Raw genomic sequence first — 245,318 nt, forward strand, 5'->3', positions numbered from 1 at the left:
TTGTAGTCATAAAAAGCTGACCAGGGCCCGCGGGATCCTAGTCCAATGCTTTGTCGTTGCGTCATAATATATCTTATGTGAGAGGCCAAATAAGGGATTTGTAAATAAATGGACATAAACTGATGTTAAATACGAGATAATTACATATATAGAGCACTGATAATAAACATCAAAAATGTTTTACACATTTCTGAATTCTAACTGATGTTTTGGGGGATAACGGACACCGTGAGCTGAAGACATCCTTGGGGAGCCCTTTGTTTTAACTATTATAGATACATTATGGCTAAAGGATATGATGTCCTTATCTGTAAATAACTATGCACAATCTGACCGCTGTTTGTCCTGACGCTTAATGTCAAACATTGCAGAATTGGACACTGATGGCCGGAGAGCGTACGGTCAAGCTGAGCGATCAGTTCACGGTTTGGACGGGAAGTGTTGTGATCGTGAAATTCGATCTGGTAATGGATATGGGTTATTGCGTACAAACTGACGGTAGACATCTGTCGTCAGATATTTACTTTCTAGTCGAAATAAAGAACCGAAGTCCGGATGTTGTGGCGAGATTGACTTATCTATTTAGGCTTAATTTGTTATTATATGTATACCAGAACGATATTTGATCAGCATACACATTTCTGGTAAAATTAGACTTTTATACATCTCTATACTTTTGAATGATTACAAGTTTCACCGAGACAAAGTAAAATGTGAAAACAAAAGGTCAGCTACAATATTGTATAGCCTATTACTTCACGACTGGGTCAACAGTCTTTCCAAACAATCTACATGTAATTCTGCTATATAATTTTACAATTTAAACGCTTTTTTTTCAAAGAATTTTTCTTAATTTGTTGATAGACCGATTTTAAAAAAAAAGTTTGTACGCTGAAAGATACTGGTTTCATGTTCATTTTCATAATAATTCCATCAATTTCCGATTTACATGAAAATTCAAAAGTTAACACTACATGCATTTTCGCAACATCATTTTGACGATATACGTGTATATTTGGTAAATGTATGATGATGACAATGCCAGGGGTAATTTAATTTTCTTTCTAGTTTTAATATATATCTTAGGGTATTGCGCGTCGGTATTTTACACGAGGAATTTCTATATAGGTCTTTATCAACACACCAAACATCAATAAAATACAACCATCAGTAAGTCAGGGCGAGTGGTTGAAAAATGTGGAAAATACAAAGAAATTATTATATCTTTAACACCCCTACAGTATGTTGATTATTTTTCCAATAAGGAAGATGCCATTAAGAAGTTGAAGATTACATGGGTAAACATGACCTTTACTTTGTATATTATTGTAGTATTCTGGATTTATGACGTAATTGGCATACAATTAAATTCTTACAATTAAACAGACAATGGAACTCCATTTTTTTATGTATTTAAAATCCTATCCTCTCGTTCAATTCTTGTCTATCTTTCTGTTTCTACAGGTAGGTGAATATTAGATGTGCGAAATTTACACATGTAGTTTCTGGTTTTTTTTTTAGTTAAGTTTCAAAAGATATTTTTCAATTTCAAAATAACTTTGAAAATTGAATACACTTGACCACGGCTACTATCTTCAATATCGTTGTACCATTTTTACTATAAAATGGTTTTGATTAAAATGAACTAATGTGTATCTGATACACGCTACACACAACCAATTGGTATGGCTGATTTCTGGACCCCCATTCGCGATCGAGGTGTCGCACCACAATCCCATTACGTCACAGGTCAAGTGGCCCCTTAATCTCGGAGATATTACATCCACAAACATTTTCATTGGAGGATTATGTCACCAATGACTTGGTAATGAATCAAGTGTTTTGGACATTGTTTAGCTAATGTACCTCTAATCTACCCTGGTATAAATCCGGACAGAGAACGTCGCCAAATGTCCTGTCGCGGATCAAAGACACCGGAAACAGACACGCTCACCTGGAAAGGTAGCGGATTACATGTCAGGTGACAAGCTGACAAACTGTCGCGGGAATTTTGTTCGTATAGGTGTGGCAAATCACGGCCACACATAAACAATTCGAATGGACATTGGGGTACTAGTCGAGGTGGAGAGCCCTGTGCCGATAATCCAAATCTAGAGTCAAGCATAGAACTTCTTAAAATGGCTTGGCCGTAACATAATTAGTCCAGAGACTTTTATATCTGATATACAAGTCTCTGATTAGTCCCACTTCACAACCATTCCATGCTGGTGACTGCTCACAATATCGGATATCTACAATTTCGATATCTAAATATCCGCGAGGGTTACATTTATTTTTGTGTATTTTTTATTTGTCTTGGGTACAGGATGCATACTTCCACGAAAGTCTACTGTTGTCCATATAAAGCAATAGGTGAAAGCATTGTGGACACGCTACCCCGGAGGTATTGGCCGTAATGGCGTGAAGAGTCATTCTAACCACGGACTTGGACAAGCACATTATGTACAGTAACTTATCACACAAAGACAAGCTAATAGCTAATATCGGCGACATTTACGTATTAAGTACACACAATCTACGTCTAGTTTTCTTTATTGTTTGAATAGAAGCTAATCTTCATAACTCAAATGTAGAATATGAAAATAAATTTATTTTATGATTCATCCCTTCACCTTTCACTGACATTCCTACCCGGGGCGTCTAAGACGGGATTACGTTATCCACCCCGGGTGTCACGCTATCGGTCCGTCCATCAGTACTACAACACGACTCGCTAGTCTGATGACCATTCATTAATTCGGCCACAATATCATGTCAGAGTTACGGTTAATCCGGACAGGTCATCAGATAACAGTCAATGATATCTACATACTCTACTGGACGTCTTCACATACTTAGCCTGCACTATCTCACCGTGTATACCAGTTCTAGATGATGTGGCGTTCACGGTGTTATGACACAAGTTGTCAGATATTTTAATGTACTGTGGCATATTGACAGAACCCAAATCAAATATCGGTTTGTTCCCGAAATGGCCCCATGGCTGATTACTCAGTTTCTTGTTGTTGTTTTTATTTTTTCTATCAAACTGCAATCACTATTGCAGAGACCTCATTCTGTTGTTTAGGTATCTGACCCTATAGCGATGTCCTAAAATAAGCCAATAACTGATTGATAGAACCATTTCATTGTCATTATCTATAATCAGGAAAATACCAATTGAGAAAATAGGTAAGTAGGAAAAAAAAGTCGGGAGACGAGATCAGATGTACACATAATTCGGATTAAAAGTAAAATATAAATATGGGAATGTCCATCAGAGATAAACATGGGAATGTCCATTAGATATATTTGTGATAGAAATAGCTAGTTCAATCGAGGAAGATGTCCATCTTTGAGAAACCATGGACGTGTAATGAGATTCAAAGTCCCCTTGAAACATTGACACCTTTCAACCACTAATTAATTTCGTAATTCAAAAGAGTAGAAGTAATTATTCTACATGTTCGTAATTTTCGGTGTTTTCCCTCGACAAACATGACGTTACAGCTGTTTTGCTGTTCTTCCTTCCTTGGGTACCAAATGCTGTAAAAACTGAACATCGCTGTGAAAACATTCGGTAGTAGTGTTTTTATCTATAAATTACTGTACAATCACCGGCCCTACCAGTATGTCCACATCCTATTCATCTGGCATTAGTCCACTTATCGCCTAACCTACACGTGTAGGTTTTACCATTCAGCCTATTGTGCCAGTAAATTGAGTTGACGCGTTCACTGGTCGCTCAGTGAGACGATTGTGTAGAGCCCCTTCTGAACCGATGACGTAAGCATAATTAGAGCGATAACACGATTCAGTAATAATTAGACTCGTTCCAATGGTAAAACTAATAGTTTAGGACGTCACGTGGTTTAGGCACGCGTTACTTTTCTGTTTGCCTTGGTTGAATGGAAAAGCGCGGGAACCAAATGAGGTCGTTTAAAATAAGTAAATACATTGTAAACACGTCCGGGATTAGCTACTTAAGCTAAATTTTATGAAAAATAATCGTAATTTTTGTAATATCTCTTCATTCGAAATCTGAATATTTAACTGAATTTAATTGTATTGTAAGCCCCGGGCCCACCCCTTTAGTGAATCGTTGACATGTGGTGTTTGTAAACCGGACACAAGTGCCACGCCCTGGGGCACACACGCGTGGCCCTTTGTAGATATGGAGGCTATCTTTCACTGTCTCATCAAAGGTCCGAACAGAACCGACTCTATTTAGCACGATTTCGGGTATCGCCATAAATGTTTTAGGGCAGTACTAACAAAGAAGTCGGTTACGTATACAAACCCGTACATAAAGCGCCCATTATCTGGTAGATGGAGAGATTTATCCCACGGCAATATTTCTAAATAGCAAATGCACTGCATTTATACTAGTTGATGATTAAATCTTTTTTTTAAACAAATACTGTTATCCTTTACTCTGTTGATTTGGGTTAAAATATTACTACCCTCTTAGTACCCTGTGTAATTCAAACAATTTTCCGACCTTGGTCCGGATTTCAAGAATACTTTCCTCTCATTCATTCTCCATGATATGTAATAAACAGTTGTACAACAACAAAGTAAATTTAATTTAAAACATGTTTATTTTTGGTGAAGATACAACATACCCTAAAATTTCACTCGTTTAAAAGCATTGGTCCCTTTTAAGGAGTGTGACAGCACCTCCCTCATTGGTCCCTTTGTGATATATTTTGAGTAGTAACAATTACCATAGCCTGCTGATCTGATATATAACAAGCTCTGGACAAACGAGGAAAACAGTGAAAATCTCGTGACAAATTCAGGATTCAGTATTTGAAGTTACAAATCTGAAATGATTTCGCACACAATACTAACTTTGAAATTTTTGAAATTTGTATCTCAAGTTTTAACTCCTTACAGGAACATCATGTCTTAATATCGAATCAACTTCCTCAAACATAAAGACCTTTTAAGGCAAATACAACATACATTCTCAGGGAATCCCTGATTGGGTTGATATTATGTCTGGATACAAGGCAGGTTTTAGTAGAACAGGGTCCACTATTGGTACCGAAACCTTCAATAAATCTGCACGTTTCACTAGCTGGACTGGAACAGACTTTCTTGTGATGTAAACAAATTCATTTCCACATTTTGGAGCAAAAGGATTGGGCAAAAGTTTTACAAATAAAATGCCTTTTTCTATTGTACATTGCAGAATGAACACAAATACAAAAGTGTGAAAATAACGCGTGAACTGTGACGTCATTTTGATTTGTAATAATTACCTTGAGATTTCTATTCAAATATATATTTTTTTTAAATACAACTAAACAAGAGATGAAAAAATAAGATGAAGCTCTAGCCGACATTTTAACTGAACCTGCTTGGCTTCCCTACATACACACCCTGTAGTAGCAGTAGGTTACTCAGACAGTACAATATTTCCATATATTGATTCAAATTAAATAAATTATATATTAACATTTTACTTAAGATTATTATCAAGTAATAATCAGAGCTACAAATGAAATTAAAGAAATATGTCTTGAGCGTATAAATAGCATAAATTACTTAATTTAATTTAATTATATAAATCATTTCTCTTTAAATATCTGTACAATAGGTCCAAATGTGGAGTATTTAATGAGCGCCAGAATTTACCGGTGCTAATCAAACTCCCATTTTATACTGGACAGTTCATACATATTCAACATATAATAGGATCCTTACACATGTTGAATTATTGACAATCCGTCTGTATTACTTTTTAAGTCAGGAAATGAGAACAAAATATATTTCAGACAAATGAAATTATGAAACGAATAGCTGTACAATATTCTGACACTGTCCCTGATGCAGTACGACAAAAATCAAAACTGACTACCCGATATACAATACCTACGATTACCTAGGTGGCGTTGATCATACCTCTCTGATCTATAGTATACATGTAAAACTGCCTCCTTCAATCTTTCTGACTAGTGTTAATACAGGCAGTAACACATTCTCACACACCCACTGAAGTTTGCAGTTACTTCAGCACAAGTTTCACAACTTAAATAAAACATCCTTATAGACACTCATATAAAAATATAGATATGTTTACTTAAACTAAGCAATGAATGAAAACAACACAGACAATTTCATTATGGATTTACATCCCCCCCCCCCCCCCAATACCCATCTACTGTGATTTGATACTCGTCAATTTGCTTGTCCCAATATTACAATGTATTGCACATTAACTAAACAAGATTTTATCTCAACAGAATAGTTATTTCTACCAAGTAATTATATATAAAGCCCTATGAATATTTCTGATCCTCAGCAGTTGTTTCAAGTATCCACACTTTAATTTCTAACATAGCCCTCAAAATTGACAAAAGAGGATTCACAAAAAATTAAATGTTAGCAATGCAACAATCTACTGATTGGCAATGTCATCAAACGTCAAAGGAAGATAAAAAACATTTGCCCTCCCCCCTTCCTCCTCTGGAGTGATGTCTTGTCCCTTGAGGAGGGACATTTATTGGACAAATATATATATTAGGGATTAGGAACTAAGTATATGTATAAAGTTAATGAACACACAGGGCTATTTCAATACAATCTTCTGTACTGTACGGAATGTCCCCAAGACATAACATCAGTATACCTGCACCAGAGATCAACTATATATAAACAGAACACATCGGTGGGCAGACGAAATGCTAGCATTACTAGTTAATGGAGACATGTTCATCTCATAGATGACAGAATAATTATCAAGTGGCATGGTTATGCAGAGGAGTATCAAATCATCAAATTTAACAAATCTCAAAACCTTTGTACAAGTAACAAGCACTATAACATCCTGATCTGTTGGCCATTTATAATAAAAAGTTCTTCACAAGAACATTTCTGAACACATTGGTGACTTGTAAATAAGATCCCTTGGGGATAGTGGTCAAATTATAGTAAAATGTATACGTTGCAGTTGCACATCTCTCGCAAAACAACATTCATCCATTTCAGTCACCCTGAATAAAACGTTACAGAGTAACAACTTCTGAGGCATCCATAAGTTACATGTACCAGTCAGTCACACACAAATTCTCTCAGTCATGTGTCCAATATCTTGTACCTTGACGGACTATAAATGTTTATCCATCACTGTGTCCAATATCTTGTACCTCGAACGGACTTAAAATGTCTATCCATCACTGCACAGGATTCAGTGTTTATTGCACACGATTAGAATCAATATTAATGTTTATTCACTTTTCATCTGTTCTTTACGGAGATGTAAAGTCTGTATGTGAACACAGTGCCTACACTTTCCTGTGTTTTGCACTAGCTCATGTAAGAGTCCCTTTTAGAGTCGTGATACATCGTACACGTTAGTAGTGTCTTTGAACCATTTTAGTCGCGATACATCGTACACAGTAGTAGTGTCTTTGAACCATTTTAGTCGCGATACATCGTACTCAGTATTAGTGTCTTTAAACCCTTTCAGTCGCGATACATCGTATGTCAAGTCCTCTATATAAATAGCACAATTATTTGTAAGTTATCCATTAATGAGCAGTTATCATTTGCAATCCTCTGTATTTTCCAGTAGTTGGTCCTGATGTGGTGAACACAAGGGGTCTAGCGTGATGCCGGTCTTTTTGTTACTGTGAGGTGGAGTCAGTTGTGTGATCACTTGGGCCTGTAAGTCAGGACTTCCTGCTCGCAGAGAGTTGAGCACTTGCTCCTGCCTTTCTTGAGCTTTTTCCTGAAAAAAAAATAAAATCAAAAGACCTGTTTAAATAGTTCAAATGTATTATCTTATATACTATACAAATAAATATATACAAGGTAAAAATTCCAGCCCCACCCTCCCATGCTACTGAGTGGCACTAATATAATATTATAAACAGGAAATGAATCATACAGTATACACGACATTCGATGACGGCCATATTACTGTAATCTCGTACATACCAGGAGATTGAGGTCAATAGCATGTGTCTGGATGTGATGACTGTCCTCGGGTGCCACGTTAGGAAAGAACTTGACCTCTGCTGGACCAGACTCTCGCACGGTTATTGCAAATGGAGCCATCCAGCTGACACACTGAAGGATGTCTGCCCAACTGAAGCCTGCAACAATGAAACAAATATTAAACATTGTGTATAATCTAATATACAACTGTAATACAGGACTCAAAATATATTCCAAAGTTCATGTTATATTCTATCAAGGGGAAATTTGTGCTAGTTCAGAGGATATATACAATGTGTACAAAGAGAATTTTGTTGATTGACTCTACTCATAGTGATGAGAACTGTTACTTGTCTCTGTTGACTCTACTCATAGTGATGAGTGGGGCCGCGGTGGCCGAGTGGTTAAGGTGTCCCGACACTTTAACACTAGCCCTCCACCTCTGGGTTGCGAGTTCGAAACCTACGTGGGGCAGTTGCCAGGTACTGACCGTAGGCCGGTGGTTTTTCTCCGGGTACTCCGGCTTTCCTCCACCTCCAAAACCTGGCACGTCTTTAAATGACCCTGGCTGTTAATAGGACGTTAAACAAAAACAAACCAAACATAGTGATGAGAACTGTTACTTACCAGAGACAGACAGTGCAATTTCTTTGGTTGTGAGATGGTAGAGTGCTGAGGCTGCTAGGACACTGTAGGGAAACTGTAGACACCCAGTATCCAGGATACACAAGTCGACTAGCTGTAAACAATCAACATAACAGAAAATAAACATCATTCTCATGAATTGATGGAAATGGAACAATAAACTTTACATAATGGCGTTTCTGTGATTGTTGTCTGATGGACAGAAACAAACTGTTCTATATTCTCCCCTTATAGTCCCCAATCACTATATCATATAATGTAGAAATGTTTTTTCTTCAATCCCATGAAATACACATGAATGTAGTTCTTACCCGGGCTATCTGTATAAATGCATGTGAGGAATACTGAGGGAAGACAAATCCGTGTTCCGTTTCAACGATGTGCTCTATATTGGCAACTTGTAGGTAGAGGTTCAGCCAGCCATTGGTTGTTAGTGGTGACAAGTCCCACTTCAATGCCTACAAAATAAGTACAAAATATACAACTAAGGCACCATTAATGTAAACAGTTTATCATCTCTAAGAATGATCATAATGTAACCGGTTTATCATCCCTAACTTATGTGTTTTTATCTGTGAAGAATCCTTAGGAAAAATGTTAACCAAGTTATATCTGTTGACAAAATAATGTGGTTACCTTCAACATGATCAGTTCTTGGTCCAGTATTTCATCCTCTGTACAGGCGCCGTCTGTTACATACGCAAACTCTGCAATCTTTGGCGGGTAAATTTCCTGATAAATACAAAAATATGCCAACATTTTATTCTGGTCAGATAATATGATAATATATGGAGGAATTTTTCTTCAATTATTCAACAACATACAGATGTTAATAAATTTTATGCCATAAATGTATCATATTCTTTGTTATTTTTTTTATTGGAAACATTTCGACTCCAGATATGCAGCATTGTACATTACAACCTTATTGCTGTGTTCAGTTCAATAAAAAGATAGGTACAACTATTGGAGCACAGAGCAACCATTTGGAATAATCGTACTTCAAGTTTGTATTAATGGTTTCTTCACCTCTTATTGAACAGGTATTTGATTATGTCTCCATGTGGACACAATTTTGGAAAACAAACTTTGTATCTTGTCATTTTCAAGAAACATTTGACTAGTGTACGAGCCCAAATGTTACCTCTAATTTTGCTGCAATGAACAGTGATGTGATGCCGATGAGCTGAAGCTGGTGTTTCTGTAACCCACTACTCAAACTTATATAGCGGTCCACAAAGTCCACACCAAGGTAGAAGGTCTCCCTGTGTAACCGATACACCTCACACACCTGTTAGAACAGAATATACAGGTGTAATAACACTTATGTCAGCTTAACATACAATTAACAAGTCTAGGAAACATCCCTGTCAGCATCCAAAATACAATACGTAAATCTATACAATAAATGGTTAGAAATAAAAGACCTCTTAAGAAAGACAATTTGAATATATTGAATGGTGACACTCAATAACTTACCTCAATCAACCAGTCCAGTAGGATTGTCCTCATTCTAGACTGTAAAGCTGGGTGTTTCTTAAACATGTTTGAATCTCGGTTGTAATGCGATTCCTTCTTCAGCATGAACTGCCATACTTCACGAGAATCGGCCCAACTTAATTTAGGCAATGGAGATGACCTATTAGTTGATATAAAGTAATTTCTGAAGCGAAATTTGGATCCTAAAATGATTTCCGATGGTTTCTTTTCCTCGCTTTCAGGTGTTGGGGGGTGACTAGTTGGTACCAGAGTGCACGTTGAAATAGACGAGTTTTCAGAAATCGGAATCCACTGGGTCTGCAAAGCAACAACAAAGCCTTTACAGAATTGCTCAGGGCATGAAGGTGTTTTATCTCCTCACATTTTGGAAATTTAATATTGAAGGTCCTCATAATAGAGAATCCATACATAAAATAATGTCACTTTTAAGTTTAGACAACCAGAGAAAGAATGATATCACAAGTGTTGTATAATAATATATTTATTCATATCATTTTACAACGTATCTTCACAGAAGAAGTAAAAGATCAGTTACGGTATGAACTAAATACATGTAATACAAATGAAATTATGTTATGTATATTTACAATATCGTTCAGATTTTCAGTTATCTCACATACTAATTGGTGGTTAAACTATAAATGAGCGCAGGGATTTTCCTTCAATAGAAACAGGGTCTGTTAAAAGGAACCATTCTCCTAAAAAAAACCTTGTGAAAATTCCCAATTTGCCGCTGAAAAATTCCCAATTGAAAGTTTATCTACAAAGACCTATACTAAGGTACTTTTGAGAAAAAAACCCAGCTATAGATAACAGAATGAAATTAGAAATAATATACAGGCAATATTAATCAATGAAAAACGTATAATTATGAATTTCACTATTTTTTGTTTTTTTCCCCCAATGTCACATCTTGTCGTTTCTTCCTTATCCAAGGGACCCTGGAAAGATTGTAGGAAAATCCCTGGAGCTGGATATGTTGAGAGTAAGCAGACTTCCGAATGATATCGGTTACAAATTTCCAAATATATAATTTTTTTGTATTATCCTTATGATTGATATTGTTGTATCCAAATTTTATCATATTGTATACTGTGCATGTACTTATTCATTTTAATCCTGTCTACTATTGTCACTTATTATATTTATAAAATCTTCTTTTAGGAGAAAATAATGCTAAAAATAAGGACAAGTTACTGATTTATAAAAAAAATCATCACTATTTATAGATTAACAAAAATGTGCAATATCAAAAAAAGGATTTGTGAACATTGAATGGGTTAGGAACTCCCTCAAGTCTGGAGTCAGGACTTCGGTGAAACAAATTCAATCAGTTTTTGTTTTTGATGTCTCGACTTTCTAAGGGAGATTAAGTTAAACTAAAAATACAATTATGTATTCCCATGTACAATAAATTATGTTTCTCTCTTGATTAACTTCAGAGACTGGATGTTATGATTAAATATATGAGTTGAGTATGTGTGCTAAGATCGTTGTATTCATTCTTATTCTTTGCATATTTGAAATGACCATATAATCGACATCCAACCTATAATTTGTGTGGTTAAAACAGAAGCCCCCCCCCCCCCTATTTCCTATCACATTAAGTCTAGCTGTAAATAACTTAAATTGACACAAGTGTTCTGTTACAACTCAGTGCCATCAGCTTGGGGTTTGTTTTTCTAAAGGCCTGGAATTTGGCTTGGGTCACTATACACCTGGCATATAACCAGCTTACAGATCTGTAGTACAATGATAGCTTGGGCAAGGTTTATACAACAATTGGTTAGTCATGTTTGTTTAATATATCCTTCACATATGCACATTACTTCAATAGTTCGTATTTTTAATCATTTATATTAACTCTAATTAAATATATATTGGGATTACAGTACACTAAGTCAGTTGTTAAAGTTTTTTTTCATTATATGATAGCAAAAAAAACACTTCAATATTAAGTTCTTATGAAACATAATATATGAATACTATCAAATAGTTATTAATAATACACTTTAAACAGATACAAACAGGTAAAAATACGAAATAAATTAGAAAAGACATCTATTGAAGAAAACTTAGGCACATATCAACCAAGATTTGCTCTAATGCATATTCATGAGTTCACACACAAGAAAAACATGGAGGCAGCAATATGAGGTCAAACACCGACGTACGAAAAAAAATGAAGAAAAATACTTCCGACATATTTTAAGAAGCAATATCTATTGCATTCGGTGTAAATTCGATTTTTCCACATTTTTCTTCAAAGCAAAGTGATAAATTAACCCACAATCGTTGAAAATACGATATGAACCGAAAGTTCCTGCTAATCGGGGTCAATGGCGCCATTTCACATTTTACTGGAAGTTTATAAAGAAATCTTATGCTGTATCAAATTATATACTCACTTCAATACTATAAGTCTTTGTTCTCTTAATCATCGCTGTTTCTTCATGTAAATCCTGAATAAAGACAAAGAGCACAATATTAGAAAAACGATAAATGAACTGATCGTCGAATGAATGAACAAAGAAAGATCAGCCATATTACTGCAACGTATGCCGCGGGGTTGAGATGTTGTGTAAATGAAATTTACCTCCTCGGCTTTCCTTTTTCTGTTCACTTTAGCGCATGGTACAGTATCTTCATCGCTCTTGGTTCGAGATAGCAATCGTGCACTGAAATAGAAGGACACGTTTATTTTTTTGTTCACGAACTTCAATGGAAATGTCGACATGTCAAAATGGCGCGGGTTGACAGCAAGGCGAGTGGGTCAGTTTACATACCTTTTTCTAGACATTGTCGACATCGGGGCACCAGGATCGACCAAGCTGTGAAAGAAAGACCATCTCATTTTAGTTTGATTTCAATAAATAAGCAATCATAGCAGATGTTCTCCACGAATTTTGGCGGTGAAATAGGCCTATGTAATCCGACAAAAGGAAGCCATTCAGGTCGGACTCAACAAAGTTTCAAAATATTTACCTGCATTACTAATCTATATCACTGATGAGTAAGAAATCCATATTTTGAAGAATCTGGTTGATAAAAACTGGTTTCTAGAAATATATTTTGCAAATTTACTCGCGCCAGTTTAGGTAAGCCGATTCGTCTCAGCGGCGTCTCCGATCCATCAGAATGTTCGTCAAAATTCCTATGCAAATGTAATTTCCGATCTAAATCCTGTAGTCAAACGATTAAGAATCAATACACTTTCTTACAGTTAAACGATGATTTTGTAGGAGTTAAATTCTGCATCTAAACTTCATTTTGTCCGACGTCGACGTTCACTGCTCAGGACCGAATGATCAACTGAGGAACTCTCGCAGCTGGACTGTGAAGGTGGTAATCCCGAGATGCCCCCTACCCGCGCGCCAACCCGCCAAAGGGCAGTGAACAATGATTTTGTGATTTTTTTTCTCGTAATTATTAAGAACGACTTTTGACATTACTAGTTAAGCAAGTTTTAGTTGATTTATATCAAGAACGATAAAATAAATTTACATCGAAAATTGATGACATAGATTTTAACTTCCGATATGACACTGGGGAAAAAATACACAAGGCGCGAAAAACGACTTTTAAATGATAATCTAATATAAAAATAGGTTTTAATGGTAATAGTGAATAACTGATCTAAACTCAAATGCATATTATTGCATGAAATCAGAAGAAAATCTTTTTTTATTATTTGTTTACAATTTGAAACACACACGTGGGAATCGAAAAAAGTAACGCGAAGAAGGGTACGTATGGAAAATAGAATGACACAATAAAACTGCTAGTTTTTGTACGTATTGCCGCATACCAAATTAAAGGTCATAAAATTATCTTCTCGATAAGCGTATAGAAAAATGTTTTCGGTATAATAATTAAAAAGAAAAATACAATTTTATTGTTGTAAACACAGCAAAATGCTATACTTGGGGCATGCGCAAAGCAGTTGCCCTCTTGCCCTCGCTATTTTATATACTCAATTTCGATTGGCTATTTCTAGGGACCGCCTCTTTCACAGGAACTAGTTGTTGTTTCCGGCCGCTAACATGCAGAATTTTACGTTGCTGTTCAGACGGAAAGTCAATGTTGTTTTGGGAATGATACATTTGAAAGCGTTGCCAGGTCTTGTTAAATATACTTATATGATAATAATGAAGTTATTAGCATACTGGTTTAGATAATATGATAATGAAAAATAGTTATTTAGCACCCCCATGGTAATGTCCATGTGCCAGCAAAGCAATGTGAAAGTAGACACGCCCCCTCCCAGTTCTTTCCTCCTCAGCCACTGAATTCTACGTGATACGACATGATACATCATTTCATGTGCTCACACAAATCAATACATTGGTAACTGGCGCTTGATCTATTTATAAATACAGGGGAATATATTGAATATGTCTTCCCCATTAAACTCGTACCTTTTTAGGCATTGGTTTTCTAGCTGATTGTTAGGACATGAGGATATATACACAATTAAGATAAGAACATTTACTGTTAGCATAATTAGATATACACGAATGTAGTCATTTAAGGATTAAGCAGAAGATGGGAACGTGTGTCTGATTTGATCGATGTTACTGCATCCGCAAATAATTCTCTTATAACTACACAATTAAAGTATAATCACAGATAACTTACCTCAGTACCTGCTGAAATGTGAACATGAAATCAGATTTCCTCCCTTTTTGGGTAATGTGATCCTTGATATTTTCATAAACATGTAAAACATACTCCTGATAACTTCAGTTACACAGGTTTGCGGCATGCAATTTAGTAAGCCTTGTCTTTGAAAGTTCTGATTGGTTGATGAAGTATTCTAAAAGTCAATTGTTTATACCTAAATATAACATGCAAATGAAACCTACGGTTATTTGCATATGTGTATGACAAACATGCATAAATTTGATTATCTACATAAATGATAAGCCAGGTAATATACATTATGTTGTATGCATCTGTCAAGTTGTGATTTCATTGGTTACTGTTTGCAGGAAAGGTAAAAAAAATCAATAAATCTTGAATATTTATTAATAGGATGTGCAGGTAATATGTAGCAGGTCTAGACAGGTAATGTGTATTGGCGCGTGAGGGATCAATAGTGTTACCAGTTGATACACAGGATCCCGTTATGCTTAACATCCTTTACATGGTAGCATTGATTAACTGTATTTTAACTCTCAATATATTTCTAAGAAAGTTTCAGATCAGATAATTTTTTTCTTTGTAATTGAAAATTAATTTTTTTGTCATTCCTGACTTATTATTTCTTACTGAATGTGAATGGTCCAATTAACAGCCAAGAGGGATGCTATATGTGCCATGTAATTAAAGGGAGACAACCCTTATAACAGTTTTAACTTTTTCCCTTGTAGGGTGTCCCAGAAACAGTCTTGGCGTTGGAGAGATAGAGAAAGCAGCCTGCTATGAAGCCCAGCTGTATAAAGATCTTGGGCTTGTATGTAACTTACAGATATGTTTTAATCATGTAGCAATTTGATTTGATTTAGTTCTTGTTGTTGTAATGAGTAAAGAGTTTCCAACTTTGCACATGCACTAAATTATTTACAAGAGCTTTGAATTCTGAAGATTTTAAAAAGAGTCCTTGAGTAAATTGTGAAGTGTTTTGATATTTTATTGAAGAATTTAAAATACACAGAACAAACAAATGTAAAATAGATATTGTGATTAGTGTTCAGAATTCAATTCATCTTTTAAACTGAACTTCCAGCTGGCATGGTTGTCACTGTTCAAAGACAATACACTGTATACACACAGCAGTATAAATCATCACTTACTAGCTCTAACTCTATTTATAAATCAGAACTGTCATTTACTTCCTTTCTGCATTCCTGTTGTTCTTTTAAAAAAGAAATTATTTTATTGTTTAGATTATCTGTAATGTTGGCAGTATTCTCTCTCACCTGTGACATTAATTACAGGTATGATAACCTGTTTGTGTACCTGTCCACACCTAAGGTTCTATATCTGATGACAAAGCTGTTGAAAGCACCATTAAATTATGACAGGCAGACATTTTATTTATTCTTAAACTTTTATCTGTTAATCCACAATCTATGGCTGGAGGCATCGGCTTTAAACACAACTGCCTTAGGACTTTTATGATGTTTTCTGATTATAAATTGTTGTATCTTTTTTTTTTACCAATAAAGAAAGTAATTGATGATATCAATCCATTGTCAAAATATTAAAGCTTCTGGGTATAGGTTTACTGCACAGCTATTGGGATGTATCAGGACACATAACTAGTGGGACGTATCAGGACACATAACTAGTGGGACGTATCAGGACACATAACTAGTGGGACGTATCAGGACACATAACTAGTGGGATGTATCAGGACAAATAGATAGTGGGACGTATCAGGACTCTTTAACTAGTGGGACGTATCAGGACACATAACTAGTGGGACATATCAGGACACATAACTAGAGGGACATATCAGGACACATAACTAGTGGGACGTATCAGGACACATAACTAGTGGGACGTATCAGGACACATAACTAGTGGGACGTATCAGGACACATAACTAGAGGGACGTATCAGGACACATAGATAGTGGGACGTATCAGGACACATAACTAGAGGGACATATCAGGACACATAACTAGTGGGACGTATCAGGACACATAGATAGTGGGACGTATCAGGACACATAACTAGAGGGACATATCAGGACACATAACTAGTGGGACGTATCAGGACACATAGATAGTGGGACGTATCAGGACACATAACTAGTGGGACGTATCAGGACACATAACTAGTGGGACATATCAGGACACATAACTAGAGGGACATATCAGGACACATAACTAGTGGGACGTATCAGGACACATAGATAGTGGGACGTATCAGGACACATAACTAGTGGGACGTATCAGGACACATAACTAGTGGGACGTATCAGGACTCTTTAACTAGAGGGACGTATCAGGACACATAACTAGAGGGACGTATCAGGACACATAGATAGTGGGACGTATCAGGACACATAACTAGTGGGACATATCAGTACACATAACTAGTGGGACATATCAGGATACATAGATAGTGGGACGTATCAGGACACATATCTAGTGGGACGTATCAGGACATATAACTAGTGGGACATATCAGTACACATAACTAGTGGGACGTATCAGGACACATAACTAATGGGACGTATCAGGACACATAACTAGTGGGACGTATCAGGACACATAACTAGTGGGACGTATCAGGACACATAACTAGAGGGACGTATCAGGACACATAGATAGTGGGAGGTATCAGGACTCTTTAACTAGGGGGACATATTGTGACACAATATATAACCAGCGTGACTATGTATTGCCAATATTAATGGGCTGATGACAGAAAATAACCAAAAATGAAATTAAGCCAATATAGTCCAGTACAGATTTGTGTGATACATGTATATATATATAAGGTAAAAGGCTGAGTCTAGTCAATTTACTTAATAAGTAGCCTTAACGTCTAACTATTTATGTCTCCTGAAATCTAACTTTGGGAAATATTTTTTTTCGGCCTTCTGCAGGATCAAGATAATAATGAAAATCACAAATCTGACCTCTTTATTACAATACAGTACATTACCTGTATAACACAGTACAGATTTACTAAAATTAAACATAATTATACTGACGTTTTTTAAGCTTTTTGAAATTGATAATACATATAATATGCACATATGTTTTGGCTATTTAATTCAATCCCTAAATTGTTAAAAAAAACCCAAAAAAACAGGGACTGGCACATCAGGAGTTTTTGTGGTATATGAGAAATCTCAGAAGCGTATTGATTCTTCATATAAACTTGTTAATGTAATACAATAATTTTCAGTGTATATACTACAGAAAGTCTGTTATCATTTGATACCGTTATATTTTCTCATATTCATTATTCCAAAAATAGAAATACAGACCAATTATAAATGATGATTGATGAGTTAATGTGTGACCCAGTTAATGTGTGACCCAGTTAATGTGTGACCGAGTTAATGTGTGACCGAGTTAATGTGTGACCTAGTTAATGTGTGACCCAGTTAATGTGTGACCCAGTTATCAGTTCATCAACTGTAGCAGGATTTACAAACTTGGTCTACATGTACACCAGGCCCAAGTGCCATCCTTAACTTTAAATTTCCCATAGGAATGCATTAAAGAATTCAAGTGAAAGTTCTTTAACTATCTGTAACATATTCCCCTTAATCATGGAATGCTTTCTAAAATGTTTAATGAATTTCCTCCAGTTAATGACCATTGAGGAAACTGGGGCCAGAGTTGTTTCTGAGGATGCAATGGTATAGGGGAGGTAACTCAAGTTAAATTTTCATCTGCAATTTTGAAAAAAAAGGCATCATTGGTAGGTTTTGTCAGGATTGAAAGCTTACTTGAATATCATTATAATTTAACTTTCTTTGGGTTTACTTTTTCGTAAAAATTGATTTGTCATAATTATGGTTGCATAATATAGAAAATTTACAACGAAACGCTGTGGAAGACTTACATTTTCTCTTTGTTATTGTTGAGTGAGAGACAGTGATAGGTATGAGGGCTGTTCGAAAGTTTGTCCGTCACATCAGGAAGTAAGCTTTCTACACTTTCCTGGATGAATTGACACTGATGCTGACCACAGGGTCGGGGGTCATATACTTGAGGTTCAGACTGACAGTCAAAATCACCTACTCCCTCCTCCGGTCCTGGTGTATCCCTGTGGGGTGGTCCATTTTGATCAGTTGTTGTGGCGATCTCCACAGTCTCGCTGACCTCTCCCCAGTAACCTCCCACACCGCTGTAGTAATTGTTACAGGCGGGGTAATACGTAGAATCACTATGATACAGCATGATGTTGTCTGTCATTAAGGTCACTGGTAATAAATGATGACAACAGCTTCAATGTTTTACAGTGTAGTACACATGTACGATTCCAACAGCTTCAATGTTTTACAGTGTAGTACACATGTACGATTCCAACAACTTCAATGTTTTACAGTGTAGTACACATGTACAATTCCAACAGCTTCAATGTTTTACAGTGTAGTACACATGTACAATTCCAACAGCTTCAATGTTTTACAGTGTAGTACACATGTACAATTCCAACAGCTTCAATGTTTTACAGTGTAGTACACATGTACAATTCCAACAACTTCAATGTTTTACAGTGTAGTACACATGTACAATTCCAACAGCTTCAATGTTTTACAGTGTAGTTACACATGTACGATTCCAACAACTTCAATGTTTTACAGTGTAGTACACATGTACGATTCCAACAACTTCAATGTTTTACAGTGTAGTACACATGTACGATTCCAACAACTTCAATGTTTTACAGTGTAGTTACACATGTACGATTCCAACAACTTCAATGTTTTACAGTGTAGTACACATGTACGATTCCAACAACTTCAATGTTTTACAGTGTAGTATACATGTACAATTCCAACAGCTTCAATGTTTTACAGTGTAGTACACATGTACAATTCCAACAGCTTCAATGTTTTACAGTGTAGTTACACATGTACGATTCCAACAACTTCAATGTTTTACAGTGTAGTACACATGTACGATTCCAACAACTTCAATGTTTTACAGTGTAGTTACACATGTACACTATCTATATTTATACTGTAACATACTGATGTACAGTAGATACTATTATACTCTTTGAGAGGTCATCAACCTTGACAGATAGACACCTGAGCTGATCAGGTACATCCTTGACCAATTAAAGACACACCCCTTTGTCCCTGAGTGATTGACAGATAATGCCAATAGGTCACATTGCAGAGCTTGGGTACTAAACGTAACTGACACCTCTCTAACACCCAGGGCTGATCCTACCCTGCCATTGTTTATATACCCAGTCATTTTCACCTCTGTAATTAGAAATCACCTCCCATTTCCCTATTTAGATATATATAATTGTTTTGATTACTTTTAATTGTCAAAGTTAACTACTGCCCGACCAATTATTATAATTGTGACAGGTTTGGATTGAAGCATTGATTCATTACTAGATATATGTGTTGTATTGTTTTAATAGGTTGTTAGTAGATTTATTATCTTGTGTTTAAGTTTACCTGGTATCAGATATTAAAACGTACTACATTATAAATTTATAATCATTAATATTGAGTGATACCAAATATCTACATTATAAACAGGTCTAATTAAAAACTCTTCATTTTTATGGTACTTCATCAAAATATTCTCTTATTTAGAAAAAAAAAAATATTAATTAAGGAAAAATTATTCAAAGTTGTGTGACAATGTTATGTAGGTATAAAGTTGTGTGACAATGTTATGTAGGTATTAGGTATATGTGTTCATTCTTGGTATTTTATTAACCATTTGTATTTAATTTATCTGATAATGTTTAATTTATTGTATTAAATGATCCTTACTGTTGGAGTAGATTAACCACCTACCTTAATATAACAGTGTATATTTGTTATACCCCTATAAAATAGTTTCTATATAAACTCTATTGACAAAAATGCCAATAAATGAACTGTTCCGTCGAGCGGTCCAAAGAACTGTTAAAATCGACTGTTAAAATGTGCTGTTGGACCGGAGTGATGTCACACCTACAATTCGTGACGTCAATGCGACGTCAATCCTCTTATTGTTTGGTAAACAAACATAATGGCAGAAGGCAGCACTCGATTTGCGGAAGCAACAGAGGATGAAATTCAGAAGATTTTGAACGACCGTGACAGCAAAAACACGAAAAACGTTATCAGAACTGCTGAAAATCTTCTACATGAATACTGTGAAGCAGTTGGATGTACAGTTGGATCGCCCCTTACCAATGTTACAGTTGACGAATTGTGTGAAATCCTACGGAAGTTCTACTGCGCTGCAAGGAAAAAAGACGGCAGTATGTATGCTAAAAAATCCATGATATCTTTAAGGTATGGGCTGCAAAAATCCTATGAGAAGTCCCATGGCATCGACATAATCAACGACGTCAGATTTAAGACCGCCAATGACGTATTTTATGCCAGTATGGTAAAAATCAAGTAAGAGGGGATTGGCGAAGTGAAACACAAAGAAATCATAAGTGAAGCAGATATGAAAATTCTGTATGACAGCGGAGTGTTCAGCACAGAAACACCCAAAACACAAAAATAACACAAAATTCCTTGTTTCATGATGTGCTATTATTAGCCCACCATCATCAGATGGTGGGCTATTCAAATCGCCCTGCGTCCGTGGTCCGTGGTCCGTCCGTCCCTCCGTCCATAAACAATTCTTGTTATCGCTAATCCTCAGAAAGTACTGAAGAGATCTTTCTCAAATTTCATATGTAGGTTCCCCTTGGTGCCTAGTTATGCATATTGCATTTTGAGACCAATGGAAAAACAACATGGCCGACAGGCAGCCATCTTGGATTTTGACAATTGAAGTTTGTTATCGCTATTTCTCAGAAAGTAATGAAGGGATCTTTCTGAAATTTCATATGTAGGTTCTCCTTGGTGCCTTGTTATGCATATTGCATTTTGAGACCAATCGGAAAACAACATGGCCGACAGGCAGCCATCTTGGATTTTGACAATTGAAGTTTGTTGTTGCTATTTCTCAGAAAGTGCTGAAAGAATCTTTCTCAAATTTCATATGTAGGTTTCCCTTGGTGCCTAGTTATGCATATTGCATTTTAAGACCAATCAGAAAACAACACGGCCGACAGGCAGCCATCTTGGATTTTGACAATTGAAGATTGTTATACCTATTTCTTAGAAAGTACTGAAGGTATCTTTCTCAAATTGCATATGTAGGTTCCCCTTGTTGCCTAGTTATGCATATTGCATTTTGAGACCAGTCGGAAAACAACATGGCCGACAGGCAGTCATCTTGGATTTTGACAATTGAAGTTTGTTATCGCTATTTCTCAGAATGCAGTTAAGGGATCTTTCTCAATTTTCATATGTAGGTTCCCCATGGTGCCTAGTTATGCATATTGCATTTATGGACATTGCAACATGGCCGACAGGCAGCCATCTTGTATTGTGACAATTAAAGTTTGTTATCGCTATTTCTCCTTCGGCCTCGGGCAACAGTTTGTCTTCGGGTCCAACAAATCATCTGTTGCCCTCAACCCCAGTCAACAACTGTATAATATATGATAATACTACAATGTACTTCTAAAACACCTACCTATATAACAGTGTATATATATGATAATACTACAATGTACTACCTACCTATATAACAGTGTATATATATGATAATACTACAATGTACTACCTACCTATATAACAGTGTATGATAATACTACAATGTACTTCTAAAACACCTACCTATATAACAGTGTATATATATGATAATACTACAATGTACTACCTACCTATATAACAGTGTGTATATATGATAATACTACAATGTACTACCTACCTATATAACAGTATATATATGATAATACTACAATGTACTACCTACCTATATAACAGTGTATATATATGATAATACAACAATGTACTTCTAAAACACCTACCTATATAACAGTGTATATGTATGATAATACTAAAACCAGTAACCAGTATTGCGATTTCACTATAAACATTCACAACTTTAACATTGATATTAGAAGAAGAAAAAATTGAATAAATAATAAAACATGGTAGGAAAACAATCGATACTAAACGTTATGAAAAGTTAAGGAAAACTATAAAAATTATTTTGGCATTCCATGTTTCTAATGATTTTTTTTTTTAAACTTGACATTTTTTTAGCAAATAAATTCAATTAAAGATTTTTTTTCCAGGTCAGTGATAACATAATTTCAATCATACTTCAAATCATCTCCCATAGCCAAGAATTTTCTGATATAGACATTATCAATATCACTAAGGACAGCAGATGTGTTGATTTTGATTATGTTTCACCAATAATGATAAAGTCTTAAAGCCAGTGTTATATATCTGTATATCTTTATAGCCAGCGTTATATATCTGTATATCTTTATAGCCAGTGTTATATATCTGTATATCTTTATAGCCAGTGTTATATATCTGTATATCTTTATAGCCAGTGTTATATATCTGTATATCTTTATAGCCAGTGTTATATATCTGTATATCTTTATAGCCAGTGTTATATATCTGTATATCTTTATAGCCAGTGTTATATATCTGTATATCTTTATAGCCAGTGTTATATATCTGTATATCTTTATAGCCAGTGTTATATATCTGTATATCTTTATAGACAGTGTTATATATCTGTATATCTTTATAGCCAGTGTTATATATCTGTATATCTTTATAGCCAGTGTTATATATCTGTATATCTTTATAGCCAGTGTTATATATCTGTATATCTTTATAGCCAGTACTATATATCTGTATATCTTTATAGCCAGTGTTATATATCTGTATAATGCTGACACAGTGATGTTTGGTTTGTTGTTTAACCTGACAGGGTGATGTGTTGTTTGTTGTTTAACCTGACAGGGTGGTGTGTTGTTTGTTGTTTAACCTGACAGGGTGTTGTTTATGTTTAACCTGACAGGGTGGTGTGTTGTTTATGTTTAACCTGACAGGGTGGTGTGTTGTTTGTTGTTTAACCTGACAGGGTGATGTGTTGTTTGTTGTGTAACCTGACAGGGTGATGTGTGGTTTGTGTTTAACCTGACAGGGTGATGTGTTGTTTGTGTTTAACCTGACAGGGTGTTGTTTGTGTTTAACCTGACAAGGTGATGTTTGGTTTGTGTTTAACATGAAAGGGTGATGTGTGGTTTGTGTTTAACCTGACAGGGTGATGTGTGGTTTGTGTTTAACCTGACAGGGTGATGTGTTGTTTGTGTTTAACCTGACAGGGTGTTGTTTGTGTTTAACCTGACAAGGTGATGTTTGGTTTGTGTTTAACATGAAAGGGTGATGTGTGGTTTATGTTTAACATGACAGGGTGATGTGTTGTTTGTGTTTAACCTGACAGGGTGATATGTGGTTTGTGTTTAACCTGACAGGGTGATGTGTGGTTTGTGTTTAACCTGACAGGGTGATGTGTTGTTTGTTGTTTAACCTGACAGGGTGATGTGTTGTTTGTGTTTAACCTGACAGGGTGATGTGTGGTTTGTGTTTAACCTGACAGGGTGATGTGTGGTTTGTGTTTAACTTGACAGGGTGATGTGGTGTTTGTGTTTAACCTGACAGGGTGATGTGTGGTTTGTGTTTAACCTGACAGGGTGATGTGTTGTTTGTGTTTAACCTGACAGGGTGATGTGTTGTTTGTGTTTAACCTGACAGGGTGATGTGTGGTTTGTGTTTAACCTGACAGGGTGTTGTTTGTGTTTAACCTGACAGGGTGATGTGTTGTTTGTGTTTAACCTGACAGGGTGATGTATGGTTTGTTGTTTAACCTGACAGGGTGATGTGTTGTTTGTGTTTAACCTGACAGGGTGTTGTTTGTGTTTAACCTGACAGGGTGATGTGTGGTTTGTTGTTTAACCTGGTAGGGTGATGTGTTGTTTGTGTTTAACCTGACAGGGTGATATGTGGTTTGTGTTTAACCTGACAGGGTGATGTGTGGTTTGTTGTTTAACCTGGTAGGGTGATGTGTTGTTTGTGTTTAACCTGGTAGGGTGATGTGTTGTTTGTGTTTAACCTGACAGGGTGTTGTTTATGTTTAATCTGACATGATGATGTGATGTTTGTGTTTAGCCTGACAGGGTGATGTGTGGTTTGGTGTTTAACCTGACAGGGGGATGTGTTGTTTGTGTTTAACCTGACAGGGTGATGTGTTGTTTGTGTTTAACCTGACAGGGTGATGTGTTGTTTATTTTTAACCTGACAGGATGATGTGGTGTTTGTGTTTAACCTGACAGGGTGATGTGTTGTTTGTGTTTAACCTGACAGGGTGATGTGTGGTTTGTGTTTAACCTGACAGGATGATGTGGTGTTTGTGTTTAACCTGACAGGATGATGTGGTGTTTATGTTTAACATGACAGGGTGATGTGTGGTTTGTGTTTAACCTGACAAGGTGATGTGTTGTTTGTGTTTAACCTGACAGAGTGATGTGTGGGTTGTGTTTAACCTGACAGGGTGATGTGTGGTTTGTGTTTAACCTGACAGGGTGATGTGTGGGTTGTGTTTAACCTGACAGGGTGATGTGTGGGTTGTGTTTAACCTGACAGGGTGATGTGTTGTTTGTGTTTAACCTGACAGGGTGATGTTTGGTTTGTGTTTAACCTGGTAGGGTGATGTGTGGTTTGTTGTTTAACCTGACAGGGTGATATGTGGTTTGTGTTTAACCTGACAGGGTGATGTGTGGTTTGTGTTTAACCTGACAGGGTGATGTGTTGTTTGTGTTTAACCTGACAGGGTGATGTGTGGTTTGTGTTTAACCTGACAGGATGATGTGGTGTTTGTGTTTAACCTGACAGGGTGATGTGTTGTTTGTGTTTAACCTGACAGGGTGATGTGTTGTTTGTGTTTAACCTGACAGGGTGATGTTTGGTTTGTGTTTAACCTGACAGGGTGATGTGTTGTTTGTGTTTAACCTGACAGGGTGATGTGTGGTTTGTTGTTTAACCTGACAGGGTGATGTGTTGTTTGTGTTTAACCTGACAGGGTGATGTGTTGTTTGTGTTCAACCTGACAGGGTGATGTGTGGTTTGTGTTTAACCTGACAGGGTGATGTGTTGTTTGTGTTTAACCTGGTAGGGTGATGTGTTGTTTGTGTTTAACCTGACAGGGTGATGTGTTGTTTGTGTTTAACCTGACAGGGTGATATGTGGTTTGTGTTTAACCTGACAGGGTGATGTGTGGTTTGTGTTTAACCTGACAGGGTGATGTGTGGTTTGTGTTTAACCTGGTAGGGTGATGTGTGGTTTGTGTTTAACCTGACAGGGTGATGTGTTGTTTATGTTTAACCTGGTAGGGTGATGTGTTGTTTGTGTTTAACCTGACAGGCTGATGTGTGGTTTGTGTTTAACCTGACAGGGTGATGTGTGGTTTGTGTTTAACCTGACAGGGTGATGTGTGGTTTGTGTTTAACCTGACAGGGTGATGTGGTGTTTGTGTTTAACCTGACAGGGTGATATGTGGTTTGTGTTTAACCTGACAGGATGATGTGTTGTTTGTGTTTAACCTGACAGGGTGATGTGTGGTTTGTGTTTAACCTGATAGGCTAATGTGTTGTTTGTGTTTAACCTGACAGGGTAATGTGTTGTTTGTATTTAACCAGATAGAGTGATGTGATGTTTGTGTTCAACCTGACAGGGTGATGTGTTGTTTGTGTTTAACCTGACAGGGTGATGTGTGGTTTGTGTTTAACCTGACAGGGTGATGTGGTGTTTGTGTTTAACCTGGTAGGGTGATGTGTTGTTTGTGTTTAACCTGACAGGGTGATGTGTTGTTTGTGTTTAACCTGACAGGATGATATTTGTTTTAACAGGATGGTGTGATTGTCGAGAACATGCATGATGTGCCGTATCAACATAGCACGGAGGTCGGTCCTGAGGTCAGTGCTTCTATGGCGGTCATCTGTGCAGCGGTCAAGTCAGTCATGGGTGTGAAACCAGTTGGTGTCCAGGTCCTTGCAGGTGCAAACAAACAAGCTCTTGGTGTAGCCAAGGCTGCAGGTGAGTGTAAGGTGTTGCCTTGCGTAGTCAAGGTTACAGGTGAGTGTAGGGGTGTGACCTTGTGTAGTCAAGGTTACAGGTGAGTGTAGGGGTGTGACCTTGTGTAGTCAAGGTTACAGGTGAGTGTAGGGGTGTGGCCTTGTGTAGTCAAGGTTACAGGTGAGTGTAGGGGTGTGACCTTGTGTAGTCAAGGTTACAGGTGAGTGTAGGGGTGTGGCCTTGTGTAGTCAAGGTTACAGGTGAGTGTAGGGGTGTGACCTTGTGTAGTCAAGGTTACAGGTGAGGGTAGGTGTATGACCTTGTGTGTAGTCAAGGTTACATGTGAGGGTAAGGGGCGTGACCTTGTGTAGTCAAGGTTACAGGTGAGGGTAAGGTGTGACCTTGTTTAGTCAAGGTTACAGGTGAGGGTGGGGTGTGACCTTGTGTAGTCAAGGTTACAGGTGAGGGTAGGGGTGTGACTATGGTGTAACTCAAATTGTAGCTGAGTTTTCTATGTTATATTCACAAGTTTTATAAATACATGTAATAGGATTTAAAAAACAAAATTATTGATTAAAAAAAATAAACACTATACCCCTATGATGGTTAACTACACATGACAGTAGGTATGTTGTTGTCACAGTTACTGTACTTTACAGGTCTGGACTTTATCAGGGCTGAAGGCTTCGTGTTTTCTCATGTATCTGATGAGGGACTGATGAATGCCTGCGCTGGAGATCTGCTCCGATACAGGAAGTACATCGGGGCTGACCACATACAGGTGTTTACAGACATCAAAAAGAAGCACAGGTAAGGTATCTTAACTTCCATAGATCTGAATTAATTATGTAAAACAGTTTATAAAAAATAATCACCAGTGGTATTGGACAGTTTATTATGGTGATAAACTTGTTACACCTCATGAACAAATGTTTGGCTTTAATAAGAAATCAAAGATGGCCCCCATATCTTAAAATGCAGATACATTTTCAAACAGGTGGATGGTACTGACAATATGGACATGTTGTTAGAGTTTCATGGTTTATATTGTAGAACCAAACTGTGAAACAGATTTAAAGGGATAATGTTCATTGGTTTTATCACCATGATGTGGCAAAACGTCAGGATAATAGTACTGTTAGAGTTGCTTCCCTTCGTCAGGATAATAGTACTGTTAGAGTTGCTTCCCTTCCACTATTAAACCCTTTGATACCAAGATACAGTCCAGATGTAGGTTTGTTTTGTAGATGTTTACGACTGATTAGTGATGTATTAGCTGACAAGAACTTTTGGACTGATTTTGGAATATTGTGTTGTTAATCAGCCAATTAATCCTCAACATGTGACATCACCACAATGTGAATATCTGATTGGCCTAACTCTATAAACTATTTATATAATGATATCTGTACTATACACCATTTATATAATGATATCTGTACTATACAACATTTATATAATGAGGTATGTACTATACACCATTTATATAATGATATCTGTACTATATACACCATTTATATAATGATATCTGTACTATACAACATTTATATAATGATATCTGTACTATACATCATTTATACAATGATATCTGTACTATACACCATTTATATAATGATATCTGTACTATATACACCATTTATATAATGAGGTATGTAGTATACACCATTTATATAATGATATCTGTACTATACACCATTTATATAATGATATCTGTACTATACAACATTTATATAATGAGGTATGTACTATACACCATTTATATAATGATATCTGTACTATACAACATTTATATAATGAGGTATGTACTATACACCATTTATATAATGATATCTGTACTATACAACATTTATATAATGATATCTGTACTATACAACATTTATATAATGAGGTCTGTACTATACAACATTTATATAATGATATCTGTACTATACATCATTTATATAATGATCTCTGTACTACACAACATTTATATAATGAGGTATGTACTATACACCATTTATATAATGATATCTGTACTATACAACATTTATATAATGAGGTCTGTACTATACAACATTTATATAATGAGGTCTGTACTATATACACCATTTATATAATGATATCTGTACTATATACACCATTTACATAATGATATCTGTACTATATACAACATTTATATAATGATATCTGTACTATACAACATTTATATAATGAGGTCTGTACTATATACACCATTTATATAATGAGGTCTGTACTATATACACCATTTATATAATGATATCTGTACTATACAGCATTTATATAATGGTCTCTGTACTATACAACATTTATATAATGGTCTCTGTACTATACAACATTTATATAATGAGGTCTGTACTATACACCATTTATATAATGAGGTCTGTACTATATACACCATTTATATAATGATATCTGTACTATACACCATTAATATAATGATATCTGTACTATACACCATTTATATAATGATATCTGTACTATACACCATTTATATAATGAGGTCTGTACTATACACCATTTATATAATGATATCTGTACTATACACCATTTATATAATGAGGTCTGTACTATATACACCATTTATATAATGATATCTGTACTATACACCATTTATATAATGATCTCTGTACTATACACCATTTATATAATGGTCTCTGTACTATACAACATTTATATAATGAGGTCTGTACTATACACCATTTATATAATGATATCTGTACTATATACACCATTTATATAATGATATTTGTACTATACACCATTTATATAATGATATCTGTACTATACACCATTTATATAATGATATCTGTACTATATACACCATTTATATAATGATATCTGTACTATACACCATTTATATAATGATATCTGTACTATACACCATTTATGTAATGAGGTCTGTACTATATACACCATATATATAATGAGGTCCGTACTATACAACATTTATATAATGATATCTGTACTATATACAACATTTATATAATGATATCTGTACTATACAACATTTATATAATGATATCTGTACTATACACCATTTATATAATGATATATGTACTATACACCATTTATATAATGATATCTGTACTATACACCATTTATATAATGATATCTGTACTATATACACCATTTATATAATGATATTTGTACTATACACCATTTATATAATGATATCTGTACTATACACCATTTATATAATGAGGTCTGTACTATATACACCATTTATATAATGATATCTGTACTATACACCATTTATATAATGATATCTGTACTATACACCATTTATGTAATGAGGTCTGTACTATATACACCATATATATAATGAGGTCTGTACTATACAACATTTATATAATGAGGTCTGTACTATACAACATTTATATAATGATATCTGTACTATATACACCATTTATATAATGATATCTGTACTATACACCATTTATGTAATGAGGTCTGTACTATATACACCATATATATAATGAGGTCCGTACTATACAACATTTATATAATGAGGTCTGTACTATACAACATTTATATAATGATATCTGTACTATATACACCATTTATATAATGATATCTGTACTATACAACATTTGTATAATGATATCTGTACTATACACCATTTATGTAATGAGGTCTGTACTATATACACCATATATATAATGAGGTCCGTACTATACAACATTTATATAATGAGGTCTGTACTATACAACATTTATATAATGATATCTGTACTATATACACCATTTATATAATGATATCTGTACTATACACCATTTATGTAATGAGGTCTGTACTATATACACCATATATATAATGAGGTCCGTACTATACAACATTTATATAATGAGGTCTGTACTATACAACATTTATATAATGATATCTGTACTATATACACCATTTATATAATGATATCTGTACTATACAACATTTGTATAATGATATCTGTACTATACAACATTTATATAATGATATCTGTACTATACACCATTTATATCATGATATCTGTACTATACAACATTTATATAATGATATCTGTACTATACAACATTTATATAATGATATCTGTACTATACAACATTTGTATAATGATATCTGTACTATACAACATTTATATTATGATATCTGTACTATATACACCATTTATATAATGATATCTGTACTATACACCATTTATATAATGATATCTGTACTATACACCATTTATATAATGATATCTGTACTATACAACATTTATATAATGATATCTGTACTATACAACATTTATATAATGGTCTCTGTACTATACACCATTTATATAATGATATCTGTACTATACACCATTTATATAATGATATCTGTACTATATACACCATTTATATAATGATATCTGTACTATACACCATTTATATAATGATATCTGTACTATACACCATTTATGTAATGAGGTCTGTACTATATACACCATTTATATAATGAGGTCCGTACTATACAACATTTATATAATGAGGTCTGTACTATACAACATTTATATAATGATATCTGTACTATATACACCATTTATATAATGATATCTGTACTATACAACATTTATATAATGAGGTCTGTACTATACACCATTTATATAATGATATCTGTACTATACAACATTTATATAATGATCTCTGTACTATACACCATTTATATAATGATATCTGTACTATATACACCATTTATATAATGATATCTGTACTATACAACATTTATATAATGAGGTATGTACTATACACCATTTATATAATGATATCTGTACTATACACCATTTATATAATGATATCTGTACTATACACCATTTATATAATGATATCTGTACTATACACCATTTATATAATGAGGTCTGTACTATACACCATTTATATAATGATATCTGTACTATACAACATTTATATAATGAGGTCCGTACTATACACCATTTATATAATGAGGTCTGTACTATATACACCATTTATATAACGAGGTCTGTACTATACACCATTTATATAATGAGGTATGTACTATACAACATTTATATAATGGTCTCTGTACTATACAACATTTATATAATGGTCTCTGTACTATACAACATTTATATAATGAGGTCTGTACTATACACCATTTATATAATGAGGTATGTACTATATACACCATTTATATAATGATATCTGTACTATACACCATTTATATAATGATATCTGTACTATACACCATTTATATAATGATATCTGTACTATACACCATTTATATAATGAGGTCTGTACTATACACCATTTATATAATGATATCTGTACTATACACCATTTATATAATGATATCTGTACTATACACCATTTATATAATGAGGTCTGTACTATATACACCATTTATATAATGATATCTGTACTATACACCATTTATATAATGATCTCTGTACTATACACCATTTATGTAATGGTCTCTGTACTATACAACATTTATATAATGAGGTCTGTACTATACACCATTTATATAATGATATCTGTACTATATACACCATTTATATAATGATATCTGTACTATACACCATTTATATAATGATATCTGTACTATACACCATTTATATAATGATATCTGTACTATATACACCATTTATATAATGAGGTATGTACTATACACCATTTATATAATGATATCTGTACTATATACACCATTTATATAATGATATCTGTACTATATACACCATTTATATAATGATATCTGTACTATATACAACATTTATATAATGATATCTGTACTATACACCATTTATATAATGAGGTCTGTACTATACAACATTTATATAATGAGGTCTGTACTATACACCATTTATATAATGATATCTGTACTATATACACCATTTATATAATGATATCTGTACTATATACACCATTTATATAATGAGGTATGTACTATACACCATTTATATAATGATATCTGTACTATATACACCATTTATATAATGATATCTGTACTATATACACCATTTATATAATGATATCTGTACTATATACAACATTTATATAATGATATCTGTACTATACACCATTTATATAATGAGGTCTGTACTATACAACATTTATATAATGAGGTCTGTACTATATACACCATTTATATAATGATATCTGTACTATATACACCATTTATATAATGATATATGTACTATACAACATTTATATAATGATATCTGTACTATACACCATTTATATAATGAGGTCCGTACTATATACACCATTTATATAATGATATCTGTACTATACAACATTTATATAATGAGGTCTGTACTATACAACATTTATATAATGATATCTGTACTATATACACCATTTATATAATGATATCTGTACTATACAACATTTATGTAATGAGGTCTGTACTATACACCATTTATATAATGATATCTGTACTATACAACATTTATATAATTATATCTGTACTATACAACATTTATATAATGATATCTGTACTATACAACATTTATATAATGATATCTGTACTATATACACCATTTATATAATGATATCTGTACTATACACCATTTATATAATGATATCTGTACTATACAACATTTATATAATGATATATGTACTATACAACATTTATATAATGATATCTGTACTATATACACCATTTATATAATGATATCTGTACTATACAACATTTATATAATGATATCTGTACTATACACCATTTATATAATGAGGTCCGTACTATATACACCATTTATATAATGATATCTGTACTATACAACATTTATATAATGATATATGTACTATACAACATTTATATAATGATATCTGTACTATACACCATTTATATAATGAGGTCTGTACTATACAACATTTATATAATGATATCTGTACTATACACCATTTATATAATGATATCTGTACTATATACACCATTTATATAATGATATCTGTACTATACACCATTTATATAATGATATCTGTACTATACACCATTTATGTAATGAGGTCTGTACTATATACACCATTTATATAATGAGGTCCGTACTATACAACATTTATATAATGAGGTCTGTACTATACAACATTTATATAATGATATCTGTACTATATACACCATTTATATAATGATATCTGTACTATACAACATTTGTATAATGATATCTGTACTATACAACATTTATATAATGATATCTGTACTATACACCATTTATATCATGATATCTGTACTATACAACATTTATATAATGATATCTGTACTATACAACATTTATATAATGATATCTGTACTATACAACATTTGTATAATGATATCTGTACTATACAACATTTATATTATGATATCTGTACTATATACACCATTTATATAATGAGGTCCGTACTATACAACATTTATATAATGAGGTCTGTACTATACAACATTTATATAATGATATCTGTACTATATACACCATTTATATAATGATATCTGTACTATACACCATTTATATAATGATATCTGTACTATACAACATTTATATAATGATCTCTGTACTATATACACCATTTATATAATGATATCTGTACTATACAACATTTATATAATGATATCTGTACTATACACCATTTATATAATGAGGTATGTACTATACACCATTTATATAATGATATCTGTACTATACACCATTTATATAATGATATCTGTACTATACAACATTTATATAATGATATCTGTACTATACAACATTTATATAATGATATCTGTACTATACACCATTTATATAATGATATCTGTACTATACAACATTTATATAATGGTCTCTGTACTATACACCATTTATATAATGATATCTGTACTATACACCATTTATATAATGATATCTGTACTATATACACCATTTATATAATGATATCTGTACTATACACCATTTATATAATGATATCTGTACTATACACCATTTATGTAATGAGGTCTGTACTATATACACCATTTATATAATGAGGTCCGTACTATACAACATTTATATAATGAGGTCTGTACTATACAACATTTATATAATGATATCTGTACTATATACACCATTTATATAATGATATCTGTACTATACAACATTTATATAATGAGGTCTGTACTATACACCATTTATATAATGATATATGTACTATACAACATTTATATAATGATCTCTGTACTATACACCATTTATATAATGATATCTGTACTATATACACCATTTATATAATGATATCTGTACTATACAACATTTATATAATGAGGTATGTACTATACACCATTTATATAATGATATCTGTACTATACACCATTTATATAATGATATCTGTACTATACACCATTTATATAATGATATCTGTACTATACACCATTTATATAATGAGGTCTGTACTATACACCATTTATATAATGATATCTGTACTATACAACATTTATATAATGAGGTCCGTACTATACACCATTTATATAATGAGGTCTGTACTATATACACCATTTATATAATGATATCTGTACTATACACCATTTATATAATGAGGTCTGTACTATACACCATTTATATAATGATATCTGTACTATACAACATTTATATAATGAGGTCCGTACTATACACCATTTATATAATGAGGTCTGTACTATATACACCATTTATATAACGAGGTCTGTACTATACACCATTTATATAATGAGGTCCGTACTATACAACATTTATATAATGATATCTGTACTATATACACCATTTATATAATGAGGTCCGTCCTATACACTATTTATATAATGATATCTGTACTATATACACCATTTATATAATGAGGTCTGTACTATATACACCATTTATATAATATCTGTACTATACACCATTTATATAATGAGGTCTGTACTATACAACATTTATATAATGATATCTGTACATTTCAACACTGAAATATTTTCTGACTTAAGTAACAGTATCATGATAAGCTGTCTGTAGTTGAAAATTGAAACATTGTAAGTTCTGTAAGGCAATGGGATGGAATTTAATTTTTTTGCATCCGTACCTTCAATAAAAAAACAAATCTGTTACTCCTATGAATATTTTGACAAGTTGACAGAGGTTTTTTTATTCTTAGTTTGAAATAATCAATACCTGCCCTCTGTAGCATTTGTTGATTCAGTCACAGTAAATAGACAGGATATATAATTATGTATAGAGTGACAACATTACATCAGTTTGGAGGAATGGTTGATCAAGTCTATGGTCAGATCTCACTTTCAATTTCAGCCCCAACTTGACTGGGCTTGATTATTAATAATTAATGCTGATTGATGTTCTGTATATAGGATGATGATGAAGAGATCAAATTTATTCTCACGTTCAATTGACTGTTATTGACTGCATGAAGATATCACTTATTCGTCAAAAAAGTCATAGAGTCCTTGGTCCGAGTCCTTGGTCCGAGTGATTGGCTCGAATCCTTGGTCCGAGTCCTTGGTCGAGTCCTTGGTCCGACTTCTTGTTTTGAGTCCTTGGTTCGTGTCCTTGTGAGTCCTTTGTCAAAGTCCTTGGTCCGAGTCTTTGGTCAGAGTCTTTGGTCCGAGTCCTTGGTCCGAGTCCTTGGTCCGAGTTCTTGGTTTGAGTCCTTGGTCCGAGTCCTTGGTCCGAGTTCTTGGTTCGAGTCTTTGGTCCGAGTTCTTGGTTCAAATCCTTGGTCCGAGTCCTTGGTCCGAGTTCTTGGTTCGAATTCTTGGTCCGAGTCCTTGGTCCGAGTTCTTGGTTTGAGTCCTTGGTCCGACTCCTTGGACCGACTCCTTGGTCCGAGTCCTTGGTCCGCGTCCTTGGTCCGAGTCCTTGGTTTGAGTACTTGGTTTGAGTACTTGGTTTGAGTACTTGGTCCGAGTCCTGGTCTGGTCCTTTCATTTCATTTTCCTGTTGTGTTAAATGATAAAGATGCTTAAGTTATTATTTCTCTGGTTAACCGACCCAAAAACCAATTTATTTTATATAAAAGTCCTTTTCTATATTCTGTTGAGTGTCAGCAGGGCCTATAGTCTTATTCTGATTCAACTGATGTTAAGCCATTTTTCTTCTCAGTATGAATAATCAGTCATGATTTCCTGTGATCGATCATGCATGTAGCTTGACTGTAACATGGAAATTTTAATGAATTATTGAGATTATCAACAAACTTGAAAAACAAAAAAATGAACAAAGTCTCTGGTAAATATCAAAACGCATTAAAACAACATTTTAGAACATAGCTTGATGCCTTTAATTAAACATTTCCACAACATTTTAAAACATAGCTTGATGCCTTTAATTAAACATTTCCACAACATTTTAAAACATAGCTTGATGCCTTTAATTAAACATTTCCACAACATTTTAAAACATAGCTAGATGCCTTAAATTAAACATTTTCACAACATTTTCCCAAATTTTGGCGAATGTTTCTGTAGTATAGATACCTGCCTATCTGTTCATGATCAATCAATAATTGATCATTGATTGTTTAAGAAATAGTGATGATTTATCAAGAATTTGAAGTGATTCCCAACACAATCCTGCATGCTGTGAATTACAGCGAGATAAAATATATATCAGAATGGAAGTATAGACCTATTACATCATCGGGCCGCGGTGGCGAGTGGTTAAGGTGTCCCGACACTTAACACTAGCCCTCCACCTCTGGGTTGCGAGTTCGAAACCTACGTGGGGCAGTTGCCAGGTACTGACTGTAGGCCGGTGGTTTTTCTCCGGGTACTCCGGCTTTCCTCCACCTGCAAAACCTGGCACGTCCTTAAATGACCCTGGCTGTTAATAGGACGTTAAATAAAAACAAACAAACAAACCTATTACATCACTCAGGTCCAATCTACTCACCGTAGTTAATGCATGAATTTACCTTTAGGTAATCAGTGTGGTTCCGATGTAATGTCGTATATATTTAATACATCGGAAACATATATCCAATACCTGTATATGTAACTTGTTTTAGCTTTATTAGAATTTAAGGGTCCACAACGAAATCTCTTAAACTGTAGCAGGTTTAACGTCTCTAAAGATATGACTTGAAGTCTTGATTAAACAGTTTTATTTTTGGTTAATGTTCATTGATAAATTGAAAGTAATTTTCACTCTGTTTATCTTTTTTACTAATTAAGTTATTTTCCCTACCTGTCAACAACTCACGATGGTCAGTCAATGCCAAACTCAGACTCCAACACTGGACTTAATGACATACAGATGTCAGGTTTGTCCACAAAAATGTCTTGTATTCGGTGGCGGGGTCAGAGGAAACTCTTGATATATTTTTAAGTTGCATTAGGAGCAGATAGTCGATACAATCCTATTGGGCCTTTTGTTTTGGAATAAGTGATTATCTATACCAAAGTCAAGTATAGTGGAATTGGACTGGGTTGACACTGGTAACCAAGTACAGCAGCTCAATAGGCTAACGACAGGTTGAGGTCAGAGCGTTCGTCTGGAGTTTAGAGGTCACCTGTCCTCGTCTGGTCGTTAAATTTTCCCTCTCTATCACAAACTCCAAAAAATCTGTACAAAATCAATAGAATATAATTATAAATTATGTATTGGTTAACTTGTGATAATAAAAAAGACTGAGTCTTTCATTAAATGATACTATTTATTCTCTGGTTATAACAGTGAAAAAATAATTCCAGTTTCCTAGTCAGCTTTCCATATCACCACACAGTGGGGTCACTTACAGCCTTATACTGTGTATAATGGACAGTTTCATTAAAGGGCCAGCAGGGGACTGGAATGATTGGTGTAACACTTGTTCAAGTTTCCTGTAGAAATAATAACTCTATCCCGGACAACTAATTACTAGTTAGTGAGCTTAGTCCCTGTCTGTAGGTCCGTAAACATTTCAACGCCATGTCCGCTTCCTTTGAAATGATATTGTATTGATTTATAAATTAGGTTTTATTGTTCCATTAATTCATCTTTAAAGCAGTTCTTCTCAGTTCTATAGATTGTGAAATCTCTTGGACATTTTTTTTTCTGTAGTTGCAGTCCTTTGATCCAGTAAGAGGATTGCGCTGTCATCAGCGTTGGATGTTCTGTTGATACGGCACTGAAGTCATGCCAAAGAACTTTGAGGGATTTTCTTGAATAATCACTCTAGTGATTACATCATTTCCATGGCTTCCTGTCCTAGCAATGGTTGCTATGGTGATAAAGACTAGGGATGTTGTCGGGGGATACACAGGGAGGCTAATGCTCCGATCTGATCACTGATCATTGGTATTATCAATGATGTGTGTGGTGGAGTAATCCTTGATGTGCACTTCTGATCAGCGATTGGCCAATCATGCGAACTCATCTGATCTCTCATTGGTTATGTTTGTGCTATTATTTGATGCATCAATTCCGTTTACCATATTTGATCTGAAGTTAGATCCTCATGTCCACTATGCTCTTCTCTCCAGATTTCCCATTAATTCAGACTAATTCTATGAAGATAGGGTTTTCTTCCTTTAACATTTTCCAAAATCATTTCTCTTAAAAACACCGACTTAAACAACTGAACTAGGATTGTAAAATCTATCTCGCATGTATAACACATTGGTTTGTGTAGCGATTTGATCATGTATAGTACAATGGTTTGTGTAGTGATTTGATCATGTATAACACAATGGTTTGTGTAGCGATTTGATCATGTATAACGCAATGGTCTGTGTAGTGATTTGATCATGTATAGCGCAATGGTTTGTGTAGCGATTTGATCATGTATAGTACAATGGTTTGTGTAGTGATTTGATCATGTATAGTACAATGGTTTGTGTAGCGATTTGATCATGTATAACACATTGGTTTGTGTAGCGATTTGATCATGTATAGCACAATGGTTTGTGTAGTGATTTGATCATGTATAGTACAATGGTTTGTGTAGTGATTTGATCATTTGGCCCTAACACAGGTATTTTTTTAATGAGAGGTCATTTTGGCGATCACATAAGATTGTTTCAAGTAGGGTGCTCATTAGAACCATTACAGTATTGATTTTCATCGGATGTTTTTACTGTGCTCATTACTTTTATCACAACTTCCTACAAACTACCTGACACCACGCTGCCAGTTTTTCAGTGTTGATGATGTTGTGATGAGAACAATCCACTTTTGTTGATTATATTTCTTAGGCATTGTTCACTAATTATCTGATGTTTGTTGGTTTGAGATAACAATTAAAGTGTATAACTGAAGGTGTTATCGTGTACTTGGCTATAACCACTTGACATTTACATTACTATCTATTGATTCCAGTATAAAATGTCAGAATTTCAAACTGTCGTCGGAGAATTTCAAACATGTCATCAGACATTCCATGTTATGCGTTGTTGTGGAGTGTTTTCACAAACAATATCACATGCAATGTTCCCCGTCAAATCAGAATATTAAATTTAGTTTAGAAAGTATACATTTAAATGGATATTTTTTACAATAGTTAGTAATAGTTGTCCCAGGGGCTGATGGGCGGGGCCAAATTGACTGAAATTTCAGAAATCTTCTTCTTAGGACCCAAATAAGGTAGAATCAAATACTTTTCATAGATGGAAGGGTCTTAAGGTGCTTTACGAAAATTGTGAATTTCATGACCCTGGGGTCTCACTTTTGCCCCTGGAGAGAGGGTATACTTTACTATAGTTTATATAGGGATATATACATATTGGCCCTGACTGACCCCCAAGGGCTGATGGGCAGATTCCTGTGTTAGTGTTTGACCTCTGTCTTAGTGTTTGACCTAACTCATTTACATTTTAAGCTTTATAATAATACAGTTGTACTTTCTTATGCTGCATTTGGAGGGGACAGTTTTTGAAGAGTTGTTGCCCTTTGTTTATTTTAACCTTGTGGTTTATAGTTTAGACTTGTGCACAGATCTACAAGCTCTCTCCTTTCTGATATCATTCGAGGTACCTGGTCGGCTGTAATATCATTCGAGGTACCTGGTCGGCTGTAATATCATTCGAGGTACCTTGTCAGCTCTAATATCATTCGAGGTACCTTGTCAGCTCTAATATCATTCGAGGTACCTTGTCAGCTCTAATATCATTCGAGGTACCTTGTCAGCTCTAATATCATTCGATGTACCTGGCCGGCTGTAATATCATTCGAGGTACCTGGCCGGCTGTAATATCATTCGAGGTACCTTGTCAGCTCTTATATCATTCGAGGTACCTGGTCGGCTGTAATATCATTCGAGGTACCTGGTCGGCTGTAATATCATTCGAGGTACCTGGTCGGCTGTAATATCATTCGAGGTACCTTGTCGGCTGTAATATCATTCGAGGTACCTTGTCGGCTGTAATATCATTCGAGGTACCTGGTCGGCTGTAATATCATTCGAGGTACCTGGTCGGCTGTAATATCATTCGAGGTACCTGGTCGGCTGTAATATCATTCGAGATACCTGGTCGGCTGTAATATCATTCGAGGTACCTGGTCGGCTGTAATATCATTCGAGGTACCTAGTCGGCTGTAATATCATTCGAGGTACCTGGCCGGCTGTAATATCATTTGAGGTACCTGGTCGGCTGTAATATCATTCGAGGTACCTGGTCGGCTGTAATATCATTCGAGGTACCTGGTCGGCTGTAATATCATTCGAGGTACCTGGTCGGCTCTGATATCATTCGAGGTACCTGTTTGGCTGTAATATCATTCGAGGTACCTGGTCGGCTGTAATATCATTCGAGGTACCTTGTCGGCTGTAATATCATTCGAGGTACCTTGTCAGCTCTAATATCATTTGAGGTACCTGGTCGGCTGTAATATCATTTGAGGTACCTTGTCAGCTCTAATATCATTCGAGGTACCTGGTCGGCTGTAATATCATTCGAGGTACCTGGTCGGCTGTAATATCATTCGAGGTACCTGTTTGTCTCTAATATCATTTGAGGTACCTTGTCAGCTCTAATATCATTCGAGGTACCTGGTCGGCTGTAATATCATTCGAGGTACCTTGTCAGCTCTAATATCATTTGAGGTACCTGGTCGGCTGTAATATCATTCGAGGTACCTTGTCAGCTCTAATATCATTGAGGTACCTTGTCAGCTCTAATATCATTCAAGGTACCTGGTCGGCTGTAATATCATTCGAGGTACCTGGTCGGCTCTAATATCATTCGAGGTACCTTGTCAGCTCTAATATCATTCGAGGTACCTGGTCGGCTGTAATATCATTCGAGGTACCTGGTCAGCTGTAATATCATTCGAGGTACCTGGTCGGCTGTAATATCATTCGAGGTACCTTGTCAGCTCTAATATCATTCGAGGTACCTTGTCAGCTCTAATATCATTCGAGGTACCTGGTCGGCTGTAATATCATTCGAGGTACCTGGTCGGCTCTGATATCATTCGAGGTACCTTGTCGGCTCTGATATCATTCGAGGTACCTTGTCAGCTCTAATATCATTTGAGGTACCTGGTAGGCTGTAATATCATTCGAGGTACCTGGTCAGCTGTTATATCATTCGAGGTACCTGGTCGGCTCTGATATCATTCGAGGTACCTTGTCAGCTCTAATATCATTCGAGGTACCTGGTCGGCTCTGATATCATTCGAGGTACCTTGTCAGCTCTGATATCATTCGAGGTACCTTGTCAGCTCTAATATCATTCGATGTACCTGGTCGCCTGTAATATCATTCGAGGTACCTGGTCGGCTGTAATATCATTCGAGGTACCTTGTCAGCTCTTATATCATTCGAGGTACCTGGTCGGCTGTAATATCATTTGAGGTACCTGGTCAGCTGTTATATCATTTGAGGTACCTGGTCGGCTGTAATATCATTCGAGGTACCTGGTCGGCTGTAATATCATTCGAGGTACCTGGTCGGCTGTAATATCATTCGAGGTACCTGGTCGGCTGTAATATCATTCGAGGTACCTGGTCAGCTGTTATATCATTTGAGGTACCTGGTCGGCTGTAATATCATTCGAGGTACCTGGTCGGCTGTAATATCATTCGAGGTACCTTGTCAGCTCTAATATCATTCGATGTACCTGGTCGGCTGTAATATCATTTGAGGTACCTGGTCGGCTGTAATATCATTCGAGGTACCTGGTCGGCTGTAATATCATTTGAGGTACCTGGTCGGCTGTAATATCATTTGAGGTACCTGGTCGGCTGTAATATCATTCGAGGTACCTGGCCGGCTGTAATATCATTTGAGGTACCTGGTCAGCTGTTATATCATTTGAGGTACCTTGTCGGCTCTGATATCATTCGAGGTACCTTGTCAGCTCTAATATCATTTGAGGTACCTGGTAGGCTGTAATATCATTCGAGGTACCTGGTCAGCTGTTATATCATTCGAGGTACCTGGTCGGCTCTGATATCATTCGAGGTACCTTGTCAGCTCTAATATCATTCGAGGTACCTGGTCGGCTCTGATATCATTCGAGGTACCTTGTCAGCTCTGATATCATTCGAGGTACCTTGTCAGCTCTAATATCATTCGATGTACCTGGTCGCCTGTAATATCATTCGAGGTACCTGGTCGGCTGTAATATCATTCGAGGTACCTTGTCAGCTCTTATATCATTCGAGGTACCTGGTCGGCTGTAATATCATTTGAGGTACCTGGTCAGCTGTTATATCATTTGAGGTACCTGGTCGGCTGTAATATCATTCGAGGTACCTGGTCGGCTGTAATATCATTCGAGGTACCTTGTCAGCTCTAATATCATTCGATGTACCTGGTCGGCTGTAATATCATTCGAGGTACCTGGTCGGCTGTAATATCATTCGAGGTACCTGGTCAGCTGTTATATCATTTGAGGTACCTGGTCGGCTGTAATATCATTCGAGGTACCTGGTCGGCTGTAATATCATTCGAGGTACCTTGTCAGCTCTAATATCATTCGATGTACCTGGTCGGCTGTAATATCATTTGAGGTACCTGGTCGGCTGTAATATCATTCGAGGTACCTGGTCGGCTGTAATATCATTTGAGGTACCTGGTCGGCTGTAATATCATTTGAGGTACCTGGTCGGCTGTAATATCATTCGAGGTACCTGGCCGGCTGTAATATCATTTGAGGTACCTGGTCAGCTGTTATATCATTTGAGGTACCCGTACCTGGTCGGCTGTAATATCATTCGAGGTACCTGGTCGGCTGTAATATCATTCGAGGTACCTGGTCGGCTCTAGTATCATTGGAGGTACCTGGTCGGCTGTTATATCATTCGAGGTACCCGTACCTGGTCGGCTCTAGTATCATTCGAGGTACCTGGTACTGGGCGTGGTCTTCATGAGCAATGATTTGACCTGACTATTTCGGTAGAGTCATTGCTAATTGTTACTGTAGGTCATCTGAACCGAAGGGTCAGGATGACCTATAGTCATCATGTTTCGTCTGTTGTCGTGCACCGTGCGTAAACTTTTCACATCTCAAACTTCTTCTCAAATTCCAATAGTGGGATTGAGCTGAAAATTGCCTGAAATGATTTTGAGATAGTCCTGTTCTCCAGTTCCACTGGTACCATTGAGCTGGAAATTGGTGAGGATGTTAAGGAAGGAGAGCCAACAAAGTGTTGTTATTTTTCGGCCTCGTAAAAAAACGTTGACATGGCAGTCACGGCGGCCATTTTGTAACATGATTGCACAATCATGGTTTTCCTGAACAACACCAATTTCAAGCTTCTTTTCAAATTCCACCAGTGGGATTTAGCTCCTACTTACCAGAACTGATCCTGAGATGGTCCTGACCAAGTGTTGTTATTTTCCAGGTCGGTCAGAAATCCAAGATGGCCGCCATGACAGCCATCTTGTTTTTTTTTTACATTTTGTTTTTGTCTGGGGTCTCCTGTTTCGGTGTTCAGCTGATATCAATAAAACTTTTAGGATTTGTTAACATGACATGTAGGCAAGGTTTTTCAAGAGAATTTTTTTTTGAACTTTTTACCGCGTTTTATTTTCATATTTCAATGCAAGAATTCAGGTAACCTTTGGAATGAGACGACATATGTTGATAGCTGTCAAGTAGAGTTGCAGACTTGATTATCACAATAAAAATCTGTTATAGGAACAAAAATAGCTTGAAGATGATATTGTGAATTGTGTTGTTGTGGCTATAATATAGTTTTATCTTGGAGCCCAAATCATAGATTCATTAACACTGCTATGTTGGTCGCTTTGGACTTTATTTCAATATTTTATTTAAACATGATTTATAAAAGCAATTTGAAGTTATATATCTATTAAATTTATTTTGATCTTAGGCTTAGTGTAGGTAAAACCAGTTTACTTTTACTTCAGATCATCTCTGCCTACATTTTCTTGGTCAGTTGGTTCTATTTCCAAAACTGGTTTTCAAACATTCTCAGATAATTGGAAAATCCAAAGCCATGTAAATGGAGTTTACTGTTGATACAGTGTACATGCCCTGTTATGTGAGAGACATACCAAGATTAAAAACAGCCTGGACATTTTTGTTGCTGCAAATTAAGCTCAAGATTAAGTCAAGGCTTGGGTACAAAGGGATTGTTAGGTAATGACAGAGTTCCTGTGATGGTGGATTGTATGACAAAGATTAGCCATTCCTTTACTATCTCATTGTGTCTAGCTTTCTTTTGTTATAAAAATTGGTAATTATTTGAAGGAATAAATCAAAGCATCATTGCTCAATCACGTCCCTATCAGATATGAATTCATCTTAAGGCTCCTTTTGAGATAAACGTTTGGTGTTTTTATTCCAGTGCTCATGCAATTACTTCAGATGTGAGTATCAAGGAGACATCTAAGGCTGCAGAGTTCTTCCTTAGCAACGGCGTGATCATTACAGGGGGAGCCACTGGACAGGAAGCTGATGTCACAGAGATGAAAGGTGAGACATTATTCCATCCATTATCAGCAGACTGCGGACTTCGTTAGGATTTCTCATTTGTTCCATTGGACAACACAACATTTTAGTTATAAAAATCAATTGAAATATCAGTATTCAATATTCAAATATTAGTATCATTTGGATCAATAGTTGATTTTCCTTTAACAGTCAGTAGAAACACCTACACTACTATCTTGACAGTTAGAAACACCTACACCACTATCTTGACAGTTAGAAACACCTACACCACTATCTTGACAGTTAGAAACACCTACACCACTATCTTGACAGTTAGAAACACCTACACCACTATCTTGACAGAAACACCTACACCACTATCTTGACAGTTAGAAACACCTACACCACTATCTTGACAGTTAGAAACACCTACACCACTATCTTGACAGAAACACCTACACTACTATCTTACAGTTAGAAACACCTACACCACTATCTTGACAGTTAGAAACACCTACACCACTATCTTGACAGTTAGAAACACCTACACCACTATCTTGACAGTTAGAAACACCTACACCACTATCTTGACAGTTAGAAACACCTACACCACTATCTTACAGTTAGAAACACCTACACCACTATCTTGACAGTTAGAAACACCTACACCACTATCTTACAGTTAGAAACACCTACACTACTATCTTACAGTTAGAAACACCTACACCACTATCTTGACAGTTAGAAACACCTACACCACTATCTTACAGTTAGAAACACCTACACTACTATCTTGACAGTTAGAAACACCTACACTACTATCTTGACAGTTAGAAACACCTACACCACTATCTTGACAGTTAGAAACACCTACACCACTATCTTGACAGTTAGAAACACCTACACCACTATCTTACAGTTAGAAACACCTACACCACTATCTTGACAGAAACACCTACACCACTATCTTGACAGAAACACCTACACAACTATCTTACAGTTAGAAACACCTACACCACTATCTTACAGTTAGAAACACCTACACCACTATCTTGACAGTTAGAAACACCTACACCACTATCTTGACAGAAACACCTACACAACTATCTTACAGTTAGAAACACCTACACCACTATCTTACAGTTAGAAACACCTACACCACTATCTTGACAGTTAGAAACACCTACACCACTATCTTACAGTTAGAAACACCTACACCACTATCTTACAGTTAGAAACACCTACACCACTATCTTGACAGAAACACCTACACAACTATCTTACAGTTAGAAACACCTACACCACTATCTTACAGTTAGAAACACCTACACCACTATCTTGACAGTTAGAAACACCTACACCACTATCTTGACAGTTAGAAACACCTACACCACTATCTTACAGTTAGAAACACCTACACCACTATCTTGACAGTTAGAAACACCTACACCACTATCTTACAGTTAGAAACACCTACACCACTATCTTGACAGTTAGAAACACCTACACCACTATCTTGACAGTTAGAAACACCTACACCACTATCTTGACAGTTAGAAACACCTACACCACTATCTTACAGTTAGAAACACCTACACCACTATCTTGACAGAAACACCTACACCACTATCTTGACAGTTAGAAACACCTACACCACTATCTTGACAGTTAGAAACACCTACACCACTATCTTGACAGTTAGAAACACCTACACCACTATCTTACAGTTAGAAACACCTACACCACTATCTTGACAGTTAGAAACACCTACACCACTATCTTGACAGTTAGAAACACCTACACCACTATCTTACAGTTAGAAACACCTACACCACTATCTTGACAGAAACACCTACACCACTATCTTGACAGTTAGAAACACCTACACCACTATCTTGACAGTTAGAAACACCTACACCACTATCTTGACAGTTAGAAACACCTACACCACTATCTTACAGTTAGAAACACCTACACCACTATCTTGACAGTTAGAAACACCTACACCACTATCTTGACAGTTAGAAACACCTACACCACTATCTTACAGTTAGAAACACCTACACCACTATCTTGACAGAAACACCTACACCACTATCTTGACAGTTAGAAACACCTACACCACTATCTTGACAGTTAGAAACACCTACACCACTATCTTGACAGTTAGAAACACCTACACGACTATCTTGACAGTTAGAAACACCTACACCACTATCTTACAGTTAGAAACACCTACACCACTATCTTGACAGAAACACCTACACCACTATCTTGACAGTTAGAAACACCTACACCACTATCTTACAGTTAGAAACACCTACACCACTATCTTGACAGTTAGAAACACCTACACCACTATCTTACAGTTAGAAACACCTACACCACTATCTTGACAGTTAGAAACACCTACACCACTATCTTACAGTTAGAAACACCTACACCACTATCTTGACAGTTAGAAACACCTACACCACTATCTTGACAGTTAGAAACACCTACACCACTATCTTGACAGTTAGAAACACCTACACCACTATCTTACAGTTAGAAACACCTACACCACTATCTTGACAGAAACACCTACACCACTATCTTGACAGTTAGAAACACCTACACCACTATCTTGACAGTTAGAAACACCTACACCACTATCTTGACAGTTAGAAACACCTACACCACTATCTTACAGTTAGAAACACCTACACCACTATCTTACAGTTAGAAACACCTACACCACTATCTTACAGTTAGAAACACCTACACCACTATCTTACAGTTAGAAACACCTACACCACTATCTTGACAGTTAGAAACACCTACATCACTATCTTACAGTTAGAAACACCTACACCACTCTCTTGACAGTTAGAAACACCTACACCACTATCTTACAGTTAGAAACACCTACACCACTATCTTACAGTTAGAAACACCTACACCACTATCTTGACAGAAACACCTACACCACTATCTTGACAGTTAGAAACACCTACACCACTATCTTGACAGTTAGAAACACCTACACGACTATCTTGACAGTTAGAAACACCTACACCACTATCTTACAGTTAGAAACACCTACACCACTATGTTGACAGTTAGAAACACCTACACCACTATCTTACAGTTAGAAACACCTACACTACTATCTTACAGTTAGAAACACCTACACCACTATCTTGACAGTTAGAAACACCTACACCACTATCTTACAGTTAGAAACACCTACACCACTATCTTACAGTTAGAAACACCTACACCACTATCTTGACAGTTTGATTTTAACTGTTCCAATAAATGTACAGAGCGACTATCTGGCACTATAATTATCTCTCACTTTGAATTTATAGAAAGTTTTTTATAAAAAAAATTATTTGTAATACTTAGTAAACATTTGGACTTTAGATATATTTGGAAAAAAGGGTGTTGGTATGGTGGGGTCAGGCTTTGACAGAGAAGAGAGGGTGGATGCCATTTTTAGGACCAGAATGGTGATATAGGGATCTTGTTACACAAAGAATCGGTTTTGGGTATAGAGACGTGGTGTTGGGTGAAGGCTGGATAGAAGAGAAAAGAGGTATTTTACTTGTACATCTCTATATATATATATATATATATATATATTGGGCCGACCATCACTGCCCCATTGAAACGTTCTTTTTTAAGAACACCGATGTGGTGCAGCGGTATAACTGCTCGTATTTATGGCTAGGCAATTGGGTGCCGTAGATTGTGAGTTCGAGGCCCGGTCAGGGCACGAGTCTAAAAGTTGTCTTCCTTCGTCATTTGTGTTTCTCTGTTATATATCTATTTATTAGCACAATGTATCATATACACTATGTGTTGGTGATCCAAAGATATAGATTTGAATTTTCTGTCGTAGTTGTACTGAGAGAAATATTTCTAATATATGTACAATTCGTATCCATGTAAGTAAATACATTGCGATCCAGGTATTCTATATCACCTTATAGACGACTTCCACAATGATCATGTCAGGGTATCGGGCCGACCATCACTGCGCCATTGAAACATTTTTAAGAACGCTGATGTGGCGCAGCGGTATAAGCTGCTGGTATTTATGGCTAGGCGTTGGGTGCCGTAGATCGTGAGTTCGAGGCCCGGTCAGGGCACAAGTCAAAAAGTAGTCTTCCTTCATCATTTGTGTTTCTATGTTATATATAACTGTGACGTCTGTAATACTCCCTCATATTTGGAATATCATACAGAGCTATAACTATATAATATTTCGGATGTCATACAGAGTTATAACTATGTAATATTTTGGATGTCATACAGAGCTATAACTAGATAATATTTCGGAGATCATACAGAGTTATAACTATATAATATTTCGGATGTCATACAGAGCTATAACTATGTAATATTTCGGATGTCATACAGAGATATAACTATATAATATTTCGGAGATCATACAGAGTTATAACTATATAATATTTCGGATGTCATACAGAGTTATAACTATATAGTATTTCGGATGCCGTACAGAGTTATAACTATGTAATATTTCGAATGTCGTACAGAGTTATAACTATGTAATATTTCGGATGTCGTACAGAGTTATAACTATATAATATTTAAGATGTCGTACAGCGGTATAACTATATTATATTTTGTATGTCATACAGAGTTATAACTATATAGTATTTCAGATGTCATACAGAGTTATAACTATATAATATTTCGGATGTCATACAGAGCTATAACTATGTAATATTTCGGATGTCGTACAAAGTTATAACTATATAATATTTCGGATGTCGTACAGAGTTATAACTATATAGTATTTCGGATGTCATACAGAGCTATAACTATATAATATTTCGGAGATCATACAGAGTTATAACTATACAATATTTGAATTTAATTCAGTAAATTGTGGGTTCACTTTCCTATGATGGTGCTGCTACCATGTTAGTTTTGTTTGATGTGGGAGCTTGTAGAGAGCCTTGTAGAGAGCCTTGTAGAGAGCATTGTGTTCATTTTATTGTATATATGTCCAGCTGTTCTAGAGAATTGGTTATACTGTTGACAGATGTAGCTGAGGCAGTAAGTATTCCAGTTCTGATTGGCTCAGGAGTGACCAAGGACAATTTGCAAATGTATTCCTCCGCCAATGGCCTTATTGTTGGATCGCATTTCAAAAAAGATGGACATTGGGAAAATGATATTGACCCTTGGAGGGTACACACATTTATGGAGGAGGTGATGAGGCTGCGTGAATCTGACACTAACAGTTAACGACCACTGGACCGTGTCACTGGTGTCCAACACGACCACTGGACTGTGTCACTGGTGTCCAACACAAACACTGCACTGTGTCACTGGTGTCCAACACAAACACTGCACTGTGTCACTGGTGTCCAACACAAACACTGCACCGTGTCACCGGTGTCCAACACAAACACTGCACCGTGTCACCGGTGTCCAACACAAACACTGCACCGTGTCACCGGTGTCCAACACAAACACTGCACCGTGTCACCGGTGTCCAACACAAACACTGCACCGTGTCACCGGTGTCCAACACGACCACTGCACCGTGTCACCGGTGTCCAACACAAACACTGCACCGTGTCACCGGTGTCCAACACAAACACTGCACCGTGTCACCGGTGTCCAACACAAACACTGCACCGTGTCACCGGTGTCCAACACAAACACTGCACCGTGTCACCGGTGTCCAACACAAACACTGCACCGTGTCACCGGTGTCCAACACAAACACTGCACCGTGTCACCGGTGTCCAACACAAACACTGCATCGTGTCACTGGTGTCCAACACAAACACTGCACCGTGTCACCGGTGTCCAACACGAACACTGCACCGTGTCATTGTGTCCAACCTATATACCCAGAGGAGCTAGGAGCTACAGAGCAGCTTGTAAATTGTCCAGTGTCAAGGGTGTTGATGGACAGAGGAATGTAGCAAAGCTAGACATACATTGGTTGTACTGGTCATTGTATCATGACGTCAGTTAGTGCTTGAAAAGCATCTTAATGATGTTAGTTAAACTACAGGTAGTTCTTTCAAAGCATCTACTATGGTACATGGTCGTAACTAAAGCCTTAGAGGGTGTCTTTAAATAGCTTATGTCTTGGAAGTCTTTAAAAAAACCTTTTAAAGCCAAATGACTTGTCTTAAAAGTTTATAAATAACTTAAGTTTTGGATTCTATAAATAATTTGTCTTGAAAGTCTATTTACAGCTAAAGTATTGGAAGGCACGATCATAAAGCTATATATAAGTGTAATGAAACAAATTTCCTAATCAAGTTTTGTGATTGCAAAAAGTGACATTTTGATATTTTGTATAATTTGATAAATATTGATGTTTGTTTACCTGGTGCTATATATATAATTATATCCATTTTACTCTAGTCCTTAATGACCTGATTACATGATCTGTAACAGTCCGTTGATAAAAGGGGAAAAAGTGAAAAGTTTCAGATAGTGTGCAGATATGAATATCTATGTTTGTGTTTTTATGTTTTCAAAACATTTCTTATAAATTGTACTGAGGCACAAAGCATGAAAATTCTGTATTTTTTTTTTTTTATTATTATTGGTATTTTAAATTGTCATGTTACAGCTGAATTACCAGTAACTAAAAGAAAAGTTACAATGTACAGATACTAATTGAGTTAAATCGTTAGAAATGTCCGCCGTCATCAAAGACAATTACAGTAATGATGTCAGATAAATTGTACTTAGATATAAGTAAATAAAATGGTTTTGAGAATCTGTGTGAAGCCAGTATTGATCTGTCCTGGGTACGATATCTGGAGTGTTACAACTCCTGATTCGCCTCCCGTGTGTGAAGTGTTCCACAATCGGAGATGATCCGGACAGCTCCGCTGATCCCTGTAAACAACCAGGCCTATAGGGAAGACTTTTAATATCTTTAAAAGTTTCTCCTGTCAGGTCTAAATATTTTGATTAATGACGAAGGAGTTTGTATTGTTAGCTGTGAAGTAATGGATGTCAATCCGAATCAACTCTGGGGGACAAACAGTTTAGACAAGATGACATTTAATTCATCACGGTTCATTTCTGGTCGATCTTCTTGTTAGGCAGGGAAATTGGGTTCCTTGATCCAACATTGGTTAGGATTCTCGGATGATCAATTTGTTTTATAAGGAATATTTTGTGATTCCGTAAAGTTAGCTGTCTAATGGGATACATTGATTCCTTACTTCTGGGTGTGATCTATATTTGTTGTGAATGTCGAGGGATTCGTATTTTGTATATGAAGTTACACTCTGACAAATGAGATGAGACATAAGATATTTCATACTATAAATAATATTATACAGCTTCTCAAACGAGAGAATAACATCATACTGAATCAAAGTAAAATCGGTAGTTTTTAGAATAATTTGTTGGACATTCCCCAAAACCTTACTGCCATCCATGGAAAACAACTAAATTTGATAAAGTATCGGAACCCATTATTACGTATTGGGAATGAGATGTTATACTGTAATACCCGTGTATGATTCCATCAATGTTAATTGAGACATTCATGACCATGGTTTTAATATGTTATATACATGTATATTAATCTGCATCATGAAGTATTTACCTCACAAGAGTGTGAATACCGTACATTCTCAAAATAAGTCACCTTGTTGTCGGACCAGGTGTTTCTGAATGACAAGCAGCCTCTGTGTTATTGATCTGCTATCTGGTAAGCTACTTCAGAATGTTAATTTCCTGATCCGAGTTAGAGACAAAGAAGTCACCAGATACTGCTGTGTCTATTACGTCTGTATTGTGATGTATGAATTAGGCCAAAATGAAAATATATAGAGGATATCTAACAGTGTTTACAGTAATACCAAATATATTTCACGAGTGGGGCTAATATTTTGATATTTTTCACGAGTGTGCAGCACGAGTGAAAAATATCTAAATATTAGCCACACGAGTGAAATATATTTGGTATTACTGAAGACACTGTTAGATATTCTGTTTATTACATTTTTTATCAACGAAAAACCTACCCCGTATGCTAACTAGGCCTACAGCAATAATTTGTAAACAAAAAATGTAGTTCCCACTGTCCAGGTGCTGAGATATATGTCGGGCTTTCTGATTGGTCAATTATTTTGGTATTTTCTAATCATTAATTTGATTGGTCAAATCAGCAAAAGTGATATTTTTCACTAGTGAAAAATATCACTTTTATAGAATGAATAATTTTTGATATTTCACTGGTAAAAATGTAATACAGTTGGTTTCGCGTAACCTGTCCGATCCAGAAAAAATGTGCCGACTCAAAAAATTTTATTGTGAAAAATAAAACATTGTTTTTCAATGATTTTACCGTTCGGGATATTTATGTCTGGAAGTTGCTGTGCAGGTTTGAAATTACGTCTCCTAAACCCAAATAAGGTTGGTGTGTATTTCTTTTGTTTAAGAACACAAAATGAATAATGATTTCCATATTCTGGTTTGTTTTCGTATTAACGGTTGAAAATCTGTTTTCAGAATAGAATAAAAAAAAAATCAGCCTACCTACCAATATGTAAGACCCCCTGGTCGGGTTACAGCAAACCCAAGATATTTTTAAGGTTGGCCTTATCTATAAGGAAACAAAATATTTCCTATAAAATTGACGATCAAACGGAACAGTCTTCGTCAATCTACGTCTCTTTTACAAACAGAAACAAGTGTGTTGAGAGAGAGATATAGGCTGATCCTATTATGCCAATTATCTGTTTGAGAAAAAGCTTGTCGACAAGGAAATCAATCGATTAATCTTTAACTTGGCCAACAAAATCAATCAATTAATCTTTAACTTAGCCAACAAAATCAATCAATTAATCTTTAACTTAGCCAACAAAATCAATCAATTAATCTTTAACTTAGCCAACAAAATCAATCAATTAATCTTTAACTTAGCCAACAAAATCAATCAATTAATCTTTAACTTGGCCAACAAAATCAATCAATTAATCTTTAACTTAGCCAACAAAATCAATCAATTAATCTTTAACTTAGCCAACAAAATCAATCAATTAATCTTTAACTTGGCCAACAAAATCAATCAATTAATCTTTAACTTAGCCAACGAAATCAATCAATTAATCTTCAACATACCCACAATTTTCAACAGAAAAGATTCCAGTGTATTTATGCCACTATACAAAGATGTCACTATTAAATTTTCTGAAACAAAAAGATAAAAAAGAAAGTCTTCTTAGCAAAGGAAGACTTTCCTTTAGTTTGAAATGAGTGGCTTTGGTAAAAAGTTAAAACATTCCAACAGAACTACATTTTTGAAGAACACATTTTTAAGATTGATCATAAGATTTAGAATTTTTCAAAAGTAATGTTGTTCTTCAGGAGGATAATGAGGTGCTCTACGAATGTGACCCTGATTCAAAAGTGCTCAGAATGAAGAAAGAAATTTGGATAACGACTATATCCATGAAGTAGCCAGCGATAAAGTGTCATCAGGATTTTTGTGGAAAGCTCTGTATTCTTTTCATTTACTGGTGTTTTGAACAATCAGAAAACGTTGGCTCTTATTTTATTTTCCAGGAAAAAAGCGGGTAAAAACATTCATTGTAATCAAGCAAACATGGTGGCAAGTGGAATTTAAAAAAATGACAGTGTTACAGACAAGGATAAAATTCTTGTCTGACCTGTCCGACCTGTCTGTACTCACAGAGAAATAGGCAAGATTTTGTTTTGTTTTCATTTTGAAATTCAAGCTTTTAGAATTAATTAATTATACATTTAATTCACTCAAAAATGAATCCAATACTGTGGTTTTGCCAACTGTGCCGTAGTACCCCCAATAAATCCAATACTTCAGTTTTGACCACTCTGACTTAGTCAACTCACAAAATCCATTAGTTTCATTCCATCAAATTGACTGTCATACCACTCATCCATTTAACTGACTGTCATACCACTCGTCCATTTAATTGACCGTCATACCACTCGTCCATTTAATTGACCGTCATACCACTCGTCCATTTAATTGACCGTCATACCACTCGTCCATTTAATTGACCGTCATACCACTCGTCCATTTAATTGACCGTCATACCACTCGTCCATTTAACTGACCGTCATACCTCTCGTCCATTTAATTGACCGTCATACCACTCGTCCATTTAATTGACTGTCATACCACTCGTCCATCTAGCTGAAAGTCATACCACTCGTCCATCTAGCTGAAAGTCATACCACTCGTCCATTTAATTGACCGTCATACCTCTCGTCCATTTAATTGACTATCATACCACTCGTCCATTTAACTGACTGTCATACCACTCGTCCATCTAGCTGAAAGTCATACCACTCGTCCATTTAATTGACTGTCATTCCACTCGCCCATTTAATTGACTGTCATACCACTCGTCCATTTAACTGACTGTCATACCACTCGTCCATCTAGCTGAAAGTCATACCTCTCGTCCATTTAACTGACTGTCATACATCTCGTCCATTTAACTGACTGTCATACCACTCGTCCATTTAACTGACTGTCATACCACTCGCCCATTTAATTGACTGTCATACCACTCGTCCATTTAATTGACTGTCATACCACTCGTCCATCTAGCTGAAAGTCATACCACTCGTCCATCTAGCTGAAAGTCATACCACTCGTCCATTCAATTGACCGTCATACCTCTCGTCCATTTAATTGACTGTCATACCACTCGTCCATCTAGCTGAAAGTCATACCACTCGTCCATCTAGCTGAAAGTCATACCACTCGTCCATTTAATTGACTGTCATTCCACTCGTCCATTTAATTGACTGTCATTCCACTCGTCCATTTAACTGACTGTCATAAAACTCGTCCATTTAACTGACTGTCATACCACTCGCTCATTTAATTGACTGTCATACCACTCGTCCATTTAATTGACTGTCATACTACTCGTACATTTAATTGACTGTCATACCACTCGTCCATTTAACTGACTGCCATACCACTCGTCCATTTAATTGACTGTCATACCACTCGTCCATTTAATTGACTGTCACACCACTCGTCCATTTAACTGACTGCCATACCACTCGTCCATTTAATTGACTGTCATACCACTCGTCCATTTAATTGACTGTCATACCTCTCGTCCATTTAACTGACTGTCATACCACTCGTCCATTTAATTGACTGTCATACCACTCGTCTATTTAATTGACTGTCATATCACTCGTCCATTTAATTGACTGTCATACCACTCGTCCATTTAACTGACTGTCATACCACTCGTCCATTTAATTGACTGTCATACCACTCGTCCATTTAATTGACTGTCATACCACTCGTCCATTTAATTGACTGTCATACCACTCGTCCATCTAGCTGACTGTCATACCACTCGTCCATTTAATTGACTGTCATACCACTCGTCCATTTAATTGACTGTCATACCACTCGTCCATTTAGCTGACTGTCATACCACTCGTCCATTTAATTGACTGTCATACCTCTCGTCCATTTAATTGACTGTCATACCTCTCGTCCATTTAATTGACTGTTATATCACTCGTCCATTTAATTGACTGTTATACCACTCGTCCATTTAACTGACTGTCATACCACTCGTCCATTTAATTGACTGTCATACCACTCGTCCATTTAACTGACTGTCATACATCTCGTCCATTTAGCTGAAAGTCATACCACTCGTCCATTTAATTGACTGTCATTCCACTCGCCCATTTAATTGACTGTCATACCACTCGTCCATTTAACTGACTGTCATACCACTCGTCCATCTAGCTGAAAGTCATACCTCTCGTCCATTTAACTGACTGTCATACATCTCGTCCATTTAACTGACTGTCATACCACTCGTCCATTTAACTGACTGTCATACCACTCGCCCATTTAATTGACTGTCATACCACTCGTCCATTTAATTGACTGTCATACCACTCGTCCATCTAGCTGAAAGTCATACCACTCGTCCATCTAGCTGAAAGTCATACCACTCGTCCATTCAATTGACCGTCATACCTCTCGTCCATTTAATTGACTGTCATACCACTCGTCCATCTAGCTGAAAGTCATACCACTCGTCCATCTAGCTGAAAGTCATACCACTCGTCCATTTAATTGACTGTCATACCACTCGTCCATTTAATTGACTGTCATACTACTCGTACATTTAATTGACCGTCATACCACTCGTCCATTTAACTGACTGCCATACCACTCGTCCATTTAATTGACTGTCATACCACTCGTCCATTTAATTGACTGTCACACCACTCGTCCATTTAACTGACTTCCATACCACTCGTCCATTTAATTGACTGTCATACCACTCGTCCATTTAATTGACTGTCATACCTCTCGTCCATTTAACTGACTGTCATACCACTCGTCCATTTAATTGACTGTCATACCACTCGTCTATTTAATTGACTGTCATACCACTCGTCCATTTAATTGACTGTCATACCACTCGTCCATTTAACTGACTGTCATACCACTCGTCCATTTAATTGACTGTCATTCCACTCGTCTATTTAACTGACTGTCATAAAACTCGTCCATATAACTGACTGTCATACCACTCGCTCATTTAATTGACTGTCATACCACTCGTCCATTTAATTGACTGTCATACTACTCGTCCATTTAATTGACCGTCATACCACTCGTCCAGTTAACTGACTGTCATACCACTCGTCCATTTGACTGACTGTCATACCACTCGTCCATTTAATTGACTGTCATACCACTCGTCCATTTGACTGACCGTCATACCACTCGTCCATTTAACTGACTGTCATACCACTCGTCCATTTAACTGACTGTCATACCACTCGTCCATTTAATTGACCGTCATACCACTCGTCCATTTAACTGACTGTCATACCACTTGTCCATTTAATTGACCGTCATACCACTCGTCCATTGAACTGACTGTCATACCACTCGTCCATTTAATTGACTGTCATACCACTCGTCCATTTAACTGACTGTCATACCACTCGTCCATTTAACTGACTGCCATACCTCTCGTCCATTTAATTGACTGTCATATCACTCGTCCATTTAACTGACTGTCATACCACTCGTCCATTTAATTGACTGTTATACCACTCGTCCATTTATTGACCGTCATACCACTCGTCCATTAACTGACTGTCATACCACTCGTCCATTTATTGACCGTCATACCACTCGTCCATTAACTGACTGTCATACCACTCGTCCATTTAACTGACTGTCATACCACTCGTCCATTTAACTGACTGTCACACCACTTGTCCATTGAATTGACTGTCATACCACTCGTCCATTTAATTGACCGTCATACCACTCGTCCATTTAATTGACTGTCATACCACTCGTCCATTTAATTGACCGTCATACCACTCGTCCATTTAATTGACTGTCATACCACTCGTCCATTTAATTGACCGTCATACCACTCGTCCATTTAACTGACTGTCATACCACTCGTCCATTTAACTGACTGTTATACCACTCGTCCATTTAACTGACTGTCATAAAACTCGTCCATTTATTGACCGTCATACCACTCGTCCATTTAACTGACTGTCATACCACTCGTCCATTTAACTGACTGTCATACCACTCGTCCATTTAACTGACTGTCATACCACTCGTCCATTTAATTGACTGTCATACCACTCGTCCATTTAATTGACTGTCATACCACTCGTCCATTTAATTGACTGTCATACCACTCGTCCATTTAATTGACTGTCATACCACTCGTCCATTTATTGACCGTCATACCACTCGTCCATTTAATTGACCGTCATACCACTCGTCCATTTAACTGACTGTCATACCACTCGTCCATTTAACTGACTGTTATACCACTCGTCCATTTAACTGACTGTCATAAAACTCGTCCATTTATTGACCGTCATACCACTCGTCCATTTAACTGACTGTCATACCACTCGTCCATTTAACTGACTGTCATACCACTCGTCCATTTAACTGACTGTCATACCACTCGTCCATTTAATTGACTGTCATACCACTCGTCCATTTAATTGACTGTCATACCACTCGTCCATTTAATTGACTGTCATACCACTCGTCCATTTATTGACCGTCATACCACTCGTCCATTTAACTGACTGTCATACCACTCGTCCATTTAACTGACTGTTATACCACTCGTCCATTTAACTGACTGTCATAAAACTCGTCCATTTATTGACTGTCATAAAACTCGTCCATTTATTGACCGTCATACCACTCGTCCATTTAACTGACTGTCAAACCACTCATCCAGTTAACTGACTGTCATACCACTCGTCCATTTAATTGACTGTCATACCACGTGCACTCGTCCATTTAACTGACTGTCATACCACTCGTCCATTTAACTGACTGTCATACCACTCGTCCATTTAACTGACTGTCATACATCAATTTATAATAACGATGACAGTGTGGTGTAAGGTATCGCCGATAGTTTTGACATATGACCCTTTGTTGCCTAACTCGACTTCCTGTTGTGCTGCCGGATCACTGTTATTCGTACGAGGATGTTTATGGAGTTTTTTGCCACAACATCAACACTTTTAAGGTCTCCAAGCAAGTTTCAAAAGTCACCAGGTCCAGTTTTAGCAGAATCATCTTGTAATGTTCGTAACACAGACACATGGATCGAATTTAGTTCGAACATGATGGACACATAATGGTTTTTGAAGAGTCGTCATAAGAACTTCACAATTAGCACCTATTTGTAGTTCCAGTGTCTATGGCTACAGTAACGCCGTCCTAGATGAGCAATGACATTAGTTATTGGATCCTGTTGTGGACAAACCAACATACATAGAATCATCATACCGACAGTCACACGTAGATTTTCCTCTCAATACCTACGGAACGGGGGTGTAATGGTAAATTTTCTCTAGAATACGGCCACTCGTAGAACCGCTTTGAGAGGACTTCATTGGTGTGACAGAGAGTATATAAAAAACGTTAAAAAAACAAACAAAAAAAACCCACTAATGATCCAGGGTTGAAATCCTAATGCTAGCTTTAGTTCTCTCTCCGAGTATCGCTGTATAAAACAAAACATCCGTTGTCGTATTGTCCTTTTGTTTACCAGCATACCGATAATGTCAAACCTTATAGAACAGGAACCCAACGTACACTGATCGTGCGGTTTTAAGCTGTTTTGAAAAAATAATGTTAATATATATTTCATATGTGATGCTTAAAACAGATCAGAAAGATGTATTATTTAAAGTTTCATCAAGGAGAAGAAGAAAAAGGAAGAGAAAAAAAGACAGAATCAGAAAACAACAGAATCAGAAGTTTTATAGAAATATCCACTTCCATGGCTTTGAAGTAAGCTAGTAATGCCCCGTAGAACACGGGATTGTCTACCTTACAGTAATGGACCCGATATCAGAATGGTCTACCAAGGGAGTGATTTATTTGTTGTGCTGTAATGCACTTACTATCGAGTTTTGTTTTATCATAGAAATGCTAATGGATGAATATTGCTGTGGGCAGAAACGCTCGTCAAGTCGTCCAAAACAAGAGCATGTTGAAGTGTGAAAAAAAAAACGGTCGTAATATACGGATAAAAGAAAAATCCAGATTTGTACCCTTGGGAAAGGCAACAGGAATGAAAACAGGTGTTACTCTACCACAGAATATACTGGAACAAACTATTAAACTCGAATCATGTGAATACCGTAGGGGCGGGGGAAAGCGCGGACGTCACTAGCGAGAAAAGGAAATTTCACAATAGGAAATTGAAATCAGCAAGCCTGGATCTTAAAGGTAAGATTTCCGTGTCCATGTGTCGGCCACTTAATTAGTTAAGGTTTACGTACACGATGGAGAGTCTGTAGTAGTTTTGATATCGAATACATCTATATGGTACACTGTACACTGTATATACATTTCGGGTTTAAATGCACCAGGTTATGGTTATATCTGAACGTAGAGTTGGAGGATGAAACGCTAACGTCAAGTGAGTATTTTGTCAAAGGCTAGTCTGAATATTTCTGAAATACAGCAAAATAACCAATCTATCTTCGCTTCGATTTCAACGAGGGGAATGCGAAGGTCCGCTCTGATTGGTCAAAAACGAACAACTTATATTTTCACTAATCATCGCTGCATTGAAAATATTAAAGTTTTATTAGTTTGATAAATTTCTATATTTCACTGGCAAAAGTACAATAAAACATTGATATATGTCACTGGTAAGACAGAATATATCTTTCACGAGTGCGAAAAAGTATCGATATTCTGTCATACACGGGAAATATGTTATATTCAACGGGAAACCATTCGATATCCTTTATATATTCCTATGAACGTTCGCGTTTCCCGAAAAAAGGAAAGCAATTGATAAAGGTAAAATAACAAGAATTGTATTCTCCTTAAATTGTCACATCTGCATGCTAATACTTATAGTCCTGCAACCATATTTTCAATCATATGCTCGATATCAATCTAAATATAGTTGTGGATATTGTCAAATTAGGCCTTGAATGTAAGGCATTGGATGGTCTTTCGGTCTTGAAAATGAGCCGTGCATCGTGAACTGTCTAAATGCTCCGAGAAATAATTCCTCGCAAAAAGGAAATTATTCTGGTCGTTCGCCTTCCGTAGAAAAGTATTGGTATTCTTTGCCTCCATGTTTCGCGTGATCGTTAGATATAACTGCTAATTGGTGCTGTGTTATTATTGAGTTGAATTTCAGGCCTACAGAAGTTTGTCATAAATAGGAAAGACGATTATGATCGATGACCAAATTATCCTTAAAGTTCCAGTGCCTGATAAAGGTCGGGGCCTATTTACAGTTACAACAGCGCACTCATTGATGCACCTACTTTTATCTTACTGGGCTCTACAGGGTTCTCAGAGCCTTGATCTTGTATTATAGGAAACGTCGCATGCCTTGGTCTCGTCAGGGCTGTTTGTGATAGTGGAATTATTTGCATGGCCAAATCGTGCCTCAGCCTCTAATGGACGCGCGTCATCCTCCAGGCAACATAAGTTTTGCAATAATTTCTATGAAAATCCTGATTAGTTTACTACTCGTGTACTCGTGTACTCGTGGGTGTATCTGGTTCATCAGTGACATCATAACTAACAAATCATCTATTGACATGATCTGATAGGATTTTTACATTCCGTTACGTGTATCATCATCTACCTGTGATCACGTGTATCATCATCTACCTGTGATCACGTGTATCATCATCTACCTGTGATCACGTGTATCTTCATCTACCTGTGATCAAGTATATCATCATCTACCTGTGATCACGTGTATCATCATCTACCTGTGATCACGTGTATCATCATCTACCTGTGATCACGTGTATCATCATCTACCTGTGGTCAAAAATATCATCATCTACCTGTGATCACGTGTATCGTCATCTACCTGTGATCACGTGTATCGTCATCTACCTGTGATCACGTGTATCGTCATTTACCTGTGATCAAGTGTATCATCATTTTTCTGTGGCTCTTAGCAAAATTTGCAGTTGCAAATGTCCAATGTCGTATTTTGAACGTCAGATTAACCATAACCTGTTTGTCACGTTTTCTTACGAAATCCAGCGTTTAACATGCTTTGTATTGAATAAGGGATTTTTTTTAACTTTCTTGTCCAGATTTTTAGGTCATCTGAAACGAAGTTTCAGTTGACCTTTTACGATCGCCTTTTGTCCGGCGTCGTCCGTCGTAAACAATTTACATTTTCAACTTCTTCTCAATTGCCAACAGTCCCAGAGACCTGATATTGGGCCTGTAGCATGCTGGGATGAAGGGCTACCAAGTTTGTTCAAGTGGATGACCTTGACCTTCATTCAAGGTCACATTGGTCAAATATGCTAAAATCTCTAAACAAGTTCTTCTTAATAACCAAAAGGCCCAGAGACCCAACATTAGGTCTGTAGCATGCTGGAATGAAGGGCTACCAAGTTTGTTCAAAAGGATGACCTTGACCTTCATTCAAGGTCACAGGGATCAAATCTATTAAAATGTTTAAATGACTTCTTCTTGATAACCAAAAGGCCCAGATACCAAATATTAGATCTTTAGCATACGTAATAGGTCTCCAATGTACAAATAGTCAACAGGCAATACTAACAGGCGGTACAACAAACTGTTAATTAGTCAACAAGTCAGTTTTGATATGGTGCATAATTGGACATGGATATCTTCTTTTTTTTAAGACTATTTTTTATTCATTTTCAAAATAATTTACACAAGATATACCATACATCAAAAATACAAAAGACATGGATATCTTGATATATCTTCGAATAACTGTGACAGGGTATTTATTAAATTAGTGTGTTTTATAATATGTATTAGGACATGCTTTATGTCATTATATATTTTTATATACTGACGTGGATCAGAATGTGCTTATCTATTTATTGATGCATTTTAATTTTCTTTGGTATGTGTCCGAATAGATATGAATACGGAGCAGAGGTATCAATCGATTAGATAGCAATATTTTGACGTAGACCAATAATTTAAGGCATTTAGAAATAGACAATGAACGGAAAAAAAAAATAGAGAAATGCTTATAAAGAAATAAAATTTAGAAATGGTCTAATCTTTCCTTTCTCTTATATTGCTTAAGATTTCCCTTTGTTCCTGTACGAATCACGTGCCTGTCGACAGTATGATAAGGTATAATATTGAGGATTGGCCTGTCGACAGTAAGATAAGGTATAATATAGAGGATTGGCCTGTCGACAGTAAGATAAGGTATAATATTGAGGATTGGCCTGTCGACAGTAAGATAAGGTATAATATAGAGGATTGGTCTGTCGACAGTAAGATAAGGTATAATATGGAGGATTGGTCTGTCGACAGTAATATAAGGTATAATATGGAGGATTGGTCTGTCGACAGTAAGATAAGGTATAATATGGAGGATTGGCCTGTCGACAGTAAGATAAGGTATAATATAGAGGATTGGCCTGTCGACAGTAATATAAGATATAATATGGAGGATTGGTCTGTCGACAGTAAGATAAGGTATAATATGGAGGATTGGCCTGTCGACAGTAAGATAAGGTTTAATATGGAGGATTGGTCTGTCGACAGTAAGATAAGGTATACTGTGGAGGATTGTTCTGTCGACAGTAATATAAGGTATAATATGGAGGATTGGCCTGTCGACAGTAAGATAAGGTATAATATGGAGGATTGGTCTGTCGACAGTAAGATAAGGTATAATATGGAGGATTGGCCTGTCGACAGTAAGATAAGGTTTAATACAGATGATTGGCCTGTCGACAGTAAGATAAGGTATACTATGGAGGATTGGCCTGTCGACAGTAAGATAAGGTATAATATGGAGGATTGGTCTGTCGACAGTAAGATAAAGTATAATATTGAGGATTGGCCTGTCGACAGTAAGATAAGGTATACTATGGAGGATTGGCCTGTCGACAGTAAGATAAGGTATACTATGGAGGATTGGCCTGTCGACAGTAAGATAAGGTATAATATAGAGGATTGGCCTGTCGACAGTAATATAAGATATAATATGGAGGATTGGTCTGTCGACAGTAAGATATAAGGTATAATATGGAGGATTGGTCTGTCGACAGTAGATAATGTATACTATGGAGGATTGGCCTGTCGACAGTAAGATAAGGTATAATATGGAGGATTGGTCTGTCGATAGTAAGATAAGGTATAATATGGAGGATTGGCCTGTCGACAGTAAGATAAGGTATAATATGGAGGATTGGTCTGTCGATAGTAAGATAAGGTATAATATGGAGGATTGGCCTGTCGACAGTAAGATAAGGTATAATATGGAGGATTGGTCTGTCGACAGTAATATAAGGTATAATATGGAGGATTGGCCTGTCGACAGTAATATAAGGTATAATATGGAGGATCTGCCTGTCGACAGTAAGATAAGGTATACTATGGAGGATTGGTCTGTCGATAGTAAGATAAGGTAAAGTATGGAGGATTGGCCTGTCGACAGTAAGAAAATGTATACTATGGAGGATTGGCCTGTCGACAGTAAGATAAAGTATACTATGGAGGATTGGCCTGCCGACAGTAAGATAAGGTATACTATGGAGGATTGGCCTGTCGACAGTAATATCAGGTATAATATGGAGGATTGGCCTGTCGACAGTAAGATAAGGTATAATATAGAGGATTGGCCTGTCGACAGTAAGATAAGTTATACTATGGTGGATTGGCCTGTCGACAGTAAGATAAGGTATAATATGGAGGATTGGCCTGTCGACAGTAATATAAGGTATAATATGGAGGATTGGTCTGTCGACAGTAAGATCAGTTATACTATGGAGGATTGGCCTGTCGACAGTAAGATAAGGTATAATATGGAGGATTGGCCTGTCGACAGTAAGATAAGGTATAATATGGAGGATTGGCCTGTCGACAGTAAGATAAGGTATAATATGGAGGATTAACATGTCGACAGTAAGATAAGGTATAATATATAGGATTGGTCTGTCAACAGTAAGATAAGGTATAATATGGAGGATTGGCCTGTCGACAGTAAGATAAGGTATAATATGGGGGATTAACATGTCGACAGTAAGATAAGGTATAATATGGAGGATTGGCCTATCGACAGTAAGATAAGGTATAATATGGAGGATTGGCCTGTCGACAGTAAGATAATATATACTATTAAGGATTGACCTGTCGACAGTAAGATAAGGTATGAAATGGAGGATTGGCCTGTCGACAGTAAGATAAGGTATAATATGGAGGATTGGCCTGTCGAGAGTAAGATAACGTATAATATGGAGGATTGGTCTGTCGACAGTAAGATAAAGTATAATATAGAGGATTGGCCTGTCGACAGTAAGATAAGGTATACTATGGAGGATTGGCCTGTCGACAGTAAGATAAGGTATAATATGGAGGATTGGCCTGTCGACAGTAAGATTAGGTATAATATGGAGGATTGGCCTGTCGACAGTAAGATAAGGTATAATATGGAGGATTGGCCTGTCGACAGTAAGATAAAGTATAATATGGAGGATTGGCTTTTCGACAGTAAGATAAGGTATAATATGGAGGATTGGTCTGTCGACAGTAAGATAAGGTATACTATGGAGGATTGGCTTTTCGACAGTAAGATAAGGTATAATATGGAGGATCTGCCTGTCGACATTAAGATAAGGTATACTATGGAGGATTGGTCTGTCGATAGTAAGATAAGGTATAATATGGAGGATTGGCCTGTCGACAGTAAGATAAGGTATAATATGGAGGATTAACATGTCGACAGTAAGATAAGGTATAATATGGAGGATTGGCCTGTCGACAGTAAGATAAGGTATAATATGGAGGATCTGCCTGTCGACAGTAAGATAAGGTATACTATGGAGGATTGGTCTGTCGATAGTAAGATAAGGTATAGTATGGAGGATTGGCCTGTCGACAGTAAGATAATGTATACTATGGAGGATTGGCCTGTCGACAGTAAGATAAAGTATACTATGGAGGATTGGCCTGCCGACAGTAAGATAAGGTATACTATGGAGGATTGGCCTGTCGACAGTAATATCAGGTATAATATGGAGGATTGGCCTGTCGACAGTAAGATAAGGTATAATATAGAGGATTGGCCTGTCGACAGTAAGATAAGTTATACTATGGAGGATTGGCCTGTCGACAGTAAGATAAGGTATAATATGGAGGATTGGCCTGTCGACAGTAATATAAGGTATAATATGGAGGATTGGTCTGTCGACAGTAAGATAAGTTATACTATGGAGGATTGGCCTGTCGACAGTAAGATAAGGTATAATATGGAGGATTGGCCTGTCGACAGTAAGATAAGGTATAATATGGAGGTTAACATGTCGACAGTAAGATAAGGTATAATATATAGGATTGGTCTGTCAACAGTAAGATAAGGTATAATATGGAGGATTGGCCTGTCGACAGTAAGATAAGGTATAATATGGGGGATTAACATGTCGACAGTAAGATAAGGTATAATATAGAGAATTGGTCTGTCGACAGTAATATAAGGTATAATATGGAGGATTGGCCTGTCGACAGTAAAATAAGGTATAATATGGAGGATTAACATGTCGACAGTAAGATAAGGTATAATATGGAGGATTGGTCTGTCGACAGTAAGATCAGGTATAATATGGAGGATTGGCCTGTCGACAGTAAGATCAGGTATAATATGGAGGATTGGCCTGTCGACAGTAAGATGATGTATACTATGGAGGATTGGCCTGTCGACAGTAAGATAAAGTATACTATGGAGGATTGGCCTGCCGACAGTAAGATAAGGTATACTATGGAGGATTGGCCAGTCGACAGTAAGATTAGGTATAATATGGAGGATTGGCCTGTCGACAGTAAGATAAGGTATACTATGGAGGATTGACCTATCGACAGTAAGATAAGGTATAATATGGAGGATTGGTCTGTCGGCAGTAAGATAAGGTATAATATGGAGGATTGGCCTGTCGACAGTAAGATAAGGTATAATATGGAGGATTGGCCTGTCGACAGTAATATAAGGTATAATATGGAGGATTGGTCTGTCGACAGTAAGATAAGGTATAATATGGAGGATTGACATGTCGACAGTAAGATAATGTATACTATGGAGGATTGACATGTCGACAGTAAGATAATGTATACTATGGAGGATTGGTCTGTCATATGTTAGCATTTTGTGATAATTGTTGATTGATATAAATGGCTACATACAAATAAAAACTAACGTAGCGTAAAAGTTGAACAATTTATTTGCAAGTGCTCCTCTTCAAACATGACAAGAATTTAAAATGAATGAGAATGTAGATAATATGACCAGGTCAAACTTCCGTGTACACTTACACTGTAATGATACGTGACCCAGTGAAGTTTTCATTAAAATAAAAATCGCTGTTTTAAAAATTCACAGAAACTGAAATTATACGTTTTTCTCCTATTGGTAAACATTCTTGGTGTGTTTATGGAGCAAAAACAGAAGAGTAAAACACGACCTTATTAGTTTATGTATGGCGCGTGATAAACACGTGGACATACACAAATCTTCTAACCATCTCGTGTCTCTATTCCAACTCAACATCGTCCGAGTGATGTAACAGTATCAGAGAGTGTTTCTTATAAATGAAGACGACTTGATCGGGATATTCTGATAAATATGTAAGTGTAAAACACGTGCGCTGTTATACATAATGACGTAATCATATCACACTCGAACACCACGACCAAACACCGAGAGACTATATTGAGCAATGTATAGAACAAGTTAGGTAAGAGTCGGTAACAATTATTGAAAGAGAATTGTAAAGCTACATACAGTGCTTCATTAATCCACAGCCATTCATTCAACCAATCAAAATTCTGTATCATCCACAACCATTCATTCAACCAATCAAAATTCTGTATATCATCAAGAACCATTCATTCAACCAATCAAAATTCTGTATATCATCCACAACCATTCATTCAACCAATCAGAATTCAATGCAGTACATTCGTTCAAATATTACGATCAGGTCCCCTTCCATTGCCTCACGTATATATACACAGCTCGATGGAATCACATTTAACACTAGATCAATGTTAAATACACTAATGTCCACTACTCACAGATAATCAACGGGTATATTTTACAGAATCATTTAAGATAAACACCATTTTGGCAACGAAATTTGTGTTAAGCTTTAGAATAAAAAATAAATAAATTTAAAAATACAAGAAAAGATGAAAAATATATAGTAAATATGTGTTAATGTTTAGAAAATATGAACAACAAAACACAATAAAACAGAACATTATAAACAGCACAAATAGAGCTTCTAAATGTTCTTATGATAAGGACTTGAACTCAAAGAAGAGAAGAATAAACGAGTCATGAAAGCAATTTTATACATAACACACATCTGATATCCGTCAGTCACCAAGTGTCTCGTGTTAACTACATCATACCCGTCAGTCACCAAGTGTCTCGTGTTAACTACATCGTACCCGTCAGTCACCAAGTGTCTCGTGTTAAATACATCGTACCCGTCAGTCACCAAGTGTCTCGTGTTAACTACATCGTACCCGTCAGTCACCAAGTGTCTCGTGTTAAATACATCATACCCGTCAGTCACCAAGTGTCTCATGTTAACTACATCATACCCGTCAGTCACCAAGTGTCTCGTGTTAAATACATCGTACCCGTCAGTCACCAAGTGTCTCGTGTTAACTACATCATACCCGTCAGTCACCAAGTGTCTCGTGTTAACTACATCGTACCCGTCAGTCACCAAGTGTCTCGTGTTAACTACATCATACCCGTCAGTCACCAAGTGTCTCATGTTAACTACATCGTACCCGTCAGTCACCAAGTGTCTCGTGTTAAATACATCGTACCCGTCAGTCACCAAGTGTCTCATGTTAACTACATCATAACCGTCAGTCACCAAGTGTCTCGTGTTAAATACATCGTACCCGTCAGTCACCAAGTGTCTCGTGTTAAATACATCATAACCGTCAGTCACCAAGTGTCTCGTGTTAAATACATCGTACCCGTCAGTCACCAAGTGTCTCGTGTTAAATACATCGTACCCGTCAGTCACCAAGTGTCTCGTGTTAAATACATCGTACCCGTCAGTCACCAAGTGTCTCGTGTTAACTACATCGTACCCGTCAGTCACCAAGTGTCTCGTGTTAAATACATCATACCCGTCAGTCACCAAGTGTCTCGTGTTAAATACATCGTACCCGTCAGTCACCAAGTGTCTCATGTTAACTACATCGTACCCGTCAGTCACCAAGTGTCTCGTGTTAACTACATCATACCCGTCAGTCACCAAGTGTCTCGTGTTAACTACATCGTACCCGTCAGTCACCAAGTGTCTCGTGTTAAATACATCGTACCCGTCAGTCACCAAGTGTCTCGTGTTAACTACATCGTATCCGTCAGTTACCAAGTGTCTCGTGTTAAATACATCGTACCTGTCAGTCACCAAGTGTCTCGTGTTAACTACATCATACCCGTCAGTCACTAAGTGTCTCGTGTTAACTACATCATACCCGTCAGTCACCAAGTGTCTCGTGTTAAATACATCGTACCCGTCAGTCACCAAGTGTCTCGTGTTAACTACATCGTACCCGTCAGTCACCAAGTGTCTCGTGTTAACTACATCGTACCCGTCAGTCACCAAGTGTCTCGTGTTAAATACATCGTACCCGTCAGTCACCAAGTGTCTCGTGTTAAATACATCGTACCCGTCAGTCACCAAGTGTCTCGTGTTAACTACATCGGTTTAATAACTTGTCTTAGTTACCATTATATGGCATCATATGTCCGAGAAAATTACGGCATTTGTTTAACAAATTCATAAATGGATCAATTTTAGTCTCCATTGAGAAATCATACATTTAACAATCATCATCAGAAGTATAGAAGTAGGTATGTTTGTGATATTAATATCACTGTTGAAAATATCAAAAGACTTTTAAAGTAAATATGATATATCGTAAATAAAGTTTACTATGACAGTTACCATGAAGTAACAATAGTCATAGCAACGATAATTATAGTAATATAATCCACAGTAACCATCGCCATAGTAGCGATAATCATAACATAATAATAGTAACCATAGTAATCATGGTCATAGCAACGGTAACCATGATACTAGTTACCATAGTAACGATCGCTACGAAAGCACTAAGCATAGTTATAGTTACCATAGTAACTGTTGTCACAGTAACGGCCATCAAAGTAATATTTACCATGATAACCATGGTTATATTAGAGATGCTTGTATGACTAACTGTGACCAGAGTTACAGTGGTTACCATAGTTACCATAGTTACCATAGTTACCATGACCATTATTACATAACACAAATAATGTTACAAGTAACGTCCCGTAACAAACCACGGTTGAAGTATTGTACGTAAATATGTGTTGTGGTTACTGCCATACCTTGAGTTACACTGGCAAGCATTACAAAACATTTGGTTTATTTTGATGTTGATATTTTCTTCTTTCCTTTTTCGTAGACAGAGTCACCTGACCAGTTTTTAGTGTTGGATACAGATGAGGTGAACTCCATTAAGGCTGTTCCCGCTGTGGTCCCTGTAGACGGAGAGGTTTGGAATTCCCACTAAATGGACACTACCTCTTATTTAGGTATCAAGACGTTGAGACACATATTTGATTTTAACCTAGAACAGTATAATATAGATCACATCAACTGTCTGTATGGTCAGTGGACAGACGATTGTCCGGAGAAATGGCTGGAATTAAGGCCTCGTAGGTTTGGCTGGACGAGGGGTCTTCTCGTGTATTAGGGTCAAGGTGTTCGTAGGGATGAGAACTTTCAACCTTGCTCAAATTTGTATAATTTTCTGTTAAAGTGTCTCTATTTTCACCTGAAACATTTACATACTGGTCTGGACCCGACGGTTCACACTGACCCGCCTCCTCCGGTAGCGGTGGACAACTTGGCTGCACTATGGGTGCATTTACAACTTCCATGGCATCATCTACGATAAAATGGCTACTAGCTATATTGGAGTCTTTGACAGTTTCTGATGGCACGACATCAGTAGATTGAGAATCATTAGGAGTTTTGATATCACTGAAGTCTGTAAGGTGAAGTAGATCCATTTCCTGCGTGTCCGCACCGTTATTGGACTGGGACAGCAGTCGGTCGGCCATGATGAGGTTACCGTCCATAGACTGGACCGGCTCTGTACAACAGATTGGTTTAGACTGGTCACTGTCAGAACCTACTTTGGCAGGAAGAACGCCATTTGTATGTGGGAGGGAATTTTCCCCAACAAATGTGGAGCCATTTTCCACTGGATCACAAACTTTGTCAAATATGGGAAGTTTCTCTTTTTTCCAGTCTTGGTTAACATCACAGATCTCCTCGTATTCTGACTCCACGAGTTTAAGGTCGTCACTGACGTAGTCGTTCTGACCCGCACTGTCTATGTTACAGCCAGTCTGCTCAACACCTGTCAACAAAGGGTAAAGGTAAGTACAGGTAAACTATAACAAAAGGACCATCATATGTATATATATAGTAGTTATTACGACTATCTAACAATAGTAGTCTATACTCATTATGAAAAAAAAAAAATGATTTGGACAAAAATAGTGAGATGAACTATGGCCCAAGATGATTGTATATTAATCAGGCTGAAGGCGGAGAATGATGAAGTAAATGTTACAGATACTTTAGGTGTGTCAAGGATTGTCCAGGTTTGTCTAAGATCGTCCAGGTGTGTCTAGGATTGTCCAGGTTTGTCTAAGATCGCCCAGTTGTGTCTAAGATCGTCCAGGTGTGTCTAGGATTGTCCAGGTTTGTCTAAGATCGCCCAGTTGTGTCTAAGATTATCCAGTTGTCTAAGATCATCCAGGTGTGTCTAAGATCATCAAGGCACAACGTATGTCTAAAATTGTCCAGACGTGTCTAAAATCTTCCAGGCGTGTCTAACATCGTCAACGCGTGTCTAAGATTGTCCAGGCGTGTAGAAGACCGTCCTGGTGTCTAAGATCGCCCAGGTGTGTGTAAGATCGTTCATGTGTTTCTAAGATCGCTCAAGGGTGTCTAAGATAGCTCAGATGTGTCTAAGATCGTTCATTTGTGTCTAAGATCGTTCGGGTGTGTCTAAGATCGTTCAGGTTTGTCTAAGATTGTCCAGGCGTGTCTAGGATTGTCCAGGTGTGTCTAGGATTGTCCAGGTATATCTAAAATTATCCAGGTATGTCTAAGAATTTCAAGTGTGTCTAAGAGAGTCCAGTTGTGTCTTAGATTACCCAGGTGTGTCTAAGTGTGTCCAGGTATGTCCAAGATTGTCCAGGTGTGTCTAAGTTTGCCCAGGTATGTCCAAGATTGTCCAGGTGTGCCTAAGTTTGCCAAGGTATGTCCAAGATCGCCCAGGTGTGTCTTAGATCGTCCAGGTGTGTCTAAGGTTGTCCTAATCTGTATAGGACTTTGTGTTCTGTATGGTAAATATCAGAAAGGAAACGACAAAAACAACTTTACCATTGGTCGCTTCATAGGCATCCTGGTTCCGACTCCAGAATATAAAACTGTAATAAAAATATATATAATTGTCACAAACACATAATATACTACACGAATAAATACATACACAGCACTACAATATTTTATATTGATATATTACGACTGAAGTTGGTGAGGGACAGAATTTTGTCTGTAGAATCAGTCCCTATCCTTAGTTATAACTCAAGGCGTTAGGTACATATGGGATAGCATTGTATATCTGACGAACTCTTCACCTGTGTGACAATCACCTATCACCAATCAATACTTTGTCCCGTCAGTGTCGGTAATGATTTAGTAAACATGATAGCGTTGATACAAACTTACACAGGAAGCAGACGACGGCACTGTTTGTCTAACATTTGTTTGGGTTGTGAATGGATTGCAATAAAAAAAACTCTCCATTGTTCATAATAAAATATGAGGAGAATCCACTATGATAGAGTTCTGATCGGTAAGTACACATGGTTGGAGAAGTATATTCAATGGCGTAAAATAAAACAATTAAATCTCAACTGCTTTTCATATTTTTAATATCGATTTACCAATATCAACCGAACAGATTTTGAGGTTTTGGTTATTATATTTACTTGCTGTGGCGCTTCATTTGTTTTCTATTGATGAGTCTAACAATGATGCTTATTTAAGGAATGTATTTGTTAAACATCTGTAATTATAACCTCGGTGTTTACCTGTATTGTATTAATTAAACATCTGTAATTATAACCTCGGTGTTTACCTGTATTGTATTAAACATCTGTAATTATAACCTCGGTATTTACCTGTATTGTATTAAACATCTGTAATTATAACCTCGGTGTTTACCTGTATTAATTAAACATCTGTAATTATAACCTCGGTGTTTACCTGTATTAATTAAAAATCTGTAATTATAACCTCGGTGTTTACCTGTATTGTATTAATTAAACATCTGTAATTATAACCTCGGTGTTTACCTGTATTTGTTAAACATCTGTAATTATAACCTCGGTGTTTACCTGTATTGTATTAATTAAACATCTGTAATTATAACCTCGGTGTTTACCTGTATTTGTTAAACATCTGTAATTATAACCTCGGTGTTTACCTGTATTTGTTAAACATCTGTAATTATAACCTCGGTGTTTACCTGTATTTGTTACATCTGTAATTATAACCTCGGTGTTTACCTGTATTTGTTAAACATCTGTAATTATAACCTCGGTGTTTACCTGTATTAATTTAACATCTGTAATTATAACCTCGGTGTTTACCTGTATTTGTTAAACATCTGTAATTATAACCTCGGTGTTTACCCGTATTAATTAAACATATGTAATTATAACCCTCGGTGTTTACCTGTATTTGTTAAACATCTGTAATTATAACCTCGGTGTTTACCTGTATTAATTTAACATCTGTAATTATAACTTCGGTGTTTACCTGTATTAATTAAACATCTGTAATTATAACCTCGGTGTTTACCTGTATTGTATTAATTTAACATCTGTAATTATAACCTCGGTGTTTACCTGTATTAATTAAACATCTGTAATTATAACTTCGGTGTTTACCTGTATTGTATTAATTTAACATCTGTAATTATAACCTCGGTGTTTACCTGTATTTGTTAAACATCTGTAATCATAACCTCGGTGTTTACCTGTATTTGTTAAACATCTGTAATTATAACCTCGGTGTTTACCTGTATTTGTTAAACATCTGTAATTATAACTTCCGTGTTTACCTGTCTTTGTTAAACATCTGTAATTATAACTTCCGTGTTTACCAATATATCAACTGTACATGGCTAGTTATCATTACCTATTTTGGCCGTGCAATTAACTCACTACCCTGGTCGTGACCATTAACTACCCTTGTTGTTACCATTAACTACCCTGGCCGTGACCATGAACTACCCTGGCCAAGACCATTAACTACATTGGTCGTTACAATTAACTACCCTAGTCGTGACCATTAACTACCCTGGTCAAGACCATTAACTACCCTAGCCGTGACCATTAACTACCCTGGTCAAGACCATTAACTACATTGGTCGTGGCCATTAACTACCCTGGTCAAGACCATTAACTACCCTGGTCAAAACCATTAACTACGCTGACCATGACCATCAACTACCCTGGTCACGACCATTAACTACCCTGGTCAAGACCATTAACTTTCCCGGTCAAGACCAGTAACTACCCTGACCATGACCATTAACTACCCTGGTTAGCACCATTAACTACCCTGGTCGTGACCATTAACTACCCTGGTCTGCACCATTAACTACCCTGGTCAGCACCATTAACTACCCTGGTCAGCACCATTAACTACCCTGGTCAGCACCATTAACTACCCTGGTCAAGACCATTAACTACCCTGGTCAAGACCATTAACTTTCCCGGTCAAGACCAGTAACTACCCTAGTCGTGACCATTAACTACCCTGGTCAGCACCATTAACTACCCTGGTCAGCACCATTAACTACCCTGGTCAAGACCATTAACTTTCCCGGTCAAGACCATTAACTACCCTGGTCGTGACCATTAACTACCCTGGTCAGCACTATTAACTACCCTGATCGTGACCATTAACTACCCTAGTCGTGACCATTAACTACCCTGGTCAGCACCATTAACTACCCTGGTCAGCACCATTAAATACCCTGGTCATGACCATTAACTACCCTGGCCGTGACCATTAACTACCCTGGTCAGCACCATTAACTACCCTGGTCATGACCATTAACAACCCTGGTCAGCACCATTAGCTACCCTGGTCAGCACCATTAACTACCCTAGTCAGGACCATTAACTACACTAGTCATGACCATTAACTACCCTGGTCAGCACCATTAACTACCCTGGTCGGGACCATTAACTATCTGGTAATGACCATTAACTATCTGGTAATGACCATTAACTACCCTGATCGTGACCATTAACTACCCTGGTCAGCACCATTAACTACCCTGGTCAGCACCATTAACTACCCTAGTCAGGACCATTGACTACCCTGGTCATGACCATTAACTACCCTGGTCATGACCATTAACTACCCTGGTCAGCACCATTAACTACCCTGGTCAGCACCATTAACTACCCTGGTCAGCACCATTAACTACCCTGGTCATGACCATTAACTACCCTGGTCAAGACCATTAACTACCCTGGTCATGACCATTAACTACCCTGGTCAGCACCATTAACTACCCTGGTCAGCACCATTAACTACCCTGGTCGGGACCATTAACTACACTAGTCATGACCATTAACTACCCTGGTCATGACCATTAACTACCCTGGTCAGCACCATTAACTACCCTGGTCAGCACCATTAACTACCCTGGTCAGCACCATTAACTACCCTGGTCAAGACCATTAACTACCGTGGTCATGACCATTAACTACCCTGGTCAGCACCATTAACTACCCTGGTCGTGACCATTAACTACCCTGGTCATGACCATTAACTACCCTGGTCAAGACCATTAACTACCCTGGTCATGACCATTAACTACCCTGGTCAGCACCATTAACTACCCTGGTCAGCACCATTAACTACCCTGGTCGGGACCATTAACTACACTAGTCATGACCATTAACTACCCTGGTCGTGACCATTAACTACCCTGGTCAGCACCATTAACTACCCTGGTCAGCACCATTAACTACCCTGGTCAAGACCATTAACTACCCTGGTCATGACCATTAACTACCCTGGTCAGCACCATTAACTACCCTGGTCAGCACCATTAACTACCCTAGTCAGGACCATTAACTACCCTAGTCAGGACCATTGACTACCCTGGTCATGACCATTGACTACCCTGGTCAGCACCATTAACTACCCTGGTCAGCACCATTAACTACCCTGGTCAGCACCATTAACTACCCTGGTCAAGACCATTAACTACCCTGGTCATGACCATTAACTACCCTGGTCAGCGCCATTAACTACCCTGGTCAGTACCATTAACTACCCTGGTCGGGACCATTAACTACACTAGTCATGACCATTAACTACCCTGGTCATGACCATTAACTACCCTAGTCGTGACCATTAACTACCCTGGTCGTGACCATTAACTACCCTGGTCAGCACCATTAACTACCCTGGTCAGCACCATTAACTACCCTGGTCATGACCATTAACTACCCTGGTCAAGACCATTAACTACCCTGGTCATGACCATTAACTACCCTGGTCAGCACCATTAACTACCCTGGTCAGCACCATTAACTACCCTGGTCAGCACCATTAACTACCCTGGTCAAGACCATTAACTACCCTGGTCATGACCATTAACTACCCTGGTCAAGACCATTAACTACCCTGGTCAGCACCATTAACTACCCTAGTCAGGACCATTAACTACACTAGTCATGACCATTAACTACCCTGGTCAGCACCATTAACTACCCTGGTCAGCACCATTAACTACCCTGGTCAGCACCATTAACTACCCTGGTCAGCACCATTAACTACCCTGGTCGTGACCATTAACTACCCTGGTCAAGACCATTAACTACCCTGGTCGTGACCATTAACTACCCTGGTCAGCACCATTAACTACCCTAGTCATGACCATTAACTACCCTGGTCAGCACCATTAACTACCCTGGTCAGCACCATTAACTACCCTGGTCAGCACCATTAACTACCCTGGTCATGACCATTAACTACCCTGGTCGGGACATTAACTATCTGGTAATGACCATTAACTACCCTGGTCATGACCATTAACTACCCTGGTCAGCACCATTAACTACCCTGGTCGTGACCATTAACTATCTGGTAATGACCATTAGCTACCCAGGTTGCACAGGTCGTGAGCTTGGAACATTTTTTTCTATCAATATTATAAGATTACTAATTAACTTTCTTCTGCCGGTAAGAGGACAGTTAAGTTGTCTACAATGTCGATATATGCAGCACAGCTTGCGATTAACCAAGTGTATTGAACCTCCAAGACCCAGGAGGGAAGTTAAAACTTCTCCAGGAGAAAAAAAAATTTGTGTATTGATTTAAGCAGTAGGTTGAACAAACTCTTTCAGGATAACAATATGTTTTGTTCGGGGATTCAAAGTCGCGGAGAATATAGAATCACAAATGAGACTGCACTGATTCAAACAAGAGACCTTCCTGCTATAGATTTATCCTATGTTAATGTGTCTAGTCCCTGCATGTTAGGATTCAATGAAACACCACTTGATCAACGTAATGAAAGAGAAAATCTGTTACCGTATGTAAAAAAAATCCAATCATTGGTCATGGACATTGTAATGTATCAACTGGCGCACGGCGCCCTGAAGAGGGCGCGGAGTAGCACGTGTACTGTGTGTGATTAAACATTTATACAGTGTGTTAGGTTCTTTGTGGTTTATGTAACTTGTGTACAAACTTGTTACTTGGAAACAATTGAAAAGTCTGACTCTGTGGTTTAATGGAGTCTTGGTGCGTGGTTTTACCGGCCTTGACACATTAAGTAGAGCCAGCCTCTTGTTTTACCATCTCACCCTTTCACAGGCCAGGGTTGACCACAATTAACACGTGTTTAACAAGGCAGGGTTGACCACAGTCAATATGTGTTTTACAGGCCAGGGTTGACCACAATCAACATGTGTTTTACAGGCCAGGGTTGACCACAATCAACACGTGTTTTACAAGGCAGAGTTGACCAATATCAACAAATGTTTTACAACCCAGAGATGACCACAGTCAATATGTGTTTAACAAGGCAGGGTTGACCACAATCAACAAAATGTTTTACGACCGTGAATTGACCACAATCAACACGTGTTTAACAAGCCAGAGTTGACCACAATCAACACGTGTTTAACAACCCAGAGTTGACCACAATCAACAAATGTTTAAAGACCCAGAGTTGACCAATATCAACATTTGTTAACAAGCCAGAATTGACCACAATAAACAAATGTTTTACGACCCAGAATTGACCACAATAAACAAATGTTTTACGACCCAGAATTGACCAATATCAACATTTGTTAACAAGGCAGAGTTGACCACAATCAACATGTGTTTAACAAGGCAGAGTTGACCACAATCAACACGTGTTTTACAAGTTAGGGTTTGCCACGACCCTGATGTGTTTCACAGGTATAGACGTGTGTTTTATAAGCCTCAGTAAAGATGTATGAGTACCAGCGTGAAGCCATGGATCAGACCTTGAGGAGGAGATCTAGCAGACTAGACCCTATCAACATGTTCATCATAACTATGTTTCTCTTTCGTCCCTGTGGATGTTATAGATAATTCATTGGCCAAGCTTCTTCTGTTGGTACCATCAATTCCAAACTAAAATTTGACGCTCTCGTGCTGTGTTTCTCCTTATTTAGGGAAAGTACATTTGTCTTAGCGTTCGTTCTTTACATACTGGCAATAAAGTAGTTTGATGTAGTGTTGGTATTTGATATGGGAATTGGGAGTTAGTTCCACTGTAGATATTGAAACATAGAGTCTTCAATGTTCAGAGAATATCTCTACTGGACGAGGACATGTTTATTGCTGTCAGAAATAACTATCATATCATTGTGACGTCAAACATTTCTGTGATGTCAGAAATAACTATTATATCAATGTGATGTCAAACATTTCTGTGATGTCAGAAATAACTATCATATCATTGTGATGTCAAACATTTCTGTGATGTCAGACATAACTATCATATCAATGTGACGTCAAACATTTCTGTGATGTCAGACATGACGTCAGACTTTCATTTCTGCATACAATTGCCGTTCTGTATTGATTGCAACAGAATAGAACAGATATAAACGGCCATCTTCAGCTAGACAGGCAAAAAGAATTTTATTGAAAATCTATACATTAACGTCCTAAACTAGGGTAAAGATGACGTATCTCTGAAACACTGCACGGAAACAGCATGTTCTACTTGTAAACGTGACCAGAGAATGCCATCTTTGAAATCATGTGAATAATCCCCGGGGTTATCCCTGGACAGGAAAAGCAGGCTTCCCTCGTCACGGAGATAAGCCACTGACTCAGTCTATTGAGTGATTGACAGGCCTCTATACATGTTAGCCGTGTACACTAGGGACCTAATGGATTTCTCTACTGTATCGATAATCTCCAACAAAGATTTTACCAATCTTTCCACTATTTGCCCATTTTCATAAAAGGATCATAACCTGTTTTTTTTATACATTTTCAATCCGTAATGAAGTGCTTTTGTAATATAGTCACTTTATTTTTGTACCTTTAAAAGCAAGAGCGTAATCTAACAGGAGATAATTTGTGAGGGTTTTATGATTTAGAACGACATTTTTCTTGTTTTTTTTTGTTTTGTTTTTGTTTTTATTTCGCGTGACTATTACTAAATGGATTAGAGGAAGATAATGATATATGCTGTGACATAATGTCGGCATATGTCCTATAAATTTTATTGTGAACTAAACAAAATGGGAGCTTAATTTATATATTTGATTCATTTCATTGACTGAGGTTTATAGTGATATGTAATATTAAATTTGGACAACTGTAGGTCAGATAAACCCCGAACACTTTGACCCCTAATCTGATCAACTCCCTACTGCGCTTCCTCACTGTACGTTCTTGTCTAGATGACTATGAACGGTATCTGTCATAAAGTATTGCTTAGAAACGGATTTGAATGTCACTAAGGAGGAGAACTGCAACAAAGGCAGTTCAGGGTCAAAAATGGAGTAAGATATTCATATGTTAAAAATGAAGCACATTACATTCATTGTTCTGATCCTCTATCATTGGTTTCTGATCGATTTTACTCATTACCGTTTTAAGAAAATGTCTTATTAAGAATATACAAACCAATAAAATCAAAATTTACTTATGCACTACACTTACGCCTATCACTAACTTCTATTGACGACATCTTGTCACTTGTACCGTACCTGTTGGTGATATTTGTACCGTACCTGTTGGTGATATTTGTACCGTACCTGTTGGTGATATTTGTACCGTACCTGTTGGTGGTATTTGTACCGTACCTGTTGCTGGTATTTGTACCGTACCTGTTGGTGATATTTGTACCGTACCTGTTGTTGTATTTGTACCATACCTGTTGGTGGTATTTGTACAGTACCTGTTGGTGGTATTTGTACCTACCTGTAAGTGTATTTGTGCCATACCTGTTGGTGGTATTTGTACCATACCTGTTGGTGGTATGTGTACCATACCTGTTATTGGTATTTGTACCGTACCTGTTAGTGGTATTTGTACCGTACCTGTTGGTGGTATTTTTACCGTACCTGTTGGTGGTATTTGTACCGTACCTGTAGATGGTATTTGTACCGTACCTGTTGGTGATATTTGTACCGTACCTGTTGGTGGTATTTGTACCGTACCTGTTGGTGGTATTTGTACCGTACCTGTTAGTGGTATTTGTACCGTACCTGTTGTGGTATTTGTACAGTACCTGTTAGTGGTATTTGTACCGTACCTGTTGTGGTATTTGTACAGTACCTTATGGTGGTATTTGTACCGTACCTGTTGTGGTATTAGTACCGTACCTGTTGGGGTATTTATACTGTACCTGTTGGTTGTATTTGTACCTACCTGTATGATGATATTTGTACCGTACCTGTTGGTGGTATTTGTACCGTACCTGTTGTGGTATTTGTACCGTACCTGTTGGTGGTATTTGTACCGTACCTGTTAGTGGTATTTGTACCGTACCTGTTGTGGTATTTGTACAGTACCTGTTAGTGGTATTTGTACCGTACCTGTTGTGGTATTTGTACAGTACCTTATGGTGGTATTTGTACCGTACCTGTTGTGGTATTTGTACCGTACCTGTTGTGGTATTTGTACCGTACCTGTTGGGGTATTTATACTGTACCTGTTGGTTGTATTTGTACCTACCTGTAAGTGTATTTGTACCATACCTGTTAGTGGTATTTGTACCGTACCTGTTGGTGGTATGTGTACCATACCTGTTAGTGGTATTTGTACCATACCTGTTGGTGGTATTTGTACCATACCTGTTAGTGGTATTTGTACCATACCTGTTGGTGGTATTTGTACCATACCTGTTGGTGGTATTTGTACCATACCTGTTAGTGGTATTTGTACCATACCTGTTAGTGGTATTTGTACCATACCTGTTAGTGGTATTTGTACCATACCTGTTAGTGGTATTTGTACCATACCTGTTAGTGGTATTTGTACCATACCTGTTAGTGGTATTTGTACCGTACCTGTTGTGGTATTTGTACAGTACCTGATGGTGGTATTTGTACCGTACCTGTTGTGGTATTTGTACCGTACCTGTTGTGGTATTTGTACCGTACCTGTTGTGGTATTTGTACCGTACCTGTTGTGGTATTTGTACAGTACCTGATGGTGGTATTTGTACCGTACCTGTTGTGGTATTTGTACCGTACCTGTTGTGGTATTTGTACCGTACCTGTTGTGGTATTTGTACCGTACCTGTTGTGGTATTTGTACCGTACCTGTTGGTGGTATTTGTACCGTACCTGTTGGTGGTATGTGTACCGTACCTGTTGTGGTATTTGTACCATACCTGTTAGTGGTATTTATACTGTACCTGTAGGTGTACTTGTGACGTACCTGTTTCTCCGTTTGTGACAGAAGCTGATGATGAAGACAAGGCCTATGATGATGAGGACTGCAGTGGCTGATCCGAAGGTGATGGCGAGGAATCGCTCGTCTGACTCATTCAGACCATTGTTCCGGGCGGCCGCTGTATGGGTGTAAAACGTTACATCACATTACTGCTGGCCATTAAAATCCGCTAGAATTAAACTGGTCAAAATATCAATATACAAATTTCGAAAGGCAATTCTCCAAACCAACGTTACGTGACAGTCCTTAAATCCACATCATTGAACAGTAATTACCCTTTTATTTTTTAACTGAGCATTTAATTACAAAATTGATTGATTCATAACTAACATCATAAACTGATAATGGAATCTTTGATGTTCGAATAATGAAATATTTATGTCATTAAATTTTACTGGGAAAATTATTTCGGCATAATGAATGAAACAGATATATTTTTAGGATGACTGAAACACAGATGAAATCTCGCTGCCTCATTGAAACGTGTACATCATTGAAATATGACCTTTTCTATTGATTATTGGGGACGAGATAGCCAAACTCAATGGAGCTCTCGAAGATTGGAGATAAATAAGGGTACTCGTGACCCACTCCAAATGTTACCATGGATGTTGAAATATAGCAGAAAGCAGAATAGTCTTTCATTGAAAAAAAAATCAATTTTTTTTTTTTTTTTTTTTTAATATTTTGAGAAAAGAAAGAGAGAAAATACGAGCAGGAAATATCGACGGCAGACTATCCCCGGAGAGGGAAATATACTGTTTTGGTGAAAAATTAATTACAAACCGATATTTGTATATCAGAGTGATATCAATGGAAGGATCTTAAATACTGACAATTAACTCAGAAAATAATTATCCTGTCATCTAAACGTGATCAGGGGAAGTGTTTCTGACAAGGCTGTCACCACCAGACCTAAGTGAGTCCGAGGGCGGTACAATACTGTTGTGTATTCCTTAGTTACCGCTCAATTACAATGATCCATTTCACTCATTAGTGACGTGCGGCCAGGGAGGAAACCTTACCTGGAGCCTCATCGGCACTGATTATAACACACCTGATCGCTCAACTATCTATCATTTTATTTGTGATTGAGAAATGAATCGTTTCATCTATAAAGTTTATCCAATCACTGTACAGAATAATGATGGATATGGAGCAGAGAAAAATGATAATTACTCAAGCTATGGAGTCTAATATCGACATGAATGACATAGCCAGGAAATGAATACTGGCCTGAAGCCCAGTCCAATTTGTTTTAGGAAGTTAATCTAGGTAATTGGTGGTCCATTGTCACCATGTCTCTGAACACGTGGACACCAAGATATGAAGCGTATACTGAGGTGTAGTATCGGTTATTTCAGACCTCGGGAGACGTGGGTATCTGGTGTACGGGGTGCAGGATGGGGAGGGGGGGGGAGGGGGAGGGGGGGGGGGGGGGGGGGGGGGGTGACGTGGGTATCTGGTGTACGGGGTGCAGGATGGGGAGGGGGGAGGGTGAGGGGGAGGGGGGGTGACGTGGGTATCTGGTGTACGGGGTGCAGGATGGGGATGGGGAGGGGGAGGGGGGGGGGTGTGACGTGGGTATCTGGTGTACGGGGTGCAGGATGGGGAGGGGGTTCTCTTGGTGTTTCTGTCATCACAATATACCGCTTTAGTGTTAGTAATTGGTTGATAGGGACTCTGACACATGTGGACAGTGTTTATCAAGTCTTTAGACTGATATAAAAGATACTACCAAATCTAAAACTGTTTTAATCTCTTTTGAAAAGACGACAATAAAACCTCGATGAAAATTATAATCAGATCTGTACAGTATCGAGTTCTTAAACATGGACTTAGATATTGACAACGGAAGCACCTGGCTAACTAGCTTTAAACATGTTCAGGGTGAGATAGTCATTGTTACCATACATGTCGGTCACAATGTAGATAATAGGTTAGCGGTCAGTAAAGCATAGCCTACACGTGTTGTGTCCTATATCCCAGGTTGACGAGATAATAATATGGATGGACAAGATCAACAACAATCATTGATTTCTGAATCTAAAATAAAAGGGCTGGTTTAGATGTCTTAACTGTTCTAAGTTGTTCGATAAAAATTCAGTCATGTAAGAAAACAAAAAATGGGTGACGCTTTGCGATATTAGACACGCAAAATGTTTGTTGGAAGATCTTGTCACCAAAATTAAAAATAAATTATGTCATGAGAAATCCAATGCTCATCCCAATTCCGTCATTATATTTCATTTTCGCATTAGTGGGGCTTATCACAAAATATGATCCGGAATAGTTCAAGTCTTCCGTGGGGAAGAAAAAAATCGTACCAAGAAGAGATACTGATATGGTACAGAGTGGAAAAGTCAAATGTTATTATAGCTGAAACATTTATGAGGACTAGCTGTTCAATATAAATCAAGAGGTCCGTAGAATTGTTCCAAATCCATGCTCCATTGATTCAATTCTTGGGATACGGTGTGGCAATACGACCGTAACGTAGGGGAGGAGATAAAGTGGAATAACAATATTACATTGTTTATAAGGATTCTCGTGTAGTTTAATCCGATATAGAGACTGGTTAGTGATATTCTAACAAGTCATGAAAAACACATTGATGTTTTGCTTTCACTTTGATTATCAAGCTATCAATAATTTATATAAGTAGGGGAGTCACTTGCTATCATGTCATCTGTCATATATTAACATTGTATGGTTCAGTGATAGTGGTACGATAGTAGTGTATATGTATTACCTATAACTATATCATTAGGTTATAAGTTTTAAATTAATTACTATGTGGCTATGTATGTTTGTAGGTAGGGGAGTCCCAGTTACTTACATTGTGCTACACATGTCATCCTCGATTTATTATTATTCTCCGTGATAATTTTTACAAAACAAACATTATTAAGATGGTTATTCATGTGTTAAATGGTGACAGAATGGATTTCGGTAGGTAGGGGATTCCCAACCCTAAGAAAACTGTCTGTGCCACATTACTTGGTCAGAATATGTCCTTTGTAGTCGGTTTATGTACCCGCTCATTTAAGGACATTCTCTTAAATAATGTTGTTTATGAGGCCATTGTTTTAATTGAATGCTCATTAATTTATGCATATACATGTTCTAATTGCCTTTTACCTGAATTTACACCGACTTCTAATAAAGATGATCTGACTTTATTTTCCGTTCCGCATTTTGAAATAAAACGATATCTGACATGTATGATACTTAGAACAAATCGACAAAATCGGTGTTGAAAGGTTCCGTCTGCAATAATGCCTGAACCAATTAAAAAAAGTATATGAAAATGGAATAACATATCTGTACATATTCATGAAAGTATTTTTTTTCTACCTGGGAAACTGAAACGGAGTTTTAAACCCTTCATTGGTTTTTTTAACAATGTCAGAATACGAGACTTAATTCAATGACAAATTCGATTATAAAAGAAAATATATCAATTGTATTATTTATATAATATACGGGCATAAATATACAGGTAGGTACATATATATATTGGAGATACCAACTTTTATCTTCACCGGCTTTCTTAACGACTCCGTTTTTAGATGATCAAGGCAAGATATCCGTATGTAGAATATAAAACTCAGTCAGGAGACACAATGTACCCGTATGTAGAATATGACACCCAATCATATGGACCAGTATCTAGGGTAGATGGACCAGTATCTAAGGAAGATGGACCAGTATCTAAGGTAGATGGGCCTGTATCTAAGGTAGATGGACCAGTATCTAAGGTAGATGGGCCTGTATCTAAGGAAGATGGACCAGTATCTAAGGTAGATGGACCAGTATCTAAGGTAGATGGACCTGTATCTAAGGTAGATGGACCAGTATCTAAGGTAGATGGACATGTATCTAAGGTAGATGGACCAGTATCTAAGGTAGATGGACCAGTATCTAAGGTAGATGGACATGTATCTAAGGTAGATGGACATGTATCTAAGGTAGATAGACATGTATCTAAGGTAGATGGACCTGTATCTAAGGTAGATGGACCAGTATCTAGGGTAGATGGACCAGTATCTAAGGTAGATGGGCCTGTATCTAAGGTAGATGGACCAGTATCTAAGGTAGATGGACATGTATCTAAGGTAGATGGACCAGTATCTAAGGTAGATGGACCAGTATCTAAGGTAGATGGACCAGTATCTAAGGTAGATGGACCTGTATCTAAGGTAGATGGACCAGTATCTAAGGTAGATGGACATGTATCGTGGATAGTTGGACCAGTATCTAAGGTAGATGGACCTCTATCTAAGGTAGATGGGCCTGTATCTAAGGTAGATGGACATGTATCTAAGGTAGATGGACCAGTATCTAAGGTAGATGGGCCTGTATCTAAGGTAGATGGACCAGTATCTAAGGTAGATGGACCTGTATCTAAGGTAGATGGGCCTGTATCTAAGGTAGATGGACCAGTATCTAAGGTAGATGGACCTGTATCTAAGGTAGATGGGCCTGTATCTAAGGTAGATGGACCAGTATCTAAGGTAGATGGACCTGTATCTAAGGTAGATGGACCAGTATCTAAGGTAGGTGGGCCAGTATCTAAGGTAGATGGACCAGTATCTAAGGTAGATGGACATGTATCGTGGATAGTTGGACCAGTATCTAAGGTAGATGGACCAGTATCTAAGGTAGATGGACTTGTATCTAAGGTAGATGGACCAGTATCTAAGGTAGATGGACCAGTATCTAAGGTAGATGGACATGTATCTAAGGTAGATGGGCCAGTATCTAAGGTAGATGGACCAGTATCTAAGGTAGATGGACCAGTATCTAAGGTAGATGGACCAGTATCTAAGGTAGATGGGCCTGTATCTAAGGTAGATGGACCAATATCTAAGGTAGATGGACCAGTATCTAAGGTAGATGGGCCAGTATCTAAGGTAGATGGACATGTATCTAAGGTAGATGGACCTGTATCGTGGATAGTTGGACCAGTATCTAAGGTAGATGGACCAGTATCTAAGGTAGATGGGCCTGTATCTAAGGTAGATGGACCAGTATCTAAGGTAGATGGACCTCTATCTAAGGTAGATGGACATGTATCGTGGATAGTTGGACCAGTATCTAAAGTAGATGGACTTGTATCTAAGGTAGATGGACATGTATCGTGGATAGTTGGACCAGTATCTAAGGTAGATGGACCAGTATCTAAGGTAGATGGACCAGTATCTAAGGTAGATGGACCTCTATCTAAGGTAGATGGACTTGTATCTAAGGTAGATGGACATGTATCGTGGATAGTTGGACCAGTATCTAAGGTAGATGGGCCTGTATCTAAGGTAGGTGGGCCAGTATCTAAGGTAGATGGGCCTGTATCTAAGGTAGATGGACCAGTATCTAAGGTAGATGGACATGTATCGTGGATAGTTGGACCAGTATCTAAGGTGGATGGACCTGTATCTAAGGTAGATGGACCTGTATCGTGGATAGTTGGACCAGTATCTAAGGTAGATGGACCAGTATCTAAGGTAGATGGGCCTGTATCTAAGGTAGATGGACATGTATCGTGGATAGTTGGACCAGTATCTAAGGTAGATGGACCTGTATCTAAGGTAGATGGACTTGTATCTAAGGTAGATGGACCTGTATCTAAGGTAGATGGACCAGTATCTAAGGTAGATGGACCAGTATCTAAGGTAGATGGACCAGTATCTAAGGTAGATGGACCTGTATCGTGGATAGTTGGACCAGTATCTAAGGTAGATGGACCAGTATCTAAGGTAGATGGACCTCTATCTAAGGTAGATGGACCAGTATCTAAGGTAGATGGACCAGTATCTAAGGTAGATGGACCAGTATCTAAGGTAGATGGACCAGTATCTAAGGTAGATGGACCTGTATCTAAGGTAGATGGACCTGTATCTAAGGTAGATGGACCAGTATCTAAGGTAGATGGACCAGTATCTAAGGTAGATGGACCAGTATCTAAGGTAGATGGACATGTATCGTGGATAGTTGGACCAGTATCTAAGGTAGATGGACCAGTATCTAAGGTAGATGGACCTGTATCTAAGGTAGATGGACCAGTATCTAAGGTAGATGGACCAGTATCTAAGGTAGATGGACCTGTATCTAAGGTAGATGGGCCTGTATCTAAGGTAGATGGACCTGTATCTAAGGTAGATGGACCAGTATCTAAGGTAGATGGACATGTATCTAAGGTAGATGGACCAGTATCTAAGGTAGATGGGCCTGTATCTAAGGTAGATGGACCAGTATCTAAGGTAGATGGACCAGTATCTAAGGTAGATGGACCTGTATCTAAGGTAGATGGACCAGTATCTAAGGTAGATGGACATGTATCTAAGGTAGATGGGCCTGTATCTAAGGTAGATGGACCTGTATCTAAGGTAGATGGACCTGTATCTAAGGTAGATGGACCAGTATCTAAGGTAGATGGACCTGTATCTAAGGTAGATGGACCAGTATCTAAGGTAGATGGACCAGTATCTAAGGTAGATGGACCAGTATCTAAGGTAGATGGACCAGTATCTAAGGTAGATGGACATGTATCGTGGATAGTTGGACCAGTAACTAAGGTAGATGGGCCATTATCTAAGGTAGATGGACCTCTATCTAAGGTAGATGGACATGTATCGTTGATAGTTGGACCTGTACACAAGACTATGATACAAGATCATCTTGAATCAATCACTGATAAAAGAGCTCATTAGGAGTTTGTATTGGAGCTCACCAAAGGAAGGCGATAGATTACTGAGGGTTATTAGAGAGTAAGGTATTACCATATTAAAAGTTGTGAGGTGATGATTTAACCCTAATCGCCAGTACGACTGACAAAGGGCTGTAACTACTGGAATTCCTCCATCAGCGTTATTACACAGCAGCTATACTAGTTGTACTGTAGTTTACGTACCGTGTTTACACTCAGCATCATTAGGACAACACACATACTCCGTTCTGTAGGTCGGATCTCGGCTGGGAAAATTGACAAACTCCGTTCTAAAAGAAAGAAATTCCAAATCAGATTAGTTGAATTACACGTATAATTATAGATAATGATATTTGTAGTTTGTGCGCTGTTGTGTTACCGATTGGTTTCCTGAATTATACGATATAATCTTACTTCTCTGTAATTGGAAAGTCATAAGATAATTAAGATTGTGTAATAATTCAACACTAACAAACCAGATGTATCGGCCATTATAACGGTATCAGGTTACCCTATTACACTCCATCACAAAAACACCTCGTACAAATGTACAATGTTGTAAGGCTTGGTTCGAGGTATACAAATGTACGATTGTGTTTATCACAATCATTTACGAAAAATGTTGTTTAAAATCATATACGAAATGTGTTATGCAAAATCATATATGAAGTATGTTATGCAAAATCATATATGAAGTGTGTTATACAAAATCATATACGAAGTATGTTTTACAAAATCCTATACGAAGTGTGTTATACAAAATTATATACGAAGTGTGGTATACAAAATCATATACGAAGTGTGTTATACAAAATTATATACGAGGTGTGTTATACAAAATTATATACGAAGTGTGTTATACAAAATTATATACAAAGTGTGTTATACAAAATTATATATGAAGTATGTTTTACAAAATCCTATACGAAGTTTGTTATACAAAATTATATACAAAGTGTGTTATACAAAATCATATACGAAGTATGTTTTACAAAATCCTATACGAAGTGTGTTATACAAAATTATATACGAAGTGTGTTATACAAAATTATATATGAAGTATGTTTTACAAAATCCTATACGAAGTGTGTTATACAAAATTATATACGAAGTGTGGTATACAAAATCATATACGAAGTGTGTTATACAAAATTATATACGAGGTGTGTTATACAAAATTATATACGAAGTGTGTTATACAAAATCATATACGAAGTATGTTTTACAAAATCCTATACGAAGTGTGTTATACAAAATTATATACGAGGTGTGTTATACAAAATTATATACGAAGTGTGTTATACAAAATTATATACAAAGTGTGTTATACAAAATTATATATGAAGTATGTTTTACAAAATCCTATACGAAGTTTGTTATACAAAATTGTATACGAAGTGTGTTATGCAAAATTATATACGAGGTGTGTTAAACAAAATTATATATGAGGTTTATGTTACAAAATCATCTACGAAGTATGTTATACAAAATCATTTACGAAATATGTTATACAAAATCATATACGAAGTATGTTATACCATATTATATATGAGGTTTATGTTACAAAATCATCTACGATGTATATGATGACGTTAAATGTACCGGCAGAACTAAACGTAAATGGTACACGAATCACATCTGTGGGAGATGATATGGGAGATTTATACAAGATTTAAACACGATACAGAAGATTCCTTCCACATTAAAATAGTCTTACCAGTGATGTTTTTCATTTGAAAATAAGATTTTATTTTCGGCAAGCCCTTCGCGCTATAAACAACTCCCACAAATTAATGCGGAACATGCTTCAAATTAAGCGTTCACAAGACTCCGTCTCAGCCAGCGTTTTACCGGGAGTTAGAGGTGTCTAAACACTCGGAAGGGAATTGAAGCAATAAAGAAGTTAGACATTACACATTCCTTGTGAGGATGAAGAAGATTCCGGTATATATTCCAGGTACCGCCATTTTGGAACATCATCAAATAAACATATCCCTGGCGGGGAATCTGATGTAATGTGCTTTTAGTTGATTACATTGGAAACCTAATATACAATATCAATACTGAATCACGGAACATCAAAATGAAAGTATATTACCGCATTTCCAGTTATTCAAATCAGACATGCGAAATTTTATATTTACATCAAGTTCTCTGTTTAAGATATATATATATATATAACGTACTCGTGATCCGATCTAAGGTTTTTTAAAACAGGTTTGGTGTGTAACCTTTAGTTGTATGTTAGTTCTATAACAGGTTTGGTGTGTAACCTTTAGTTGTATGTTAGTTTTGTTGTTATGTATAACAGGTTTGGTGTGTAACCTTTAGTTGTATGTTAGTTCTATAACAGGTTTGGTGTGTAACCTTTAGTTGTATGTGAGTTCTATAACAGGTTTGGTGTGTAACCTTTAGTTGTATGTTAGTTCTATAACAGGTTTGGTGTGTAACCTTTAGTTGTATGTTAGTTCTATAACAGGTTTGGTGTGTAACCTTTAGTTGTATGTTAGTTCTATAACGGGTTTGGTGTGTAACCTTTAGTTGTATGTTAGTTCTATAACGGGTTTGGTGTGTAACCTTTAGTTGTATGTTAGTTCTATAACAGGTTTGGTGTGTAACCTTTAGTTGTATGTTAGTTCTATAACAGGTTTGGTGTGTAACCTTTAGTTTTATGTTAGTTCTATAACAGGTTTGGTGTGTAACCTTTAGTTGTATGTTAGTTCTATAACGGGTTTGGTGTGTAACCTTTAGTTGTATGTTAGTTCTATAACAGGTTTTGTGGGTAACCTTTAGTTGTATGTTAGTTCTATAACAGGTTTGGTGTGTAACCTTTAGTTGCATGTTAGTTATGTTTGTAATGTACCCTGAGGTATTTATAACATGTTTGGTGTGTAACCTTTAGTTGTATGTTAGTTCTATAACGGGTTTGGTGTGTAACCTTTAGTTGTATGTTAGTTCTATAACGGGTTTGGTGTGTAACCTTTAGTTGTATGTTAGTTATGTTTGTAATGTACCCTGAGGTATTTATAACATGTTTGGTGTGTAACCTTTAGTTGTATGTTAGTTCTATAACGGGTTTGGTGTGTAACCTTTAGTTGTATGTTAGTTCTATAACGGGTTTGGTGTGTAACCTTTAGTTGTATGTTAGTTCTGTTTGTAATGTACCCTGAGGTATTTATAACAGGTTTGGTGTGTAACCTTTAGTTGTATGTTAGTTCTATAACAGGTTTGGTGTGTAACCTTTAGTTGTATGTTAGTTCTATAACAGGTTTGGTGTGTAACCTTTAGTTGTATGTTAGTTCTGTTTGTAATGTATAACAGGTTTGGTGTGTAACCTTTAGTTGTATGTTAGTTCTGTTTGTAATGTACCTGAGGTATTTATAACAGGTTTGGTGTGTAACCTTTAGTTGTATGTTAGTTCTATAACAGGTTTGGTGTGTAACCTTTAGTTGTATGTTAGTTCTATAACGGGTTTGGTGTGTAACCTTTAGTTGTATGTTAGTTCTATAACGGGTTTGGTGTGTAACCTTTAGTTGTATGTTAGTTCTGTTTGTAATGTACCCTGAGGTATTTATAACAGGTTTGATGTGTAACCTTTAGTTGTATGTTAGTTCTATAACAGGTTTGGTGTGTAACCTTTAGTTGTATGTTAGTTCTATAACAGGTTTGGTGTGTAACCTTTAGTTGTATGTTAGTTCTGTTTGTAATGTATAACAGGTTTGGTGTGTAACCTTTAGTTGTATGTTAGTTCTGTTTGTAATGTACCTGAGGTATTTATAACAGGTTTGGTGTGTAACCTTTAGTTGTATGTTAGTTCTATAACAGGTTTAGTGTGTAACCTTTAGTTGTATGTTAGTTCTGTTTGTAATGTATAACAGGTTTGGTGTGTAACCTTTAGTTGTATGTTAGTTCTATAACAGGTTTAGTGTGTAACCTTTAGTTGTATGTTAGTTCTATAACAGGTTTGGTGTGTAACCTTTAGTTGTATGTTAGTTCTGTTTGTAATGTACCCTGAGGTAACGAGCTTTCTTTAAGGTGATGGTATTCTTCGTTATTTAAATACATAAATGTACTGTTGTTGATACTCAGGGATAAATACATAAATGTACTGTTGTTGATACTCAGGGATACATTCCATAGGATGTAATTATATAAGAACCATACACACGTGATTGAAGTCGTCTGGTGATTACTGATTTATGGAACTTCATTATTAATTTTCCGTTTCCGATACAAACTTTCGCTGGTGTTTATATCTCTATATCATGTTGTATTTATACTTTAGATCTGTGTTGCTGATCTTTTAACAGTTTATTTGTTAATGAATTTCTTCGTTATTGTCCAAAAAATATGTATAAGTCATGGAAGATTACAGTATGATGTGTTAACATCTAAACTGTCCTTAAAACAGTTAAAATAAAAATGGAAACATTACGAATAGATAAACAGATCAATGTTTGTATACAGAAACCGCTTGATTCACAGAAATGAGCGCTTAGTGAGTTATTACCCAATAATAGGCTTTGACAATGAGATAACACGCCCTTGCTGAATTCACCATCGACCTATCGACAGGGGACACGACATTTGACGAGATCTCGCGAACCTCTCGCGTTATACGTCATAGTTTATCATTTAGTGGCCTTTATTGGAAGCAATGTGGAGTAGATGTTTAATGCATATATCGTTAGCTACATCAAGGGACACGAGACTTTCTTCCCATCCTACAGCAGTGTTTAATCTCTCTCTGTATACCTCATCATACACATCCTCACAGATACCGCCATATTGATTGGAGCATGACTTCATAGAATATTTTGATATCCAATAACAAAAGTGATGTCTGAAGACGGTCAGTGGAGATTTGAATCTATTAGAACCTGTCGGTGGTGTTGGAGGAGTAACGGCCGTAAGTGAGATATGTAACGATGGGGAACGACTTAACTGTATAAATATGTATATTAGCTATCACGAAGTGTGATGCCAGTTTTTCCCCATGGAATGTAACATAATACAGCCGACTTTTCCATTACACCAAGCACGAACCTCCGCGGACCCGCAACAAAAACAGAAAGGATGATGATATTTATTTACAGAATTGATTTTTTTACAGTGAAGAATTGGTGTAATGACTTAATACAGTTTCGTCTGGTGAGCAGGCTTTCCCACACAAATGGTACTAAGGTCCATGCCATCATAGGGGTCACTACCAGGAATTGAATGGACGCTTCATACGACTACGGAATGAGACGAGCGAGCTTTATGTGTGGAGCCAGAAAGCAATCTATTGGTTTAGCAAATACACCGAGGACAGTGTAGTACAATTCTAATCATTATAGCTATTGGGAGATCCTTGATTAATGGCGGCAACAAATAGCGTGTTGTATAGCCAGGAACCATTTAGCAGACCAAGTCCCATCCAGATTGTGTTTAAGTTTCTCTTTGAGAGGGATCGAGTAAAAAGTTGGCCCCATAAGGCTGAAAGCTTTCTTGTTGATAATGTCACTTGATGTTGTAGCCTTGTCCTCTACCCTTCAGTCAATACAGAGATTTAGGATCGGTAAACACAAGCGAGCTACGCCTGGTCTAAATCTGGTACGCCAGGCTACAGCTGTACATTAACCCTAACTCTATACGGATCTATCAGCGGATTTCTGGATATCGCAAAGATATGTCCGGGATTTTAAAACCCAGTAATGTAACAAATACGGGTATCCCTTGGATACTACTTGTATTCACTCTTTTTCACTTTCCTGATTATTCTGTATTTCCACACATTTTGGCCCTTAGCATCCCTGACGAGTCTTAGGACAAAACAGATGTTTGATGTCCTTAGGATCCCTGACGAGTCTTAGGACGGATTACTAACGAGAAAACCCAGCTGTTTGATGTCCCTGACATCCCTGACGAGTCCTAGAAGGACGAAATGATGTCAATAGTATTATTAACGAGTCCTAGGACAAAACAGCTGTATGATGTCCCCAACACCACTGACGAGTCCTAGGACGTAACAGCTGTATGATGTCCCCAACATCACTGAGGAGTCATAGGACGTAACAGCTGTATGATGTCCCCAACACCACTAACGAGTCTTAGGACGTAACAGCTGTATGATGTCCCCAACACCACTAACGAGTCTTAGGACGTAACAGCTGTATGATGTCTCGAACATCACTGAGGAGTCCTAGAAGGACGATACAGTTGTATGATGTCCATAGTATCACTGACGAGTGCCAGAAGGACCAAACAGCTGTTTGATGTCCCTAGTATCACTGACGAGTCATAGAAGGACCAAACAGCTGTTTGATGCCCGTAGTATCACTGACGAGTCCCAGAAGGACGTAACAGCTGTTTGATGTCCCTAGTATCACTGACGAGTCATAGAAGGACGTAACAGCTGTTTGATGTCCCTAGTATCACTGACGAGTCCCAGAAGGACGAAGAAGCTGTATGGTGTCCCAAGTATCACTGACGAGTCATAGAAGGACAATACAGCTGTATGGTGTCCCTATCATCACTGACGAGTCCTAGAAAGACGAAACAGCTGTTTGATGTCACTAATATCACTGACGAGTCCTAAAAGGACGTAACAGCTGTATGACATCCCTAGTATCACTGATGAGTCCTAGAAGGACGAAACAGTTACATGACGTCCCTAGTATGACCATTTCTAACATGAACTCGCCTTTCTAATCTACTTCTGTTTAAGGTTGTAATAGATACACCTCATACTTGTTGTTATCTACATCGCAAAAGGTTTTCTGGTAAAAGGTATCTTCATTTTGTTTTTATTTCATAATTATGAGATTAAAAAAATACTCATCTCGAAATTTTAATTTTTGCTCGCCAAGGCTCACAATAATAGAAACTTCAAAGACTCGTTTTCTCATGAAGTGAAAAATCTATGATGCTTTATTTCTGGCATGATCGTAAGATAAAAGACTATGTTTAAATTACCACATTAAAAAGAATTAAATTTTGTACGGATTTATTAACACACTGAAAAGAACTCGATTTTTTCGTGAATATTTACTCCGGAATTCCAGAAAAAAACTGCGTGAAGCTGTAATATATTTTAGATATTACACATTATATAATAAAGGAAAATTCTCCCAATTTATTCCATGTGTTGAAGAGCCAGTCCAAGTCTTTAAATACAATGAGCCTATCAATCTATTACAATAGTAACGACTCCAGGGACGAGGCTGGAAACCAAACTGCCCATTTTTATAAATCAAACTACCTTATACTATAGAGTTCCGTTTGAAGGTACTGATCGCTATCTCACAAATGTCCATTACCAAATGAAATTTGAGTTTGTTTATGATGGCAAATCTAATCAGGCATCCCCAAAATAAGATTTCTAAAATCTAATTTTGGATTTTGTCAACAGTTCCCCTAGGCTGTTTTATTAGATGATATTTTGAAATAATTACGAGAGTGAAAGTTTGTTAATCAGCGTTATCTGTCCAACAGGAGATGGCAGTACGGATTGATTGGCGGTATTGTGTAACACTATCTTCTGTACCTATCGGGAAATGTCTGTGGAGTCGCCATCGTGCTGCACAATTAAATGCATTTAAAAGTTATACACTGTCAAGAAAGTACAAATAAAGAAATTTAGCCGAGAAATGTTTCCATGGTAACTGAACAATCATGTTCATTTGATTACACTTTTATTATTTTAATATTTCTGCACGCCTTTGAGATTGAGGTGATGTTTATGTCATTTGTTTTAATAACACAGTTTCACGCACCTTATTTTTTAATCAAATTTAAATTTCGATTACACAATTTCAAAAAATGAATTTGAAATTATCTTTTAATTAATTTTGTTGATGATTTTGAACTAATATTCCTTTGTACTTTTATTTGTGAATAATCTGGACGAAATGCACTGATATAACAGTAATATTTGAATGCGCCTGTCCATAACATAACCTCGTCGAACACCAGCAGCATGTTTGAGTTACGGGCCAGGCCTTCGCTCTGGGTCCAAGCTCTCTTCAAATATCGAATTAACTTCTTTTATCAAGAAAATATCTTAATAAAGATGTTTTTAATAAAACTTCAATAGCACATAAAGCATCACTTAGCGTAGTACCATCGACCAGGTCATGGCTATAAAAGGCAGCTAAAGGATTAGCATGTTTAATATGCTTTTAACGTCATAAAAAATCATTAAATTATTAATGTTTAATTAGTTTTATCTGTAATCTGTTCGTTGGTAATATTTTAAGATTATACGAGGATCGAGATTGTCTTTGGTCGTTTGTGGGATGCGGGACAGTGATGGCAGCATCAGGGCTGCTGGTCAGCGAGGCGGTCAACTGGCCAGAGTTTGGGGGCTATCTGGATACGTTTCCCTTCGTTTGGCAACTAACTAAATCCACGTAGTACCTGTCGCCTTTGTAAGTTGAACAAAAATGCACTTCGATTTTCTATGTCATCTTAACTATGACATGGTTAGCTCAATTTGTCGTCTATGACTTTTCACTGTTAGAGAAACATTAAAGAAGACATATGGCCGGTGGTGATTATGAAACTCGGCAATGTTCTAGCTTTAAGATCTCGCCACACAAGGTATTAGGTTACGACATATTAAACTTGGAAATGTTCTAGTTTTAGATCTCGCCACACAAGGTATTAGGTTACGACATATTAAATTTGGCAATGTTCTAGCTATAAGATCTCGCCACACAAGGTATTATTTTGGTATGTATTAAACTTGGCAATGTTCTAGCTATAAGATCTCGCCACACAAGGTATTATTTTGGTATGTATTAAACTTGGCAATGTTCTAGCTTTAAGATCTCGCCACACAAGGTATTATTTTGGTATGTATTAAACTTGGCAATGTTCTAGCTATAAGATCTCACCACACAAGGTATTAGTTTAGGACATATTAAATTTGGCAATGTTCTAGCTATAAGATCTCGCCACACAAGGTATTATTTTGGTATGTATTAAACTTGGCAATGTTCTAGTTTTAAGATCTTTCCACACAAGGTATTATTTTGGTATGTATTAAACTTGGCAATGTTCTAGTTTTAAGATCTCGCCACACAAGGTATTATTTTGGTATGTATTAAACTTGGCAATGTTCTAGCTTTAAGATCTCGCCACACAAGTATGTATTAAATTTGGCAATGTTCTAGCTTTAAGATCTCGCCACACAAGGTATTAGTTTAGGACATATTAAATTTTGGCAATGTTCTAGCTTTAAGATCTCGCCACACAAGTATGTATTAAATTTGGCAATGTTCTAGCTATAAGATCTCGCCACACAAGGTATTAGTTTAGGACATATTAAATTTTGGCAATGTTCTAGCTTTAAGATCTCGCCACACAAGGTATTAGGTTAGGACATATTAAATTTTGGCAATGTTCTAGCTTTAAGATCTCGCCACACAAGGTATTAGGTTAGGACATATTAAATTTTGGCAATGTTCTAGCTTTAAGATCTCGCCACACAAGGTATTAGGTTAGGACATATTAAACTTGACAATGTTCTAGCTTTAAGATCTCACCACACAAGGTATTAGGTTAGGACATATTAAACTTGACAATGTTCTAGCTTTAAGATCTCACCACACAAGGTATTAAGGTAGGATATATCAAACTGTTCTAGTAATTCTGTTTTGTGTCTCTTCCCTCGACAGATTCCCTCCTAACCTTTGTGTATACCCATTGTAAACACAGCTGTGTAACAATATAAAGCTGGTATATTTCTTGTTTTACTTCAACACACAAAATCAATACTCCCCACACTGGTGTCAGGATACTGAAATTCTGAGGATCACACACAAGTCTTTGGTTAATAATGTGTTACGTACCTTATAGACCTGAGAATCACACACAAGTCTGGTTAATAATGTGTAACGTACCATATAGACCTGATACAGACCTGAGGATCACACACAAGTCTGGTTAATAATGTGTAACGTACCATATAGACCTGATACAGACCTGAGGATCACACACAAGTCTGGTTAATAATGTGTAACGTACCATATAGACCTGATACAGACCTGAGGATCACACACAAGTCTGGTTAATAATGTGTAACGTACCATATAGACCTGATACAGACCTGAGGATCACACACAAGTCTGGTTAATAATGTGTAACGTACCATATAGACCTGATACAGACCTGAGGATCACACACAAGTCTTTGGTTAATAATGGGTTACGTACCATATAGACCTGATACAGACCTGAGGATCACACACAAGTCTTTGGTTAATAATGTGTTACGTACCATATAGACCTGATACAGACCTGAGGATCACACACAAGTCTTTGGTTAATAATGGGTTACGTACCATATAGACCCGATACAGACCTGAGGATCACACACAAGTCTTTGGTTAATAATGGGTTACGTACCATATAGACCTGATACAGACCTGAGGATCACACACAACTCTTTGGTTAATAATGTGTTACGTACCATATAGACCTGATACAGACCTGAGGATCACACACAAGTCTTTGGTTAATAATGGGTTACGTACCATATAGACCTGATACAGACCCGATGATCACACACAAGTCTTTGGTTAATAATGGGTTACGTACCATATAGACCTGATACAGACCTGAGGATCACACACAAGTCTTTGGTTAATAATGGGTTACGTACCATATAGACCTGATACAGACCTGAGGATCACACACAAGTCTTTGGTTAATAATGGGTTACGTACCATATAGACCTGATACAGACCCGATGATCACACACAAGTCTTTGGTTAATAATGTGTTACGTACCTTATAGACCTGATACAGACCTGAGGATCACACACAAGTCTTTGGTTAATAATGGGTTACGTACCATATAGACCTGATACAGACCTGAGGATCACACACAAGTCTTTGGTTAATAATGGGTTACGTACCATATAGACCTGATACAGACCCAGGGACGGGAACACGGTCAGGGAGGGAGTGTTCCCTCTGGGGTTGGGTCAGGTAATACGTCTCTAGTACAAACAGGATATTTTTGGTATACCCTACTTTATCAATTCCCTGGGTTTTAACTTTTGTTCATGTCCATAAGAATGATGAGTATTGTCTTTGCTTTTCTCTGAAAACATGATCCTTATGTTTTTGGCGTTATCCGCCATTCTGTAGCAACAGACAATATAAACACGCCAGATTTCACCAATGCCATTATCGGCTTATTATTAACATGGCAAATAATCATTTGGTCAACATGTAACGACTCCTGTTTTACCGAGATTCCCCGCTGAGTAAAGTTGACATCAACATAAAGAAGCAGTACACTATATTAAACTAAGACAGATTTGCTTCCATTTTCGCACATATTTGGTGCCATGACTACCTACACATATTTGGTGCCATGACTACCTACACATATTTGGTGCCATGACTACCTACACATTTTTGGTTTCATAACTACCTACACATATTTGGTGCCATGATTACCTACACATATTTGGTGCCATGACTACCTACACATTTTTGGTTTCATAACTACCTACACATATTTGGTGCCATGACTACCTACACATATTTGGTGCCATGACTACCTACACATATTTGGTTTCATAACTACCTACACATATTTGGTGCCATGACTACCTACACATATTTGGTGACAAGACTACCTACACATATTTGGTGCCATGCCCGTATTAGGTGACTACCTACACATATTTGGTTCCGCAGTCTATCTTGGTGAGCCACACCCATGACCTGTCCCAGTTGGAGCACTGAGCTGGGATTCTCCGTATCATAGGCACTCGCTGGACATTCTTCCCGGCCTCCACACTGAAACAGACAATAAATTTAAATGTTAGGTATGGTTGTGGAGTGGTTACTACTAGTTTTTATCATAGCCATGTTGTATTAAACAGTTTCCACATCATACATGGCATGACTTATCAAGACAACAAGAGAATACCGACTTCTACATACAGAAACTATACACAAATTCAAAAAAAAGAGAGGAAAAGGAACGAAAGAAACATCGACATTGAGGAAATGTATAATGACTTGATTTTCTGGAAATATAGGCGACTTCTGCTTAATCGACCACGCCCATTAATTAAATCTAGGTCAAATTCAGGTTATGATACAGGTAGAGCCACCGGAGGCATCAGACATAGAAATGAGATTGGAACAAGTTAATCTGTATATTACAGACAGAATTACATCTTGGTAAACAGTGATGAACATTTAGGACGTTCTGTATTTTGTTTTTTAGTATCAGTATTCTCAGAACAACCTAATGTCACCACAATGTTTGTTCCTTACGCCATTCTCATACCGTTCGAGACGATAGGAGAGACATCTGAATGACACTGACCCAGTAACGTTTATAGCTCTATAAGAGCAATTTCTTCTGGTACAGTATTACAACGATATGATTGATTCAATGAATGTCAAAAAGGTCTTTATGTTTTATTCAGGAACTCTGGTATGATAGTGTCCTTTCAGGAAGTAGTTTGTAATTCAGGCCATCAATTCCCGGGACATAACTATCGATAGAAAGGGATCTGTTTAGCAGTGAATCTGTCCTGCATGCACAAGCTTTTGCTGAACAGAATGGTAGCTCATCACGTGACTAGATAGACATCTGTTGACTCAATCCGCTCAGAGGTTGATGGAATTAAAAGGGTTGCCATAACGACCGTAACTTTGATTTCCCTTTGATCAATTACAGTTATACATGACAAATCAATTCTACCATTGTGTGAATGTTTACCATTATGAACTTCGATCTGCTGTTATGGTGTGTATCTTTATGCTAGTTTGATAAAATGTCTTTAACGAATTATCATGTCACTTATGGCCGGAGTGATTCATTGTCAAGTCTTCACGTATCAACGTTATATTTATGATACAGACTATAGCAGGTTAGTGACATTCTCTGACAATATTCTAAATATGTAAATGCACAGGACTATAATCATGCTAAGGGATTTCAAGAGTATTTGAAATACAAACATTCGTATGCTCCAATACATATTAGATACTTGTAAAGTATGCCATTACAAGTAAACAGAATCCTGGTCTATTAAATACTGAAATGGAACCGACATATACCACATTCCCAGCACATCCAGGTTCCATGTTTTGCTACAGAGACTTGATCCCTTCCATCAATAGGTTTATCAGGGGATGGACAATAAGCCGCGGAGCTTGAGGAGCTTACCCGGTACATCTTAGCTGTATAGCCTGCCAGGTATCGTTCTCCGACCTAGTGTCATCAACTGTGTGTTCGATAAGTCCACGTATACTCCTTCTCTACAGAGGTTTGTACAGTTAATTCTGGTTCTAGTTACGTGACTTAGTACACAGATCATTTAAATATGTTATTTACAAGAAAAATACCTATTGTAAAATCTTCTCAATAAGATTAATGATTCGGAAAACCTTTCTATCTACATAAAAAATATCCTATACAATAAATTTAGTTTGGGATCTAATATATAAAATAAAGCGATAATTCAGATGCATTCAGTGTTTGCTGTAGAAACAACAATATATGATAGAAAATATGTAGATGTCAAAACGTTACTGAGCAAAACCGAAGTTAGAATATCTGAATCCATACATGCCAGACAATTTAAGGTGTCGCTTCACCATCAATTATTCCTGTATATGCACCCAGCTTGGCTTTGTTTCCTTGCCGAGCCTAGCCCTCTTTCTGCTCCGTTCCCGAAGGCCTACTTACTGTTATACACTCAATATTTTATTCATATGCCTCGTGATTATCTTTGATAGATACAGAAATTTGCATCCTGTTTCTCCTAGAAGCTTAGCTGTTTTAATCACACCCTGCTACACCCAGAAGAGTAGCGAAGTCGTAGGAATGATAATCAACATAGCTCTTACAGCTATCTTATTTTTTCTAATTTTAAATTTTATATGCCGTATATTCTAAGTTGGAATTTAATTTCTAAAAAAGCACGCACCTGCATTAACTGGTTCATTAAGGCACGCCACATATGAACTGAGAGGTTCCTTCATTTACCTAGGAAGCTTACATATAAAGATTTCAAGTAAACCATGACTTCCATTTAGATTTGTAAATTCAAGAACCTGAAATCCTGTTTGATTAAAACGGCTTCACGTTTGAATCATTGAGTTTAAAGTTGTTTGACTACTGATTCTCGAAGCATTTAAGAAGCGTGTTTACTATGGCTGGCCATGGTGTTGTTAAAGAAGTGTGTCTAATATGGCTTGTTGTGGTGTTGTTTAAGAAGTGTGTTTACTATTGCTTGTTGTGGTGTTGTTAAAGAAGTGTTTTTACTATGGCTGGTCATGGTGCTGTTAAAGAAGTGTGTCTAATATGGCTTGTTGTGGTGTTGTTTAAGAAGTGTGTTTACTATGGCTTGTTGTGGTGTTGTTTGAGAAGTGTGTTTACTATGGCTTGTTGTGGTGTTGTTTAAGAAGTGTGTTTACTATGGCTTGTTGTGGTGTTGTTTAAGAAGTGTGTCTACCATGGCTTTTTGTGGTGTTGTTAAAGAAGTGTGTTTGCTATGGCTTGTTGTGGTATTATTTAACGTCCTGTTAAGAGGTTGTTAATCTGCAAAGTAAACTAAATACCTATTCTCATTGTACAAATGTCTATGTGTTTTTACGAAGACCTAAATTCTTAATAGAATATGAAACTTAAGTCACGAAAATCGCGTTTTAACTGTTAAATATGGGTTTTTAACATAAACTTATGGGAATAACAATAAAGATATAGTTTTGGTTAAAGACAAAATATGATCCCAAATTCACCTGACATCAATATGTATGACTTTGTGTTGACTAGGGATGGATAACTGCGTTTTATGTTGCCATAGTAACAGCATTTCAAACCGTAATACGTGGGGGTGTATCCTTTGTTTTACTTTTCAGAATGTCATTTTAAAATGTACAGTAGTCCTAAAAGATCACCAGCTAACGACACATTAAATGTGTGTTATCTGATTTCCCCGTAGAAAGCTGTCCGTAGTGCCTACAACAAACCCAGCGACCCGACTATTTTATTCATGAAGATGGTGATAATCTTTGGTATATAATAGTACAATGGCGAGGTGATTGTGTATTCACGGTAGACAATGTACCGGTAAATAGGGGTATCGATATAGAACAGCCGCCCGGTACATTCGGTCTCCAAGGAACCGGGCTATATCATAAATGACAATCATTCAAGAGCAAATCCTACGATATTTACACAATTCCTTGAAAACAATTGATCATATTTGACAATTGAAAATAACCGGATTCCGCTCAGAATAACGAAATGGCCAGGCCTGACACAATGGTTTACGTCTTCAGCCAGTCGGCGGAATTCCTGGCGGACACATCACGTCCATTTACCAGGAGCACTTTGGCTTGATCAAGTTAACTAGACTACTCGACAAACCCAGTAATTTCCATGTTGAAAACAAACCATGATAGTATAGGGATAAAGAGAAAGTGCTGTATTGATCGGAAGCCACGGCACGATGAAGTTATTGTAAAAGAAATAAGCTTACCGTGCTGAGCGAGTGCAAAGCTGAGCTTCTGTGAGGCTGGCCAGAAAGGTTAAAATTCCAAACAGAACGCCGAGATGAAATATTAAATTCCAGGTGCCCGATTCCATTGCTTGTGAAGTGTAATTCTCAGTTCATCCAAGAGTTTGTGTGACGTTCCTCATCCAGAGAGATAGCAACTGCTACTGATGCTGCTACTGCTGGGTTGTCACCGTTGCAGCCCGCTGCCTCTCGCGCTCCGTCTGTAAATAAACACAGGAGCACGGTGAGAAGGTTTGTATCTGTGTGGTGATGAGAGGGGACTTAACACAGATAGCTGGAGCTTGTCAATATTGAATATTAGTATCACTCACTAACGCTTTCATGATCAATACAACAAACACTCGCTCTCTCAAACCCTGACGGCGGACTTAATCACAAAACTTTCACAGGTATACGAAAAGTTATTGAGCTTCTAATGCGAAAATCCTGAATGTGCTTGTTTTGAATACGTTCAGTGTGTATTTATTTAACACTGACAACCGGAAGTTTAACATTCTCAGATAAAAACCAAGACAAAATAATAAAAAGATGTTATGAGCGTTTGAAATTGTTCAGTCAATCATTGTATGACATTAAACGGTATGTGGTGCTCATATGATTAAAAACGAATACATGTAACTGACATGGAACACGACAAAAATATTAAATAGACCACAAATTTTGCAAAAACCACTGAACACGTCAAAGGACAAAAGACTACCGACATATACAAAACACTGTAAAAACACTGACAAATACTCAAATCATATAGAAATATACAAAACACACCAAAATACACCAAACACTACAAAAAAACAAAAAAACACACAAAGCACACAAAAATACAAAAAACATTAAGAAATACAAAAAAACCCATAAAAATACACAAAACATATAAAAATACACAAAACAAAAAAAAACCCACAAAAATAGACAAAAGCACACGAAACAATACAAAACACGCAAAACTCCTTGAAACACATGTACGATAAAATTGCTGATTTCAACGACTAAAAACGGCAGCTAAAGCCTAAACACCAACGTAACATAAGCAGATTGAACAGCCAACGTAACATCAGTAGATTGAACAGCCATCGTAACATCAGCAGATTGAACAACCAACGTAACATAAGCAGATTGAACAACCAACGTAACATAAGCAGATTGAACAGCCAACGTATCATCAGCAGATTGAACAGCCAACGTAACATCAGCAGATTGAACAGCCAACGTAACGTCAGCTGATTGAACAGCCAACGTAACATCAGCAGATTGAACAGCCAACGTAACATTAGCAGATTGAACAGCCAACGTACAAAATGTAACATAGCAGATTGAACAGCCAACGTACAAAATGTAACATCAGCAGATTGAACAGCTAACGACAATCCGCCAGATTTAGCAGTGCTCATTACCCGACCTGTGAGTGGCGAGTAAACCCCAGTAATCAGTGTTGGTTTAATAACAGGTGTTAACACAACTTGGCTACTCAAATTTTGATTGAACATTAAACAGATCGATACCCGGTCAAACAAGACGCCAATCACCATTATCGCATGTTTTATTAGCTGCCGAGGTGCTACCTAGAGTGAGGAACCGGAGCCGGGATATCATTCCCGGAGTTTTAATCAACTTCGTACCACAATCGTTGATTTCTAGTGATATTCGTATTTGCTGCCTGACGCTGGCATTGTAGCTTGGAATAATTTAGGGTATGCCACGAATAAAGCAACAACAAGCATGCATTTTTAAAATATTGGGCACGGTAAAAATATCATTGATTTGTTTCATGTCGACATTTGAGGGTATGAAAGTGGCGAAGACCTTCAATAATTGATACGGGAAACAAGAACAGCCCATTTATTGGAACTGGAGCCAAGATAAGGCTCCAAGTTGTTAGAAGTCGAGGTCATACAATCGTGACAGATGGTTCAAATCTATTTCACAGTTCTCCTGTGGTACCCGGAATTACTACGGTACCCGGAACTATTATTGTACCCGGAACTACTATGGTACCCGGAACTACTACGGTACCCGGAACTATTATTGTACCCGGAACTACTATGGTACCCGGAACTACTATGGTACCCGGAACTACTACGGTAGCCGGAACTACTATGGTACCCGGAACTATTATTGTAACCGGAACTACTATGGTACCCGGAACTACTACGGTGCCCGGAACTACTACGGTACCCGGAACTATTATTGTACCCGGAACTACTACGGTACCCGGAACTATTATTGTACCCGGAACTACTACGGTACCCGGAACTATTATTGTACCCGGAACTACTACGGTAGCCGGAACTATTATTGTACCCGGAACTACTACGGTAGCCGGAACTACTATGGTACCCGGAACTACTACGGTACCCGGAACTACTATGGTACCCGGAACTACTACGGTACCCGGAACTACTACGGTAGCCGGAACTACTACGGTACCCGGAACTACTACGGTAGCCGGAACTACTATGGTACCCGGAACAAATGATTTTCTACAGTACCCTAAACATAAATGGTTTCCTGTGGCACCCGGAACAGAATCATTTTTCTTTGGCACCTCGGACTGTGAGTAATTCCTGTGCAACCGGGGACAGAAATGATTCTCTGTTGCACCAGGAAACAAAATTGGGTTTCTTTGGTATCCGGAACTAGAACGGTTTCTTGAGGTACCCGACACCGCTTCAATATCTACCCGATAATCAATGTGACACATTCACAAAAGATACAGAGATCTGTGTGGGATAGGACGTAATCTAGCCTCCGGTAATCCCATCATGGAACCCCCAGGTATCTCTCCCCAACACAGATCATGGAGCCCCAGGTATCTCTCCCCAACACAGATCATGGACCCCCAGGTATCTCTCCCCAACACAGATCATGGACCCCAGGTCTCTCTCCCCAACACAAACCATGGACCCCAGGTCTCTCTCCCCAACACATATCATGGACCCCCAGGTATCTCTCCCCAACACATATCATGGACCCCCAGGTATCTCTCCCCAACACATACCATGGACCCCAGGTCTCTATCCCCAACACATATCATGGACCCCCAGGTATCTCTCCCCAACACATACCATGAACCCCAGGTCTCTCTCCCCAACACATATCATGGACCCCCAGGTATCTTTCCCCAACATACCTACATGTCCGGTATCCTTGGTTTGACTCTCTCGTCCTACACAAAACACACGGCAGGTCCTTGCCAGTAATGGACTCATTTAAATTCGTGATGAGCAGCAATTTAAAAATTTAGCACTATTTTTTACGATAATTTTCGTATTAAGACAGATTTTTAAAGATACTGCAGAGTGCCAATTATTTTTTCCAAATCGGGAATAAATCCATAACCTCATTGGAATGAATAATTGCTGTCCTCTAACAGATCGACGGGAGTGCGAACTCCACCACACTGACACTTCCGTACTTTAACGATAATGCAGTACTTCCCTTAATTAACGGGAGCGGCACTAAACAGCATAATCATATTCCAGATCTCCAGTTAGTAGTGACAGAAACATGCGCGAGATACTTTATTATGAACCAACAGCAGGGCTGTGGACAATATTAACAACAGGACTGTGGACAATATTTAACAGCTGGACTGTGGACAATATTTAACAGCTGGACTGTGGACAATATTTAACAAGCAGGACTGTGGGCAATATTAAACAGCAGGACTGTTGGCAAGATTAAACAGCAGGGCTTAGATATGATGGTTGTTTTCTTGTGTCACTTGTCCCGAAGTGAACAAAGAAAAGATGTAAAACTTGTGTAGGTTTGTTATCATGAATTAAGCATGTTATGATTAAATTAATAGAGTTCTGACTGGGTTGGTCATCATGAATTAAGCATGCTATGACTAAATTAAGAGAGTTCTGACTGGGTTTGGCATCATTAATTAAGCATGTTATTACTAAATAAAGAGGGTTCTGACTGGGTTTTTCTAGAAAGTGAACAACATCTCGGCTGGTAAGTTTACAATCGATTAAGTCTGCTGCATGCAATTTAGTTGTTGTGGGTTCTGTCAATATCTGCTGTTAAGGATTCAATTAACTTGTAGGTTTTGTCAATAACAACAGTTAACGACCCGCTGCTTTGTTAAGTGTGTCCATTACGTTTGTGGAGCCAAATCTCGAGCTGTAGAAGTAAGCTGAAATAGGAGATAGGAGCATAGCGAGAGTCTCGGAGGACACGAGATTCTATAGCTGAAAACACCAAACCTCGTCTAAGTTGAGACGGATCTCAGCAATGACGTGAACAATGCCTCGGAGACAATTAACAATACCGCGGCGAGCGATATTTCGTCCAAAGCACGTTTTAGATGTGGGAACAAGCTTTTGAGTTTTCCTCGTTAACGATGTCGTGCTCGTGAATTATTGAACACTTGTTGACAATTTTCTCAACTCCTTCAAAAGGAGTATTTTTAAATTCAATTCTTTTTGTTCCATTTGTTTTAAGGCTAAATGTTCAGGCTGAATCATCATGTTTAGGAAGCACGGCGTCTTAAGGCTAACGGACTCGAATAGAACACGGAATGGGGTTATGTCACTCTCCGGAAATCTCACTGCTGACTTTTCATCGAAAGATGAAGGATGGTATGTAACAAAGAATATGATTTCTGGACAACCCAAAGTGTCCCTATATAATTTGACAGTGATAGTTTAGACAGTTAACTGGACACATTGTTAGCTGAAGGTAGAGGGGACGGTAGTCTGTAGGGAGGGTACAAAACAAGAAAAAACGCGAGGAGGAAAATGGAAAGTCGATATTGTAGGGAGAAAATGTGGGGAGGATAACGGAGGGAGGCAGTACTATAGGAAAGATAGAGAGAGGGTGAATATTGTAGGGAGAAAACGTGGGGAGGAAAACAGAGGGAGGCAGTACTATAGGAAAGATAGAGAGAGTGAATATTGTAGGGAGAAAACGTGGGGAGGAAAACAGAGGGAGGCAGTACTATAGGAAAGATAGAGAGAGTGAATATTGTAGGGAGAAAACGTGGGGAGGAAAACAGAGGGAGGCAGTACTATAGGAAAGATAGAGAGAGTGAATATTGTAGGGAGAAAACGTGGGGAGGAAAACGGAGGGAGGCAGTACCGTAGGAAGGAAAGCGATACTGGATTTGGTGAGCACATTATTGCGAGGAGACAATTTCGGGAGCGGGTAATAGAATAGAAACTGAACAGAAGGGGTGTATTAGGGGTATTTCGGAGAATAGACACTGAACAAAAGAAGGGTATTTCGGAGAATAGACACTGAACAGAAGAGAGATTACAGTTATTGGAGTAACATCTATGGACATCAATGTTTTGATGAATCGGCCGCTCTCTGATGTCATACGCCGCTCTGAGAGATCACCACCTCAGCCCTGAGAAATATCATATTTTTATTGACAATGTGACAAAACTGTCTATAGCCTCGCAGATCCGGTACTTCAAATACGTGGCTCCATTGGGGAAGGGTAACCTGGGTCGGTAACAGATGGCACCTCTCGCCTGTCTCAGACACGTGTCAATACATTCCAACACAGCATCGCTATAGATAACATGTTATCAAATGATGTATGACGGAATCAATAGGAAATTCGTCCTCATCTTGGTGTAAGACACCAATGGAGGAGTGCTATGTAGTTGTAAGGATTGTACGTCCCTGGTAATACTAATTCTCACAATTTTATATATAACGTATTACGTTAGGGATTGTCCGTCCTCGGTAATACTAATTCTCACCATTCTATATAATAACTTATTACGTTAGGGATTGTACGTCCCCGGTAATACTAATTCTCACCATTTTATATATAACGTATTACGTTAGGGATTGTCCGTCCCCGGTAATACTAATTCTCACCATTTTATATATATAACTTATTACATTAGGGATTGTAGTCCCCGGTAATACTAATTCTCACCATTTTCTATATAACTTATTACGTTAGGGATTGTACGTCCTCGGTAATACTAATTCTCACCATTTTATATATATAACTTATTACGTTAGGGATTGTAGTCCCCGGTAATACTAATTCTCACCATTTTATATATATAAATTATTACGTTAGGGATTGTAGTCCCCGGTAATACTAATTCTCACCATTTTATATATAACTTATTACGTTAGGGATTGTACGTCCCCGGTAATACTAATTCTCACCATTTTATATATAACTTATTACGTTAGGGATAGTACGTCCCCGGTAATACTAATTCTGACCATTTTCTAAATATAACTTATTACGTTAGGGATAGTACGTCCCCGGTAATACTAATTCTGACCATTTTCTAAATATAACTTATTACGTTAGGGATAGTACGTCCCCGGTAATACTAATTCTCACCATTCTATATATAACTTATTACGTTAGGGATAGTACGTCCCCGGTAATACTAATTCTCACCATTTACTATATAACTTATTACGTTAGGGATTGTCCGTCCTCGGTAATACTAATTCTCACCATTTTATATATAACTTATTACGTTAGAGATTGTACGTCCCCTGTAATACTAATTCTCACCATTTTCTATATAACTTATTACGTTAGGGATTGTAGTCCCCGGTAATACTAATTCTCACCATTTTCTATATAACTTATTACGTTAGGGATTGTAGTCCCCGGTAATACTAATTCTGATCATTTTATATATAACTTATTACGTTAGGGATTGTAGTCCCCGGTAATACTAATTCTCACCATTCTATATATAACTTATTACGTTAGGGATTGTACGTCCCCGGTAATACTAATTCTCACCATTTTATATATAACTTATTACGTTAGGGATAGTACGTCCCCGGTAATACTAATTCTCACCATTCTATATATAACTTATTACGTTAGGGATAGTACGTCCCCGGTAATACTAATTCTCACCATTTACTATATAACTTATTACGTTAGGGATTGTCCGTCCTCGGTAATACTAATTCTCACCATTTTATATATAACTTATTACGTTAGAGATTGTACGTCCCCTGTAATACTAATTCTCACCATTTTCTATATAACTTATTACGTTAGGGATTGTACGTCCCCGGTAATACTAATTCTCACCATTTTCTATATAACTTATTACGTTAGGGATTGTAGTCCCCGGTAATACTAATTCTGATCATTTTATATATAACTTATTACGTTAGGGATTGTAGTCCCCGGTAATACTAATTCTCACCATTCTATATATAACTTATTACGTTAGGGATTGTACGTCCCCGGTAATACTAATTCTCACCATTTTATATATAACTTATTACGTTAGGGATTGTACGTCCCCGGTAATACTAATTCTCACCATTTTATATATAACTTATTACGTTAGGGATTGTACGTCCCCGGTAATACTAATTCTCACCATTTTATATATAACTTATTACGTTAGGGATTGTACGTCCTCGGTAATACTAATTCTCACCATTAACTATATATAGAGGATCTGTCATGAGTTTCCCTTCATATTAGATTCATGATACGAGTTTTGAATTTGTTATTTTTGCGAGCCTCTGGCGAGCAAAAATAAAAAAATTCTAAACGAGTATCATAAATCTAATATGAAGGGAAACGAATGACAGATTCTTTTGATCATATGACGTTTTCTTTCATCGTTCCCCATCAAAAACTGATTTTCTCTTTTGCCTTGAATCGTCACATCTCAACCAAATCACCCGAACCTTCGAAGTAGGTCAATTATACCGACGAGAGAAGAAATAGTTCTAACACAACTGACTCTTGAAAAGGATTCATTTTATTAAATACACGTCTCAAAACAAAATTTCAGCATTTTTTCATTTAATCTATAATAGATAAATTGTCCTTGGTGTTTGAAACAATGAGGAAAATATTTTAGTTTGAAAGTTCATGAGCGACTGTTTTTGATGTGACGAAGCCGTGACGTCACTTGGCGCGATAATGAAGGTTTCGTTGTACAAATGTCTATTCGCTGTCGCTGTCGTACAGAACCATTGTACGGCGCCTTTTCACTGCTTTGTGTTTATCCTCGTCCTCGCGGGAGTTTATGGAGATGTGAAATGTTCCACCGTGAATATTCCCACTGAACATTGTGTTCAGACTGCCGTGAAAAGCGACGTTGGATGCCGATTTGTTGGCAGTGTAACGTTGTTTGTGTTGACATTACACGTGTTTGTCGGCGACAGTGTCAGCATGTTATTCTGAGTAACCGTTGAAGGCAAGTTGTAACAAACTACATTGCCGTTTTTCATGAGGATTTTATTAAATAATGTTATTATTTGTTTATTTGAAAAGAATCTAGACTAGATATGTCTCATCGGACAACGCAACCGCAATTTTCTATCGGAGTTGAAATATGTTACTAGACTAGGGGTCATAAAAGAGATGTTTGCCAGGCCTAATTTAACATCTTATAGTATAAATATAATTAAAAAACTTAGGATGTTTACATCTTGGATTTTATCTTTGATTGTACAATATGTTATGTTAATAGACCAATTTGTCGTTCAGTTGATTTTTTTTCAAAGTTTACAAGCACTAGTCGCCATTTTTACGAGTCGTAGTAAAAAGAAGTAGGTCGTTCCCACGCGTATGAATACAGTTCTCACGGAACCAGCCAATCAGCGTAGCGAAAGGTGTTATTACACTAGTGTCATAAAGAAAATTTATGTGATGGGTTTATGACACCGTATATAACGGTAGTCATATGATAAAACTTATTACGTTAGGGATTGTACGTGTCCGGTAATACTAATTCTCACCATTTTCTATATAACTTATAACGTTAGGGATTGTCCGTCCCCGGTAATTCTAATTCTCACCATTTCTATATAACTTATTACGTTAGGGATTGTACGTCCCCGGTAATACTAATTCTCACCATTTTATATATAACTTATTACGTTAGGGATTGTACGTCCCGGTAATACTAATTCTCACCATTTTATATATAACTGATTACGTTAGGGATTGTACGTCCCCGGTAATACTAATTCTCACCATTTTATATATAACTTATTACGTTAGGGATTGTACGTCCCGGGTAATACTAATTCTCACCATTTTATATATAACTGATTACGTTAGGGATTGTACGTCCCCGGTAATACTAATTCTCACCATTTTATATATAACTTATTACGTTAGGGATTGTACGTCCCGGGTAATACTAATTCTCACCATTTTCTATATAACTTATTACGTTAGGGATTGTACGTCCCCGGTAATACTAATTCTCACCATTTTATATATAACTTATTACGTTAGGGATTGTACGTCCCCGGTAATACTAATTCTCACCATTAACTATATAACTTATTACGTTAGGGATTGTCCGTCCCCGGTAATACTAATTCAAACCATTTTATATATAACTTATTACGTTAGGGATTGTACGTCCCCGGTAATACTAATTCAAACCATTAACTATATAACTTATTACGTTAGGGATTGTACGTCCCCGGTAATACTAATTCTCACCATTTTATATATAACTTATTACGTTAGTGATTGTACGTCCCCGGTAATACTAATTCTCACCATTTTATATATAACTTATTACGTTAGGGATTGTACGTCCCCGGTAATACTAATTCTCAAAATTTTATATATAACTTATTTCGTTAGGGATTGTCCGTCCCGGTAATACTAATTATCACCATTTTATATATAACTTATTACGTTAGTGATTGTACGTCCCCGGTAATACTAATTCTCACCATTTTATATATAACTTATTACGTTAGGGATTGTCTGTCCTCGGTAATACTAATTCTCACCATTCTATAAAACTTATTACGTTAGGGATTGTACGTCCCCGGTAATACTAATTCTCACCATTTTATATATAACTTATTACGTTAGGGATTGTACGTCCCCGGTAATACTAATTCTCACCATTTTATATATAACTTCTTACGTTAGTGATTGTACGTCCCCGGTAATACTAATTCTCACAATTTTCTATATAAATTATTATGACTTCCTCGCCACCCCTCCCCCTTCCTGGCTGTAGGACAATCATTCCGCTGTCTCCGAGGACTGCACGTACCTTCGATGCCAGCTGTGTACGTGTTAGAAATCCACTTATAAATTGTAGGGACTAGGGCCGGGGCCAATACAGGTGGTACACTATACTACGTTGTAGAGTTTCTTTTCTGACACAGCTAGGAATTATTGCATTTGGGAATTTCCGTGCACTTCACACCACTTCTCGATTATTTACAAAGTATAACAGAAACCATCGAATAATCTCGGATTGGATAACACGGTTTTAATTGGTAGTTTATACTGTACAATGAAACTATAATAACACTGCGGTTATGTGGCCACCAATTATTTGATTGACCAATCAGATGGGGTGTTTCATTTCAAATGGGGTAAAATAGTGACCGGAATACACCAATGACCGTTAGAAACTGGCGTTCACTAGAAAAAACAAATCTGATCAATTTACGATACTTATACATACCACTATTAATACATCAACGCTAAAATAAAATCCATCACCACCAAGTAAATATTACACAGCTTCACAGAAACACAGCCTCGATAACATATTTTAACGCGTTGTGTACCCGAGTTTAATTAGCAGGTTACGTAAAACCGTGACTATCGGTAATATATCTGTATTTCTACCTTGGTTTGAAAATAAAAATTGAGCCGGATGTTTGATCGCACTCTATAAAGTGAAACTCGAACTCTTTTTGACGAGGCTTATCTTGTCCCCGTTATGATATATGTCTGTTGGTGACTGCCCATGCGTGATATCTCTGAACGTCCGTCCAATCGAAATCAAACAAGTGCAAGATGGCGGCAGTAAAGGATAATTATTTCCCTTGTATATACACTGTGCTTGATTTCATTTGTCATTTGGCGGGGAATAAAGAGTCGTGGTATCTGCCGATCTGTGGGTAATGATCGGTTATAACGCAAACGCAGGGTAGGAATTATGAAAAACGTTCACACGTTCGGTGTGCCTCGCACGGGGCCTGCACGCGATGAAACACCTTGTAGCATATAATGTACGTCTCTAAATTCTATAAATAGAGAGAGTCCTTATGCCATACCCATAAATCGCGACCATGTCTTGTGATGTGATTATTTTGGAGCCCTTGTTTATGTAACGTACCGTTAGTAAATCATTGATACACTTGAGATATATGTTTCAGTTATGACATTAAGATGTCATATACACATAACATTTCCAATCTTTACTAATAAATATCTTTCTATATATAAAGATAAAGACAAATTGATTATTGTCGTCATTCAAGCTATAAAGTATGCTCCCCAGAGCTGGTCTCGGTTCCTAGAACATCAAAGACGGAAATATAAAGTGGATTCTAACATGAAAATATAATCCGGAAATCAGTGTGAATATTGACTTGTATTACCTGATTTGATGAAAGGATCTCCTTTGAAGACTATCGAATCCTCCTTCCCAAAGGTGTTCAAGACTAACCGAGTAGACGATTTAATCTTATATTAGAGGAATCCGTCATTGTAGCGAAGTATTATAATAATATTTGTGTCTATTCCAAGACGTGCACTTGTGAAAAAATATCGATAGTTCAACTGCGGCATCTTGTGCTTTGGACAATACAGACATAAATTATATTCATGCATTAATATAAAAAACTTTCATACTTCTTTCCTAAACTGTTAGAAATAGTCCGGTGTTTGATTAATGTGTTTTCAATGTTTGGTTTTTCAATTGCGTTAACATGCCCCTATCCCGCAAACTCTCGCGGCGGCCTCGTAAATATACTCTCTACCCTGTGGTTTCGTCAATGGCAAAGTTACATGTCCAGTGGCTATGAACACCATCTATATCTCGGCTCACGCGCCGTCTCCTTCTGACTTTGTTTTCTCTTACTTCCCAAGACACGGTTGAGTTAGGTCATCGATCCAGCCAACGGATCCCTAGGGCCTGTTCGGAACTCCTTTATCCGTAAGTATCATGCAACCATCGGGATAAAATACGTCAGGGCTATAGCTGGTCAGTACCCAGTAGGGATCTGTAACGCAATCAGACGGGGTCAGTACTCGGATAGGATGTCTAATGCTATCTCAGACTTTTCACATGAATTGAATGTCCAGTCGTCATGCAGATTGGATCACATGGAAATGAGTATGTTTGTCATGCACGTCAATATTCGACAGAATGATGTAAGCGTTTGTACTAAGCTTTAGTTCAGGCCTTCATTCACGGCTCACGGGGTCACTTATGTGTGTTTCTTGTCCTTTATAAGTTCCTTATGACCCACCAATCCACGAAGAAGTACTGTAGCCGTCATCATTTGAGGGTTCGATATTTTTTTCGTGATTTCCAAACATCTTATACGTTTACCCGTTAAAATTCCTAAGACTTAATCATTAGAAGACCACGTGGGTTTGGTCCGCAGTAAAGTGTAGCACCACGTGGGATAGGTCTACAGTAAAGTGTAGCACCACGTGGGATAGGTCTGCATTAAAGTGTAGTACCACGTGGGATAGGTCTGCAGTAAAGTGTAGCACCACGTGGGGTTGGTCTGAAATAAAAGTGTAGTACCACGTGGGATAGGTCTGAAATAAAAGTGTAGTACCACGTGGGATTGGTCTCCAGTAAAGTTTAGCACCACGTGGGATAGGTCTGCATTAAAGTGTAGCACCACGTGGGATAGGTCTGCATTAAAGTGTAGTACCACGTGGGGTTGGTCTGCAGTAAAGTGTAGCACTACGTGGGATTGGTCTGCAGTAAAGTGTAGTACCACGTGGGATAGGTCTGCAGTAAAGTGTCGCACCACGTGGGATAGGTCTGCAGTAAAATGTAGCACCACGTGGGATTGGTCTGCAGTAAAGTTTAGCACCACGTGGGATAGGTCTCCAGTAAAGTTTAGCACCACGTGGGATAGGTCTGCATTAAAGTGTCGCACCACGTGGGATAGGTCTGAAATAAAAGTGTAGTACCACGTGGGGTTGGTCTCCAGTAAAGTTTAGCACCACGTGGGATAGGTCTGAAATAAAAGTTTAGCACCACGTGGGATAGGTCTGCATTAAAGTGTCGCACCACGTGGGATAGGTCTGAAATAAAAGTGTAGTACCACGTGGGGTTGGTCTCCAGTAAAGTTTAGCACCACGTGGGATAGGTCTGCAGTAAAGTGTAGCACCACGTGGGATAGGTCTGCAGTAAAGTGTAGTACCACGTGGGAGAGGTCTGCAGTAAAGTGTCGCACCACGTGGGATAGGTCTGCAGTAAAGTGTAGTACCACGTGGGATTGGTCTGCAGTAAAGTGTAGTACCACGTGGGATAGGTCTGCAGTAAAATGTAGTACCACGTGGGATAGGTCTGCAGTAAAGTGTAGCACCACGTGGGATAGGTCTGCATTAAAGTGTAGTACCACGTGGGATAGGTCTGAAATAAAAGTGTAGTACCACGTGGGATTGGTCTCCAGTAAAGTTTAGCACCACGTGGGATAGGTCTGCATTAAAGTGTCGCACCACGTGGGATAGGTCTGAAATAAAAGTGTAGTACCATGTGGGGTTGGTCTCCAGTAAAGTTTAGCACCACGTGGGATAGGTCTGCAGTAAAGTGTAGCACCACGTGGGATAGGTCTGCAGTAAAGTGTAGTACCACGTGGGATAGGTCTGCAGTAAAGTGTCGCACCACGTGGGATAGGTCTGCAGTAAAGTGTAGTACCACGTGGGATTGGTCTGCAGTAAAGTGTAGTACCACGTGGGATAGGTCTGCAGTAAAATGTAGTACCACGTGGGATAGGTCTGCAGTAAAGTGTAGCACCACGTGGGATAGGTCTGCATTAAAGTGTAGTACCACGTGGGATAGGTCTGAAATAAAAGTGTAGTACCACGTGGGATTGGTCTGCAGTAAAGTATAGTACCTGTGGGATAGGTCTGCAGTAAAGTGTAGCACCACGTGGGATAGGTCTGATATAAAAGTGTAGTACCACGTGGGATAGGTCCGCAGTAAAGTGTAGTACTACGTGGGATTGGTCTGCAGTAAAGTGTAGTACCACGTGGTATAGGTCCGCAGTAAAGTGTAGCACCACGTGGGATAGGTCTGCTGTAAAGTATAGTACCACGTGGGATAGGTCTGAAATAAAAGTGTAGTACCACGTGGGATAGGTCTGCAGTAAAGTGTCGCACCACGTGGGATAGGTCTGCAGTAAAGTGTAGTACCACGTGGGATAGGTCTGCATTAAAGTGTAGTACCACGTGGGATAGGTCTGCATTAAAGTGTAGCACCACGTGGGATAGGTCTGCAGTAAAGTGTAGCACCACGTGGGATTGGTCTGCAGTAAAGTGTAGCACCACGTGGGATAGGTCTGCAGTAAAGTGTAGTACCACGTGGGATTGGTCTGCAGTAAAATGTAGTACCACGTGGGATAGGTCTGCATTAAAGTGTAGTACCACGTGGGATTGGTCTGCAGTAAAGTGTAGTACCACGTGGGATTGGTCTGCAGTAAAGTGTAGCACCACGTGGTATAGGTCTGCTGTAAAGTGTAGCACCACGTGGAACAGGGCATTCGGATTTAACGACCCGATGATAATACACAAAATTCTGTTCGGGATTTTTATCATTTGTGAACTATAGCGTACATTTTATATGATATCTCAAAACCAATAAAGACTAATCGTAATTGAGTTACTCGAACCTAGTTCATTAACGACTATCTACAAACTATAAGACAGCGTTGTCATGTGGCTGAAGTCTATAAAATCTGTCGATGGTGCCGACTTCCTGTTAAATAAATAGCCAAAACGTGTTCCACAACGATTTTAGGACGGAGATCGATGTGAAGTCCAGTAATTAAAGGAAGCAATTTGGATTTGATGTCTTAGACATGCCATCAAACAAACCACAATTGGAACAAAAATACTGTCGGGTCAATACAAATTGCATGTCCATTTCGCGTTTAGATGTGTTCGTGAGAGAATGAACACCGTACGTGTGATGACAACAAAGGATCTCCTATATCCCACAAGAGAAATAAATAGTCCTCAACATTTCATTAACTGAACAATCACGGGTATTTGTACAAAACTCTCAGATAATTGTGTAATAATCCATGGGGGAGACAGAATTACTGTATCTACAAACTCTAATGGTACCACTTAAGGTGTGCTCCCGGCCAGTTCGCGCGCGCAAAATGACGCGTCGCCCTAGTGCATGCAGGGATCGATAGATCGATAGGTAAACAAAGCCAGACTGACGGTGCCGTGATAGAGACATGATTGAGCCGGATGATGTAGTAATTGTCACTACTTAGAGTTTATCCTCACCTCACCTCAGACAAACCGGTCCATTCTTGTTATCAGGTAAACTAAACTGGATAGTTTGTAAGGAGCTGGATACTTAACAAGGGAATCACCCGGTCTGGGTACGACGGAGTTTGTTAGTGTTTTGATTTGTTGATAATTTTCCAAGGATTTCCAGCCAATTAGTGGTATTGTTTGTGTGTTCAGACAGACATTTTGGGATACTTATGTCAGTGCCAATACAATATCTTTCCAATTTATATTAATTTTTCCTTGTTAAACTTTCGCCCGCAAAGACATGTAGCTAAAAGCATGGTTAATCTCTTAACAATTACACAAGCTATGTCTCCCCAAAAGACTGTAGAACAGAACTAGAATTAATGTGTGGGCCACAGGGTCTTGGTACGATCTCCCAACCAAAGGATTGTATATAGTATTATTACATATATAGTATTATTACATATATAGTATTATTACATATATAGAGGATCTGTCATTCGTTTCCCTTCATATTAGATTTATGATACGAGTTTTGAATTTTTTATTTTTGCGAGCCTCTGGCGAGCAAAAATAAAAAAATTCTAAACGAGTATCATAAATCTAATATGAAGGGAAACGAATGACAGATTCTTTTTATCATATGACGTTTTCTTTCATCGTTCCCCATCAAAAACTGATTTTCTCTTTTGCCTCGAATCGTCACATCTCAACCAAATCACCCGAACCTTCGAAGTAGGTCAATTATACCGACGAGAGAAGAAATAGTTCTAACACAACTGACTCTTGAAAAGGATTCATTTTATTAAATACACGTCTCAAAACAAAATTTCAGCATTTTTTCATTTAATCTATAATAGATAAATTGTCCTTGGTGTTTGAAACAATGAGGAAAATATTTTAGTTTGAAAGTTCATGAGCGACTGTTTTTGATGTGACGAAGCCGTGACGTCACTTGGCGCGATAATGGAGGCTTCGTTGTACAAATGTCTATTCGCTGTCGCTGTCGTACAGAACCATTGTACGGCGCCTTTTTACTGCTTTGTGTTTATCCTCGTCCTCGCGGGAGTTTATGGAGATGTGAAATGTTCCACTGTGAATATTCCCACTGAACATTGTGTTCAGACTGCCGTGAAAAGCGACTTTGGATGCCGATTTGTGGCAGTGTTGTTTGTTTTGACATTACACGTGTTTGTCGACGACAGTGTCAGCATGTTATTCTGAGTAACCGTTGAAGGCAAGTTGTAACAAACTACATTGCCGTTTTTCATGAGGATTTTATTAAATAATGTTATTATTTGTTTATTTGAAAAGAATCTAGACTAGATATGTCTCATCGGACAACGCAACCGCAATTTTCTATCGGAGTTGAAATATGTTACTAGACTAGGGGTCATAAAAGAGATGTTTGCCAGGCCTAATTTAACATCTTATAGTATAAATATAATTAAAAAACTTAGGATGTTTACATCTTGGATTTTATCTTTGATTGTACAATATGTTATGTTAATAGACCAATTTGTCGTTCAGTTGATTTTTTTTCAAAGTTTACAAGCACTAGTCGCCATTTTTACGAGTCGTAGTAAAAAGAAGTAGGTCGTTCCCACGCGTATGAATACAGTTCTCACGGAACCAGCCAATCAGCGTAGCGAAAGGTGTTATTACACTAGTGTCATAAAGAAAATTTATGTGATGGGTTTATGACACCGTATATAACGGTAGTCATAAGATAAATAGTATTAGATACTACAACATATATAGTATTAGATACTATTACATATATACAATGCATGTATTGACCGTGGGATAGGTATTCGTGCCGAGTCCCTGTGGTCAAGACTATCTGAGGTACCGGTTGAGATCGTCTGATGAAACGAATAAATAATAACTTAAATATACACTAGTGCTAGGACGGGATATTTCTACTTCTTGGTGAGCAATTTGTCTGAATGCTGAGGGTCCAGCTTCGAATTCTGATTTACACTGTTATATTTTCCATCTCTCGTCAAAACAATTATTACAGTTGAGAGCACGTGTAGTGTTACAGACGAGAGCACGTGTAGTGTTACAGGTGAGAGCACGTGAAGTGTTACAGGTGAGAGCACGTGTAGTGTTACAGACGAGAGCACGTGAAGTGCTACAGGTGAGAGCACTTGCAGTGTTACAGGGTAGAACAGGTACAATGTAGGTTCACTAATTAAGTAGTTCTCGCATGTTAAGCAGGTGTAACGATTAAGTCATTGCCGTGAGATTACGTCAAGCCGTGTAACCTTTGACCTTTACTTCGTTATTGGATGGAAGTGTCATCGTATACAGATACAATCGTAAATTTAAAAGATGATCGAATTAAATATTTTTAGAGAGAAATCAATCGATGAAGAGTAAACTGCCAACGGAAAAAAATACAATAACATCTCCAACACACGTGATTGTCGCAGTTGTTTGTTTGTTGTTTTTTATTTTTCCTTTTTTGTCCCCCCCCCCCCCCCCCCCCCCCCCCCCCCCCCACCTTGTTTATTGATTGGTATTATTAAAATCTGATTAAACTATATCATCATCATACACTGTGTTATGAATAGTTGACGGTAACCGGCAATGGGTCACATGTTAGACGACCTGAATGCTTATCATGCAACGGGATTTTTTTCAACCAGTCAAAATGCCTCTCTTGTATGCTTTTTCGGCATTTTATGTGAAACTAACGGACAATAAAAACAGTAATGAAAACGTTGAATTTAGTCTCTGAACTCTCCGCTTTTGTTACTTCATCTTCTTCCGGGGTAATTTCCGTAATATCGAATGAAAGTTGGGCTTGAAGTAGCTGATGATGGGTGCGGCCATCTTATTTTGGTCGACATTCGTGACACTCGGATATTTTCAATTTAATGACTACCAACTACGATAAGTACCGAGGGGAAACAAGTTCAAGCATCTTAACATGACCCCTAACCAGCCACCGTCAGATCTCCATACATATTGTATAATAATGATCTGTATTTAAATCTGGCTGGTTTTATAACGGTCGTTTTGGTTTTACAAACCTGTTTACTAGAGAAACCATATGTAATACTCTGTTAGAAAGTGAACAAGACTCGAACCACAACCATCATTACATAAAGCCCTCGCCGTATCCTTGGTTACCACACGGCGTGATGACTCCATCAATGTTGATAGTTATCACAACAGTGTCAAATTATAATTCCGTGTCAAATCAGTATTGTCTTACTCCGACAACACCCACCCTCACCCGCTACATATATGATATAGATGTCGTTTGTAATTACGTCATCGACAACACAGGGCGGGAATAGGGCAGACGGAATGACAGCACGCGCAGAGATTTTTGATCGGAATATAATGATGAGATTGACATCTGAGGATTTCATTCCAAAATTGCCGTGAAACCCTATGAATATTTTAACACAAAATGTGTCGGCAGTGTTTGCCGAAGCATCCTCGCTATTTGTTTTTCGGATAAGTTGACTTGTTTCTGACAGGTGGCGCTTCGCTCAGACTGTACGCTCAACGTCATTGATCTCCGATACCCTGTAAAAAACACGCCGTCTGAAACTACCGCGGGTAAAGAATCATACGAAGGAATCATCGGGAGAGTAATTAAACTATTTTTAAAACAAGCGTCGATGAGGACGTGAATTTAAGTGGTAGTAGGAGGATAAAAGGTGAGATGTAATTACAAAACGTAATCGGTTTGTGTGAATCCGGAGGTTTGGAGCGAACATATTCAAACAAATATTATGACAGCTCTCCAGATCGATAAGGACATGGTTTTACTAAAAAAGTTATTATCGGCAGTGACGAAATAAACTACGGGTATCAAAATACTATAAATAAAGAAACGCTATGTACTCTGACTGGTGTTTATCGACTCTTTATTGGTGAACTCTCACCTGTTATCATGATTTGGAAAAGCCAATACCGAACGGGGGGAGACTCAGGAAATCAAATGTAGTGGTCCAGCATATGGCACATTTTCTACCTTTTTTTTTAAAGTGATCCCTGATTAGGCAAGATACATCGAGGATAAAAAGTCATCCAAGAAATCGTGAACTCGGAACCCATATTAATGAGTAGCTGTAGATTACGTTATCTGATGTGTGAGTGATGGAAACCCAAATCCCTACTAATGTTATACAACATTGAGTTAAACATTTATCTCTCGCCGTTCCTGGTGTTCAAATGTAACTTAGCAATATCACAAGCTGTGTGCCGGTTTTAATCAAGTATTCTGGGCACAGTCATTGCTAGACTCTTTATTTCGTTACCTTTTGTGGCTTCAATATGCAATGACGCTTCATAAGAAACCTCACCATTGTGTCAATGGTAAAGAACCGAAGGGACTCTGAAATGGACACAGGTAGGGTCGTACATGTAGCTGTGGTGTCGCAACATAGCGCCGGGCGTCCAACACGAGACCGAGACTATTACCTGCCCAAGAGACCATTCTACGGTACTCATTGAGAGCGGTCACGTCATCCATATCGTCGGACACGCACCAGACCGAGCTCGCGTGCGCGCGTATGCAAATATAATGACAATGTTCGGTTATGTACGAGATGAGCAGTGTACATGTAAATACGTAAAGTATTTTGACATGGCATGATGTATGGCATGAATGAAATATATGCAAAAGAATGTCCCACCGGTGTTAGAGGCCGATGTTTAGCCCCGGATGGACCAAGTTACATGGATGCACGTGCCCGGATGTGAGGTCTAGAGGTGTCGATGGGCTCATCTGACTACGTGACCAGAACTTATATATAAACTTTTCGATTGACTATTTAAATGATGTAAACCATTTTTCTATAGAAATACATTAACACAAACATGTTTCGGTTGGTATTGAAATACGTCACATGACAGTACTTATAGATAGTTAAAGGTGCCTGTCGTTACGGGGTTTGGTCATAACAGTTCTGATAAAGAAAAAATACATTTGTCTTATAGTTCAATAAGTCATTGTCTGGTTGTTGAGGAATAACGTAACGTTGCTATCTGTAATTACACAACGATAAAATCATAACTGTATAATAGTATAATATGGACATGGTTCAAATCCACACGTAACCCCAGCATATGAACGTTGAACTTGTCAATGAACGTTGAACTTGTCAATGAACGTTTAACTTGTCAATGAAAGTTAAACTTGTCAATGAACGTTAAACTTGTCAATGAATGTTTAACTTGTCAATGAACGTTTAACTTGTCAATGAACGTTTAACTTGTCAAATACTCGTGTGTCGGTTTTAACGATGTGATTGATACAGTTGTAGATACCACGGCTGGTGTCTAACTCATCAATATGGCGTCAGATAGACAACTGCTGAGTCTGTGAAATGTGTGAAATCATCAAGTTTGATGTGATTTAGAATTACTTGTAACGTGTTGATTGGTTCTATCAATTAGACTGATACAAAAATGTTAAATGAAGGGGAAAGGATACAAGGTATGTCTGCCTTTCTGTCGCACCTTGATTTGCGCGCTATAATGAGCGGTCATTGGATTCCTTTAAATGTGACGCCACGACTACTGAGAAGAAATATACCTTTTTACATTGATCTTGTATAATCCTTTCATCTTTTGTTTTGTTTAACAGAATTGTTGAAACAAACAAACAAACACGACAGCAGAAAGGAAAGGCGCTCTCTGATGTCCATCTGACTGGACAGCTTGTTAACAAAGGCATGTGTTAACAATTAGTATCGTTCGTAACACAAGTACACTATCAGTTGAAAATGGCACGTGTAGTTTAGATAATTAATACTAGAAAATATTAACGCATAATAGTGTTAGAAAAAGAAATTATAGAAAAGCAAACACATTAATTACTTTATTTACAAAATAGAGTGAGATTGCTTTGTTAACATTGGGTGTTTATAAAGACAGTAGGATGTTTTTGTCTATATATTCTTGAAGCATCTAATCCAGCAAGATGTGTACAGTTAATTTTCATTCCGGGCAACCGGTGACCGCCAGGAAAGTCTGGATGACGACTGTGAATAGAGCAGTGACAACCTGGATAGACAGGAGGCAGTTTGGAGAGACAGACAACAAGGGTGTGAAGGCTTAGCAGGCTAACACACATCTTCCGCGAGGAGGAACCTTTTACTTCAGCTATAGATCGATACATAGAGAGACACCCCCGGGGTCGTGCGAGAGCGGGGGAGGATGAGCGACCCAATCAGAAGGACATTATGGAAACGACACCGGATCGAACAAGGACTGAGATTTTGAACATAGGAAGCACATGCAGTTGTGGAAAGACCTTGAAGAACGAAAGGGGGCTGAAGATACACAGAGGAAAGATGGGGTGTGCACCAATTCTGCGGATGACAGCACGCACAGGGTAACCTGGTGAGACGGAGGAGGAGGTGGTCCAGGACTCAAACCACAGTGACCACAGCGTCCATGTGTCAGACAACGAGGAGGGCAGCCAGAGAGAAGAAGTAACATCAGGAGAGACAGATAGTCAGCAAACGGTTGAACCCAGGGTACAGAATGCTGAAGGTACTCAGAGAAAGGCAAGGATCAAGTGGCCACCAAGTAGTAAAAAGGCAGAATGGGAGAAGTTTGACCAGGATGTAGACACAATCTTAAACACATCACTAGCAGGGGGCGTAGATAGAAAGATACAGGGCCATGGCGACAATTATGTACAATGTGGGATTGGACAGGTTTGGTGCAGAAGAGCGAGGAGAGGTGACAGCAAATAAGAACAGAAGGCAGAGAGAGATAGCCAACCTGAGGAGGGACCTTAGACAGCTGGCAAGACGATTCCGAGCAGCTGAGGAAGAAGAGAAGGCAAAGTTGTCAGAACTGAGAAACATGGCCAGGGAGAAGTTAAAGACTTTGAGAAGAGCAGAGAGAAGTAGGCGAAGGAGAAAGGATCGAGCAAGGGCACGAGCCAGATTCACCGCCAATCCATTCCAATTTACCTCACGACTGTTAGGTAAAAGAGGCTCAGGAGTGTTAAGAGCAGGAAAGGAGGAAGTAGAACAACATCTGAGAGACATGCATAGTGATCCAAGGAGGAATGAAGATCTAGGCGTGAACGAGAAGCTGATACAACCAGAAGAACCTGAACACCTGTTTGATGATGCAGAGCCCAGGTTGCGCGAGGTCAACAATGTCATCAGGAAGGCCAGAGCATCATCATCACCTGGACCCAACGGCATCCCATACAAGGTTTATAAAAACTGCCCAAGGTTGACTATGAGGTTATGGAAACATCTACGAGTAGTGTGGAGAAGAGGAAAGTTGGCTGACAGTTGGCACCAGGCAGAGGGATGCTTTATACCAAAAGAAGAGAACTCGGAGACACTCAAGCAGTTCCGAACTATTTCCCTGTTGAACGTGGAAGGGAAGATATTTCTAGCAATTCTAGCAAAGAGAATGACCACCTACATGCTAGACAACCAATACATCGACATAGCAGTGCAGAAAGGAGGGGTACCAGGTGTTTCAGGGTGCATTGAACATACTAGCATACTTTCACAGATCATCAGAGAGGCTAAAGAATTGAAAGGAGAATTAGCAGTAGTTTGGTTGGACCTAGCAAACGCTTATGGATCTATGCCTCATAAGTTGGTTCAGATGACGTTGGAGCGGTATCATGTACCAGAGAAGATACGATTGTTACTGCAGAGGTACTTCGACAGATTACAGCTAAGGTTCACAGTCCAAGATTTTACAACATCGTGGCAACGTCTGGAAGTAGGGATTGTGACAGGATGTACCGTGTCCGTGATTCTATTCTCGGCGGCTATGAACTTGATGGTGAAGTCTGTTGAGAAGATGAGCAGAGGACCTTGGATGAGGGCAGGCGTACGACAACCCCCTGTCAGAGCATTCATGGACGACATGACCATTAGCACAAAGACCATCATTGAAGCTAAATGGACCCTCAAAGAGATCGAGGAGATGGTTAACTGGGCTCGGATGAAGATCAAACCAACAAAGTCCAGTAGTCTTGTACTAAAGAATGGAAAGATGCGGGAGCACAAGTTCCAGGTAGGCGATGAGGTCATTCCAACAGTGTCCGAAAAGCCAGTGAAGTGTCTGGGGAAGTTCTTTGATGACACCTTGGGTGACACCAGGAATGTAAGAGTAACAGGCAAACAACTCGAAGGATGGATGATCGCTGTAGACAGAAGTGCTCTACCAGGGAAATACAAGGCTTGGATTTACCAGCATGGAATACTTCCAAGAGCACTTTGGCCTCTACTTGTGTATGACGTGCCATAGACTAAAGTCGAGGCGATGGAACGATCTGTGAGCAGTTACCTTAGAAGATGGCTCGCAGTCCCCAGGAGTTTCAGCAGTGTGGGATTGTATAGCTCAGGTACCAAGTTACAGTTGCCCATCACATCAGTAGTGGAGGAGTACAAGGTCACGAAGGTCAGACAACTCCTATTGCTACGAAACAGCAAGGATGTCAAGGTACAGGATGCCAAAGTGAAGATCAAGTCAGGTCGGAAGTGGACGGCGAAGAAGACAGTGCAGGAGGCAGAGTCACGTCTGAGGCACGGATACATCGTTGGCAGTGTGGCAGTTGGAAGGCAGGGATTCGGTGTGACATCGAGGACGAGATGGGGAACATCATCTGATAAGGAGCGGAGGCAGTTGATTCAGAAGGAGGTACGCTCAATGGAAGAGGATCCAAGAATGGTCAGAGCAGTGGGAATGAAGAAGCAGGGAAGTTGGCTGAACTGGGAAGGAGTGCGCCAGAAGAAACTGTCCTGGAAGGAGATATGGAGTATGGAACCCCAAAGACTGCAATTCCAGCTGAAGTCTGTATACGATGTGTTGCCGACACCAACCAATCTTGCGACATGGGGTATAACAGACGACCCAAACTGTAAGCTTTGTGGGAGGCCAGCAAACCTGGACCATACCTTATCTTCTTGTTCAGTTGCCTTGGCGGATGGGAGGTACACTTGGCGACACGATAAGATATTGTCTGTCCTTGCAGATACACTGGAGAGAAGCAGGAAGAAACCAAGGAAAAAGAAAAGGGGCCTGCGATTTGTAAACTTTGTCAAGGCCGGGGAGCAGACTACGAGAAGCACAGTGGAAGGGAGCGGATTGTTAGGAACAGCAGGAGATTGGCAGATGAGAGCAGACCTCAAGGGCCGCATGCAGTTTCCACAAGAAATAGCAGTTACCAATCAGAGGCCAGACATCGTCCTGTGGTCTACATCCATCAAACAGGCTGTTCTTGTGGAGCTGACCGTGCCATGGGAGGAGAGAATCGAGGAAGCCCACGAGCGGAAGCGGAGCAAATACCAAGATCTAGTAGCAGATTGTCAACAGCAGGGGTGGAAAGTGTGGTGTCTTCCAGTGGAGGTGGGATGCCGAGGTTTCGTTGGGCAGTCGATGTGGAGGGCACTTCGGATCATCGGTATCACAGGGCCAGAGAGGAGACAACTTATAGGACACCTGGGCAGGGAAGCAGAGCTGGCATCTATTTGGCTGTGGAGGAAGAGAAACGACAAGTGGACAGGAAAGACTGATCATTAAGACCAAGACAGTGAGAAAATACAGTGCATCAAGACAGTGAGGAAAGACTGTGAATGAAGACCAAGACAGCGAAGTGGTTCCGGGCTGGGACTTGATCACCCCAGTCGGCGCACCTCTGGAGGATGTAGTGGACAGCGCCGAAACAACCTAGGAAAGAGGATCCACCTGAAGACGGAAGTCTATCACAATAGGATGTTTTTGTCTATATATTCATGCCTACCACAATAGGATGTGTTTGTCTATATATTCTGTCTATCACAATAGGATGTTTTTGTCTGTAGATTCATGGCTACCACAATAGGATGTTTTTGTCTATATATTCTGTCTACCACAATATGATGTTTTTGTCTATAGATTCATGTCTACCACAATAGGATGTTTTTGTCTATATATTCATGCCTACCACAATAGAATATTTTTGTCTATATATTCTGTCTATCACAATAGAATGTTTTTGTCTGTAGAATAATGTCTATCACAATAGGATGTTTTTGTCTATAGAGTCATACCTATCACAATAGGATGTTTTTGTCTATATATTATGTCTATCACAATAGGATGTTTTTGTCTGTATATTCTGTCTATCACAATAGGATGTTTTTGTCTATATATTCATGCCTACCACAATGGGATGTTTTTGTCTATATATTCTGTCTATCACAATAGGATGTTTTTGTCTATATATTCTGTCTATCACAATAGGATGTTTTTGTCTATATATTCTGTCTATCACAATAGGATGTTTTTGTCTATATATTCTGTCTATCACAATAGGATGTTTTTGTCTATATATTCTGTCTATCACAATAGGATGTTTTTGTCTATATATTCATGCCTACCACAATGGAATGTTTTTGTCTATATATTCTGTCTATCACAATAGGATGTTTTTGTCTATATATTCTGTCTATCACAATAGGATGTTTTTGTCTATATATTCTGTCTATCACAATAGGATGTTTTTGTCTGTATATTCTGTCTATCACAATAGGATGTTTTTGTCTATATATTCTGTCTATCACAATAGGATGTTTTTGTCTATATATTCTGTCTATCACAATGGGATGTTTTTGTCTATATATTCTGTCTATCACAATGGGATGTTTTTGTCTATATATTCTGTCTACCACAATAGGATGTTTTTGTCTATATATTCTGTCTATCACAATGGGATGTTTTTGTCTATATATTCTGTCTATCACAATGGGATGTTTTTGTCTATATATTCTGTCTATCACAATAGGATGTTTTTGTCTATATATTCTGTCTATCACAATGGGATGTTTTTGTCTATATATTCTGTCTATCACAATGGGATGTTTTTGTCTATATATTCTGTCTATCACAATGGGATGTTTTTGTCTATATATTCTGTCTATCACAATAGGATGTGTTTGTCTATATATTCTGTCTATCACAATAGGATGTGTTTGTCTATAGATTCATGTCTACCACAATAGGATGTGCTTGTCTATAGATTCATGGCTACCACAATAGGATGTGTTTGTCTATATATTCTGTCTACAACAATAGGATGTGTTTGTCTATATATTCTGTCTACCACAATAGGATGTGCTTGTCTATAGATTCATGTCTACCACAATAGGATGTGTTTGTCTATATATTCATGTCTATCACAATAGGATGTTTTTGTCTATATATTCTGTCTACCACAATAGGATGTTTTTGTCTATATATTCTGTCTACCACAATAGGATGTGCTTGTCTATATATTCTGTCTACCACAATAGGATGTGTTTGTCTATATATTCAGGCCTACCACAATAGGATGTGTTTGTCTATAGATTCATGTCTATCACAATAGGATGTGTTTGTCTATATATTCTGTCTACCACAATAGGATGTTTTTGTCTATATATTCTGTCTACCACAATAGGATGTGTTTGTCTATAGATTCATGTCTACCACAATAGGATGTTTTTGTCTATATATTCTGTCTACCACAATAGGATGTTTTTGTCTATATATTCCGTCTACCACAATAGGATGTGTTTGTCTATATATTCTGTCTACCACAATAGGATGTGTTTGTCTATATATTCAGGCCTATCACAATAGGATGTTTTTGTCTATATATTCATGTCTATCACAATATGATGTGTTTGTCTATATATTTGTCTACCACAATAGGATGTTTTTGTCTATATATTCTGTCTACCACAATAGGATGTTTTTGTCTATATATTCTGTCTACCACAATAGGATGTTTTTGTCTATATATTCTGTCTACCACAATAGGATGTTTTTGTCTATATATTCTGTCTACCACAATAGGATGTTTTTGTCTATATATTCATGTCTACCACAATAGGATGTGTTTGTCTATATATTCATGTCTACCACAATATAATTTTTTTGTCTATAGATTCATGTCTACGACAATAGGATGTGTTTGTCTATATATTCATGTCTACCACAATAGGATGTGTTTGTCTATATATTCATGTCTACCACAATAGGATGTTTTTGTCTATATATTCATGTCTACCACAATAGGATGTTTTTGTCTATATATTCATGTCTACCACAATAGGATGTGTTTGTCTATATATTCATGCCTACCACAATAGGATGTGTTTGTCTATAGATTCATGGCTACCACAATAGGATGTGTTTGTCTATATATTCATGCCTACCACAATAGGATGTGTTTGTCTATAGATTCATGTCTACCACAATAGGATGTGTTTGTCTATATATTCATGCCTACCACAATAGGATGTGTTTGTCTATATATTCTGTCTACCACAATAGGATGTTTTTGTCTATATATTCTGTCTAACACAGTAGGATGTTTTTGTCTACAGAATCATGTCTATCACAATAGGATGCTTTTGTCTATTTATTCTGTCTAACACAGTAGGATGTTTTTATCTACAGAATCATGTCTACCACAGTAGGATGTTTTTGTCTACAGAATCATGTCTATCACGTTTTGCTATTCAACTTGTTAAGTCAAGTGATACCTCGACAGTTTAGATGGGTACCTGACCTGATATTTTTCTGTTTTATTCATTAAAACAAGACTGCTCGAAATTAAACATATTTATCTTAGTCTCGACATAGTTAAGTTTTGTATCCCAATATCGCGGTTTCTCGGTGGCAGGATATACTAGTAATATATATATGACAATCCTGCCGTATAATATATTCGGACAAATCTGTACACTCAAAAACACGTTAGATAGCGTCTGTGATAAGGACCCAACACCACACCGATAGCCCTACAGACGAGTTCTGGGGATCACATCTAAATCCTCTATAATTTTTCAGTCTGACGAAGTTAGAAGTAACCGACATCCACACAGCTGGATACCTACACGGGGAAATGTTAACATGGGTCGCGTACATTCAAACATTTATCAAATCCGTGGGGAATTAATATACTTGGAATGATTTTGGTATGTTCTAAAGGATGGGTATTAATGGCGTTGAAACTCGTGTTTTACCATTTAAATCATTAAAATATTATACTTGTTTGTTCCGTAAATAAATAGCCAAGAATAACAGTCTTTACACACCACGGTACATGTATAATGTAGATTGCGCCCCTGATAGGGTGTGTTTTATCGAACCATAGAGGAAGTCCTTGGGACCCAATTGCACTCAGGTTTGAGGATTAGTAGTACCTGAGGGACTCATTCAGACATTCCTTTGCCTCATACTTTCTATACTCTCTCACCCTTTTGGGCTTTACAAAGTTGCGTGGGTGAGGGAATGAAATGTGTAGGACAGTGAGTCAAAAGGTCTGGGTGTATAACATTAAAGTTAAAAACTATCAAACTATTTGTAATAACTGAAAATGGTTCTCATAAGTATCCTTCGCCATCGTGTTTTCGCTCCTTTGCTCCTTCGCGTTTAGGTCGAAGGAGCGATATTGGAAATTTGGCCCTAACGGAACACCATACATATTGGTTAAACGATTCAAAATGGTCGTGGTCTTCCCGTTACTGCCGTTACTGCTATTTGGGACGTTACGTTATTCATTTTTTATTTACTCGTGTTTGGGACGTTTCAGCATGATTATTCCCCGTTACTGCAGTTTGTGACGTTTCGTCATGGTTTTTCCGCTATTACTGTTTGGGACGTTTCGTCATGGTTTTCCCCCGTCAGTACTGTTTGGGACATTTTGTCATGTTTTTCCCTATTACTACTATTTGGGACGTTTCGTCATGGTTAACCGTTAACCGGAAAACACTTCGGTAAATTCCGTCATACATTTAATCCGACGTCAAGTCGGGATCAGTCCATGACGGATTCAGAATAAAGGAAACCGAAGTTTTTTGTCTACCGATAAAAAACACTTTAGCTTTCGGGTTATAACGACACGTATCCGAGTACCATGGCAACGAAAGACATAGGTAACTACACCTACAAACGAGAAGTGTGCTTTATATTTAATAACTTGTATTTTGTTGGGATTGCCTACGTTATGAGCTTTCCGTTAATGACAGATTAGTAAAGTAACACGCGGTGTAAGAATGAACTTTCTCTCGGATTGTATAGGTGCTCGCTTTACATACGACTAATCGGTCTGTCTGGTCGGGAAAACACTATATTTGGAAGAAACAGACAATCACGTGACCAAATGTTACCCATGTTACATAAGACACGTGACCGTCACTACGTAATTGCGGATTCATTCACGATGTTTCGGACCAACACCAGTTTTACTAGATCTGCCTCCAAAGGGCATTATAAACATTGACAAAATCCAGTATAATGGCATTTCCTTCTGAGACTTGCATATGGACTGTCTACAGATATAAGGAACAGCAACAATATGATTGGATATGGTGTTGGGTTATAACTTCGGCTTCTTCACGAATTGTACAAAACACATGTTAGTGTATAGTCAACTGGTAGTATTACATGTACTGTATACGTGTAGGATCGGGGTAATACATTATAACCCTGGGTATATTCCCAAATTTGCTGTTTTCCCGACCTGACACGCCAACTATAGGGGGTTGAATGCGGGAAATAAATTAGAGGAAAATCTTTTGATTTTATTACTTACACAGCTAGCGACCTTATACATTTGGTATTAACACAAACCTCATAACCTACACAGCTAGCGACCTTATACATTTGATATTAACACAAAGCTCATAACTTAGACAATCCAGGAAAACACAATGTTTTTACGGAGAGCCAAAATTGAGTGCACAAACGCGGGAACCCATCTAGAACGTATATAAACGACAGTCGTAACTCAATAAGACCAGTCTAACCAGATACACTATCGCTAATATCTCCCACTTCAGGATTTATGAATACTTGGTCAGGATTATTGTAGCCACGCGTAGCTATCTGTTATACTTTAAGTAACAACAATAATCTAATCAAACAGCCATGTATTTTCTGAAGATCACGTGTCACGTACTCGATCTCGGGCAGGCATCCCTAATGGCGGGAGACATCGAGCTCAATTTCGTTGAAATAGATATCATTATGGATCGACAATCGGTTTATAAAATACAATTCCTTTCAAATCCGAGATAGAGCTAAGTGTTGCTTAGTATTGTCGAGTTTGGTGTGGTACATTTGTATGTTGGTGTGCATCGCTCGAAGTCGGAGCATTTGGGATGGTTTCGCCATTCAACGGTACACACGAGGTTTACGGTGTATGGAATGGCTCAACGGTACACACGAGGTTTACGGTGTATGGAATGTCTCACCGGTACACACGAGGTTTACGGTGTATTGAATGGTCCAACGGTACACACGAGGTTTACGGTGTATGGAATGGCCCAACGGTACACACGAGGTTTACGGTGTATTGAATGGCCCAACGGTACACACGAGGTTTACGGTGTATTGAATGGCCCAACGGTACACACGAGGTTTACAGTGTATGGAATGGCTCACCGGTACACACGAGGTTTACGGTGTATGGAATGGCTCAACGGTACACACGAGGTTTACAGTGTATGGAATGTCTCAACGGTACACACGAGGTTTACGGTGTATGTAATGGCCCAACGGTACACACGAGGTTTACGGTGTATGTAATGGCCCAACGGTACACACGAGGTTTACGGTGTATGTAATGGCCCAACGGTACACACGAGGTTTACGGTGTATGTAATGGTCCAACGGTACACACGAGGTTTACGGTGTATTGAATGGCCCAACGGTACACACGAGGTTTACGGTGTATGGGATGGCCCAACGGTACACACGAGGTTTACGGTGTATTGAATGGCGCAACGGTACACACGAGGTTTACGGTGTATGTAATGGCCCAACGGTACACACGAGGTTTACGGTGTATTGAATGGCCCAACGGTACACACGAGGTTTACGGTGTATTGAATGGCTCACCGGTACACACGAGGTTTACGGTGTATGTAATGGCTCACCGGTACACACGAGGTTTACAGTGTATGGAATGGCTCACCGGTACACACGAGGTTTACAGTGTATGGAATGGCTCAACGGTACACACGAGGTTTACGGTGTATTGAATGGCTCACCGGTACACACGAGGTTTACGGTGTATTGAATGGCGCAACGGTACACACGAGGTTTACAGTGTATGGAATGGCTCAACGGTGCACACGAGGTTTACGGTGTATGGAATGGCTCAACGGTACACACGAGGTTTACGGTGTATGGAATGGCTCAACGGTACACACGAGGTTTACGGTGTATTGAATGTCCCAACGGTACACACGAGGTTTACGGTGTATGTAATGGTCCAACGGTACACACGAGGTTTACAGTGTATGGAATTGTCCTACGGTACACACGAGGTTTACGGTGTATTGAATGGCTCAACGGTACACACGAGGTTTACGGTGTATGGAATGGCTCAACGGTACACACGAGGTTTACGGTGTATTGAATGGCTCAACGGTACACACGAGGTTTACGGTGTATTGAATGGCCCAACGGTACACACGAGGTTTACGGTGTATTGAATGGCTCACCGGTACACACGAGGTTTACGGTGTATTGAATGGCCCAACGGTACACACGAGGTTTACGGTGTATGGAATGGTCCAACGGTACACACGAGGTTTACGGTGTATGGAATGGATCAACGGTACACACGAGGTTTACGGTGTATGGAATGGCCCAACGGTACACACGAGGTTTACGGTGTATTGAATGGCTCACCGGTACACACGAGGTTTACGGTGTATGGAATGGTCCAACGGTACACACGAGGTTTACGGTGTATGGAATGGATCAACGGTACACACGAGGTTTACGGTGTATTGAATGGCTCACCGGTACACACGAGGTTTACGGTGTATTGAATGTCCCAACGGTACACACGAGGTTTACGGTGTATTGAATGGCTCACCGGTACACACGAGGTTTACGGTGTATGGAATGGCCCAACGGTACACACGAGGTTTACGGTGTATTGAATGGCCCAACGGTACACACGAGGTTTACGGTGTATTGAATGGCCCAACGGTACACACGAGGTTTACGGTGTATGGAATGGCTCAACGGTACACACGAGGTTTACGGTGTATGGAATGGCCGATTGGAGATCATACATAAAACAACGCTACATAAACGAGAACAATTAAAAATTCAAATATAGGCAAAATTATTCAAGGAAAGACATATTAGCGATGCTGAGCGGTCGTTAGAAGTGTCGTTATACTTTCGTATCGACATTAACACCGCGGCGAAACCACATCTGCAAATAATGGCGCTGAGATTTGTCTCAAAGCAGAATGTTGATTTTATAGAACTAACTACTCTAAAAAAATACTGTCGTCGCTAATTTCTTAATATGTCTATCATAACATTTTAACGGTGACTATAAAACACCTACTGAAGGAGGTATCTACCAATCATTACCCGAGATATCTACACCAGTAATGGTTAGATGGCCATTTTGTAGACTGTACAGTGACGTTATGGCGGAATCCAGGGAAATTTGAACCGATAATCGTGTTACCGGCAGTTTTAGAGACATGTACGAATATAATATCTCTCTTAAAGAAACTATTATATTCCCATCATATACGTAATTTAAATTTTTTTGTTACCAAACGACAATAAGAGCACATCATTTTGGGAGTAATACGTGGCTATTGGATTTCAAGAATTTTAAGTACAACATACGTTCTCTGTACTGGTACATACAATTCCATACATCTGTATCGCACAGGGACTTGTTATAACTACCCAATCCGAGGTCAATATATCTGCAACGTTCAATATACTATTTTCATGTACATGATTTATGCATTACGATCCAGGAATTCCTATCATCTAATAGACGATTTGTTACAATGATCACGTCAGGGTATCGGGCCCACCATCACTGCCATTGGATGTGGCGCAGTGGGTATAAGCAGCGAGTATTTCTGGCTAGGCGATTGGGTGCCGTAGAACGTGAGTTCGAGGCCCGGTCAGGGCACGAGTCGTGAACTTGTCATCCTACGTCAGTTGAGTTACTATGATGATAATTGGTCATGTAGTAATAACGACAGTGCAAACAAGCAAAATGTCGAATTTTCGAGGCAATCTGCCACTTTTTTAAGACACAAATGAATTACAAACGATCACATATTCTCGTAGACATAGAAGATGGAACAGCTACACAAGTTTAGTAGATAAACGAGTTTAGTAGGTAAACAACGAACACGTGTTACAAACCGACATTGTTCGTGGTGTTTATCTACTGAACTTGTTTATTTATTAAACTGTTTATCTACTAAACTGGTTTATTTACTAAATTTGTTTATCTAATAAACTAGTTATTTGTCTATATGTGATCGTGATGACCTTGAATAAAGTTAACACAATGATGGTCATACATGGTGACCTTGAATAGAGGAAACACAATGATGGCCATATATGGTGACCTTGAAGAGAGGGAACACAATGATGGCCATATATGGTGACCTTGGATAGATGGAACACAGTGATGGTCATACATGGTGACCTTGGATAGAGGGAACACAATGATGGCCATACATGGTGACCTTGGATAGAGGGAACACAATGATGGCCATACATGGTGACCTTGGATAGGTGGAACACAGTGATGGCCATACATGGTGACCTTGGATAGAGGGAACACAATGATGGCCATACATGGTGACCTTGGATAGAGGGAACACAATGATGGCCATACATGGTGACCTTGGATAGGTGGAACACAGTGATGGCCATACATGGTGACCTTGGATAGAGGGAACACACTGATGGCCATACATGGTGACCTTGGATAGGTGGAACACAGTGATGGCCATACATGGTGACCTTGGATAGAGGGAACACAATGATGGCCATATATGGTGACCTTGGATAGGTGGAACACAGTGATGGCCATACATGGTGACCTAGGATAGAGGGAACACAATGATGGCCATACATGGTGACCTAGGATAGAGGGAACACAATGATGGCCATACATGGTGACCTAGGATAGAGGGAACACAATGATGGCCATACATGGTGACCTAGGATAGAGGGAACACAATGATGGCCATACATGGTGACCTTGGATAGAGGGAACACAATGATGGCCATACATGGTGACCTTGGATAGAGGGAACACAATGATGGCCATACATGGTGACCTTGGATAGGTGGAACACAGTGATGGCCATACATGGTGACCTTGGATAGATGGAACACAATGATGGCCATACATGGTGACCTTGGATAGATGGAACACAATGATGGCCATACATGGTGACCTTGGATAGAGGGAACACAATGATGGCCATACATGGTGACCTTGGATAGAGGGAACACAATGATGGCCATACATGGTGACCTTGGATAGGTGGAACACAGTGATGGCCATACATGGTGACCTTGGATAGATGGAACACAATGATGGCCATACACGGTGAACTTCTGTACAGACACATATCGCTAGAGAAAAGAAACCTTTTGTATAGACAAATTCGCTAGTGAGAGAGTGAGCATCTGCAATTTTATGATTTAACTGAATTTACGAAAGAAGTGAAATTAAAGCAGTGAAATTTGAAGCCAGACTGACATAATGCCGGGTCGTCCTAGATAAGTGTGTCTGCATTCTTGTGTTATAGCTAAAAGTCACAGTAGAAATGATTGTTACATAAAGTAATAATTTCGAGTTAGTTTTAATAACTTCCAAGGGAGGAAACTCTTTAAGAGACCAGATCAGAAAAGGTTACAGTATTTCAAGATGTATAAAATCAGAGAACAGCGATTATCATCTGTACAGACAGTCAACATGTACATTATTTGTAATGTTTTCTTCAGACGTGGTCTGCATACGATGTTCTCAGCGAAACGTAATTTGATCAGAAATCTGCAAGATATTCTATAGAAGCAGCGCGAATGAAGGAAATTTACACCGCGTGTGTTTTAAACAATGTGTATTAGTTATAAATGTTTCTCCAGCTATATCAGTAAATCGTTTGTAGACGGCTCAGAGACGTGTGAACTTGTACGTCTAAATGTATCATTTTAATAAACAACTTGTAATGATATCAGGCGGACGAGATCAGACGATCCTCACCCATACATAGACCAGGATATCATGGCTACTCTGTAGACAGCTTGTCTTACAGGAGTTAGAGCTGAATATGTTTTACACGTGGACTGAATAAAAGATTGAGATATGTATATAAAAACCGTAAAACTTACCTATTAACGATATAAACGTCAACAGATCATAAAAATCATCATCGAATGTAGCTGGTGAGTATTTATAAAAAAAATTAACAACTTTGTTCAAATTTATCGGCAGATTAACTTCGGGTATGGATTCGCTCACTAGAGAATTAAGTAACATGTATAAATAGGACATTAAATTAATTATTATTGAGGTGTGAGTTATGGTTTAATTAAGCTATACATTTTTAATCATTCCTTAGTGAGTAAATTTCCTGTCTACTTCCATAAGTAAACCTATCAAAGATTCAGATTACATGTGGCACATGGAATTCTTTATCAGACTCAGACGACATCTCGAAGCGGAGAGGTATGCGGATAGTTACGTAATATAATTGTTTCTCGTTGTTATAAACTAGATCAAAATAACTCGCACCTGTTATGATACCAGTAGCAGTTCGGAGTACAAGACTAAACCCAAGCCATACACTGGTTTCGTTGACGACAACCAATAACTGACCAGCGAAACAAGTATTAGGTGTAGGGCAAGTGATATAATGTCATTCAGTTAGGGCAAGTAAGATAATGTCACCTAGGGCATGTAGAATAATGTCAGCTATGGCAAGTAAAATAATGTCACCTAGGGCAAGTAAAGTAATGTCAGCTAGGGCAAGTAAAGTAATGTCACCTAGGGCAAGTAATATAATGTCAGGTAGGGCAAGTAATATAATGTCACCTAGGGCAAGTAAAATAATGTCAGGTAGGGAAAGTAAAGTAATGTCAGGTAGGGCAAGTAATATAATGTCAGGTAGGGAAAGTAAAGTAATGTCAGGTAGGGCAAGTAGAATAATGTCAGCTATGGCAAGTAAAATAATGTCACATAGGGCAAGTAAAGTAATGTCAGCTATGGCAAGTAACATAATATTATGTCAGGTAGGGCAAGTAAAATAATGTCACCTAGGGCAAGTAAAATAATGTCACCTAGGGTAAGTAGAATAATGTCAGCTATGGCAAGTAAAATAATGTCACCTAGGGCAAGTAAAATAATGTCAGTTATGGCAAGTAGAATAATGTCAGCTATGGCAAGTAGAATAATGTCAGCTATGGCAAGTAAAATAATGTCAGGTAGGGAAAGTAATATAATGTCAGGTAGGGAAAGTAAAATAATGTCACCTAGGGCAAGTAGAATAATGTCAGCTATGGCAAGTAGAATAATGTCAGCTATGGCAAGTAGAATAATGTCAGCTATGGCAAGTAGAATAATGTCACCTAGGGTAAGTAATATAATGTCAGGTAGGGAAAGTAAAATAATGTCACCTAGGGCAAGTAGAATAATGTCAGCTATGGCAAGTAGAATAATGTCAGCTATGGCAAGTAAAATAATGTCACCTAGGGTAAGTAATATAATGTCAGGTAGGGAAAGTAAAATAATGTCACCTAGGGAAAGTAAAATAATGTCACCTAGGGCAAGTAGAATAATGTCAGCTATGGCAAGTAGAATAATGTAACCTAGGGCAAGTAGAATAATGTCAGCTATGGCAAGTAGAATAATGTCAGCTATGGCAAGTAAAATAATGTCACCTAGGGTAAGTAATATAATGTCAGGTAGGGAAAGTAAAATAATGTCACCTAGGGCTAGTAGAATAATGTCAGCTATGGCAAGTAAAATAATGTCACCTAGGGTAAGTAATATAATGTCAGGTAGGGAAAGTAAAATAATGTCACCTAGGGCAAGTAGAATAATGTCAGCTATGGCAAGTAACATAATGTCAGCTATGGCAAGTAAAATAATGCCAGGTAGGGTATGTAAAATAATGTCAGCTAGAGAAAGCAAAATAATATCAGATATGGCAAGTAAATTAATATCAGCTAGGGCAAGAGAAGTAATGTCACCTAGGGCAAGTAAATATATTTGTCATATATTGGACTCGTTCTGATCTACAGTTCACAGCTAAACACGTGCTTCTGTACGTCAGTCTCGGATACAGGTTTTTATACATAGAAACATTGAACACGTGATCCATTGTGAGGCTGCCCTGCAGGTAGGGCGTAAGAATTGTACCTGCTGTCCCCATTGCATGATCATAAGAGGCGACTAAATTTGGGATCTTATCTTTTCTCTTCTTTCTGAACAACTTTCTTCTTCCTAATTTCTCCCTTGACAATGCCTCACTTTTGGCCTATAGTTGAGCGTTCGCCCCTGTGAGGAAGGCTTTGGGTTCTGTCTCCTGGCCGAGACATACCAGAGTCTTCAAAAATGGTAGTTGCTACTCCTGCTTAGCGCTCAGCATATTTGGAGTGGAACGACTGGTTCGCCCGTTGTCAGTATAATGTGACCAGGTGGGGGGTGCTGCTGGGTGTCTTCGGCAGTATGCTTCAGTGAGGTAGCACTTTAAATCGGCAAAAGTTCCGGCCTATCACAAGGAGACTTAACACGAACATACCGCAGCCTCCCAAAACACATACGCACTCACCACACGCATGTATGTCGCACGCACGGGAAGCCGTCCTTAAATGACCTTAGCTGTTAATAGGACGTTAAACAAAATAAACCAAACCAAATCCATTGTGAGGCGTCTTTATCAATTGGTTTTTTTCTGATTTCATAATGTTATATATTTATCATATCAGGTAATTGTTGTGTATAAAGACCTTTGGTTGAATTTCTGGTTGACAATCTTTTAGTTATATGGGGCGTTATTTCCAGTAGACTTTTCCACTCTCTTTCCCGACTGTTTTAATATAACAACTAAGTGACCATTTCCACTGTGTATACCTTTATACATTTGAAATGATAAAAAATGTCACAACCAACTGTTTCACCTATGTGATATTTAATATCTTTAAAGTGGATATTCCTTTTCTTGATATTGTCACCTTATTTTCACAATAGACTGTAGATGGAATAAATAACACAGTCTTTTGACACTGGTAGGTTTTAAACGGAATAAATAACTACTTTATAAATAATATCAACACATTAAATATGCCTTTTTTCTTGCTTAACTTACCAGGTGAACACATGCCAAGCTTTAAAACATAACTTAAGCTATTTGTATGTTAGTGGGGCATACCAAAATCTGCCCATTGATCGTTATGGTGCCTCACTTGAAGACATCTATAACATAGGTCCCATTACTTAACACCAGTTAACATCAGTGGTAGTTACACGGTCCGACTAATTACCACCGTGAACACCCTTAGAAACACCACAGGCGAGAAACTAGCGTATTTCATCAGGGACTGCTCCGCTTCTGTCGCGAGTCAGACACTTACAAAGACGTTGTAAGTTTTTTAAGATTAAATGTTGTATGTAAAGGTCGGATACAAAAATCGATAACGAATCTACAACAACGAAGATAAAACATTAAATAGAGTCATACAACAGGGAGGTAATGATGAACGTGTTAAATCTCTAAAATGTATGAAGACATCATATCTTCATATTTTGTGCCGAGTATTTTTTTTTTTCAACTAAAGCGTCTTTTGATACGATTGTCACGGTAATCGGTGGTATCCTTCTAGTTTAATCACTGCTGTTTGACAGAGGACGACAGGTAGCTATGGTAACTATACCGGTACACGAAAACAGGATTACAGAGGACGACAGGTAGCTATGGTAACTATACCGGTACACGAAAACAGGATTCAGAACCACTATAGAGGACGACAGGTAGCTATGGTAACTATACCGGTACACGAAAACAGGATTCAGAACCACTATAGAGGACGACAGGTAGCTATGGTAACTATACCGGTACACGAAAACAGGATTACAGAGGACGACAGGTAGCTATGGTAACTATACCGGTACACGAAAACAGGATTCAGAACCACTAGAGAGGACGACAGGTAGCTATGGTAACTATACCGGTACACGAAAACAGGATTACAGAGGACGACAGGTAGCTATGGTAACTATACCGGTACACGAAAACAGGATTCAGAACCACTATAGAGGACGACAGGTAGCTATGGTAACTATACCGGTACACGAAAACAGGATTCAGAACCACTATAGAGGACGACAGGTAGCTATGGTAACTATACCGGTACACGAAAACAGGATTACAGAGGACGACAGGTAGCTATGGTAACTATACCGGTACACGAAAACAGGATTCAGAACCACTAGAGAGGACGACAGGTAGCTATGGTAACTATACCGGTACACGAAAACAGGATTCAGAACCACTATAGAGGACGACAGGTAGCTATGGTAACTATACCGGTACACGAAAACAGGATTCAGAACCAGGCAGCCTCGATCTTACGGCTGTGAAACATTGATTTTAAATACCCGGAACCTAGAAGTCGAAGCGCTCCAATATTTTAAGATTATATAAGAGGCGTTATTAATTATCCGTGATTAATTAAACCTCTGTGATTAATGAAGATTGGTGTCGTTGAGGTCGACATCAGACACGGTCGCCGTAACTCTGAAGGACTCTGATCCCTGATGTCGAAAATAACAGCTGACAACAGGTCAACCATTGTGATACTAATTTACTCTGAAGGACTCTGATCCCTGATGTCGAACATAACAGCTGACAACAGGTCAACCATTGTGATACTAACTTACACTAAACAAATGGGGCATGGTGCAAGATTCGCAGCGATGAAAACAATTGATTATTTTATGACAAAATAATTGTTTCCTGAATCTGCTTTTTTTATTTAAAGGTGTAATTTACGGCAGCTGACAGAAACCAGGATTGTACCAGTAATGGTCTGTTTATGTCCATTGTACATCCACACCTTACCGTTTTACTTGTACAAAGTTAGATACACATTATCAATCTAGGGAAACTTTCTAATGTTGCCTATACTGAGATAAGACATTAGGTATTTGTATGAAGTATATAAAGCCAGAGCGGACTTGCCGTGAGGGAATTACACAAGCAAAATGTCTTCAGGTCAAATTCAGGTCAATTTCAGATCAAGATTTATCGGGTCAAAAAGAGCAGATTAGTCAATTCATGTCAAGAAATTTACCTAATTTTGACCTGAAACTGACCTGAATTTGACATGGAAAAAATTTCATGATGTCAATTTCAGGTCAATTTCAGGTCGAATTCACGTCAATTTCAGGTCAATTTCAGGTCAATTTCGGGTCAACTTCAGGTCAATATTTTTTCATGTCCAATTGACCTCAAGACATTTCACCTGTGTATCATTCTGGAGAAATGTGTTTATGCACAACTTTATGGTAGAAAAAATTACTTCACGTAATCGTTCGTAGAGTCCGTTAGCGCATCGTTCTATTATCGGAGCTTTGATCTTCGGATGGACTCTCTCGATCCTGCGGACGAACTTCGTAGTCACGCGCCGGAAATTGGAGTAGAAGTCCTCCGAACTTGGTTTACACAGCGTGCAGGCCGCTCAAACAGGCATTCTAGTCTTAGAGGCAACACGACATATCACACTGTTACGATAAGGAAATGTGAAATCGATATATACGATTTATCAATCGAGTATGGGTGAGATTTGTAGAGTTAGCAGTAGACAACAGCTTTAGTTAACCTTAATGACCAATGTTAAATGACTTGTTCTGTCTACTGGTACGTAGTTGTGATCCATTCATTTACAAGAACACGTGATTCATTTAGTTACAAGAACATGTGATTCATTCAGTTACAAGAACACGTGATTCATTCAGTTACAAGAACACGTGATTCATTCAGTTACAAGAACACGTGATTCATTCAGTTACAAGAACACGTGATTCATTCAGTTACAAGAACACGTGATTCATTTAGTTACAAGAACACGTGATTCATTTAGTTACAAGAACACGTGATTCATTTAGTTACAAGAACACGTGATTCATTTAGTTACAAGAACACGTGATTCATTCAGTTACAAGAACACGTGATTCATTCAGTTACAAGAACACGTGATTCATTTAGTTACAAGAACAATACGCTTTAAGGGGCTAATACCTGATGGTGGCTTTAATGGACCATGTATACTTACTACGGACGGTTTAGGGTCTAATACCTGGTGATGGCTTTAATGGACCATGTATACTTACTACGGACGGTTTAGGGTCTGATACCTGGTGATGGCTTTAATGGACCATGTATACTTACTACGGACGGTTAAGGGTCTAATATTTGATAATGGCTTTAATGGACCATGTATACTTACTACGGACGGTTTAGGGTCTAATACCTGGTGATGGCTTTAATGGACCATGTATACTTACTACGGACGGTTTAGGGTCTGATACCTGGTGATGGCTTTAATGGACCATGTATACTTACTACGGACGGTTTAGGGTCTAATACCTGGTGATGGCTTTAATGGACTATGTATATACTTACTACGGACGGTTTAGGGTCTAATACCTGGTGATGGCTTTAATGGACCAGGTATACTTACTACGGACGGTTTAGGGTCTAATACGTGATGGTCAAGCGAGAGAATAACACCCAAACGGAAATGTCTGGCTGTGCTGGGAGTATACCCAGTCTCAATGTTTATAGAAAGTCTATAAAATTGGTTTTATCCATTAATGGTCAAGCGAGCGAAATGGCGGTTTACGGAAATAAGCGGTAAGGCCGGTGTTTGTTGAGTCGTGATAGTAAATGTCTGACTGCATGGTGAACGGGATGAGCGCTGACGATCAGACCTGTTCCACGATGTGTCCTTTTATCTGTCGAAGATCAAATTGGAAGAAATTGCGACAAAATACAGATTATTTAGATAACTTTAGATAATAGCTAGATATTTCAGAAAATGTTACTACAAATGTATTATTCGCATCAAACTATCTAAATGCAAAAGGAGTAGAAAGATTTCATGCGGAATGAAATTCAGTGAACCATTATAACCATTGTTCTTCCTGTTTTGATATAGAACTACACGTCTATATTCGAGTATTACAGGGCTTTACCAGCAGCCACACCAAACTTCGTCGCTCACCTATCACCGTGGGAGTGGCTTCAATATTGTACTTCAAAACAACCATTTATTTCTTTCTTAAGAGTTATTTATTAATTTGTCTATTTAATTATTTATTACAGTAAATTCATATCAATATTCATTAAATAGTTATGAAGGCATCCATTGTGTATGTAACACAGCAGTATATTACAGTATATTACAGGATAATATATTACAGAATATTACAGTATATTACAGTATGATATAGTATATTACAGTATATTACAGTATGGTATAGTATATTACAGTATATATTACAGTATATTACAGTATATCGGAGTATATTACAGTATATTAGTATATTACAGTATATTACAGTATATATTAGAGTATATTACAGTATATTAGTATATTACAGTATATATTACAGCATATTACAGTATACAGTATATTACAGCATATTACAGCATATTACAGTATATTACAGTATATATATATTACAGCATATTACAATATACAGTATATTACAGCATATTACAGTATATATTACAGCATATTACAGTATGAGATCAGGTCTGACTTCATCACCCCGAGACTGTACTGAGCGTGCGGAAGGAATCGGGGTAAACACGGCCATGCTGGATTGGCCATTATAGATGAGGACGGGTTTGATCTGTGTAGAAATCTGTACACAAAATGTCAACTCGTAAAGCCGTCACGTTTGTATACGAAGAAAGCTTTTTGATGCTATGGACTAAAGTCTCGTGTGGACAAAGATCAGAAACTTCCGATACCGTAAACGGCGACGAACTCTCCGGAAATGAGACAAAGCCATAAAAAAAGGTTCCGGCGAACAGAAGTCAGGTAACTACTCGGCGAGGACCGGACCGTCTCGGGGCTTAAAGGAGACCGTCACACGCTCATATAATCTATCTAGGTATCTTATCAGTCTTTCAGAGCTATGTTAGCTTTGGCGAGACTCTGGTCTCAGTTATTCATGTTCCCTGAATAAATATTGGACATATCGATATTATCCTTGTTAAATAATAACAATATTGGACATATTGATATTACCCTTGTCAAATAATAACAATATTGGACATATCGATATTATCCTTGTCAAATAAAAACAATATTGGACATATCGATATTATCCTTGTCAAATAAAACCAATATTCTAGTCTAGCATTGTATCGGATTGATCAGAAAGTTAAGTATAGTTTTCCAGATATAGTCAGAGGGTATGGTATTGGACAGTGTAACTGTTACATGTAAGTATGATTTTCCTGATATAATTTTCCTCGGTGTCTCCGGTGTGTAAGTTTTCTCCAGTGTCCCTGGTGTGTAAGTTTACCTCAGTGTCCCTGGTGTGTAAGTTTACCTCAGTATCCCTGGTGTGTAAGTTTACCCAGTGTCCCTGGTGTGTAAGTTTTTTTCCCAGTGTCCCTGGTGTGTAAGTTTTCCCCAGTGTCCCTGGTGTGTAAGTTTTCCCCAGTGTCTCTGGTGTGTAAGTTTTTTCCCAGTGTCCCTGGTTTGTAAGTTTTCCCCAGTGTCCCTGGTGTGTAAGTTCTCCCCAGTGTCCCTGGTGTGTAAGTTTCCCCAGTGTCCCTGGTGTGTAAGTTTTCCCCAGTGTCCCTGGTCTCCAAGTTTTCCCCAGTGTCCCTGGTCTCCAAGTTTTCCCCAGTGTCCCTGGTGTGTAAGTTTTCCCCAGTGTCCCTGGTGTGTAAGATTTCCTCAGTGTCCCTGGTGTGTAAGTTTTCCCCAGTGTCCCTGGTGTGTAAGTTTTCCCCAGTGTCCCTGGTGTGTAAGTTTTCCCCAGTGTCCCTGGTGTGTAAGTTTCCCCCAGTGTCCCTGGTGTGTAAGTTTTCCCCAGTGTCCCTGGTGTGTAAGTTTACCTCAGTATCCCCGGTGTGTAAGTTTTCCCCAGTGTCCCTGGTGTGTAAGTTTCCCCAGTGTCCCTGGTCTCCAAGTTTTCCCCAGTGTCCCTGGTGTGTAAGTTTTCCCCAGTGTCCCTGGTGTGTAAGTTTTCCCCAGTGTCCCTGGTGTGTAAGTTTCCCCCAGTGTCCCTGGTGTGTAAGTTTTCCCCAGTGTCCCTGGTGTGTAAGTTTACCCAGTATCCCTGGAGTTAAAGTTTTCTTCAATGTGGTTGTGTTTGTCTCCAGTATAGCTGTCACGTGATATTATTTATTAATCCGCGCGTACATCTGAACTCCCAGCGGACACTCTGTAAAGTCACTTTCTTAACTCTCTTCCTATCAAAACGAATAAAAATGCTTCCAAAACGACACACTGTGACTCAGTATGCGTTACATGCATACAAATCTACTCTAATGACAAATTATGAAACATTTGATAATGCCATAATCCAGATATCGACAAATTTTGAAGTAAGCTGTCATGTTTGTTTATTGTAGTTGTCAACTTGAATGTGATTACATCACTAAATATCAGTGTATAACCGTCAGATATTGGTGGGGATGTACTCTGTGTCGGAACTCGTCAGATCCTCCTCTAAAAACTACCTTATATTCTCTGTGCTATCTTAGACCACCACTTAAGAATTCAACAAGCAGTGTGCAAATTTACATAAATTTGGAGAGAATCAAAAAGCGAATTTAAATGAAGCCGTCAAAAGGGTAGAAAATCCAGTTATATGGAAATCTGGACTGGAATAGCAACACACAGAACAACGATCGTGAATACCCACCAGTAAAACTGCATCATAATGTGTTCTGATTAAACAAATAAATCATAGCATTCCAAACACGGGCAAGAAACGGAGTAAATAGAGACAGCAAAGCCACGGGGATCAAATTCTTGTCATGTTATGAACCTAAAAAAGCCGACTTAGTTCTAGGAGAACCAAGTACACACACAAGGTAGCCGACTAAGCGCGTCTAACGATATGTAAGAGTAAACGAAGCACACCCAATGTAGTTTAGAGGCGTCTACTGAGGTCAATTTTAACCGTCCATGCTGAGAACTAATAGACCCGTTCGCAATCACGAAAATAAAATGGCTTTGACAGGAAATATCTGTAATGTTTTAACGTTTTAACCTTCCGGGTCATCTAGATCCACACCTGGTTCCACACATAGTTAGACATCTGGTTCCATAATCGGTTCCCCATCTAGATCTACACACTTAATGCCACACCTAATTCCACAACCAGTCCCAAATCTGGTTCCACACCTATTTCCATACATTGTTCCACACTTGGTTCCACACCTGGTTCCACATCTGGTTCCACATCTGGTTCCACATCTGGTTCCACATATGGCTCCACATCTGGTTCCATATCTAGTTCCCACCTAGTTCAATCTGGTCTCAAACTTTGTTCCACACGTAGTTCCACACGTAGTTCACGTAGTTCCACACCTAGTTCCATACATTTTTCCACATTTGGTTCCCATCTATTTTCTAACTAATTTCCACGTTTGGTTCCCACCTAGTTTCTCACTTATTTCCACATTTGGTTCTACACTACTATGATTTTTCGCATTTCCTTGATCTCTACGCGTTGGCTTCTAGTATCGCAAACGAGTCCTGGAAGGACGAATCAGCAGGATGAGGTCTCTAGTATCACTGACGAGTCATAGAAGGAAGAATCAGATGTTTGATGCAGTTCTGTTTATTACTAAAGTCGCGTTTCATTTTGTAACCTATCTTTCCTTTTGTGACGCCTCATTGTTTTCAGCTATTGCATTCTGTCCAAACTGCGGTGTTACCGATAACTATTAGATAGATAGCTCACCTCTCCCTTATATACCAGAAAACTCCCTACTTGATATACTGTATTCTTAAAAGGACGAGAGATGTATCAACCTTCCCTACTCATATGCATAAAACCATTAATAAGAAACCCCCTCTGAGAGCCCCCGTATAAATGGGTGGCCGGGTGGCACATTGGCAACACACGTGCCTTTCACATAGGCAGCCGGGATTCGATTCCCCGATCGGATGTAAAAAGGTATGGGGTCACCTGCCCGACCAAGTTTTCCCCTCTGGGAGCCCCCGTGTAAGTGTTCCCCTCTGAGAGCCCCAGTATAAGTTTTCCCCTCCGAGAGCCCCCATGTAAGCCCCCCCCCCTCCTCTGAGAGCTCCAGTATAAGTTTCTCCCTCTGAGAGCCCCCGTGTAAGTTTCCACCCTCTGAGAGCCCCAGTATAAGTTTCTCCCTCTGAGAGCCCCCGTGTAAGTTTTCCCCTCTGAGAGCCCCAGTATAAGTTTTCCCCTCCGAGAGCCCCCATGTAAGTCCCCCCCCCCCCTCCTCTGAGAGCTCCAGTATAAGTTTCTCCCTCTGAGAGCCCCCGTGTAAGTTTCCACCCTCTGAGAGCCCCAGTATAAGTTTCTCCCTCTGAGACCCCCCGTGTAAGTTTTCCCTCTAAGAGCCCCCGTATAAGTTTTCCCCTCTGAGAACCTCCGTGTAAGTTTTTCCCTCTAAGAGCCCCCGTATAAGTTTCTCCCTCTGAAAGCACCCGTGTAAGTTTTCCCCTCTGAGAGCCCCCGTGTAAGTTTTCCCCTCTGAAAGCACCCGTGTAAGTTTTCCCCTCTGAAAGCACCCGTGTAAGTTTTCCCCTCTGAGAGCCCCGTGCAAGTTTTTCCCTGAGAGCCCCGTGTAAGTTTTTCCCTGTGAGAGCCCCCGTGTAAGTTTTCCCCTCTGAGAGCCCCCGTTTAAGTTTTCCCCTCTGAGAGCCCCCGTGTAAGTTTCCCCTCTGAGAGCCCCCCTATAAGTTTCCCCCTCTGAGAGCCCCCGTTACGGTGATGACATCCTATACATAGGAGGTGAATAGAATAGGAATTAATTGAAATTTAGATGACTTCTGAACAGTGAGATATTGCAAGACTGCGACAAAAAGTTAAAAACCCTAAAAAATTAAAAGAATTGTAGCTAGAATATTGATTCTGTTCGCGAAATATTCTTCTAACATGCAACCCGGACGAGGAGAACGAGTACATAGTTCCGACATGGAAGCGAATCAATCTCTCAGTGAACAGAGAAGCACCTTAATCACAGACCTCCATTTAGTTTCTAAAAAGAACCGGGACTATTCCGTTTGGGAATCCAATCATACATGTCAGTCCCGTTAGGTAAACTTCAAGTGCCTTTGATTCTTTTGTTTTAATTCTTTTCCTTTTAATTTGTCGTTGAGAGAGTTTTATAGATAAACCTATCGAGTTTTTGCCCTCGTACTGCGGCGGTTTAATTATTGTCGACGTGCTTCTGGTGTTGCTGTTTAAACAGCAAGCCTCCCGGGATCAGTAATAATGGCTTAGTGATGGCCGGTACATCAGACTCTATAAAAACGTGGGTAATTTAAATAATTGTAAAATTCTTTGTTTAGAAAAGGGCAGTATTAAGGGGAGAAAAAAGAGAAAACCGACATTAGAATGAAACTGTGATTAAAACAAAAAAAAGGTAGCAAAACCAGGGGAAATAAGAACAAATGAAACAATAAAGAGTTACATGGATATATTTGAAAATAGTACAAGAAGAATAGGACCAGGTGTTCCATAAGAGAAAGCATCTTCTTTGTCATCAAAGACACCCACCATACAAATGTAGGTCAAATCCGGGGACACCAACCATACAAATGTAGGTCAAATCCGGGGACACCCACCATACAAATGTAGGTCAAATTCAGGGACACCCACCATACAAATGTAGGTCAAATTCGGGGACACCCACCATACAAATGTAGATCGACAAATATGAAGGTTACAGCTGTACTTTTAAGAATCGAACACGTCTGACTTCAAATCGCATGCAGAGGCATACATCATGCTGATTATATAGTAAAGTTTTTATCTGTTCCTGCTGGTTACCCTCTAAGTTAGAGAGTCTGTAGTGACCATCGTTTAAAGTTATATAATTAATGTCCCTTTTATTGTTTAATATCTAAACAGCAAATCAAGTCAAAACAGTGATATTTTACAAGCCTTGGAATTGATTCTGTGGTGCAATTTCACAGAAGTAACTTAATCAACTTGAAGTATGTATCACGGCAAACCATGGGACTTACTGTTGATATGTAATTTGTTACCAAGCTGTTTGTCAATTTAAAGAAAAGAATCGAAAAATGCATGTTTCAGGGGGACATAATTAGCTCACTTTTATCGCTTATATTTCCCAAAACAGCCATGACGTTTTGCTCACGAGAGTCTTAATCACAAAACAGGCGCATTAGTTTGACCAGATACTACTTTATGGTATGCATATAGGGAGGCATTTCAATTAAACGACGGTATCGGCGTAGTAATACATCTGGAAAGTTGTACACATCAACACTATCGGCGTAGTAATACATCGGTAAAGTTGTACACATCAACATTGTATCGGCGTAGTAATACATCTGGAAAGTTGTACACATCAACACTATCGGCGTAGTAATATATCGGGAATGTTGTACACATCAACATTGTATTGACGTAGTACTATATCGGGAATGTTGTACACATCAGCACTGTATCTGTGTAGTAATATATCGGGAATGTTGTACACATCAACACTATCGGCGTAGTAATATATCGGGAACGTTGTACACATCAACAGTATCGGCGTAGTAATATATCGGTAAAGTTGTACACATCAACACTATCGGCGTAGTAATACATCGGGAATGTTGTACACATCAACACTATCGGCGTAGTAATATATCGGGAAAGTTGTACACATCAACATTGTATCGGCGTAGTAATACATCGAGAAAGTTGTATACATCAACGCGGTATTGACGTAGTAATATATCGGGAATGTTGTACACATCAACACTATCGGCGTAGTAATATAATGGGAATGTCGTACACATCAACACTATTGGCGTAGTAATATATCGGGAATGTTGTACACATCAACACTATCGGCGTAGTAATATAATGGGAATGTCGTACACATCAACACTATTGGCGTAGTAATATATCGGGAATGTTGTACACATCAACACTGTATCGGCGTAGTAATATATCGGGAATGTTGTACACATCAACACTGTATCTGTGTAGTAATATATCGGGAATGTCGTACACATCAACACTATTGGCGTAGTAATATATCGGGAAAGTTGTACACATCAACACTATCGGCGTAGTAATATATCGGGAATGTTGTACACATCAACTCTATCGGCGTAGTATTATATCGGTAAAGTTGTACATATCAACACTATCGGCGTAGTAATATATCGGGAATGTTGTACACATCAACACTGTATCTGTGTAGTAATATATCGGGAAAGTTGTCTACATCAACGCGGTATTGACGTAGAAATACATCGAGAAAGTTGTACACATCAACACTGTATCGGCGTAGTAATACATCGGGAAAGTTGTACACATCAACACTGTATCGGCGTAGTAATACATCGGGAAAGTTGTACACATCAACACTGTATTGACGTAGTAATACATCGGGAATGTTGTACACATCAATACTATCGGCGTAGTAATATATCGGGAATGTTGTACACATCAACACTATCGGCGTAGTAATATATCGGGAAAGTTGTACACATCAACACTGTATTGACGTAGTAATACATCGGGAATGTTGTACACATCAACACTGTATCTGTGTAGTAATATATCGGGAATGTTGTACACATCAACACTGTATCTGTGTAGTAATACATCGAGAAAGTTGTATATATCAACGCGGTATTGACGTAGTAATATATCGGGAATGTTGTACACATCAACACTTTATCGGCGTAGTAATACATCGGTAAAGTTATACACATCAACACTGTATCTGTGTAGTAATATATCGGGAATGTTGTACACATCAACACGGTATCGGCGTAGTAATATATCGGGAATGTTGTACACATCAACACTGTATCGGTGTAGTAATATATCGGGAATGTTGTACACATTAACACTGTATCGGTGTAGTAATATATCGGGAATGTTGTACACGTCAACACGGTATCGGCGTAGTAATATATCGGGAATGTTGTACACATCAACAGTATCGGCGTAGTAATATATCGGGAATGTTGTACACGTCAACACTGTATCGGCGTAGTAATACATCGGGAAAATTGTACACATCAACACTGTATCGGCGTAGTAATACATCGGGAAAGTTGTACACATCAACACTGTATCGGCGTAGTAATACATCGGGAAAGTTGTACACATCAACACTGTATTGACGTAGTAATACATCGGGAAAGTTGTACACATCAACACTGTATCGGCGTAGTAATACATCGGGAAAGTTGTACACATCAACACTGTATCGGCGTAGTAATACATCGGGAAAGTTGTACACGTCAACACTGTATCGGTGTAGTAATATATCGGGAATGTTGTACACATCAACACTATCGGTGTAGTAATATATCGGGAATGTTGTACACATCAACACTATCGGTGTAGTAATATATCGGGAATGTTGTACACATCAACACTATCGGCGTAGTAATATATCGGGAATGTTGTACACATCAACACTATTGACGTAGTAATACATCGGGAATGTTGTACACATCAACACTATCGGCGTAGTAATAGATCGGGAATGTTGTACACATCAACAGTATCGGCGTAGTAATATATCGGGAATGTTGTACACGTCAACACGGTATCGGCATAGTAATATATCGGGAATGTTGTACACGTCAACACTGTATCGGCGTAGTAATATATCGGGAATGTTGTACACATCAACACTGTATCGGCGTAGTAATATATCGGGAATGTTGTACACATCAACACTTTATCGGCGTAATAATATATCGGGAATGTTGTACACGTCAACACGGTATCGGCGTAGTAATATATCGGGAATGTTGTACACATCAACACTATTGACGTAGTAATATATCGGGAAAGTTGTACACATCAACACGGTATCGGCGTAGTAATATATCGGGAATGTTGTACACATCAACACTATTGACGTAGTAATATATCGGGAATGTTGTACACATCAACACTGTATCGGCGTAGTAATATATCGGGAATGTTGTACACATCAACACTGTATCGGCGTAGTAATATATCGGGAAAGTTGTACACATCAACACTATTGACGTAGTAATATATCGGGAAAATTGTACACATCAACACGGTATCGGCGTAGTAATATATCGGGAATGTTGTACACATCAACACTGTATCGGCGTAGTAATACATCGGGAATGTTGTACACATCAACACGGTATCGGCGTAGTAATATGTCGGGAATGTTGTACACATCAACACTGTATCGGCGTAGTACAGTAAGGACCGTAGCTTTTAATACTTCTACCCTTTCCCCCGCGATTTATGGTGACGAGTGTACATGGAGAAATAATCACCGTGTTTCCTGGTGATAGACCAATTATGCCGATCGATCACCGGAGTTAAATCATCAAAGATCGCGGTGACCAAGCGTGCCGCGGTGAACCTCCGCGATCGAGACACTGAGGACCACAGAGGATCACAGAGGATCAGCAGGACTCATCGGTGCCGACTCATGCGATAAAATTTACCTGTAATATGAATCGGTATGGAGTAATTACATGTATATAACTGACACCCATCAACGCTATGATCGATGTGACCAGGGACGTACGGTATAACCATTTGCCATTGGTTTTAATTGTTTCCATCTCTTATAAATGCCGTAGAATTAAACATCAGTTTTACTTAGCTTGAAAATATGATGATTTTTTTTGTCACTAGTCGTAGTCTAGAGGGGACATAGATAATGTCTAGTATATTTAGATATATAAAGAACTGTAAAAATTCCGCTGTGTGTCGCTGACAGGTAAAAGAAAGTAGATTTGATGGAAGTTATTTCTGGGGTAAATAAATATCTCATTTATCCATATATGTAAGTGTTATGTCATTCCCGATTTTATTGTCAGCTGTCGGAGAATTCCACGTTTTCATATCGTAGTGTGCAAGACGAGGCCAATAGAAACTCTGGCTAATTCCACATATGAAACTGATCAAAAGTGGGAATAACACTAATTATGTGTAATGATACTGGTTGCATAGTCAAAAACCTGCAATATATCGTATCTTAGGGCACCATATAATATGGGTGTTAAATGTACCGGCAGTTTCATGTCTTCACATTAATATCATGTCACTGAGTATTTTTTTTTTCACTCTGGCCTATTTTATGGTTACTGTTTCTATCAAAAATGTGATTTCAATGATTTTTATAAAATCTTAATACTTGTACGAATTTCATCGGTTAGATTGACAAGTCACCTTATACAAAGCAGATGACACTGAAGTTCGTCACACCTCAGTGAGCATTGTTGCTGTCAATCAAACGCCGCGGAAAGGCTTTGCGCGTATTTCATTGGTTGATAAGAATGATTGACAAGTCATTCTCCGTGCACAGGTAAGATTTACAAGACAGTTACGAAATGTCTTGTTATTACTATGCATCAATCTTTTACAGATAAATATATTTTCAAATAAATGATAACTATTCTTTTAAAGTTTTGCTATCAGAAAGTTAGTTTTATCACGTTTATGACCATAACGAGTTAAATACATGTATATCAATCCATAATTTTACCATCGATCATTGGAATTGTGGAAGTTATTTAATTCATGTTACGGTGTTTGTCTTGTTGAGTACGGCAATAAGATGCATGTTAAAAGCACACGATTTGTAAATGATCTCCATTTCGATAGTGATACTTCACGCATACGAATGTCAATACAAGGTATTACATATTAAGCTGTTAAAGCATTTCTTTATTTTAGAATCCATGTGACACAATCAAATGTTTTTTCCAAAGACTATATTGCTAGAGATCATATATATTTATGAATATATTAATTACATCAATTGTATTTGACATGTATTTTGAAAGTTCATTGCATTATCTAAAAACATTTTCTAATAAAATATTTAACATAAAATGTGGGTTTTTTTTTTTAGTCATACATGTATATAAAACTTTAGTCATTTCAGTATATATCACAAGTGGTACATGTACAGAGTTAAAGTTCTTGGTGTTCAAATGCTGACGTGGTGAAACTCGGTGTTAAAGTGTACCAAGAACAAAAAAACGATATTCAAACATGTTATTTTTTGTAAAAACCAATGAATGATGTCGCGAACCACATCAAAATCGGTTGGCCGAGTGCCGAGATAAAATCTAAGCATTATATTCTATACAAAACCCGCTTCAAGTCATGAAGAACATTTAATTCAGAAAGTAATATATTATAATCATCATGATCTACAATAGACTAAATCTCTCACGTATGAATACCAGTGTTGGAGCCTGCAACAAACTTCTACATATACAGATTTTATCCCGAGGGTATTTTACATGTCATGGTCTCAGGGATAACGGACGATTACATTCTTGAGAAAGATATAATTTTTATATGATCGTTGTCAGTGAAATTAAATAAAAGTGATTCGCAACAATTATAATATAATTGATACTTTATGTACAGGTACATAGTATAGGTTCTTACTAAAACCATCATTTCCGCTCCGTTTTTTATATATATATAGAAAACATACAATTTAGTTCATCGTGATTAATCATAATTAATACTAAAACTTATTAACTCGCAATAATTTTCGTGTATGAATTTTTCAAATTTTATTTATTTATTTTTTATTATCATTAAAAATGTTTTTTTGTTATTGTGTCATTATTGTGAAGTGATCGAGATCATTGTGGTTTTACTTTCCATTCGTGTGTCACAAGTCATATCTTCACTTAAAACAGGACTTTAGAAGATTAGAAACATGTTCGGAGAATTACGAATTGAGTGGCTTAGTATAACCGCTAAACAATTACCAAGTGTGAAATTATGGTCCACAAGCTCGTCACACCTGTCACTGCACTACAGGTGTCTGGTGTTCTAATCGGCACACGCCGATAATTCTTGTGAGTTCTCGCGTTTGGTTTCTATGTACTTCAAAAAAGTTCCGAAGATATACTTTTACATGTTGTACGTATTGAGCTTGAATTTTATTAAGAATTGCGTGTTACTATAGGGAAGGCATTTTTAAGTTGTTGAAATCAAACATATTATTTTTGGAATTCAGTGGGTTTCGTTTTCCTTTCAAGCGAAAAAAATGTATCTTAAAGGTTTGTCTATAGAATGATTAACCTAAGTTACCTCATTCATAAACCCACGATGTTGAAAATTTACTCTATGAATCTTTCCGAAAATCACAAATAACGGTATCTTCAAGTGTATTTGCAACATATCTATTGCTGTTTTGGCTAATAAAAATTCCAATTTTTTAACTTTTATTTCACATCGTGTATGAATTGTATTTTAAATTTCTATTACTAGAAGTATTATAACCGAAATCAATATTGGTATGTAACAACCCGGAAATGCCCTCATAATAAAGGCTATATGATGTAAGTCGTTGTAAACGACCCATTATTCAAATGCCATACATGTTACAGCGACCCGTTAAAATAGAAAATTATTCAAATTTTACATGTTATATACGACCTGTTATATTAGAAAATGAGTAAGATGATACACGTTGTATTTGGCCCGGTATAATAGAAAATTAATAAGATGTTACATGTTGTATATGGCACGTTATAATAGAAAATTATATGCCTCTGGTTTCGGTAACATTTGTTATTAACTAACTCACAAATATAAGTCAAAAAGTTTATTCAGTACTTTCATTATTGTTGTCTCATTCGCATTAATTGCAGGCACGTGTTCACGTTTGTTTCTATATATATTTCCTATATGACGGCTCTGATCCCATTAAACCTCTGACGTCACAGGTCAGAGGTCACCGAAACGTAGTCAACGGCTCTGGGTTCGAGAAAAATCGCAATTACTCTAAAACTAAAGTCGCTGTGAAAGTCGACCTTTCAGCATTTTTAGTTTCATCCTAAATCACATTTAAACTTGAAATAGCAAATCGTTACGGGTACACTTTAAGACCACCACGTAATTAAGTCAATTACGCTATGAAGGCTATTTTCACTCCATTCAATTTCATCTCATCTTAAATTGTCCTTATTTGTATTAATTACGAAAGAAATGCATTAAATCTCATAATTGTATGAAAACCTAGCATGTTCAAATTAATAGAGCTGTTAACAAGAAATAATAGAAGTTATATCTCAAATCTTGCTAAATATATTAAATTTGCAAGGAAGAGAAAATTAGAATGGCTTAATAACCAATAATTATGTATAGTCATATAATGTTTCTCATACATATGTTGTATTACTTTTATTAGTAGTTGAATTGTCTGTATGTGCAATTCCAGCACAAATCTATGATAGGATATTGTTTATGATGTAAATAGTAAATTAATTGTTATATACATGCATATAATCACATATCACTATGTGTAAGGGTATATATGTATACAATAAAAGATCCGGATTTTACAACTTACCATCAGTCCATGTTTTTTTTAATGATTTTTACGTACCAGAAACCCCAAGCTATCTATTTAAAAGTACGGGACACTAGCGAGAACTACCCAAGATGTCCGATAATTATTAAACCCGTATTCACTTAACAATGTGACGCTTACATAATTAAGTATCAGACGACTATTGACTAATTTGTGTGTAATCAACCCAGTTCTTGTGATCACTGCTTAATACGTAAATGTGTATGTAATTAATAGCATGCATCTTTCAATGAGTTTCACGTAACGGTGTTACAAGCCGATATCCGTGTTTACCCAATACAAGCGTTAATGATGTTAATTACCGATCATAAATTTATTACATGTATTTGAGATTGATTAATTACCGTATCACGCACTGTATGTTTGTGCATAAGTTCTTGCTAACTACGAAATAGCAATATGTGTTCCTATAAAAGTTGCCGTCTGTGAAATAACTATCATAGATATTGTACGTCAAGTTGATAAAAGCAAGACCAGGCTATACTATAAAATCCTTTAATACTGTAACATTTAGGTCGTAGAGAAAAAGCAAAGTACCGTTATAAAAACAAAAGCTACACATTGTAACACAGGTAAACACCCGGGGCTATGACCTAGCAGCGGTCGCTATGACTACGCACAGTGTCAAGTGATAGTCTGTACAGCTGTCGACACGGGTGACTTGCCCCGACATTTTTTTCTCCTCGTGGTGAAGAAATCGTCCGGATTATTGAGGGAAATTTACTAATGAAAAGTACGCTCCGTTCCCAAAATGGGCTTCCGGAATCGGAATCCAAATTTCCGGACTCGTGAGTACAAATAACGTTACGGAAATCCGTTCCCGTGCATTTCCGTCCGGACTGTGAGTTGTCCGGACTATCGGCGTCCGGATTATCGCGGGTCCACTGTACACGTGTTGTAGTTTAAGTTAAAACATATTTTATTGATATACAGAAATGACAAAGGGATTAGTCAGCAAATTTTACCAACTTATAAACGACTTCTCCCGTAAAATTAACAAAACAATGAATAATAACATAGTCACATGATGGTACAAAATACAAGAATATTCAATTCAAAAATGTGATAAAGAAGAGAGTATAAAAAATTGAGCATTTTGGATTAAGTTGCTTTTGAATGATACGTGTTGTATATGTATAGACGAGTGAACAGGCACACGTATTCACACATGTGTGTGTATTGGATGAAGATATAGTAAATATACATACATGATGTATACTTGGTATTTACAATCTGAAAACTTTTTGTCCGTACCTCGAATAAAGAACTTTAAACTCGTCTTCGGTATTTTTTAGTGTGTCTTGTTTAAATATCACAGACATGTACATAAATTAACCGACCATAGGATCTTTCTCCCAGTATTTTTTTTCTTTCTATGCATATTATTCTCGGTTTTGATTTTCCTGAAAGGTTTGACATTTTGTGTTCCTAAATGGTTACTTTAACTGCTTGATAATACCGCTGAAAAAATGACGTTTGATACCTGAAATTAGCTGCAGACAATTACACAACTATCAAATTATTAGGAACATGTGTGAATTTAGTTGTGTACTCGTCACCGTTTATCACAGGTAAGTTGCAAGGTTCCTTTGAACTGCAGTCAGAAAACTTTAGATCACAGTCCTACCACAGGCGCTAACAGATTAAACATACCACTGTCATATAAAAAAAAAAAAAAAAATTGAAAGTAATATTTTCTATGCAAGCGCCTGTGGGCTCACATGAGGGTACGTTATAAATATAAATGAAAATATCTGAATGCGTACCACTTTTATACTGTGAATGACGATGTGGCTAGCAACAACTAAGTTTTATGCCACATGATATATATGTTTTAGCAGAGACATATAATATGTCTTTGGTTTTAGTAACGACATATTATGTTTATGTTCGATAACACAGTATTTTATGTAGCAAATAAATGACCACGACAATGGTACACAGATGAAGATACGGCCGGAGACAGATGTCTGCTTATTGTAATGTTCAAGTCAACAATGTGTCTGATTTTAATGCGTTAATTGAACGAAATATGGTAATAAAGAAATAATCACATGCACCCTAATTAAATTGCACTGCGGTCGGTACTGACGATCTGCGGTGTCTGATGTTTGCCGAGTCTCTACGAGTTTGCTATTGTACAGGTAACTGTCTTCTGATTAAATATATCAATCAATGTACGGTAACAAGCGAATCTATATGTCTGTTTATAGCCTTTACATTGATTTCATTAACGTGCAGTGACATCAGCAAACGATTAAAACTTCGACGATGTCCTTTGTAAAAATCATCTAGACATGTCAATCACACATGTGGCAACAAATCTGAGAGTATGTGGGCGGAGCTATAGTAGGCTGTGCCTGATTATGGTGTGTCATCAGGTAAACTGTCCACCCCATTCGATGCAGGTATCCCAGCAATCTATTGTCGAATTAATTCTCTGTAAAAAAAGTCTTACGCTAGGATTTATGAGAGTGTCGCCCAAAACATAAGGGTATAATTTCACAATATTTAGTTTATATTTACTTAAATAATTACGGTAGCTGTTATCCCGTGTATTTGTTATTAATTATTGAGATAATACACGAACACTAATTGTTGCGATTTAAAACGTGTAATTTCATTTATTTATTTAAAAAAAAAATCCTACGGTATGATGTGAGATACAGGTAGTAGACATGGACCAACTACAGCCTAACATCCTTCTGGATAACAACATATACTCCCCTCAGGTAAAAAAACCATAGGGGTCCGATGGGGTCATTGCGAAACAGGTATACTCTCTATTGTAATTAAGATATGTGATTGACAGGTGTTAACAGTTGGTGAAAACATTTCTATAACGGTAATTACACGGCATGTAATTGTTCTGTGTATAGAGAATTAATCTATATCGCTTTCACTAACTTCAATTATGATTATATTACGCGATATAGAGATTTTTTTCTAGAAAATAATGATACACCATTTATAACTCATTTATAAGTATGACCGTTTAATAGATGATTCAGTTTGATTTCATTTGGTTTTAAACGGTAACGATTTGGAATATATGATTTCCTAGCGAATTTTCAATGATTGCGGTAAAACAAAACCACGATAATGATATAATATATCTATTATATACTCTTCTCCGACATTCTCTTCACAGAAGGTAAATATTTTCTTCTGGAACTCCTTTGTTACCTACCAGTTCAATGGACAATTTCAAATTACATGATCTATCATTAGGCTTCGTTGGACGTAAAATAGACTGGTCTGTAGATGGAGAAAGGACGAAATAGTTCACATTGTTTGGACGTTAGGTCTTGATCGTAATGGTGACGTCTGTATTGTTAGTACGTTATTTTGTTTTGCTTCCAAAATAAAAGGGACGGGAAAGATTCCCATGTTATGCTTATAATTAATTGAAATATGTTAAAATGTATTTTATAGATTTCTTTATTACATACACCAATGTATTGTTTTCTCACAATAAAGAGGGCACATCGGACTATACATACACATCATTCTGTAGTCTATGTATTTCAAACAATATTTATTTGACAATTTCCATTTAACAATATACACAACATTTACAGTATACACACATAGATTCCAATCATGCATGTAATCGAAAAAAAAGAGACCTCGCATAATGATTTTGCTGTGACAATTTGGCTGTTAATGAAATAATGAAGTTGATTAACTACTATATATATAGTTTGGAAAATATGAGCATGGATTTCTATATCTACAGGTAATTTGAATGCGCCCAAGTGTATGTCTATGCTATTAGCCACGCCGGAATCGTCCCTGTAAACTGCAAGTAGCATATATATCAACATAAATAATGATAGTAAGAAAACACACAACGTCTTTAAGTCGTGTATTTAAACTACGAAATGTTTAAATAATTGTACAGTCTATGTATGAAACCCGCTACAAAAAGTCAGACGAAATAATTATAAGCTATAGTATTCAGGATAAAATTTGGTTTTCTTCAAACAATTACGAAACAAAAAACATACATTATGTCCCCGCGAGGACAAGTAATGATCTTATCAATGTTTATCGTCTTCTCATCCGTCACAGGTCGTACACGTATATGGATCAATTTCTCAAACAGACATCTTACTAGCTATATACTTCAGATATATGTGATGACTAAATTATGCAATTAAGGACTTTGCTAGATCACGTAAAAATAAGTCCGAGATCTTTCACTAAATAACGAGCCCCTTATGTGGCCTCTCCGAGGTCATGGCATCTGAGGTCATGCACAAAGCGCCATCTATAAACAGGTCAGCTAAATCAGTAGTGATTAAATGCATAGGCCTATATACAAGTATTGAATTGCAGATCATTTAAACCACATCATTTATCAACAGCAGCAATTGAGACGTTAAGGGAATTTCGTAGACTCACTATACGGTATCCAGATGTTTTTTTTATTTAGTTATACCCATGATCGTCACGGAGAACCGTATCACTTCGAATTCGAGTCTTACATTAGGGATAGGACACTTGCATGTAAGTCACAAAATCTACCAATCGTCTCGACTGCTAGCAGTAAAAAAATCGGTACACGTACAACGATAAGGGTCGATAATGGTCAACTGAGAGCCACACCACCACAGGTAAAACCAAGGGCTGAATGTAATCGTGGCCCTCCGGGGCTGCATCATCAGGATTCGCGGCGGACAAATTGCTTTGATGTTTCGCGGAGAAACGATCACCGCGGATTTTGATGAACACATTACCACCGGGGATCGCGATGACGCCGTTTTCATGATCCCTGATAGGGATTTAGGGTGATCGGTCGCTGTGATTTACCCCTTGAATAGAAAATCAAACGCCGGCACATGGTGACTTTGTGCACTGTAATATATCGGGAATGTTGTACACATCAACACGGTATCGGCGTAGTAATACATCGAGAATGTTGTACACATCAACACTATTGACGTAGTAATATATCGGGAATGTTGTACACATCAACACGGTATCGGCGTAGTAATACATCGAGAATGTTGTACACATCAACACTATTGATGTAGTAATAAATTGGGAATGTTGTACACATCAACACTATCGGCGTAGTAATATATCGGGAATGTTGTACACATCAACACTATCGGCGTAGTAATATATCGGGAATGTTGTACACATCAACACGGTAGCGGCGTAGTAATACATCGAGAAAGTTGTACACATCAACACTATTGACGTAGTAATATATCGGGAATGTTGTACACATCAACACTGTATCTGTGTAGTAATATATCGGGAATGTTGTACACATCAACACTATCGGCGTAGTAATACATCGGGAATGTTGTACACATCAACACTATCGGTGTAGTAATATATCGGGAATGTTGTACACATCAACGCTATCGGCGTAGTAATACATCGGGAATGTTGTACACATCAACACTATCGGCGTAGTAATACATCGGGAATGTTGTACACATCAACACTATCGGTGTAGTAATATATCGGGAATGTTGTACACATCAACGCTATCGGCGTAGTAATACATCGGGAATGTTGTACACATCAACACTATCGGCGTAGTAATACATCGGGAATGTTGTACACATCAACACTGTATCTGTGTAGTAATATATCGGGAAAGTTGTCTACATCAACGCGGTATTGACGTAGTAATACATCGAGAAAGTTGTACACATCACCACTGTATCGGCGTAGTAATATATCGGGAATGTTTTACACATCAACACTATCGGCGTAGTAATACATCGGGAAAGTTGTACACATCAACACTATTGACGTAGTAATACATCGGGAAAGTTGTACACATCAATACTATTGACGTAGTAATATATCGGGAAAGTTTTACACATCAACACTATTGACGTAGTAATATATCGGGAAAGTTGTACACATCAACACTGTATATGTGTAGTAATACATCGGGAAAGTTGTACACATCAACACTGTATCTGTGTAGTAATATATCGGGAATGTTGTACACATCAACACTATCGGCGTAGTAATACATCGGGAATGTTGTACACATCAACACTGTATCGGCGTAGTAATACATCGGGAATGTTGTACACATCAACACTGTATCGGCGTAGTAATGCATCGGGAATGTTGTACACATCAACACTATCGGCGTAGTAATATATCGGTAAAGTTGTACACATCAACACTGTATATGTGTAGTAATACATCGGGAAAGTTGTATACATCAACACTATTGACGTAGTAATATATCGGGAATGTTGTACACATCAACACTATCGGCGTAGTAATATATCGGGAATGTTGTACACATCAACAGTATCGGCGTAGTAATATATCGGGAATGTTGTACACATCAACACTGTATCGGCGTAGTAATACATCGGGAATGTTGTACACATCAACACTATCGGCGTAGTAATATATCGGGAATGTTGTACACATCTTTACAGAAGGTTACCGACATGAACAGTTTAAGTAATACAAATCATTATAATTAATTTCCCATTGTTTGTACGCAGAATGCGGCTTTGTGATTGGTTGAGATTTTTGTTCATACCACTATGAAAAACAATTCCGAGAATGGCGCGAAAAATGTGACATCACAATTCGACAATTGACGTTGCGTATTGATTTGAGAAAAAGAATCCCATTTAAAACCAGTAAAATTGTACATAAAACATGTTTTAAATTAGAAAATCATTTTCAAAAATTAATTATAAGCGTTGATGTCAATTATTTTTTAGTTTCATCGGGGTATGAAACAAATTTTGTTTGCAAACTTCTGTAAGAATCCGCTACTAATGTTTTCCTACCCCAATGAAACTTAAAAAAAATGATATCAATGCTTAAATAATTATTTTTTCTTTGTTTTCATGGTAAATACTCAAATGTGATTGGTCGAAAAATTCTTTTCATTCTTCTATGAAAGAAATTCCGAGAATGCCGCGAAAAATGTGACATCACAATACGACAATTGACGTTGCGTATTGATTTGAGAAAAAGAATCCCATTTAAAACCAGTAAAATTGTACATAAAACATGTTTTGAATTAGAAAATCATTTTCAAAAATTAATTATAAGCGTTGATGTCAATTATTTTTTTAGTTTCATAGGGGTATGAAAAAAAATTGTTAGCAAAATTCTGTAAGAATCCGCTACTAATGTTTTCCTACCCCAATGAAACTTAAAAAAAATGACATCAATGCTTAAATAATTAATTTTTCTTTGTTTTCATGGTAAATACTCAAATGTGATTGGTCGAAAAATTCTGTTCATTCTTCTATGAAAGAAATTCCGAAAATTCTGAAAATGTGACATCACAATACGACAATTGACGTTGCGTATTGATTTGAGAAAAAGAATCCCATTTAAAACCAGTAAAATTGTACATAAAACATGTTTTAAATTAGAAAATCATTTTCAAAAATTAATTACATGTATAAACGTTGATGTCAATTATTTTTTAGTTTCATCGGGGTATGAAACAAATTTTGTTTGCAAACTTCTGTAAGAATCCGCTACGCAGATTCATATAGTTTGCAAACAAAATTTGTTTCATACCCCGATGAAACTAAAAAAAAATGACATCAATGCTTAAATGAAATGTTTATACATATGTATGTATTACATTCACTGGTGTGATGTGCATTAAAACTCAACTTTCCATTATTAAATTGTTAAATGATATGTTGTGACTCATACAAAACTCAAAAAAACTGTGAAAATGCATTTTATGAAAAATATAAGTTTTAAAGTTTCCATATTTGAAAAGTGTGAGGAGAACTAAACATAATGGCTGCCTGTTTATCTTTGTTGCTGCTCGCTCCAGTAGATCGCGTAAAATGTCAGCACTAACCATCTTTGCGCGTTTATGGAATGTTCACGTGCTCGACTCGATTGATCGCATCATCAACACAGTTCATAAAAAGTTATTGCTAAAATGAAGTTAAATTCAGAAATGGACTCTTTTTACTCCTAAAAATTCAATAAAAGCGATTGCATATCAAGCTGAAGACGAGCGCATTAGGTTTAATCACATTTAACTTGTTTTGGTATTAACTTGCAAATCTGAAAACGATCCATTCATCAGTCAAAAGTACATCAAACTACGCCCTCTTATCAATGGTAAAAAATATTTCTCATCATTTCACCCACTTCACATTTAGCATAAACCATATTTAAACCCACCTAAGGAACCGAGCTGCCAAACAAGAGCTGCCGATCTGTAAGGCATTAAACCGAGAGCCCACAGGACTAACATATCAAAATAAAATAAAGCACATATTTGGAGATGGTGGAATTTAATCAATTGAATCAATTTTATTGCATAAATAGATTTCTGTTTATTCTAACAAACTCGTGTAGCGAAATTGGTTTCGTAATTTCAACTTAAAGTGGGATTACTGTATCGTGTTGTATTGTTATCAGCGCCAGATTCCGATAGAGAAATCGATGTCTTTCATTAAAAACACGCCTGGTTTTTTTTATTTGTAAAGAGGGTTTTCTCACGCGCTAGCTTAAAGACAAAACGTCTAATGCAATATAACCAAGTGTGCGCTTACAGTCAGATTCGGTTAGTTAATATTCTATTTCAGGGATCTTTAACGCCCAGTGGCTTTCCTGCTTTGGTTAAATAAGAGTTTTATCTGAACTGCTTCGAAATGTCTTGAATGGTTGAGCAGCCGATCCATTTAACGGATGAAATGGTTCTATTAACAATGTCATTGAATATGAGGGTACACATCGCGTCGGTAAACATTTTCCTTTTGCAAGGATTAACGGAAAGGATATTTTTATCTGGCCGGAACTAATGAGGATCAAACTAAACTGATGAACCGAATTACAAATTAGTCCCGGATTTAGGCCCGGACGTCCAACAGTAATTTATAAACTAGCACGCGAAATTTTCATGGTACACGCATGTACTTATATTACTTTCAATCACATTACGAAGATTCTCACGAAATGACAGGGACATGTGACCAGCTAGTTATATATAAGGAGACAAGTCTTCCCGACAATCGGTCTTACGGTAGGTCCGACAGCGAGGCTTACTTCCGGTTGACTCTTAGTGTTGTAATCAAACTCAGAACGTGAATTACGTAACGTTTTCTAGGCTGTGAGTTGGCTCACGTGACATGTCTGGCAATCTAATTAAACATTCTATATCTTGAATTGTTTTAAATTTTTAAATCTTACGGTACCTATAATTGTTACGTCAAAGATAAACCCAACTTCTGTTTAAATCTCGTTTGATAATGAATATACAATTGCCATCCGGCGATAATTTGAATAATGTTGGAGGATTATTGCCGTCACGCCAAAATAGAAATATGTATAAAATATCGACATCACCATGCCACGGCGTACAGAGCCCGTGGCGTACCGGGGGTGTTCCCGGACGTACTGTCGCGGGACCAGCGGCCATTATCACGTAACCGTCTGATACTAATGTGTGTAATAGGTTCCAGCAGTGCAGGATTGGTGTACATGTACATCTCAGATGGCAGATTAATCGTGATTTACATTGAATTAATTTGTTTTGTTTATGAGATTCAAGAATGATTATACTGCTCTGAATATAGAGCTCTGATTTGTATCACGACTTATGTCAGTCATAAATCCAACTTATAGAACTAGGATATCTTTTTCTGATTACGTAAGAAACTGATTAGATAAAAGTTCACCTAAGAAGTTAGTGAGACCTCTACATGTCTACATTCGAGCACCAGTATGGCCGCCATAGGTTTTTTCTTTCTCTTGCAGTTATTGGTAAGTTAGAATAGCAGTCGACACGCAGATCACCGAGTTCTTCCATAAAGCGTTTCATTAACAAAATCACGCCAACGTTTATATTGAAATTCTTTCATACAACACGATCAGTCAAAAATATAAAGTTCTTTATAAAAGAATTTCACTAGCAGTCAAACGACACTAAACTCCTACAGGCTTATCAGCCATTCTGGGATGTTATAAAGATGTTAGTTCTGTACACTAAACAATACAACTATCGTTCGTACAAAGATTTACGGGAATAACATGGCTACAATGGGTACATCTCTTACCAGCTGAACATTACAGCATTAGGTGTGTTACAAAGGGGCAGCGACGTACCTTAAAACGTGATATTGATACGATCATAAAGAACCCCAAAACGTCACGTGTTCAATGAGGTAATGATTGGAAGACAAAGACTTTATAGCATGCGCCATATAAGGAGATGAGACAATAAAACAGATGCCTGTTTACTGACTATATATATTTAGAGGGTAGCTAGGTAGGTATTCTTTGTCTTTAACAACTGACAGTGACAATTACAACACAAATACACGTTTAGTGCCGACACAAGGATTGGTAGTGAAGCACTCCACATGGAAAACTAAAACAATCAAATTCGAAATGTATCACCCGCCGAGAGCAAAGGGTTTCCATAGCAATAATAGGAATTCCATTAATTTTTTTATAGATGTCGTCAATCATTTAAAGAAATATAAAATCCTGTATTCCCCTCTGTTTATATACCTGACTGTTTTACACTATTACTACAGCATTAACTCATCGTCTTTACTGTGCCGAGAATGACAACAAACTAAATTATACCTAACATCCAGCTAGAGACACGACGCCGACAATATTTGTATGTGGTACATAAGTATGAAGTTATGTACCAACTCCAGAACCATATATTCCATAGTGTTCTTGTATGTAAACAGAAAATGCGAGGACAGACGTGGCGTTGACAATCGGCGTTTCCTAGAAACAGATGCTGGGGTGGTGTTGGCGAAGTGCTTACTCAAACCTATTCTCCAATACGACAGTCAGCCACCACACTGTAGGTGTTAAATCTTCAGGTTATCGCCGGTTCTATAGATATTTTAAATTACTGTACATAGGACTATGATCTATGCATATTAGGTAAAAACAAGAAATATCTTTAAACAAGAAATATATTTAAAAAAGATAAACGGCATAGTTTTAACGCTGGTGGTTATAATGTAAAAATGCTGGTGAAAAATATTGTCATTTGAAAAGATACATCCACTAATCAGCTTGCATTCAATCATAACTTTGTTACGTTTTTTAACTGCATATCTGCATTTTGCATTAATCGCTACATTGACCAATCACATACTTCATCTTGACCAGTAACGCCACCTGTCGCGTCATATCCGGGGCCAAAAGAATATTATACGGCTATGCCGAAAAAGATAAACGGCATAGTTTTAATGCTGGTGGTTATAATGTAAATAAATCAACAAACTAATGCGTTTCAGCACGGATAACAAAAATAGATCAGTTTGAATCATTTTGGTGATAATAAGACTGCACTTGAATCAGGAATATGATTTTATTAATGTGTCATTTGAAAAGATACACCCACTAATTCAGCTTGCATTCTTAACTTTGTTTGGTTTTTATTTGCATGTCTGCATTTTGCATTACCGCTACATTGACCAATCACATACTTCATCTTGACCAGTAACGCCACCTGTCGCGTCATATCCGGGGCCAAAAGAATATTTATACGGCAATGCCGAAAAAGACTTACGAATCAACACGGAAATTAAAAACCTACTAAAGCATCTGTTCTGTCTCTATAACAATCTGTTAGGAAAGGAAATCGATAGTTTGGATGATGGAACGCTTAAAAAAACACATGAAATAAACTCCAATTTGTCATAACAAATTATCGTGGAAGGACGCTCGTAATTTGAGAATATAAAGAATTACGCTTACGGCTACAAAGATAAGGAGTACATGAGAGCAAATATTGGAGGGGAATTCGTGTTTAAAGTTTAATAGCTACGGTATGATTAACGCTGGTGTGACTGTTATCAGTAGTTAATATTACTGCAGTCGTGGTGTCACCATTCCAGGGTAAATCTTACAAAATAATCTAATGATAATCATTCAGCTTGATTCTGTATTACATAAAGACAAGAAAACGAAGAGCACCGGCATATAATATAAAATGTTCGTATGAATGAAGAGAAAAAGACATCGACTGTAGCAATAACTGACAAAGGGAGGTAAACAATATCTAGAGACGGTAATGCCCGTTTCCCAACCTCTCTGTTACCCTCTCGGCGCCTCCCGATGTTGAGTTTAACAAATTGCAGAAGAGATAATTATAACGAAACGAAACTGTCCTATGCTGGCTGGAACGCCGTGCGGGTTGTCACCGGCGCTGCCTAACCCAGCCCGGTCTCCACGACTCCACTGATTGTCTTCGGTAACCAACGTATTGGCTGTTCTCCGAATTACTAAACAAAGATGGCGCCTACTGAAGAGGTTAATTCTACAAATATGTCAGTCCATGTAGTAAAATGCAAAAGGCGTCTGTGTTGTTCTGTAAGAGCATGCTAGCTAATGGTGTCCGGGTTGTTGTAGCTTATAATTGCGTTCGGATCATCTAGGTATTCTCATCAACTAACCGACGATTTGTCACTGTGGTCATGTCGAGAATGTCAAGCTGCTCACCCTTTCGAGATCAAAAGTTTCGTCGACGTGGCGTAGTGTTGAGGTGGAAGAGTGGTACAGTATAGCAGTTTGAGATACTTTTTAGTTAGCTTACTGTAAGCCGTGAGTTCGAGGCCTGGGCACCAGTATATATCTTATCAAAAACACAATGGAGCGTGCTGACTAGTTTTATTCTTCTTAATGTTTAAGATATGATATACATGTACCTGTAGTAAAATGTACTGTGAAATATATCATATTTGCATGTGTATGGATTAATTTCATTACATAAAAACTAAATGGAAATATTAAACATCCATGAAGTATAAACAATAACGGAAAGTTTATCACTTTTTGATAAGCTAAAAGCCAATTAAATGGAAGCTAAATCTACAGTCATTGTAAAAATCCCTTATAGATATGTTAATGTGGGAGACAAACTAGAAGCTGTACTATCGATAGAGTGTAGACAGGCTAATTACCGTTTTTTACTAACCCAGAAGTAACAGTATAAGAGGGGCGATGTTCACACTGGACTATTTTAGTCAGTAAGTCCACGCGTCAAGTCCTAATATTGATATAACAAATGAAGGAAGATTATTTGAAATGTTCCTCATCCTTGAAATATGGCCATACAACACTGTTGCTAGACCTCTTAGTGAATGTGACTATTTGGTTGTTGCGGGGGAGGAGGTGGAACTCTCGGATACGGATCATTATTGATGTCTTGATAATGGTACGGATAGCGGAGACTTACATTTATAACGTCATTATAAAACCTGCTGTTTTTCTGTTGATTCCATGTTCGCCGATAACATTCGACGTACAAACATACACAATCTCCCTGCCACGCAGATGTTTTTGCAATAACATGCAACAATAGACTTGTACATCTATACGCTGTAAAGTACAAATTGAATTTCTACGCCGTAGAGATGAACCTATCGTAGTCGATGTTTCTCTAAACCTCACAAATTTGATATTAACTCGATCTCAAGTCTTGAGCTAGCAGACAGTGTGTAATTGTGGTAGAGCGCAGCACCTCTATAAAACCAACCCATCCAATTGTCTGTATGATGCCCACTGCGAGGCACTACAGTCTACCGGAACAGACAGGCCCATCTTCGGTTCGGGATATTATAGCCTAAGCTTGACTTCCGTTCGCGCTCCCCATTTCACCGAGTTTGTGTTCCGTTTGTATTACGAGTTATCATGCCGTATAAATTCGTTTTGGTACTTCAGAGTATCGATACAACGCATGGAGGAGGATTCAACATGATTGCTCAACAAGCGCACGCGATCACGACAAGGTCATCGTTTTCTACTCAGAAACAGCGGTCCCCGCACGTGTCGGCCTGTCACGCGCGCCCGACCTATTGACATTTAATGTTAACATTAATACAATTTAGCTAAGCATTAGAAAGTTATTAACATTTATGACCGTTATTTACCATTGTCCACTGTAGTAGGACGTTAACCATGGATGAATCAATCGAATATGTTGTGTGGCGTGCCCTGTACATTGGCCGGACAGTGGCTGAGTTGTATATCCATAGCTTATAAGAGGGATTGAAGTAAACAGAAAACACATTATCAACCGAAGTCCCCTGTAAATGTAAAACCATAGTAATGTTTACCGAGAACATAACGGAACAGACGTCCCAAGTCGTTACAGACCAAGACCGCCCTACATGTCTTGTATCGATTTTGTCTTTAAGTTGTTTCTAACCTTTCTATACCTCTTTATTATAAGACGTCGGTCATCACAGCAGAATTTAGTTCTAACTATGTGACAAGATACACATACAGAAAAACATCAGGATAGACAATGGCTTCACACGAAACAGTGTCTAATATGTTACCCAGACATTTATCTTCCGCCAATTGTTATTGGAAATGTAATTTTATTATTTCAATCTCCACTGCGCATATATAAAGTAACATAGAGCGACACATTATCTTTCTCTATACTAGTAGGCCCTATGATTGCGTGATTAAATGATAGTTAAAACACTTAGTTCGGTTTAACAGTCAAATCTAATACAAATCGATATTTAAACAATTTCTTATATTTCTTATGCATTTATTCTACAATTGTTAACCTATCTATAATTTGTATATTACAGTCTACATGTATTTGGACCTTCCCTTGTGTGTATCACAGGGACCTGAGAATTTGTTACAGTCTACGTGTATTTGGACCTTCCCTTGTGTGTATCACAGGGACCTGGGAATTTGTTACAGTCCACGTGTATTTGGACCTTCCCTTGTGTGTATCACAGGGACCTGAGAATTTGTTACAGTCTACATGTATTTGAATCGTCCCTAGTTTGTAAAGCATATTTTCAGACGTTTTGGGGGGGGCTAGATTAAAATTCGGTAAAGATAACAACCCGATGTTAATAACAAGAAATAACAACCCAGAGTCCTTTATAACTACCGCACTATACAAGATGTTATATCTACTAAAGTGTAATATCAGACAATTAAGGAAAACGAGTCCGTGTAAGGCGATATTTGATTGTGTTTGTAAATAAAGAGCGTGTTTTCACTCAATAAAATCGTCTACAATACACGGTTATAGAGACCTAGCCAACCGTTCAGCCGAGCTTTGTGATGCCTTTTTGTTTTTGTGAAGATATCGACTTTTCCTGGATGGAATCTGGGTTCATTGAATAGGATAGAAAAAGAGACATTCCTGCTCCTTATCAATTGAGCATTCACACTCTGGAATATACATGTTTATATTCTTTGTTTATAAACGTTTGGTCTTGTTGGTTTTCACCAAACAAAGTCTTTTCAGTAAATAAAATGGTACATGTCTTGTCATCGCAAAGTTTTCACAAATCAAAACGACCGACAGCAACATAGCAGACGATAGCAGAGTGTAAAAATGTTCATCCTGACAACACACACAACACTTTCTAGGAAACACACGTGACTTACCTGGTGCTCCTCGTGCTGCTGTTCGATATAAGGGAGAATCCTGTCTTCCTATAACGGTTTCTTATTTACTGGTATAATACACTATAGTTCTCTCTCTTAAACAGCTTCCGGTCCGAGGTTCTCTTGTTCCTTACTAAGTGTCTGCGGGCCTGTATACAGGAGGCTTCCGTTAGTGTTTCTCTCGGTATTGATCTACGTTACACTCTAATATCTCCTGTTTATGCTGTAATTCAATCAGCTATAATGAGTAAAATATTGTCAGGCCAACATTTATATCAACTATTATCATAATACCGTGCCTTTCACCCTTCACTGCACATGCGCGCGTCCTGATGAAGCTGGCGGACAGCACACTGTTCAGAGTCCCCACAAAGCTTTTAATAATACTTTCGTTCGAGTGCGTTTCATTATTTGGATTCAGCAGAAACACTGCTTTGATAAAGGTCGGCATTGATCCGCTTATTACAACCATTACCTCTGTGCCGATCTCCGTGTTAGGGGTATTAGCTTTTAATTTCCGCCATCATTTATGGACTCGCTTGTAACAAGAAAAGGCCTCTACTTATATCACAACTATTGTATATGTATGGACGGACCGGCAGTGGCGATCAGCGTACAATGCATAATTAAAGTAGATATGAATGTGTGGATTAACGGGCTACAATGAGACACAGACACCTTCTGTTGAACCTTGACAGCCCGGCAACACACAGTTTTCACTGCCATGCCCAAAGACAATCACGCGGACAAGAGTTTTATATTAGCACCGGATGTACGGACATACTCTCGAATATTAGCCGCGGATGTCCGATAAGAGTCGCCCTTTTAGGATAGGATCGATTCTAATGTTAGATAAATACAATTTAAATAGTGACTTTAGATGTAATATTTGTAGAATTAACATGTGAATGACGATTCATCTGTTAATATGACTGTTAATGTGCATAGTAGTTTGATACGTGATAGTCTTTGTTTACAGAACGCAATGAAGATATATAAACTGTCTACAATGTTTATACATAAATTACTCAGCTATTTCTGGCGCATGTAGACTTGGATTTTTTTTCTATCTGCATCACGATATCTTTTTTGGAAAACGTTTTGATTCGTCATTAATTTTATCATTGTATGGTATTTCCAAATCCTTCTTGTCATTTGAAGTCTTGTTGATTTTCTGTGCTGTTCTGTATGATTTCAATTTCCAATTAGTTAATTTTCCATTTCTTAAGAGTAACATTCCTGCTTTCCCTACCTTCGACATTTCCATTATCATGGTTTCCGCAACAGATGCCAACTAGTGGCAGAAAAATAACAACACAAGATTCCGAGAGATGCATGTTGATGAAGACAATGGGAAATTTTATGGACGCCATGATGATCTCATTTGGAAATATCCTATTTCCTTATGTGATATGAACTCAGGCGTTTGATACTTGTTGATACATGTATGTAAATATCATATTTCCTTATGTGATATGAATTCATGCATTTGATGCTTGTTGATACATGTATGTATAATCGTTCGGTAGTCAGCACCCTAACTCTCATCTAAGATTGTGACTTAAACTGGATTTTGCCAGATCAGTATGACGGGTGTCGTCGTGACCTAGATTTGTATGGTGGGTGTCGTCGTGACCTAGATTTGTATGGTGGGTGTCGTCGTGACCTAGATTTGTAAGGTGGGTGTCGTCGTGACCTAGATTTGTATGGTGGGTGTCGTCGTGACCTAGATTTGTAAGGTGGGTGTCGTCGTGACCTAGATTTGTATGGTGGGTGTCGTCGTGACCTAGATTTGTATGATGGGTTTCGTCGTGACCTAGATTTGTATGACGGATGTCGTCGTCGTGACCTAGATTCATATGACGGGTGTCGTCGTGACCTAGATTTGTATGACGGGTGTCGTCGAGACCTAGATTTGTATGACGGGTGTCGTCGTGACCTATATCTATATGACGGGTGTCGTTAATAAAGCAGAATATGCTTCCTCTTTCAGAACACCTGGTCCTATTTTCCTTTCACTTTGTTTCATATTTTGCTCTCGATTTAACGATTTTGAAGTAGAATCATGGTTTCATTTTTCTGTCGGTATTTTCTTTTATTTCTGTTCATCTGTTATTCTAACCCGTTGTTTGATCTGATCTCTTGTTCATGCTCCCTGTTATTCTTATTATCCCAAATCTCTGTGTTTATATCCGAACACGCCAAATGTGAATATGGAGGACAACAAAAGACGCCCAGGGTTCCTACAGGTGTTCGTTATTAACCGTCTCTCCTACATTACTCTGTGAGACAACTGATCCATTTCCAAAAACTTAATGGCCGATCTAGTAAGTTCTAAGTTGTTTAAATTATCGGGATAATGAACCTCCCCTTCTATGTTGTATTGTTTATTTAAGCCTACCCTGATTTTCAGGACATCCATCATTGTTTTTGATTCCCATCACTGACCGGTACAGGTCTGTACATGGTATTCATTGTTTCGATTGTTTAATTAATGTACCATGGTGTCCTCTGGGTTGTACTCTTATTTTATAACATATATACTTTGGGGTTTACTTTAGAAGATCATAGTTACGATTGATACCATGCAAATCTTCCTTGAATTTTCACCAAGTTTCATATCTTACCAAAAAGTCGGACTGTGTATTCAAGTGTATCGTGTGTATATAGGTGACTGGAAGCAAAAGGGTGGTGAATGATAAACTGACAAATAAAAAAGCCCACAAGGACGCCTAAAGACAAGTTTATACAAGGTATGAATAAAATACACACAACATTTTAATGTAACAACTAATATATGATTTCGACCTTTTGACCCTCCTGTCGACTACATTTCCCCTGATCTCGTAGTATTTTGAATTATAAACCAGGAGGTTATGTCTAAAATCTAATGTCTTCCGTTCTAACAATGTTTGCTTTGCTGCAGAGATGCATACTGATTTTTAATGGCATTGAAGGTGATCTTATTGGGAAACTGGAATTAGACCAAGATCTAGTATTATGTGTGTAGTGTTGGACACTGTAATGTGTTTATATGGACTAGTGTTGGACACTGTAATGTGTTTATATGGACTAGTGTTGGACACTGTAATGTGTTTATATGGACTAGTGTTGGACACGGTAATGTGTTTATATGGACTAGTGTTGGACACTGTAATGTGTTTATATGGACTAGTGTTGGACACTGTACTGTGTGTATATGGACTAGTGTTGGACACTGTACTGTGTTTATATGGACCAGTGTTGGACACTACTGTGTTTATATGGACTAGTGTTGGACACTGTAATGTGTTTATATGGACTAGTGTTGGACACTGTACTGTGTTTATATGGACTAGTGTTGGACACTGTACTGTGTTTATATGGACTAGTGTTGGACACTGTACTGTGTTTATATGGACTAGTGTTGCACACTACTGTGTTTATATGGACTAGTGTTGGACACTGTAATGTGTTTATATGGACTAGTGTTGGACACTACTGTGTTTATATGGACTAGTGTTGGACACTGTAATGTGTTTATATGGACTAGTGTTGGACACTGTGATGTGTTTATATGGACTAGTGTTGGACACTGTAATGTGTTTATATGGACTAGTGTTGGACACTGTACTGTGTTTATATGGACTAGTGTTGGACACTGTAATGGTTATATGGACTAGTGTTGGACACTGTAATGTGTTTATATGGACTAGTGTTGGACACTGTAATGTGGTTATATGGACTAGTGTTGGACACTGTAACGTGTTTATATGGACTAGTGTTGGACACTGTAATGGTTATATGGACTAGTGTTGGACACTGTACTGTGTTTATATGGACTAGTGTTGGACACTGTAATGTGGTTATATGGACTAGTGTTGGACACTGTAATGTGTTTATATGGACTAGTGTTGGACACTGTACTGTGGTTATATGGACTAGTGTTGGACACTGTATTGTGTTTATATGGACTAGTGTTGGACACTGTAATGTGTTTATATGGACTAGTGTTGGACACTGTAATGTGTTTATATGGACTAGTGTTGGACACTGTAAGGTGTTTATATGGACTAGTGTTGGACACTGTAATGAGTTTATATGGACTAGTGTTGGACACTGTAATGTGTTTATATGGACTAGTGTTGGACACTGTACTGTGTTTATATGGACTAGTGTTGGACACTGTAAGGTGTTTATATGGACTAGTGTTGGACACTGTAATGTGTTTATATGGACTAGTGTTGGACACGGTAATGTGTTTATATGGACTAGTGTTGGACACTGTACTGTGTATATATGGACTAGTGTTGGACACTGTAACGTGTTTATATGGACTAGTGTTGGATACTGTAATGTGGTTATATGGACTAGTGTTGGACACTAATGTGTTTATATGGACTAGTGTTGGACACTGTAATGTGTTTATATGGACTAGTGTTGGACACTGTACTGTGTTTATATGGACTAGTGTTGGACACTGTTATGTGTTTATAAGGACTAGTGTTGGACACTGTTATGTGTTTATATAGACTAGTGTTGGACACTAATGTGTTTATATGGACTAGTGTTGGACACTAATGGTTATATGGACTAGTGTTGGACAATGTACTGTGTTTATATGGACTAGTGTTGGACACTGTAATGTGTTTATATGGACTAGTGTTGGACACTGTAATGTGTTTATATGGACTAGTGTTGGACACTGTAATGTGTTTATATGGACTAGTGTTGCACACTGTACTGTGTTTATATGGACTAGTGTTGGACACTGTAATGTGTTTATATGGACTAGTGTTGGACACTGTAATGTGTTTATATGGACTAGTGTTGGACACTGTAATGTGGTTATATGGACTAGTGTTGGACACTGTAACGTGTTTATATGGACTAGTGTTGGACAATGTAATGGTTATATGGACTAGTGTTGGACACTGTAATGGTTATATGGACTAGTGTTGGACACTGTAATGTGTTTATATGGACTAGTGTTGGACACTGTAATGTGGTTATATGGACTAGTGTTGGACACTGTAATGTGTTTATATGGACTAGTGTTGGACACTGTAATGTGTTTATATGGACTAGTGTTGGACACTGTACTGTGTTGATAAGGACCCAATCGCTATCGCCGACACATGGTCATATATGGTACATGTATGTACGACACTCCCTGTTCACCGACACATGGCCATATATGGTATGTACGACACATTCTCTGTTCACCGACACACCATATATATGGTACATGTGTATGTATGACACACTCACTGTACACCGACACATGGTCATAAACTGTTACGCTTTGTTCAGCTTCATTGCCATTAATGCGAAATTCAAATTTAAAATCGAATAACACATATCATTTTTTTCTGTGAGATTAAATTTGACGAAATGCCAAATAAATTTGGAATCATTTGTCGACAGCCACTAATCCAGGAAGCTGAGAGAGACATAGATCTCCCATCAACACTCCTTTCAAAGGTATCAAACGCGGCTGAAGGATTAGTTTCCCACTGACGGGTATTAATGTTAGTGAACTAATATGTTATGTAACGGAGTTGGAACACGACCAGAAGTAATCTCTCGATAAAACCGAATCAGGTTCCACTAACAGATAGCATTCTGGTGCCAACTTTAACGAAACACAAATCGCGTATGTGACTCCCTCCAGAGTCCGCCTCGATCCGTGAATGACAATCATCAGAAACGTTAACACCTCAGAATCTCTAGAACTTCACTGTGTTGAATTTACACGGACGTTTTAAACGTCTTAGAAGGGCACTCTCGGTATGGAAATGCACAATAAAACATAAATATTTTACTGTTTAGAAGGATAACGGGACTTGTATATCTACGTAGCTGGCACCATCATATTTAAGGAACCTATTGTACTGGTAACCTCATTTTTACTTTTCTGTTGTTGTTTAAGAAGACTTTGATAAGTGTACAAATAAATGCGTATCAAAACAAGCAGTCGATCTATTTACGCTTCGCCTGTAGAATTTGCATATGTGGTATAGTTTGTCCTTGTGTGTTGACGCTGTGGTATAGTGTGTCCCTGTGTGTTGACGCTGTGGTATAGTTTGTTTATGTGTGTTGACGCTGTGGTATATTTTGTCCTGGTGTGTTGACGCTGTGGTATATTTATTCCTTGAGTGTTGACGCTGTGGTATATTTTGTCCTTGTGTGTTGACGCTGTGGTATATTTATTCCTTGTGTGTTGACGCTGTGGTTTATTTTGTCCTTGTGTGTTGACGCTGTGATATAGTTTGTCCTTGTGTGTTGACGCTGTGGTATATTTTGTCCTTGAGTGTTGACGCTGTGGTATATTTTGTCCTTGAGTGTTGACGCTGTGGTGTATTTTGCCCTTGAGTTTTGACGCTATGGTGTATTTTATCTTTGAGTGTGGACGATGTGGTATATTTTGTCTTTGTGTGTTGACGCTGTGGTATATTTTGTCTTTGTGTGTTGACGCTGTGGTATAGTTTGTCCTTGTGTGTTGACGCTGTGGTATATTTTGTCTTTGTGTGTTGACGCTGTGGTATATTTTGTCCTTGTGTGTTGACGCTGTGGTATATTTTGTCCTTGTGTGTTGACGCTGTGACATACTTTATCCTTGAGTGTTGACGCTATGGTGTAGTTTGTCCTTGTGTGTTGGCGCTGTGGTGTATTTTTGTCCTTGAGTGTTGACGCTATGGTGTATTTTGTCCTGGTGCGTTGACGCTGTGGTAAATTTTGTCTTTGTGTGTTGACGCTGTGGTATATTTTGTCCTTGAGTGTTGACGCTGTGGTATATTTTGTCCTTGAGTGTTGACGCTATGGTGTATTTTGTCCTGGTGCGTTGACGCTGTGGTATATTTTGTCTTTGAGTGAGGACGATGTGGTATATTTTGTCCTTGTGTGTTGACGCTGTGGTATATTTTGTCCTGGTGCGTTGACGCTGTGGTATATTTTGTCTTTGAGTGAGGACGATGTGGTATATTTTGTCCTTGTGTGTTGACGCTGTGGTGTAGTTTGTCCTTGTGTGTTGACGCTGTGGTGTAGTTTGTCCTTGTGTGTTGACGCTGTGGTGTAGTTTGTCCTTGTGTGTTGACGCTGTGGTGTAGTTTGTCCTTGAGTGTTGACGCTGTGGTATACTTTGTCCTTGTGTGTTGACGCTGTGGTATATTTATTCCTTGAGTGTTGACGCTGTGGTATATTTTGTCCTTGTGTGTTGACGCTGTGGTAAATTTTGTCCTTGAGTGTTGACGCTGTGGTAAATTTTGTCCTTGAGTGTTGACGCTGTGGTGTAGTTTGTCCTTGTGTGTTGACGCTGTGGTATAGTGTGTCCCTGTGTGTTGACGCTGTGGTATAGTTTGTCTTTGTGTGTTGACGCTGTGGTATAGTTTGTCCTTGTGTGTTGACGCTGTGGTATAGTGTGTCCCTGTGTGTTGACGCTGTGGTATAGTTTGTTTATGTGTGTTGACGCTGTGGTATAGTTTGTCCCTGTGTGTTGACGCTGTGGTATAGTTTGTCTTTGTGTGTTGGCGCTGTGGTATAGTTTGTCCTTGTGTGTTGACGCTGTGGTATATTTTGTCCTGGTGTGTTGACGCTGTGGTATATTTATTCCTTGAGTGTTGACGCTGTGGTATATTTTGTCCTTGTGTGTTGACGCTGTGGTATATTTATTTCTTGTGTGTTGACGCTGTGGTTTATTTTGTCCTTGTGTGTTGACGCTGTGATATAGTTTGTCCTTGTGTGTTGACGCTGTGGTATATTTTGTCCTTGAGTGTTGACGCTGTGGTATATTTTGTCCTTGAGTGTTGACGCTGTGGTGTATTTTGCCCTTGAGTTTTGACGCTATGGTGTATTTTATCTTTGAGTGTGGACGATGTGGTATATTTTGTCTTTGAGTGTTGACGCTGTGGTATATTTTGTCTTTGTGTGTTGACGCTGTGGTATAGTTTGTCTTTGTGTGTTGACGCTGTGGTATATTTTGTCTTTGTGTGTTGACGCTGTGGTATATTTTGTCCTTGTGTGTTGACGCTGTGGTATATTTTGTCCTTGTGTGTTGACGCTGTGACATACTTTATCCTTGAGTGTTGACGCTATGGTGTAGTTTGTCCTTGTGTGTTGGCGCTGTGGTGTATTTTTGTCCTTGAGTGTTGACGCTATGGTGTATTTTGTCCTGGTGCGTTGACGCTGTGGTAAATTTTATCCTTGAGTGTTGACGCTGTGGTATATTTTGTCCTTGAGTGTTGACGCTGTGGTATATTTTGTCCTTGAGTGTTGACGCTATGGTGTATTTTGTCCTGGTGCGTTGACGCTGTGGTATATTTTGTCTTTGAGTGAGGACGATGTGGTATATTTTGTCCTTGTGTGTTGACGCTGTGGTATATTTTGTCCTGGTGCGTTGACGCTGTGGTATATTTTGTCTTTGAGTGAGGACGATGTGGTATATTTTGTCCTTGTGTGTTGACGCTGTGGTATATTTATTCCTTGAGTGTTGACGCTGTGGTATATTTTGTCCTTGAGTGTTGACGCTGTGGTATATTTTGTCCTTGTGTGTTGACGCTGTGGTAAATTTTGTCCTTGAGTGTTGACGCTGTGGTAAATTTTGTCCTTGAGTGTTGACGCTGTGGTGTAGTTTGTCCTTGTGTGTTGACGCTGTGGTATAGTGTGTCCCTGTGTGTTGACGCTGTGGTATAGTTTGTCTTTGTGTGTTGACGCTGTGGTATAGTTTGTCCTTGTGTGTTGACGCTGTGGTATAGTGTGTCCCTGTGTGTTGACGCTGTGGTATAGTTTGTTTATGTGTGTTGACGCTGTGGTATAGTTTGTCCTTGTGTGTTGACGCTGTGGTATAGTGTGTCCCTGTGTGTTGACGCTGTGGTATAGTTTGTCTTTGTGTGTTGGCGCTGTGGTATAGTTTGTCCTTGTGTGTTGACGCTGTGGTATATTTTGTCCTGGTGTGTTGACGCTGTGGTATATTTATTCCTTGAGTGTTGGCGCTGTGGTATAGTTTGTCCTTGAGTGTTGACGCTGTGGTAAATTTTGTCCTTGAATGTTGACGCTGTGGTATATTTAGTCCGTGAGTGTTGACGCTTTAAAAAAAAAAAAAATTTTAATCGAAGATTTATTTCTTCGCCACTGATGATATACCTGACCATCGTTCCATGAGCTTGTTGTAAATTACAACTAACGCGATCAGTCTATAGGATATCTGCATCACCTGATATTTGATGAACTATACCAAACAATAACTATTCAGGAACCAAAAAATCTGTTGAAGGTCTGACGAAGGAAGGCTTCGCAGTATGGACGGTATCCTTAACGGCTATCTTATTGATTTTAGTATCTATATTAATCTTATGACAGTGAACATTTGTATGTTTTCCATTCGGACATTTTCCTTAAAACTTGGTTACTTACTGTGATAATTCTAGACCATATAACAATTGATTAAGACCGTTTGGATTTTCCTCAATTCATTTCTCGGTTTGATATCTTAAATTTTCCAATCTCAAAATATTGCTAACCTACAGACCAGATCCACGTTTTATAGTAACCCTTTCTTTCCTCTTACTGTTAACATGGGGTAATTTGCCTCCGAATATCAAAGTCAGTCTTTCCATTTCATTTCTGAAATTTCATCTCAACACTTAATGTTCCCATGTATTATTTTACTGGAAAACGAATGAGCCACATTCATCACGTCAGACTTCGTTTAAAATGCAGCTCCCTTAGAGATCACCTATTTCACAAAAAAAAAAATGATTGAAAATCCTTTCGGTACTTGTGGTCTAATTGAAACCGTAAAACACTATCTCCTAGAGTGCAATACGTATGGTATTCTGCACCGTCAGTATATTTATCGTAACGACAATTTGTTTTCAGACCTCCTTCTTTAGAATGATTCATTGCGTACCGAAGCAGAAAGTAATTTTAAAGCTTTTCAAGCATTTATTGGTAAAAGTAAATGCTTCGATGCTCCCGTATGACATTACTTATAAAATGTCTAAGTTTTGTAATCCATATTTACAGATGTCACTACTTTACGACGTTTACGAGTGTAATATGCTACCACTATTCTCTACCTTCCCCAATCCTAACCCCTCTCCTAACCTACCACCCTTCTCTACCCTCCCCAATCCTAACCCCTCTCCTAACCTACCACCCTTCTCTACCCTCCCCAATCCTAACCCCTCTCCTAACCTACCACCCTTCCCTACCCTCCTCAATCCTAACCTCACTCCTAACTGACCATCCTTCCCTACCCTCCCCAATCCTAACCCCAATCCTAACTGACCACCCTTCCCTACCCTCCCCAATCTTAACCTCTCTCCTAACTGACCACCCTTCCCTACCCTCCCCAATCCTAACCCCAATCCTAACCCCAATCCTAACCCCAATCCTAACCTACCACCCTTCTCTACCCTCCCCAATCCTAACCCCAATCCTAACCTACCACCCTTCTCTACCCTCCCCAATCCTAACCTCTGTCCTAACTTACCAAATGGAGATACCCGTCCATGGAGACAACAATAAAGATGGACAGTTGATGAGATATTCCGCCAAGACAATACACGATATTCGTACCTAATTTCTATTACTTATGAGATATAACGTGGATGTTGTCGTTTGTATATACTGTATAGTTTATCATTACCAATGACAACGAGTGGAACAGGCAGAGGTATTGCAGACTAGGGGAGACTTGTATCGTCAATGTTTGAACTAGAAGCATACATTTTGTATTGAAACGGATACTATTATGAAGTACGGATTCACTACTATGTACTATACCAATATGTATGTCAGCGACAACCCTCCCAGTACATAGCGGTATAAAAACACTTAAATCCTTAAGTTTCCGTCTATTTCTTCAAAGTATGCCCAAAACTTTACAGAGTGGAATTGAATATGACAGAAATTCCCGACGTAAAAGACCCAACCTACATTTATCTATGAAAACGAAATTTCTTAAAAAGGTCTTTAACAGAAAAGGTATTAGAATAGAATGTCTTGACGTCACGCCATTCGTCAGATTAAATAAACACCCGTTCAATCTATTGAAGTTCTATAGCTTTTTTGTTGGTTTTTTTTTGTTTTGTTTTTACTTTGCTTTTTGAAATGTACTGATTGCATGGTTATGATTTGAAAGCTACGAAATCAAATAAATACGATCGATTTGTCGCAATTCTCACTTTAAAATGAATGGCCTAGAACGTGACGCTGTCATATTTAAGAAATTGAATAAATTCAATCGATTTTTGCGAAAAAGAATAACTGTTGTCAGTTTGTTCTGAGAATTCTGTTTTATTTGTGTGTATTAAATAAGATATTTTAAAGTCCTTGGGTTGTTGTATAGTCGCTGTGAATTATCTTATATGAGAGGATTGGATTTGTTTTTGTGTGTTTTGTGAGAGGACGTTTAAGGCTGCACGTGTTATATAGTGTACCTGATATCGACCGTCTGGGAGAATGTGAGGGAGACTCCAGACAAATAACAGGAAAGGAGAGGAGTTTATGACAGGAGTTTATGACAGGGGTATACCTCACACCACCAGACTCAGGTCTCATACCACGGTCATGGATCATGTCAAACCAATATCTATGTTTTCTGACTGCAATATCTATGTCTTTATATGATAGGTGGTGGTACATTGGGATGAATACGTCAGCCACATCATTAGAATATAATTAATGAAATGTTATGTTACATGTTTCCATTCGTGAGCCTTTAACAATGCTTTAAACGAAACGGTTTACCTGTGTTATAATCCTGTAAGTACCATGTAGTGGTTTACCTGTGTCACAATCCTGTAAATACCATGTGCTGGTTTACCTGTGTTATAATCCTGTAAATACCATGTACTGGTTTACCTGTGTCACAATCCTGTAAATCCCATGTACTGGTTTACCTGTGTCACAATCCTGTAAATACCATGTAGTGGTTTACCTGTGTCACAATCCTGTAAATACCATGTACTGGTTTACCTGTTTCACAATCCTGTAAATACCATGTACTGGTTTACCTGTGTCACAATCCTGTAAATACCATGTACTGGTTTACCTGTGTCACAATCCTGTAAATACCATTTACTGGTTTACCTGTGTCACAATCCTGTAAATACCATGTACTGGTTTACCTGTGTCATAATCCTGTAAATACCATGTACTGGTTTACCTGTGTCATAATCCTGTAAATACCATGTACTGGTTTACCTGTGTCACAGCCCTGTAAATACCTTGTACTGGTTTACCTGTGTCATAATCCTGTAAATACCATGTACTGGCTTACCTGTTTCACAATCCTGTAAATACCATGTATTGGTTTACCTGTGTCACAATCCTGTAAATACCATACGACAATACGCCATATGATATACCTGTAGCTCTAATTGTTTTCCAGAAAGTTTCTCCTAACCTCTCTCCCAAATCGGAAAGGAAACTAATTTGTCTCCTTCAGATGACTTAAATTGATTTATTCCAGTTGATTGTAGTCGGATTTAATACTAGTTAGAGATTTGTATGGTAAATGAAGACGCTTGCTCTCTTGAAGCACCAGGTCTTGTTATCTCCTAACGGTCTCTAAGCTAATCTATATTTTGCTATTTCGTTGCCGTCGTTTTTGAGTTAGAATTATGATTTCGCTGTTATGTCGGTATTCATTTTTGTTTTGTTTTTGGTATTTTTCTCTCTCCTCGTTAAGTATCATTAAAGTCTCACTGAATTATACATCGCCATTCGGTGTTGATGATGTTTATTTATAAAGATCAGCATCGCCTAACGTTTTGTTTGACGACGTTCATTTCTCTTGACAATAAAGTCAATTAGATGACACACCAGTTTAGGGAGCATGATATATTATTCCATTTCTCAATTCAAAGCGGGATCTCGCGAGACCAAACTCACGTCTAATTCCACAACATCGAGCGCCCGAATCAACGGCACGGTCGCAAAAGAGAAACATTCTGTATTTGTACGTGACAATAGTGGCTTACAAAGATCACAAGAACACCCACAATGTATGGGATCGGATATTGATACAGACAGTGGTAGCGTTCGCTATGCCACAGCCTGACTACAGCGGATTAAGTCTTAAAAATATGGAATGGCGGAGGCACGTTTGTTGAAGAAAGCGAATGTACAAACGTACAAGAAATTCTTATTTGGAATAGTTTTCGTAAGTTTCATGACTTCGAAATTAAGTGTTCGGTATATCAAATTTTCCAAATTCGGCTTTCAACTAGAGAGATCTCACTTTAATGGCACAATCATTATGCTCCTCTTTTAATGGCGCGGACCGTTTCGGCGAAGAATCGGCCTCCGTGAGAACAAAAGTAAGGACAAACTAATCCATTAATCCTAGTATGATCCTAAAATAGAAAACCCTAACAATTCACCTTCCTCTCAATAACTATGATCTAAACCGTACACCACGCCGAACCCAAACATGGTGTTATATATTCGTAACTTATAAATAACCTAATTGTCTAATCATCAATGCGTGACAACACAGAACAACATCAATACATGATAAGTATCAAAGCTTGATATATCCAACCTTTGTAATCTACAAAACTACATATTTGCGACAAAAAAATAAATAATAAATAAATAAATAAATGAATAAAAATAGAAACGCCATTAGATATCCATTTAATATTAATAATAATAATTAGATATCGACTTAAATTACATGTCGCCCTTGCATTGAGCTGCAATTATCTAAATAAGATAATCACATTAGTGTAATTTGTGTGTATTTCTTCAATGGCAGTACTGACCCCCTAATTGATATAATTTCGATAAGATACAAGTAATAATAAGTGTTTATAACAATAAACCAAGAAACGCGCCAAATGTTTCACTGGCTTCGTTCTGGACCGGAAACCAAACTCATACCCCCCTGTGTCGGTGTGGATTCAGGACAATGGGAGTAATGAAATCTATTTTTAGTTTACCAGAGTCAAAAGAGCACGTCTTCAACTATCAGAAAACCGAAGGAGCTTAAAGATGATGTGGTGCTTGGTTTTCTATAATAAGGAATTCTGTAGTAACTACCGGATATAGTCATCCTTCCATTATTTCTGACCGGAAGTCTTACAACGGGATACAACTTAAGATAGCCAGGTCGTTATTAGTGGAAAAGCTCCGGGACTGGTTGCGGTCGGAAATGATCTGCTTGGTCAGGAACTTCATGTCAGGAAGGAACCGGAAAAAGCTTTTCTCAACTAATACCCACAGATCAGTATAATGCCAGGAAAAAAACACGGTATGAAGGAAATGAGTACAAATTCTGTAGTGTTGATATCGATAATTAGGAATTTCGAATTTCAAATAAATGAATGTTTCAAGTAATATGTGAAATATCGATATGTTATCTACTAAAACGGCACAACATGAATTACAATATTCGTCCTTGGGAAGGACTGCAACACCGACAAAACTGTGGAAAATAAAACTACCACTCTCCACTGAATTTGTCTTCTTTTATTTCACACTTGCACATATGAAGACAAATCCGCTTCCGTTAATGGAGCCCAGTCAGTGTGTGGCATGTTATACTCCACATTTTACGAGGCACGTTTGGGGTATGAAGCTAATCTGTAGCCCAAGGCCCCTGTTTATCGCGACAGGTGAGAAAGTTTATTTTCACCAGACAACGCTGTAATGTGTTTTAAAGAAAATTCCATATCTAGAAATACATTACCAGTCCCCGGGAGACTACGAAATCTTCGGAATCTGTAGGAATCATGGCGAGAACGCGATGGTTATAAAATCAGGAAATGCAATGCCATTTATTGTCTAGAAATGGAAACCGCTGTATTTTCTTTCTTCCAGACAGACGAGCTCTCAACTCCGTACGGGTACCGGAAGACAAGTGTCAAAGGTCACAATTCGGTTGACCCTGTATTGGCACGAAGGTAATATGCGGGCTGCTTTTTGTGAACGATATTATTCAACAGAACAATTTTATACCATTTAAATTCATACTGTTTGTCTTTCTTCTAATCATATCTATTGTCGCATGGTGTTTTCGTCAGAAAGGTTCGTATTTCAGGCTGAGGAGCGTTGATATGACATCTATTTTAAACAATATAGAGGTATATAAATTACACTCCTACCGCCTCAGGAGAAATCTAACCTCCCAGTAACATTGACGACAGTAAAACATACAAGGATTTGATATATACTATATACCAGGTTACCAACAGTGGGTTTTATTGTCGTACAAGCAATCCAATTTACTGGAGTTATAACATGGTATCCTGTCGCCCTTGGCGATACTCAAAACAAGAGCTGAACTTTCCATTTTGCAGATGTAAGGCTTTCTTTCGATAGAATTCAATAATTTTGCTACAGTTAGTTACTAATGGAACAAATTTAAACTGAAAGTTAGCTTAGTCTTGAACATGGAGATAAAAAATGACTTGGCAATCGAGTGAGAGCCAACACCACCAATATACAATGTGTCTGACACATGTCATCATCAAAGTTTTATTTTCCTATCAATGTTACGAAGACGCTTGAAACCCAAATCATTTGCTGAACCTACGGAGAAAAATGCACAACATAAAAAAATAAAATAAAAATATGTATAAAAAAAATTAATAAAAAATACACAGAGAATACCGACAATAAAAATGTACCGTGATTCTAACTCAAATTTTATAAAACGGGTGAAATGCAACAAAAAGTATTTTTTGCTCGGAGAGCCTTGAAAAAGTAGACCAGATGCCCCGGAATGGTAAGCGATGTCTGTTTTACCGACATCACCGTCACATCCGGTCTAGGACACATGTGGGAGGTAGAATGTATCGTGTTTTATTGTAGTGTTAACACAACTTGGTATCGATAGCGATCGATTGGTTTGTTGGTTATTTTTGATATTACATCGTGATGATAATCGTATTGGAAACGGAAAACTAATTTCGACATAGTCGCTAACGTAAATTCACATGTTATGTACATTGTCAGTGCTTTGTTTACATTTGTTTCGTATTCACGCACGCCAACCACATCCAGAGTGATATCCTTTATCGCTAGACGAGCATTCGCGTGTGAAATGTAGTCAAGCGTAAAATTGCACATGTACAAATGTTATACAATTCGCCAATAACGGCTTTCCTTGATATTAAACCGAATTTACAGTCCTCGATATTAGCAGTACACTTCTAACACAGCACGCACAGGATCGAACGACATTAAAATAATTAATTACCAGGATTTTTTTTGTTATTAATTTTTATTTTCAATTTGCATCATGGACAAACGCACGATAAGTCCCGAGGGATCCTTTTACAAACGCCTTTCGCCGATAACTCCCGAGGGTATATCTATCTAATAACTTTCTAGGTGGATTGAATCTGACATTATCCTCTATCCTGTCCTGCTGTATGATCAGATACAAATGGGTTTAGAGTCCAGCCTCCCCGTGGAGTACGGTTGATATAATCCGTAGTGTTATATACCGATATAATCCGACACATGGAAATCCTGGCAATGTTGTGGACGGAGAGTGATCAGTTGTGAGCTACCCTTTCTGTAATTCTGCGTCTGAATACTATTAACTTTGTCTCGAGCCTGTACCTTTTAACTGTTCTATTTTACGGTCAGTACCTGGCAACTGCCCCACGTAGGTTTCGAACTCGTAACCCAGAGGTGGAGGGCTAGTGATAAAGGGTCGGGACACCTTAACCTCTCGGCCACCACAGCCCCTTGACTCTGGCTCCGAACACAACAACATAGTAATGCCTATCCAATACCAACAGCAATGTCGAGCCCCATATCCATAACAACGCCTACCCCATATCCATAACAACGCCTACCCCATATCCATAACAACGCCTACCCCATATCCATAACAACGCCTACCCCATATCCATAACAACACCTACCCCATATCCATAACAACACCTACCCCATATCCATAACAACGCCTACCCCATACACATAACAACGCCTACCCCATATCCATAACAACGCCTACCCCATACACATAGTAATGTTGAACGAATGTAGTATTTACATTTAAAACGCTAAATTTCCCATCTTCTTTCAGAAATTGACAGAAATTAAAACGACGGTAGTTTACATTGCGATAGCGACCTTTAACGAACGTCAACTTGTAGCGACATTTAATGGTACCATCAAAGATTATGGTTGATTGAAATGAAGTGGAGTGTCTATATTTTTTAGGTTATCATAAAACCTGATCATTTGGTACAAGTACCGTAATTTCATTAGCAACGTATTAAGATTGGTAAAGATATTCTTTAGAACCACGCGCGCTTAACCCGTGTAGTGTCTGATTCCAGTGTAAAAATATAATTTTATATCCAGAAAATATCGTCTTACGCTGAGGGAAGAAAACAATCCAATTCCACGACCCGGCAAGCAGAACAACGTCCAAGTGCCGGTAATCTTAGCAACCGACTGGAAATTAATTATCGCACAATGACTACCATTTCTACAGGAGAAAGCAATTTCCTTTGGTCGTGTAGACTGATTAGAGTCGCATACAACAGGTCTATTCATAGACGGGAAGAACTTAAACTCTCATCTCGTCCGACATAATATTCGGAAAATTAGAAATTGATTAGAAAGGAATTAATTATCTCAATATATAAACCTGCATGTGTGTACTTCTCTAGGTAGCCGTGGCATATTGACTGTCGCTAAGGACTGGGGACATTCACATCGTCAGGGGCCGTAACTTTAATCTCAGTAGTCACGTAAATCATTTTAAACGGTTTCGTTTGGTTTCGTAATCATCATATATATACCGGTTCAGCCTGGTACGTAGTTCCAGGCTAAAGGTCAATGCCACAGGGGTCAAGGTGAGGAGAAAATAAAACATGGCGACCGGAAATGACGTAGATATTTATATCTTAGTCATTCACAGGCTTGATAAAACTTGTAGAAGCGTCTTTTGCTAGCTTCTTTCAATATAAATACTATAACTTTCCACTTACAATTTTTCACTGCTAACTATCAAGTTACTGCCAACTTCGGAGACTGAGAGTCCAACAGCTACAAGGTTAATATGGCCAACCACGGGTACAGATGGTCCACCAGCTACAAGGTTACGGCCAACCACGGGGACAGATGGTCCACCAGCTACAAGGTTACGGCCAACCACTGGGACAGATGGTCTACCAGCTACAAGGTTACGGCCAATCACGGGGACAGATGGTCCACCAGCTACAAGGTTACGGCCAACCACTGGGACAGATGGTCTACCAGCTACAAGATTACGGCCAACCACGGGGACAGATGGTCCACCAGCAACTAGGTTACAGCCACCCACGGGGACAGATAGTCAACCAGCTACAAGGTTACGTCCAATCATGGGAACGGGAACTGATAGTCCACTAGCTACAAGGTTACGACCAACCACGGGGACAGATGGTCCACCAGCTACAAGGTTACGACCAACCACGGGGACAGATGGTCCACCAGCTACACTTTACAAGGTTACGGCCAACCACCGATACAGATGGTCCACCAGCTACAAGGTTACGATCAACCTCGGGTACAGATGGTCCACCAGCTACAAGGTTACGACCAACCACGGGGACAGATGGTCCACCAGCTACAAGGTTACGACCAACCTCGGGTACAGATAGTCCACCAGCTACAAGGTTACAACCAACCTCGGGTACAGATGGTCCACCAGCTTCAAGGTTACGACCAATCACGGGTACAGATGGTCCACCAGCTACAAGGTTACGATCAACCTAAGGAACAGATAGTTCACAAATAACTAGGTTACAGCCAGCCTCAAGAACTAATAGTCCACCAGCTACAAGGTTACGACAAACCTCGGGAATTGATAGTCAACAAGTTACAAGGTCACGACCAATCTAGGTGAATGACAGCCTTCTCGTTACGAGAGCTACAACGTTACGGCCACCCGCGGGGACTGGAAGGATAGTCCTAAAGCTAAAATGTTACGGCCACCCTCGGGGACTGGAAGGTTAGTCCTAAAGCTACAATGTTACGGCCACCCGCGGGGACTGGAAGGATAGTCCTAAAGTTACAATGTTACGGCCCCCCTCGGGGACTGGAAGGATAGTCCTAAAGTTACAATGTTACGGTCACCCTCGGGGACTGGAAGGATAGTCCTAAAGCTACAAGGTTACGGTCACCCTCGGGGACTGGAAGGATAGTCCTAAAGTTACAATGTTACGGTCACCCTCGGGGACTGGAAGGATAGTCCTAAAGCTACAAGGTTACGGCCACCCTCGGGGACTGGAAGGATAGTCCTAAAGTTACAATGTTACGGCCCCCCTCGGGGACTGGAAGGATAGTCCTAAAGTTACAATGTTACGGTCACCCTCGGGGACTGGAAGGATAGTCCTAAAGCTACAAGGTTACGGCCACCCTCGGGGACTGGAAGGATAGTCCTAAAGTTACAATGTTACGGTCACCCTCGGGGACTGGAAGGATAGTCCTAAAGCTACAAGGTTACGGCCACCCTCGGGGACTGGAAGGATAGTCCTAAAGCTACAATGTTACGGCCACCCTCGGGGACTGGAAGGATAGTCCTAAAGCTACAATGTTACGGCCACCCTCGGGGACTGGAAGGTTAGTCCTAAAGCTACAATGTTACGGTCACCCTCGGGGACTGGAAGGATAGTCCTAAAGCTACAATGTTACGGCCACCCTCGGGGACTGGAAGGATAGTCCTAAAGTTACAATGTTACGGCCACCCTCGGGGACTGGAAGGATAGTCCTAAAGCTACAATGTTACGGCCACCCTCGGGGACTGGAAGGTTAGTCCTAAAGCTACAATGTTACGGCCACCCTCGGGGACTGTTAGTCCGTTAGCTACAATTTTAGGGGTAGCATCAGGGACTGAAAGTCAATGGTTACGACTAACGTTAAGGACTGAAAACCCGGCAGCTACAAGGTAAGAGATAGCATCGGGAACTGTTAGTCCACCAGCAACAAGGTTACGGCCAACATGTGTGACTGAAAGTACACCGGAAACAAGGTTTCAACTAACCTCGGTGACTGAATGTCCTCCAGCAACAAGGTTACGGCCAACATCGGGGACTGTTCGTCCACCATCTACAAGGTTAGGGGTTACATCGGGACTGTCCGTCCACCATCTACAAGGTTAAGGGTTACATCAGGACTGTCCGTCCACCATCTACAAGGTTAGGGGTTACATCGGGAACTCCGTCCACCATCTACAAGGTTAGGGGTTACATCGGGACTGTCCGTCCACCATCTACAAGGTTAGGGGTTACATCGGGACTGTTCGTCCACCATCTACAAGGTTAGGGGTTACATCGGGGACTGTCCGTCCACCATCTACAATGTTAGGGGTTACATCGGGACTGTTCGTCCACCATCTACAAGGTTAGGGGTTACATCAGGACTGTTCGTCCACCATCTACAAGGTTAGGGGTTACATCGGGGACTGTTCTTCCACCATCTACAAGGTTAGGGGTTACATCGGGACTGTTCGCCCACCATCTACAAGGTTAGGGGTTACATCGGGACTGTCCGTCCATCATCTACAAGGTTAGGGGTTACATCGGGACTGTTAGTCCACCATCTACAAGGTTAGGGGTTACATCGGGACTGTTAGTCCACCATCTACAAGGTTAGGGGTTACATCGGGACTGTCCGTCCATCATCTACAAGGTTAGGGGTTACATCGGGACTGTCCGTCCATCATCTACAAGGTTAGGGGTTACATCGGGACTGTTAGTCCACCATCTACAAGGTTAGGGGTTACATCGGGAACTCCGTCCACCATCTACAAGGTTAGGGGTTACATCGGGACTGTCCGTCCACCATCTACAAGGTTAGGGGTTACATCGGGACTGTCCATCCACCAGCTACAAACGTAACGGCCAACATCGGGAACTCCGCCCACCATCTACAAGGTTAGGGGTTACATCGGGAACTGTTCGTCCATCATCTACAAGGTTAGGGGTTACATCGGGACTGTCCGTCCATCATCTACAAGGTTAGGGGTTACATCGGGACTGTTCGTCCACCATCTACAACGTAACGGCCAACATCGGGAACTCTTCGTCCATCATCTTCAAGGTTAGGGGTTACATCGGGAACTCTTCGTCCATCATCTACAAGGTTAGGGGTTACATCAGGACTGTCCGTCCATCATCTACAAGGTTAGGGGTTACATCGGGACTGTTCGTCCATCATCTACAAGGTTAGGGGTTACATCGGGACTGTTCGTCCATCATCTACAAGGTTAGGGGTTACATCAGGGACTCTTCGTCCATCATCTACAAGGTTAGGGGTTACATCGGGACTGTCCGCCCACCATCTACAAGGTTAGGGGTTACATCGGGACTGTTCGTCCACCATCTACAAGGTTAGGGGTTACATCGGGACTGTTCGTCCATCATCTACAAGGTTAGGGGTTACATCAGGGACTGTTCGTCCAGCATCTACAAGGTTAGGGGTTACATCATGGACTGTCCGTCCACCATCTACAAGGTTAGGGGTTACATCGGGACTGTTTGTCCATCATCTACAAGGTTAGGGGTTACATCGGGACTGTTCGTCCATCATCTACAAGGTTAGGGGTTACATCGGGAACTCTTCGTCCATCATCTACAAGGTTAGGGGTTACATCGGGACTGTTCGTCCACCATCTACAAGGTTAGGGGTTACATCGGGACTGTCCGTCCATCATCTACAAGGTTAGGGGTTACATCAGGGACTGTTAGTCCACCATCTACAAGGTTAGGAGTTACATCAGGGACTGTTAGTCCATCATCTACAAGGTTAGGGGTTACATCGGGACTGTTAGTCCACCATCTACAAGGTTAGGGGTTACATCGGGACTGTCCGTCCACCATCTACAAGGTTAGGGGTTACATCGGGACTGTTCGTCCACCATCTACAAGGTTAGGGGTTACATCGGGACTGTCCGTCCATCATCTACAAGGTTAGGGGTTACATCGGGACTGTCCGTCCATCATCTACAAGGTTAGGGGTTACATCGGGACTGTCCGTCCACCATCTACAAGGTTAGGGGTTACATCGGGACTGTCCGTCCACCATCTACAAGGTTAGGGGTTACATCGGGACTGTTCGTCCATCATCTACAAGGTTAGGGGTTACATCAGGGACTGTTCGTCCACCATCTACAAGGTTAGGGGTTACATCAGGGACTGTCCGTCCACCAGCTACAAACGTAACGGCCAACATCGGGAACTCTTCGTCCATCATCTACAAGGTTAGGGGTTACATCGGGACTGTCCGTCCACCATCTACAAGTTTAGGGGTTACATCGGGACTGTAAGTCCACCATCTACAAGGTTAGGGGTTACATCAGGGACTGTTAGTCCACCATCTACAAGGTTAGGGGTTACATCAGGGACTGTTAGTCCACCATCTACAAGGTTAGGGGTTACATCGGGAACTCCGTCCACCATCTACAAGGTTAGGGGTTACATCGGGAACTCCGTCCACCATCTACAAGGTTAGGGGTTACATCGGGACTGTCCGTCCACCATCTACAAGGTTAGGGGTTACATCGGGACAGTCCATCCACCAGCTACAAACGTAACGGCCAACATCGGGAACTCTTCGTCCATCATCTACAAGGTTAGGGGTTACATCGGGACTGTCCGTCCATCATCTACAAGGTTAGGGGTTACATCGGGAACTCTTCGTCCATCATCTACAAGGTTAGGGGTTACATCGGGACTGTCCGTCCACCATCTACAAGGTTAGGGGTTACATCGGGACTGTTAGTCCACCATCTACAAGGTTAGGGGTTACATCGGGACTGTTCGTCCACCAGCTACAACGTAACGGCCAACATCGGGAACTCTTCGTCCATCATCTTCAAGGTTAGGGATTACATCGGGACTGTTCGTCCACCATCTACAACGTAACGGCCAACATCGGGAACTCTTCGTCCATCATCTTCAAGGTTAGGGGTTACATCGGGAACTCTTCGTCCATCATCTACAAGGTTAGGGGTTACATCGGGACTGTCCGTCCACCATCTACAAGGTTAGGGGTTACATCGGGACTGTCCGTCCATCATCTACAAGGTTAGGGGTTACATCGGGACTGTCCGTCCACCATCTACAAGGTTAGGGGTTACATCGGGACTGTCCGTCCACCATCTACAAGGTTAGGGGTTACATCGGGACTGTTCGTCCATCATCTACAAGGTTAGGGGTTACATCAGGGACTGTTCGTCCACCATCTACAAGGTTAGGGGTTACATCAGGGACTGTCCGTCCACCAGCTACAAACGTAACGGCCAACATCGGGAACTCTTCGTCCATCATCTACAAGGTTAGGGGTTACATCGGGACTGTCCGTCCACCATCTACAAGTTTAGGGGTTACATCGGGACTGTAAGTCCACCATCTACAAGGTTAGGGGTTACATCAGGGACTGTTAGTCCACCATCTACAAGGTTAGGGGTTACATCAGGGACTGTTAGTCCACCATCTACAAGGTTAGGGGTTACATCGGGAACTCCGTCCACCATCTACAAGGTTAGGGGTTACATCGGGACTGTCCGTCCACCATCTACAAGGTTAGGGGTTACATCGGGACTGTCCGTCCACCATCTACAAGGTTAGGGGTTACATCGGGACAGTCCATCCAACAGCTACAAACGTAACGGCCAACATCGGGAACTCTTCGTCCATCATCTACAAGGTTAGGGGTTACATCGGGACTGTCCGTCCATCATCTACAAGGTTAGGGGTTACATCGGGAACTCTTCGTCCATCATCTACAAGGTTAGGGGTTACATCGGGACTGTCCGTCCACCATCTACAAGGTTAGGGGTTACATCGGGACTGTTAGTCCACCATCTACAAGGTTAGGGGTTACATCGGGACTGTTAGTCCACCAGCTACAACGTACGGCCTACATCGGGAACTCTTCGTCCATCATCTTCAAGGTTAGGGATTACATCGGGACTGTTCGTCCACCATCTACAACGTAACGGCCAACATCGGGAACTCTTCGTCCATCATCTTCAAGGTTAGGGGTTACATCGGGAACTCTTCGTCCATCATCTACAAGGTTAGGGGTTACATCGGGACTGTCCGTCCACCATCTACAAGGTTAGGGGTTACATCGGGACTGTTAGTCCACCATCTACAAGGTTAGGGGTTACATCGGGACTGTTCGTCCACCAGCTACAACGTAACGGCCAACATCGGGAACTCTTCGTCCATCATCTACAAGGTTAGGGGTTACATCGGGACTGTTAGTCCACCATCTACAAGGTTAGGGGTTACATCGGGAACTCTTCGTCCATCATCTACAAGGTTAGGGGTTACATCGGGAACTCTTCGTCCATCATCTACAAGGTTAGGGGTTACATCGGGACTGTTAGTCCATCATCTACAAGGTTAGGGGTTACATCGGGAACTCTTCGTCCACTATCTACAAGGTTAGGGGTTACATCGGGACTGTTCGTCCACCATCTACAAGGTTAGGGGTTACATCGGGACTGTCCGTCCATCATCTACAAGGTTAGGGGTTACATCAGGGACTGTTCGTCCACCATCTACAAGGTTAGGGGTTACATCGGGACTGTTCGTCCACCATCTACAAGGTTAGGGGTTACATCGGGACTGTTCGTCCACCATCTACAAGGTAAGGGCTTACATCGGGAACTCTTCGTCCATCATCTACAAGGTTAGGGGTTACATCGGGACTGTCCGTCCACCATCTACAAGGTTAGGGGTTACATCGGGACTGTTCGTCCATCATCTACAAGGTTAGGGGTTACATCGGGACTGTCCGTCCACCATCTACAAGGTTAGGGGTTACATCGGGACTGTTCGTCCACCATCTACAAGGTTAGGGGTTACATCAGGGACTGTCCGTCCACCATCTACAAGGGTTAGGGGTTACATCAGGGACTGTCCGTCCACCATCTACAAGGTTAGGGGTTACATCGGGACTGTCCGCCCACCATCTACAAGGTTAGGGGTTACATCGGGACTGTTCGTCCACCATCTACAAGGTTAGGGGCTACATCGGAACTGTCCGTCCGCCATCTACAAGGTTAGGGGTTACATCGGGAACTCCGTCCACCATCTACAAGGTTAGGGGTTACATCGGGACTGTCCATCCCCCATCTACAAGGTTAGGGGTTACATCGGGAACTCTTCGTCCATCATCTACAAGGTTAGGGGTTACATCGGGAACTCTTCGTCCATCATCTACAAGGTTAGGGGTTACATCAGGACTGTCCATCCACCATCTACAAGGTTAGGGGTTACATCGGGAACTGTTCGTCCACCATCTACAAGGTTAGGGGTTACATCGGGACTGTTCGTCCACCATCTACAAGGTTAGGGGTTACATCAGGACTGTCCGTCCACCATCTACAAGGTTAGGGGTTACATCGGGACTGTTCGTCCACCATCTACAAGGTTAGGGGTTACATCAGGGACTGTCCGTCCACCAGCTACAAACGTAACGGCCAACATCGGGAACTCTTCGTCCATCATCTACAAGGTTAGGGGTTACATCGGGACTGTCCGTCCACCATCTACAAGGTTAGGGGTTACATCGGGACTGTTAGTCCACCATCTACAAGGTTAGGGGTTACATCGGGACTGTTAGTCCACCATCTACAAGGTTAGGAGTTACATCAGGGACTGTTAGTCCACCATCTACAAGGTTAGGGGTTACATCGGGAACTCCGTCCACCATCTACAAGATTAGGGGTTACATCGGGACTGTCCGTCCACCATCTACAAGGTTAGGGGTTACATCGGGACTGTCCGTCCACCATCTACAAGGTTAGGGGTTACATCGGGACTGTCCATCCACCAGCTACAAACGTAACGGCCAACATCGGGAACTCTTCGTCCATCATCTACAAGGTTAGGGGTTACATCGGGACTGTTCGTCCACCATCTACAACGTAACGGCCAACATCGGGAACTCTTCGTCCATCATCTTCAAGGTTAGGGGTTACATCGGGACTGTTCGTCCACCATCTATAACGTAACGGCCAACATCGGGAACTCTTCGTCCATCATCTTCAAGGTTAGGGGTTACATCGGGACTGCTCGTCCACCATCTACAACGTAACGGCCAACATCGGGAACTCTTCGTCCATCATCTTCAAGGTTAGGGGTTACATCGGAAACTCTTCGTCCATCATCTACAAGGTTAGGGGTTACATCGGGACTGTCCGTCCACCATCTACAAGGTTAGGGGTTACATCGGGACTGTTCGTCCACCATCTACAAGGTTAGGGGTTACATCAGGGACTGTCCGTCCACCAGCTACAACGTAACGGCCAACATCGGGGACTGTTCGTCCATCATCTACAAGGTTAGGGGTTACATCGGGACTGTTCGTCCACCATCTACAAGGTTAGGGGTTACATCGGGACTGTCCGTCCATCATCTACAAGGTTAGGGGTTACATCGGGACTGTCCGTCCATCATCTACAAGGTTAGGGGTTACATCGGGACTGTCCGTCCACCATCTACAAGGTTAGGGGTTACATCGGGACTGTCCGTCCACCATCTACAAGGTTAGGGGTTACATCGGGACTGTTCGTCCATCATCTACAAGGTTAGGGGTTACATCAGGGACTGTTCGTCCACCATCTACAAGGTTAGGGGTTACATCAGGGACTGTCCGTCCACCAGCTACAACGGTTACGGCCAACATCGGGAACTCTTCGTCCATCATCTACAAGGTTAGGGGTTACATCGGGACTGTCCGTCCACCATCTACAAGGTTAGGGGTTACATCGGGACTGTAAGTCCACCATCTACAAGGTTAGGGGTTACATCAGGGACTGTTAGTCCACCATCTACAAGGTTAGGGGTTACATCAGGGACTGTTAGTCCACCATCTACAAGGTTAGGGGTTACATCGGGGACTGTCCGTCCACCATCTACAAGGTTAGGGGTTACATCGGGACTGTCCGTCCACCATCTACAAGGTTAGGGGTTACATCGGGACTGTCCGTCCACCATCTACAAGGTTAGGGGTTACATCGGGACGTCCGTCCACCATCTACAACGGTAACGGGCCTACATCGGGAACTCGTTCGTCCATCCATCTACAAGGTTAGGGGTTACATCGGGACTGTCCGCCCATCATCTACAAGGTTAGGGGTTACATCGGGACTGTTCGTCCACCATCTACAACGGTACGGGCCTACATCGGAACTCTTCGTCCACATCTACAAGGTTAGGGGTTACATCGGGACTCTTCGTCCACCATCTACAAGGTTAGGGGTTACATCGGGACTGTCCGTCCACCATCTACAAGGTTAGGGGTTACATCAGGGACTGTTAGTCCACCATCTACAAGGTTAGGGGTTACATCGGGACTGTTCGTCCACCATCTACAAGGTTAGGGGTTACATCGGGAACTCCGCCCACCATCTACAAGGTTAGGGGTTACATCGGGACTGTTAGTCCACCATCTACAAGGTTAGGGGTTACATCGGGACTGTTCGTCCACCAGCTACAACGTAACGGCCAACATCGGGAACTCTTCGTCCATCATCTACAAGGTTAGGGGTTACATCGGGAACTCTTCGTCCATCATCTACAAGGTTAGGGGTTACATCGGGACTGTCCGTCCATCATCTACAAGGTTAGGGGTTACATCGGGACTGTCCGTCCATCATCTACAAGGTTAGGGGTTACATCGGGACTGTCCGTCCACCATCTACAAGGTTATGGGTTACATCGGGACTGTTCGTCCACCATCTACAAGGTTAGGGGTTACATCGGGACTGTCCGTCCATCATCTACAAGGTTAGGGGTTACATCGGAACTGTCCGTCCACCATCTACAAGGTTAGGGGTTACATCGGGAACTCCGCCCACCATCTACAAGGTTAGGGGTTACATCGGGACTGTCCGTCCATCATCTACAAGGTTAGGGGTTACATCGGAACTGTCCGTCCACCATCTACAAGGTTAGGGGTTACATCGGGAACTGTCCGTCCACCATCTACAAGGTTAGGGGTTACATCGGGAACTCCGCCCACCATCTACAAGGTTAGGGGTTACATCAGGGACTCCGTCCACCATCTACAAGGTTAGGGGCTACATCGGGACTGTCCGCCCACCATCTACAAGGTTAGGGGTTACATCGGGACTGTTCGTCCACCATCTACAAGGTTAGGGGTTACATCAGGGACTCTTCGTCCACCATCTACAAGGTTAGGGGTTACATCGGGACTGTTCGTCCATCATCTACAAGGTTAGGGGTTACATCAGGGACTCTTCGTCCATCATCTACAAGGTTAGGGGTTACATCGGGACTGTTCGTCCACCATCTACAAGGTTAGGGGTTACATCGGGACTGTCCGTCCATCATCTACAAGGTTAGGGGTTACATCGGGGACTCTACGTCCATCATCTACAAGGTTAGGGGTTACATCGGAACTGTCCGTCCACCATCTATAAGGTTAGGGGTTACATCGGAACTGTCCGTCCACCATCTACAAGGTTAGGGGTTACATCGGGAACTCCGCCCATCATCTACAAGGTTAGGGGTTACATCAGGGACTGTCCGTCCACCATCTACAAGGTTAGGGGCTACATCGGGACTGTCCGCCCACCATCTACAAGGTTAGGGGTTACATCGGGACTGTTCGTCCACCATCTACAAGGTTAGGGGTTACATCGGGACTGTTCGTCCATCATCTACAAGGTTAGGGGTTACATCGGGACTGTTCGCCCACCATCTACAAGGTTAAGGGTTACATCGGGAACTCTTCGTCCATCATCTACAAGGTTAGGGGTTACATCGGGAACTCCGTCCACCATCTACAAGGTTAGGGGTTACATCGGGACTGTTCGCCCACCATCTACAAGGTTAAGGGTTATATCGGGAACTCTTCGTCCATCATCTACAAGGTTAGGGGTTACATCGGGACTGTTCGTCCACCATCTACAAGGTTAGGGGTTACATCGGGACTGTTCGTCCACCATCTACAAGGTTAGGGGTTACATCGGGACTGTTCGTCCATCATCTACAAGGTTAGGGGTTACATCGGGACTGTTCGTCCACCATCTACAAGGTTAGGGGTTACATCGGGACTGTTAGTCCACCATCTACAAGGTTAGGGGTTACATCAGGGACTGTTAGTCCACCATCTACAAGGTTAGGGGTTACATCGGGAACTCCGTCCACCATCTACAAGGTTAGGGGTTACATCGGGACTGTCCGTCCACCATCTACAAGGTTAGGGGTTACATCGGGACTGTCCGTCCACCATCTACAAGGTTAGGGGTTACATCGGGACTGTCCATCCACCAGCTACAAACGTAACGGCCAACATCGGGAACTCTTCGTCCATCATCTACAAGGTTAGGGGTTACATCGGGACTGTTCGTCCACCATCTACAACGTAACGGCCAACATCGGGAACTCTTCGTCCATCATCTTCAAGGTTAGGGGTTACATCGGGACTGCTCGTCCACCATCTACAACGTAACGGCCAACATCGGGAACTCTTCGTCCATCATCTTCAAGGTTAGGGGTTACATCGGAAACTCTTCGTCCATCATCTACAAGGTTAGGGGTTACATCGGGACTGTCCGTCCACCATCTACAAGGTTAGGGGTTACATCGGGACTGTTCGTCCACCATCTACAAGGTTAGGGGTTACATCGGGACTGTCCGTCCATCATCTACAAGGTTAGGGGTTACATCGGGACTGTCCGTCCATCATCTACAAGGTTAGGGGTTACATCGGGACTGTCCGTCCACCATCTACAAGGTTAGGGGTTACATCGGGACTGTCCGTCCACCATCTACAAGGTTAGGGGTTACATCGGGACTGTTAGTCCACCATCTACAAGGTTAGGGGTTACATCGGGACTGTTCGTCCACCAGCTACAACGTAACGGCCAACATCGGGAACTCTTCGTCCATCATCTACAAGGTTAGGGGTTACATCGGGACTGTTCGTCCACCAGCTACAACGTAACGGCCAACATCGGGAACTCTTCGTCCATCATCTACAAGGTTAGGGGTTACATCGGGACTGTCCGTCCACCATCTACAAGTTTAGGGGTTACATCGGGAACTCTTCGTCCATCATCTACAAGGTTAGGGGTTACATCGGGACTGTCCGTCCACCATCTACAAGGTTAGGGGTTACATCGGGACTGTTCTTCCACCATCTACAAGGTTAGGGGCTACATCAGGACTGTCCGTCCACCATCTACAGGGTTAGGGGTTACATCAGGACTGTCCGTCCACCATCTACAAGGTTAAGGGTTACATCGGGACTGTCCGCCCACCATCTACAAGGTTAGGGGTTACATCGGGACTGTTCGTCCACCATCTACAAGGTTAGGGGCTACATCGGAACTGTCCGTCCGCCATCTACAAGGTTAGGGGTTACATCGGGAACTCCGTCCACCATCTACAAGGTTAGGGGTTACATCGGGACTGTCCATCCCCCATCTACAAGGTTAGGGGTTACATCGGGAACTCTTCGTCCATCATCTACAAGGTTAGGGGTTACATCGGGAACTCTTCGTCCATCATCTACAAGGTTAGGGGTTACATCAGGACTGTCCATCCACCATCTACAAGGTTAGGGGTTACATCGGGAACTCTTCGTCCACCATCTACAAGGTTAGGGGTTACATCGGGACTGTTCGTCCACCATCTACAAGGTTAGGGGTTACATCAGGACTGTCCGTCCACCATCTACAAGGTTAGGGGTTACATCGGGACTGTTCGTCCACCATCTACAAGGTTAGGGGTTACATCAGGGACTGTCCGTCCACCAGCTACAAACGTAACGGCCAACATCGGGAACTCTTCGTCCATCATCTACAAGGTTAGGGGTTACATCGGGACTGTCCGTCCACCATCTACAAGGTTAGGGGTTACATCGGGACTGTTAGTCCACCATCTACAAGGTTAGGGGTTACATCGGGACTGTTAGTCCACCATCTACAAGGTTAGCAGTTACATCAGGGACTGTTAGTCCACCATCTACAAGGTTAGGGGTTACATCGGGAACTCCGTCCACCATCTACAAGGTTAGGGGTTACATCGGGACTGTCCGTCCACCATCTACAAGGTTAGGGGTTACATCGGGACTGTCCGTCCACCATCTACAAGGTTAGGGGTTACATCGGGACTGTCCATCCACCAGCTACAAACGTAACGGCCAACATCGGGAACTCTTCGTCCATCATCTACAAGGTTAGGGGTTACATCGGGACTGTTCGTCCACCATCTACAACGTAACGGCCAACATCGGGAACTCTTCGTCCATCATCTTCAAGGTTAGGGGTTACATCGGGACTGTTCGTCCACCATCTATAACGTAACGGCCAACATCGGGAACTCTTCGTCCATCATCTTCAAGGTTAGGGGTTACATCGGGACTGCTCGTCCACCATCTACAACGTAACGGCCAACATCGGGAACTCTTCGTCCATCATCTTCAAGGTTAGGGGTTACATCGGAAACTCTTCGTCCATCATCTACAAGGTTAGGGGTTACATCGGGACTGTCCGTCCACCATCTACAAGGTTAGGGGTTACATCGGGACTGTTCGTCCACCATCTACAAGGTTAGGGGTTACATCAGGGACTGTCCGTCCACCAGCTACAACGTAACGGCCAACATCGGGAACTCTTCGTCCATCATCTACAAGGTTAGGGGTTACATCGGGACTGTTCGTCCACCAGCTACAACGTAACGGCCAACATCGGGAACTCTTCGTCCACCATCTACAAGGTTAGGGGTTACATCGGGACTGTTAGTCCACCATCTACAAGGTTAGGGGTTACATCGGGAACTTTTCGTCCATCATCTACAAGGTTAGGGGTTACATGAGGACTGTTCGTCCATCATCTACAAGGTTAGGGGTTACATCGGAACTGTCCGTCCACCATCTACAAGGTTAGGGGTTACATCGGGAACTCTTCGTCCATCATCTACAAGGTTAGGGGTTACATCGGGACTGTCCGTCCACCATCTACAAGGTTAGGGGTTACATCGGGAACTCCGTCCATCATCTACAAGGTTAGGGGTTACATCGGGACTGTCCGCCCACCATCTACAAGGTTAGGGGTTACATCGGGAACTCTTCGTCCATCATCTTCAAGGTTAGGGGTTACATCGGGAACTCTTCGTCCATCATCTACAAGGTTAGGGGTTACATCGGGAACTCTTCGTCCACCATCTACAAGGTTAGGGGTTACATCGGGACTGTCCGTCCACCATCTACAAGGTTAGGGGTTACATCGGGACTGTCCGTCCATCATCTACAAAGTTAGGGGTTACATCGGAACTGTCCGTCCATCATCTACAAGGTTAGGGGTTACATCGGGAACTCTTCGTCCATCATCTACAAGGTTAGGGGTTACATCGGGAACTCTTCGTCCATCATCTACAAGGTTAGGGGTTACATCGGGACTGTCCGTCCACCATCTACAAGGTTAGGGGTTACATCGGGACTGTTCGTCCAGCATCTACAAGGTTAGGGGTTACATCAGGGACTGTTCGTCCAGCATCTACAAGGTTAGGGGTTACATCAGGGACTGTTCGTCCACCATCTACAAGGTTAGGGGTTACATCGGGACTGTTCGCCCACCATCTACAAGGTTAGGGGTTACATCGGGACTGTTAGTCCACCATCTACAAGGTTAGGGGTTACATCAGGGACTGTTCGTCCACCATCTACAAGGTTAGGGGTTACATCGGGAACTCCGCCCACCATCTACAAGGTTAGGGGTTACATCGGGACTGTTCGTCCACCATCTACAAGGTTAGGGGTTACATCGGGACTGTTCGTCCACCATCTACAAGGTTAGGGGTTACATCGGGACTGTCCGTCCATCATCTACAAGGTTAGGGGTTACATCGGGAACTCCGCCCACCATCTACAAGGTTAGGGGTCACATCAGGAACTGAAAGTCACTGGTTACGACCAACTTTGAAACCGGGCTCGCGGGAGTTACTACCGTTGACCTTTTGACCCCTGGAGGAGGCTGGGCCTAACTGTTATCAGTGCTATTTATAAGTCACTGCTGCAGTGATGTAAACAAACCCTGATCAGTGGGCCTGACCATCACACACAGTTTCATATATACGTATGTGTTATACACGTATATCAATATAATAATTATTATTTCAGAAAAAAAGTTCAGTTAAGTACATCATTTATTAAAGATATGAAAAAACTCACTTATTTCTTAAGGGCACAGATGGTCCAGGATATTTCTCCAAAGAGTGTTGAAAAATTATTCTATTTTTTTAATTTATTTTTTTTTGGTTTTAAATTCTTATGTCCTGTTTGTCTTCTGGGATTTCTTGCATCTTCAAACTCACTTACAGATGTGTACTCCTTATCAACGTTTTCGTTCCAGTCTAATACTGCAAGATGTGTACGTCTTTTGTATTCTCTGCCCGAAATTTTTTTTTATCGTGGTACAAGAAAATGGCATTGTTGAGTGACTGCATATAATGAATATCGACACATTTTACATAATCCTGTGGGGTTTTATATGTTTGCAAAGAATGAATTGGGTTTTCCAAATTACATACTGCAGTAGAAGATACAGCTCACCATACCTGCATCTTGATTTAATAGAACAGTTGTCATGATGTCCTTTGTAGTGGTTCACAATATTGTCTAAATTCTTTATAAGTTATTTCACAGAGCTATCACAGAGCCATCACAGAGCCATCACAGAGCCATCACAGAGCTATCACAGAGCTATCACAGAGCTATCACAGAACCATCACAGAACCATCACAGAGCCATCACAGAGCTATCACAGAACCATCACAGAACCATCACAGAACCATCACAGAACCATCACAGAGCTATCACAGAGCCATCACAGAGCTATCACAGAACCATCACAGAACCATCACAGAGCTATCACAGAGCTATCACAGAGCCATCACAGAGCTATCACAGAGCTATCACAGAACCATCACAGAGCCATCACAGAGCTATCACAGAACCATCACAGAACCATCACAGAGCTATCACAGAGCCATCACAGAACCATCACAGAACCATCACAGAGCTATCACAGAACCATCACAGAGCTATCACAGAGCCATCACAGAACCATCACAGAACCATCACAGAGCTATCACAGAACCATCACAGAGCTATCACAGAACCATCACAGAGCCATCACAGAACCATCACAGAACCATCACAGAACCATCACAGAGCTATCACAGAACCATCACAGAGCTATCACAGAACCATCACAGAACCATCACAGAACCATCACAGAGCTATCACAGAACCATCACAGAGCTATCACAGAACCATCACAGAGCTATCACAGAACCATCACAGAACCATCACAGAGCCATCACAGAGCTATCACAGAACCATCACAGAACCATCACAGAACCATCACAGAGCTATCACAGAGCCATCACAGAGCTATCACAGAACCATCACAGAACCATCACAGAACCATCACAGAGCTATCACAGAACCATCACAGAACCATCACAGAACCATCACAGAGCTATCACAGAGCTATCACAGAGCTATCACAGAGCCATCACAGAGCTATCACAGAACCATCACAGAACCATCACAGAACCATCACAGAACCATCACAGAGCTATCACAGAGCCATCACAGAGCTATCACAGAACCATCACAGAGCTATCACAGAGCTATCACAGAGCTATCACAGAACCATCACAGAGCTATCACAGAACCATCACAGAGCTATCACAGAACCATCACAGAGCTATCACAGAACCATCACAGAACCATCACAGAGCTATCACAGAACCATCACAGAGCTATCACAGAGCTATCACAGAACCATCACAGAACCATCACAGAGCTATCACAGAGCTATCACAGAACCATCACAGAACCATCACAGAGCTATCACAGAACCATCACAGAACCATCACAGAGCTATCACAGAACCATCACAGAGCTATCACAGAACCATCACAGAACCATCACAGAGCTATCACAGAACCATCACAGAACCATCACAGAGCTATCACAGAACCATCACAGAGCTATCACAGAGCTATCACAGAGCCATCACAGAACCATCACAGAGCTATCACAGAGCTATCACAGAACCATCACAGAACCATCACAGAGCTATCACAGAACCATCACAGAACCATCACAGAACCATCACAGAGCTATCACAGAACCATCACAGAACAATCACAGAGCTATCACAGAACCATCACAGAACCATCACAGAACCATCACAGAACCATCACAGAACCATCACAGAACCATCACAGAGCTATCACAGAACCATCACAGAGCTATCACAGAACCATCACAGAGCTATCACAGAGCCATCACAGAGCTATCACAGAACCATCACAGAACCATCACAGAACCATCACAGAGCTATCACAGAGCCATCACAGAGCTATCACAGAACCATCACAGAACCATCACAGAGCTGTCACAGAACCATCACAGAACCATCACAGAGCTATCACAGCTCTTCATGGCGTAATATCAGTAAATTTTAATTGATCCAGCTGTGTCTGATTACTGAGGATGCCATCTAACGCCAATGATTTTTTCGGTCCATTTGATATTTTCTTCAATTGTTTTGATATTCCTTTGGTTGCATGCCAGGTGTCATTGGCATTAGATACCAAAGGATGTTCTATTGCCAAATATTTGCTTATCGAGGAATTTCTGTCATGACCATGAACATCAATGTTAACATTTTTAGAGTCAAAATGCTCATACATTTTCTTAGCACCGAACAACTCATGGCGCTGACTTACAGGGTCATCTGCGTGAGTGACACAGCGGGAACCCAGTGGGTCTTGGATACAATAGCAATGACATCACTCTACTTAGCATTCGTTCGCCATCCATGTCTAGCATCTGATAATATTGAGATCCCTTTGTAATAGCTGTATTGTTCTTCTGTGTCTCCTCGTTCCCATTGTCCTGATTATCATCTCTGTCCAGCGGTGTAGTAGTGACTTCTTCATTGATAGCATCATCGATACTGGAGTCAGCAAGTATGAAAGTCTCCACACAGAATATCTCATGCTTTCCTTCAAAAAGGATGAGGCGAATATTCCTAAATTTGCTGCCTTACAGAGCCTTTCGTATTGGGCATACCTCATACCTGTTGCCATAACAACGTGGACAAACCTCATGTTGACCGACATGTTACCCCCGGCTATATGTGGTGAGGTGTCACATATAAAAGTATGATGGGTCGCACATTTAAAAGTAATCTTTCCAGCATGACCTTGATGTGTAAGTTCACTGATGTCCAGCAAATGTTCACATTGACTTTTGTGGTTCTGAATTACACAGGTAATGTTTCGTAATCCAGATAATGTACACCTGTATAACTGTTCATTAGCTGCATCCTCCTCCTCACAATACACAAATGGTGCGTATGTCACGTGATGATCATCAACATTTACATCCATCGTATTTGACTGGTTTGAATGAAGGTAAAATCAAAAACCTTATCCAGAAGTTCTCCATTATTTGTATTGTATGAGATAGTTGTCCCTGCATTAATAGCTTTATCGAATCCATTTTGTTGAACAATACATTTTAGTCATCACTGGATGAAGCCGTAAACGGTATGACTTGTACTTCCTTTTCTTTTCTGATTTCTTTGTTTCATTGCATCACCAGAGTCGGATTGCCTTGGGGTTCTCATTGTCTTTCCTGTGGTCATCCCTAATGCTAGGTAAACCTTGTGCCTCCATGATGATAAATCGTTACAGTGTTAATATAATTTGTCTTTATTCTAAATATTCTAACTATTTAATATATGTTCATAATTATAAAGTAATCGTAATTGTTCATAGAAACTTTTACTTTACCAACAACATTTTTTGTGAATTTCTGTTTTAATTTTAATTTTACTGAAAATATTGTCTGAGCTCTTTCCTGATGATAAAAACAAGACATTTTCAAATTTAGGCTCCGCCCCTTTCCTTTTATAGTCTGAGCCACAGTTTAAGGACTGAAAACCCAGCAGCTACAAGGTAAGTGATAACATTGGGAACTGGAAATTTACAACAAGCCTCGGTGACTGTTTGTCCACCGGCAACAAGGTTATGTCCAGCATCGAAGACTGTTTGTCCACTAGCTACAAGGTTAGGGATAGCATCGGGGACTGAAAGTCTACTAGCTACAAGGTTAGGGATAGCATCGGGGACTGAAAGTCTACTAGCTACAAGGTTAGAGATAGCATCGAAGACTGTTTGTCCACTAGCTACAAGGTTATGTCCAGCCTCGGGGACTGAAAGTCTACTAGCTACAAGGTTACGGCTAATCTTAGGGACGACTTTTTACATAAATGTCGGTATAACTTCCATAAGTGAACCACAGGTACTTGTGGACATGATTATGATGTTATTAATTTAGATGTTACATTATAGACGAGTAAATTATTGTATTACAGTCGCATGCTTATAATCAATTTGTAAAAAAAATATATCGTACCAAGGTACCAAGGTACGATATTTTTTTTTTTACAAATTAAGCATGTGATTGTAATAATTTTAAATTAAAAACATCATAAGCATGTCCACAAGTACACCATCCTCCACATCTGGGTACGAAATAGACTAGTGGAAGGGAGACGACTCTCACACAGCAAATGCAACAATTATATCGGTCAGTTGTCAATGCCTTTCTAGATGGTGGGCCAAGAGTTGACAGAACGTGGGTGTACATTTTAAGTTACAAAATCATTTATTTGTAATTTCACTCTGACTAAGACAAGAACAAAGTCTAATAGGGAATAATTAGAGTTTATATTACAACATTTCTCTGCTGTTGTTTAGTTCATAAACCACCGTGAATCCTTTGCGAAGTCGGGCGAAAGGTGAAAATCAGCATCGACGCATGGTTCGCCGCGTGTTTGTGCTCATATCAAATGATGAAAACAACCGAATATTTATCTTCGTTGTCAGAAACATCCGCTTCTTTGTTATATAATGTTTATGTTCACACCCGTATAATATTTACGAAAACAAATTAAAGAAGATGATTTTGAAACGTTATAGATTAGTCTTCAAGAACATGTAAAAAGTTCAGCAGAAAATCTTACTGAGTGGTTCCAGAATGTACGACGGCCCATATACGCCTGGACAAATACACATAAGCAATTGATGTTTGTCCGAGGTTTCCAGAAAAATGTGGTCAAAAAACTGCAGATGCAGTTGTTTTTTGACACATTTCATCGTCAGATTATGCTTAGTTTTTTGTTTATTTTGCCAACGCAGTGTTAGCCCATAACCGCCCTGGCACTTTTCGAGCTTTGCTCAGGTAATTAACATACCCATTGATAACTCCCGACTACCTGATGGGGCACAGGTGGCCCATTGAGATCATGAATGCAATTTGTAATTGTTTTTTTTTTTTTTTTTTCATTTCAACAAATTTTATTGACATTTGATGTTATTTGTCAAAAGGATAAAATAACAGGCCAAGCCTATATAAATTTTCTCCTATGGTGGCAATTGGAATGTATAAATATAAAATCAATATATAAATTTACTATGAAATGAAAAAATTACATGTATAACTAACATTTAAGGGCGATAACTCAAACATAAACATTCACACATCATTCATACATTTCTCTTATATATACATGTATACATAATATTTGATAATATTTAATATGAAATTTATCTAGAAGAATGATTCATTGACAGGCATTGACCAAAAGTCCATGTGTAATTGTTTCGCCCCTCCCACATATTAGATACATTACCTTTCTGCGCTTAGAGTCCGAACAAAAGACGCGCGTTTTTTTCCCCGGTATTTTATTATTTTGTGAAAGGCCTTACTAGTGTGACAAACATTCAAAATGTATGTACATGTATAGTTCTTTTTGACCACATTTTGAACAAATTTGTTTGTTAAGCTTGTTCTTACACACAAAACAATTTATGTATGTAGACTAAAATTCTGAAATAATATTTTAATTCAAACGTTAACTGTGTTAATGTTCTATATCATGTATATCAATTGCGATTTCAGAAGACAGGATTACACATATGTGTAACAATCTTTTCAGGCCTATGTTCATATCATCCGGCTATATGCATGTCTCCTCCCCTTAACCTTTGTACCTTATGGTTTTACCCACACATTACACCTAAGCTTACAAGGTCAAGTGGGCTGTCTCAATGGGCCACCTGTACCACATCAGGTAGTCTGAAGTTATCAAATGGTATGTTAATTACCTGAGCAAAGCTCGAAATGTGCCAAGGCGGTTACGGGCCAACACTGCGTTGTCGAAATAAACAAAAAGCAAAGCAAAAACTGACGATGAAATGTGTCCGACACTTGGCAAAAAACAACTGCATATGCAGTTTTTTGACCACATTTTTCTGGAAACCACTGACAAACATCAATTGCTTATGTGTATTTGTCCAGGCGTATATGGGCCGTCGTAAGAATGAGATGGAATTTGGTTACAGAATAGTTCTAAATAATGACTGCAATGGAAACTCATTCGTTAAAATTGTGTGGACATTTGGAAATGAAAAAAATGTCATAACTTTGATCGTATCTTCATACAGTTGTGATATCGCACGTTGTTACACGACGTTACACGATGTTACACGATGTGCAGTGTGCGCATGAGGTATGCATGATAAATCAATAAATGGTCGGTTGTTATGGCGATCGCACAGTGTGTACTATGTGGGTAGGTTGGTTGTACGATTCATCAGCTGAACTCATATAATTATTTCGGTTTCAAATCTAAATTTTGTAAAAGATTTGCGTTTTTAAACACGTGTACATATTCCTGTACGTTTTATAGGCCAGATTGTGTGTTGTACTCGTTGTACTCCTGGTTGGGGTTCACTTCCGGTCCTAATTTTTGACGCTCTTGATTGGCTAATACCACCTCACCTGAACATTACGCTACGCTTGTTGTGGGTATCTAGGGCCAATCCGTTACCAAACTGCATCACGTTTTGGAACCATCCAGTAACATTTTCTGCTGAATTTGCTTCAAATTTTGAAAGACAAAGCTTTTGTTTGTTTGTTTTTGTTTTTTCAATATCAGAAAAAAACAACGAATCACGCCTCGATGCATCTTCGCTAGCCAAGGCTTCTGATTACGTTACACTCCACGAACCCTTGGCAGATATAGGCGTCAGTTCTGGCCCTCTAGCGGAGATTCGAAATTACCACCCTTTACACATGAAATTTTCGACCAATCAAAACGAACGTTACCGATTTACTTCATCGGTGATGTTTACAAACGCACATTGAGGCTTGTGTCATTTTGATGAGATATGTGATCAACGGCTTCTATTAATTGATCAATTACTGCGAATGTTTCCCAATGATCGTACGTCTCTGTTTTTAGGTAAAATGTCATGACATAGTCGACGATGTAGCTCTGCACTGGGCGCCGCAATTTTTGTTTACTGTGAAACCAAGCCTGGATGTAAAACGCGATTTGATTGGGTGCCCTGGGATTCCAGGGCGCGACGGTTTGAACACGACTATATCTGCCAAGGGTTCGTGTAGTGTAACGTTATCAGAAGCCTTGGCTAGCGAAGATGGCATCGATGTCGAGTGTAACAGTTCGGCCAACTTAGAGAAGGATTCAAAGTTGTTTGTGAACTAAACAGCAGCAGATAAATTGCGTAATATAAATATCTTTCTGAGTTAGATTTTGTACTTGTCAGGGTTGATAAGTGATTTTGTAGTTTAAAGTGCACTCCTACCTTCTGTGATCATCTTGGCACGCCATCTTGAAGAAGACCATTCCCTAACATATACACGATATTGAGGTGAGACCACCCGATCGTTCGGGCTGATCCCAGGGCTACTCAACCCTCGTCTTTTTGGGGTATTTGAAACTTGAAACGTTATTTTATTATAATATATGCAATTCCAATACTTGTCATATCAAAATATGACTCGATAACACTCAATGCGTAAGATGTTGCCACTGTGATACTGCGTTTTGACTCTCCAAACTCCTTTTGGTAATCATCAGCTGTTTAGGGTGGTAGGTCGTGGCGCTGTCTGACGAAACATTTTCCCCGAACAATAACACAAATTATCTCTAGAATGACTTATATCGGGTTTTATTTTTCATTTTGAAATTACAATCTCCTGATCTGCGACCTTTTTACTACAGACCTGGAGGCATCACTACTGTCTTAACACTGTACCATTGGGGATTGTCTACCCTGTATAATGACATAGGCTATGTTCGCCAAGAACGCACAGTTCAGTTAAACAATTAATTGATCCTTCAATCTGTTATGATGGCATCCGTATGTCTGCTACAAAAAGGTTCACTTTCCTTTTTAAAAATTAGTCGAACGGTGTTGTCCTTTTAAGAATGTGTTGATAAGGTTTAATCATTGGCACTTCCATTCTGTACTCACAAACAATACTTTTAAATTACAAAATAACAATATGAAACAAGGGGCAATGTCCAGCATTGAAGGAAGTCCGTGGTACCAACACATGGGATCACATGATGGGATCACATGATGACGAGGATATCTGCGCACTGCCGGAAGGTGACGGGGATGGTATTGGTGTTGTAGACAACCTCTATGACGTAGGAAGGGCTCTCACTGAGTTGAAGGTCGTGGGGGATGTAGACGTCCGTCATATATAAAGACAAAGAGGGCGCTGCAGTGTCGGGTATGGTCGCCAAGGTTCTTGTATAATAGGATATACTGGTTTTGTGGTGGAGGGAAATGTCGAATGATCCAGGGTTGGTGGTGTTAAAGTGGTCCAAGTTCTTTTGTAGGATAACTGTGTAGTTCATACCACGCTGGAAGACCGCCATGTTGTTAGGGTCACTCATTCTCCCGCCACACTCGCCCTGTGTAAGGTAACAATCCTCTGTCGCGGCTTTGTTGTACCCGGATAGAGAGCCTCGTTGTCGGGGATTCAGAAGACACAAATGGGACGAGCACATACCCGCCAAACAAACGGTAACTCCGAGAAATAACAAATACGTCATGGCTGCTGCTTAACGAGCGACTGGTGACGAAATGAATATCGTAGGGTCACCTCTGTGATCAGTTCAGTACTGTGGACTGACCAACGGATAAGGGGTCTCTGTACAGAGATATGACGTGGTCTTCCTATACAACGTTACAACAGTCCATAAGGTGTTTCTCATAAACCCCCGTGTTGATTTGTCACGAACCTTATATGGATATAAATCGTGCTTTCCCTTGGAACGCATATCTGATAATGTATGATAGCAATAGAATGAATAATCCGATATAAAATTAAACGTTGGTGTAGAGTTAAAAGTTAAAAAAGTTATTGTAAAGTTAAAAAGTTATTGTAAAGTTAAAAAGTTATTGTAAAGCTTAAAGCGTGTGTTTATACTGGGTTACAGAATTACATGCGAGTTTTATCCTTTTGTCACATACAAATATTTAAAAAACTATTTTTCATTTGTATGCTGCTGTATAAGTATTGTCCATAATACTTTAGTGACGTATTCACGTTACGTGATGAAATATGCCGTGTTATATAATGAGATATGCTATGTTATATAATGAGATATGCTATGTTATATAATGAGATATGTTATGTTATATTATGAGATATGCTTTGTTATATAATGAGATATGCTATGTTATATAATGAGATATGCTATGTTATATAATGATATATGCTATGTTATATAATGATATATGCTATGTTATATAATGATATATGCCGTGTTATATAATGATATATGCCGTGTTATATAATGATATATGCTATGTTATATAATGATATATGCTATGTTATATGAGATATGCATGTTATATAATGAGATATGCTATGTTATATAATGATAAATGCTATGTTATATAATGATATATGCTATGTCTTGTATTTTTTCATGTGTTTCCTTATAAATCTTTGTTTTGTTTATATTGATCGATGCTTGATTAATTAATGGTTAGAACTGGGATTAATTAATGGTTAGAACTGGGATTAATTAATGGTTAGAACTGGGATTAATTAATGGTTAGAACTGGGATTTCGTTTGTATATTAGCAGTCACCCTTTTTTCAGTCCTCGCGACACTGAGGATAAAACGAGGACGGACGCCATGGTGAAAACACAGACAAAAACGTAAAGGAGAAAGTGAGGAAAAGAGGATAAAATAAAGACCACACGTGTTACAATGAACAGATCTATTTTGATCTCTTCAGTGTCCCCTAAATATTATAAAAATCTACAGCGGGGCTCCTCACACTTAGTCGCCTCCTACAATCCACATGAACACCATGTGATCCTCTAGAAACCTTTCTCAGGTTCTCTCGGGTTCATTATATTTGAAATGATCGATATACAATTTAAGGTATATCATTGTGTTTAACACACTTAATGTACATTTTTGTATGTGACGTTTTACTGAGTGGATGATAATTAATAAGAATGCGATATTGAACGGAATCATACTTATTGTGGATACATTTTAGATGTCGTATTCTCATATCATTTGGTTGAATAAACGCCAACTGTGCTGCCATAGTGATCTGTGAACTCGGCGGTCACAGTTACTGCGTACATTTCATACTGACATCAATATATCATTAATATATATCAATAGGACTCGCGTTTTCTTTCTGTGTCATGGCGTTCCGAAGCCTATTTAGTACCCTAGTTTCCGAGCGTATGTTCTAAATTTTGTTATGACAGACCGACAACTTTATTGTATACATTTTGTATTTTGTGAACATCCAGCATGAAACGACACCATAACTTGTCTTAATGTTTTAGTTTATCGGCGTTGAAAATTCAAGAAAATTGCAATACAAAATGAATAATTACGATAGTTGGAATTATTCATATAACTGATGGTATCCTGTCTTACAGAAACTACAGTACTCTGACTATAAATAATCTGGCTATGTCTCTGCTCCATAGCGGGACGTCTGGGAAGGATGAAGAGTGAGAAAACGGCGTGATTAATGTATAATACAGAAACCAGGAAAAATTACCATGTAAATTAAGCAATAGAAACAGGTCATATGATTAAATTAAGAAAACGGCAAACGTAGGTAAATAAAAATGTTATTTTGGTCACTATGGGCACGGTAAATGAAGGTCTCGCGCCCAAACATCACCAAGGACATAGAGGTACATACATGTATATACTATTAATTAGTAGTACGCATAATGTCCCTATAATCACGGAAGACTCACAGAAGTACCAAACTGATGTATGATGTCCCAAGAAACAGCTGTGATGACCCTAACATCATGTACGAGTCCTAGAAAGACGGAACAGCTCAGTGATGACCCTAACATCATGTACGAGTCCTAGAAAGACGGAACAGCTGTGTGATGACCCTAACATCACGGACGAACCCTAGAAGGACGGAATATCTGTGTGATGACCCTAACATCACGGACGAGTCCTATAAAGACGGAACAGCTGTGTGATGACCCTAACATCATGTACGAGTCCTAGAAAGACAGAACAGCTGTGATGACCCTAACATCATGTACGAGTCCTAGAAAGACGGAACAGCTGTGATGACCCTAACATCATGTACGAGTCCTAGAAAGACGGAACAGCTGTGATGAGCCTAACATCACGTACAAGTCCTATAAAGACGGAACAGCTGTGATGACCCTAACATCACGGACGAGTCCTATAAAGACGGAACAGCTGTGATGACCCTAACATCACGTACGAGTCCTATAAAGACGGAACAGATGTGATGACCCTAACATCACGTACGAGTCCTATAAAGACGGAACAGCTGTGATGACCCTAACATCACGGACGAGTCCTAGAAGGACGGAACAGCTGTGTGATGAGCCTAACATCATGTACAAGTCCTATAAAGACGGAAGAGCTGTGATGACCCTAACATCACGGACGAGTCATATAAAGACGCAACAGCTGTGATGACCCTAACATCACGGACGAGTCCTATAAAGACGGAACAGCTGTGATGACCCTAACATCACGGACGAGTCCTATAAAGACGGAACAGCTGTGATGACCCTAACATCACGGACGAGTCCTAGAAAGACGGAACAGCTGTGTGATGACCCTAACATCACGTACGAGTCCTAGAAAGACGGAACAGCTGTGTGATGACCCTAACATCACGTACAAGTCCTAGAAAGACGGAACAGCTGTGTGATGACCCTAACATCACGTACGAGTCCTAGAAAGACGGAACAGCTGTGTGATGACCCTAACATCACGTACGAGTCCTAGAAAGACGGAACAGCTGTGTGATGACCCTAACATCACGTACGAGTCCTAGAAAGACGGAATATCTGTGTGATGTCCCTAACATCACGGACGAGTCCTAGAAGGACGGAACAGCTGTGAATAGAAAACTAAAGATCGGATCCAAAGGAGGTAGGGGGGTCAGTAAGGGTGGATGGGGCCAGGGAGAGGGAGAACTGACAGGGCGAGTGTTAAAAAAGTAATACGAAAAGTGGAGAGTAGGTAGAGTGGGAGCTTGGGTGAAAGGTAAGGGAGCAGCTGATTTAACGGACACGAGGTCCTATAAGGACGAACAGCTGTGTGAATGACCCTTACATCATGTACGGTTATAAACGGGAACAGCTGTGTGAGACCCTAACATCTCGACGAGTCCCTTAGAAGGTCGTTAATACTGTGTGGATGTCCCTTACATCTCGTCCGCCGCGAAAGGACGTGAACGCTGTTTGATGACCCTAACATCACTTACGCGTCCTAGAGGACGGACAGAGCTGTGTGATTGACCTAACATCACGGTACGAGTCCGAGAATGACGGAATATCCTGTGTGATGTCCCTAACATCTCGTACTAGTCCGAGAAGGACGGAATATCTGCGTGATGACCATGACCCTAACATCACGTACGAGTCCTAGAAGGACGGAACAGCTGTGTGATGACCATAACATCATGTACGAGTCCTAGAAAGACGGAACAGCTGTGTGCTGTCCCTAACATCACGGACGAATCCTAGAAGGACGGAATATCTGTGTGATGTCCCTTACATCTCGTACGAGTCCTAGAAGGACGGATCAGCTATGTGATGTCCCTAACATCACGGACGAGTCTAGAAGTTCTGAACAGCTGTGTGATGACCCTAACATCACGGACGAGTTTAGAAGTACGGAACAGCTGTGTGGTGAAGTGCTGCATTCATTATTCCGTTAATGTATATTGTATTTATAATATGCAATTAAAGGCACACTTACTTTGTGTGCTTTTTGTACTTGTACCAATAAACTCTGCTGGTTCTCTAGAACGGACATATTACCATCCCTATCACCGACGTGAATATCATATGAATCATTCACGTGTACCAAACAGTGTTACGGCCTATCGGGTCCTTGTCATGAACTGTCCTTGTCTGGTCAGTGGGTATCACTGTCCAGCAGGCTATACGAGATCAAATCATTTACCATTTGAACGGTTCAAAAGTGAAAAACAATTCTATATTTGTGACATTACTTTAACTTTGTCAGATTCTGAAAGTCGTTAAAAAGGAGTGCAAACATCGCCTGCATCTTTCATTTCATTTCATGCATACCTTACCACCACGTAACCACGTGGCCATATCTAAAAAAATGAGTTGTTATCCTGATTACTTTGTTTTTAGCAACACCAAGCTAGTTTGCGTTAATGACGTCATAATCAAAGTTTATAACAAAGTCTCGCAACAAATATGCGTTTTCAATTAAAAAGAATTTATTTCGAGGTTGATACGAGAAAATGACCAAAAATCACCAAAACGAGTCCGTAAATTGCGGTATGATCCATCTCAATCATGACTCCTGTTATAAACATCTTCGGACAATCCGGAAGCTTCGCCACCTTTAGTTGCAATACATGATAATAGGATGTTGTCAATGAATTAGGAGCAGGCAGACGCACTTTGGAAGGTTTTCGCCACGTTAACTAACAGATATGTGACGATGGCACCAGATAGTGACCCGACCTGTGTCATAGCTCCGCACCAAAGCAGCGCCCTCTTGCCTTCTTTCCTGAAGAGAGTTGCTAGTGAGACCTTGGAAAACACCATCAGGAAACCCATCAAGACCCACGTTGTTACCTGGAAGAAAACCGGTTGATGAGTTCGATTATATGACGTAAAATGGACTCAGGTAAGAACTATGTCTTAGTGATAAAACAGGATAATTAACCAGTAAAGGTATGGATCTGTCAAACCGAGATACAAAAGTCTGGATCTGTCAAACCGAGATACAAAAGTCTGGATCTGTCAAACCGAGATACAGGGTCTGGATCTGTGAAACCGAGATACAAAGGTCTGGATCTGTGAAACCGAGATGCAAAGGTCTGGATCTGTCAAACCGAGATACAAAGGTCTGGATCTGTCAAACCGAGATACAAAAGTCTGGATCTGTCGAACCGAGATACAAAGGTGTGGATCTGTCAAACCGAGATACAAGGTCTGGATCTGTCAAACCGAGATACAAGGTCTGGGTCTGTCAAACCGAGATACAAAGGTCTGGATCTGTCAAACCGAGATACAAAGATCTGGATCTGTCAAACCGAGATACCAGGTCTGGATCTGTGAAACCGAGATACAAAAGTCTAGATCTGTCAAACCGAGAGGCAAAAGCCTGGATCTGTCAAACCGAGATACAAAGGTCTGTATCTGTCATACCGAGATACAAAGATCTGGATATGTCAAACCGAGATACAAGGTCTGGATCTGTCAAACCGAGATACAAGGTCTGGATCTGTCAAACCGAGATACAAAAGTCTAGATCTGTCAAACCGAGATACAAAGGTCTGGATCTGTCAAACCGAGGAGTAAATGCCACTTTGGTGTCATAATTGACGTGTTCTATGTAATTGTATAAAGTTTTCTAGAGAAGTATAGTTCCTTTAATATTGAATTTGTATTAAGAGTCCTGTTTAAAACATTAGCTCAGTAGAGCTTCTCTTACGAGTACACAACACTGAAATGTAACATTTTGTTTTAGTGTAGTCTTACCACAACAAACGGTCCTGCCGGGTCGTCATACAACACAGGGAAAGGGCTCTGGACAGCCGTCATCACTATGAAAGCCGACAGAGATGTTCCAAGGAAAGTGAGAACACTAATTACCAGGCAGGTCGGAACCGGAAGTAGTAAAGCCACTACACAGGCTGTGGGATTGGCAATGTTTGCAAGTGTCATTGCCAGATGGTATGCATCGTAGCCGTACGGTAGGCACGAGTAAGTCTGAAGGGACGGGAGGACGCCATTACTTAGAGCGTTTATCCATACCACCAGGCACAGGAAGTACAAGTACGTCCTCGTGGACATTGGAGTGTACGACGGAGGCACGTTTAACCTCACAACACCGTTTTTGTCATCAAGAAGCGATTCAACAGTTTCTTGTGAATTATCCTGTACTTTCTGATTGCTCTGCAATTCGATGGTGCCTCTGTTCTTGCAAACATTCTGCATAGTAATGTGTTCTTTCTTAAAATACGGTAAGTAATTTAATAAAGAAAATGCCAGTCCACATGATAGCATCATCACAAACAGGAATATAAAGAAGTTATCCACCGGGAAATAAGGTTCTTGGTATAAAGTTTGGATTTCAAATGAAGACAAGTTAGTAGATGTGTCTACATAGGAGACATTTTCACACGATATTTTACCGACACCTTGTGCCAAGGCGACCAGACTTGGAATCAGACCACTCATCCCTTCTCCTAGGAAATAACCCGTCATATACTGAACCCTGAATAAGGACATAAATGGCAGGAATAGGACGGACGATGTACAGTCGACGATAGACAGAAAGAAGTGTAGGGCCATCAGAGCTGTACTGTGTTCCTCGCCAGCCACTACAGAGGTTTTCTTCCAGAAGAAAGACAGCAGCAGACAGGCGAGCGCTCCTATGGTAAGGATGGTGTATATAACCGCCCTCTCATTCAGGGTGTCATTGGTAAGTATGTACGCGAGGGTGACAAGGATTGGTCCGATGTTGGCTGGTTGTATAATCATGACTAGATATGAGGGTAATGCCCAGCCCTCCGGTAGGTGTGGGACTAGTACGGGTAACTCTATGAGTAACCCATTAACCGCTACCCAGGATCCAACACCAAACAGTATCACAGTTAGATACAACAGGATGTTAATCTCTCCATACCGGAACCAACTCTCTCGGATCATGTCGAGGTGCTGGTTTGTCAGGGTTCAAATGTCGATACAATCTGTAACATAAACACCAACATTAATACCAACACTACAGACATGTTATACTACCACAGTAACTTAATTCTAGGCCAATAAAATTTCAATTTCGATATACCCGATCAACCTAAAACTGGTATAAGATTTCAGATATAAAGTTTCAGTACTGCCTGTAAATAATAAACCGTTTCCGTGTTTTTCCCGAACTTCTAGAAACACGAGGTCGGGAATCACGTGACTTAAAGTTGGTGAGTTTCATGAATCCAAAACGGCCGAAAGTACGTCGAAGGGATAAAATCAAGGTTTGTTGCATGCTATGCACATATCTAGGTAAATGTTATCATGTTATACACAAATCTAGGTAAATGTTATCATGTTATACACATATCTAGGTAAATGTTATCGTGTTATACACAAATCTAGGTAAATGTTATCGTGTTATACACAAATCTAGGTAAATGTTATCATGTTATACACAAATCTAGGTAAATGCTATCATGTTATACACAAATCTAGGTATATGTTATCGTATTATACACAAATCTAGGTAAATGTTATCGTGTTATACACATATCTAGGTAAATGTTATCGTGTTATACACATATCTAGGTAAATGTTATCATGTTATACACCTATCTAGGTATATGTTATCGTGTTATACACAAATCTAGGTAAATGTTATCATGTTATACACATATCTAGGTAAATGTTATGTTATTCACATATCTAGGTATATGTTATCATGTTATACACATATCTAGGTAAATGTTATCATGTTATACACCTATCTAGGTATATGTTATCATGTTATACACATATCTAGGTAAATGTTATCATGTTATACACAAATCTAGGTAAATGGTATCATGTTATACCAATGTAGGTAAATGTTATCATGTTATACACAAATCTAGGTAAAATGTTATCATGTTATACACATATCTAGGTAAATGTTATCATGTTATACACATATCTAGGTAAATGTTATCATGTTATACACAAATCTAGGTAAATGGTATCATGTTATACACAAATCTAGGTATATGTTATCATGTTATACACATATCTAGGTAAATGTTATCATGTTATACACAAATCTAGGTAAATGTTATCATGTTATACACATATCTAGGTAAATGTTATCGTGTTATACACAAATCTAGGTAAATGTTATCATGTTATACACAAATCTAGGTAAATGTTACCATGCTATACACAAATCTAGGTAAATGTTATCATGTAATAAATGTCTTTCTGTATTAATATCCCCTCCCCCTTACTTTCAATATGTCTCTTCAAAAAACAAAGCATTCCAAAAAAGAGCAATCTTGCCTGGCTCCTGCTGAAATTGAATATAACATGTTTTGGTATAAACATTTTGAGGTGTACTTACCAGCCACTCGCCTCTACAAAGTGTGGTGGTCAGTAAAAAATCTACCAGATTGTATGGTGTTTATAGCCACACAGATGTTCACAGCATGCATTAAAAATATATTTTATATACATTATACAATGTATATGTATATTTTATATAAACTATGGCGTAGGACAAGTTTATTGTTTACTTATCTATCAGTCAATGTATAACAAATGAAACGAGCAGTAGTGACAGTTATTGAACAATGATAAAACAGGTATATAACAATGGTATAGTAACAATAGGTACATTAGGTCTATAACAATGGGTACAGTAGGTCTATAACAATGGGTACAGTAGGTCTATAACAATGGGTACAATAGGTCTATAACAATGGTATAGTAACAATGCGTACAGTAGGTCTATAACAATGGGTACAGTAGGTCTATAACAATGGGTACAGTAGGTCTATAACAAAGGTATAGTAACAATGGGTACAGTAGGTCTATAACAATGGGTACAGTAGGTCTATAACAATGGGTACAGTAACAATGAGTGCATTAGTTCTATAACAATGGGTACAGTAGGTCTATAACAATGGTATAGTAACAATGGGTACAGTAGATCTATAACAATGGGTACAGTAGGTCTATAACAATGGGTACAGTAGGTCTATAACAATGGGGTACATTAGGTCTATAACAATGGTTACGTAGGTCTATAACAATGGGTACAGTAGGGTCCTATAACATGGGTACAGTAGGTCTATAACAATGGTCACAGTAGGTCTATAACAAATGGTTACAGTAGGTCTATAACAATGGGTACAATAGGTCTATAACAATGGGTACAGTAGATCTATAACAATGGGTACAGTAGGTCTATAATAATGGGTACAATAGGGTCTATAACAATGGTATGGGTAACATGGGTACAGAGGTCTATAACAATGGTATAGTACAATGGGTACATTAGGTCTATAACAATGGGTACAGGTAGGTCTAGAACATGGGAACAGTAGGTCTATAACAATGGGTACAGTAGGTCTATAACAATGGGGTACAATAGGTATATACCAATGGGTTACAGTAGGTTTATAACAATGGTATAGTAACAATGGGTACAGTAGGTCTATAACAATGGGTACAGTAGGGTCTATAACAATGGGCACAATAGGTCATAGCAATGGGGACAGTAGGTCTATAACAATGGTATAGTAGCAATGGGTACAGTAGGTCTATACAATGGGTACAGTAGGTATATAACAATGGTATAAATAGGTATATAACAATGGGTACAGTAGGTATATAACAATGGGTACAGTAGGTCTATAACAATGGTATAGTAGGTATAATAACAATGGGTACAGTAGGTCTATAACAATGGGTACAGTAGGTATATAACAATGGGTACAATAGGTCTATAACATGGTATAGTAGGTATATAACAATGGGTACAGTAGGTCTATAACAATGGTACAGTAGGTCTATAACAATGGGTACAGTAGGTCTATAACAATGGGTACAGTAGATCTATAACAATGGTACAGTAGATCTATAACATGGGTACAGTAGGTCTATAATAATGGGTACAATAGGTCTATAACAATGGGTACAGTAGTAGGTTGTTTGCTCGTATACCCGACCAAATGATATTGGGACTTGATTTTCTTGATAAACATAGTGCTGTTATTGACTTATCAACACAAACTGTTGAGTTGAATGGTGAATCCCATGCTGCAATATGCGTTCAGGATTCAATGACGATGGAGCAAACATTTTTAAAGTTCGTCTCGAAAGTAAAGTTGCTGTCCCCCAAGCGTCTTTCAAATACGCCAAAGGTGCATTAGTTGGGGAGGAAGGATCGACGGATGACATAGTCGTGCAGTCCCATAGAGACTTGAATGGCCTACTTGCTCCAGCCACCCTGCAGTCTGGCACAACGATATGGTTTTTTAAGTTGAGGCAATTCTACCGACAACTATATCACCCTGAGGAAAGGGTACGATTTTGGCACCGCATTAGAAGCTGATGAAATAGGCCACGATGCGAACGCGGTCGGATCTCCGATTGTCCTAGAGGTTATTGGTGAGCCAGGCGGTGATATGGAAAAGGAACTGGCAAGCGCACGGTCAGCGCTTCCTCCTCATCTTGGTGACCTTTTCGACCGTTCCGTTAGTTGGTTACGACAGGAACAAGCGTTTACGGTAGCAAAACTTCTTATATCATTTCGGGAAGTGTTTGCTGATAGTGTTTTAGATCTAGGTTTGTTCCGGGGCGGTATTCAACATCGGGTAGAAACTGCGGGCTCGAAGCTCATACGACAACGCATGAGACGAACTCCCTTGCGTTTTGAGGCGGAAGAAGAGAAGCACATAGAAGCAATGCTCGGAAGGAAGGTTGTCCAGCCTTCGTTTTTAATGGTCGGAACAGCGGCAGTACAAATCACAAGTCCAGTGCCGGATGTATATGTTGAACAGCTCGAAACGAGCATCAGGGAGACTCATTTACTGGCCCGAAGCCTTCTGAAGTCCTCACAAGCCAGGCAGAAACGAGACTATGATTTACGTTGTCGGCAGGTTTCATACAGGACTGGGGATCTTGTATTGAAGATAGATTCGTCAACAAAGATTGCACAGAGCCCGAAGCTTCGCACCTCATGGCGAGGACCGTATGTCGTCTCAAGAGTTATGTCACCAGTCCTTTACAGCATTCAGGAAAGGAAGAATGAAAGTATCATTCACCACGACCGTCTCAAGCGATATAAGTCACTCTGGACCTAACGATTAAAAGACAAAGTCCTCTGTGAGGGGACCCCCACGGAATCCATGGCAGCTGAGGCTCGGATTGGTGGAGAGGCAGGGGACATGCTTGGTCACTTCCCAGCCACCGTTACATGTGAGGAGGATGGGGGCGAGCTCCTGAACTTTCCGGGCGAAGCAGGGGACAGTCATGATCCGTTCTCCGCGACCGATACCTGTGGGGAGGACGGGGTCCTCGGCTTGGCGGGAGAGGATCAATCGATTTCTGTGGATTCAATGAAGGTTTCTGGACTCGCCATTCGAGACAGAATTCCTCCACAAAGACTCGGTACAGCGCACTAGAAGGGCCGAGTACGGACCCTGGTGACTGAGACTGCCGGTGACTTCTCCTATTAAAATGGGGAAGAGTGTTGTGATCAATTGGTCCGAGTTGGTATTATTTAGAGATGAGTCTTCGCTTACTCGGACCGGAAGTGATGTGGTAAAGCGAATATCACTCGTCCGTGTAGTTCACACATAGTCAAGCAAGCGTACAGACGTATATTCGTACGTGTAGTTCACACATAGTCAAGCAAGCGTACAGACGTACATTCGTATTGTGCGGCGTGACTGTGGACTACATTCGCCATTGTTAGCGTAACATTGTTACAATAGCATATATTAGCCCATCTTTACAACAGTATAGCAACAATGGGTACCGTAGGTCTACAACAATGGTTACAGTAGGTCTATAACAATTGGTACAGTAGGTATATAACAATGGTATAGTAACAATGGGTACAGTAGGTCAATAACAATGGGTACAGTAGGTCTATAACAATGGCATAGTGACAATGGGTACAGTAGGTATATAACAATGGGTACAGTAGGTCTATAACAATGGTATAGTAACAATGGGTACAATATGTCTATAATAATGGGTACAGTAGGTCTATAACAATGGGTACAGTAGGTCTATAACAATGGGTACAATAGGTCTATAACAATGGGTACAGTAGGTCTATAACAATGGTATAGTAACAATGGGTACAGTAGGTCTATAACAATGGGTACAGTAGGTCTATAACAATGGGTACAATAGGTCTATAACAATGGGTACAGTAGGTCTATAACAATTGTATAGTAACAATGGGTACAGTAGGTCTATAACAATGGGTACAGTAGGTCTATATCAATGGTATAGTAACAATGAGTGCATTAGTTCTATAACAATACAGATGTTTCATCCTTGTATGACTCATCATTGATGGTTGGGACACCATACAGGTGTTACGTACTTGTATGACTCATCATTGATGGTTGGGACACCATGCAGGTGTTTCGTCCTTGTATGGCTCATCATTGATGGTTGAGCCACTGTACAGGTGTTTCGTCCTTGTATGACTCATCATTGATGGTTGGGACACCATACAGGTGTTTCGTCCTTGTATGACTCATCATTGATGGTAGGGACACCATACAGGTGTTACATACTTGTATGACTCATCATTGATGGTTGGGACACCATACAGGTGTTTCGTCCTTGTATGACTCATCATTGATGGTTGGGACACCATACAGGTGTTTCGTCCTTGTATGACTCATCATTGATGGTTGGGACACCGTACATGAGTTTCGTCCTTGTATGACTCATCATTGATGGTTGGGACACCGTACAGGTGTTTCGTCCTTGTATGACTCATAATTGATGGTTGGGACACCGTACAGGTGTTTCGTCCTTGTATGGCTCATCATTGATGGTTGGGACACCATACAGGTGTTTCGTCCTTGTATGACTCATCATTGATGGTTGGGACACCATACAGGTGTTACGTACTTGTATGACTCATCATTGATGGTTGGGACACCATGCAGGTGTTTCGTCCTTGTATGGCTCATCATTGATGGTTGAGCCACTGTACAGGTGTTTCGTCCTTGTATGACTCATCATTGATGGTTGGGACACCATACAGGTGTTTCGTCCTTGTATGACTCATCATTGATGGTTGGGACACCATACAGGTGTTACATACTTGTATGACTCATCATTGATGGTTGGGACACCATACAGGTGTTTCGTCCTTGTATGACTCATCATTGATGGTTGGGACACCATACAGGTGTTTCGTCCTTGTATGACTCATCATTGATGGTTGGGACACCGTACATGAGTTTCGTCCTTGTATGACTCATCATTGATGGTTGGGACACCGTACAGGTGTTTCGTCCTTGTATGACTCATAATTGATGGTTGGGACACCGTACAGGTGTTTCGTCCTTGTATGGCTCATCATTGATGGTTGGGACACCATACAGGTGTTTCGTCCTTGTATGACTCATCATTGATGGTTGGGACACCATACAGGTGTTACATACTTGTATGACTCATCATTGATGGTTGGGACACCATACAGGTGTTACGTACTTGTATGACTCATCATTGATGGTTGGGACACCATACAGGTGTTATGTACACTTTGTACTTGTATGACTCATCATTGATGGTTGGGACACCATACAGGTGTTTCGTCCTTGTATGGCTCATCATTGATGGTTGAGCCACTGTACAAGATTTTCGTCCTTGTATGACTCATCATTGATGGTAGGGACACCATACAGGTGTTTCGTCCTTGTATGACTCATCATTGATGGCTGGGACACCATACGGGTGTTTCGTCCTTGTATGACTCATCATTGATGGTAGGGACACCATACAGGTGTTTCGTCCTTGTATGACTCATCATTGATGGCTGGGACACCATACGGGTGTTTCGTCCTTGTATGACTCATCATTGATGGAAGGGACACCATACAGGTGTTATATACTTGTATGACTCATTATTGATGGTTGGGACACCATACAGGTGTTTCGTCCTTGTATGACTCATCATTGATGGTTGGGACACCATACAGGTGTTACGTACTTGTATGACTCATCATTGATTGTAGGGACACCATACAGGTGTTTCGTCCTTTTATGACTCATCATTGATTGTAGGGACACCATACAGGTGTTACGTACTTGTATGACTCATCATTGATTGTAGGGACACCATACAGGTGTTATGTACACTTTGTACGTGTATGACTCATCATTGATTGTAGGGACACCATACAGGTGTTACGTACTTGTATGACTCATCATTGATTGTAGGGACACCATACAGGTGTTATGTACACTTTGTACGTGTATGACTCATCATTGATTGTAGGGACACCATACAGGTGTTTCGTCCTTGTATGACTCATCATTGATGGTTGGGACACCATACAGGTGTTTCATACTTGTATGACTCATCATTGATGGTTGGGACACCATACAGATGTTATGTACAGTACTTGTATGACTCATCATTGATGGTTGGGACACCATACAGGTGTTTCGTCCTTGTATGACTCATCATTGATGGTTGGGACACCATACAGGTGTTTCATACTTGTATGACTCATCATTGATGGTTGGGACACCATACAGGTGTTACGTACTTGTATGACTCATCATTGATGGTTGGGAAACCATACAGGTGTTTCGTCCTTGTATGACTCATAATTGATGGTAGGGACACCATACAGGTGTTTCGTCCTTGTATGACTCATCATTGATGGTTGGGACACCATACAGATGTTTCGTCCTTGTATGACTCATCATTGATGGAAGGGACACCATACAGGTGTTATATACTTGTATGACTCATCATTGATGGTTGGGACACCATACAGGTGTTACATACTTGTATGACTCATCATTGATGGTTGGAACACCATACAGGTGTTACGTACTTGTATGACTCATCATTGATGGTTGGGACACCATACATGTGTTACGTACTTGTATGACTCATCATTGATGGTTGGGACACCATACAGGTGTTATGTACACTTTGTACTTGTATGACTCATCATTGATGGTTGGGACACCGTACAGGTGTTACATACTTGTATGGCTCATCATTGATGGTTGGGACACCATACAGGTGTTTCGTCCTTGTATGACTCATAATTGATGGTTGGGACACCATACAGGTGTTACGTACTTGTATGACTCATCATTGATGGTTGGGACACCATACAGGTGTTATGTACACTTTGTACTTGTATGACTCAGCATTGATGGTTGGGACACCATACAGGTGTTTCGTCCTTGTATGGCTCATCATTGATGGTTGAGCCACTGTACAAGATTTTCGTCCTTGTATGACTCATCATTGATGGTAGGGACACCATCAGGTGTTTCGTCCTTGTATGACTCATCATTGATGGCTGGGACACCATACGGGTGTTTCGTCCTTGTATGACTCATCATTGATGGAAGGGACACCATACAGGTGTTATATACTTGTATCACTCATTATTGATGGTTGGGACACCATACAGGTGTTTCGTCCTTGTATGACTCATCATTGATGGTTGGGACACCATACAGGTGTTACGTACTTGTATGACTCATCATTGATTGTAGGGACACCATACAGGTGTTTCGTCCTTTTATGACTGATCATTGATGGTTGGGACACCATACAGGTGTTATGTACACTTTGTACTTGTATGACTCATCATTGATCGTTGGGACACCATACAGGTGTTTCGTCCTTGTATGACTCATCATTGATGGAAGGGACACCATACAGGTGTTATATACTTGTATGACTCATCATTGATGGTTGGGACACCATACAGGTGTTACGTACTTGTATGACTCATCATTGATGGTTGGGACACCATACAGGTGTTACGTACTTGTATGACTCATCATTGATGGTTGGGACACCATACAGGTGTTATGTACACTTTGTACTTGTATGACTCATCATTGATGGTTGGGACACCATACAGGTGTTTCGTCCTTGTATGGCTCATCATTGATGGTTGAGCCACTGTACAAGATTTTCGTCCTTGTATGACTCATCATTGATGGTAGGGACACCATACAGGTGTTTCGTCCTTGTATGACTCATCATTGATGGCTGGGACACCATACGGGTGTTTCGTCCTTGTATGACTCATCATTGATGGTAGGGACACCATACAGGTGTTTCGTCCTTATATGACTCATCATTGATGGCTGGGACACCATACGGGTGTTTCGTCCTTGTTTGACTCATCATTGATGGAAGGGACACCATACAGGTGTTATATACTTGTATGACTCATTATTGATGGTTGGGACACCATACAGGTGTTTCGTCCTTGTATGACTCATCATTGATGGTTGGGACACCATACAGGTGTTACGTACTTGTATGACTCATCATTGATTGTAGGGACACCATACAGGTGTTATGTACACTTTGTACCTGTATGACTCATCATTGATTGTAGGAACACCATACAGGTGTTACGTACTTGTATGACTCATCATTGATTGTAGGGACACCATACAGGTGTTATGTACACTTTGTACGTGTATGACTCATCATTGATTGTAGGGACACCATACAGGTGTTTCGTCCTTGTATGACTCATCATTGATGGTTGGGACACCATACAGGTGTTTCATACTTGTATGACTCATCATTGATGGTTGGGACACCATACAGATGTTATGTACAGTTCTTGTATGACTCATCATTGATGGTTGGGACACCATACAGGTGTTTCGTCCTTGTATGACTCATTATTGATGGTTGGGACACCATACAGGTGTTTCATACTTGTATGACTCATCATTGATGGTTGGGACACCATACAGGTGTTACGTACTTGTATGACTCATCATTGATGGTTGGGACACCATGCAGGTGTTTCGTCCTTGTATGGCTCATCATTGATGGTTGAGCCACTGTACAGGTGTTTCGTCCTTGTATGACTCATCATTGATGGTTGGGACACCATACAGGTGTTTCGTCCTTGTATGACTCATCATTGATGGTAGGGACACCATACAGGTGTTACATACTTGTATGATTCATCATTGATGGTTGGGACACCATACAGGTGTTTCGTCCTTGTATGACTCATCATTGATGGTTGGGACACCATACAGGTGTTTCGTCCTTGTATGACTCATCATTGATGGTTGGGACACCGTACATGAGTTTCGTCCTTGTATGACTCATCATTGATGGTTGGGACACCGTACAGGTGTTTCGTCCTTGTATGACTCATAATTGATGGTTGGGACACCGTACAGGTGTTTCGTCCTTGTATGGCTCATCATTGATGGTTGGGACACCATATAGGTGTTTCGTCCTTGTATGACTCATCATTGATGGTTGGGACACCATACAGGTGTTACGTACTTGTATGACTCATCATTGATGGTTGGGACACCATGCAGGTGTTTCGTCCTTGTATGGCTCATCATTGATGGTTGAGCCACTGTACAGGTGTTTCGTCCTTGTATGACTCATCATTGATGGTTGGGACACCATACAGGTGTTTCGTCCTTGTATGACTCATCATTGATGGTAGGGACACCATACAGGTGTTACATACTTGTATGACTCATCATTGATGGTTGGGACACCATACAGGTGTTTCGTCCTTGTATGACTCATCATTGATGGTTGGGACACCATACAGGTGTTTCGTCCTTGTATGACTCATCATTGATGGTTGGGACACCGTACATGAGTTTCGTCCTTGTATGACTCATCATTGATGGTTGGGACACCGTACAGGTGTTTCGTCCTTGTATGACTCATAATTGATGGTTGGGACACCGTACAGGTGTTTCGTCCTTGTATGGCTCATCATTGATGGTTGGGACACCATACAGGTGTTTCGTCCTTGTATGACTCATCATTGATGGTTGGGACACCATACAGGTGTTACATACTTGTATGACTCATCATTGATGGTTGGGACACCATACAGGTGTTACGTACTTGTATGACTCATCATTGATGGTTGGGACACCATACAGGTGTTATGTACACTTTGTACTTGTATGACTCATCATTGATGGTTGGGACACCATACAGGTGTTTCGTCCTTGTATGGCTCATCATTGATGGTTGAGCCACTGTACAAGATTTTCGTCCTTGTATGACTCATCATTGATGGTAGGGACACCATACAGGTGTTTCGTCCTTGTATGACTCATCATTGATGGCTGGGACACCATACGGGTGTTTCGTCCTTGTATGACTCATCATTGATGGTAGGGACACCATACAGGTGTTTCGTCCTTGTATGACTCATCATTGATGGCTGGGACACCATACGGGTGTTTCGTCCTTGTATGACTCATCATTGATGGAAGGGACACCATACAGGTGTTATATACTTGTATGACTCATTATTGATGGTTGGGACACCATACAGGTGTTTCGTCCTTGTATGACTCATCATTGATGGTTGGGACACCATACAGGTGTTACGTACTTGTATGACTCATCATTGATTGTAGGGACACCATACAGGTGTTTCGTCCTTTTATGACTCATCATTGATTGTAGGGACACCATACAGGTGTTACGTACTTGTATGACTCATCATTGATTGTAGGGACACCATACAGGTGTTATGTACACTTTGTACGTGTATGACTCATCATTGATTGTAGGGACACCATACAGGTGTTACGTACTTGTATGACTCATCATTGATTGTAGGGACACCATACAGGTGTTATGTACACTTTGTACGTGTATGACTCATCATTGATTGTAGGGACACCATACAGGTGTTTCGTCCTTGTATGACTCATCATTGATGGTTGGGACACCATACAGGTGTTTCATACTTGTATGACTCATCATTGATGGTTGGGACACCATACAGATGTTATGTACAGTACTTGTATGACTCATCATTGATGGTTGGGACACCATACAGGTGTTTCGTCCTTGTATGACTCATCATTGATGGTTGGGACACCATACAGGTGTTACATACTTGTATGACTCATCATTGATGGTTGGGACACCATACAGGTGTTACGTACTTGTATGACTCATCATTGATGGTTGGGAAACCATACAGGTGTTTCGTCCTTGTATGACTCATAATTGATGGTAGGGACACCATACAGGTGTTTCGTCCTTGTATGACTCATCATTGATGGTTGGGACACCATACAGATGTTTCGTCCTTGTATGACTCATCATTGATGGAAGGGACACCATACAGGTGTTATATACTTGTATGACTCATCATTGATGGTTGGGACACCATACAGGTGTTACATACTTGTATGACTCATCATTGATGGTTGGAACACCATACAGGTGTTACGTACTTGTATGACTCATCATTGATGGTTGGGACACCATACAGGTGTTTCGTCCTTGTATGACTCATCATTGATGGAAGGGACACCATACAGGTGTTATATACTTGTATGACTCATTATTGATGGTTGGGACACCATACAGGTGTTTCGTCCTTGTATGACTCATCATTGATGGTTGGGACACCATACAGGTGTTACGTACTTGTATGACTCATCATTGATTGTAGGGACACCATACAGGTGTTTCGTCCTTTTATGACTCATCATTGATGGTTGGGACACCATACAGGTGTTATGTACACTTTGTACTTGTATGACTCATCATTGATCGTTGGGACACCATACAGGTGTTTCGTCCTTGTATGGCTCATCATTGATGGTTGAGCCACTGTACAAGATTTTCGTCCTTGTATGACTCATCATTGATGGTAGGGACACCATACAGGTGTTTCGTCCTTGTATGACTCATCATTGATGGCTGGGACACCATACGGGTGTTTCGTCCTTGTATGACTCATCATTGATGGAAGGGACACCATACAGGTGTTATATACTTGTATGACTCATTATTGATGGTTGGGACACCATACGGGTGTTTCGTCCTTGTATGACTCATCATTGATGGTTGGGACACCATACAGGTGTTACGTACTTGTATGACTCATCATTGATTGTAGGGACACCATACAGGTGTTTCGTCCTTTTATGACTCATCATTGATGGTTGGGACATCATACAGGTGTTACATACTTGTATGACTCATCATTGATGGTTGATACACCATACAGGTGTTATGTACACTTTGTACTTGTATGACTCATCATTGATGGTTGGGACACCATACAGGTGTTTCGTCCTTGTATGACTCATCATTGATGGTTCGGACACAATACACGTGTTTCGTCCTTGCATGACTCATCATTGATGGTTTGTACACCATACAGGTGTTACGTACTTGTATGACTCATCATTGATGGTTGGGACATCATACAGGTGTTACGTACTTGTATGACTCATCATTGATGGTTGGGACACCATACAGGTGTTACGTACTTGTATGACTCATCATTGATGGTTGGGACACCATACATATGTTACGTCCTTGTATGACTCATCATTGATGGTTGGGACACCATACAGGTGTTACGTCCTTGTATGACTCATCATTGATGGTTGGGACACCATACAGGTGTTACGTACTTGTATGACTCATCATTGATTGTAGGGACACCATACAGGTGTTTCGTCCTTTTATGACTCATCATTGATTGTAGGGACACCATACATGTGTTACGTACTTGTATGACTCATCATTGATGGTTGGGACATCATACAGGTGTTATATACTTGTATGACTCATCATTGGTGGTTGGGACACCGTACAGGTGTTTCGTCCTTGTATGACTCATTATTGATGGTTGGGACACCATACAGGTGTTTCGTCCTTGTATGACTCATCATTGATGGTTGGGACACCATACGGGTGTTACGTACTTGTATGACTCATCATTGATTGTAGGGACACCATACAGGTGTTTCGTCCTTTTATGACTCATCATTGATTGTGTGACACCATACAGGTGTTACGTACTTGTATGACTCATCATTGATTGTAGGGACACCATACAGGTGTTATGTACACTTTGTACGTGTATGACTCATCATTGATTGTAGGGACACCATACAGGTGTTACGTACTTGTATGACTCATCATTGATTGTAGGGACACCATACAGGTGTTATGTACACTTTGTACGTGTATGACTCATCATTGATGGTAGGGACACCATACAGGTGTGATGTACAGTACTTGTATGACTCATCATTGATGGTTGGGACACCATACAGGTGTTTCGTCCTTGTATGACTCATCATTGATGGTTGGGACACCATACAGGTGTTTCGTCCTTGTATGACTCATCATTGATGGTTGGGACACCATACAGGTGTTTCGTCCTTGTATGACTCATCATTGATGGTTGGGACACCGTACATGTGTTTCGTCCTTGTATGACTCATCATTGATGGTTGGCACACCGTACAGGTGTTTCGTCCTTGTATGACTCATCATTGATGGTTGGGACACCGTACAGGTGTTTCGTCCTTGTATGGCTCATCATTGATGGTTGGGACACCATACAGGTGTTTCGTCCTTGTATGACTCATCATTGATGGAAGGGACACCATACAGGTGTTATATACTTGTATGACTCATCATTGATGGTTGGGACACCATACAGGTGTTACATACTTGTATGACTCATCATTGATGGTTGGGACACCATACAGGTGTTACGTACTTGTATGACTCATCATTGATGGTTGGGACACCATACAAGTGTTACGTACTTGTATGACTCATCATTGATGGTTGGGACACCATACAGGTGTTATGTACACTTTGTACTTGTATGACTCATCATTGATGGTTGGGACACCATACAGGTGTTTCGTCCTTGTATGGCTCATCATTGATGGTTGAGCCACTGTACAAGATTTTCGTCCTTGTATGACTCATCATTGATGGTAGGGACACCATACAGGTGTTTCGTCCTTGTATGACTCATCATTGATGGCTGGGACACCATACGGGTGTTTCGTCCTTGTATGACTCATCATTGATGGTTGGGACACCATACAGGTGTTTCGTCCTTGTATGACTCATCATTGATGGTTGGGACACCATACAGGTGTTACGTACTTGTATGACTCATCATTGATGGTTGGGACACCATACAGGTGTTACGTACTTGTATGACTCATCATTGATTGTAGGGACACCATACAGGTGTTTCGTCCTTGTATAACTCATCATTGATGGTTGGGACACCATACAGGTGTTACGTACTTGTATGACTCATCATTGATTGTAGGGACACCATACAGGTGTTTCGTCCTTTTATGACTCATCATTGATTGTAGGGACACCATACAGGTGTTACGTACTTGTATGACTCATCATTGATTGTAGGGACACCATACAGGTGTTATGTACACTTTGTACGTGTATGACTCATCATTGATTGTAGGGACACCATACAGGTGTTACGTACTTGTATGACTCATCATTGATTGTAGGGACACCATACAGGTGTTATGTACACTTTGTACGTGTATGACTCATCATTGATTGTAGGGACACCATACAGGTGTTTCGTCCTTGTATGACTCATCATTGATGGTTGGGACACCATACAGGTGTTTCATACTTGTATGACTCATCATTGATGGTTGGGACACCATACAGGTGTTACGTACTTGTATGACTCATCATTGATGGTTGGGAAACCATACAGGTGTTTCGTCCTTGTATGACTCATAATTGATGGTAGGGACACCATACAGGTGTTTCGTCCTTGTATGACTCATCATTGATGGTTTGGACACCATACAGATGTTTCGTCCTTGTATGACTCATCATTGATGGAAGGGACACCATACAGGTGTTATATACTTGTATGACTCATCATTGATGGTTGGGACACCATACAGGTGTTACATACTTGTATGACTCATCATTGATGGTTGGAACACCATACAGGTGTTACGTACTTGTATGACTCATCATTGATGGTTGGGACACCATACATGTGTTACGTACTTGTATGACTCATCATTGATGGTTGGGACACCATACAGGTGTTATGTACACTTTGTACTTGTATGACTCATCATTGATGGTTGGGACACCATACAGGTGTTTCGTCCTTGTATGGCTCATCATTGATGGTTGAGCCACTGTACAAGATTTTCGTCCTTGTATGACTCATCATTGATGGTAGGGACACCATCAGGTGTTTCGTCCTTGTATGACTCATCATTGATGGCTGGGACACCATACGGGTGTTTCGTCCTTGTATGACTCATCATTGATGGAAGGGACACCATACAGGTGTTATATACTTGTATGACTCATTATTGATGGTTGGGACACCATACAGGTGTTTCGTCCTTGTATGACTCATCATTGATGGTTGGGACACCATACAGGTGTTACGTACTTGTATGACTCATCATTGATTGTAGGGACACCAAAATCCGACACACGGCCAGAGTTAGTTCATCAGAGGCCGAACATGACCGAGTAGAAATATAGGTGACGACACGGATCATTAAATGCATAATAAAGGAGGCACAGGAAGCACACACGTAACACATGGCGTTCATGGTATAGAGTGACCATAACTTTATTGCATATGAATAGTGACGACGTCAGTTGAATCGATAATGAAGGAAAGGGCGGAATACTACAGGGGTGGTTACAAGAGGTCGCGGGAAGGTATCTGAGTAGTGCTTGCAGTGCGGTTTGAAGACAAGTGATATGCACGGCACCGGGAGCAAGCACGAATTATGTCAAAGGAGGGATCAGCCTTGTAAGGGTAATGAGGCACATCAAGGGCGATATTAGATAAGATAGAGGTAGGACAGATGCAGGGAGAAGAAGAGAAAGGTCGATGGACAGAAACACAATCAACAAGATGTCGTGTGAGTCGGCGATAAATATCAGAAACACCGAGAGAATGCGGCGACACGCCTCAAACCGTGATGCGTTTTCAGAAAGACCAGGTACAGATGCACACGGCAGTAAAATGAGAATGTACAGTCTGACCAAATCCATACAAGGTGTTTGTGAAGGTGGCAGTACAAGGACTTGTAGAACATGGCATTCACTATATGTGGTAAAGGGACACCATACGGGAAGGTGTGTGCGAATCGTCCAGCTGCTATGAGTTCAAGAAGCAGTGCGAATGGTATTAGGGTACCACCACGCTAACTGGTGTAAACATACAATATGGAGGGTTGTAAAACTCATCATTGATTGTAACGCAGAGAGGCGCAGGGGACAAGAGCCATACAGGTGTTTCGTCCCTTAATATCACAATGACTCGCCCTTGTGAGGTGCAAGTCGGAGAAAAACGAGTCATGGAGAGACCGGTTAACAGGATACGTTGCAAATAAGACTGCGACCGTCAGTGATAATGGATAATGAAACTAGCTACCAGAGTGCAGATGGGTTAATAGTAAACAAAACTTTTGTACTAAGGTGCTGAACTGACTCAAAATAAGAAATGGATGGTGGTCGGACAAATCGGGGCTCATAACGGTGTTTCGTCCTTGTTATGACTCGTGCACAGTGGATATCAGCTTATTCGGACGACAAGACCCCAACTAGGTGTGTCCGTCACAAGATTTGCATGACAGCACATGAAAGGTTTGTAACACCACGACAGTGTAGTTACGAATACTAGTAGTAAGACTCATGGCATATGACAGATTTAGGAAAAGACGAACAGTGCGCAGGTGTTTGATACGCGGGGGGGTGACTTGATGACTACACATCATTGGGGTGAGTAGGTTATAGGACAAGAAAGCCAAGCAACAGCAGGGTTGGTTAACACAAGAAGGTAGACGTAGATGGCTCGTGACTCGACTGCGCAAAATGAGAATAGGTAAGGTGATGGGATACAAAAAAACCATGACAAGGCGAGATGATGAAAAAATTACGATCCATTGTATGACTAACCAACTGTGGCACATGTTGGAGCACCATCAACAGCAGTAAGATTGAAAACCAAAGGCGGGAAAACACTTGTGCGATTGTGGACTGCAAATCAGTGATAAGGGTAGGGACCCCATAGGCAGGGTTTGTTCACGGCACGGTCGGTAACTACGGGATCGCTGTGATGGAGCGAGGATCACCAAGATACGAGGCTATAGTGGTAACATAGTTCGAGTGAAAAGTGATCATCATTGATTGTCGGATCAGAAGAAGCACATAACGTGCTATGTGGACGTACGGTATATGCATCCTTCCAATATTATGGATGACAAGGGAAGCATACAGGTGTTCTAAATACGGGTTATATACTGTCATCATTGATGGTGGGACAACAGGGAGGGCCGTTGACGCGGGTGTCATCAATTTAGAAAGAGGTTCATAAAGGTTACATACTTTTTGGGGGAAATTTTGGTTTGACCCCAATAATGGGAAAACCCCCTTTTTACTTTAAATCCAAATTTTTTAAAATTTTTTTTTGGGGCCCTAAGGGTTTGGTTTTTTTTTGACTGGTTGTTTTTGGAACAAACATTTTTTGTCCTTGATACCAAAATTTTTTCACCACAAAGGGGTTCGTCTTATATAGGAAAAATTTGGAAAAAGTTTTTTTGGGGGGGGGGGGCCCAAATTTTGGGGGGGTTGGGGGCCAAAAAGGTTGGGACCCGGGGGCTTTTAAAAAAATTTGGGTTTTTGGTTTAAAAAACCCTGGGGAGCCCTTTTTTAAATCAATTTGGGGAAACACATTTTTAAAAAAGGGGCCCCCCTTTTTTTCCAAAAAAAACATTTTTTTAAACCCCTTTTTTGGGTTTTTCTTATGGAAGGGGCACCATTTGGGGTTTACTTTTGTTTTATCAATTTTTTTGTGGGAACCAAATTTTTGGGGACTATTTGGGCCCCCAATTTTTTTGGGGGAACATACGGGTTTTTAAAAGATTAATTGGGGGGGGCCCTACGGGGGTTTTTTTTTAAAAACAGGGTTTTTTTGGGGGGAAAAAAAGGTTTTTGGGTTTTTTTTATGCTCAATTTGGGGAAAAAAAGGGGGGAAACCCCCCAGGTGGTTTCGGTTTTTCGTCTTGGGTTTGGGGGAAAAAAATTTTTTTTTTTTATCATTGGGGTTTTGCCCTACGGTTTGTTTTTGTGGGGAAAACCCTCTTTTGTAAAACAAGGTTTTTCATTTTAGTGTTCTTTTGATGAACCCCAAAAGGGGAAAAGTACTTGTTGACCCATTGATTGGGGGGGAAACCAAAGGTTTTAATTTAATTTGGACTAGGGATCCTTTGGGGACACCCTATGGTTTTTCAGTACTTTTATGCCATCTTGTGTTTTGGGGGCCCAAAGGGTTTTTCCTTTTTGATATCAAATTTTGGGGCACCAGGGGGGGACCCATAAATGTTTTTTGAGGTTTTTTTTCATAGGGGGGGACCCCGGGGAGGTTTTTTGGATTTAATTTTTTTTGGGGGGGGGCAGGGGAAAAATGGTTTGGGCCTTTTTATGAATCTCAATTGGGTTTTTGGGCACCTACAGGTTTTCGTTTTTCCCCTTATTGTTTTTGGGGGGGGGCCCCAAGTGTTTTGGGGGCCCCCTTTAATGGGCCAAAAAAGATGGGGGGGGAAAAAAAGGTTTTTATTTATTTTGCCCCAAATTTTTGTTGGGAACCCATAAAAGGGGGAAAATAAGTGGGTTTTGACCAAACTGATGGTTGGGGGGAACCCAAAAGGGGGCTTTTTGTTTGGGGGGGCCCCCTTTGGGGTTGGGAAAACCAGGTTTGACCTTTTTCTTTTCCCCTTTTGGGGGGGGGGAAAAACCCCTGGGGGGCCCCTTTTGGTAAACTTAGGTTTGGGCCCCGACAAAGTTTTTGCCTTTTTCCAAATTTATGGGGGAAAAAACCCCCCTTTTTGGGGGTATTTTTTTCTTCCCCTTTTGGGGGACCATAATGTTAATACTTTTAAAACCCTATTTTTGGGGGGAAAAAAGGGGGTTTTTTCCCGGGGTTGGCCCCACATAAGGTTGGGGCCCAAAAAAAAAGGGGCCCTTTAAATTTTCATTTGATTGTAAGGGAACCCTC

At 39.2% G+C, this 245,318-nt stretch overlaps 6 protein-coding genes and 1 long non-coding RNA gene across 10 annotated transcripts; 3 read left to right on the forward strand and 4 right to left on the reverse strand.

The window, feature by feature from the left end:
• Positions 1–4,578: 4,578 nt before the first annotated feature.
• On the reverse strand, positions 4,579–13,441 carry LOC117337175 (G1/S-specific cyclin-E-like). 2 transcript variants are annotated; one of them, XM_033898024.1, is made up of 11 exons: positions 13,314–13,441; positions 12,879–12,923; positions 12,689–12,770; positions 12,501–12,554; positions 10,072–10,389; positions 9,737–9,883; positions 9,229–9,324; positions 8,904–9,050; positions 8,575–8,686; positions 7,948–8,105; positions 4,579–7,738 (listed from the first exon to the last, which is right to left on the reverse strand). In XM_033898024.1, exons 2-11 carry the CDS (start codon positions 12,899–12,901, stop codon positions 7,553–7,555), a joined length of 1,323 nt encoding a protein of 440 aa, XP_033753915.1. In that variant the 5' UTR covers positions 12,902–12,923; positions 13,314–13,441; the 3' UTR covers positions 4,579–7,552. The 2 variants fall into 2 exon arrangements, with proteins under 2 accessions (XP_033753915.1, XP_033753914.1); XM_033898023.1 differs by having other exon boundaries at positions 13,078–13,421.
• Positions 13,442–14,125: 684 nt separating this feature from the next.
• LOC117337176 (uncharacterized protein F13E9.13, mitochondrial-like) lies at positions 14,126–52,189 on the forward strand. The gene is made up of 6 exons (XM_033898025.1): positions 14,126–14,211; positions 15,465–15,547; positions 26,521–26,707; positions 27,346–27,496; positions 45,336–45,463; positions 50,481–52,189. Exons 1-6 carry the CDS (start codon positions 14,136–14,138, stop codon positions 50,684–50,686), a joined length of 831 nt encoding a protein of 276 aa, XP_033753916.1. The 5' UTR covers positions 14,126–14,135; the 3' UTR covers positions 50,687–52,189.
• LOC117337177 lies at positions 45,644–46,660 on the reverse strand. 2 transcript variants are annotated; one of them, XR_004534768.1, is made up of 4 exons: positions 46,575–46,660; positions 46,491–46,516; positions 46,143–46,321; positions 45,644–45,850 (listed from the first exon to the last, which is right to left on the reverse strand). It is a non-coding gene; the product is annotated as an uncharacterized LOC117337177 (long non-coding RNA). The 2 variants fall into 2 exon arrangements; XR_004534767.1 differs by lacking the exon at positions 46,491–46,516 and having other exon boundaries at positions 46,143–46,350; positions 46,546–46,613.
• A 15,982-nt stretch (positions 52,190–68,171) lies between the features above and the next one.
• Positions 68,172–176,638, reverse strand: LOC117337642. Of its 2 annotated transcripts, XM_033898726.1 has the most exons (7): positions 176,320–176,638; positions 105,277–105,515; positions 101,450–101,569; positions 89,976–90,061; positions 83,051–83,183; positions 73,454–73,500; positions 68,172–72,419 (listed from the first exon to the last, which is right to left on the reverse strand). In XM_033898726.1, exons 2-7 carry the CDS (start codon positions 105,381–105,383, stop codon positions 71,647–71,649), a joined length of 1,266 nt encoding a protein of 421 aa, XP_033754617.1. In that variant the 5' UTR covers positions 105,384–105,515; positions 176,320–176,638; the 3' UTR covers positions 68,172–71,646. The 2 variants fall into 2 exon arrangements, with proteins under 2 accessions (XP_033754617.1, XP_033754618.1); XM_033898727.1 differs by lacking the exon at positions 176,320–176,638 and having other exon boundaries at positions 105,277–105,813.
• Positions 127,181–128,785, forward strand: LOC117338607. Its single transcript, XM_033899964.1, has one exon. It carries the CDS (start codon positions 127,181–127,183, stop codon positions 128,783–128,785), a length of 1,605 nt encoding a protein of 534 aa, XP_033755855.1.
• LOC117338608 lies at positions 128,801–130,060 on the forward strand. The gene has a single exon (XM_033899966.1). It carries the CDS (start codon positions 128,801–128,803, stop codon positions 130,058–130,060), a length of 1,260 nt encoding a protein of 419 aa, XP_033755857.1.
• A 46,305-nt stretch (positions 176,639–222,943) lies between the features above and the next one.
• On the reverse strand, positions 222,944–225,430 carry LOC117338186 (solute carrier family 52, riboflavin transporter, member 3-B-like). The gene is made up of 2 exons (XM_033899435.1): positions 224,230–225,430; positions 222,944–223,320 (listed from the first exon to the last, which is right to left on the reverse strand). Exons 1-2 carry the CDS (start codon positions 225,400–225,402, stop codon positions 223,123–223,125), a joined length of 1,371 nt encoding a protein of 456 aa, XP_033755326.1. The 5' UTR covers positions 225,403–225,430; the 3' UTR covers positions 222,944–223,122.
• Positions 225,431–245,318: the final 19,888 nt, after the last annotated feature.

This window comes from Pecten maximus, chromosome 11, assembly GCF_902652985.1.
Source record: "Pecten maximus chromosome 11, xPecMax1.1, whole genome shotgun sequence".
In the NCBI taxonomy this organism is placed as follows: Eukaryota; Metazoa; Mollusca; class Bivalvia; order Pectinida; family Pectinidae; genus Pecten; species Pecten maximus.

Excerpts from the sequence above, each read along its gene's own strand:
- LOC117338607 (XM_033899964.1), top strand. The coding sequence starts at position 127,181 with ATGGCGACAATTATGTACAATGTGGGATTGGACAGGTTTGGTGCAGAA.
- LOC117338608 (XM_033899966.1), top strand. The coding sequence starts at position 128,801 with ATGGAACGATCTGTGAGCAGTTACCTTAGAAGATGGCTCGCAGTCCCC.
- LOC117337175 (XM_033898024.1), bottom strand. The coding sequence starts at position 12,901 with ATGTCGACAATGTCTAGAAAAAG. Across the intron at positions 12,771-12,878 it reads TCGACAATGTCTAGAAAAAG|TGCACGATTGCTATCTCGAA; the intron begins GTATGTAAACTG and ends CTTCTATTTCAG. Across the intron at positions 8,106-8,574 it reads AATTGCACTGTCTGTCTCTG|GCTTCAGTTGGGCAGACATC; the intron begins GTAAGTAACAGT and ends TCATTGTTGCAG.
- LOC117337642 (XM_033898726.1), bottom strand. The coding sequence starts at position 105,383 with ATGGAATCGGGCACCTGGAATTTAATATTTCATCTCGGCGTTCTGTTT. Across the intron at positions 90,062-101,449 it reads GACTGCGGAACCAAATATGT|AACGGAGTTTGTCAATTTTC; the intron begins GTAGGTAGTCAC and ends TCTTTCTTTTAG. Across the intron at positions 72,420-73,453 it reads TGCCTATGAAGCGACCAATG|GTGTTGAGCAGACTGGCTGT; the intron begins GTAAAGTTGTTT and ends CTTTGTTGACAG.
- LOC117338186 (XM_033899435.1), bottom strand. The coding sequence starts at position 225,402 with ATGATCCGAGAGAGTTGGTTCCGGTATGGAGAGATTAACATCCTGTTG. Across the intron at positions 223,321-224,229 it reads CGGCAGGACCGTTTGTTGTG|GTAACAACGTGGGTCTTGAT; the intron begins GTAAGACTACAC and ends GTTTTCTTCCAG.
- LOC117337176 (XM_033898025.1), top strand. The coding sequence starts at position 14,136 with ATGCAGAATTTTACGTTGCTGTTCAGACGGAAAGTCAATGTTGTTTTG. Across the intron at positions 27,497-45,335 it reads GACATCAAAAAGAAGCACAG|TGCTCATGCAATTACTTCAG; the intron begins GTAAGGTATCTT and ends TTTTTATTCCAG. Across the intron at positions 45,464-50,480 it reads TGATGTCACAGAGATGAAAG|ATGTAGCTGAGGCAGTAAGT; the intron begins GTGAGACATTAT and ends TACTGTTGACAG.